This window comes from Pan paniscus, chromosome 6 (genome assembly GCF_029289425.2).
Source record: "Pan paniscus chromosome 6, NHGRI_mPanPan1-v2.0_pri, whole genome shotgun sequence".
NCBI lineage: Eukaryota > Metazoa > Chordata > Mammalia > Primates > Hominidae > Pan > Pan paniscus.
This window is the reverse complement of record NC_073255.2, coordinates 80756826-81026033: the sequence shown is the minus strand read 5'-3', so window position 1 is coordinate 81026033 and position 269208 is coordinate 80756826. Positions and strand designations below refer to the sequence as shown.

At 43.0% G+C, this 269208-nt stretch overlaps 4 protein-coding genes, 1 long non-coding RNA gene and 2 pseudogenes across 20 annotated transcripts; 4 read left to right on the top strand and 3 right to left on the bottom strand.

Annotated features, from left to right (window-relative positions):
* Positions 1-18043: 18043 nt before the first annotated feature.
* Positions 18044-68194, bottom strand: LOC100982215 (integrator complex subunit 4-like protein 2). Its single transcript, XM_063605763.1, is given in 11 exon segments — positions 18044-20484; positions 21080-21237; positions 23390-23523; positions 24410-24525; positions 26799-26941; positions 30439-30488; positions 30491-30643; positions 39296-39470; positions 41810-41881; positions 56517-56638; positions 68029-68194. Coding segments are annotated over 11 exon segments (1344 nt in total). The 3' UTR covers positions 18044-20429.
* An 8807-nt stretch (positions 68195-77001) lies between these two features.
* LOC129398219 (uncharacterized protein KIAA2013-like) lies at positions 77002-79329 on the top strand (annotated as a pseudogene).
* Positions 79330-114940: 35611 nt separating this feature from the next.
* LOC117980998 (putative nuclear pore complex-interacting protein family member B2) lies at positions 114941-148562 on the bottom strand. 8 transcript variants are annotated; one of them, XM_034964234.3, is made up of 9 exons: positions 147640-147770; positions 134052-134238; positions 133743-133900; positions 126584-126712; positions 122864-122963; positions 122556-122700; positions 118411-118471; positions 118266-118301; positions 114946-116929 (listed from the first exon to the last, which is right to left on the bottom strand). In XM_034964234.3, exons 3-9 carry the CDS (start codon positions 133860-133862, stop codon positions 115541-115543), a joined length of 1980 nt encoding a protein of 659 aa, XP_034820125.2. In that variant the 5' UTR covers positions 133863-133900; positions 134052-134238; positions 147640-147770; the 3' UTR covers positions 114946-115540. The 8 variants fall into 8 exon arrangements, with proteins under 8 accessions (XP_063461826.1, XP_034820126.2, XP_034820125.2 ...); XM_055114993.2 differs by lacking the exon at positions 147640-147770 and adding an exon at positions 148463-148562 and having other exon boundaries at positions 114947-116929; positions 134062-134238; XM_034964233.3 differs by having other exon boundaries at positions 114947-116929; positions 134062-134238.
* On the top strand, positions 148432-174156 carry LOC129392955 (mpv17-like protein). Of its 9 annotated transcripts, none has more exons than XR_008625944.1 (4): positions 148432-148993; positions 153573-153643; positions 159498-167045; positions 167175-174156. XR_008625944.1 is itself a non-coding variant. In XM_055115009.1 (3 exons), exons 1-3 carry the CDS (start codon positions 148432-148434, stop codon positions 167190-167192), a joined length of 651 nt encoding a protein of 216 aa, XP_054970984.1. In that variant the 3' UTR covers positions 167193-174156. The 9 variants fall into 9 exon arrangements, 5 of the variants coding, with proteins under 5 accessions (XP_054970984.1, XP_054970980.1, XP_054970982.1 ...); XR_008625945.2 differs by lacking the exon at positions 167175-174156 and adding an exon at positions 155783-156020 and having other exon boundaries at positions 159498-167168; XR_008625946.1 differs by lacking the exons at positions 159498-167045; positions 167175-174156 and adding an exon at positions 152220-152337.
* Positions 174157-176251: 2095 nt separating this feature from the next.
* Positions 176252-182993, top strand: LOC117981237 (equilibrative nucleoside transporter 4-like). Its single transcript, XM_055115004.1, has 5 exons — positions 176252-176581; positions 178362-178500; positions 178624-178811; positions 179804-180044; positions 182175-182993. Exons 1-5 carry the CDS (start codon positions 176333-176335, stop codon positions 182315-182317), a joined length of 960 nt encoding a protein of 319 aa, XP_054970979.1. The 5' UTR covers positions 176252-176332; the 3' UTR covers positions 182318-182993.
* Positions 182994-183062: 69 nt separating this feature from the next.
* Positions 183063-192380, bottom strand: LOC117980995 (potassium voltage-gated channel subfamily H member 2-like; annotated as a pseudogene).
* Positions 192381-197842: 5462 nt separating this feature from the next.
* On the top strand, positions 197843-264495 carry LOC117980996 (uncharacterized). Its single transcript, XR_004672497.3, has 6 exons — positions 197843-198037; positions 235635-235702; positions 242133-242268; positions 242700-242854; positions 244052-244189; positions 263487-264495. It is a non-coding gene; the product is annotated as an uncharacterized LOC117980996 (long non-coding RNA).
* Positions 264496-269208: the final 4713 nt, after the last annotated feature.

Below are 269208 nucleotides of genomic sequence, written 5' to 3'. Positions count from 1 at the left end.
TCCCAACTACTTGGGAGGCTGAGGCAGAAGAATCACTTGAACCCAGGAGGCGGAGGCTGCAGTGAGCCAAGACTGCGCCACTGCACTCCAGCCTGGGTGACAGAGCAAGACTCTGTCTCAAATAAATAAATAAATAAATAAGAATGGTGTGAACGAACAGTGTTGAAAAAAAGATGACTAATGATTTTTTTCAACAAACGTATTTACACGTTTTCTTCATATTACTTGTGTTTTTATGGCCTAGCTGAGTGCTAAATGCAAGTGATTCCTGGTAGGTTTAGTTTTGAAGCTCCAACTTCAAAGAAGTTTCTATAATATTAAGGAAAAAAACCAAATTAGTTTTTTTTTCCTAATTTAAGGTTAACGACATGGCCACAGATGATAGCTTGGCTGCACAAGCTAAACCAAGGAATGTGATTTGTGATTGTTCCTATTGCCTGCAAGTGCTATACTCCGTGTAACCAAGATTTTATAAGCCGGAAGAGTTATAAAATACTTACCTCTGAAAAAAGTCTACTTCCTGTAAAAATTTTTCACACATCTCAAATCAGGGGTAAAGTCTGTAGAAAAGAAACGTAAAATAATTTGCTTGTGAAATCTGCAAACTGAGGAGGACCAAAAGTCCCAGAAACCTGAGCCTAAATTAAAGGAAAATTAGTATATTACACTATAAAAACGATCTCTAAAAGTAACAGAAGACTCCTAATGGACCTGGGGGAAACACCTGTCGGGATCCCAAGACCTGATTAAACCACTGCAGTGCCCATTAAGCTCAAAGAATATTAAAAATCAAAGACTATCACAGGCTACACTTGGCACTAGACTCACTACGAATACGGAAGAGAAGCACAGCATGTGGGCAGTACAGTGTCAAGTTCCCCTTCTTCAGGAGTCCTTGCTTCATTAGCATCTCAGCTAGTATGGTCTCTATACCTATCTGATTTAGATCTCATCTCCTTGCACATGAGCTGTCAGCATTGGGATGAAAGCTCCCAGATAGCTGTGTGGACTGCTGCAAGATCTATCCAGTTTCAAGAATCACTGCACTCAATGAAGCCTACAGCCATTGTATCGGCATCTGGAAACTAGTTCATTTATATTTCCTTCTGGTCTACATGCAATTTACTCAGAGATCATTTTTTCCATAGCGGTATAGCCTACTAATGTAGTTGATACTGTAAGGGCTCCAAGAAACATACCTAAAAAGTTAACTAAATTCCTATGCGAGAGGGGAAAAGGTTTTGCTACTATTTTGCCGACAGACATAGATGGTGTTCCTTCCTCTCTATCTTGAATTACTTGGCCTCACAGTACTTGAGAACATTCCATTTCGGTAAAAAGTTATTGCATACCTAAATAATCCAGGCAACGTGCTAGGTCAATATGACTTACTAAGTTTTGACCTTTGTATATTTTCTTCCTATTTCTTGTATGTAATTTCTGCATGAAATTTCCCACTTGTTTTCTTTAATATATTATTCATTGGAGGAATAAAAGTTCCCACCAAGATAAAACAAATACTCTTTCCTTATGTAAAAATATGTAAGAGAATGATGTCAAAGTTTAGTCTTTTTATTAAAATATAGTCTCCATGAGTAGACTTTGTATTCTTCATCATATATTTCCTAGCACAGGCAACATTCAATAAGTATTTGCTGATGAACAAAAAATGGGGCCGGGGGTAGATGGCAAATGGAAACCTACTCTGGAAGCAACATTCATTCTAATTCTTTTCCTGAAAAAAAAAAAAAAAAACAAAAAAAAGTAGCACTTGAAAGTTTTTAAACTAATCTTCTACCAGAAATGGAAGTGAAATTTCATAGTGAGGTTACCCACCAAACACCACAAGGAGTGAGAGGGCTAGAAGGGAGAATTCCAGCCAAGCAAGGGCACAAAGGAAAGCAATTTGGCCAAGCAGTGACATTTCCTCATTTGTTTGCCTGATTATATAGAGAATCATCTTGGAGAGACTCCAGGAAGTAAAATACAAAAAGATTTGGGAACTCTCCCCAGACGTCAAAAAAGAGCAGGCATCCTCATCAACAGGCCATATACATGAAGTAGGCCTCTAATACTAAGATCTCCTACTTTTCCTTTGGTGTGAGGGAAGGAAAGCTATGAAAGTGAGGCTCACTCGGGGGCTAACAATCATTAAAGAATACAAATTACCAATTTAAACTAGTCTAGACTTTCACTGTAAGTAGGCAAAGACAATGGAAAATGACTAGGTGTTATAAATGACAATCAGGAGCTGTAAAGGAGACCAAGCAGTCCTCAAAAAGAGTTAAGTCAAGGTAAGAAAGCACAGAAAACTTTTTAAAAAATTCTAATCAACAACCTCAGTGAGAGTTAACAGGGATTTAAAAGGATATTACATTGACAAAGCAAGAGAAACTGCTACAGAAACAGCAGATGACAAGAAGAGAAACTATACAGCAGAAAAAAAAGGAAAAAATAGTAGAGAAGCACACTTGGAAATAAAACACATAATAATGAAATCAAACTCAACAGTTGAGAACAGCGGAATCAACAACAATGTAAACTGAAATGATAAACTAAAAAGAGCATATTAAAGAATTTACTGGCCAGGCACAGTGGCTCATGCCTGTAATTCCAACACTTTGGGAGGCTGAGGCAGGCGGATCACCCGAGATCAGAAGTTCAGGACCAGACTGACCAAACATGGAAAAACCCTGTCTCTACTAAAAATACAAAATTAGCCGGGTGCAGTGGCGCATGCCTGTAATCCCAGGTACTTGGGAGGCTGAGGCAGGAGAATCGCTTGAACCCGGGAGGTGGAGGTTGCAGGGAGCTGAGATTGTTGAGATTGTGCCATTACACTCCAGCCTGGGCATCAACAGCAAAACTCCGTCTCAAAAAAAAAAAAAAAAAAAAAAGAATTTACTCAGAATATAGAATAGAAAAACAAAGAAATTGAAATTACAAAAGAAAAGTATGTATAGGAAAAATAGATCCAGAAAATCCAACATTTAGTATGACAGACTAGAGTGTATAGAAGAAGTAAAGAAATAATGGAGAAAAAAAAAATCCCTGAGCTAAAAACAGCTGATACTTCAAACTCCCACCGAAGATCAGCAAGAATATTGAAAGAAAACACATACCTAGATATATCCTGGTGAAATTAAAGAAAGAAAGAAAATTTTAAAGGTTTGAGCATGAAAAATAAGCTGTAGGGAAGAGAACCAGACTGACATAAAACATTCAACTGTAACATTAAATACTAAAAGGGAACATAGCAAAGGCAGAGAGTCTCTATGAACCTATTCTGGTTTGGCGGGGGTTGCCCAATAAAATAAATAAATAAAGGCACCATAGCAATATGGAAATATTGGAAAAGAATTCCATTTATGTATGAGAGCAAAGGAATTTAAAAGGCGACAGAGAACAGTGGTGGCAAAGTTGGAGCTAAACTTATAAAGATTATAAGTGGTGGCTCATGTCTGTAATCCTAGCACTTTGGGAGGCCGAGGTGGGAGGATACTTTGAGTTCAGGAGTTCAAGACTGGCCTGGGCAACACAGTGAAACCATGTTTCTATTATTTTTAAAAATAAAAAATATTTTATAAAAAAATTAAAAATAAAAATAAACAAGGATATACAAGGATTATGTACTTATAACTTTAAAAGATTATATTTATAAACATAAAAATATAAGCTACATTATAAAAACATAATCAGCTGAAACAAACCTCCAAGTTATTATTATTATTATTATTATTATTTTTTTTGAGATGGAGTCTCACTCTGTCACCCAGGCTGGAGTGCAGTGGTGGGATCTCAGCTCACTGCGAGCTTCACCTCCTGGGTTCATGCCATTCTCCTGCCTCAGCCTCCCAAATAGCTGGGATTACAGGCACCTGCCACCACGCCTGGCTAATTTTTTTTTTAATTTTTAGTAGAGCCGGGGTTTCACCATGTTAGCCAGGATGGTCTCGATCTCCTGACCTCGTGATCCACCCGATTCAGCCTCCCAAAGTGCTGGGGTTACAGGCGTTAGCCACCGCACCCAGCCATATTATTGTTATTATTTTTTAAGACATAGGGTCTTGTTCTGTTGCCCAAGTTGGAGTGCAATGGCATGATCATAGCTCATTGCAGCCTCGAACTCCTGGGCTCAAGGGATCCTCCCACCTCAGCCTCCCAAGTAACTAGGACCACAGGTGCACACCACCCATGTCCAGCTAATTTTTTATTTTTATTTTTTAGAGACAGGGTGTCACTATGTTGCTTAGGCTGGGGTCAAACTCCTGGCTGGGCTCAAGTGATCCTCCTGCTTTGGCCTCCTAAAGTCTGGGATTACAGGCATGAGCCACTGCATCTAGCCCAAATTGCTATTATTATTTTTTGCTCAGTAAGAGACCTTAACTGGCCTGAATAATAATAATAATAATAATTATTATTATTTGAGATGGAGTCTCACTCTGTCACCCAGGCTGGAGTGCAGTGGCATGATTTCGGCTCACTGCAACCTCCGCCTCCTGGGTTCAAGCAGTTTTCTGCCTCAGCCTCCCGAGTAGCTGGGATTACAGACGCCCACCACCACGCCTGGCTAATTTTTTGTATTTTTAGTAGAGATGGGGTTTCACCATCTTGGCCAGGCTGATCTTGAACTCCTGACCTCGTGATCCACCTGTCTTGGCCTCCCAAAGTGATGGGATTATAGGCGTGAGCCACTGCGCCCGGCCAACTGGCCTAAATTACTTAAGCAGTAAGAGACAAACAAAAGCATACTAAAATCTTCATCTTCATCTTAGATCATCTTGATCTCTTAGATCACCTTGATCTTAGAGAGGTGACCATAAATTCTGTTTAACTTTTTATGCTGATAAATATAAGTTCAATATGTTCATTAAAAATAAAAGTAATAACAGTATTACTAAAACTAATATTAGTTAACATGTATCAAGTATTTATAATGGATGTGACAGACACTATTTTAAAGGCTTTGCATATAATAATCCAGCCAGGCACAGTAGCTCACGCCTGGAATCCCAGCACTTTGGGAGGCCAAGGCAGGTGGATCACTTGAGGCCAGGAGTTTGAGACCAGCATGGCCAACATGGTGAAACCCCATCTCTCCTAAAAATAAAAAAATTAGCTGAGTGTGGTGACATGTGCCTGTAGTCCCAGCTACTTGGGAGGCTGAGGCATGAGAGTTGCTTGGACCCGGGAACCAGAGGTTGCAGTGAGTTGGAGCCACTGCACTCCAGCCTGGGTGATAGAGCAAGACTCTGTCTCATAAATAAATAAAAGAAATAAATGGTTTTGCATATAATAATTCAATAACCCTTACAATAACCCTGTGAGGAAGAGACAGGTACTACTATTATCTCAGTTTAACTTATGGGAACAAACTGAGGCCAAGAAGTGTTAAGTAACTTGTCCAAGGGTTACTCAGTTTGCAAATGGTAAAGTCAAGATGTGAACCCAAGCAGTGTGGCACCACAGCCCTCTTAACCAGTATGTTCTACTGCCTCTCACTTGAAGTGTTTAGAATTACGGTGCATAACTTTCAAACCCCTGGAAGACAAAAGAAAACAATCTAGCAAAACTTAAGAAAGAAAAAAAAGAAAAAAACAGGAACGCATACAAATGAAAAATATAGGCTGGGCTCGGTGGCTCACGCCTGTAATCCCAGCACTTTGGGAGGCCGAGTCGGGTGGATCACCTGAGTTCAGGAGTTCGAGACCAGCCTGGCTAACATGGTGAAACCTGTCTCTACTGAAAATACAAAATTAGCCGGGCATGGTGTTGCATGCCTGTAATCCCAGCTACTTGGGAGGCTGAGGCAGGAGAATCGCTTGAACCCAGGAGGCAGAGGTTGCAGTGAGCTGAGATTGGACCACTGCACTGCAGCCTGGGTGACAGAGCGAGACTTTGTCTAAAAGAAAAAAAAAAAGAAAAATATAAAATATTATAGCATGAATAAAGACCTAAAAACATTAGTATCTTTATATAATGACACGACAAGATAAGCATATTATAATGTTGGGTGAAAGGAATAGGAGGCAGAACAGCAAAGTATGGTATGATCCCCTTTATGTTATTGTACACATCTTTATAACCTATGTTTATATGGTTTGGGAAAATCTGGAAGTATACACATGAAATGTTGGCAGCTGTTTTCGAAGTGGTAGATTACCAGAGAACCTTCACTTACCCTGTAATATTTTAATTTTTGTAACAATTATATATAAACTAAAAAAAATCTTTTTTAAAAAACAGTATAGATGCCATCACAAGCACTTTTGTTTTTTCAGCTATAACTGGCACATAGTAGGGATTAAACATTTGTTAAATGAATATATGAATATCTTTTTTTTTTTTTATAAAGATGGAGTCTTGCTCTGTTGCCCAGGCTGGAGTGCAGTGATGTGATTTCGGCTCACTGCAACCTCCGTCTCCCGGGTTCTAGAGATTCTCCTGCCTCAGCCTCCTGAGTAGCTGGGACTACTGGTGCATGCCACCACGCCCAGCTAATTTTATGTATTTTTAGTAGAGACAGGGTTTCCCCATGTTAGCTAGGATGCTCTTGATCTCCTGACCTTGTGATCTGCCCACCTTGGCCTCCCAAAGTGCTGGGATTACAGGTGTGAGCCACCGCACCCGGCCACATATGAATATCTTTACGATTAAATGATTCTTTGACTTTATGAGGTCACTATCAAGATAAGTGAAGAAATAAAATATTTTATTTTTCAGGATGTTATTTCTGACCTAGTATGTTTCTGTGTTTAAACATTCATATTTATATCTCTATGCCACTTTTTTTTTTTGACACAGCAGCTGGACTGAGCATCAAACATGTCTGTGAGCTGGCAATGAGTCACCTAAGTACTTTTTTGTATCAAATCTATGATGCCATCATTCTTAAGATGCACCTTTATTTTATGAAATAGTAAGAAACAAAAAACACTATGGGACACCATCAAAATATCTGATTTCAGAGAAGTTACAATAATAAAAAATGTGTATCTTGGAATCAATGAAATGTGGCAATTCCAGTTATCTGAAAGTCTTACAGCTATAATTACACTGAGCTCTTATTACGTATCAAGTACCATGCTAAGTGTTTTTATATTTTATTATCTCATTTATTCTTCATAGAAATGCCATGAGGTAGATGCTGTCTTCATTTTCATTTTGTACAGGGAAACAAGGTACAGAAAGGTTCATAACCAAACAACTAGTAAGTAGAAAAGACAAGATTTGAACAAAGTAGTCTGACTTCCCAGTACATCCTCTTAATTTATCCTTATTGCCTGAGAAAAAGCTTATTAGTCTCTTCAGAACAGAAAAAGTGGTCCCTGGCACTAAACTCTTGAGGAAATCTATCAAGTAGGAGGATACAGAATGTCCTTATTGCCAGATAAAGTCCAGTGTTGTGCTATATGTAATGGAGAGTCACCAGATGGTTTTTAGCAAGGGAGACGCACAATTGGATTTCCAAGGGTCTAATCTGATCCAACAACAGAATTTGTAATATCTGAAAAAAATGAATAGATCACACATTCCTTAGCTAGTCTTTCCTAAATTTCATTTTACTTATCATTAACTTTCGTGTGATGTCTGAATGCATTCGAAGTATCTTTGAAAGGAACATGCCACATATTTTGGCCAACCCCACATCTTACTCTCGTGTAGTTCGTGCTGTTATTATAAGTTGCAAAGCTTTGGCCTGCAGCCTCATGTGATGTATAATCACCACCTGCTTATTCTCCACACCACTCTACATGAATTCCATTTTGTAGGTCTCTTCCATAATCGATAAAGAAAAGATAATTAACAATCAATAAAAATATCATAGTCTTACTTGAGAGCAGCATAGAATTCTACTGTTAAATGACCTTAGGTGAAACTCTTAACTGAGATTTTACATCCCTATGCTTTTAAGTGTGGAAAGAAATTAGTATAGTATGCCTTGTAAAAAGAGAATAAATTATTTTGCCTATTTAAAAAGAAGACTGACCTGGTAATAAAATCATCTTAGTTGATGATGTGAAGATAAGAAAGTTTAATCACTAAGCAAACTGCAAAGCACTGAAAGCACTGCTTCTTATCCTAAATGAAGCCCACTCTGCTGTGGGAACAAACTAATATATATTATGTATGGAAACCCAATCCCCACAAAGTCCTCAAGAATTAAGCATCAGGAACTATTAACCATATGTTAGTTATCCTGACAGACTGTTCCATGGGCCTGATCTGAGGGAGTTTGGGATGGAAATAAGTGCAAGAAAACATTGTCTATGACCCCAGATCAAGTCCCCGATCTTGCTTGGTTCCATCCAAATAAGCGATTTTCATCAAAATGATACTTCTCTTTTTCTTCTGTGCTTGCCTCCCAGTGAACACTCTAGGGTCACGGAAACGACTCCAGACTCTCTTACAATTGGCAATAAGACAAGTTAAATTACATGAGTGTCTCAATCCCTTTCTGTAAACAGGGAAGAAACAGTACCAATATCATAAAGTTTCAAGTATCAAATGGAGCATGCAATGTGTTTATCACAGTATCTGGTATACAGCAATGGTAATTCCTTTCCTCTTTTCCTTCCAAATTATTGCTCCCTGGTCCCATCCTTCCAATGTGGCTCAACTATCGGGTTCTAGTCATTAAATGCTACTCTTCTACAATAAGCCACATACCAGGTCTGAGAAAGAGTCTGGATCAGACAAGAGTTCAGCACTGTAGTAGAAAACAGATTCTGGGTATCAGAGGATCTGGTCTCAAGTCCTGACTGTATTACCTATAGCTCTATGAATTTAACCTTGCTGAGCCTTAACTGCCTCATCTCTAAAATAGACTTAATACTTATTCCTATCTAATGGGATTATTATGAGGGTTAATTAAGCTAATAGTCTTGAAATCATTTAGTGAACTGTAATGTAACAATAACAGTCACCATCATTAGCTTCCTCCTGGGTCATTTACAGACTCCCTATCTGGAAGACTTGACCTGCAAGAGATCACCAAGTCTCTATACTTAGGTGCAAAGGGGAACGGCTCAAAGCTAAAAAGAAATAAACTAGAGACAAATAAAATTAAAGCCTACTTAATGAACTACCCAGGACCTTTTAACGTTGAAGAGATGGTACAGGCTAAAGATATAAACAACCTTAACTGAGTTGGGCTACATTTTCAGATGAAATATTCATGACAGTAGCGACAGCGTTTCACCATGTTGGCCAGGCTGGTCTCAAACTCCTAACCTTAAGTGATGCGCCCATCTCAGCCTCCCAAAGTGCTGGGATTACAGGTGTGAGCCACCGCACCCGGCCCAACTGCCACATTTTATAGAAGAGAAAAAATCCAGGGAATTTAAGTAACTTGCTCAATATCACTCAGCAAATCAGAGGAAGACCTGGGACTAGGACCCAGGTCCCCTGAGTCCACAGTCAGTGCTGCGTCCCCTAGTTATGCTCCTTCTCATATCACTAACTTCTGTCATAGCCTAAAATTAGGGAGGCCACAGCAGAGGTACAGAGCTACAGGAAGGCCTCTGGCTCCGCCTTGGACCAGACAATTCCTGGACAGAGACCTATTTGAAGGGAAGGTCTGAATAAGCTTACCTGTGTTGCTGCTGCTGAGGCCAAATCACTCTGCTTCAAATACAAAGGGGCAGCTACATGCCACAACTTTTCCTGCAAGGCCTACAGAGACAGAGCTATAGGAAGGCCTCTGGCTCTGCCTTGGACCAGACAATTCCTGGACAGAGACCTGTTTGAAGGGAAGGTCTAAATAAGCTTACCTGTTTCGCTGCTGCTGAGGCCAAATCACTCTGCTTCAAATACGAAGGGGCAGCTACATTCCACGACTTTTCCTGCAAGGCCTACACAGACAAATCAGGAGGGAACAGAATACCAATGTCACAAAGACTGGCATATCATTTGGAATTTACATTTTTGTTTTCCTTTGAAAGTCTACCATGAACAGGACTTCTCAATTAATCTTATTCTTTTAACCCAATAAGCTGTATCTATTATGGAGAAAGATGAGACCAATGGTTTGGGCTAAATGAATTCCCACCCATTTGATCCAATTCTTGGCCCAAAGGCTCTGTGTCCCAGATCAGTGCTTCTGGAAGCAGAGGACAGGAACCATGAAACCTTCACCAGAATGCGCAGGCAAGCCAGCTTCCGGGCTCTAGGCACTCCTTGTTCCCAGAGCCACTGGACTAACCCAAGCCACCTAGATACTTCTTCCTTGACTGTGGTTCTTTTTTCTTTTCCCCTATGCTCATTATGTTATAAGCCCCAACCACTTTACCAACATATTCAACTAGAAATCAAGCAGCTTTCCTAGATTTCTCCCTCTTTCAATCTTCTACATTCAAAACCACCACTAAGAGCCACGATTTTACCTTCCATCTCTCTCACCTATCCATCCACATGACCTCATCTCTTGCACAAACTTCTGTGACAGCCTCTTATTTTCTCAGTCCTTCTGAATTACAGATGTAATCAAATGACATTACAGAAAACCTAGACTAACACTGTCCAATAGAAATATAACATGAGCTATATATAATTTTAAATATTCTCATAGCCACAGTTTTTAAATTACAAAGATGTAAGTTAATTTTGAAGATACAAAGACTAAGTTAATTTTTAAAAAAAGTTTATTTAACCCAGTATATCCAAGATATTAACATTTCACCACGCAGTATTTTTTAAATTATTAATTAGATAGTTTACATTTTCTTTTCATACTAAGTCTGAGAAATCCAGTGTGTATTTTGCACTTAATAACACATCTCAGTTTGGACTAACAACTTTTCAAGTGCTCAAGAGTCCCATGTATCTGGTGGCTATCAAACAGTGGTAGGTCTAAACTACACATAAACTATAGGAATTTCTGGAATATTTACTTCTAATCATTTCTTGTATGCATGTTTTTTGACAGTTGTAGTCAGAAAGCAGAATTAAGTTTGGGGATTAGATCATAATCCCAAAACATACAATCACAAATGTTGAAATCCTGACATCCAAATTCTGGGGAAGTGATTAGTGTGTTTTGGGTTGCATGCAGGATAGTTGCATCATGTTAGTTGTATCATGTTAGGCACAACTATTACCATGTTATTGTCTTTATTTGGAAATTAAATATGGCTTTAGGAGATGCGTATGAGTGCCAAGCTGACAAGGGGTGGACTTGTGGACCTAATTTTAGGTATCAGCTTGACCAGATTAAGGAATATCAGAAACCTGGTAAAACATTATTTTGTTTTACACATTGAGGGTGTGTCTATGAGAGTGTTTCCAGAAGAGATTAGTGTATAAATCTGAGTGTACTAGGTGGAGACTATCTGCCCTCAATGTTGGCGGGCACCATCCAATCAGCCATTGGCCAGGAGAGAACAAATACTTAAGACAAAATGGGCTGGGAGCGGTGGCTCATGCCTGTAATCCTAGCACTTTGGAAGGTCGAGGTGGGTGGATGACCTGAGGTCAGGAGTTCGAGACCAGCCTGACCAACATGGCAAAACCCTGTCTCTGCTAAAAATACAAAAATTAGCCAGGCGTGGTGGTGCACACCTGTAATCCCAGCTACTTGGGAGGCTGAGACAGGAGAATTGCTTGAACCCAAGAGGCAGAGGTCGCAGCAGTGAGCCGAGATCACGCCACTGTATTCAGCCTGGGTGATAAGCTGAGACTCTGTCTCAAAAAAAAAAAAAACAAAAAAAAAAAAACAAAAAAAAAAAAAACGCAAAATAGCAAAATGGACTCTCTGGGTTCTGCTGCTTGGATATCAAAAATCTGACTCCATGAAAGTGCATTATCACAATACTGACTTTGTGTATAAGCATTGAGTGTGTACATAAAATGTTGAAACTTCCTCGATAAATGAGATATCCTTTTCGTACATCTGCATTTGTGAAAGATAAAATTTCTTGAGATCTCAGCTCTTTGGGTGACTGCATATGCAGTGGTGACCCAGCACAGTTTCCATCAATCTCATCAAAAGACTTGAGGTTGTTGGGCACAGTATTTCAGATGACCAGAGTTAAAAAGCTGGGTATACACAATTAACAACCAAAGTGATATGCATTTATACCTTTCCCTTTATGACCAATTTCTTTATAAATATGGCTCATCTGCTCATAACTGTTAGACCCACCCAAATGTTATTAGTAACCTGAGTGTTTATGCTTGCAAAAATGTATGTTATTATTGTCTGTTTTATTATATTAAGTGGTGTATAAAGTATTCTGTTGTGTTTTTATGTTTCTCAAATAAGTTCCCCTTTAAAAAATAAATATCTTTAAATTTTTTAAATTATTTCTTCCATAATTATATTTTGGGGATTTTGATATTTTCTGGGCTGTGGTTTTGGGATTTTAGACGTTAGGGATTTTAGTCTTTTGGAATTTAAACAGTTTAGGACTATGATGTTCTGGACTATCTTTTGGGATTATGATTGGCTCCCCTTCTTTTCGGTACATAACATTACACCCTAAGTATTTTGTCATGTTGTTGTATAATTCTTCATAAAGAATTACTGACTGCAGAATATACTGCTAGGTAGCTGTACCAAAATTTATTTAGCTTTTTTCCTGTTATTAAACACACTTGCCTTGGGTTCTGGCTCTGGGCCCCTTACCTACACTGTCACTCCTTGTCATTGAATAACCAACAATTATGTGTTCTTTTTAGGAGTAATCACTTCTCTTTCCTCACCATATTTTGCTACTATAGAAAAGTGGATTCTTCTCCATGGCCTCCTTGAATTCCTGGGGTTTCACAGAGCCTTGGAAAAGCCAAACAACTTTGCAAAGGGGCATGAAGGAACTTCTTGGAGTGATGAAAATGTTCTACGACTTTAAAGAACAGATGTTCTTTAAAAAAAAAATTTAGTTTTTTTGAATAGTTAATACATACTTAAGGTATAGCATTCAAAGGATATACAATTAAATTAAATTAAATTAGTCCCCCTTCCTATGCCTGTGCCCTGTAGCCCTGCCACCCTGTATACCTTCCCAGAGGCAACTACTATTACCAGTTTCTTTTGAATTTTGAGATATGCCATGCATTTACAAAAAGTACTGGTTTTCTTTGCTTTCTTCTTTTTTAGGGGAGGAATGTGAGTGTGTGTGTGTTTGTGTATTACCTAACCATCTCAGCATTCATAGAAAGCTGCCTCATTACTTTTTAATAGCAACATTAAATTCTGAATAGAAATGGAAACTGTGGGAAACCTTAAGGTCTGAGTCACTTGGGAAGCTGTCTGTTTCAGAGCCGGCATAACACATCAGGTTTCACAGTAGCCTGGAAAAAACTGTCCACTGGACTATGCCACTTCCTCCCATCTCATGCTTGGTGGGTAACGTTATGATAGTTAACGATGCCTCCTGGGGACTTTGACATCAAGAAGGAGATGCCTACAAAGGGGCAAAGAGTAAATTACTCTCAAAGTGATTGAAGAATTAATGTATGATATATATCACTTCTTATTCATTTGGGTTGCTTGAACTGGTCCTGGAGGGCCTACCCAAAGCATGGGGAACCCAGCACAATGAAAGCCAAGACCATAGACTAGCTAAGCCCAACTGTGAAGTATGAGTTTGGTGGCCAGATGGTCTCTTCCTTTCACTTCTCTGATTTTTCTCTTGCAAGAGACAGCCCTGAAGTATTCTACTTCAGAAGCATTTGTGTTTTCTCTCCAGGAAGATTCTGCCTTCTATGACAATTATACAGAATACAGACCAACTGACTGTACATTAACTAACTGATTCCAAATGTTATTTTATTCCTCTGCCCCAGAATTGTAGCAGTTGTTCTGAAGTGCACAGAACAAGATGTAACCCAATCCAACACAATTAGCCATAAGAAATCTGAACTTCTGTACAAACAAAAATGGAAACTTGTTAGCTCTGGGAAAAATCCTGTGTCCCAGTGTTTCCTCTCTTTGTCACTTTATGCTCACAATTCTTAGGAAGCCTCAGTCTAGACATCCATCAGGAGACTACGGGCTCTAATGAGAAAGGTACACTGAGCACATTCTATGTGCACTGTACTGTGCTAGCTGTTTCCTTACTTGAGCTCACTTAATCCTCACAATATGAATTGCAATTAATCCTATTTCACTGAACAGGAAACTAAAGATCAGAATTTAAGTGGCTTGCCTAAGGTCACAGAATAAACAACAAAATGACATGAACTAGACAGAGTCAGCTCTGACTCCAAAAGTATTTTTTTAACCATATCATATTGCATCTCATTTATTTATTTGCTATTAAACTCTTTTCATTTATTTATTAATTACATCAAACACAGATGAGACCAAAACTAATTTAAAACTAGATACGGCTAGGCGCAGTGGCTCACACCTGTAATCCTAGCACTTTAGGAGGCCAAGGTGGGTGGATTGCCTGAGCTCAGGAGTTCGAGACCAGCCTGGGCAACACGGTGAAACCCCATCTCTACTAAAATACAAAAAATTAGCCGGGCCTGGTGGAGTGCGCCTGTAGTCCCAGCTATTCGGGATGCTGGGGCAGGAGAATTGCTTGAACCTGGGAGGCAGAGGTTGCCGTGAACCGAGATCGCACCACTGCACTCCAGCCTGAACGACAGAGGGAGACTCCATCTCCAAAAAAAAAAAACAACAACTGGATACACTGGGCCACTTTTCTTTAGATGCTATCAGGCAGAGCAAAACAGTTCCTCCCAGGAACACACACATTAGCAATCTATATGATGCCACTATGCCACTATGTGTAAACACATTTACATATAGTGATTCTTTTTAAGCTTACACAATAGGCTGAATTAATTATTTAAATCAATATTAAAGATAGTCAAAAAGATTCTGGATGTGCAAATCAAATGCAGTTTATTTTTTTCAATCTCTTAGAATCTCTAAAAATCAAATTTATAATTATGTCTCTTAGTAGCTTAGTAGAGCAAAGAGGAATGTTAGGAAATACAAAATAAATACAAAGTCTTGGTGACTTCTAAAACGCCATCTTTATTCCTGCACCTAGATGATGACAGATTACAAACGTGTATTTCTACTCTTTAATTACTAGACCAGTTCCAATACTACACAATAGGCGCTCTCCCTAAAAGACAATAAAAGTTTCAAAGCAAAAAGAGGATTTTAAAGAATTCAACTAAAAACTCCCATGTTCTTCAATGGTTAGTGTGTAAAAGAATTCCCATAAGAAAAGTAGTACATTTCTTTCTATCTCTGATAAATGAAGCCCCTTCTGTTTCAGGTTATAATGAGCTATTTTACTCCAAAAGAACAATTCTCTATTATGGAACACTTCTAAGGTGATATGGTTCCTGAAACAACAGTGTGTATAGCAACAGCACTTTCATGGACTTAACACAAAAATGTAAACTTTGAAAAACAGGAGGTCACTATTCATACTGAGAAATAGCAGACAAATGACTGCAGCATTCCTTAAAAGACAATCCCCTTCAACCCTGCTAGTGAGTTTAAACATGATTACATTTATAAAATTTGATTTAGTTACAAAATGTCAAGAGCATGTCCAGTATGTTAAATAAGCCATAGTTAGTTTACATTTTTTTTTTTTTTTTTTTTTTTTTGAGATGGAGTCTCGCTCTGTCGCCCAGGCTGCAGTGCAGTGGTGTGATCTCTGCTCACCACAAGCTCTGCCTCCCAGGTTCGCACCATTCTCCTGCCTCAGCCTCCCGAGTAGCTGGGACCACAGGCGCCCGCCACCACGCCTGGCTAATTTTTTGTATTTTTAGTAGAGACGGGGTTTCATCGTGTTAGCCAGGATGGTCTCCATCTCCTGAGCTCGTGATCCGCCCACCTCGGCCTCCCAAAGTGCTGGGATTACAGGCGTGAGCCACCGCGCCCGGCCAGTTAGTTTAAATTTTAAAGCAAACATCCATAAATGTCCAACTATTATCTATGTAACTGATATTCTCAAAATGCTTTTACCACATATCATTACAATAATCTTCACAACAGTTCTACAGGTGCAAGCCACAGCATCTGGCTCATAGGTGAGATCTTCATTGGGTTAAATGGCTGTTTGGATTACAAAACAGGGCACTATGTATGACAGTGAAATTTGTTTTACACTCATACTAACAAATACGTGGCTCCAGTCCTCATCAGAGAAACTTCCGTATGAAAGGCTAACATTTCACTCCATAACAACTCAGAAAGTGTAAGTTGTGGAGAACCCCAGGGGTCAACTGATCTAATCTCATGTGATACAGGAATCCCCTGTAAATCACTGCACATCACAGAATATGGATTTTAGAGTTGACAAAGCTAAACTCAAATCCTCGTTCTGCCTCTTCTTAGCAAATTACTTCATGTCTGCAATGATGGTTGTAAAGCGTCGCAGGTGCCCTCACTGCTATGGTCCATCTGCTTCCCTTTCCAGATTTTTCACCATCCTGCCTGTGCTCCTGAATACACACTCAAGCTAGAAACACAGAGCCCCGAACTTAGGACAGTGATCTGGCCGGCCACTGCCTAGCAAGACTATCATCTCAGGAAACCCAGACCATGAAGGCGAGTACCTTCTAAGAGCCAGCACTGCAGCTGATCACCAAATTGGCCAGCTTTTGTGCCTTTTGCACTTGCTTTAGTGCCAACAGGATAAAACTGTCAAGGACAAAATCTAAATGTTTATTTAGGTGGGGATGAGTCAGGAAGTAGACTTTATTTTACTGGGCTCAGGGCCAACAACCTCATTCAGTGGCCTCCAAAACTAAACACTTTGTTGAGGGAGAAGAGAAATCGCTTCACGAGAGGTATAGAAAGGACTGGAATCTCCGCTTACAGAGCTGTGGACTGCCCAGAACTTACAGCAGGGTCAGCAAATTTTTTCTGTAAAAGGTCAAATAGTAAATATGTTAGGTTTTACAGGCCGTATGGTCTCTGTGGCAACTACTCAGTTCTGTGATTGTGGCACGAAAGCAACTATAGACAATACCTAAACAAATGAGCGTGGCTGTGCTTCAATCAGATCTTACATACAAAAGCAGGCAACAGGCCAGCTTTGGTCCACAGGCTGTAGTTTGGTGACTCCTAGTTTAGAGTACTGTTACTGGCACATCACAGGTATACAATAAATATCAAGTATATGATTCAATGTACAGTGGCAAGAGAACAAACTGTCATGCTAAAATCATTTCAACCTTAAAAATAATTCAGCTTTCCCTATCTTTTATTGTTACTGATTACAGTGATGGTATTCAGGTGAACACTCTGCCATTTGGAATATCACTTAGGCTTAGCCTGTGCAGCTAATGCAGCTTCTTCACACCACACAGCCATCTTTGACATATTTCAACTTGTTAATGATTCATGTTCTGCAGCCCTTTTGGCTGATGCTATCACTGCAAAGCAGTGATATGTGTGAGTCCATTCATTACAGTAACAAGCTTTCACTCAAGCTTTGTTTCTTGCAGTATCTATCATTTCTAGTGTGATCTCCTCCACTGATTTTTTAAAATCCAGTCAACAGTAGGATTTTCTTGTTGAACTGTGAAGGCCTGTGCTTGGTAGGGACTTTGTGAATCATCCCTGCTTGGGTCCCAGAGCTACTGGAGGGCCCATCATTGGAGTGGCTGGTGAGACCCTCCAGGGCATGAGAGTTGCTATGGGCCTCTGTGTGGCTTCTAGAGGCTTCCCAGGGGCACAAAGACTATGTGACCCAGGTGGAAGCTCAGGAGGCTCACGCTGGACACATGCTGCACACTCTGGCTCCCCTGTGGCTGCAGCTGCACCCACCTACCCAGCATTCTCCCCATGACCTGTCCAGCCCAAGCCCACGGCACTCCCAGGGGAGCCCAGGACACCCTCAACTTTTTATTGGATTACTAGAGTATCAGACCACCCATTTATCTCTCAGTTCCTCACTCCCACCCCTGCACCCAGCAAGTCACCAAGTCCCCCAGGTGAGTAAACTGGAGCTAACAGCAGTTGGTACTTACGGCATATACTGGATTTGGCTCACTCACACGTGGTATTCCTATCTTCATCTACTGTATCTTCCTGGACTACATAAGCTGCAAAGTTAAAAACTGCATTTCTCAGATTCCCTTGAGCTAGGTTCCAGACGTGATTTATTATCAGTCAATCAAACACATTCGCATGAGTTTTGTATAGGGAACAATGTGAAGTCGGAAGAAAGGCAGAATGCAAGACACGGTTCTGGAGCCAGCAGCTTTATTGGTAGCATCCTGACTCAATAGGCAGCTTTCCTGATAATAGCAGGAACATCAGCCTCCTTGGTGGCCCACTCATTGTGTGGCTCTGGAAATCATTCCTGGATATTCCACCTAGTCTGTTTCTTTAGCCTTCCCAACAACTCTGTGAGCCATGTAACATTCTGTAATAAATTTCTTTCTGCTTAAATTAGTTAAAAGCCTCTTTGGTTTCTGCAAATGAACCCTGAGCAATAAACTTGACTAAGATCAAACAACTACAAGTCATGCGTTGTTTAATGATGGAGATACATTCTGAGACATACACTGTTATGTGATTTTGTCTCACAAACATCATAGAGTATATTTACACAAATCCAAATGGTATAGCCTACTACACACCTAGGCTATATGGGATAGTCTGTTGCTCCTAGGCTACAAATCTGTACAGCATGTTACTGTACTAAAGACTGTAGGCAACTGTAACACTGGTTACAATGGTAAATATTGGTAAATATGGTAAACAATGGTAAATATCTGTATATCTAAACATAAAAAAGGTACAGTAAAAATATAATCATGGGACCACCACAACGTTGTTATTCAGTGCATGACTGTATTAGCTCAGACGTTAACCAAAATGAGTCTGCCTTCAAAGCTCCATTCACTCAATCTCTATACTACACCACTGCAGTTCTGGGAGGCTGTTCTCCCTCAGGTCTCCCAGCTCTTCTAATGTCTGCTGAAGTTGGAATTCTCTTCTGCACATGGACTACGAAACTGACATGCTCAGTTATCATTTCATACTAGCTAAAGGATCTTCTCCTTTGTGAAGCATCCCTCACCACTACTACTCTGATGGGTCGGGGCCTTTCATCTGTTTTTCCACAGCATCTATGCTTCTCTTCACTGTATCATTTATCAAATTGATGATTTCTGCGTCCTGTAATAAACAGTGAGTACCTTAAGAACAAATGTCATTTCTTATTTCTCTCTACCCTCAGCAACTGGATTATTAGAATAAACAAATAGTTAATGCTGCTAAGTGAATGAATGACCTAATATAATGGGAAAACATAACTTGGAGGATGGTTCAGTTGGCCGGCTTTATAACATGTTAAGATGCAATAATGGACAGGAAAGCATGAACAAAGTACAAAGCGCTGTTATCCACCATCATAAGTCTTTGTCTATATCCATCTTGTCTACATGGGCTCTCTAAGGGCAGAATCCTAGCTAGCTGATCTGTATCTAGCACAGAGCTTGTTTCTTAGTGTATGGAATGAAATCATCCACTAAAAATTATTAGTTGAATGTGGCTGGTGCCAAATACTCTTCCGGGCAGATCGAAAGAGATCTCAACCAAGATACAAATGATATAATATAATATTTTTCTTTCTTTTTTTTTTTTGAGATGGAGTCTCACTCTGTTGCCCAGACTGGAGTGCAGTGGCGTGATCTTGGCTCACTGCAAGCTCCGCCTCCCGAGTTCAAGCGATTCTTATGCCTCAATCTCCCAAGTAGCTGGGATTACAGGCTACTATTTTTAGTAGAGATGGGGTTTCACTCAGCGGGGCTGGTCTTGAACTCCTAGCCTCAAGTGATCCTCCCGCCTCGGTCTCCCAAAGTGCTGGGATTACAGGCATGAGCCACTGCACCTGGCCGATATAATATTTTTCTCTTTTAAGAGCAAACAATAAAGAATTTAAACTCATTTGCTTTTAGCAAAAGCAGTACTGTTTGCTCTTAAAAGACATAATTTTTTAATCTTTTAAGAGCAAACAATACTGCTTTTGCTAAAAGCAAATGAGTTTAAATTCTTTTCATATCATTCAGGCCATTTTGAGGAAGGTCTGGCAGAGCCTTTTGGTTGTTCCCCAATATCTTTCTCCCATTCTTCCTGAGTATTAGAGTCATCGCATGTAAACCAGGCATTAGTCACCCAGAATAAAGACTGCATGTCCTCGCTCCTTGAAGTGAGAGATGGCCATGTGACTTAAGTTCTAGTCAATGGAATGCAAGTAAAATTAGAGTGTACAACTTTTGGGAAGTGTCTTTAAACAAACCACAGGGTGGAGATGATACCTTTCTCTTCCCGTTTCCTTTTCCCCACAGGATGGAATACAGGGGGGACAGTTAGATTCTGAAATGTTAAGCAGAGCTGCTTGATGCAGAAGATGAAGACACAAGAAAGAATGAGCCTAGGCCGGGCACAGTGGCTCACGCCTGTAATTCCAGCACCTTGGGAGGCCGAGGCGGGAGGATCACTTGAGCTCAGGAGTTTGAGACCGGCCTGGCCACCATGGTGAAACCTCGACTCTACAAAAAAAAAAAAAAAAAAAAAAAAAAGCCAAAATTAGCCGGGTAGGGTGGCATATGCCTGTGGTCCCAGCTACTTGGGAGGCTGAAGTGGGAGAATCACTTGAGCCCAGGAGGCTGCAGTTGCAGTGAGCTAATATTATGCCACTGCACTCCAGCCTGGGTGACAGGGTGAGACCCTGTCTCAAAAAAAAAAAAAAAAAAAAAAAAAGAATGGGCAAGCCTAGATCCTTGATGGTCATCTCAGCCCTGTCCTGCCTATGAGGAAGAATTAAACTTTGCTCCTGTTTTAGCCACTGTTACTTTGCATTTTGGTCACTCATCCTAATATATAAAATTAAAAAACTAAAAACAGGTTCTTTGTAACTATTTCTGTTGTGTACTAATCATCAATCGAGTCATGAATATAAAGAGCTCTTTTAAAAAATATGTTCAGACCACAATCTAATCCAAATACAAACAGACCATAAAACCGTGTGTGAATGTAGACCAATAGAGTCAGAATATCAAGCCTAGTAACCAACACCAGAATTCAGAACAGTCAAGCTGAGTGTAACAGCACTAACTCTGTCAGATGAAGGGATGATTACCCTACCTGATGGTGAATTCCAGCAGCTCCTGGGCTCCCTGAGGGTCCAAGTGCTGAAGACTATACACTCTTTCAAGGCTCTGCTGCAGGAACTGCTGTGAAGGATCCTCTTGAGGTATGATGCTGGGAGAAACAGCTGATGACACCAGTTTTCTACCTGGTAACTAAGCAAACACAGTGGGATTATAGAGTCATTAAGTTTGGTGGCTCAGCTTTTGGTAACACACACAAACACATAAAAGCATATTAAAAATGTGAGCTAAACAAAACAAAGGGGAAAAAAGGCTAGGAGATTCTATAAATAACATTTCTCCCCTTCCTCAGCAACAATTGGGAGTTAAAGAGAAAGAGACAAAATGCAAACATGGTCTACCCAATACAGCCACAGCTGCCAGGAGAAAAACAGAAAGGTATAATATTTTCTATTGCTAACTGAAATAAATGGGCCAACCACAGGAAGGAGACTAAAAATTAAACTGTTACTACATCTTTTTTTTTTTTAGACAGAGTTTCACTCTTGTTGCCTAGAGTGCAATGGTACCATCTCGGCTCACTGCAACCTCCGCCTCCCAGGTTCAAGCGATTCTCTTGCCTCAGCCTCCTGAGTAGCTGGGATTAGAGGTGGCCGCCCCCAGACCCAGCTAATTTTGTATTTTTAGTAGAGACAGGGTTTCTCCATGTTGGTCAGGCTGGTCTCGAACTCCTGACCACAGGTGATCCGCCTGCCTCAGCCACCCAGACTGCTGGGATTACAGGCGTGAGCCACTGCACCCGGCCACATTTATCTTTAAAACACGATCTTATCTTTCACTTGAAGGAAGAGTAATGATTTATTCCCAAATAAACTTATATAGCATACAATTTTTTCATGAGAATAATTTTTTTTTTATTTTTGGCCTAGCCCTTCAGATATACTTATTCTTACTGTTAAAAGTGGTTACCTTTTAAGATGGATGGGGAGGAGAGAGCAAAGAGTATTTCACTTTTCATTTTGTATCTACTTGTTTTTTGTTTTTTTTTGAGATGGAGTCTCACTCTGTCGCTCAGGCTGGAGTGCAGTGGCGCAATCTTGGCTCATTGCAACCTCTGCCTCCTGGGTTCAAGCAATTCTCCTGCCACAGCTTCCCAAGTAGCTGGGACTACAGGTGCCCACCACCATGCCCAGTTAATTTTTGTATTTTTAGTAGAGATGAGGTTTCACCATGTTGGCCAGGCTGGTCGTGAACTCCTGTCCTCAGATGATCCACCCGCCTCAGCCTCCCAAAATGCTTAGATTACAGGCATGAGCCACCGCACCTGGCCTCATTTTGTATATTACTCCAGATAAAGTGATTTGGAGTCACCCAAGCAGGGATGAGTTAATGCAAATAGAGAGATTGGAAGAGTACCTGGGCCACAGCATTCACGAAGGGTTTGCTATTATTATTATGATCCATTTTTAAATTTTCTTCTTTCTACCTCTAGGTTTTAAAAATAGTAAAGGTTTTATTTTTAAAAAATAAGCACTTGTGGAGAATCATGGCTATATGTAATAGTTAAAATATAACAATTTAGGCTGGGTGTGGTGGCTCACGCCTGTAATCCCAGCACTTTGGGAGGCCGAGGCAGGCAGATCATGAGGTCAGGAGATCAAGACCATCCTGGCTAACATGGTGAAACCCCGTCTCTACTAAAAAATACAAAAAATTAGCCGGGTGTGGTGGCAGGTGCCTGTAGTCCCAGCTACTCAGGAGGCTGAGGCAGGAGAATGGAGTGAACCTGGGAGGCAGAGCTTGCAGTGAGCCGAGATCACGCCACTGCACTTCAGCCTGGGCGACACAGCGAGACTTCGTCTCAAAAGGTAATAATAATAATAAAAAAAAATATATATATAACAATTTAAATTCTTGATCTAAAATATAATCTATTGTTCCAGGTTCCTTTCTTCTTGCCTAATATCAATAACCCAGGGACACCAAAAAAAATGAACCATCTTAAAAGGTAAAGGATACAAAAGCAAAAGTATAAAACAATGGCAAAGAGCCCAAGAGAGAAAGAGAATGAACAAACAAGTTTTCAGAGAATATATGGACTGCTTTCTACTATTTAATAACCACAAAGCACAAAAAATAAAAAGCCAAAAACAAGCTGCACACAGTGGTGCTCACCTGTAATCACAGCGACTTGGGAGGCTGAGCCAGGAGGATGGCTTAAGCCCAGGAGTTTGAGACCGCCCTGGGCAACATAACAAGACCCCCATCTCAAAGGAAAACATGAACAAAAATACCCCTACCCCGTGCAAAATAAAAACAAGGACAACAGATGTTTTCAACATACCCTCAAGGCAGGAACAAGATGAGAAAGACTGTCTCGGAGGTAGGCATAGTGCCTGACGGTGTGATCTGAGAACAATGCTCACATTGTTGGACAGGTTTTAGTAGCATCGAAAATAAGTACCAAAACTGCAATATCTGATAGATCACTGGGTTAAGTAAACTTGGAAGTATAAAAGGTTGGCCAGATTCTGGCACTCTCACTTTCCACCTCCAAAATCTCCATCAAGAGACTATGATTTTCTAATAATCAAAGAAATGCAAATACAAACAACAAAATACTTTCCCCTACTCCACCCACAGCCCCAATTACCAAAGGTTTTTAAAAATGCCAGAGACTGCCAAGAATACAAAAAAAAGGAAATGATTTTGCCTATAAAGTAAGCAACTATATTGCCTATCAAAGTACATACTGGCCAGGCATGGTGGCTCACGCCTGTAATCCCAACACTTTGGGAGGCTGAGGCGGGTGGATCAGTTGAGGTCAGGAGTTTGAGACCAGCCTGGGCAACAAGGTAAAACCCCGTCTCTACTAAAAATACAAAAATTAGCCAGGAGTGGTGGCAGGCACCTGTAATCCCAGCTACTTGGGAGGCTGAGGCAGGAGAATCATTTGAATCTGGGAGGCGGAGGTTGCAGTGAGCCGGGGTGGTGCCACTGCACTCCAGCCCAAGCAACAGGTTAGGAATTTGAGACCAGCCTGGCCAACATGGTGATACCCCGTGTCTACTAAAAATACAAAAATTAGCTGGGTGTGGTAGCGGGCACCTATAATCTCAGCTACTCAGGAGGCTGAGGCAGGAGAATTGCTTGAACCCGGGAGGCAGAGGTTTCAGTGAGCCGAGATCAGGCCACTGCACTCCAGCCTGGGTGACAGAATGAGACTCTGTTTTCAAAAAAAAAAAAAAAAAAAAGGAAAGAAAAGCAAAGAAAAGAAAACTCAGACCACCCTAGCTACACTGCAGAAGGAGATGCCAAAGCTGCCTGCCAACACATCAGGGCCCATCCTAAGCACAGAGGATACAAGCTGGATCATCCATGTCTGGTTCAGCTGTGTCAAAAAATGGGTGGGTGCTCAGAAGCTCTGGCACTAAGGGAAGCACTAGGGTTGGATGCCGACTTCCCAGAAACTTCAAGCACCTGAAACAAACAAATAAGAATGCACATCAACAAATTAGTAAAGTTAGTCCTTTGAAAAGTACTAGGAACTGGAATCAGAAAACCTGAACTGGAATTGGAAATTCTCAACCATATACTTTTGCTAACTCTATGACTTCAGATAAGTCACCCAGTTATTCTGGAACTTGGTTAATTCATCTAAAAAAACTGGTTATTATAAAGATAAAAGAACTGTTTATTTAACCAACAGCCATTTCCCCCATCTTTCTTCCTGAGAGAGCCCTGATTTTACTCAGGTATCAGGCAGGCAGCAAAGTGCTCGGAAAAGGCAGGTCCAGCCCAAGAGCTGAACCACTATTGGTCTAAACCCATCATGGCAATCCCGTTCCCATTTTCCAGTGACTGGTTTGCTGGTAGGCAAGTAAGCCAGTTCTAGACAATGGAGCACGAGAGTATGCTGGCTGGGGAGCTTCTCAGGGATGTTTTTGCAAATCAAAAGAGCAATGCATGAAAGGGAATGACCCTTCCTTTCTGTCTTGAGATATTATCTTATGAGGCAGCCATCTTACAACTATGAGAAGAAAGCCGGCCGGGTGCGGTGCCTCACGCCTATAATCCCAACACTTTGTGAGGCCAAGATGACTGGATCAGGAGGTCAAAGATCAAGACCATCCTGGCCAACATGGTGAAACCCCATCTCTGCTAAAAATACAAAAATTAGCTGGGCATGGCGGCACGGGCCTGTAGTCCCAGCTACTCGGGAGGCTGAGGCAGGAGAATCGCTTGAACCTGGGAGGTGGAGGTTCAGTGAGCCGATATTATGCCAATGCACTCCACCCTGGCGATAAAGAGAGACTCTGTCTCAAAAAAAAAAAAAAAAAAAAAAGAGCCAAGAGAACTGCAGAGCAACCAAAGAGAGCCCTGGTAACCTGTTGAATGACCAATCCTGAAACCAACCTTCTGACCTCGTTATGAAAAAACAGACTTATTGGCTAAGATATTTTTAATCAGATTGTCTTTTTTATTTGTGGGCAAAAACATTCTAATTGATATCCCGGGTGAAGTCCTGAAATCACAGATCTGTCTGAAAGTAAGTAGCCTTATGCAAGTAAATTTTTTCATCTACAAAATGAGATTAAAAGTCATTACTTCATAGAGTTGCTATATGCATTAAATAACTAACATAAAGTACTCAGCAAAGTGTCTGTCACATAGTAAGAACTCAATGTTAGCTATTATAACTACCTGAGGGCCCTTTATAAACTATAAGGAACTATACAAGCAAGGTAATTATATGTTTTTATTATTGTTTATGGTTTTTTTTTTTTTTGAGACTGTGTCTTGCTCTGTTGCCCAGGCTGGCATGCAGTGGCACAATCTCGGCTCACTGCAACCTCTGCTTCCAGGGTTCAAGCGATTCTCCTGCCTTTGCCTCCCGAGTAGCTGGGATTACAGGTACGTGCCACTACGCCCAGCAGATTTTTGCATTTTTAGTAGAGATGAGGTTTCACCATGTTGGCCAGGCTGGTCTTGAACTCCTGACCTCAGGTGATCCACCCGCCCCAGCCTCCCAAAGTGCTGGGATTATAGGCGTGAGCCACTGCACCCAGCCAATTAAGTGCACCTTCTAAACCAGAACTTAATGAACAAAAAATAATAAGGCCAGGCACAGTGGCTCATGCCTGTAATCCCAGCACTTTGGGAGGCCAGGGCAGGTGGATCACCTGAGGTCAGGAGTTCAAGACCAGCCTAACCAACATGGTAAAACCCCATCTCTACTAAAAAAAAAAACAAAAATTAGTTGGGTATGGTGGCGTGCACCTATAATCCCAGTTACTCGAGAGGCTGAGGCAGGAGAATCGCTTGAACCCAGGAGGCAGAAGTTGCAGTGAGCTGAGATCACGCCACTGCATTCTAGTCAAGGTGACAGAGCGAGACTCCATCTCAAAAAAAAAAAAGTAACAAAACAAAACACTATATAGGAGAAAGAGGAAATCTAATTAATTTATTTCTATACTTGTAATAGCTACCACAAGGGTTGGTGCGTAGTCAGCACACAGCAGGCACATAATATTTGCTAGGTGGATAGACGCACAAATTAGTAAGTAATCTAAAATGTGACATTCCGCTTAGGAATCAGATTCCTGAGAGCGGTTAAGTTGAATCAGGTTTCTAAAGTAAGGGCAAAATTCAGGGCCGTACTACCCTCAATCTATAAGGATGGAACAAATGTCAGCATTGTACATTTACCACATTATGCGACTCAGTGAGTAAATGGGCAAAAAAGTCATTACTTCCATATGGAGTCCCTATCAGTAGGGTAGTTGGTTAAATTTTTCAGCAGCTCCACCAATGCAAGATGAATCCCTTCTTTGGTTGAAACATTAGTACAGCATAAGAGTTCATGAAGAGCCTCTCGAATATCTCTGGATGAATCCTTTTAAAAAAAAAGTAATAATAATAGTAGTTACTGTTGGTTAGCAGACTCAGCCTCTGTCTACCATCCCCTTCTCCCCAGCCACCTTCCCATCTAGGGTGGCCATGTAACAAAGTATGTGGAAGTTTTTTGGCTGAAATTCCTGAAATATCTTTCATTTTATTGATAAAGGACCAGAGGCAGTAGCTTTATCCCCTTTGTTCTTTAACCTTCCTTTTCCATCCTCTCTGGAACTCAATCATGATGCTGAAGGTACAAGAGCCTTTTTGCAACTAGGAAAAAGGACAGGCTAAGAAGAAAGGCTAAGAGAGAGGCTGGGAATGGCCAGTTAGCAGAACACTCAGAACACACACACTTACTAAGTTTGCCATCTTATACAGGCACAGTTTGTGGCATCCCAAAACAATTACAACAGTAACATCAAAGATCACTGATCACAGATCACTGTAACAGATGTAATAATGAAAAAGTTTGAAATATTGCAAGAATTACCAAAATGTGACACAGACATAAAGTGAGCACATGCTATTGGAAAAATGGCACTGATAGACTTGCTCAATGCATGGTTGCCGCAATCTCTCAATTTATTTAAAAAATACAATATCTGCAAAGCCCAATAAAGAGAGGTATACCTGTATGTGCTAAATGGAGGAGTGAGGGAAAGAGTCGATCTATCTGAAGTGAATTTCAAGATTTCAAGAATGAGAAATATTAAAAGAGTGGCAAATCGAAATGTCACTCCTATCCATAAAATTCTGCAACAGTTTTCCATAATGTTAGAATAAAATCCAGACATCTTAAAATGGCCTACAAGGCTCTCCACCTCTCCCTAATCCCCTCTCAGACTTCATTTCATGCCACATTTCTACTTTCTCACTGTGGTTCACTCCTACTGGCTTTCTCTCTATTCTGCAAACACAACAAAGCTCACTTGTGTTTTAGAGCCTTCCCACTAGCTGTTGCCTCTACCTGAAGTTATTCTCCCAGTCTTCACATAGCTAGCTTCTGTTTACCATTCAAGACTCAACTTGAACATCATCTCCTCAGAAAGTCTTTACTAACCACTCAAATTACAGAGAAATTCCCCATTCCTCCATCATACTGTTTATCTTCTGCAAAACATTTATCACCATCTGAAATCATTTTGTTTGTTTACTCCACCTCTCTTTAGAATATAAGTTTTATAATATAAGTTTTATGATAGCAGGGATCCTGTCTGTTTTGATATCCCTATATTTCTAATACATAGACAGTGCTTGTTGAATAAAGAAGTGAGTTTTTCTAGGCAGGGTAGGATCTTGACATAGCAGGAAAAAAAAAAAGGTGAATTCCACCTGGAAGGGTCAGCAAGGTAAGGCTCAAAGCAATGAAGCACAGTGACATAGAAAATACAAGGGAGCAGTGCACAGCAGGGTGGAAGAATAGTCTACTGTAAGTTTATATGGGTCTGAACTCCTGAAAAGAATTAAAAAGCAAGGATTCTTTGTGAGTTATATACATAAGTACTCACAAATAAGCATACCTGTGAACAATTCTGTACATCAAAACATAGCTTGGAACATAGCTCAGCTACTCAGCAAACACTTGCCGAGCACCTAATTGTGCCAGACACTGCTGCAAGACATTGGTAATAAAAAAATGAAGAGTCAGCTGGGCACGGTGGCTCACACCATAATCCCAGCACTTTGGGAGGCCAAGGTGGGTGGATCACTTGAGGTCAGGGGTTCGAGACCAGCCCCTGGCCAATATGGTGAAACATCATCTCTACTAAAAATATATATATATATAAATTAGTATTGTAGTGCGTGCCTGTAATCCCAGCTACTCAGGAGACTGAGGCAGGAGAACTGCTTGAACCCAGGAGGTGAAGGTTGCAGTAAGCCAAGATCGCACCACTGCACTCCAGCCTGGGGAACAGAGCGAGACAGCCTCAAAAAGCAAAAAACAAACAAACAAACAAAAAGACAAAAAAAAAAAAAAAAAAAAAAAAAAGGAAAGGAAAAAGGAAAAGAAAAAGGAAAGGAAAGGAAAACAAAAGAGAAAAGAAAAGTCAAGACACCTTGAGGAGCTCACAGTCTTATGAAATAGAGAATTACTGAAAAATGCTAGAGCAGTATACACAGAGTGCTATGGGAATAGAGTGGTGGCATTTAGCCCACCCAGGGCTGGGAGTAACAGTTAGGGAAGGCTTCCTGGATATGTTACCTAATATAGGCTGTGGGAATAAGTGGACGTCTCCTGGGTTAAAGTGGCAGTTTTGCAAACTGAGGGGGAAATTACATTGAAGGTAAAATTGTGAGGAAAAGCCATATGTGTAGGAAAGTGACTTCAGCATAAAGTTCAAGGTGAGGAATGGTGGAAAAGAAAGCTAAAAAGGAAAGGAGTGGCTACGCTATGTATGAGGCCACCCATGAAGAACCACACATAGAATGTAAACTTATTTTTAGGAAAAAATACATGAAAAAATTATAAAGATTTATAATTCAGGAAAAATCTTAGTAGAAGTGCTAAGCAGCTGAGAGAATGGTAGGGACCTTCAAAACCAAAGCACCAGCTATTCTTTAAAGTATGCAGTAGAAATCTGTTACAAGTGTTCTAAAAACTAAGCACCTAATTACTATCCCTTTCACATCTGAACCCCATCTTCCCCAAAAAGGAAACCAGAGGACAAACCCCATTTATGAATACTCTGAAGAACTTGAGTAGTTGCAATTAAAATCCAGACATTTTAGAAAAATAATACAAGAACTACCTAGAGCTGTACGGCCTGGGAAGCAACTCTGTGTTTACATTTTGGTTCAGCCACTAACTCAGACAACTTTTTTTCTCTATAAAATTCCCAGGGTAGAATGAATCAATCCCTAAGAGCACTTGCTGCTATAACAGCCTATGATTCACTACAAGAATAAAATCAAATTAAAGGTTGAAAAGAACTCTTCATTATTTAGCCCCTACCTTATCTATAGCCACTTCCTCCACTCTTCCATCTCTTCAACTCTACGCTATCATTATAATAAACTCTTTTTACTTCCTTGAATTATCATATTCTGTCTTATCTCTGCATCTTTAGATATTGCTCCCTCTGTCTGGTACCCTTTCATCCTACCACCAGCGTCACTTCTCCTTTAAAAAAGATGCACTTCAGCTTGAGTGACAGAGTGAGACTCTATCTCAAAAGAAGAAGGAAAAAAAAAGCCTAGTTAAGTCCTACTCCTCCTTCAAGTGTCCACTACAGCACTTCCTCCTTCTTCCCAACCTCACCTCAGCCAATTCAGGTTAGACACTATGTATTCCCTAGGCATCCTATCCTTTCTTGATCACAGAAAGACAAAGCTTATTCAAATTTCCTGTTTCACAGTCAATTTCTTCCATCTTAGGGGAGGGGTATGGTGAGAAAACAGAACTGTGCTGCCTGATATACTGTTCTGTCACCAATACCTGATTTTAACAGGGGGGGTGAGGGATGAAGAAATGAGTAACAAATTAGGAACACTCACCTCTAGCACAGCCAGGACAGTGTCAAGCTGATCTTCTCGGAGGGTGATTTGTTAGAGATTTTTCTCATGGTATGTATGGACTGCAGACGTACTTCCTCAATTTCATCGTTGAACATGTCAACTAGGAAATCAAGGCACTTCTCAGCAAAAGAGGGTGAAGACTGGGCCAACATGCAGAGGGCCTCCACAGCAGCAATACGAACCTCTAGAAAAAAGAACAAATGAAACTGCACATCAGGCTGGGCACAGTGGCTCATGCCTGTAATCCCAACACTTTGGGAGGCCAAGGTAGGCAGACCACTTGAGCCCGCCTATGCAATGTGGTAAAACTCTGTTTCTACCAAAAATATTTAAAAATTAGCTGGCTGTGGTAGTGTGCGCCTGTTCTCTCAGCTACTTGGGAGGCTGAGATGGGAGGATCACTTGAACCTGGGAGGCAGAAATTACAGTTAGCCAAGGTCGTGCCACTGCACTCCAGCCTGGTGACAGAACGAGACCCTATCTCAAAACAAAACAAAGAAAAAACAAATTAGCCAAGTGTGGTGGCGCACGCCTATAGTCCCATCTACTTGGGAGGCTGAGGCAGGAAGATCACTTGTGCCCAGGAGTTTGAGGCTGCAGTGAGCCATGATCGTGCCACTACACTCCATCCTGGTGACAGACTGGGCCCCTGTCTCAAAAAAAAAAAAAAAAAAAAAACTCCCAAAACAAAAAAACAAAAACTGCACATCAGCCAGGTGCAGTGCCATACACCAAAGTCCCAGCTACTCAGGAAGCTGAGGTAGGAGGATCATTTGAGCTCAGGAGTTCAAGGCCGGCCTGAGCAACACACTGAAGCCCCGTATTTTATATATATATAAAGTAACTCATATCAAATTAAGAGCCATGGGAAAAGTCCAAGATGGATTCCTTCTCCTTCAGGCTGTCTTCTATTCTCTACTCCTCTCATTCTATAAACTCTCCCTGGGAGATCTCTATGCCCACAGTTTCACATACCACCCACCTTAACGTCGATCTAAGAATGTGGACTTTAGTATCACAAGGACTATGGCTTCAATCTGACTCCACATACATGTGATAAAGTCACATGTCTGTCTACATTAACTTCTTGAAAATTAAATTGTCTAACTTATCTCAGTATTCCGACCACAGTACTTTTTAAAAAGTCAGTTAGTAAATAATGTTATCATTATTATTAAGATTAAAGTAGACTAAATATCATTGTTCGAATTTTACAGGTAAAATTCAGCAACGTGGATTAACTTGCCTCAAAGTGAATGAGGGCAGGAATAGGACCAATACTCAGGTCTGTTGATTGTAGGCTAAAATCATATAGTGGTTAAGGATACATGCTTGGAATGATAGAGGTCTCAGAGCACACTGTAGTGAATGATCCCTCCACTAAGTTGGAGGGTGATCTTGAATAAGTAACTCAACTTCCTGGCACCTCAAATTTCTCACCTGGTAAATGGAGATAATACTCATTTCCTTACAGAGTTGTTAGGACTAAATGAGATAATACAGGTAAAGCACATAGGGACTCTGCCTGGCATATTTTAAGGGCTCAATAAGTATCACCTAGGGTATAGGTTTGGGTTCTGTAAGCACCCTGAAAACAGAGGCATGTTTTCCACCCCTTGGCATGCTCAGAACATGTAAACAATAAAGCCACTGATCCGAGGAAGCCCTTTCTTCATTCACTAATAAATGGGTCCTGAACACGTACTATATGCTAGGTGCAGTACTAAGGGCTAGGATACAAAGATGAGAAATGAGTAAGACACAGAAAATGCTCACAAGACTTCTATACATGGTTGTTTTTTTCTAGTGATTCCCATATGCTTCTGTAACAAAATGGACTCTTCCAAAACAAACAAAACAAAAAGTACCTAAAGTTGTGGTTAAAACTCACAAACACAATTTCCTCTTTGTATAAAGAAAGGTTTTATAGACATGTTAAAAGTAGAGTTACTACATTAAAGACAGATGATTCAGATTTTTCTTGGTAGTTATGAATTCCTCCTTTTCATCAGAAGAGAACAATTTTCTTCACTTCACAATAATATAATTTCAACATGAAATTGCTAATTATAAGGCAAGCTAGAGATAAACCCAAACATGTTAAGTGCTGGCTCTTCCTCCTAGAATTTTATCCATTACACCACACTGACTCATATATAACGTTTGCAAGTCCACCAAGGCAATCAGGAAGGAATTTCTGATCAGAAAGAGATAATCAGTGTGACCTCAGCTGATACAGTTCCAAGCAGAAGCAAAGAAATGTGGTATTTTACTTTGCCTGAACGGCCAGACTGTAAGCAAGAAAATTGACATTTTCCACTGAACTTTTTGGAATGTTGAAGATATGTCGGCCAGGCATGTCACGCCTGTAATTCCAGCACTTTGAGAGGCCAAGGCAGGAGGATCGCTTGAGCCGAGTTCAACACCAGCCTGGGCAACATAGTGAGACCCCACCTCTATAAAAAAAGTTAATTAAAAATAAATAAATAATATGTCACAGATTCCCCATGGGTACAGAGCAGAGAAAAGGAATCTACTATACTATATTTTAAAAAAGACTGATCCTCAGCATCTGCACATGTATAATTGGGTCCAGACTTAGCTACCTATTAGGTTTGTACTTAGTACTAAAGACACAAAGATGAACAAAAGCAAGACTATCCCCCAGGCTTACAAATAAGAACAGTTAATTGCATTACAGAGTGATGACTGTTGCCATGGAAAAGCACAGGGAATGTAAGAAAATGCATATGAAGAAATATAGCCCAATCAATGGGATCAGAGGTGGCTTTCTGTAATACGTGATCCCTAAAAACAATAACTAAAAGAGCTGCTAAGCCAAAAGAGAGAAAAAGGCCTTTCTAGAAGAAAAGCTGCATGCACAAAGTCCCAAAAAGGAGAGGGAAGATGGATAAATTAGAAGACTAGAAGTATGTGAGGCACTACACTAGAGTGAACAGCCAGCGAAGTAAGGCTCCATTTCATTCCCAGCAATGCACCCCTAAAACCCAAATTTTCCCAGAACTGTATAAATGTGATAAAATTAGAAAGCTGTCATACCTGATACCTGGTTATGGTATACTCACTTTTTAAACTTAAGTTAATTTGATTACATCTTAATAACATTTGCAACACGAAGGATAAATCCTTGAGGAGATGGATACCTATCTATATGATGTGATTATTTCATATTTCATGCCTGTATCAAAACATCTCATGTACCCCTTAAATATATATACTAGTATGGAACCAAAAAAGGACCCACATAGCCAAGACAATTCTAAGCAAAAAGAACAAAGCTGGAGGCCTCACGCTACCTGACTTCAAACTATACTACAAGGCTACAGTAACCAAAACAGCATAGTACTGGTACCAAAACAGATATATAGACCAATGGAACAGAACAGAGCCCTCAGAAATAACACCACACATCTACAACCATCTGATCTTTGACAAACCTGACAAAAACAACCAACAGGGAAAGGATTCTCTATTTAATAAATGGTGTTAGGAAAACTGGCTAGCCATATGCAGAAAACTGAAACTGGATCCCTTCCTTATACTTTATACAAAAATTAACTCAAGATGGATTAAAGGCTTAAATGTAAGACCTAAAACCATAAAAACCCCAGAAGAAAATCTAGGCAATACCATTCAGGACACAGGCATTGGCAAAGACTTCATGACTAAAACACCAAAAGCAACGGCAACGAAGCCAAAATTGACAAATGGGATCTAATTAAACTAAAGAGCTTCTGCACAGCAAAAGAAACTGTCATCAGAGTGAACAGGCAACCTACAGAATGGGAGAAAATTTTTGTAACCTATCCATCTGACAAAGAGCTAATATCCAGAATCTACAAGGAACTTAAATTCACACACACAAAAAAGAAAAAAACCATGACCCCATCAAAAAGTGGGCAAAGGATACGAACAGACACTTCTCAAAAGAAGACATTTACGCAACCAACAAACATATTTAAAAAAGCTCATCATCACTGGTCATTAGAGAAATGCAAATCAAAACCACAATGAGATACCATCTCACACCAGTTAGAATGGCGATCATTAAAAAGTCAGGAAACAACAGATGCTGGAGAAGATGTGGAGAAACAGGAACACTTTTACACTGTTGGTGGGAGTGTAAATTAGTTCAGCCATTGTGGAAGACAGTGTAGCGATTCCTCAAGGATCTAGAACCAGAAATACCATTTGACTCAGCAATCCCATTACTGGGCATATACCCAAAGCCTTATAAATCATTCTACTATAAAAACACATGCACACATATGTTTATTGCAGCACTATTCACAATAGTAAAGACTTGGAACCAACCCAAAGGCCCATCAATGATAGACTGGATAAAGAAAATGTGGCACATATACACCATGGAATACCACGCAGCCATAAAAAAGAATGAGTTCATGTTATTTGCAAGGACATGGATGAACCTGGAAACCATCATTCTCAGCAAACTAGCACAAGAACAGAAGACCAAACACCGCATGTTCTCACTCATAAGTGGGAGGTGAACAATGAGAACACATGGACACTGCAGGTGGGGGGGGGCATCACACACTGGGGCCTGTTAGGGGGTGGGGGGGCTGGGGGAGGGATAGCATTAGGAGAAATACCTAACGTAGATGATGGGTTGACGGGTGCAGCAAACCACCATGGCACGTGTATAACTATGTAACAAACCTGCACGTTCTGCACATGTACCCCAGAACTTAAAAGTATAAAAAAAGTATTTAAAAAATCTTAATGGCAAACTGAAAACTGTATAACTAAGTCATATAAATGTTAAAAGTGATGAAATTCAGTTGTAGAAATGAAACAAAGCAAAAATGCTAATAGAAACAAAATAGGTTTCAGTTACTCATTTTAGAGTAAAATAGGTTTTAATAACTGGACTTCCTTATTATCCAATATTATTTAAATTGTAATTCATATTTTAAGTTCATAGAGAATTAAAAAGCAGAGGTAGATTTACTTTCTATACATATGGAACATTTTAGAACAAATGATAGGCTAACCCAATTCTTACATCTACTGATGAAAAACTTTCTTTCAAAAATAATATTCTTGCCCTTCTAAGAAGCAGTTCTATCCTGAGGTATGATTGTATAGGCATTTTTAAGACCTGGCACAGGTCTCTGGCACAAATTTACTGTAAAATGTGGACAATCAACATTACCTCACCAGGTCTGTTACCCTTGCTGATAATGAAGAGGCTGGAGTCAATCATCTCAAAGCACTGAAATTCTGAGATGTACGTGAGACAGATAGCATATGGAAATCACATGGGCTTTATAGGATGTCTATTACAAGATGGAGTAATGAGGACCAGCTTTATCCTCCAAGGATGAGACAGAGACAAAATATATGAAACAACAGCATTCCAGACACTGGGCATCTGGCAATAAAGGACTGCAATCCCTGAGAGATGCGAAATAAATGAGGTGATCTCAATGATTACAATTCCGTTTAGAGAGACTCCAGGCACTAGGTCTTCTCTCCCTGAGTTGAGAAGATTGAGCTAGGAGTTTGGGACGTCCAATGTGGCTAGAGTTCATAGAGCAAATTTCTGGAAAGGAGAGAACTACACAGAGAGACAGAGAGCTTGGGAGATCTGCAGATGGTCGCCTCAAGTCTTCAGCTGAATTCTGATCTGTGCGACAGAGACCATCTGAGGCCTGGAAAAGAACCACTGAAAACAATGAGAGGAAACAATCTCCAGAGGTCACACAGGGCCTATAAAACCACAGTTAACTTAGAAGAATTTTGCAGCCAGGTGTGGTGGCTTATGTCTGTCATCCTAAAACTCTGGGAGGCCGAGGTGGCCGGATTGCTTGAGGCCAGGACTTCAAGCCTGGCCTGGGCAACATGGCAAAACCCATCTCTACAAAAAATACAAAAATCAGCCAGGTGTGGTGGTGTCCACCTGTGGTCCTAGTTACTCAGGAGGCTGAGGTGGGAAGGTTGTTTGAGCCCAGGAGGTCAAGGCTGCAGCGAGCTGTGACTGTACCTTGGCACTCCAGCCTGGGCAACAGAGCAAGATCCTGTCTCAAAAAAAAAAAAAAGAAAGAAAGAAAGAAAGAGAGAAAAAAGAAAAGAAGAGGTTTTGTGCTTCAAGTAGTGAAAAAGAAGAGTTTTTTGCTTCACTAGTGGAGAAAAGTAAGCTGTAGGCTAAATGCTACTCTAATCCTGCCTAACAAAGTATAAGACCTGAAAAAATGGATCCCAGAACAAAGCTCAAAAATATTTATAGGAATAAAATAATGTTCAGTATCCAATAAAGTGAAATCTATAATGTCTGGCATCCAATTAAAAATTATCAGACATGAAAAGACACAGGATGGAATATACACAGGATGAATATATAATACTGGAGGAAAAAAAATCCATCAAAACCAACCTAGGAATCACAGAAATAATAGTCCTAGTAAACAAGGATAGTAAGACAATTATAAACATATTATCTGTTGACAAAGCTAGAGGAAAGATTAAGTATGTTAAGAAAGACATGGTAGATACTAAAAAGACCCAAACTCTTTCTTCTTTTTTTTTGAGACAGGGTCTTGCTCTGTCACCCAGACTGGAGTGCACTCGTGTGATCATGGCTCCCTGCAACCTCTAACTCCTGGGCTCAAGCAATCCTCCTGCCTCAGCCTCCCAAGTAGCTGGGACTAAAGGCAATGCACAACCATGTCTGGCTAATTTTAAATTTTTTGTAGAGATAGGGTCTCCTTATGTGGTCCAGGGTGGAAAAAACCCAAATTCTAATCAAACTTCTAGAGACAGAAACTACATGTCTGAGATGAAAAATATACTGGGTGGGATTAACATCAGATTATATCTTGCAACACTCAAAGACAAAGCAATAGATACTATCTAAAATCAAACACAAAGAGAAAATAAAAACTGGAGAAAGAAAGGAAGGAAGGAAGGAAGGAAGGAAGGAAGGAAGGAAGGAAGGAAGGAAGGAATAATAGAGCATCAGTGAGCTGTAAAACAATGTCAGTATCCTAATGCATGTGTAATGAAAGTCGCCAAAGGGCCTGTAGAGTCAGAGAAATTTAAAAAAATAATAGTGGCTGGGTATGGTGGCTCACACCTGTAATCCCAGCACTTTGGGAGGCTGAAGCGCGCAGATAAGTTGAGCTCAGGGGTTTGAGACCAGCCTCGGCAACATGGCAAAACCCCGTCTCTACTAAAAATACAGAAATTAGCCGAGAGTGGTGGCGGGCACCTGCAGTCCCAACTACTGGGGAGGCTGAAGCATGAGAATTGCCTGAACTCAGGATGCAGAGATTGCAGTGAGCCAAGATCACACCACCGCACTTCAGCCTGGGCAAAACTCTGTCCCCGCCACACCCCCCGAAAAAAAAAGAGAGAGAAAGAAATAATAGCAAAAAAAAATTTCCAACTGTGATGAAAACTATTTGATTCAAGAAGCTCAACAAACTCCAAACAAAAGAAACATGACATGAACTATACCATACCTAGGCATATCATAATCAAATTGTTTAAAACCAGTGATAAAGAGAAATCTTAAAAGCAGCTTGAGATAAAAAGACACATTATATACAGAGGAAGATAAAAACGACAGCAGATTTCTCAACAGAAAACTATGGAGCAATATCATTAAAAGACTGGTAGAGGCCACGCACAGTGGCTCACGCCCGCAATCTCAACACTTTAGGAGGCCAAGGCAAAAGGATCACTTGAGCCCAGGAGCTCAAGACTGGCTTGGACAATATAGGGAGGCCCTGTCTCTGCAAAAAATTAAAAAATTAGCCGGGCATGGTGACATGTGCTTCTGGTCCCAGCTACTCGAGAGGCTGAGGTGGGAGGATTGCTTGGGTCCAGGAAGTCAAGGCTTCAGTGAGCTGTGATCACACCACTACACTCTAGCCTGGGTGACACAGTGAGACCCTGTCTCAAAAAACAAAAAAGTCTCTTGGAAAAAAAAAACTTATTAATCTAGAATTGGATTCCCACAAAAATATCTTTCTATATTTATTTATTTATTTATTTTTTGAGACAGAGTTTTGCTCTGTTGCTTGCCCAGGCTGGAGTGCTGTGGCACGATCTCAGCTCACTGCAACCTCTGCCTCCTGAGTTCAAGTGATTCTTGTGTCTGAGCCTCTCTAGCAGTTGAGATTACAGGTGCATGCCACCATACCAGCTATTTTTTGTATTTTTAGTAGATCCAGGGTTTCACCATGTTAACCAGGCTGGTCTTGAACTCCTGGCCTCAAGTGATCCTCCAGCCTCAGCCTCCCAAAGTGCTGGGATTACAGGTGTGAGCCACCACGCCTGGCCCAAAAATATCTTTCAAAAATGAAGGTGAAATAAAATATTCATCAGTCATATAAAGGTTTGGCAGTCAGACATACCTAGGTTTAAATCTTGCTCTGTCTCTTACTAGCTGGGTAAGTAATATCAAGTTATTATTTTTATTAATATCAATTTTAATTACCAATTATTAAGTGCTTATTATAAATAGGCACATGTATTATGCCAAGTGCTTTATGTATACAGAACCTCATTTAATTCTCACAACTCAGAAAGATAGTTATTATTATCCCTGTTTTATAAAAATGCTGGAATTTAAATATAGATTGACTGAACCCAAATCTCTTGCTCTTTACCATTGTCTCATACTACTGGGGCCTCAGTCTCTTCTGTGTGTAAAATAAAAAGCATAGTAAGTACTTCCCAGAGTTACTGTGAGGACTAAATGAAACGATACATGTGTATCACCCAGTACAATGCCTGACACACAGCAGTCACTTAAAGAGTGCTATTGCTATTATACAGTCATACTTACCATACATCTCATCTTCCAACCCATGAAAAAAAGCTCCACAAGCTCGTGACTCAATCAAGTACACAGCCCCGGTATCTACTTCTTCCTTGAGAGCATCATCTCCCCACTTTCTGCCACTGGAAAACTCCCCTGAACTGTAAAGTTCCTTGGCACGCTCATGTGCAGTACGTTTCCTCTGCAGAGGACAACAACAATTACCAATTGTAGGAGGTTCATGAAGGAACACTAAGATGAACCCTGAGAACATGGGAAGGCAGAAAATAAAACTGCTCTTTGAGAGTTACGTTTGTAAAAATTATCCGTAGTTCATACAAGAGAAACGCAAATTCAACTTAAAATGAAACCAAAGCCTTGCTGGTCTATAATAGCTAAAAGTACCTAATTAAAGAGGATAAAGATAGCTGAAGAATGTGTTAAGAAAGTTGGTTATGTTTGCTGTGGCAGCAACATAGGAAAAGAGAGGCAAATAATGGCAGTGCCCCTCCAAAAACCATTTTGGGTAGACAATACATTGACTCTAAGAAAACAATTATCGGGCAGGGAGCAGGTGGCTCACACCTGTAATCCCAGCACTTTGGGAGGCCAAGGCAGGCTGATCATGAGGTCAGGAGATTGAGACCATCCTGGCCAACATGTTGAAACTCCATCTTTACTATAAGTACAAAAATTAGCTGGGCGTGGTGGCACATGCCTGTAGTCCCAGCTACTCAGGAGGTGGAGGTTGCAGTGAGCCGAGATCATGCCACTGCACTCCAGCCTGGCGACAGAGTGAGACTCCGCCTCAAAAAAAAAATTATCTTCAGTCCCAGTAAAAGTATTTTTCTATTTGGCAACATTGCGTTCTATTTCAGCTACAGTACAGTCACTGAATAATCTAGTAAACTCACTTTACACAGAGATTGCATAAGGTGGAATATACCGGTTAGTGTATCCAGTCCACTTGACAGTTATGGTTCTCATCACAAATGAATGACCTGGCACTCTGCTTTATACATCAGCCTCTCATGAAACCCCACCTCTAAAAAACTACAAAAAATTAGCCGGGTGTGGTGGTACACACCTGTAGTCCCAGCTACTCAGGAGGCCGACGTGAGAGGATCACTTGAGCCTGGGAGGCAGAGGTTGCAGTGAACCAAGATCGCACCACTGCACTCCAGCCTGGGCGACAGAGCGAGACCCTGTCTCAAGCAAAACAAAACAAAACAAACAAACAAACAAAAAAACCATGCACCAGAAAAAGAGCTGAGAGACATATACCAAAATGATCAAAGTCATTATATTAGGGTAGCAGGCATATGGGTAAATTGTTTTCCTTTCCCTTATCAAAAATTCTACAACTCTATAATATCACTTTTATAATTTCAAAATTGAGGTACTAACAATGAATGTACATATTATTTTCTCAGACTCAAATTTGCTTCTGCAAACCACATTAGTGAACCATCACAATCAAAGCTTAAGGGCATTTCATAAGAGGCATTTGGGGCCGGGCACAATGGCTCACATCTGTAATCCCAGCACTTTGGGAGGCAGAGGCAAGAAGACTGCCTGGGCTCAGGAGTTCAAGACCAACATGAGGAACAGAGCAAGACCTCATCTCTACTAAAGATAAAAAAAATTAGCTGGGCATGGTGAGGTATGCCTGTAGTCCCAGCTACTCAGGAGGGTGAGGTGGGAGGAATGCTTGAGCCCAGGAGGTTACATTGAGTAATGATTGTGCCACTGCATTCCAGCCTGGGCAACAGAGTGAGACCCAGTTTCAAAAAAAAAAGAAGAAAAAATGGCGTGGGGTGGGGGGTATTTTGTTACTGTTTGGAGAAAGGCTTTACTCAGTCTTCCATGGTAACTGCTGCTGAAAAGGAGTCCTAAAATGTCATACCATCTCACAAAATGAGAATGGGCCTTTGTAGTTCCTAACAAATAGAAAATTAATCTTTTGGGGTTTTCTGGGGGTTTTTTGTTGTTGTTTTTTGGGTTTTGTTTTTTGAGACAGAGTCCCACTCTGTTGCCTAGGCTGGAGTGCAGTGGTGCGATCTCGGCTCACTGCAACCTCTGGTCTCCAGGGTTCAAGTGATCCTCTGCCTCAGTCACCCAAGTAGCTGGGACTACAGGCACATGCCACCACACCTAGCTAATTTTTGTTTTTTAGTTGAGACGGGGTTCATCATGTTGGCCGGACTGGTCTCAAACTCCCGGCCGCAAGTGATCTACCTGCCTCAGCCTCCCAAAGTGCTGGGATTACAGGTGTGAGCCACTGCACCTGGCTTAGAAAATTAATCTTGCCTCTTTTTTGTAAAGCATAACCTGTGCAAAGTATTTCATTACAATAATATGAAATTTAATGAAGTCACTTGTTATTTGCTTCAATTTACTAAGATTTTAAATTAAAATGTAATACAGTTATCATATGTTAATTTAACAAATGCTGCTAAGTTAAATCAACACAATTCACAATACTGCCCCCCCTACATTGGTTACAGAAACCCAGTTTAAACAACAAAGAATAAAAGGTACCCTCAGATCTGACATCAGCTTCTTGTCAAGGGTCTGCTCCAAGAAATGAGAACTGACTTGCTCCATAGAGCCCTATAAAAAGAAAAATCCAGAGCATATAAAACAACTTTTATGATTTGAACATTATCTTAAAATTCAGTCTATAGCCAATTTAAGTGCATAAAGATAATATTATTCATGACAGTAAAGATGCTATGGGTTCTGAATCAGCAGGAAAATAAAAATATTAGCAGCAGCTAACACCTAAATAGAGCTTACTATGTGTCACCTACTGTGCTTTCTTTTTTTTTTTTTCCTGAGATGGAGTTTTGCTCTTGTCACCCAGGCTGGAGTGCAGTGGCATGATCTCAGCTCATTGCAACCTCCGCCACCCAGGTTCAAGCAATTCTCCTGCCTCAGCCTCCTGAGTAGCTGGATTACAGGTGCCCGCCACCATGCCCAGCTAATTTTTTGTATTTTTAGTAGAGACGGGGTTTCACCACGTTGGGCAGGCTAGTCTCAAACTCCTGACCTCAGGTGATCTGCCTGCCTCGGCCTCCCAAAGTGCTGGGATTACAGGCGTGAGCCACCACGCCCGGCCACTACGTGTCATGTACTATTCTAAGGGCTTTAGACGTATATTAACTCATTTAAATCCTCACTATAACCCTGAGAAGTAAATACTATATTAGTCCCATTTTATGTATGGAGAAAAGACACAAAAAGATTAAATAACATATTGACGGTCACAAAGAATAAATTCCAGAGCTAGGAGATAAATCCAGGCTCCAAAATCCTTTCCCTTAACGACTACTCTCCACTCCTTTTCATTCTTCTTTCCATTCATCTGTTCATTCATTCATGCATTCAATTAAACAAATATTTAGCAACCATTCAATTCTATGTCTACAGTTACCAGGAACAAGAATACAAAAATAAAAAGACAACAGCTGTACACTCAACAATCTCACAGACTAGTAAGGGAAACTGACAAGAAAAGAGATTACTGCAATATGGTATGAAATGCTGTAATACATATCTATGAATGATGCCATGGGAATGGAGAGAACAAGCAGTATTAAGGTACAGGCAGGGAGAGGTATACTTGGAGAAATGAAAATCACAGTGCAAATGCCAAGTGGGAAATATTAAGTGGTTTTACGAATGGAACGTAAGATAGGGCTCCTGAAAATGAGGCAGTACAGATAGGATAATAAAGAGCCTTATTTGCCATAGTAAGGGGTTTGCCTTATAAATAATTATTACATAATCCCTGTTAAACATCTAATGAGCTTAACAATGTATAAAATATTTTACTTATATTTTTCCAATTTATTCTTCCCAATAATCCCATATACCTCTCATCCCCATTTTCTAGATGACAACTGAGGCTGAGATTAGGCAACTTACTCATTTTAAGTAAGGGAGAACATAGATTTATATTTCATAAAGCCCATCTTGCAACAGTATGACTAATGGACCATAAGGAATCAAAATGAAAGCAAAAAGACTAGTTTCAGAGGCTGTTGGAGCAGGTCCTAGACGTTAAGAAATTTATCTGAGATCTTCTCTAATTCCTAAGTTAATAAATGTGGAAATGCTTATACAGGCTCAGATCTTTTCTCTAATCAAATTTTTCATAGAAAATTACATGTTCCTGGGGAATGTCCTTACTCAAGTTAACACCTTTCGTATGATTCCACAAAAACAACTGCTGTACTATTTTGACTAAAGTAGTTTCAAAACCACTTTTTCTTTTGTCACATAGATCTGAGTCAATGTCATATCTAACATCCATTTTTTAAATCCCAACAACAATTTTATAAATAAGAACTATAAATGCTTAAGACCTCCTAAATCTCTCTCTAGTTTTACCACCAGCATTAGCTGTTGGCTTTTTTCTACTAGAATAAAAGTTTTCATGACTTCACAGTAAGTTGCTTCATCCATAATTCCCAGTGCCCTCCTCCAATGCCCTCAGCTGCACGCTCAACCCACACAGCAGCACAGAGGGAGTACTATGCAAATTTGTGCCCCAAAAAATTAAATATCATTACTTGAAATAAATTTTCAATGTCACCTAAGAATAGGTGAAGCTTTCCATTTTAAGTCCACAAACACAGAGTCCTATAGCATAGTAATCCACTTGAAAAATGGTGAGATGTCTATTACTGCAGGACCAGTGGAAATGGAGAAGGGATGGATTTAGGGGATGTCAAGAAGGAAGAACTGATATGAGTTGTGACTCAATGGATGTAAGACATAGAAAAACTATTCCCAAATTCCTCTGGTTCATGACTTAGCAGATGATAGTATCACTTACGAAAACATAGAGAAACAGATTTGGACCAAAAAGATAATGAGTTCATTATAAAGTGCACCTCACCAATGAGAAAAAAAGCTACATTCTGGTATACTTTAACCAAGACAAACATGTTTAGATTAAGATGGAATCTCTCCAACTGTACTACTAGCACTACTTAACAACCTAAATTTAGGTAGTTAATGCTACAAAAACCTTACTTAACACTGAGAAAACCATTTCACTTGAGAGCCTTATTAAATGTATGTGAAATTTAGATACAAGATATTTAACAATTATCACACCTGCTTGAAGAGCAAAAACTGCTCAACTGGTATAAATAACATAAGTCTATGCAACTAGGTGATAAGTACATCAGACATAAAACTGCCACTAACTAGGAATATCTGCATTTACCCTGGGAAAGACCAGTCATGGGCAGACTTACAGGCATAAAAGTCTATAACCTAACAGCCTGAAAATGTTGTAATTTTTAAGGTCAATGACTTCTTAAGGCTTATAAAAGTAGTGACTGTATTCTAAATAGTCCCATGAATCTGCTTACTGGGACCTCAAGTTTCTTTGCCCCACAAAGAGGGCAGTTATAAATAAGTAAAAGCTAACCTCTTTTACATGGTTTTGAATTTTCTGATATAACACATATCAGAAAATTTTTCATACTGCTATAAGCCAAAGGGATTGGAAACTATTCACTTTTTAAGCAAGATAGACTCGAGGCTACAAAGCTAAGTTGTTGCAGAACCTGGCTTCTGTTTTCCTCTCCAACTTACCTCATTACAGATCCCCTATATTGAACATTACCCCCCAACTAGAAAGCACTAAACTGCTTGTAGTTTAGTATGATATTGCAGCTTAGTATATTGCTATGCATGATAATGTACTGCTTTTATATCCCTGCTCATATTTTCTCTTTCTCTGCATTGCTACCTAGTTACTCATCCTTCAAAACTCAGTTCAGAGATCAGCTCCTCCAAGAAGGCTTCTGTGGTTGTGGTTGGTGCTCTTTCCTACCAGTACCAGGTATTATTATTCACTGATTAGCTATCCCTGGCTACCTGACTATCAACTTCGTTGAAGACAGAAACTGTCCTCAGTGTTTGTCGATTTGCTGAACAGGTGATCTAAAGATTATACAGGTTGAACATCCCAATTCCAAAAATCTGACATCCAAAATGCTCCAAAATCCAAAACTTTTTGAGTACCAACATGATGCTCAAAGGAAATGTTCACTGGAGCACTTCAGATTTTGGATTTTGGAGCATATTTCAGATTTGGGATGCCCAACAAGTAAGTCTAATACAAATAAAATATTCCAAAATCCAAAAACAAAACAAAACAAAACAAAATCCAAAACACTTCTGGTCTCAGGCATTTTTGGATACTCAATCTGTATGCAGATTTGTTTAAAAAAAATGGCTCATCAGAGTTACCTGGCACACATCACCCACAACAAAAAGAGACCAAAATAACAAATAACTATATTTCAACTAAAATGACTGTAGATATATGCTGCAGAGCACCAGAGAAAGGGCAAAATCCCTTTGGAACATGGAAGCCTCAGGATAGCACCACGGGGAAGGGAGTGAGGCTTCCTACCTGCCACATTGTCTCCCTTGCCAAAATCAGCTTAAAATCAGAGGAACTTCTTACAGGGAAAAAGTAAGCTGGAGATACCTATCAGTGGTCCCCACTGCTGCCACAGGCACCAGCAATTCTTGATAAAGGAGAGTCCTTAAGTCCTCAGTGGCCACAAATCCAGTCTGGAGAGTAGCCAAGAGATCATTCAGCTGTATTGCCTCAGAGTGGGAGCCCACCTTGTCCTAAGCTGCTGTAGCATGGCACCAAGTTGAAGCTAGACTCACTACTAGTGTGCATCCTGCCCTGGGGACCAGTAGCAACTGACTCTCTTCATCCCTGAGAACCAGCCATCATTCTACCGTGATCACACGATGGCCTGCAGCACCATAACCCCATCCACATAGAGTCTAGGTCAAACAGAGTGACGATGATTTCAGCATCAGACCCCACACAGCGCTACCAACCACCCAGAAAACAGGCAGACCTGCACAGCAAGGAAGCCATCAAATAGACAGCTGGCAGCGCTTTACCCAACACCCCTGTTCCATACAACCATCTGGGCTGCCAAGTATGCATGCGCCAGTACTCAGCCAAAAAGCCAATCCTGGGGCAGCCCTACTTCCTCACAACCCATCACAGAACCACCTGCCCACGCCCTGCCTGATAGCTGGCAATTCAGTGGTCCTGTCCCCTAAAACAGGCCACAATAGAGTCCCACAGTCCCACAGCACACAGTCCACCTGGTCCTGTGGTAGCCCTGGCCCCCTATCATAGACTGCTGCCAAACTGCCCAGCCCCACTGCACAAAAGCATTTGAGCCTAGCCCAAAGCAACAGCCAACCAGGCAGTAGCCCCATCTCCCTACGTAGCCACAGAGCTGCCCAGCAGGCCGCTGCAGCAAAGGCCTGAGCCCAGCACGACAGCCACCACAGCAGTAACTACTGCCTCCCTGGAAAACCAGATAGACAGCCTGGCAGCCATTTTAGCCTGTACATGTCTTGGCCAAAAATCAGCTCAGTACCCTCATCTATAGCATTGCCATCACAAACTCCCACAGCCTAGGCAACTGAGGCAATTGCAAACATCAATGACTAGGATTATAGCTGAAGATTACAGCTGAAGCTGACAAGGATTATTACACCACCCATTGAGTCCACCCAGAACCAAAGGCAACACACCATACCCAGCTAATACCCTAAAACCATGTACAGAAAAAGACTGTTACTATATACTAGCTACTCAATAAAATTGAAAAGAGCAACTACGCTACTAAATGCACAGATATCAACATCCAGTATCTTGCACACGATAAATGAAAATCAAGGAAACATGACACCCTCAAAGGAATACAGTTAAGTCTCCTGGCTGGGGGCAGTGGCTCACATCTGTAATCCCAGCACTTTGGGAGGCCAAACAGCCAGATAGCATGAGCTCAGGAGTTCAAGACCATTCTGGGCAACATGGCAAAACCCGTCTCTACAAAATATAAAAAAATTGGTCGGGTGTGGTGGCATGTGCCTGTAGTCCTAGCTACTCAGCAGGCTGAGGTGGGAGGATCACTTAAACCCAGGAGGAGAAGGTTGCAGTGAGCTGAGATCATGCCACTGCACTTCAGCCTGGGTGACAGAGCAAGACCCTGTCTCAAAAAAAAAAAAAAAAAAAAAGGAAAAAAGTCTCCAATGACAGACCCCAAAGAAAAGGACACTTATAAAATGCCTGAAAAGGAATTCAAAATAGTGATCTAAAGGAAACTCAGTAAGATACAAGAGAATACAAACAATTAAATGAAATCAGGAAAACAATTCATGATCCGAATGAGAAATTCAACAGAAATCAATATCATAAAAAAGAACCAAACAGAAATCTTGGAACTGAAGAATTCAATGAAAAAAATAAAAATAGTATACAATTGAGAGCTTCAACAATAGACTAGGATCAAGCAGAAGAAAGAATTTCTGACCTTGAAGACAGGTCTTTTGAAATAACCCATTAAGAGGGGAAAAAAAACAAATAAGAATAAAAAAGAAAGCCTTGGAACATATGGGACATCAATAGGCAAACAAATACTTGCATTGAAGATTGCCTGATGGAGAAGAGATAGAGAAAGGCGCAGAAAACCTATTTGATGAAATGATAGCTGAAAACTTGCCAAGTAGTGGGAGAAATACGGACATCCAGATTCAGGAAGTTCAAAGGTTCGCAATTACATTCAACCCAAAAAGATCCTCTCCAAGGTGCATTATAATCAAACTATCGAAAGTCAAAGAGTAAGACTTTCAAAGCTGCAAGAGAAAATTGTCAAGAGAATCTCCATTACTATCAATAGATTTCTCAGTAGAAACCTTGTAGACCAGGAGAGAATGGGATAGAATTAATATATTCAAGGTATTGAATGCTACAACTAGAAACAAAAGGACAATAATCACTATCATAACAACGCACAAAAGTATAAAACTCACCAGTAAAGGTAAACTCATAAATCAAACAGATCAAACCCCAGTGATACAATATGTCATATAAAATATTCAATCTGCTAGTATGAAGGTTAAATTTAAAATGGTCAAAAACTACAACAGCTACAAATAGTAGCTAAGGAACACATAACAGATGAAGAAGAAAATTAAGGCAACAAAAATATAAATTGAAGGGGGGAGGGAAAAAACCTAGGGTCCTTTTATGTAACCAAAGTTGAGTTGCTATCAGCTTAAAACATTCTATTGTAACTGCAAGACTTTTTTTTCCCCTTTGAGACAGTCTTACTCTGATGCCCACGCTAGAGCATAGTGGCCTGATCATGGCTCACTGCAGCCTCAATCTTCCAGGCTCAAGTGGTCCTCCCACCTCAGCCTCCTGGGTAGCTGAGACTACAGGTGTGTGCCACCATGCCCGGCTGATTTCTTTTTTCTTTATTTAGTAGAAACGAGGTCTCACTATGTTGCCCAGGCTGGTCTCAAACTCATGAGCTCAAGCGATCTGCCTGCCTCAGCCTCCCAAAGTGCTGGGATAATAGGCAAGAGCCACCACACCAGCCTAACTGAAGACCCTATAGTCTATGTAGAAAAAAGTTACAGCAGATACACAAACAAGAAAGAGAATGAAAACAAAGCTTGGCCCCACAGAAAACCACTAAATCAGAGGTAAACAACAAGAAAGGAAGACAAGAACAAAGGATCTCCAAAACCACCAAAAAGTAATTAACAAAATGGCAGGAATAAGACCTTATCTATCAATAACAATCTTGAATATAGCTGGACACGGTGGCTCATGCCTGTAATCCCAGCACCTTGGGAGGCCAAGGCAGGCGAATCACTTGAAGTCAGGAGTTTGAGACCAGCATGGCCGACATGGCAAAACCCGTCTCTAATAAAAATGCAAAAAAATTAGTTGGGCATGGTGGCACATGCCTGTAATCCTGGTACTGGGGAGGTTGGGGCACGAGAATCACTTGAACCCAGGAGGTGAAGGTTGCAGTGAGTTGAGATCACACCAGTGCATTCCAGCCTAGGTGACGGAGTGAGACCCTGTCTCAAAGAAACAAAAACAAAACAAACCAAAAAAAAAAACAAGAAGAAGAAGTAGAAAAAAATCTTGAATATAAATGGATTAAGTTCTTCAATTAAAAGGTACACTACAGCCTGGGCAACAGAGAGACAGACACCCTGTCTCAAAGAAAGAAAAAAAAAAAGGTATACATTGGTTGAATAGATTAAAACACAAAATCTAAGTATACATTGCCTAGAAGAAACACGCTTCACAAGCAAGAATTAAAACATATACCAAAACCTATGGTATGCAACAAAAGCAGTTCTAAGAGATAAGTATATAGCAATACATGGCTACATCAAAAAAGAAGAACAATCTGGTTTTTAATTTTTTTTAGGGACAGTTTCGCTGTTGTCCAGGCTGGAGTCCCCAGGAGTTTGAGGTTGCTGTGAGCTATGACTGTGCAATTGTGGAACCACACTCCAGCCTAGGCAACAGAGCAAGACCCTGACTTAAAGAAAATAAAAAAAGAATAAAATCTTGTAATTTGCCACATCAATTAACCTGGAGGACATCATGTAAAGTGAAATAAGCCAGACATGGAAAGACAAATACTGCATGATCTAAGACTTAAACATAAGACCTAAAACCATAAAAATCCTAGAAGAAAACCTAGGCAATACCATTCAGGACATAGGCATGGGCAAAGACTTCATGACTAAAACACCAAAAGCAATGGCAACGAAGCCAAAATTGAGAAATAGGTTCTAATTAAACTAAAGAGCTTCTGCACAGCAAAAGAAACTATCATCAGAGTGAACAGGCAACCTACAGAATGGGAGAAAGTTTTTGCAATCTATCCATCTGACAAAGAGCTAATATCCAGAATCTACAAAGAAGTTAAACAAATTTACAAAAAAAAAAAAAAAAACCCATCAAAAAGTGGGTGAAGGATATGAACAGACACTTCTTAAAAGAAGACATTTATGCAACCAACAAACATATGAAAGAAAGCTCATCATCACTGGTCATTAGAGAAATGCAAATCAAAACCACAATGAGATACCATCTCACACCAGTTAGAATGGCAATCATTAAAAAGACAGAAAACCACAGGTGCTGGAGAGGATGTGGAGAAATAGGAACACTTTCACACTGTTGGTGGGAGTGTAAATTAGTTCAGCCATTGTGGAAGACAGTGTAGCGATTCCTCAAGGATCTAGAACCAGAAATACCATTTGACCCAGCAATCCCATTACTGGGTATATACCCAAAGGATTATAAATCATTCTACTATAAAAACACATGCACACGTATGTTTATTGCAGCACTGTTCACAACAGCAAAGACTTGGAACCAACCCAAAGGCCCATCAATGATAGACTGGACAAAGAAAATGTGGCACATATACACCATGGAATACCATGCAGCCATAAAAAATGATGAGTTCATGTTCTGTGCAGGGACATGGATGAAGCTGGAAACCATCATTCTCAGCAAACTAACACAAGAACAGAAAACCAAATACCACATGTTCTCACTTATAAGTGAGAGTTGAACAATGTGAACACATGGACACAAGGAGGGAAACATCACACACCAGGGACTGTCAGAGGGTGGGGGGCTCGGGGAAGGACAGCATTAGGAGAAATACCTAATGTAGATCATAGGTAGACGGGTGCAGCAAACTACCATGGCACATGTATACCTATGTCACAAACCTGCACGTTCTGCACATGTATCCCAGAACTTAAAGTATTCAAAAAAAAATTGATATCATAGAGGCAGAGAGTATAACAGTGGTTAGCAGACACTGGGGAGGGGAGGGAGTAGGAGAGAATGGGAAGAGACTGGACAACAGATACAAAGTCACAATTAAGAGAAATAAATTCTGGTGTTCAACTGCACATAAAGGTGACTATGATTAACAGTAAAATATTGTATATTACAAAATATACAATATTATAGCTGTAAGAGAGGCTGTTGAAAGTTCATGACAAAGAAATGATAAATGTATGATGTGATAACTACACTAACTATCCTGATTGGATTAATATTCAACATAGATGTGTATCAAAACATCAACTTGTGCCCCATATATACAATGTGTCAATTTTTGTTTGTTTGTTTTATTATACTTTAAGTTTTAGGGTACATGTGCACAATGTGCAGGTTAGTTACATATGTATACATATGCCATGTTGGTGTGCTGCACCCATCAACTCGTCATTTAACATTAGGTATATCTCCTAGTGCTATACCTCCCCCCTCCCCCCACCCCACAACAGGCGCTGGTGTGTGATGTTCCCCTTCCTGTGTCCATGTGTTCTCATTGTTCAATTCCCACCTATGAGTGAGAATATGCAGTGTTTGGTTTTTTGTCCTTGCGATAGTTTGCTGAGAATGATGGTTTCCAGCTTCATTCATGTCCCTACAAAGGAAATGAACTCATCCTTTTTTTATGGCTGCATAGTATTCTATGGTGTATATGTGCCACATTTTCTTAATCCAGTCTGTCATTGTTGGACATTTGGCTTGGTTCCAAGTCTTTGCTATTGTGAATAGTGCCACAATAAACATACGTGTGCTTGTGTCTTTATAGCAGCGTGATTTATAATCCTTTGGGTATATACCCAGTAATGGGATTGCTGGGTCAAATGGTATTTCTAGTTCAAGATCCCTGAGGAATCGCCACAGATACCAAAACAGAGATATAGATCAATGGAACAGAACAGAGCCCTCAGAAATAATGCCGCATATCTACAACCATCTGATCTTTGACAAATCTGACAAAAACAAGAAATGGGGAAAGGATTCCCTATTTAATAAATGGTGACAGGAAAACTGGCTAGCCATATGTAGAAAGCTGAAACTGGATCCTTTCCTTACACCTTAGACAAAAATTAATTCAAGATGGATGAAAGACTTACATGTTAGAACTAAAACCATAAAAACCCTAGAAGAAAACCTAGGCAATATCATTCAGGACCCAGGCATGGGCAAGGACTTCATGTCTAAAACACCAAAAGCAATGGCAACAAAAGCCAAAATTGACAAATGGGATCTAATTAAACTAAAGAGCTTCTGCACAGCAAAAGAAACTACCATCAGAGTGAACAGGCAACCTACAGAATGGGAGAAAATTTTTGCAATCTACTCATCTGACAAAGGGCTAATATCCAGAATCTACAATGAACTCAAACAAATCTACAAGAAGAAAACAAACAGCCCCATGAAAAAGTGGGCAAAGGATATGAACAGACACTTCTCAAAAGAAGACATTTATGCAGCCAAAAGACACAGGAAAAAATGCTCATCATCACTGGCCATCAGAGAAATGCAAATCAAAACCATAATGAGATACCATCTCACGCCAGTTAGAATGGCAATCATTAAAAAGTCAGGAAACAACAGGTGCTGGAGAGGATGTGGAGAAATAGGAACACTTTTACACTGTTAGTGGGACTGTAAACTAGTTCAACCAATGTGTCAATTTTTAAAAATTAATTAATTTTTAATGAAAGATTATACACAAATCACTTGATCACAGGTTTATCTACTGGAGAGCTGGAGTAGGACAGCTTTACCTCTTAGCTTGCACAGAGATACTAATAAACCAGCAGGGCCTTAACTGGCCAATCCCAATGTGTAACTGGATACTCACCAGGAAAGGATTATACATGGGCTTTAGATTATGAAGTTTGAAGTCCTCATCTATCATTTACTATCTGTGTGGTCTCAGAAAAATTATACCACATTCCTAAATTTTAATTTTGTTATTTATAAGTAATACATTTACCTCAGAGAGTTTAAAAAGATTAAAAGTTACTTGCAAAAGTATGCAAATGAGTTAGGCATGTGTGCTTGTATATAAAGAAGTGGGTTAATATTTATGTGTGAATATGTGTGTATTTATGTGTGTATGTATGACTAAAAATGCCTCATTTAGTAGGCCAGGAACTCTATACATAGTAGTAATTATCAGCAAGGTAAGAATGATTATTATTTCTGAATACAAACATAATTACTTATATAATTTGAAGCTGTTCGGATTTAACATGAAATTATAACACAAGGCATGTGACTCAAGTTAGAGTCATTCAAGTAGAAATCCTTTCAATGTACCATATGTTATACATACAACTTTATGCAAATAAATTTCAGATCCTATAGAGTACAAAACTGAAAATTTTGAATGATTCTTACTTTAAGGATTACTTTTTAAAACTGCCTATTCAGGTAAAGATATATCATTAATTTACTCCTCTAAAACATCTTTCTCTTCCCCACTCCCACCTAGAGTTCGTTGTAGATCCTCTGTAAATGCCAAATGAAAGGAACTGATGAATGATTAGACTGTTCTGAATTTTAAAACATTCATAACCCAAAAGAAAGTTTTAAAATATGAATTCAGAAATAAAATCAGTAACAGCTGGCTTGTTTAACGCTAATATGCACAAGAGTGGAAATACTCCAATCATCCATTACTATATCTCATGAAAATGCTTCACACAGGTTTCAGCAAGTACTCCCATAAATACTGGTCACAGGACTAAAGCTATCACTGGATCAGTGTCCAGTACAGTCAGAAACAAAGCATTCAGCCAACAGTCTCACCAAGAGTGGCAGGGCTGGGGGCACTCAAAGGGGAAGTGTCCAAAAAGAATCACAGATTTTCCTGCTGTGACACGTATACAAATTTTTATAGATACTTACACACACATATAGTTATATACTATGCCCCCATCCACCCTACATAGTATAGTACTTTTTAGTTTATAAACATTTTCATAGACTGCATCTCATTTGAGCATCATGACAACACTGTCAGGTAAATATGAGAGATATTAGAACCCCACTTAACAGATAAGGAAACTGAGACTAATATCAAGTGACATATACAAGGTAACACAGATATAAAATAAGGCTATTAGGCCAACACTCTATTACAAAACAATTTTATCCCTTAAAAGTTAAACAATGTTTTTTTTTTTGAGACAGGGTTTCGCTCTTTTGCACAGGCTGGAGTGCAATGGCACAATCTCAGCTCACTGCAACCCCTGCCTCCCAGGTTCAAGTGATTCTCCCACCTCAGCCTCCAGAATAGCTGGGACTACAGGTGTGTGTCATCACACCAGGTTAGTTTTTGTATTTTCAGTAGAGATGGGGTTTCACCATGTTGGCCAGGCTGGTCTCGAACTCCTGACCTCAAGTGATTTGCCCACTTCGGCCTCCCAAAGTGCTGGGATTATAGGTGTGAGCCACTGCGCCTCTGCCTCCCGGGTAACCTCTGCCTCCCGGGTAACCTCTGCCTCCCGGGTTCAAGCGATTCTCCTGTCTCAGCTTCCCAAGTAGCTAGGACTAGAGGCGTGCGCCACCACGCCCAGCTAATTTTTGTATTTTTAGTAGAGACGGGGTTTCACCATGTCGGCCAGGATGGTCTCAATCTCTTGACCTCGTGATCCGCCCACCTTGGCCTCCCAAAGTGCTGGGATTACAGGCGTGAGCCACAAAAGTTAAAAATTTTCAATAAATGTGCTGAGTCCTCAAAAAGAAAACAGAAAAGTACCAGGCTAAAAGATGCAAGATCAGGATCTGACCTCACTCTACAATTTTCTTTCTGTATAAGCTGGATAACTTAACTCCTCAGAGCCTTAGTTTTCTCATCTAGAAAATGATAACAGCATTAAAAATTTTTTTTTAAATTTTTTAAAATTTTATTTTTTGAAAAATAGAGATGGGGTCTTGCTGTGTTGCCCAGGCTGGTCTTGAACTCCTGGGCTCAAGTGACCCACCCACCTCGGCCTCCTAAAGTGCTAGGATTATGGGCATGAGCCACCATGCCCCAACTGGATAATGGCATCTATCTTGCAGGATTACTGTAAAGAGAAAATGAGAAAATATATGTAAGGGGCCTCCTTCAAATTATCTAAGATAGTGGTCCCCCACCTTTTTGGCATCTGGGTTCAGTTTCATGGAAGAAACCAGAGAGGGTGGTGAAGCAGGGTGGTTTTAGGATGAAACTGTTCCACCTCAGATCATCAGGAATTAGACTCTCACAAGGAGCAGGAAACCTAGATCCCGCACATGCTCAGTTCACAATAGGGTTCACACTCCTATGATAATCTAATGCAGCTGCTGATCTGACAGCAGGCAGCACTCAGGCAGTAATACTTGCTCATCTACCACTCACCTCCTGTTGTGTGGCCTGGTTCCTAACAAGCCATGGACCAGGACTGGTCCACAGCCTGGGGGTTTGAGCCTCCTGAACTAGGACATAACAAGTGCTTCATAAATGGGAAAAACTTTTTTTTTATTGTTTTCCTTTTTCTCTAGGCTCCGGCTATCTTAATTCCTAGTAGGGTTAATAGAATTATGTTTTAAGATTCTTTCTAGTTCTAAAAGTGAACAGGAGAGTGAACTATTTCTTTCTATATTAAGAAATTCTGGGGCTGGGAGTAGTGGCTTAAACCTGCAATCCCAACAATTTGGGAGGCCAAGGCAGAAGGATCACTTGAGCCTAGGAATTCAAGACCAGCCTGGGCACAAAGCAAGACCCCCATCTCTACAAAAAATACAAATTAGCTAGGCAGGGTGGCACATGCCTGTAGTCCCAGCTACTCAGGAGGCTGAGGTGGAAGGATCGCTTGAGCCTGGCAGGTCAAGGCTTCAGTGAGCCGTGACTGCACCACTGCACTCCTGCCTGAGAAACAGAGGAAGACCCTGTCTCAAGAAAAAGAAAAAGAAATTCTGGGGTTTTAAATTCAGGTCACACTGCCCCATCTGTAGTTTCTCAAAATGTTTGTAAAAACTTAACAAGCAATGTGTTCATTTAAAAAAAGGATTATTGGCTGGGTGTAGTGGCTCACATCTATAATCCCAGCCTTTTTTTTTTTTTTTTTTTTTTTTTTAAGATGAGAGTCTCTTCCTTGTCACCAGGCCGGAGTCCAGCAGCGTGATCTTGGCTCGCTGCAACTTCCACCTCCGGGTTCAAGCGATTCTCCTGCCTCAACCTCCCAAGTAGCTGGGATTACAGGTGTGCGCCACCATGCCCCAGCTAATTTTTGTATTTTTAGTAGAGACGGGGTTTCACCATGTTGGCCAGGATGGTCTCAATCTCCTGACCTCGTGATCCACCCGCCTTCGCCTCCCAAAGTGCTGGAATTACAGGTGTGAGTCACCGCACCCAGCCTATAATCCCAGTCTTTTGGGAGGCTGAGGCAGGAGGACTGCTTGAGGCCAAGAGTTTGAGACCAACCTGGGCCACACAGGCCTCATTTCTACAGAAAAGAAAATAAATAAATATATACATGCATTCATACATACATAAAAAGTATAACTTACCAACAGTTTTGCTGCCTGAACACGAACCACCCAAGAGCCATCACTGACCATGTGACAAATTTTTCCAAACGCATCATCAACTAAGCGTATTTCTTCATTAGAAGAAGGAATTGGGACAATGCCACATTAAAAGAAAAGAAATGAAATCACTTAGAACAAAACATGAATCTAAGTCTGCAGATTCAGTCCATGCACAGTGGCTCACATCTATAATCCCAACACTTTGGGAGGCCCAGGCAGGTAGATTGCTTGAGCCCAAGAGTTCAAGACCAACCTGAGCAATATGGCAAAACCTCATCTCTACAAAAAAAATACAAAAATTAGCTAGGCATGGTGGCATGCGCTGATAGTCCCAGCTACTTGGGAGGCTGAAGTGGGAACATAACTTTAGCTCTGGAGGTGAAGGTTGCAGTGAGCTGAGATCACACCCCGGCACTCCAGCCTGGATGACAGAGCAAGACCCTGTCTCAAAAAATAAATACAGTCTGGGTGCAATGGCTCACGCCTGTAATCCCAGCACTTTGGGAGGCTGAGGCAGGTGGATAACTTGAGGTCAAGAGTTCGAGACCAGCCTGGCCAACATGGTGAAACCTCCTCTCTACTGAAAATATAAAAATTAGCCGGGCACAGTGACACATGTCTGCAATCCCAGCTACTCAGGAGACTGAGGCAGGAGAATCGCTTGAACCTGGAAGGTGGAGGTTGCAGTGATCCGAGATAGTGCCACTACACTCCAGCCTGGGCAACAGAGCGAGACTCCATCTCAAATAATAATAATAATAATAAACAAATAAATACATAAGTAAGGCTGCAGGCTCAATAAACTGAGAGCAGTCAATGAAGACTGACACACACAAAAATGATAATTGAATAGTTCAAATCCTAGAATGATTAAATATAGTTTGAAATAAACAAATCACTCTAGGAGTACAAACCAACTCTTTCAGTTGCATTGCAAATTATGCTTTTTTTTTGAGACAGGGTCTCACTTCTGTCACCCAGGCTGGAGTGCAGTGGCATGAGCACTGCTCACCGCAGTGTCAACTTCCTGGGCTCAGGTGATCCTCCCAGTTCACTCTTCTGAGTAGCTGGGACTACAAAAGCATGCCACCACACCCAGCTAATTTTTTATATTTTTAGTAGAGATGGTTCACCATGTTGCCCAGGTTGATCTCAAACTCCTGAGATCAAGCAATCCGCCCGCCTCAGCCTCCCAAAGTGCTAGGATTACAGGGCTGAGCCACTGCAATCAGGTGCAAATTTTCAATGTATTGAATAAAAGTGTGTAACCCACCAAAGGTTCAGCCAGGCGTGTAATCCCAGCACACTGAGATACTGAGGTGGGCAGATTACCTGAAGCCAGGGGTTCAAGACTAGCCTACCCAACATGGCAAAACCTCATCTCTACTAAAAATACAAAAAATGAGCTGGGTGTGGTGGGGCGCAACTGTAATTCCGGCTATTTGGGAGGCTCAGGCATGAGAATTGCTTCAACCCAGGAGTTGGAGGTTGCAGTAAGCCGAGATCACATCACTGCACTGCAGCCTGGGCCACAGAGCAAGACCCTGCCTTAAAAAAAAAAGTACGTAACCCACCAAAGGTTCAAAGATTTATGAAATTATCAAAAACTAGCTTCCACTGAATATTTCATATCCTTAAGTTTATTATCTTCTGTAACTGAAATTCTTCTTTTTTTTTTTTTTTTTTTTTGAGAGAAAGTGTCTTGCTCTGTGACCCAGGCTGGAGTGCAGTGGTGCGATCTCAGCTCACTGCAATCTCCACTTCCCGGGTTCAAGCGATTCTCCTGCCTTAGCCTCCCTAGTAGCTGGGATTACAGGCGTGTGCCACCATGCCCGGCTAATTTTTGTATTTTCAGTAGAGATGAGGTTTCACCATGTTGGCCAGGCTGGTCTTGAACTCCTGACCCGAGGTGATCCACCCACCTCGGCCTCCAAAAGTGCTGGGATTACAGGCACCACCGTGTCCAGACTGAACTTCTATAAATACATTAAATCTCAGAATAAATCAATATAAAACTTACTTATCAATCCAGTCCTAAAAGAAGAGACAATTTCCAGTTAGCCCTTTTCTTTGTATGTGTCTAAGTCCTAAAAAGGAGTCTACTACAAATGGAGCCTACTCCTACAGGTTTATTAATCCATTCTGGTTTTCAAATTTTGGCAGTTTAATGAAGAGGAAAAAACACCTCTTTTTCCTATACAAGGAAAAATAAAATATTCTATAAATATTTATAAATAAAAGATGAATATTTATAAATATCATATTCTATCTTACAAAATATAATAAATAATATTGCCTACCTCCTCAAAGAATCACTGTGGTTAATTTAATTGCTGTGAAAATATTTTTAACCAGGAAAACTACATAAGAGATCATTATTCTCAAACTCATCTGGTATCTTTGTCCGGCATTTGGCGCAAGCCAAACTAAAATGGGTCCCAAACAATTTTAAAGATTTTTTTGTAAAGTACTGAAAACCATTTAAGAAAGATATTCCAATTTCTTCACTTATGGATGAGAAGATTAGGACAAAAGAAGTGAAGTATCTTTCTGAAGGTATACAGAAAGCTCCTATCAGAGATGAAAAATGAGGACCAGGCAATCTGATTTTCAGGGCCTGTGCTTTTCCCTTACTCCCCATTGCCTTCCAAAAATCTAACCAACATTTCTTTTCTAGAAGTGGGCTTTTTGCATGGTGAGAGGAGAGGAAAACGGCTTCACAATCAACAAAAGCCAGCTTACACCCACACTGACCTTTCAGGATAGAGCTGACTGACAACCCAGATAAACTAGACTGCAGCACTGCGCACTTGTTCAGAGTCATCAGAGAGTAATTTACAGGCCTGCAAAGAAGAATTCCAAAAGTCTATTAGTTCTGTGTCCTCTCAGGCAATGTTTAAACTATTTTCAAAGTGAAGATATAGGGTAGTTGGATAAGGATGCCCAGTAAAACACTTGTGTGTGGTTTTAACTTCTTGAATCTTTGCTTAAAAATGAATCTTGACCTCTGTCAGCTGCTCTGGCTATATTCTGACTATGCACTCTACCCCACGTCTGGAAGGAGAATCACAGACTGATGGCATAAAAACATCTAGAACAGATAAAACCCAGCAAAGCATGCTGGGAGCCCACAGTACTGTTCTCACAGGCTCAAACACCAATTATGGGTTTTTCCTCCCCCTGTAAAAATCAAAGCGCACACTTCTGTTTACCTTGGTCTGAAATCATTGGCCTCTGTTTCAATCCACTCACTCTTTCTGGGTAGCCCCATACTCCCTAAATACTGATGGCTCCGAATACCTACCCTTAGCTCTGATTTCTCCTGATGTTCAGACCTTTATAACTACTTATGGCTGGAATTCTCTTCATGGATGTCCCATCAAACTTTTGTACCCAACACACGCAAACCTGAACTCATTAAGGAAGCAAATTCTACCTTATATCTTAAATTCTACACTATCAGTCCATCCTCACTCCCTTGATGCTGTCATTACTGCTTGCCTAGATTACTAACAGAGTCTTATGCCACCAAACATCTGAATCAGCCAACTAACTTCCGTTCCTCTGAGTCCTTACTATCCAAGTTTCCTTTAAATTATTTGGCTTCCCACATAGTATCAAAAAAAAAAAAAAAAAAAGAGGAAATAGTACATGAAAAAGCAGAATTAAAACAACTGAGTATATGTTTAAAACTGCAAAAGCTCACTTTTTCAGAAAAATATTAAAATATTAAATCTAACAAATATCTAGGCAGACTGACGGAGAAAAATACAGAAAATGCACAAAAAAACCAATTACCTGGAATGTGAAGGATACAAAATGTCAGCAGTTGTAGATTTTAAATAAGCAATGACTTTGAGTTCAACCATGATTGGGTATATTGAAAAGAATCTCTCAGAAAAAAAGAAAAAGAAAACTGTTATAAAGCTATGTACAAAATGTTAAGCACTATTGAAGTCTTCCAATTCTACCAGTTATGGAGTTATTGGTCTTGGACTAACTCTCCTGAAAAGAAAAAAACAAAACAAAACAAAAAAACCTAAAAACTGGGATAAAATAGCCTACCGTGGGCACTGGCAATGCAACCGAGCAGGTAGGACATGGGTGCTACATTCTCTTTGTCAGAACACAAAGCATTCATACACTCTTCTCACCCTCACTCTCACCTTTTAATCTTAGATCTACTATTAAACGTATTCAACATTACTATCAATCCTTTGGTCAAAATTTCTTTACTCACATTTTGCTTGATGCACTTGGATAGACTGTTCAAGAAAGTGTGAGTAGTGAATTCCTCAAACTCTTGCATATTTAAAATTACATTTTTGAGCCTTGATGCTTGAAGTGTAGCTTGGGTAACGGGTGGGCTTTAAGCCAATTTTGGCATGCAAGGGGCTGAGTTTATTAGGCATCAGCACCTCTGAAAATCGTGGGGATGCAGGCTTAATTTCAACACTATTCTAAATACTTGAAAGATATTATATAATTCTTTAATAAACTCCTGTGTCTACAAATGGTTCACATTAACTCAATATCCAAGATTAAACATCTATAAAATCAAGGCACTGTTATTTAGTGGAGACTTGCTGGCTATTCTATGAGAGGAGCTATTGTTATTGTGATCTCATCCTCTCATAAAAGTGTATCATATTACTCATAACCAGCCCTTCATATTCTATTCCTATTTTGGTATTTAAAAATAAGATATCTTTGAAACACTTGAATTCAAAGAGGGAATCTGAATAGTTTTTAAAATGTCAATGAAATGCCATTTCTTCATGCTTGAACAAATACAAATTGACTGAAGTGCTTCTCTTCAAACTTTCTGGAACATTTTTTATCTAAATTCCAGGAACAATCACAATAGGTTTTAACCACAAATGTGAGAATGTTCTAAACGTTAGGGTGGAAAAAATTTTTAAACAATTTTATAGTAATTTTTTTCATCATAGTGACAGTGGGCTAAATTTTTTTAAGTCAAATATTACTGTGGACATTTAAGTCAAGATTCTAAGTAGCTGTTCTAAAGTCCAAAATTTAGTTTCATATACAATGATATTATACATATATTTGCATATAAAATTAATATATGTGAGCCATGTTTCAAATAGTTGAGAGATTATTATATCAAAGATTCTTGATTATATAAAATGCCAATTACTTATAGGCACACATGCTTTTAATAATTACAAAGGCAGTTGTGGTTGATTCTACTCTTGCTACTGGCATTTATATGGACATAACATTATGGTCTGAAGAATATTTAGGCAAATTTATCCCTCATATGATCAGAAGAACAATGCAAGATAGTTTATATCTGAAAGGAAAAAACCTTTATATGGTTCTGAAAGCCTAAATCATTAACAACTTGCATAACAATTAGCATAAAAATACATAAACACGCCCTCTTCCTAGCAGTAAGTACACAGTGATAACAGAATCAAAGCATGTGTCTATGTGCATGTTTATATTTCAAGACGCAGAGCACTCTATTCCTCTTCTCTGTCCTTTCTAGATGGCACAATTCCTCACGAATCTAAGTGCAGTCATAGGGTGGATTAGGGTGACCTGCCATTTGTATGCAACTGATCTCTATTTTGGAAGCAATTAATGTAAAAATATATTTTTACAAGATAATTTCAAATTTCAGGGCAAACTAGCATGGTTTCACTCCTTTTCTTTGTAACATTTTTTCTAAGGTTGGAAAAGTAAGGCTTTAGTACGATTTTTAATAATAAGTTTTCAAAGTGAGACGCAAAATGGTGGCGCCAACACATTTCAAGTCTGCTACATTTTGAATACACTTATTGGAGAAAAGACCTTCTCATCATTTTTCTCTTACAGGAAAGGAAATAACATGTACAGTTGACCCTTAAGCAACACGGAGGTTGGGGTGCTGGCCCCCCTGCACAGTAGAAAATCCACTATAACTTTGACTCCCCCAAAACTTAACTACTAATAGCCTACTGTAAGCCTTACAAATAACACAAGCAGTCAACTAACACATATTTAATATGTTATATGTCTTATATACTGTATTCTTAACAAACATGCCAGAGAAAAGAAAAAGAAAATCATAAGGAAAATATATTTACTAGTTATTAAATGGAAGTAGATGATCAAACAGGTCTTCATCCTCATCCTTTTCATGGGCAGGGTGTGGAGAAGGATGTAGAATTGTTGGTTTTGCTAAGTGGACCTGCACAGTTCAAACCCCTGTGGTGCAAAGGCCAACTGTAAAGTCATTGAATAGCAATTTAGTTTTAGAAATTAACCTCACTAAAATACTCTTAGAAGGATGCCAAGAAAAAAAATGAATAAGTATTTTTGGTTCATCTATTTCATCATTTCATTTCATTTCCTCATTTCATTACATCCTTTCATCATTTCGTTTCATCATTTCATCATTTCATCTCATCATTTCATTTCATTCTTTCATTTCATTTCATCATTTCATCTCAACATTTCATTTCATCATTTCACTTCATCTCATCATTTCATTTCATCTCATGATTTCATCTCATCATTGCATTTCATCTCATCATTTTATTTCATCTTTTCATCTCGTCATTTCATCATTGCATCTTTTCATCTCAATTCATTTATTTCATCGATTCATTTCATTTCACTTATTTCATCATTTCATCATTTGACTTCATTTCATCATTTAATATAATTTCATCATTTCATTTCATATCATTTCATCATTTCATCTTTCCATTTCATCATTTCATCATTTGACTTATCATTTCATCATTTCATTTCCTCATTTCATCATTTCATTTCATCCTTTCATCATTTCATCCTTTCATTTCATTATTTCATTTCATCATTTCATCTCATCATTGCATTTCCTCATTTCATCATTTCACTTCATCTCATTTCATAATTTCATCTCATGATTTCATTTCATCTCATGATTTCATCTCATTTCATCTTTTCATCTCATCATTTCATCTTTTCATCTCATCATTTCATCAATTCATCATTTCATCACTTCATTAATCATTACACTTCATTTCATCATTTCACATCATTTCTTCATCATTTGATCTTTTCATTTCATTTCATCATTTCATTTCATCATTTCACTTCATCATTTCATTTCTTCATTTCATTTCCTCATTTCATTTCACCATTTCATTTCATCTCATCATTCCATCATTTCATCATTTCATTTCATCTCATCATTTCATTATTTTATTTCATCAATTCATTTCATTTATTTCATTTCATCATTTGACTTCATTTCATCATTTCATCATTTAATATCATTTCATTTCATTTCATATCATTTCCTCATTTCATCTTTCCATTTCATCATTTCATCATTTGACTTATCATTTCCTCATTTCATCATTTCATTTCATCCTTTCATCATTTCATCTCATAATTTCATCCTTTCATTTCATTATTTCATTTCATCATTTCATCTCATCATTGCATTTCCTCATTTCACTTCATCTCATCATTTCATAATTTCATCTCATGATTTCATCTCATTATTTCATTTCATCTCATTTCATCTTTTCATCTCATTTCATCATTTCATTTCATCTTTTCATCTCATCATTTCATTTCATCAATTCATCATTTCATTATTTCATTAATCATTTCACTTCACTTCATCATTTCATATCATTTCATCATTTGATCTTTTCATTTCATTTCATTTCATCATTTCACTTCATCATTTCATTTCCTCATTTCATTTCACCATTTCATCATTTCATTTCATCATTCCATTTCATCATTTCATCTCATCATTTCATCCTTTCATTTCATTATTTCATTTCATCATTTCATCTCATCATTTCATCATTTCACTTCATCTCATCATTTCATCTCATGATTTCATCTCATCATTTCATCTCATGATTTCATTTCATCTCATCAATTCATAGCATCTTTTCATCTCATTTCATTATTTCATTTCATTTCATCTTTTCATTTCGTCATTCATCATTTCATTTTGTCAATTCATTTCATTTCCTTATTTCATCATTTCATTATTTCACTTCATTTCATCATTTCATTCCATCATTTCATATCATTTCTTCATCATTTCATCATTTCATTTCACTTCATTTCACCATTTCATCATCATTCCATTTCATCATTCCATTTCTCATTTCATCTTATCATTTCATCATTTCACTTCATCTCATGATTTCATCATTTCATCTAATGATTTCATTTCATCTCATCATTTCATCTTTTCATCTCGTCATTTCATTTAATCATTTCGTTTCATTTCACCTTTTAATCTTGTCATTTCATCATTTCATGTCATCAATTCATCATTTCATTTCATTATTTCATCATTTCACTTCATCACTTCATTACATTTCATCTCATCATTTCATATCATTTCTTCATTTCATCATCTTTTCATTTCATCATTTCATTTCATTGTTTCACTTCATCATTTCATCATTTCATATCATTTCATTTCATCATCTTTTCATCATTTCACTTCATTATTTCACTTCATCAGTTCATCATTTCATTTCATTTCCTCATTTCATTTCACCATTTTGTTTCATCATTTCATTATTTCATTTCATCATTCGATTTCATCATTTCATCTAATCTCATCATTTCATCATTTCATTTCTTCATTTCATCATTTCATCATTACGTTTCTTCATTTGATCATTTCATCATTTCATCATTTCATTTCATTTCAGTGATACATATATTTAAGTGCTAATGTGATGCCCAGGAGACACCCTATTTCCCTTTGTAAAACACCTCCTTCAACAAAAGGCAACCTCTCATGGCTGGCTAAGTCTACAGGGATACCAGCCTCTCTTCAACCACCCAGTTTGATTTAGAACCTCAAACAGCACCTCAGTTTCATAAAAACCTAAAACATAAACACAACACTTGGTTGTAAGTGAGCCAACAGTTTCTTGTCTCTTTCTCTGCTCAAGGCTTAAGGCCGTGTCTCCCCAGCTACGTTCAGTGGAAGAAAAGATCCCCTGGACAAATAAGTTTGAGAACTGTTGTTGCAGGACTTCTCAGAACCTTTAAAACACAAATCCTCATCCGCAGGGATCTTCAGGAGGGAGATGGCTGGTGCAGCACAACTTTCTTTCACAGGAGCATCTTGAAGAATACAGTATGAGATACAGAAAGGCTGCACTGAGTCTTTTTAAGGGCCCGGGCCTTGGTGGGGGTGGGGTAGGAGCTCTCCAGATAGCATCTAATGAGTAGGAACATTCAGGTGGCTTTTTTTTTTCCTTATTGGCAAAACTGTGTGTGCACCGTGAATGAAGCTGGTCTCCCTTATCCATATCAAAACTAAACCCAAATTAATTGGCTAAATTGGGACTCAACATCTCCAGGAGCCACGTGGAAGAAAGCCCCACCACACTTTAAAGTAGCTTACCTCATCATATTTGAGGAAAGCAAAACGCTTATGACCAGTATGCTGCTAATACAAGTCTACAGATAATGCTGTATGAAAAATTATTTTTCCCAATCATGGCTGGCATAGTCCACATTTCGCATTACACTTTCCCCCCCTTTTTTAAATTTTAAGCACAGGTCTTTTTCTCTTCTTTTTTTAAATTTTAATTTAATTATACAAGACGGAGTCTCAGTATGTTGCCCAGGCTGGTCTTGGACTCCTGAGCTCAAGTGATACATCCGTCTCCGCCTCCCAAAGTGCTGGGATTACAGGCCTGAGACACTGTGCCCGGCCTTAAACACAAATCTTAATTCATTCTTACAACTATCCTGAGGTTAGAAAAATGGAAGGGGAAGAAAAATGGCAAGCAGGCAGGCTGACTTCGGCTTCATTATTTGGAAGGACAGTTTGCTCGGTTAAAACACACTACTGCCCACAAAGGCCAAGACAACAGAAAAATACAGACTTATATAAATAGATTTTATACGTGACAGCAGTTTGAATGGAGACTTTTTCAATGCAAATGACAAACAGCTGTCCTTGGGAATAAATGACAACGAATTTTTTTATCTCAACAGCTGTCCTGAGAGCACATCTCTACATCTCTACCTGCATTCTGGAAACAGGGAGAAAGCCAAAACGGACGACAAGACACTAGATCAGCCATGTCCAACCCTGTGACTACAAGGACTTTTCCGCCTATCTTTGGTCATGGGTATCATCAAAATTCTGCACAAACCTTTTTTTTTTTTTTTTTTTTTTTTAAGCTCATCAGCTGTTGTTAGCATTAGTGTATTTTATGTGTGGCCCAGGAGCAGTCTTCTTCCAATGTGGGCCTGAGAAGCCAAAAGACTGGACACCTGTGCACTAAATCAAAAGGCTATTCCTTCTGGAAGCAATTGTAAAGAATTTCTCACATTATCTTGACATGAAAACCAATGGATAGTGGGACAGAATGCAAAATCTTCAAGAATTTTTGTTGTTGTTGTTGTTGAGTCAAGGTCTTGCTCTGTGGCCCAGGCTGGAGTACACTGGTGAGATCACAGCTCAGTGCAGGCTCAAGTGCTCCTCCCGCCTCAGCCACAGTACTAGCTAGGACTACAGATGCGCACAGCCACCCCTGGCTAATATTTTATCTTTTGTAGAGACGGGGTCTCACTGTATTGTCCAGGTTGGTCTCAAACTCTTTGACTCAAGGGATCCAGGACAGGATAACAGGTGTGAGCCACCACACCTGGCCATGTGCATGAACTTTTAAGACAAACACAAGGCCCCACAAAAGGTAAGGTTTTCCCACCTAATTTCCAGGGGATCTTTTGGTGCAAGGATGAGAAGCCCTTAAAAGTACACACACAACTCCAAAGATTCAAGACAGTTCATTCGGGCTGAGCCAGCCCACTGGGCAGACAGACCTTCAAGAAATGCCCACCCATGACATACACCAGATGGCTCTCCAAGAATCTCTTCAGTCCTCAGGGTCCCTAAGGTACTGGACAGAGCTAGGAAAGCAAACCCATTTGCTTCTTCCTGCACGAAACCCCTTGAGGTCAAGACCCCACAATCAGACGAGGATGGAGTGGCTCACCCTCAGTCACCAGGCCAGACTCAAGGTGGTATAATGACTTAACCAAGGGTGTGGGACTCCAGGTCTGACTCCCAACTCAGTTCTCCTTTAATAACCACACTTTGTTAATTCTCCTTAACAGGGGTTCCTGGCAAGTCAGTTCTCCCTCAGGCCTTTGGTTTCCTCACCTACAAGATGAGAGGGCTGGACCAGATGGAAATTCGGGGGGTAAGGGGATGTCCGTGCGCAGACCACCCACCCCCCCCTCGCCCCACGGGACCCTAGAGCCTCCATCCCAGTTCCCACCAAGCACCCGCCCCACAAATCCTGCCCAAGGTGAGGGCTGGTCCCGGGTCCCTCGGCTGCCGCATCAGCGAGTGCAGGAGGGAGGGGAAGCCTCCAAGGGCACGACGCGGGCTCAAGGATGCAACTCGGCCAGGAGTGAACTGGGGCCTCAAGGGAGGTGTCCGGGCCGCTCCTCGAGCCCAGCCCAGGTCCCCAAACCCCTTACCTCCAGGGTCCGTATCTCCTGCTTGGTGAGGTCATTGGACACAGCACACTTGGTGCCCAGCCCGCGCAGGCTGCCAATGGAGATGCCGATGAACTTCTGGAGCTGTCCGCACTGCTGCAGCCCCGGGCTGGCCGCGCCCCCTGCGCCACCCTCAGCGGCCGCTGCATCACCCGCGCCACCGCCCTCCTTCTTCTCTCCCATTGCCTCCGCGCGCAGTGCCGCTCTATGCAGGCCACAGCGGCCGAGGCAGGGAGCCCGGGGCTCGGGCGCCTAGGCAAGGAACCCCCGAGCCGGGAGAGCTGGACCGGGAGCGCTCCTCGGCGCTGCCCTTGCCAGGACGCCAGTAGAGCTGGCAGCGGAGTCTGCCGCTCCCGCCCTCAGAGCTGCGGCGGCGGGAGCAGAAAGCCGCGGCGACGGGGGCAAAAAGCCGCGGCGACGGGGGCAAAAAGCCGCGGCGGCAAAAATGCGCGGCGGCGGGGCAAAAAGCCGCGGCGGAAGAAAGCCGCCGGGGCGGGGGCATAAAGCCGCGGCGGGGGGGGACAAAAAGCAGTGGGAGCTGGGGCAAAAAAACCACAAAAAGCCGTGGCGGCGGGGAGCAAAAAGCCGCGGCCGCGAGGGCAAAAAGCCAGGGCGACGGGCGCAAAAAGCCGCGGCGGCGGGGGGCAAAAAGCGGCGGCGGCAAAAAGCCGCGGCGGCGGGGGGCAAAAAACCGCGGCGGGCAAAAAGCCGCGGCGGTGGGGGGGCAAAAAGCCGCGGCGGGCAAAAAGCCTCGGCGGGCAAAAAGCCGCGGCAGCGGGGGGCAAAAAGCTGCAGCGGGAGAAAGTCTTACTCCAAATTCCCTTGCTTCAGTAAGCTTCTCTAGGCCAATGTTCCTTCGGCATTACCCATTTTCTTCCTATGAATGCAAATCACATAAACATGGAAGTACATTTGACCATTTTAATTGTTTAACATTCCATGTCACACGACCTTCCACAATAGAATCAATGTATTAAAATGTGTTAACGACCACACATTTTACACAAATGCCATGAATCCTTAAGGTGTTCCAATTTATAAAATATGTCTGCAAATCATACTTTATGATGCTTTGTATTCTGTCGGTAATTGGATGTCATATATTTAAATTCTATTAAACTGCTTATTAAAATGTCCAGTGCCTCTTTTCTTGCATGGCCACAAATATTGTCACTTTAAATCAGCACCTTTCAAAGTTAGTTTCATGACAACTCAAGATACTTTAAACTATTTTAGAAAGTCTCAAAATAATTCAAAAATAATTCATTTAGTTAACATATTTTGTAAATATACATACTCTATGTATTAATTTAAATTTGGAATAAGGAAGAGATAAAATGTCTTTAAAAGGTATTACAACTGTAAGTAATCAAAGAAGGAAAAACAAACAAACAGAATAAACTGTTAAAGGGCCAGAATATTGCTTCTAAATATGTTTGTTCTATTTTGGAATCTAAACGTGTTGGCCTAGCAGTAAAGTTCTTCGAAATTTGCCAATCTGTTTGGATCTTATCACACTAAACTCCTCTCCGTGTATCCTATGATTTAATAATCCTCTATTACCTCTATAACACAATTCACCCAGAAAAATTAAGTGCATAATTTCTTCTGGATTTACTGTGAAATACATGATTTTAAAACTTGCAATAGTACAAAAGTATAACAGAAAAAGTAAAAGTCTTCCAGCCCCACTTCCTAGAGGAAGACGCTGTTTTTATTTTTATTTTTTGAGATGGAGTCTTACTCTGTTGCCCAGACTAGAGTGCAATGGCATGACCTTGCTCACTGCAACCTCTGCCTCCTGGGTTCAAGTGATTCTCTTGCCTCAGCCTCCCAAGTAGCTGGGATTACAGGCACACACCGCCATGCCCAGCTAATTTTTGTATTTTTAGTAGAGACGGGGGGGTTTCACCATGTTGGCCATGCTAGTCTCGAACTCTTGACCTCAAGTGATCTGCCCACCTTGGCTTCCCAAAGTGCTGGGATTGCAGGTGTGAGCCACCGTGCCTGGCCTCCTTAAGTTCCTTTTGAATTTTAGTGCCATGTGTACACCTATCTCCCATCCAAAAAGTAAGTAAAATAGAATTTAAATTTTTCTGCAGAATTATAATTTTTTCACCATTCATTCTGGGAAGAACCACGTGAGGCCAAAACCAAGGACCCTACCCTTCTTCACTTGGTACCACCTTCCCACTTGACAAGTTACAAGTCCCATGGGGGTAACCACAAGGTCCCCTCAGCCTGGCCATTGTACACAGCCCCAGGGTACTGGCAACGCACGACCTACACTCCAAGGCAACTGGACAACTTGGTCTTTGGTAAGATCACTTATGATAACAAAGTGAGTCAGCTTCGCTTCAGACAAGCAATGTGGCAGTGATACAAAGACAAGCTATTTTGACAAATATTATTTTTGAGGCAGTCGCTCTGTTACACAGGCTGGGGTACAGTGGTTTGATCGTGGCTCACTGCAGCGTTGACCTCCAGGGATCAAGTGATCCTCCCACCTCAGCCTCCTGAGTACCTGGGAATACAAGTGCTCGCCACCATGCCTGGCTAATTTTCAAAATTTTTTTGTAGATACAAGGTCTCATTATGCTGCACAGGCTGGTCTCAAACTCCTGAGCTCAAGTTATCCTTCTGCTGGGATTACAGGCTGAGTCACTGTGCCCGAACTTTTTGCAGAATTAAAACATACGCATTCATTTTCCTTTTGCTATTCTTAATCTCTGTAGTTATTTTTAGGGAGAAAATTCTTGTTGACTTCAATCTATGTAGTATGAGTTGTGTTATAACAATAAATTATATATTATATATTATATTACATATAATACATACAATATCATATATAAGTTATAGCTCTTTTGTTCCCCTCTTACTCTTCTAAGTGTGCTGCTTAAAGGAAGAGCTGTGTTTACCTTTTCCTATTGCTCACTGTATCTAGCAATATCTTACAGCATGGCATACAATACGTACGTATTTAAAACTGCATTGCCTCCTGAAAATTGTTTTTAAGAAATTCCACTCCATTTATCAATATAAGATTCAGAAATTGTTACATTCTAGAAGGGACCTAAGGGATCTAGTCCAGGGATTTTCCAGCTGTGTTCTCCTGAGCCTTAAGGTCCCTGGGAGGACTCTGAGAAGGAAGGGTTAGGTAAGCAGTTGGGACTTCTAACTCCCTAGCAGATCAGTTCTGTTTTGTATAACAGGGTTTTGAGTAAAGTAGTAAAGTTTTTATTTGTAAAAAGTTTCATTGAATGATAAAGGGGATATCACCACCAATCCCACAGAAATACAAACTACCATCACAGAATACTATAAACACCTCTACGCAAATAAACTAGAAAATCTAGAAGAAATGGATACATTCCTCGACACATACACCCTCCCAAGACTAAACCAGGAAGAAGTTGAATCTCTGAATAGACCAATAACAGGCTCTGAAATTGTGGCAATAATTAAGAGCTTACCAACCAAAAAAAGTCCGGGACCAGATGGATTCACAGCCGAATTCTACCAGAGGTAAAAGGAGGAGCTGGTACCATTCCTTCTGAAACGATTCCAATCAATAGAAAAAGAGGAAATCCTCCCTAACTCATTTTATGAGGCCAGCATCATCCTGATACCAAAGCCTGGCAGAGACACAACAAAAAAAGAGAATTTTAGACCAATATCCCTGATGAACATCGATGCAAAAATCCTCAACAAAACACTGGCAAACTGAATCCAGCAGCACATGAAAAAGCTTATCCAGCATGATCAAGTGGGCTTCATCCCTGGGATGCAAGGCTGGTTCAACATACGCAAATCAATAAATGTAATCCAGCATATAAACAGAACCAACAACAAAAACCATACGATTATCTCAATACATGCAGAACGGCCTTTGACAAAATTCAACAACCCTTCATGCTAAAAACTCTCAATAAACTGGGTATTGATGGACTGTATCTCAAAATAATAAGAGCTATCTATGACAAACCCACAGCCAATATCATACTGAATGGGCAAAAACTGGAAGCATTCCCTTTGAAAACTGGCACAAGACAGGGATGCCCTCTCTCACCACTCCTATTCAACACAGTGTGGGAAGTTCTGGCCAGGGCAATGAGGCAGGAGAAGGAAATAAAGGGTATTCAATTAGGAAAAGAGGAAGTCAAATTCTCCCTGTTTGCAGATGACATGACTGTATATCTAGAAAACCCCATCGTCTCAGCCCAAAATCTCCTTAAACTGATAGGCAACTTCAACAAAGTCTCAGGATACAGAATCAATGTGCAAAAATCACAAGCATTCTTATACACCAATAACAGACAAACAGAGAGCCAAATCATGAGTGAACTCCCATTCACAATTGCTTCAAAGAGAATAAAATACTCAGGAATCCAACTTACAAGGGATGTGAAGGACCTCTTCAAGGAAAACTACAAACCACTGCTCAATGAAATAAAAGAGGATACAAACAAATGGAAGAACATTCCACACTCATGGGTAGGAAGAATCAATATCGTGAAAACGGCCACACTGCCCAAGGTAATTTATAGATTCAATGCCATCCCCATCAAGCTACCAATGACTTTCTTCACAGAATTGGAAAAAACTACTTTAAAGTTCATATGGAACCAAAAAAGAGCCCGCATTGCCAAGTCACTCCTAAGCCAGAAAAACAAAGCTGGAGGCATCATGCTACCTGACTTCAAACTATACTACAAGGCTACAGTAACCAAAACAGCATGGTACTGGTACCAAAACAGAGATATAGACCAATGGAACAGAATAGAGCCCTCAGAAATAATGCCGCATATCTACAACTATCTGATCTTTGGCAAACCTGACAAAAACAAGAAATGGGGAAAGGATTCCCTTTTTAATAAATGGTGCTGGGAAAACTGGCCAGCCATATGTAGAAAGCTGAAACTGGATCCCTTCCTTACATCTTATACAAAAATTAATTCAAGATGGATTAAAGACTTAAATGTTAGACCTAAAACCATAAAAACCCTAGAAGAAAACCTAGGCAATACCATTCAGGACCCAGGCATGGGCAAGGACTTCATGTCTAAACCACCAAAAGCAATGGCAACAAAAGCCAAAACTGACAAATGGGATCTAATTAAACTAAAGAGCTTCTGCAAAGCAAAAGAAACTACCATCACAGTGAACAGGCAACCTACAGAATGGGAGAAAATTTTTGCAGTCTACTCACCTGACAAAGGGCTAATATCCAGAATCTACAATGAACTCAAACAAATTTACAAGAAAAAAACAACCCCATCAAAAAGTGGGTGAAGGATATGAACAGACACTTCTCAAAAGAAGACATTTATGCAGCCAAAAGACACATGAAAAAATGCTCATCATCACTGGCCATCAGAGAAATGCAAATCAAAACCACAATGAGATACCATCTCACACCAGTTAGAATGGTGATCATTAAAAAGTCAGGAAACAACAGGTGCTGGAGAGGATGTGGAGAAATAGGAACACTTTTACACTGTTGGTGGGACTCTAAACTAGTTCAACCATTGTGGAAGACAGTGTGGTGATTCCTCAGGGATCTAGAACTAGAAATCCCATTTGACCCAGCCATCCCATTACTGGGTATATACCGAAAGGATTATAAATCATGCCACTATAAAGACACATGCACACGTATGTTTATTGTGGCACTATTCAGAATAGCAAAGACTTGGAACCAACCCAAATGTCCATCAATGATAGACTGGATTAAGAAAATGTGGCACATATACACCATGGAATACTATGCAGCCATAAAAAATGGTGAGTTCATGTCCTTTGTAGGGACATGGATGAAGCTTGAAACCATCATTCTCAGCAAACTCTCTCAAGGACAAAACACCAAACACCGCATGTTCTCACTCATAGGTGGGAATCGAACAATGAGAATACATGGACACAGGAAGGGGAACATCATACACTGTTGCTTGTTGTGGGGTGGGGGGAGGGAGGAGGGATAGCATTAGGAGATATACCTAATGTTAAATGAAGAGTTAATGGGTGCGGCACACCAACATGGCACATGTATACATATGTAACAAACCTGCATGTTGTGCACACGTACCCTAAAAATTAAAGTATAATTTTAAAAAATTAAAAAAAAAATTTTTTTTAAAGTGTCATTGAAAAGAAAAAAAAAATTCTTTGGGAGGCCAAGGCAGAAGAATCACTTGAGGCCAGGAGTTTCAGATCAGCTTGGGCAACATAGTGAGAAATAAATTAGCTGGGTGTGGTGGTGCACACCTGTAGTCCTAGCTACTTGGGAGGCAGAGGTAGGAGGATCGCTTGAGCCTGGGAGTTTGAGGCTACAGTAAGCTATGATTGTATCACTGCGCTCCAGCCTGGTACAGAGTAAAACCCTGTCTCAAAAAAAAAAAAAAAAAAAAAAGTATAGCATAAAAACGTCTGATTCTGGTCTAACATTTTGGAGATGAGGAAACTAAGATGCAGAGAGGTTAAGCGACTTGCCTATGGTCATGGAGCTAATAAATGACAATGAGGTGCCAAAACCTGGGGTCCCTGACTCCTGTTTCTGACCTCTATTATATCACACTGGCTCCCACAAGGGCTTACAAGGTAATCATTTAGCCACGACCAAATTTTTAGATAAAATAGACAAATTTTAAAACAAGTGTTTTCAATAAAATTCACCACTTTAACTATGAGAAGGCTCAGAAAGCACTCGAAAAAGGCCTCAGTGCTGACAGTGAGGAGAATGAGGAATATGATGGTCAAGAGAATTTATCTTCACCCCTGAGTCAGCTGGTGATGCTCCTGACGATCCTCACTGCTGTGACACTCCCGTGTGTCCCCTACCATCTAGCCAAATGATAAGATAAACAGTTTGGCTTGATTCACACCTTCATGCTCCCAACGACCATCGTGTCTGAAACATCCTCATGACTTTTATCTATCTCTCTCCTAGCACCTGTTCAATTACAAGTCAATAATTCCAGGAAGCCTTTACAGATAAAGCCACTTTTGCTCTTTCCCATCCCCTCTAATGATACTGATGCCTTTTTTCCTAAACCAAAAATCTAGACTTGTTGCTTGAAAATGTTGGTTGTATTTATGGGGACAATGGGACAGAATGCTTGCAGTTTTTGTGGCTGCCATTTATCCTCATGATTCCTTACACCCTTTACTGTGAATTGTTTTATAGATGTGCTTTCCAGTATAAATGTGCTCTCCAATTAGATTACAAGCTTCTTGAAGACAAGGATTCAGACTCCTACTAATTTTGACTTCTCTTTACACCACGGGTCTAAAGTTGGCTCAATTCTCCAATTGTCATATTAACCTGAAAATCCCTTAGGAAGGCATGCCAGAGTGGATATCAACATACTGTTCTCTAAGTGCAACACAGCTATTTCTTTCAATAGAATTATAATGAATATTTCTGTTACGAATAGATAAACTATGCCAGGTGTGGTGGCTCATGCCTGTAATCCCAGCACTTTGAGAGGTCAAGGCAGGAGGATCAGTTGAGTCCGGGAGTTTGAGATGAGCCTGGGCAACATGGCAAAATCTCGTCTCTACAAAAAATACAAAAAAAGTAAGCCGGGCATGGTAGTGCATGCCTCTGGTCTCAGCTACTCAGGAGGCTGAGGCAAGAGGATTGCTTGAGCCCAGGAGGTCAAGGCTACAGTGAGACAAGATTGTGCCACTGCCTGGGTGACAGAGCAACAACCTGTCACAAAAAAAAAAATAGACAGACAAAATACAGCTTAGGCAATATGACAAAACCCCATATCTGCAAAAAATACAAAAATCAGCCAGGTGTGGTGGTGCATGCCTGTAGTCCCAACTACTTGGGAGGTTTAGGTGGGATGATCACTTGAGCCTGGGAGGTTGAGGCTCTGGTGGTGAGCCATGATCACACCACTGCACTCCAGCCTGGTCAACAGAGTGAGAACCTGTCTCGACAACAACAAATACACACACACACACACACACACACACACACATATATCTATATACATATATAATACATATATATACACACAAAATAGTTTAGAAGCCACATTGTGTGAACATGCATTTATAAACACTAAAATCCCGTGTAATGACAAGATGCTTAAACTGAAAGGCAGGAGGGAAATGCAGATTCACAATCCCCAGGTGAATCTCTGACTCTGGAGTGCACATGCAGTTTACGTAAACGTAAACTGGCTTATGTTTAAATTGTTCTTGCTGGCCGGGTGCAGTGGCTCACGACTATAATCCCAGCACGTTGGGAGGCCGAGGTGGACGGATCACCTGAGGCCCAGGAGTTCGAGACCAGCTTGGCCAACATGGCAAAATCCCGTCTCTACTAAAAATACAAAAATTAGCTGGGCATGGTCACGTATGCCTGTAGTCCTAGGTACTCGGAAGGCTGAGGCAGGAGAATCGCTTGAACCCAGGAGGTGGAGGCTGCAGTGAGCTGAAATTGCGACACTGCACTTCAGCCTTGGCGCCAGAGCAAGACTGTCTCAAAAAATTAAATAAAAATAAATAAATCGTTCTTGCTCTTCAGGGAGTAAGCCCAGGGGGGAGTGGGTGGGTAGGAAAAGCAGCACTGTTAAGTTTGGGTGAATAAATGTGAACAATGACTCCAATGCCATAGACCCTCATGTGTTTGTTGCATTAATTGGATAATTCAAAATATAAAGTATTATCCAGTTTCAGGATAATATTAAGATCTAAACCAATGAATGCTCTATGAAAAGTTGTAGATTAACTGATCCCTTAAAACTAAAAACAGCGTCTTCATAAGCTTCTACTGAGGGCAGCTACCACTTTCTTCATCACATTTCTTATCCTCAATAGCTGTGGGCAATGCCAAAATAGCTGTATGATCAACATTAATAAACAACACCAGGGCAACAGCCAGACACAAACCTAAATGAAGAATTAAATTGTAGGAGAAGGAGGAGGAAGCAGCGATGGCGGCTGCTGCGGCGGTTGCGGCGGGGGCCGGGGTGGGCGCCGCGGTCTGGGGCGGGCAGTGAGGCGCGGGCGGCCGGGCCGGTGGGCTGGGCGGCGGGCCCGGCGGCCGCCCTCGCGCCCTTGCCCGCGCCTGGCGGCCCGATGTGGCTGCAGCAGGGGCTCAAGGGGCTGCCGGGACTGCTGTCGAGCAGCTGGGCCCGCCGCCTCCTCTGCCTGCTTGGCCTCCTACTGCTGCTTCTGTGGTTTGGGGGGGTCCGGCGCGCAGCGGGCAGCGGGCGGCCTGCACCTGCTGCCCTGGTCCCGGGGTGAGCTGGGCGCCACCGAGCCGTCTGCCTGCCTGGAGGCGGCCACCCGCGCCTGGCGCGGCCTGCGGGAGCGCGGCGAGGCGGTACCGCTGGGCCCTGGAGTGCCGGCCCTGGTGGCCAACGGCTTCCTGGCCCTGGACGTGGCTGCCAATCGGCTGTGGGTGACTCCCGGGGAGCGGGAGCCCGCCGTGGCGCCGGACTTTGTGCCCTTCGTGCAGCTGCGCCCGCTGAGCGCGCTGGCTGAAGCTGGAGAGGCGGTGCTGCTGCTGCGGGAGGGGCTGCTGCGCCGCGTGCGTTGCCTGCAGCTGGGGTCCCCAGGTCCTGGCCCCGTGGCCGCTGGCCCCGGGCCCGCCTCCGTCTCTGGCCTTGCCGCGGGGTCCGGCCGCGACTGCGTGCTGCTGCAAGAGGGCTTTCTGGCGCACAGGGGCCGACCCCACGTCTACCTGCAGCGCATCCAGCTCAACAACCCCACGGAGCGCGTGACCGCGCTGCAGACTGTGGGGCCCACTGCCGGCCCAGCCCCCAAGGCCTTCACCAGTACCCTGGAGAAGGTCGGAGACCATCAGTTCCTCCTCTACTCAGGCCGGTCCCCGCCTACGCCCACTGGGTTGGTGCACCTGGTGGTGGTGGCCGCCAAGAAGCTGGTGAACCGCCTCCAAGTGGCTCCCAAGACGCAGCTGGATGAGACGGTGCTGTGGGTGGTGCACGTCTCTGGCCCCATTAACCCCCAGGTGCCCAAAAGCAAAGCAGCCAAGGAGCTCAAGGCGCTGCAGGACTTGGCACAGAAGGAAATGCTGGAGCTCTTGGAGATGCCAGCGGCGGAGCTGCTTCAAGACCACCAGCTCCTCTGGGCTCAGCTCTTCAGCCCAGGAGTGGAAATGAAGAAGATCACTGACACCCACAGGCCGTCTGGCCTCGCCGTGAACCTGACGCTCTATTACATGCTCTCCTGCTCGCCAGCCCCGCTGCTCAGCCCCTCCCTGAGCCACAGGGAGCGAGACCAGATGGAGTCGACGCTCAACTATGAAGATCACTGCTTCAGCGGGCACGCCACCATGCACGCCGAGAACCTGTGGCCGGGGCGGCTGTCCTCCGTCCAGCAGATCCTGCAGCTCTCTGACCTGTGGAGGCTGACCCTCCAGAAGCGTGGCTGCAAGGGGCTGGTGAAGGTGGGTGCCCCAGGCATCCTGCAGGGCATGGTGCTCAGCTTCGGGGGGCTGCAGTTCACAGAGAACCACCTCCAGTTCCAGGCCGACCCCGACGTGCTGCAGAACAGCTATGCATTGCGTGGCATCTGCTACATGAACGACCATATCAACCTGGCCGTGCTGGCGGATGCCGAGGGCAAGCCCTACCTACATGAGTCCGTGGAGTCCGGTGGCCAGCCTGTCAAGATCTATGCCTGCAAGGCAGGCTGCCTGGACGAGCCAGTGGAGCTGACCTCGGCGCCCACGGGCCACACCTTCTCGGTCATGGTGACACAGCCCATCACGCCACTGCTCTACATCTCCACCGACCTCACACACCTGCAGGACCTGCGGCACACACTGCACCTCAAGGCCATCCTGGCCCATCATGAGCACATGGCTCAGCAGGACCCCGGGCTGCCCTTCCTCTTCTGGTTCAGCTTGGCCTCCCTCATCACCCTCTTCCACCTCTTCCTCTTCAAGCTCATCTACAACGAGTACTGTGGGCCTGGAGCCAAGCCCCTCTTCAGGAGTAAGGAAGATCCCAGTGTCTGAGTGAACTAACAGTCCTGCTTTCAGCCACCATTTGCACAAGACACCCAGCACTGAAAGTCCTGCTGCCAGGAGCAAGGGATCCTTTGGAAGCACCCGCCCTTTGTGCCTTGTTGGGGGAAACCAGTGACACAGAAGTGAGTGTGGATACACCAGAGTTTGCATTGGAAGGAATGAGTGTCACGTGGGGAGGGAAGGGGCCAGTGGACCTTTTGTAAGCTTTCCACTCAATAAAATGAACCTGTATAGCAAAAAAAAAAAAAAAAAAAAAAAAAAAAAAGAATTAAATTGTATAAAGATGTATAAAGATGTCTATTAGTTAGTACATAGGAAACTGTTTGATAATGTTGGCAGAAAAAAAAAAACAGGCCAGGCGCAGTGGCTCACACCTGTAATCCCAGCACTTTGGGAGGCCAAGGTTGGTGGATCACCTGAGGCCAGGTGCTTGAGACCAGCCTGGCCAACATAGCAAAACCCCGTCTCTACTAAAAATACAGAAATTAGCCAGGCGTGGTGGGGGGTGCCTGTAATCCCAGCTATTCGGGAGACTGAGGCAGGAGAACTGCTTGAACCTGGGAGGCGGAGGCTGCAGTGAGCAGAGATGGTGCCACTGCACTCCAGCCTAGGCGACAGCAAAATTCCATCTCAAAAAACAAAAAAACAAAGGAAAAACAGTATTCTATGTCAAGTTCCTCGGAAGAATGTCAAATAATTTCTGAATCCCTTAGCACTGAGTGCAGGGTCAGACACAGAGTAAGTATTCAATCAGATTTATGATCCTTATAATTACTAACACTTACTGGGTTGCTTACTATATTCCAGGCATTGTGCTAATAATTAACACCTCTACACACATTACTTCCTCACAAGCCCCAAATCATAGTACATTTTAGAGCCAGAATTTAAAACTAAGTAAAATTCTAGGACCAGTGCTCTTAACCACTGGGCAATACTGCTTCTCAATTTTATCAAGTAAGTAAATGAAGCAACTCAACACTTTAAAAAAGCTTGTACTCAAAAATCATATTTAGAACTAAGGTTTAATTTTAAAGATTATCCTTGCTTGATTAATGTTTTCACCTGGGAAGAAAGTGACTCTTTACAGGGAAAATTTCTACTTTACAACAGTCTCAACTAGATGGCCGTAAACTCATCATCCAGATCAGGGCTTTTTTTTTTTTTTTCCTTTTTCCACCAACTCTTAAACCCAAGCATTTTTAAGAGTGAAAGCATGGCCAGGCATGGTGGCTCACACCTGTAAAACCAGCACTTTGGGAGGCCAAAGCGGGGCAGATCACCCAGTGTCAAGAGTTTGAGACCAGCCTGGCCAACATGGTGAAACCCCGTGTCTACTAAAAATACAAATATTAGCTGGGCGTGGCGGTGTGCGCCTGTAGTCCCAGCTACTCAGGAGGCTGAGGCACAAGAATCACTCGAACCTGGGAGGCGGAGCTTGCAGTTAGCCAAGAACGCGCCACTGCACTCTAGCCTGGGCAGCAGAGCAAGACTCTGTCTCAAACAAAAATCCCAAAACCAAAAAAAGTGCAACAAAGCATTTACAGAGTGGGTATATCTACATGCACATTTTCTGATAGATACTAATTGCTGAGAATTTAGACACAGTTTTGCCTCTCTACAAATTCATAAATTATATTTCAAGTACAGTTAATTCTGTTGTATAAATGACGTGGGTTCAATATTTTTGCTACAATTTTATCTAACACAGTTGCATGATAGGTATGATTTAATTCTCCTTTCCTAAGAACAGCCATTCAATTGCATGCTCACTGTCACAGAGCTGAGACTTTTTTCGAGATGCAGTCTCATTCTGTCTCCCAGGCTGGAGTGCAGTGGCTTGATCTCGGCTCACTGCAACCTCCACCTCCTGGGTTCAAGTGATTCTGCTGCCTCAGCCTCCTGAGTAGCTGGGATTCCAGGCGCCCGCCATCACGCTCAGCTAATTTTTTTGTATTTTTAGTAGAGACGGGGTCTTACCATGTTGGCCAGGTCAAACTCCTGCCCTCAGATAATCTGCCTGCCTTGGCCTCCCAAAGTGCTGGGATTACAGGCGTGAGCCTCTGCACGCAGCCAGAACTGAGACTTTAATAGTTAGCTCATTTTATAAAACAAGCCCTACTATTCATACCTTCGTGAGCATTTTTTACAAACTTTTTTTTTTTTTTTGAGACATGACCTCGCTCTATTGTCCAGGCTGTCACAGTGGCATGATCATAGCTGGCTGCAGCCTTGAGTTCCTGGGCTCAAGTGATCCTCTAACCTCAGCTCCCTGAGCAGACATGGCTACAGGCACATGCCACCACACTTAGCTAATTTTTAAAAATTTTTTGGAGAGACATGGTCCTACTACGTCACCCAGGCTGATCTCAAACTCCTGGCTGCACGAGCAATCCTCCTGCCTTGGCCTCCCAAAGTGCTGAGATTAGAAATGTGGGCCACAGTGCCTGGCCAAGAATCGTTTTTATGCTAGGTGATTTTTATCACTTTCAGACAGTATGGGATATTAAAATATTCCCTCACTACCAGAAGAAATATTACATATGTAATGTTAAAATTGCTTAAAAGTTCTGACAATTTAAATGTTGGAGGAAAAGTCAAGAATCAAATGCAAGGTAAGATGGTAAAGGAGGTCAAGGAGCAACTCTCAACTTTTCAAAAAAGCTAACGGAAAATTATAAATTGGCAAGGCCAGGCGCGGTGGCTCACACCTGTAATCCCAGCACTTTGGGAGGCCGAGGCAGGTGGATCACGAGGTCAGATGGAGACCATCCTGGCTAACACAGTAGAAACCCCGTCTCTACTAGAAATACAAAAAATTAGCCAGGTGTGCTGGCGGATGCCTGTAGTCCCAGCTACTAGGGAGGCTGAGGCAGGAGAATGGCGTGAACCCGGGAGGCGGAGCTTGCAGTAAGCCGAGATTGTGCCACTGCACTCCAGCCTGGGCGACAGACCAAGACTCCGTCTCAAAAAAAAAAAAAAAAGTTGTTTATCATATCTTCAAAAACTGGTAACTACAATAGAAATAAAAGGTGTCTTTAGAGCCTAAGATTTGGGAATTAATGAACTAGTCACTTTAAAAATTTTTTCATCTTAGGCAGTGGCTCACACCTGTAATCCCAGCACTTTGGGAGGCCGGGGTGGGCAGATCACGAAGTCAGGAGTTCGAGACCAGCCTGGCCAAGATGGTAAAACCCCATCTCTACTAAAAATACAAAAACTAGTCGTGTGCAATGGCGGGCACCTGTAATCCCAGCTACTCAGGAAGCTGAGGCAGGAGAATCGCTTGAACCCAGGAGGTAGAGGTTGCAGTGAGCCAAGAATGCACCACTGCACTCCAGCCTAGGTGACAGAGAAAGACTCTGTTTCAGGGGGAAAAAAAAAAAATTCATCTTTTGAAAACACACTAATCAACACTTTTCCTCAGTTAAACCAGTTCACCAAAGTGAGAATTTAAAAAATTATACATTTGGCCGGCAGCGGTGGCTCATGCCTGTAATTCTGGCACTTTGGGAGGCAGAGGCGGGCGGATCACGATAGGAGTTTGAGACCAGCCTGTCCAACATGGTGAAATCCCGTCTCTACTAAAGATACAAAAAATTACCTGGGCGTGGTGGTGTGCCTGTAACCCCAGCTACTCAGGAGGCTGAGGCAGGAGAATCATTTGAACCTGGGAGGCGGAGGTTGCAGTGAACCGAGATGGCGCCATTGCACTCCAGCCTGGGCGACAGGGTGAGAGTCCGTCTCAGAAAAAAAAAAAAAAAATATATATATATATATACACACACACACACACACTCTCTCTCTCTCTCTCTCTCTCTCTCTCACTTTTATGTGATTTGGAGAAAAAAAAAAACCCACACAAACACACACCTCAAATCCCAGAATTTAGAGACATTACAGTTGAGCACAAATCTAAGTTAAAAAAAAAAAAAAAAAAAAAAGGCGGGGGTGCAGGGATGGGATGGGTGGGTAAAGAGGTCTAGAGTGACAGAAAGCAGGGCAGGGATCCACTGCAAAGGGACATAGGGACATTTTCAGGGAGACAGAAATGCTCTGTACCTTTTTTGGGGTGGGTGGGTAGGGGACTTATTTTCTGAGACAGGGTCTCACTCTGTCACCCAGGCCAAGTGCAGCGGCACTATCGTGGCTCCCTGCAGCCTCACCCTCCTGGGCTCAAGCGATCCTCTCACCTCAGCCTCCCAAGTAGCTGGGACTACAGGTGCATGCCACCAAGCCTGGCTAAGTTTTTATTTTTTATAGAGATAGGGGTCTCACTGTGTTGCCCTGGCTGCCCTCAAACTCCTGGGCTCAAGAGATCCTCCTTCCTTGGCCTCCCAAAGTGTTGAAATTACAGGTGTGAGCCACTGCACCAGGTCAATGCTTTGTATCTTGATCATGCTGGTGGTAATATCACTATATACAACTTCCAAAACACAAACTATATAATTAAAATGGGTATATTTGTTATACGTAAACTGTTCCTCAATTTTTCATAAAGGGGGAGTAAATTCATGTAAAGTAGATTTAAAAGAAAATACTAAGCAAATAATAGTATAGGTGGTACAGTGATGTGGCCAAATTCACAGATGGTACATGAATAACTGACATGAATAACTGCTGTTTAAGAGATACAGAGCTAAGCCTTCAAAGAGAAGGCTTTTTTTTTTTTTTTTTTTTTTTGAGACGGAGTCTTGCTCTGTCGCCTAGGCTGGAGTACAGTGGCATGATCTTGGCTCACTGCAACCTCCGCCTCCCGGGTTCAAGCGATTCTCCTGCCTCAGCCTCCCAATTAGCTGGGACCACAGACACATGCCACGACACCCGGCTAGTTTTTTGTATTTTTAGTAGAGACGGGGTTTCACCATGTTAGCCATGATGGCCTCGATCTCCTGACCTCATGATCTGCCCGCCTCGGCCTCCCAAAGTGATGAGATTACAGGCATGAGCCACCATACCCGGCCAAGAGAAGGCTTTTAAGAGAAGCAGCCTCTATAACAAAGAAAGTCTAAAATTTATTTTTAAAAGTATATTAATTGTAACATTCATCAATGCTAGAAGTATATAATACTTTTGTTTCAACAAAGTTTTTTTTTCAGGAGAGGAATGTTCTTATTTGGGGGACTTTTAGGACTTATTTCGGAGGCCTCTTAGGGCTAACCAAAGAGAAACCAGCTGCTCATATTAGAAGACCTTGGAGTTATGAGATGCTAGTTTATACCATATGCATTAGACATAAAAAAAATCACTATCTACCTTCGGCTGAGATAAAAAGCAAGAGGTAAAGCTCCAGACAGCTGTTCCTAACTTAACTACTCTTGCCTCCCACAGCTTTCTGAACAAGGTAAATCCTGAATAGTGATCATCATTCAACCTTCATCTCTGCAAAAAGCATTTCTTTTCCTCCCAGGCGAAAACAAACAGTGCCTGCTGTCTAGCACTAGTTAAACAAGTTCCCCAAACACCACACACGTCTATTATAATACATACCACTGAGAAGCCACAGCAAGAACATAATGTTCCTTATGGGCCAAGGATGAGAGAAGAGGACAGGAATCCTCCAAGCTGATACAGTGACTTGTAAACCTGGTTTATCTTATTGGAGTCTCAGTTTCTACATTTGTAAGTATTTTTGCCTGATTCAACAGTATAGTATTTAATTAAGAACCAGAACTTTTGTCTCCTCCCATCTTCTTTTTTTTTTGAGATGGAGTCTCACTCTGTTGTAGTGGCACAATCTCCTGAGTAGCTGGGACTATAGGCGTGAGCCACCACACCTGGCTAATTTTTGTATTTTTAGTAGAGATGGGGTTTCACCACGTGGGCCAGGCTGGTCTCGAACTTCTGACCTCAGGTGATCCACCCACCTTGGCCTCCCAAAGTGCTGGGAGTACAGGCATGAGTCACCATGCTCAGCCGTCTCCTCTCATCTTCTAAGAACTGGATATTGTCATTTGAAAGTCTTATTTTTAACCATCATGGTCTCTACGCTTGAGTGTGTCTGTGAGAATATGAAGACATACTGTAATTACTGGCTCATTAAGATTAAGCATCATAATCTTCCTAGTTGAAAAGGGTTAGCCAAGTACTGTATAAGGTGTAACTATAAGTATTTAACCTTACAAATTCCTCAAGAAGATAGGCAGAAAATAGGAAAGAAAAGGGCAAAAATAGGCCGGGTGCAGTGGCCCACCTGAGGTACAGAGTTCAAGACCAGCCTGGCCAACATGATGAAACCCTGTCTCTACTAAAAATACAAAAAATTAGCTGGGCGTGGTGGTGGGCGCCTGTAATCCCAGCTACTCAGGAGGCTGAGACAGGAGAATTGCTTGAACCCAGAGGCAGAGGTTACAGTGAACCAAGATCGCACCACTGCACTCCAGCCTGGGCAACAAGAGCAAAACTCCATCTCAAAAAAAAAAAGAAACAAAAGAAAAGGACAAAAATATGCAACAGTGGAAAGGAGGCAGCAAAGTTAACTGCACAGATCACATCTCAGTCAGAGAGCAGTATGTGAAGGAGGGAAAAAGCCTCTAATCACTTGACTCAGATATACGTTGGAGATGCTAGAGATCCAACTCCGTGTTCCAAAAACCTGTGTTCCCAGAGACCACTACTGCAGTGTCAGTTCACACAGATCTTATAACATGAGTAAACACTTCCAGATAATGACACTGATGGAAAAATAGCATACAATAGGGAAGCTCTATTTCTAAAAACTTTACTGTTTACCTGGAATCACACCTTTATTCTGAAACAAAAAGAAAATTGCTAAACAGAAGCAGATACTGTTATAACTCTTCCTTAAGATAAGCTTTATAGGCAGTGTTTAACTAGTTTAACTAGTGCTAGACAGCAGGCACTGTTTGTTTTTGCCTGGGAGGAAAAGAAATGCTTTTAGCAGAGATGAAGGTTGAATGATTATCACCATTCAGGATTTACCTTGTTCAGGGATTGTTAGGGAGCGATCAATCAAATCAGAAAGGTAAAGATGAGATGCTTTTCCTGTTTCTTGATTTTTATCTACCAGCAATAATATGAGGCACACTCGTAAAGTAAAGGTCTGCATTACATTTACAATTAAACTCTAGAAAAACATAATTCTGAGCTAAATATTCTGCCTAAAGAATCTCTTTCACATAATCCTTCCTGGTCACTTGCTCCTTGCACTCACAATTTGTTTCTTAATTCCTATGCTTTTTATCCCTTTCTATACAAGGATTTGTCCAAAAAAAAGTATACTCCCTTACCAGAACGTGACCTCCTGCAGGGGCCACATCTTACTCACCTTGTGTCTCTGTCAGCACTCAGCACTGGGCTTTGACCACAGCTCACCTTCGATTAATAAAAATTATAAATCAAGGCTGGGTGCAGTGGCTTACACCTGTAATCCCAGCACTTTGGGAGGCCAAGGTGGGCAGATTACTTGAGGTCAGGAGTTGGAGACCAGCCTGGCCAACATGGCGAAACCCCGTCTCTATTAAAAATACAAAAATTGGCCGGGCGCGGTGGCTCACACCTGTAATCCCAGAACTTTGGGAGGCTGAGGTGGAGGTCAGGAGATCGAGACCATCCTGGCTAACACTTGGTGAAACCACATCTCTACTAAAAATACAAAAAATTAGCTGGGTGTGGTGGTGGGCGCCTGTAGTCCCAGCTGAGGCAGAAGAATGGCGTGAACCTGGGAGGTGGAGCTTGCAGTGAGCTGAGACTGTGCCACTGTACTCCAGCCTAGGCCACAGGGCGAGACTCCATCTCAAAAAAATAAAAAATAAAAAAAACAAAAATTAGCCGGGCGTGGCACAAAAATAATCCCAACTACTCGGGAAGCTGAGGCAGGAGAATTGCTTGAACCCAGGGGGCAGAGGTTGCAGTGGGGCAGAGGTCGCATAGAGCTGAGATCGCACCACTGCACTCCAGCCTGGGTGACAGAGCAAGATTCCGTCTCAAAAAAAAAAAAATTATACATCAAAACAGGTTTCTGCTTTAGGTGACAACAGATGAAATCAAGCTCAACCAACTTCTACCTATAACTCATATAATCCTAGATATAATGGAGCAAAGACGGAAATGGGACCATCAATAGCTCTGCCACTGACTTCCCCTGCAATCTTGAATAAATCAAGAATGAACAAAGCCATAAATATCTAGGATCAGGAACTTTGTACTATGGCCGAGTCCCATCAGTTTTCCCTGACAGCCAGTATTAGATAATCATTTACAGCCATAGCCACCATGCATCTGTATGCAAAACCCTCACATTATAACATTGGAATTGGCTTTATATGAAAGCTACAATTACAGCCTCTCATCTCCTCTCATTCTATATAAAAGAGTGGGATCTACAAAGCCATACACGGAAACTGGTCATTTCAACCTTGCCTAACAGGGGTTCTTTTCTCATGCTTTTTAAGGAAGGAGCAGGAATAGAAATTCTCGGAGTCCTTATCAGTAAGTAATGATCAGGAACGTTCCATTGATGCTACTATAAACCTCTAGCATAACAGCAAGGTGACAAAGAATTTTCTAAAATCAGTCCCAAATAGCAGGAAAGAAACACTTAGCTCAGGATGAGTTCAAGAACCAAAAATGGGCTGAGTTGTGCTGATTTAGGTCAGAAACAGGGTCAAAGTTGCCTCTTTCAGAGATGAGAATTAGATATAACAAGTAATTGGCTGGGCACAGTAGCTCATGCCTGTAACCCCAGCACTTTGGGAGGCCGAGGCGGGTGGATCACTTGAGGTCAGGAGCTTGAGACCAGCCTGGTCAATATGGTGAAATCCCATCCCTACTAAAAATACAAAAATTAGCCAGGTGTGGTGGTGGGTGCCTGTAATCCCAGCTACTTGAGAGGCTGAGGCAGGAGAATCGCTTGAACCCGGAAAGCAGAGGTTGCAGTGAGCCGAGACTGTGCCACTGCACTCTAGCCTGGGCGACACAGGGAGACTCCATCTCAAAAAAAAAAACACGAATTGCCAGCTCTTAGCACTGTCCAGTGGAACCTTCTTTGCGATGGAAATGTTCCACATCTGTGCTGCCCAGTGTAGCAGACATCAGCCACATGTGGCTGCTGAGCACTTGAAATGTGGCTAGCATGACTGAGAAAATGAATTATAAATTGTGTTTAATTTTAATCTCAATGTAAACTGCCAAATATGGCTAGTGGTGACCAAACCGGAACTGTAGCTCTAGATTCCCTAAATTAGGGACTTTCAATGACAGGCAATTCCCTCTACCCCTTGGGGGACAACTGCCCCCATCTTGAGACATTTCTTATTGTTACAACTGGGGGTAGGGAGTGCGACTAGCATCTACTGAGCAGAGGTCAGGGACACTGCTAAGCATGCTGCCATGCACAGGCCAGCCCCCGTAACAGCAAATTATCTGACCCAAAATATCACTAGTGCTGACACTGAGAAACTGCTTTAAGTTTGCTCAAGGACAGAATTAAAGTAAATGCAAACAAACTGCAGTATACCTTGCCTAAACATAATACCCAGGAAGAATGAGATCTTTTAACCAACAGAAAAAGGTCTGGGCTATTCTACAAGTTTAGAGTAGCAGGTTTTGGCCTGGCACGGTGGCTCACGCTTATAATCCCAGCACTTTGGGAGGCTAAGGCAAGAGGATGGCTTCAGCCCAGGAGGTTGGGACCAGCCTGGGCAATATAGTGAGACCTTGTCTCGAGAACAAAAAAATTGTTTTAATTAGCTCAGTGTGGGGGTGAGTGCCTGTAGTCTCAGCTACTCAGGAGGCTGAGGCGCGAGGATCACTTGAGCCCTGGAGACGGACGTTGCAGTGAGCCGAGATTGTACCACGGCTCTCCAGCCTGGGTGACAGAGAGAGATCCTGTCTCAAAAATAATAATAATATAACAGGTTTTTTACTGGAAGGTGTGTTTAATAACTTAAAATCTTCATCATTATAGTGATTACTTCCTGTGGCATTTTCCTTATTGAATATTAACATAAGTACACACTGTGAGACTCTGCTACAGGGCCTTGTTCCTTATGCCTTGGACATACAGTGGGGGGCAGGGGCAAAGCCCCTACTCCTACTCTCCTAAGTTTGAATTTCCTTTGCCTCCTCAATTAACCCGTCTGATTTATTGGGACATCACTGATCTCAGATACAAGAAAACTGATACTGTTGTGGAAGAAAAGCAAATCGTGACGAGAAAATGGCTCTGTTATCACAGGTCTGCACGTTTACATAACAGAAAAAGCAAGGGACAGAATTACATTTGGACCAAATCCAAATCACTGAGTGATTCTACTAAATGAAGATCACATACTACATTTTGTTTTTGTTTTTTCACATACATTTTAAAGTGAGAGATATTATTTTAAATTTTAGAGAGTGAGCATCAAATAACATTGTGGTTTCTGTAATCAGTATAAATTACGCAACAATCAGTTTAAATGGGATCATTTACAACCGCTCACATAGCTCTTGAGTTTATATTAACAATGTAGAATTTAACGCAGGATAGTCTATTCCTCAAAGAAACAGGAATAATGAACACAATTAAATGTTTCACTTTGACCCAGACTATTTTTCAGAACATAAAGTCATCAACATTCATATTACAGCAATGCTTTTTCTTTTCTGCCCAATTAGCACCAATATAAATCGTTCATTCCATCTAAGGCCCTGTATTACTTCAGGGAATATAAATCTAAGTCCCGGCCAGGTGCAGTGGCTTACGCCTGTAATCCCAGCACTGTGGGAGGCTGAGGCTGAAGGATCACAAGGTCAGGCGTTTGAGACCATCCTGACCAACATGGTGAAACCCCATCTCTACTGGGAATACAAAAATTAGTCGGGTGTGGTGTCACACGCCTGTAGTCACAGCTGCTCGGGAGGCTGAGGCAGGAGAATCACTTGAATCCAGGAGGTGGAGGCTGCAGGGATCCGAGATCGCCTCACTGCACTCCAGCCTGGGCAAGAGACGGAGACTCCCTCTCAAAAAAAAAAAAAAAAAAAAAAGTAAGTCCCATAGTTCTGAAAAACTTACACTCAGAATTTTCACATTGACCTAAGGCAGAAACCTCCAGCCCACATGTTCTGAATTCCTAAAAGATCACTACAATTTTTGTGAATGCTCCAATATTAAACACACTGGAATTTCAGTCCCTCTTGCGATCCTCATTGAGAGAGTTTAAGATCTTTTATCATCAATTAACACTTAGGGAGCAACTACTGTAACCTACTGATCAAATGCCAGAAAAGTAATATTTAAAGCAGGATTCTGACCCACCCTGCAGATTTTCCTATAAAGGCTAATTATTCCTGGAGGAAAGATCACCCCAGTTCTTCAGGATTCCAATTACAATCACATGAAGCCCACCCACCTTCTTAGGAAATTGATAACACCACTTTGCATCATTTTGTACTCAACTGCTGGTGTTATAAACATGATCTTGACCAGGATTTCTCAGCCTCAACACTGCTGACATTTTGGGCCAGAGAATTCTCCAGCGTGGGGGGCTGTCCTGTGCAACGTAGGATGTTTAGAGGCGTCCCTGGCCTCTACCCACTAGGTACCGGCAGCACCTCCCTGCCCCCATTGTGACAATCAAAACTATGTCCAGAGATAGCCAAATGTCCCCTGGGGACATAAATTGCCCCCTGCTTTAAGAACCACTCATCTGGACAAACTCAAAGTACCAAAAGGTAGACACTCTGCTAATCAGACGACCGGAAAGACTTTATTCCCAGCCAGGAAAACACGTAACATTCACCCCAGAGACGGCACAAGAAAACCATATTATCTTTTTCTTGTCTTCCACCCAATTTATGCTAAGCAACCCAGGAGTAGGCTATACCACTGTGAGCACATGAAGACATCTGGCCCAACCTTTACAATTATTGCCTTCAACTCTCCAGTGACAAGTGAACAAAATCTACAGCAGCTGCTGCCTTGAAAAAAGACAAAATATATTATTCCTACCAGCTCAAAATTAAAATGTAGCCGTCTTAAAACACGAGCATTGCTCCTGAATGCCACATGCATGAAAAACCGGGTATGCACTGGATTGGACAAGCAGACTCCCAAGCTGGAACAGAGAGAAGGGCTTTGAGGGAGGGCAGAATGTCAGGTACCGAAAGCAGGAATCCGTGAAGAAACCCAAACTGGTTTCCATTTACAAGCCCTAACACTGAGACAATGAGAATCCGTTTCACATGGTAGAGCAGTCAGCCAGGTACACCACGCTGCCGTTCCCCCAAGGGGAAACCAGAGGTAGGCTCTGTTACCAGTGGATTTCGAGTTGACTCGGGGATCCCTCCTCGCCACTGGAATGGGGGAGCCAGGAAGTTGTGGAGCAGCTGCGATCCCCGAAACTCAATTCGCAATCTACGCAACACCCACCCCTTTCTGGAACTCAGAGGTTCTCGCCCGGTGATCGCAGGCTCAGCATCAGAATCACCTGCGTGGGGCGGAGTGGGAGGGGGGCGATGGCGGTTAAACACGCAGTTCCCGGTCCCGCCCCCAGAGGTTCTGACCCCGGGACTGAACCTCCGCATTTTACCAAAGGCCCCAGGCGATTCCCACTCAGGCTGAAGTTGGAAAACCACTGCTTTAGCAATTTTCATTCCAAACTCGGAGACCAAGAAAAACCTACAGGTTTGCAGCTGGCTCTGAAATAACTGCGGCTTCTTTCCGGGAGCATCTGGGGCCGCCAACGGAGAGCTCCCAGTCCTCCGAAAGGGCCAGCCGAGCTCAGGCCGGCCACTCGCGGAACCTCGGCAGGGCCCAAGGTCGGCCCCGCGGTCCCAGTCCTGGGCTCCGGGCCCCTCGCGGCCCCCACGGAACCCCGCCCAGCCTCTTCGGCCCACGGGGACCCAAGAGACACCCGGCCCCGTGACGCGCCCGGGCCCCAGCCGCCCTCCCGGCGAGGCCTCCTCAGGCGGGGCCTGTCAGCCCGCGTCCCCCTGTCCGGGTCACCATGGCAGCTCGCGACTGGGAAACAGTTGCCTCGGAAGCGGGAGCCCCGGGCCGCAGCACCGTCCCCATCGCCCCCTCCCGGCACAGACCTTCTCCAGGGACGCGTCCATGGCTGAGGCGGCCGGTGGTGGCCCGGCGGTCCCAGGCTCTACTTCCTCCTCCCGCGCCCCGTAGCTCTTTCCACGCTGGCAGCGCTGACGTCCCCCGCGCCCGCGGCCAGCGGGGCGGAGAAGAGGAGGAGCTGCCAGGCGGCGCCGCCGGCTGGCGAACCTGACGGTTGAGGGGCGGCGGGGCGGGTTCCGGTAGCGGTGGGCGGAGCCCTCTGGGATTCCGTACCTGGGCGCCACCCCGGCCCTCCCTAACGTGCGCAGGTGAAGGGGGGAGGATGCCCGGTGGATTGTTCACCAAACTTTTTCCAGCAGCCTGTTGCAATCATCAAGGTAGAAGCATAAAATCACAAAGTACTATTCATGGAGTGAAAGGCTGGAAATACTAGTGACGCACCTCACTTCCGGGCCCAGGCTTCCAAGTCTCCCGCCTCACCTCCCGCCGGCATCCCTCGAGAATGGAACAGGCCATTCGCCAAGGAGGCGGTGAGCGAGTGGGCAACCTTGCGCATGCGCAGGACTCGCAGCGTCCTCGGCGCCCGGGGACTTGGGGGTTTTGGGGTTGGGGGCTGCTTAGTGAACGCTGTTCAGAGAAGGCACTGATCTAAGCTGAGGTGTTGTCTCAGACCTTACCGCCGAATTCTAGACGGAAAAAATTGTTGAAACAACCGGTCCAGCCTCTTTCATGTCACAACTATGACTTGTCAGGTAATGGGTAGTAGTAATAATGATAATATTAATACATCAGCTGCTGTTCGTCCATTTTCCTATTTCAGCAGCTCTAGGAGATCATTATCCCCATTTCGCAGTGCCGATCTAGGTAGGATTCAGACCCAAGCCCCATGAGTCCACATACTGCTTCCACTCCTACTTTACTTTAAATGTTTTAAAAAGTTAATTTTTTATTAATTTTTTTATCTTGTTAACCGATGAACTGAAGAGAAAAAAAAAATTAAAATCTCATTTTAATAGAGAAGATGGGGGTGTCTCACTATGTTACCCAAGCTGGCTTCAAACTCCTGGCCTCAGGCGATCTTCCCGTCTCAGCTTCCCCAAGTGCTGGGATTACAGGCGTGAGCTACCACGCCCGGCCACTTTTGCAATTTTACTGCAATGTGTTTCGAACGAATGGGGAGGGCGTACATTTGCTTAGTAGATTCCTCCCACCTTAACGTGGGAAACTGATATAGACTACCACAGTGGCAATCAATGGAACACTTCACCTCTGCGATGACGCTACAACCGCAATCTTACTCCTTTTCTCTCCTGTTTTATACTCTTCGTCCCAAAATCTGTGTAAACAGGGTCACATTTTCAGCGCAGTAACTCCATGTTTTGAGCTATCTACGTTGTATTTGGTAAATTGCCTGGTTATGTTAATAAAATTATTTTCTACCAAAAAACCCTTGTGTGCTGGTTTAGACTCTACTGTGGGGATTATTCTGACTCTCTAAAGAGCTTTCCAAACAGAAGGAAAGATAGATTTATGTCTTTCAAGAATTGAAGATTGAATGTACCCCTGCTTGAGCAAAACAAGTCACTTTTCCAACGTGTTATGAAATTTTTCAAACGTAGAAAAGTTTAAACAGTTGTACAGTGAACAACCATATACCCACTACCTAGATTCTACGGTTAATTTTCCCTATATTTGCTTTAATCACGTATGCATCCATATATCCATCCATCGATATATGTTAGTACATTTCACCTCTGAGCACCTCAGCATGGGTATCATTCAAAACTAGTAAATTTTACTAAAGTCACCTCCAAGTTTCTGTGGATTACATTACAAAGTATAATAGATTCTACAAAACAAATACTAGAGAGAAAAGTTAACTTGACTGTTTTAAAAGTAGACTTTGAAAACCCAACATGAAAAAGTGGAAATAATCAACCGTATTATTTATTATATTTAGCCAAACATTTATTGACTGCCATCTTGGACAGTTGTGCTGGAAATAGTATGTAAAAGAATAAGAGGCTGGTTCAAGACCAGCCTGGCCAACAGAGTGAAACTCCGTCTCTACTAAAAATACAAAAAATTAGCTGGGCGTGGTGGCAAACACCTGTAATCCCAGCTACCTGGGAGGCTGAGGCAGGGGAATCACTTGAACCCCGGGGGCAGAGGTTGCAGTGAGCCGAGATTGTGCCACTGCGCTCCAGCCTGGGCAATAAGACGAGACTCCATCTCAAAAAACAATAAAAATACAAATAAGAGGCTGGGCCGGGCGCGGTGGCTCACGCCTGTAATCCCAGCACTTTGGGAGGCCGAGGCGGGCGGATCACGAGGTCAGGAGATCGAGACCATCCTGGCTAACACGGTGAAACCCCGTCTCTACTAAAAATACAAAAAGAAATTAGCCGGCCATGGTGGTGGGCGCCTGTAGTCCCAGCTATTCTGGAGGCTGAGGCAGGAGAATGGCGTGAACCCGGGAGGCGGAGCTTGCAGTGAGCAGAGATCGCACCACTGCACTCCAGCCTGGGCGACAAAGCGAGACTCTGTCTCAAAAACAAAATATAATAAAAAATTTAAAAATTTAAAAAAGGCTGGGCGCGGTGGCTCATGCCTGTAATCCCAGCACTTTGAGAGGCCGAGGTGGGCGAATCACCTGAGGTCAGGAGTTGGAGAACAGCGTGGCCAACATGGTGAAACCCTCGTCTGTACTAAAAATAGAAAAATTAGTGGGTGTGGTGGTGTGCGCCTGTAATCCCAGCTACTCGGGAGGCTGAGGCAGCAGAATCGCTTCAACCTGGGAGGCGGAGGTTGCAGTGAGCCAAGATTGCACCACTGCATTCCAGCCTGGACGACAAGAGCAAGACTCCGTCTACACACACACACACACACACACACACACACACACACACACACACCAAAGACAAGCTCTCTGCCCTGAAGAAAAACACTATTTTGGGTAGAAGTTTTTACTTTGGGATGCAGATGGAGGTCTCTGAAACTATACTCAACATTTTGTGTGTGAGTGAGTGCATTTTTCTGGGGAAAACATCCATTGTCTTCCTTATATACTCAAGTCTGTGATTCCCCCATCCCCGAAAAAAAAAAAAAGTTGAAACCATTTGGCTTGTGGATGCACAGATAGGAAAACTGATACATTATAATGCAACATTCTATGGACTAGTGAAGAGAGATAAGCAGAATATTGTACAGTTTGGAGCATGAAGCCATCAATTGTGGGGAGGTTTAATCTCTACTGACATATGGCTTTATGTGCTGCTAACAGACCTGTCTTTTTCTTTCTTTTTCTTTTTCCAGACGAGTCTCACTCTGTTGTCCAGGCTGAAGTGTAACGGCGCAGTCTCGGCTCACTGCAACCTCTGCCTCCCCGGCTCAAGTGATTCTGCTGCCTCAGCCTCCCCGAGTAGCTTCGACTAGAGGCGTGCGCCATCGCACACACTGTATTTTTAGTAGAGACAGGGTCTTACCATGTTGGCCAGGCTGGTCTCAAACTCCCAACCTCAAGTGATCCTCCTGCCTCGGCCTCCCAAAGTGTTTGGATTACAGGCCTGAGCCACCGAGCCTGGCCTCAAACACTTCTCTTTTTTCCTTTTTTTTTGAGATGGAGTCTCGTTCTGTCGCCAGGCTGGAGTGCAGTGGCACCATCTCTGCTCACTGCAAGCTCCGCCTCCCGGGTTCAAGCAATTCTCCTGCCTCAGCCTCCTGAGTAGCTGGGATTACAGGTGCGTGCCACCAAGCCTGGCTAATTTTTGTATTTTTAGTAGAGACGGGGTTTCACTAGTTGGACAGGCTAGTCTCCAACTCCTGACCTCAGGTGGTCCACCCACCTCGGCCTCCCAAAGTGCTGGGATTACAGGCATGAGACACCAGGCCCAGCCTCAACTGTAGACTTTTAACTCAAAGGTACAAAAATTGGATTATGTCTGGGCCAGTTTTTTCCCTTGTCGATAGTATAGCCCATTGGTTAGAGTTCAGACTGTGGCTACAAGTAGAACTGGATTCTTTTTTTTTTTTTTAAGCTGTATAAGTGAAAACTACTTGGGCAAGTTACTTAACCTCTTGGTATATTAGTTTCCTCATCTGTAAAATTCTGGTTATGCTTGCCTTTTAGTGTTTGTTAAACATTCTTATGCTCAAAAAACAAGCAAATAAAAACTCCTTATCTTCATCCACATCCCCTTCTGGTTACACCTAATGGTCTCAGTTTTCTCATCACACAAGCACCACCAACTCATCTGAATCTAGCTTCGGCCTTGTTCCCTCCACCCAAACCAGTGTCACTAAAACCATCTCAGTCCATCACACCTGACCTCTCAGCAGCCCTAGAACCAGATGATCACTTTCTTCTTGAAACTGACTTTCCATGCTTCCCACAATATCAAATTCTCCGGATCGTCACCTTCCCTTTCTGCCTGTTCCTTCTCAATGTCTTTTGGAGTTTCCTCCTCCTCCACCCAATGTTTAATTGTTGGATTTCCTCAGCACTCAGCTGGCAAGCCTTTTTTATTTTTATTTTTATTTTTTTTTTGAGACAGAGTCTCGCTCTGTTGCCCATGCTGGAGGGCAGTGGCGTATCTTGACTCACTGCAACCTCCACCTCCCAGGTTCAAGCGATTTTCCTGCCTCAGACTCCTGAGTAGCTGGGATTACAGGCACGTGCCACCATGCCCAGCTAATTTTTTATTTTTAGTAGAAACGGGGTTTCATCATATTGGTCAGGCTGGTCTGAAACTCCTGATCTTAGGTGATCTACCCACCTCAGCCTCCCAAAGTGCTGGGATTACAGGCGTGAGCCACTGTGCCCAGCCTGGAAAGTCCTTTTGATTTCTTCTTCTACATAATTTCATCCTCCATTATTTCAATTAACATCTATATCAAACTGAGAGTACTTCATCAGTGGGTTGTGATATCAACCATTGGGTCATGAGTAGCAATTTTTAAAAAAATGAAATAGGATGCAAAACATCAGAGCATATCACATGGATTAAGGATAATTGGGCAGTAACCCAAATGTCCATCAACAGACAAACAGGTAAACAACTTGTGGCCTATCCCTACAATGGAATGGAGTACTGTACTGCAAGTAAAGGGAGTACATTATTGATCCATGGGACACCACAGATTAGGAGTTGGCAGACTTTTTCTGTAAAGGGCCTGGTTGTAAATATTTCAGGCTTTGCAAGCTGTAGTTTCGGTTCTTGCGATCTCGGTCTCAAGTATTTGATTCTGTAGCATGGAAACAGCCACAGACAGTATGTAAACAAGTGAGCGTTGCTGTGTTCCAATAAAGCTTTATTTATAGACATTGAATTTTGGATTTCATTTAATTTACATGTGTCACAAAATATTCTTCTTTGAGTTTTTTTTTCAATCACTTAAAAATATAAAGTCATGCTGAGCTCTTAGGCCTTTGCATAATCAGGTACTGGGCCAGATTTGGCCCACAGGCCCTAGTTTGCTGGTCCCTGTCATAGATGAATCTTAAAAACATTATGCTGAGTGAAAGAAGCCAGATACATGGCCTGGAGCCTGTAATCCCAGTACTTTGGGAGGCCGAGGTGTGAGGTTTGCTTGAGCCCAGGAATTTGAGGCCAGCCTAGGCAACATGGAGAGACCCAGTCTCTACCAAAAAAAAAAAAAAAAATTAGCTGGGAATGGAGGATTTCTCAAGCCTGGGAGGTTGAGGCTGCAGTGAGCTGTGATTGCACCACTGCACTCTAGCCTGGGTGACACAGCAAGACCCTGTCTCCAAGGAAATAAAAAAGCCAGATACAAGTGAATACCTATTTCATATGTATACTGTATATATGCTCTATGGTTTCATTTATATGGAATTCTAGAAAATGCAAACTATAATGACAGAAAGCCTGGGACTGAGATGGAGGGGGAATTGACTGCCAAGGGGTGCTGGGGAATTTTTGGAAATGACAGAAGAGCTCTGTATTTTAATCGTGGTGGTTACACAGGTATATACATTTGTCAAAACCTGTTGAACTGTACATGTAATATGGGTGAATTTTATTATATTATGTAAAACATATGAAAATCTATTATGTAAAACATACTTCAACGAAGTTGATTAAAAAATATCAGCGCATTGGTTGGTTATTTTACTATTGGGTAAAAAAATTCTTTTCTTTTTTTTTTTGAGACCGAGTCTCACTCTGTTGCCCAGGCTGGAGTGCAGTGGTGTGATCTCAGCTCACTGCAATGTCTGCCTCCCAGGTTCAAGCGATTCTTATGCCTCAGCCTCCCAAGTAGCTGGGACTACAGGTGTGAGCCACCATGCCCAACTAATTTTTGTATTTTTAGTAGAGACAGGGTTTCACCATGTTGGCCAGACTGGTCTTGAGCTCCTGACCTCAAATGATCCAACTCAGCCTCCCAGAGTGCTGGGATTACAGGTGTGAGCCACCATGCCTAGCCAAAAATTTCTTAAAAAAAAAGAAAAAAGAAAAAAAATCAGAGCATCTTCTATGGTAGTAAGGGTACTCATTGCTTCTGAAACTTCTGCCTCCACATTTATAGCTGTGCCTTGATTGCACTGAACTCCTCTTCTACCCTAAACCACGGATTCTCGCACTCCACATCCCATAAAAGCTCCCCATCATCCACCCAGCTGTTCACGCCAGGAACCAGGGTGTCTTCCTCTCTCTCACACTTTCCCTTCCCTAACCCCTTCCAATCAGTGTTGCCACTTCCACCTCCTAAATATCTCTCAAAGCTGTCTGCATCTCTATTTCCGTTGCTACCGCCTTGACTACTGCCATATCTAAGCAGTCTGTGTAGCCAAACCATTCTCAATACAGAAACCAGAGTCATCTGTTTAATGTAGAAATCAGATCATCTGCTTACAAACCTTCAGCTGTCCATGGAATAAAGCGAGCATCCTTCACTTGGCCCATGAGTATATAATATGGCCCCTGCCTACCTCTTTGGTCTCTGGCTGTCATTATTCCCTTGATTATTCTCTTGGTCTTTTTGTTGTTGTTGTTGTTTCTTTTTGTTTTTGTTTTGAGACAGGGTCTCACTTGGTTACCCAGGCTGGAGTGCAGTGGTGTGAACACAGCTCACTGCAACCTCCACTTCCCAGGCTCAAGTGATCCTCCCACCTCAGCCTCCCGAGTAGCTGGGACCACAGGTGTACACCATCATGCCTGGCTAATTTTTTTGTATTTTTGTGGGTTTCACCATGTTGCCTAGGCTGGTCTCCAACTCCTGAGCGCAAATGATCCACCTGCCTCGGCCCCCCAAAGTGCTGGGATTACAGGCGGGAGCCACAGTGCCCCCCTTGGTCTTTCTGTACAGCAAGATCTTTCCTGACCAGCTGTTTTCTTCGATGAGACTGTTCTTTTTTTCCCTTCCCTTTTGTCTTGTGTAACTTCTAATCCCTTTGGTAGAAGTGTAAGTATCATTTTCTCAGGGAAATCTCATGAGTGCTTATAGGCACCTGTCTTTCTCCTTTATGTACTTGGCACAATCACGATTAATTAGTTGCTTAATGTCTACCTCCCTTGATAGATTATCAATGCCATATCCGCAGGGACAGAATCTGTCTTTAATATTATTGTGTCCCCAAGTGACTGCAAATAGGCTCTCAAAAAATAGTCATAGAATTAATGAGTAATGAATCCACATACTGGCACAGTGTGTATATTTTATTTCCAAAACATTTCCATTGTTTTCAATCTGGTTTTAATGAGCATCATACTTTATTTTATTTATTTATTTTTTGAGACAGAGTCTTGTTCTGTCACCCAGGCTGGAGTTCAGTGGCTTGATTTCAGCTCACTGCAACCTCTGCCTCCTGGGTTTGAGCAATTCCCCTGCCTCAGCGTCCTGAGTAGCTGGGATTACAGGTGCCCCCCACCATGCCTGGCTAGTTTTTGGAGTTTTATTAGAGACCGGGTTTGACCATGTTGGCCAGGCTGGTCTCGATCTTGTGACCTCAGGTGATCTGCCCGCCTCAGCCTCTGAAAGCTCTGGGATTACAGGTGTGAGCCACCATGCCTGGCCAAGAATCATATTTTAAAGACACTACATGGAGGCAGAGGCATTTACCTCCCAAGTCTAGCTAATCCAGTGCCTAGGATGCAGTGGGAGTTCAATAAATAATTACTAAATGCGTGAATTCAACAAATATTTTCTGAAGGTGCATTATATACCACACAGTATTTTAGAAATTGGAGATACAATAATCATTAAAAGAGATTAAGTCTTTGCCTTTTGTGGATTTTTTTTTTTTTTAACTTGAGGTAGGTAGGTCTCACTTTGTCCCTCAGGCTGGAATGCAGTGGCATGATCCTGGCTCACTGCAGCCTCAACCTCCTGGGTTCAAGTGAGCCTTCTACCTCAGCCTCCCAAACTGCTGGGACTACAGGCATGCACCACCACGCCCAGCTAATTTTTTAATTTTTGAAGAGGTGGGATCTCCCTATGTTGCTCTGGCTGGTCTTTGAGCACCTGGGTTCAAGTGATCCTCCTGCCCTGGCCTCCCAAAGTGCTGGGATTACAGGCATGAGCCATTGTGTCTGGCTATTTTTGTGGATCTTATATCCTATTGTAACAGAGAGATAAGTAGCTATATAATGTATGTTAATTACTTGTAAATACCATAAGAAAAATAAAGCAAAATAAAAGAGAGTAAATTATGCATGAATCCGTCCCTTGGCTGTCAATTTGAAATCTCTGCTCTGAAACATCGAAAATGTTTTAGAAAATGTTTGTTCAGTGATAACTAGCTAGATATAGAAGAAAGCAACACCAGCCACTACCATCAATGATTTGTTGATTTATTATTAATTTTCAAGACCTTGAGGAAAGTATTCCCATTGACAATTTTTCTGGTACTCAAAGGACCTTTTTGTTTTTGTTTTTGGTTTTGTTTTTTTGAGCTGGGCTCTCACTCCTGTCTCTCACGCTGGAGTGCAGTGGTGTTTCAGCTCACTGCAACCTCTGCCTCATGGGCTCAAGCCATCCTCCCACCTCAGCCTCCACAGTGGCTAGGACACAGCCACCCCTGGCTAATTTTTGTATTTTTGGTAGAGATGGGGTTTCACCATGTTGTCCAGGCTGGTCTCAAACTCCTGAGCTCAAGCATCCGTTCACCTTGGCCTCCCAAAGTGCTGGGATTACAGGCATAAGCCACCACACCTGGCTGAAAATAAGAATTTTTATTAGCATTTTAAACTATAATTGATGTTTAATTTGTTTCAGATTTATTTACATTTCATGAAAGTGAACAGGCTTCTCTAAAACTGTGTGCCCAGAAGGCAAATGGGCAAAGACATTAACAGACAATATAAAAAGGAAAAACATGCAAATAGTCAACATGACAAAAAGTTCAACATTACTAGTAACCAAAAAAATGCAGAAATGGATCAAATAGCATTTTTGCCTATAATTAGCAAAGTTTTTTAAAAAAATAACAACATCCGGCTGGGCATGGTGGCTCACACCTGTACTCCCAGCACATTGGGAAGCCGAGGCAGGCGGATCACGTGAGGTCAGGAGTTCGAGACCAGCCTGACCAACATAGTGAAACCCCATCTCTACTAAAAATACAAAAATTGGCCGGGTGTGGTGACGCATGCCTTGTAGTCCCAGCTACTCAGGAGGCTGAGGCAGGAGAATTGCTTGAAACCGGGAGGCGGAGGTTGCAGTGAGTGGAGATCGTGCCAATGAACTCCAGCCTGGGCGACAGAGCGAGACTTTGTCTCAAAAAATAAAATAAAATAACATCCCGTGTTAGTGTAGACGGAAATAAGTATTCTCGGCCGGGCCCGGTGACTCACGCCTGTAATCCCAGCACTATGGGAGGCACAGGCGGGTCGATCACCTGAGGTTGGAAGTTTGAGACCAGCCTGAGCAACATGGAGAAACTCCTGTCTCTACTAAAAGTACAAAATTAGCCAGGCGTGGTGGTGCATGCCTGTAATCCCAGCTACTTGGGAGGCTGAGGCAGGAGAATCGCTTGAACCCAGGAGGCAGAGGTTGTGGTGAGCCGAGGCAGTGCCATTGCACTCCAGCCTGGGCAATAAGAGCGAAACTCTGTCTCAAAAAAAATAGAAGAAAATAAGTATTCTTATGGATTGCTGGTAGAATTTCAGATTGTTATAAAACCTTTGACGTATTTCATTTGTGTTGAACTGAATGGAACTGGGTATTCAGTAACAAAAACACTTAAAATATACCTAGGTTTTGTACTTAAAATTCTACTCCCAAAGTGTAAACTAAATACATAAATATGTTAGAGGTTTAACTATAAGACCGTCCACAGTAGCGCTGCTTATAAATGAAACAAAATTGAAAACAAACTGTATATACAACAAAATAACAGGGAATTGGCTAAATAGTGGCACTTCCATAAAACTGGTTAAGACACAAGCTGTAAAAAAAAAAAGTGCCAGGTGCGGTGGCTCTCGCCTGGAATCCTAGCACTTTGGGATGCCGATGTGGGAGGATCACTTAAGGTCAGAAGTTTGAGACCAGCCTGGCTGACATGGTGAAACCCCATCTCTAATAAAAGTACAAAAAAATTAGCCGGACATGGTGGTGGACACCTGGAATCCCAGCTACTTGGGAGGCTGAGGCAGGAGAATCACTGGAACCTGGGAGGCAGAGGTTGCAGTGAGCTGACATCACTCCACTGCTGTCTAGCCTGGGAGACAGAGTGAGACTCCTTCTCAAAAAAAAAAAAAAAAAAAAAAAAAAGTGATGCAGGTACACAATTGTTAATATGGAAAGATGACACTGTTAACTCAAAAGGGCTGGTAAGAACACAGCATGTGTAATATGAACCTAATTTATTTTTTTAAATGAAAAACTACAGGCATAGAAAAGACTATAAAAAATTCATAAAAAATGAAAAGAGTGGTTAACACTAGAGATGTTAATTTTGTTTTTTTTTTTTTTTTTTTTGGAGATGGAGTCTGTCTCTGTTGCCCAGGCTGGAGTGCAGTGGTACAATTTCAGCTCATTGCAGCCTACACCTCCCGGGCACAAAGGATTCTCCTGACTCAGCCTCCCAAATAGCTGGGATTACAGGCGCCCACCATCACTCCTGGCTAATTTTGTATTTTTAGTAGAGATGGGGTTGTGCCATGTTGGCCAGGCTGGTCTCGAACTCCTGGCCTCAGGTGATCCACCTTGGCCTCGCAAAGTGCTGAGATTACAGGTGTGAGCCACCGCGCCCAGCCAAGATGTTAATTTTCTTAATTACACTTTTTTGTTTTTCATACTTGTAGAATTATTTTTTAAAACCACTAAACAGCCAGGCACAATGCCAGGAGCCCATGGTCCCAGCTACTCAGGAGATCGAGGTGGGAGGATCACTTGAACCCAAGAGTTTGAGGCCAGCCTGGGCAACACAGCAAGATCCCATCTCTAAAAAAAGAAAATAAAAAACATCAAAACAGTCAGTTTTTGATCTATTGCCTTCCAGCTCCAAATCCATCCTTTTTGCCTTCTGGGTAAAAATGGATCTGGGCCCTTTAAATAGCTTTCCTTTGCCAGGAGGCACAATGTTATTTTAAGTTTTGTCAGTACAGGGCGCTGGGGAGACACTGCAGGAGGAAAGGGTTTTGCTTATTGGTTCCTGCTGATGGCTTCTCCAGTGCCCAGCTCCTATACCACTCATTGGCAGGCAGCTTCCCCTGGCACTCCCCTCTGGTGGTCTTGCAGCAGAGTACCTTCAGTGAGACACCTTGCCATGAAAAGTTTACCCTGAGGGTAGATTTCCAGCAAGATCCACCAACCAGCAGGGCATCACGTCAACTGTCTTCTTTGCTATTCAGTGACCCAGGGCTGTACCCTCTCTACCTGGTCAAGATCTCAGCCCTCCAGGGGTGATTGTTTCCATAAGTGTCATATCTCAGTCCTAGGGGTAGTAGCTGTTCCTTGTATCTACTACTTGTATACTTTTTGTTTTTTTTGAGACAGGGTCTCACTCTATTGCCCAGACTGGAGTGCAGTGGTATAATCTCGGCTGACTGCAACCTCTGCCTCCCTGGCTCAAGCAATCCTCCCACCTTAGCCTCCCGAGTAGCTGGGACTATGGACATGAGCCCCCATGCCTAGCTAATTAAAAAATTTTTTTTTTTTTTTTTAGAAATGGAGTCTTGCTGTATTACCCAGGCTGGTCTCCAAATCCTGAGCTCAAGCTAATCACCTGCCTCAGCCTCCCAAAGAGCTGGGATTACAGACATGAGCCCCCCGCATCTGCCTGTATACTCTTCAGAGTTCCCTTCTTACTACTCAAACCCTCGTTATTCTAGTCTCCTATTAACAATTCTTCATACAGTCCATCCTCATTATTCATGGGTTCCATATATATAAATGTGTCTACCTTTCTAAAATGTATTTGGACCCCAAATCAATACCTCTGGTGCTTTTGCTATTATCTGAAGACATGTACATGCAGAGAGCAGCAAAATATTTAAGTCACATGATGCACCCATTCCCAGCTGAGGTCCAACAAGGTGACACTCTGCCTTCTTTTTTTTTTTTTTTTTTTAAGACAGAGTCTTGCTCTGTCGCCCAGACTGGAGTGCAGTGGCATGATCTTGGTTCACTGCAACCTCCACCTCTGAGGTTCAAGCAATTCTCCTGCCTCAACGAGTAGCTGGGGCCACACACATGTGCCACCATGCCCGGCTAATTTCTGTATTTTTATTTTTATTTATTTATTTATTGAGACAGAGTCTTGCTCTGTCTTCAGACTGGAGTGCAGTGGCACAATCTCAGCTCAGTGCAACCTCTGCCTTCCAGGTTCAAGCGATTCTCCTGCCTCAGCCTCCTGAGTAGCTGGGACTACAGGCGGGTGCCACCATGCCTGGCTAATTTTTGTATTTTTAGTAGAGATGGGGTTTCACCATGTCGGCCAGGATGGTCTCGATCTCTTGACCTCTTGATCCACCCGCCTTGGTCTCCCAAAGTGCTGGGATTACACGCGTGAGCCACCATGCCCGGCCAATTTCTGTATTTTTAGTAGAGACAGGGCTTCACCATTTTGGCCAGGCTGGTCTTGAACTCCTGACCTCAAGTGATCCTCCTGCCTCAGTCTCCCAAAATGCTAGGGTTACAAGCATGAGCCACCGCACCTGGCCACACTCTGCCTTCTTGTCTCAGCTTTCAGACTGCAAACAAGTGTCCTCTCTGCAGTGTATTCAGTGTCACATCTTTCACAGTTCTGTGCTTTTTGTGATTTTGCTGCTTAAAATGGCCCCCAGCCAGGTGCGGTGGCTCTCACCTGTAATCCCAGCACTTTGGAAAGCCAAGGCTGGTGGATCACCTGAGGTCAGGAGTTGGAGACCAGCCTGGCCAACATAGTGAAACCCTGTCTCTACTAAAAATTAAAAAAATTAGGCGGGCATGGTGGCGCATACCTGGAATCCCAGCTACTCCAGAGGCTGAGGCAGGAGAATCGATTGAATCTTGGAGGTGGAGGTTGTAGTGAGCCGAGATCACGCCACTGCACTCCAGACTGGGGAATAGAGCGAGACTTCATCTCAACATCAACAACAACAGAAGGCCCCTAAGTGTCCTCCTGAAGTGCTATCCAGTGTCTCTGAGTGCAAGAAGGCTGTGAAGTACCTAATGGAGAAGGTACATTTGTTAGATAAGCTTTGCTCAGGCATGAGTTACAATGCTGTTGGGCGTGAGTTCAATGTCAATGAATCAACAATATGTATTAGATAAGGCGTCCTTTAACACACACACATAAAAGAAGATTATGTATTGATTGCTTTATAAAAATGTTGTGACCAGAGGCTTGGAGACACCCAATCCTGCATTTCCTTTACAGCAAATGATTCAATATTCACCAATCCAGTGTCCTTGGTGACTTTTTTGAACGTAACTATCTTGAATAATGAGGATCAACTATATTGAACTTTCCCTCTTCTAGCTGGGTGCAGTGGCTCCTGCCTGTAATCCCAGCACTTCGGGAGGCTGAGGAGGGCGGATTGCTTGAATCCAGGAGTTTAAGACTAGTCTGGGCAACATGGCAAAACCCTGTCTACAAAAAACACAAAAATTAGCTGGGCGTGTAGTCCCAGCTACTTTGGAGGCGGAGGTGGGAGAATCACTTGAGCCTGGGAAGCAGAGGTCGCAGTGAGCCAAGATCGTGCCACTCCACTCCAGCCTGGGCAATGGAGTGAGACTCTGTCTCAAAAAAAAAAAAGAAAAAGAAAAATTGTATGGAAAATTTGCAGAAAGCGTAGCAGCAAGAGAGCACATCCCCAAGGTGGTCCGGGCGCAGCTTGATTTTATACATTTTAGGGAAGGATGAAACATTAGTCAAATACATTTAAAGATTTACATTGGTTTGGTCTGGGTTATAGATAGATTAAAAATTTTCTGGGCTGGGTGCGGTGGCTCATGCCGGTAATCCCAGCACTTTGGGAGGCCGAGGCAGGTGGATCACAAGGTCAGGAGATCGAGACCATCCTGGCTAACACGGTGAAACCTCATCTCTACTAAAGATACAAAATATTAGTGGTGTGTGGTGGCGGGCGCCTGTAGTCCCAGCTACTCAGGAGGCTGAGGCAGGAGAATGGCGTGAACCCAGGAGGCAGAGCATGCAGCATGCAGTGAGCCAAGATCGCACCACTGCACTCCAGCCTGGGCGACAGAGCGAGGTTCCGTCTCAAAAAACAAAAAAAAAGAAAAAAAAAGAAAAAAAAGAAAAAAAATTTCGGATGGGCAATTGGTTGAAAGAGTTATTATTAATAGAAAGGGATATCTGGGTTACAATAAGAGGTTGCAGAGACTAAAGTTTTATCTCATAGATGAAGCATTCAGGTAGCAGGCTTCAGAGTAAATAGACTGTAAATTTCAGAGTGAATAGATTGTAAATGTTTCTTTTCTTTTTTTTCTCTTTTTTTGAGAGGTAGTCTCACTCTGTCGCCCAGGCTGGAATGCAGTGACACGATCTCAGATCACCGCAATCTCCACCTCCCGGCCTCAAGCAGTTCTCATGCTCAGCCTCCCAAGTAGCTGGGATTACAGGCACATGCCACCACGCCTGGCTAATTTTTTGTATTTTTAGTAGAGATGGGGTTTCACCATGTTGGCCAGGCTGGTATCAAACTCCTGGCCTCAAGTAATCTACCCCCGTCAGCCTCCCAAAGTGCTGGGATTGTGCCACTGCACTCCAGCCTGGGTGACAGAGCGAGACTCCAACTCAAAAAAAAAAAAAGGATAGAAAAGAAAATCAGGAAGGAGGGAAGATTACATATCATTTCCTTGCCAGCCTCTCTCCATTCTCATTTCAGGTGACAAAGAGGAAGGCAGTTGCTTTAGTTTCCTGCTCTGTGTCTGCACATATGAACAAGTCTCAGAGGCAGATGTTGAAGAAACTTCAGTGCTACATTTTTTGAGGGGTTGGCCTTACTGGTTGATTCATCTGCTTCATTGCAAAACAGTCCTTTTGGTCTTAAACATGTTGCGCATTGGCCGGGCATGGTGGCTCACGCCTGTAATCCCAGCACTTTGAGAGGCCGAGGCAGGCAGATCTCCTGAGGTCAGGAGTTCTAGACCAGCCTGGCCAACATGGCGAAACCCCATCTCTACTAAAAATACGAAAAAATTTAGCCGGGCGTGGTGGCGCATGCCTGTAATCCCAGCTACTCAGGAGGCTGAGGCAAGAGAATCGCTTGAACCCGGGAGGCAAAGGTTGCAGCAGGCTGAGATTGTGCCACTGCACTCCAGCCTGGGTGACAGAGTGGGACTCTGTCTCAAATTAATTAATTAATTAATTAATTGTGCATCGTAGTCTTTTGTTTGTCAGTAGAAATTTCAGGATTCGCAAGAGAAGTTACATTTTAGACATGGTAGCCCCCTTGGTGGTTCTTATGAAACTGGGATTCATTTAAATGAAATAATAATAGCTACAATAAGCTTCACTGTAGTCATCTTAATATATTTTTAATGTGATCCTTAGTTGTAAATTGAAGCTCAGTTCCCACATCAGTACTTATTCCCTGCTGAAAGAGCGCCGAACAAAACCCTTTTTTCATTCGAACACAGCCCTATGTTCTCCATTCATCTCCCACTGTTTGGGGACATTAACGGGACATGAACGCACTGCCTAATCGTTGCTGGAGGGCTCTGAGTCACAGCTTCCACGGATGATGAAGCATCAACGTAATGAAGTAATTTATCTTAGAGCATCTCTTCTTGTTTGAAGACCATGGGAGGCCTTTAGCATTTGCTTGAGTAATAGATTGTCTTTAGTTCCTGATTTTTTTTTCTATTGCTTCTAAGAAGAGACAAGTATACAGTAATGCATTGGAAATCATCGAAGCCTTCTAAGTCTTCATTTTTCCTTCTTTCAGTTCCCATTAAGTAAATCCATTGAGCTGCTCCACAAAGAACACCATGGATATTAGAGGATATTTGCCTCTAGAGATTGCTACCAATCCCTTGCCTCTCTGGGTTCCTAGGAGAACTGACTTGTGCAGAAGGTGCCCGGTAAATGTCAGTTTCATCCCTTTGGCTTTGCCAGATTTAGCAAAATAATTTTTTTCTTTACGTTTTTTAAATTTTTAAATTTTTTTTTTTTTTTTTTCTGAGACGGAGTTTCGCTCTTGTTGCCCAGGCTGGAGTGATCCTCCTGCCTTGGACTCCAGAGTAGCTGGGACTACAGGTGTGCACCACCATGCCCAGGTAATTAAAACAATTTTTTTTTTTTTTGGTAGAGATGGAGGTTGTATCAGTCCGTTCTTGCATTGCTATAAAGAACTCCCTGAGACTGGGTAATTTATAAAGAAAAGAGGTTTAATTGACTCACAGTTCCACAGGCTGTGCAGGAGGCATGGCTGGGAGGCCTCAGGAAACTTTGAATCATGGCGGAAGGCAAAGGGGAAGCACGCACATCTTACATAGCTGGAGCAGGAGGAAGGGAGAGAAGGGGGAAGCGCTACATGCTTTTAAACCAACCAGATCTCATAAGAACTCACTCACTATCAGGAGAACAGCAAGGAGGCACTCTCCCCCCATGATCCAATCACCTCCCACCAGGTCCCTCCCCTAACACTGGGGATTATAATTCGGCATGAGATTTGGGCAGGGACCCAAATCCAAACCATAGCAGGGGGTCTCACTATTTTGCCCAGACTGGTCTTGAACTCTTGGCCTGACAAGCGATCCTCCCGCCTCAGCTTACTAAAGTGGTGTGATTACAGATATGAGCCACCACATCAAGCTAACATAGGGATCGGCACTCTAGCCTGGGCGACAGAGGAGACTACATCTCAAAACAATTAATTAATTAATTAAAATAAGTAACCCCATACTTTCTGCCTCTGTGGCTTTGCCTGTTCTGGGTATTTCGTGTGGATGGACCCATGCATCTGGTGGTCTGGGCTCACTTCAAACGCTCAGCCCCCATGTCGGCCCACGGCCTCCGGATTGGATGGTGCGAGCTGGGTGTGCGCGGGGTGCTCAATCCCTCCGGAGCATCTGGAGTGGCCACGTGCAGGTGCGGGCGGCGGCGGCGGCGGCGGCGCAGGGGGCAGCTGGAGGCCCGGGAAGCCCGGACGTGGTGTAGGGAGCTGCCGACCATGCCGGCTTCTGATCGCGGGCTCCCAAATTCAAGACAGCCCTGGTGACATAGCAAGAGCCTGTCTCTATAAAAAATTAAAAGTCAGCCAGGCATGGTGGTGCATGCCTGTGGTCCCAGCTACTCGTGAGGCTGAGGTGGGAGGATCACTTCAGCCTCGGGGTTTGAGGCTGCAGTGAGCTATGACTGTACCACTGTGTTCCAGCCTAGGTGACAGAGTAAGACTTTGTCTAAAAAAAGAGAGAGAAAGGGAGATGGGAAGATTTATGCTGCTGACTTTGAAGATGTTGGATGGGGAGCCAAGGAGTGCAGGGAGCATCTAGAAGCTTGGAAGAGGCAAGAAAATGAACTCTCCTTTAGGACCTCTAGGAGGAATGCAGTCCTGCTGACCCATTTTAGACTCTGACCCCCCAAATTCTAAGACAAGAAATTTGTGTTCTTTTAAGCCATTAAATTCGTGGTAATTTGTTACCTCAGCCATGGAAAAATGATACAAGGGGGATATAAGTAAAAAGCAAAGAAGGAGATGTTTTGGTGAGCTGGAAGCCTGCCCAGCTGGGAGAAATCTAACAGAAGTTTACTCCGGACCAGTAACAAGGATAAGGAGCCGGAGAAGGCTATAAATCAATAAACGGGCAGATGAAAAGGGTCAGAGAACATAGAAATGGGCAGATTTCCAAGAACTGAAGAGAATGGATATATTAGTTTGCTGGGGCTGCCATAACAAAATAGCGCACACGGCGTGGCTTAGACAATAGAAATTTATTTGCTCACACTTCTGGAGGCAAGAAGTCCAAGACCAGGGTGCCTGCTGGGTTGGTTTCGCATGGCTGCCTTCTTCCTGTGTCTTCACATGGTCTTTCCTTGGTGTGAAAACATCCCTGGTGCCTCGTTTTATTTATTTATTTTTTAAATAAAAAAAAAAGAGAGAGAGTGACAGGGTCTCACTATGTTGCCCAGGCTGGTTTTGAACTCCTGAGCTCAGGCAATCCTCCTGCCTTGGCCTCCTAAAGGGCTGGGATTACAGGCATGAGCCACCATGCCCGGCCCCTGGTGCCTGTTTGTGTGTCCAAATTTTATTTTATTTTATTTTATTTTATTTTTAAAGACGGAATCTTGCTCTGTCACCCAGGCTGTAGTGCAGTGGCTTGATCTCCTCTCACTGCAACCTCCCTCTCCCAGGTTCAAGCGATTCTCCTGCCTCAGCCTCCCAAGTAGTTGGGATTACAGACATGTGCCACCACACCCAGCTAATTTTTAGTAGAGATGGAGTTTCACCATGTTGGCCAGGCTGGTCTCAAGTGATCTTCGTACCTCAAGTGATCCTCCTACTTTAGCCTCCTAAAGTGCTGGGATTACAGGTGTGAGCCACCAAGCATGCCCCCAAATTTCCTCTTCTTATAAGGACGCCAGACAGATTGGATTAGAGCCCATCCTAAAGGTCTCACTTTAACTTAATTGCCATTTTAAAGGCCTTATCTTCAAACACAGTCGCCTTCTGAGGTACTGGAAATTAGGGCTCCAACATATGAATTTTGGAGGGCATCATTTAGCCCATAACAACTGGGTTGATAAATTGAGGGACAGCCTACAGAATAGCCGGTTAGTGATCTCACTTGGAGACTAAGGCCATTTGACAGTTCAACACAATGTGAAGAAATCCGGGATTGGAGGCCAGACTGGGAACAAAGAACCTTAGGGTGACGATCGGTGATCATTTGAATAAGATCTGTAGATTAGGTACGTGTATGATTTCCGTGCTTATTTCCTTGTTTTGATCATTGTACTATGGTCACGTAAGATATCAATATTTCAGGAAGCTTGGGTGAAGAGTATGTGGTAACTCTTTGTACTATTTTTGCAACTTCTTTCAAAGTCTGTAGTTATTTCAAAGTTAAAAGCTAAAAATCAAGGCCAGGCACGGTGGCTTATGGCTATAATCCCAGCACTTTGGGAGGCCAAGGCCGGCGGATCACCTGAGGACAAGAGTTGGAGACGAGCCTGGCCCACATGGCGAAACCCCGTCTCTACTAAAAATACCAAAATGATCCAGGCATGGTGGCGCATGCCTTTATTCCCAGCTACTGGAGAGGCTGAGCGAGGAGAATCGCTTGAACTTGGGAGGGAGAAGTTGCAGTGAGCCAAGATCACACCACTGTACTCCAGAGCCTGGGCAACAGGAGTCTATCTCAAAAAAAAAAAAAAAAAAAAAAAAAAAGAAGAAAAAAGAGAAGTTAAAATCAGGGCCAGGTGCGGTGGATCATGCCTGTAATCCCAGCACTTTGGGAGGCCAAGGTGTGTGGATCACAAGGTCAGGAGATCGAGACCATCTTGGCTAACATGATGAAACCCTGTCTCTACTAAAAATACAAAAAAAAAGAAAGAAAGAAAGAAAGAAAAATTAGCCGGACATGGTGGCGGGTGCCTGTAGTCCCAGCTACTCGGGAGGCTGAGGCAGGAAGTTACGTTGAGCCCAGGCATTTGAGGTTGCAGTGAGCTATGATTGTGCCACTGCACTCCAGCCTGGGAAACAGGGTAAGACCCTATCTCAAAAAAAAAAAAAAAAGAAAAAGAAAAAGGTGAAGAGAAAAAGAAGCAAGGAGAAAATGAGTTCTATGAGGTGCGAGACTCTATATTGTCTGTTGCTTGGGTTCCCACTGACACCCCACTTTTGGGACAGTGCCTGGAAGCTGGGAGCTCAGCATATGTTTTGGGAGGTGATGATCATTGGGGCGCAAACCGAAGAGGAGAAGGCACACTGGGCCTCATCTCACATTCATAAAAGCCATCACATTGTAACTTTTCACATTCTCTCTAGAGGAAGTCACACAATCAGTACAGTGTATCGCGTGTGTTGCAAATGTGAATTCTTGGCCTGTAAACAGTTCAAACACATTGCCATTTTGGTAACTGAGTTTTGCTATCCCTTCAGTGTAGCAAATCTTCAGTAAAGATTTGTTTAATAGAGATGGGGTTTCACCGTGGTCTCTACTAAACCCTGTCTCTACTAAAAATACAAAAATTACCCAGGCGTGGTGGCACATGCCTGTAGTCCCAGGTACTCAAGAGGCTGAGGGAGGGGAATCACTTGAACCTGGGAGGTGGAGGTTGCAGTGACCCAAAATCACGCACTCTAGCCTGGGGTCTCGCTTTTGCCCAGGTTAGAGTGCAGTGGCACAATCACAGTGGCTCACTGCAGCCTCAAACTCCTGGGCTGAAGGGAATCCTCCCACCTCAGCCTCCCAAGTAGCTAGGACTATAGGCATGTGCCATCATGGCGAGTTAATTTTTTGTGTGTTTTTATTGTCTCAAGACAGAGTCTTGCTCTGTTGCTCAGGCTGGACTGCAATGGCATGATCTTGGCTCACCGCAACCTCCACCTCCTGGGTTCAAGCGATTCTCCTGCCTCAGCCTCCCGAGTAGCTGGGATTAGAGGTGCGTGCCACCATGCCTGGCTAATTTTGTATTTTTAGTAGAGACAGGGTTTCGCCATGTTGGTCAGGCTGCTCTCGAACTCCTGACCTCGTGATCCACCTGCCTCGGCCTCTCAAAGTGTTGGGATTACAGGCATGAGCCACTGAGCTTGGCCTGGTGAGCTAATTTTTAAATTTGTTACAGAGACAAGAGTCTCTCTTATGTTGCCCAGGCTGGTCTCGACCCCCTGGCCTCAAGTGATCCTCCCACCTCAGCCTCCCAAAGTGCTGGGATTACAGATGGGTGTCACCGCACCTGGCCTCTGAGGAGGATTTCATTATAAACCTGCCCTGAAGGGAGAGAATCCAATTTTACGAGAGGGTGTAGCCTGGTGAGGCCTGGATGACCTCCGGAGGCAGGGGCTTGTGCCTGGGCTGAGGCCTAAGGGTCAATGGGCAGACATGAAGTTGCCCCAGGCAGAGGGTACAGTGTGGGCAAAGTCAGGAAGTGGCAGGGCTTGGATCACTCCAGGAAGAGAGAGGAGTCATGTGTCACAGGAGCTCGAGACCCAGAGAGGGAGGCAGGCAGGCAGGCAGGGACCAAGCTTGGGCACAGCCAGGAAGGCAGGACAGGGCATGGTGGGGCCAATGGAATCATTACCCAAGTCGGGGATTTTCAGGGAAACAGCTTAGATAAGGCCAGGCGTACAATAGCTCCCACTTGTAATCCCAGCATTTGGGGAGGCTGAGGTAGGAGGACTGCTTGAGCCTGGGAGTTCGAGACCAGCCTAGGCAACATAGTGAGACCCCATATCCACAAAAAATTTAAAAAAGGAGTTTGTGTTCCTGTAGTAGCAGACTTGGGAGGTTGAGGTGGCAGTATCACTTGAGCCCGGGAGTTCAAGGCTAAAGTGAGCTGATTGAGCCTGCACTCCAGCCTGAGCAACAGAGAGATACGCTGTCTCAAAGGAAATACAAATTAAAAAACCAGCCGGGCATGCTGGCGTGTGCTTGTAGTCTCAGCTACTTGGGACACTGAAGTGGGAGGATCGCTTGAGCCCAGGAGTTCAAGGCTGCCGTGAGCTATGATTGTGCCTCTGCAGTCCAGCCTGGGCGACAGAGAAAGACCCTGTCTCTTAAAAAAAAAAAAAAAAACTTAGATAAGAGGATGCTGTGCCTCCCTGGGGGTCTTCAGTCACCCATGGTCCTGGCAAGAGGAGGGCCAGGAGAGAGCTTCACCCACCTGCTGTCCTGCCCATGTGACATCCGCAGGTGCTGCCATGGCCACGACTGTTGTTACACTCGAGCTGAGGAGGCCGGCTGCAGCCCCAAGACAGAGCGCTACTCCTGGCAGTGCGTCAATCAGAGCGTCCTGTGCGGTGAGTCCCCAGCAGCACCATGCCACCCACCCTGAGTATCCCCTGGGCACCCTGGCATAGCCAGATGACTTCCGTGCCCCTGTTGCAATAACCACTGCTTCCAAGTCTCTATAGACCACCCCTTGGGTATATCTAATGTAAGTGATATTTATTTCATTTATTTTTTGAGTCAGAGTCTCGCTCTGTCACCCAGGCTAGAGTGTGCTGATGTGATCTTGGCTCACTACAACCTCTGCCTCCTGGGTTCAAGCGATTCTCATGCCTCAGCCTCCCAAGTGGCTAGGACTACAGGCATGCACCATCACGCCCAGCTAATTTTTGTATTTTTTTCAGTAGAGGTGGGGTTTCACCAAGTTGGCCGGGCTGGTCTCAAACTCCCCACCTCAAGTGCTCTGCCCGCCTTGGCCTCCCAAAGTGCTGGGATTACAGGCATGAGCCGTGGTGTCTGGCCCTAATGTGAGTGATCTTTAACACTGAGCACTTGAAAAAGAAAACCCCGAAGAAACCTAATTATTTGATGTCTGGACGACAAGGAAGAAGATAGAAATGGCATCAGATAATAAACAGTGTAAATGTTTATCAGAAAGGGGCTGGTGGTCGGGACGAGTAGGAGGATCGCTTGAGTCCAGGAGTGCATCTCTACAAAAAAGTTAAAGGATTTTTTAACATTGGCCAGGCGTGGTGGCACACATCTGTGATCCCAGCTACTTGGGAGGCTGAGGCAGGAGGATTGCTTGAAGCCCAGGAGGTTGAGGCTGCAGTGAGCTGTGATCAAGCCACTGCACTCCAGCCTGGGTGACACAGCAAAATCCAGTCTCAAAAAATAATAATAATAATATTTTACATAACCAACCACTTCTAAAGATTAAAAAAAACCCCATGATTAAAAACCTCAGGTCCCACAGGCAATCATACCAGATATCGAAACAAAGCAATAACATAAGGACTGCAGTATTTATTTTATTTTTATATTATTTATTTATTCTTTGTTAGTTTGTTTTTGGAGTGTGGGTTTTGTTTCGTTTTTTTGATTTTTTTATTTTGTTCTACTCAATTTTATTCTTATTGCTCAGGCTTGAGTGCAATGGCCTGTTCTCAGCTAACTCAACCTCTGCCTCTTGGGTTTGCGTGATGACGGTTCCACGTCATCGGCCCTCCGCCTCTTGGGTTTGGATGATGATGGGTCCACGTCATCGGCCCTCCGCCTCTTGGGTTTGCGTGATGATGGGTCCACGTCATCGGCCCTCCGCCTCTTGGGTTTGGATGATGATGGGTCCATGTCATCGGCCCTCTGCCTCTTGGGTTCGGGCGATGATGGGTCCACGTCATCGGCCCTCGGCCTCTTGGGTTTGGGTGGTTTTTCTGCCTCAGCCTCCTGAGTAGCTAAGGGAGGTGTCTTGAGATTATCATCCGCTGAGGGTGGAGCTGAGGGTGGAGGTGAGGGTGGAGCTGAGGGTGGAGGTGAGGGTGGAGCTGAGGGTGGAGGTGAGGGTGGAGCTGAGGGTGGAGGTGAGGGTGGAGCTGAGGGTGGAGGTGAGGGTGGAGCTGAGGGTGGAGGTGAGGGTGGAGCTGAGGGTGGAGCTGAGGGTGGAGGTGAGGGTGGAAGTGAGGGTGGAGCTGAGGGTGGAGGTGAGGGTGGAGCTGAGGGTGGAGGTGAGGGTGGAGGTGAGGGTGGAGCTGAGGGTGGAGGTGAGGGTGGAGGTGAGGGTGGAAGGGGAGTGATGAGACACTCGGGAGGTGTCTTGAGATTATCATCCGCTGAGGGTGGAGGGGGATGGAGCACACACTCGGCAGGCGTGTTGAGATTATCATCCGCTGAGGGTGGAGCTGAGGGTGGAGCTGAGGGTGGAAGGGGAGTGATGAGGCACTCGGGAGGTGTCTTGAGATTATCATCCGCTGAGGGTGGAGGGGGATGGAGCACACACTCGGCAGGCGTGTTGAGATTGTCATCCGCTGAGGGTGGAGCTGAGGGTGGAGCTGAGGGTGGAAGGGGAGTGATGAGGCACTCGGGAGGTGTCTTGAGATTATCATCCGCTGAGGGTGGAGGGGGATGGAGCACACACTCGGCAGGCGTGTTGAGATTGTCATCCGCTGAGGGTGGAGCTGAGGGTGGAGCTGAGGGTGGAAGGGGAGTGATGAGGCACTCGGGAGGTGTCTTGAGATTATCATCCGCTGAGGGTGGAGGGGGATGGAGCACACACTTGGCAGGCGTGTTGAAATTATCATCTGCTGAGGGTGGAGCTGAGGGTGGAAGAGGAGTGAGGAGACACTCGGGAGGCGTTTTGAGATTATCATCCGCTGAGGGTGGAAGGGGATGGAGCAGACACTCGGGAGGTGTCTTGAGGCTCAGGGAGTTATCCATTATAGAACGTTGTTGAGTTGGAGGAGGTGGCTGGTGGCCCATCCTGTTTTTTAAAGTTTCAGCTGTGAGGTAGGGCCAGTGGGGCAATCCTGAAGAATGACGATGCTCCGCTGCCGCCATTCTGACCTGTAGGGACAAAGGAGGGAATGCTTTCACACATATCCATTTGATGGACAAAATTACCGCCACCAACACAGTCTGCACCTTCTGTTGCTGGTGATAGATTTTTGCACCTTTCCATCCTCCAGGTTTCAAAATAGCAGTATCAGTGTCATAATATCACCCTTCCACTGAGTACTGCCGACAGCTGGGGGGTAAAGAAAAGTCATTGGGACACACTGTTGTCTCCACATGCCACTGTGTCTGTCTGCAAATGTAGGCAGGCTGGGGTCCTGCCCCAGGGAAGACAGAAGCATGTTTGAGACACAGGAGTGTCTATGTCTATCCTCATTCCTCCCTCACAGCCATCACCAGAGCATGTTTCTTGCACCAGGTCAACAGACAGTAAGAGACAGTAAGAGAGGCATGAAAAGCCCGTTGTCCACACATGTTGCAGCTTCTTTTTGGAGAATGTTTTCCAGGCCTTTTATGTTCTGTCTCTGATTCTCAGAACTCTGCAAGGTCAGTGTGACCACCCTGCTCCAAATCTAAGAAAACAGAGGTTTCCAGAGGAAGGAGAAATTGTGCCCAGGGTCACACAGCTTGCAAGAGGCAGAGTGGAAGTTGATTCCAGCTCTGCCTGCAGGACCCTCTCATTTCCCCTCTGTTTCCCTTCTTGACAAAGGACCTTCTTCACTCTGGAGGTGCCACCCATGAGAACAAAGAGCTCTGGAGAGATGTGGATTCCTGAAGAGCTGCAGGGGAACTGGGAGAGGGTTTTCTGACAGAACAATCTTATCTCAAGAAGTCAGTTAGGCATGGCTATAATATTTCTTTTCACTCCCAGGTAATACCAAATTGTAAGTGCACTAAAACATGAAGAATACTTTTGTCCATGGAAAAATGAGGTGGGAATTCTAAACAAAGCAAGTTTTAAAACTGTGTTTCACTTCAAGTGTACAAGTCCCATCACGTGTAATAGGACTCGGCAGCTTTTGAAGGTACAGAGGCCACACAAGAACCAGCTTAGCTGAGCATGATTTAAGGCCTTCATTTGGAATTGTCCCTGTGGGTAATAAGTTACATTCACTCTTCACTAATTTACAGTCAGGGCCCATTTGCTATTACAAATACGGGACCTCTGACACTTAGAATATTAGATCAGGGGCCCCACTGGGTGGGGATGAAAGTGTTTTTGCACAACATGGTTACCAACAGGGATGGGACTGTGATGCTTGTAGGCAGCCTTTCTCTCTGCCATCTCCCTCTGCAGGGCTTGAGCACAGAGCTGTAGGGAGAAAAATGTATCCAGGTCCTGACCTGGCAGACTATGTCCAAAAGCAAGGAAAACAAGCAAACTTACCCAGTTGCAAAGAGGCTTTCTTGCAGAAGGGGGGATCTGAAAAAGCCAACACATGAGAAATTGAATGTTGAGAGAGTCTAAGGGCCGTGGCATCATCTGCATCAGCACTGAACTATCCTGCAACTGCGGGGAGGAAGCTCCTTACTTTGCATTTGTGGTAGTCCTCTGCCCGCCGCCGCAACTCTTGTGCAGGTTGAAACATTTTCCTGTGGATTACAATCACTTTCATCAGATAAAGCACCACTTTCAGGATGATTTTAAATAATCTGCCATATTTCTGTTATCCTCACAACTGTACCCTTACACAATCTATCTATACCTAGAAAACGTATTTCAGATGGCTATAAGAGTACAGTCTGAGCCGGTCACGGTGGCTGACGCCTGTAATCCCAGCACTCTGGGAGGGCGAGGCGGATGGATCACGAGGTCAGGAGATTGAGACCATTGTGGCTAATATGGTGAAACCCCTTCTCTACTAAAAATACAAAAAATTAGCCAGGTGTGGTTGCAGGCACCTGTAATCCCAGCTACTAGGGAGGCTGAGGCAGGGGAATCACTTGAACCTGGGAGGTGGAGGTTGCAGTGAGCCAAGATCACGTCATTGCACTCCAGCCTGGGTGACACAGCGAGACTCCATCTCAGAAAAACAAAAACAAAAACAAAAAAAACTGTACAGTCTGATCCAAACTGTTGCTATATTGATTCCTCCTCTTGCTTACTGCCTGCTGACTTCTGAGATGATAGTTTCCTTCCCCATTCTCAGTGTATCCCTAATTCATCCTTCATTGAGCGTCTTTTATCATAAAGCTGTATTCTCTTTGTATTAATATCCTTACCGTGTTTCACAGGGCAGAAACAGCTGGGCTTATAAACAGGCATAGTCCTTTTGAAGGATGTGGTTGATCCTACAACAACACACTTTCCTAAGGATGACAACAACTCACCCCACCCCTAGAATGGCTGGTATGAACTGAGTTTCCACACAGTCTAGCTGGCAATGGGATCAGGAGACGTTTTGCTACTTCACATCTTTTGGTCACTGGTAAATATTAAGGTACTTTGTTTTCTGTTTTGTGAACTCTTTCTCTCTCTCACGATATGTCTTCTGACCATTTGTTTCTATTTCTGCATTTACTGGGTCTAAACATTGTACAAAGGTTAAAAACAACACTCCAATGGGTGGTTCCCAGGAGGGTGGGGTTCAGTTTCTGAACTCACTTGTAGGTGTGTATTTCTTTCATATCCAATTTCCCATTTTCCTCTGCCTCTGATACCTACCTCTCCTTTTCTGCATGCTCACATTCTTTCATGCTTAGTTTCCTCAGATTAGAAGGGAGAGAAATGCACACACATGATCCACCAGCCCGTGTGGGATTCCCTCTGCCCTTCTGGCATCTGAAGGCTGTGATTCAAAGATCCCCCCTGCAACCTTCCCACAAATGAACCAACTGATTCTCACAACCGAAGGGAGAATTGACACCTCCCATTGAGGGACAAAAAAAAGTCACACTCTGGCCTGCTGGCAAGTCACCTGTCATTTCCAGCTCATCTTCATAGTTCCATAGTTAGTCCTATTCTTTAGTAAATATAAAGACTATTAAAAGCTTCTATGAGGTGCACTATGTGTGTTTCTGGGGTCAGTCTTGTGCTTGACACAGCGAAAGCTCATTTTAGTTCAGTGTGAAAAACCAGACCTCACCAATTCATCACAACTAACTCCATCGGAAGCAGAGGATTGCTCCTCATCTGACTCCTCCTATGTGAGACCTGATTCTCAGTCAGAGGCTGATGCCAGAACTGAGACCATCAGCCATAGAGAGATCCTTCCAGAATATGGTGTCATTAACCCCGCAGTTCACTACTGCACTTTGCCATGATTCAGGACTGGAACTCTTGTCATCGACTTTAAAGATCCTGGTTGAGAGAAAAGGCAATCTGAATGCTGGGTGCATCTATTGAATTACAAATGATTGGAATGGCTCCTAAGTCAGGGTGTTATGTCCTGAAAATAGGTGACAATGGCAAACCATCCACCCTGGTGTTGACTGAGTTTAACAAGGTTCAGTTCACAGAGATTGAGGGCAGAAAAAGGAAACGGCCTAAAAAGGGTAAGTTTGCTGTGTTGCCCTCACACCACTTGATTCATGGTCCTGATCCTAAGGATCTCACCTGATACTTGGTTTTATAGGAAGGATGTGTAAAATTCCCAGAATGCTAGGAAACAGGGACGAAAACACTTCAAAGAGAAAGTTAATCAACTTGTTTCTGACCACAGGGCATCCTTCTGCACATGCTGTCTGGAGTGGTCTCCAACAAGGAGTGTGTGGTGAGGTGCTGAGAATGCAATGGGAGCAGGGTCCTGTCCCCACGCTAAAGAAGCTCACAGTTTAATGCAAATGAGAAGCCAGTGAGGACATCACTACTCCTGCTGTGCACTTGGGAACTAGAAACACAAAACCTGACTCTGGAGGGAAGCTAAGGAAGCATTCTACTCTTGAGTTGACATAAGTGCATCTGAAGCTTCTGATCTCCGATGAGAACAATGGGGGACACCAAACAGAATATAAAACCCATGATTGAATACATCAAATTGCTAACATGGCAGTAAACAGACATGAGGTGAAGATGGAGAAGAAGGAAACCCAGGACGAAAGTCAGCCTCGCATTTGGAACCCATTTCCCTGAGTTTCATTGCTGAATTCCAGAAGGAACTACTGAGATGCAAAGAAGCACAGCAGCTTTTGCACACATGCGTGGGATTAGATGGAAAACAAGTGGATTGAGGGTCTGCCAATGAAAGCGACCCATACTGAAGTCCACTGGCTCTGGTTGAGACCCAGAAGAGTCATGCATCAGAATAGAGGTGGACAGGAAATACCCTGGCCTTTGTAGGGACTGAGCCTGCACCGACGACCTCAATTGCAGCCTGTATGGAGGACCCCTGACCATCCCCCAGAAGTAGACTCCCATCTCTTCTGCAGCAAGATAACATGCTACTAGGCCTCAATTCATTGCTAAATATTTTTTAACAAGTATCTCACATTTAACAAAGAAAGATCTGTCATATGGCAGCAAAATACAATGTAATATGACCAAAACATGAAAGACTGCGAAAATGAATCTGGAGGTGACCCAAGCATTGAATTCAACAATCCAGGCTGGGTGTGGTGGCTCACACTGGGAGGCTGAGGTAGGCAGATCACCTGAGGTCAGGAGTTCAAGACTAGCCTGGCCAACATGGTGAACCCCTGTCTCTACTAAAATTACAAAAATTGGGCTGGGCACGGTGGCTCATGCTTGTAATCCCAGCACATTGGGAGGCCGAGGTGTGCAGATCATGATGTCAGGAGTTCTAGACCAGCTTGGCCAATATGGTGAAACCCCGCCTCTACTAAAAATACAAAAATTATCCGGGCATGGTGGCATATGCCTGTAGTCCCAGCTACTCAAGAGGCTGAGGGATAAGAATCGCTTGAACCTGGGAGGTGGAGGTTGCAGCGAGCCAAGATCATGCCACTGCACTCTAGCCTGGGTGACAGAGTGAGACTCTGTCTCAAAAAAAAAAAAAAAAAAAAAAATTGGCCAAATGTGGTGGCACACACCTGTAATCCAAGCTACTCGGGAAGCTGAGGCAGAATTGCTTCAAACTGGGAGGCAGAGGTTGCAGTGAGCCAAGATTGCACCATAGCACTCCAGCCTGGGCGACAGAGCGGGACTCTATCTCAAAATTAAAAAAAAAAAAAAAAGGCTGGCTGTGGTGGCTCACGCCTCTAATCCCAGCACTTTGGGAGGCTGAGGCAGGTGGATTACCTGAGGTCAGAAGTTCGAGACCAGCCTGGACAACATGGTGAAACCCCATCTCTAGTAAAAATACCAAAATTAGCTGGGCATGGTGGTGGGCACCTGTAATCCCAGCTACTTGGGAGACTGAGGCAGGAGAATCGCTTGAACCCAAAAGGCAGTGAGCTGAGATTGTGCCATTGCACTACAGCCTGGGCAACAACAGCAAAGCTCCATCTCAGGAAAAAAAAAAAAAAAGAGAGAGAGAGAGAAAGGAAAACCAATGCCAGTACTAGCAACTCCTCTTCCCCCGAAAAAATGACAAACAAGAATGTAGGAAGGGAAAGGAATTATACAGCTTAAACTAATGAAGCAGAAAGGACAAACTCAATTTTGAACCCACTGAATTTGCCACAAATATTGTAGAAAATATTCTCAAGGACTTTACAGTTGTCTACTTTGATTGGCACATGGTTCATACAACAGTATTTGTGTCAAGGCACATCTTACTGTTTTTTGGCGGTCTTCCTCTTTCCATTGATTTTGTCATGATGGTTGATTTTCGTTGTCACCTTCATCTTATGGATTTTAGCTCTAACTTTTGTTTTCACATGTCTCTGTAGAGTAATGACGTCTTTCCGGCCAATTTTATTTCCTGGAAAGGAAGAAACTCTTTTCTTTGTGTGCATACAAATGGACCTCAGCCCTTGGTGAGAGTGAGGAGAGGAGAAGGTGAGAAACCTGAGGGCAAGAAGCTGTTCTTTCCCTTTCCAGGACAAACTCATTTCCACACTATGGGGACTCCAACAGAGCCATACCTTCCTGTCTACGGCGGTTGGACCTCCTGGCTCTCTGCTGTACATCTGTGGATCCATCATGTCCATTTTCAGACTGGAAGATAGTCTTCAGGAAAGACAACTAGGAAATAATAATATAAGAATGACGGCTGGGCACGGTGGCTCATGCGTATAATCCCAGTACTTTGGGAGGCCAAGGCAGGTGGATCACGGGGTCAGGAGTTCAAGACCAGCCTGGCCAAGATGGTGAAACCCCGTCTCTACTAAAAATACAAAAATTAGCCGGGCATGGCAGCGGGCGCCTGTAATCCGAGCTACTCGGGAGGCTGAGGCAGAGAACCGTTTGAAGCTGGGAGGCGGAGGTTGCAGTGAGCCGAGATCACACCACTGCACTCCAGCCTGAGGGACAGAATGAGACTCTGTCACACACACACACACACACACACACACACAAGAATGACATGAGGCTGGCACGGTGGCTCACTCCTGTAATCCCAGCACTTTGGGAGGCCGAGGCAGGCGGATCACCTGAGGTCGGGAGTTTGAGACCAGCCTCACCAACATGGAGAAACGCTGTCTCTGCTAAAAATACAAAATTAGCCAGGCATGGTGGTGCATGCCTGTAATCCCAGCTAGTCGGGAGGCTGAGACAGGAGAATCACTTGAACCCAGCAGGAAAAGGTTGTGGTGAGCTGAGATTGTGCCATTGCACTCCAACCTGGGCAACAAAATTGAAACTCTGTCTCAAAAAAAAAAAAAAAAAAAAAAATAGGCCAGGTGCGGTAGCTCACGCCTGTAATCCCAGCACTTTGGGAGGCTGAGGCGGGTGAATCACAAGGTCAAGAGATGGAGACCATCCTGGGCAACATGGTGAAACCCCGTCTCTACTAAAAATACAAAAATTAGCTGAGCATGGTGGCGCACGCCTGTAGTCCCAGCTACTTGGGAGGCTGAGGCAAGAGAACTGCTTGAACTCAGGAGGCAGAGGTTGCAGTGAGCCAAGATCCCACCACTGCACTCCAGCCTGGTGACAGGGTGAGACTCCGTCTCAAAAAAAATAAAATAAAATAAAAATGACATGAATATACTTCACACAACGGAACTGTACACTTCAACACGGTTAGATGGTAATTATCATCTTATAAGTATTTTACCACAGGTTAACATGTTTCACAACTTGAAAAGGAAGTAATTACCTTCAGCTCTCTGAGTTCTAGAATTTGTAACATTTCACCCCCTGCTCCTTCCTGATCTGCACTGGAGCATCTTCCTTCTGTCCCTGCTCTACTCAGAGTTCACTTTGCCTTCCCTCACATCAGCTTCATTGAGGCTGGTTTGAACTTAACGCAAAACATTCTCACTAATGACTGAATTCCCACCAAGATTTCCATATTATCACAGTATGCTTTTAATCTTCAAAGATATTAAATATTTGTTCTCATCATAGCTAAAATGCAATGCAAATCCCATCTCAGATGTGGGTCAGATACCTATGAATCTCCTGAGGTAGTCATTGAAATGACTTTTTTCTTGAGACGGAGTGTCACTCTCAACCATGCTGAAGTGCAGTGGCGCTACCTCGGCTCACGGCCACCTCCACCTCCCAGATTCAAGCAATTCTTGTGCCTCGGCCTCCCAAGTAGCTGGGATTACAGGTGCCTGCTACCATGCCTGGCTAATTTTTGTATTTTTAGTAGAGATGGGGTTTCATCATGTTGGCCCATCTGGTCTTGAACTCCTGACCTCAAGTGATCCATCTGCCTCAGCCTCCCAAAGTGCTGGGATTACAGGCATGAGCCACCACACCTGGCCTGAAATAATATCTTTCAAATTCTTTGTAGAATTTGTTTTTTCCTGATTTCTGCACATAGGATAAAAAAAAATCATGTACTAGGATTTCAAGAGAAGCAATGGGTAATCTAAAAAGATGAAAAGAGCAACCACGTCAATCCCACAGCCACTGCCAGATTTCATAGGAAAGGTAGCTGGCCCAGTTTGGAGCTAGGAGAAATGTCAAACACATGAAGAAATGAGAAGCAAAGAAATGCCATCACGCATGAATGCTTCATGGCACCCATGATGTCCCTGCTTAGGAGGTAATGGTATAGATGACTAGATGACAACGACAAAGATGAGAGGTGCGAAGTTGTCCAAGTCCAACAGCTCAACTGAACTTTCCTAAATGGAATTGTTAAAAAGTGGTAAATTTAAAAACTTCCCCTGGCTCACGTGGTGGCTCACGCTTGTAATCCCAGCACTTTGGGAGGCTGAGGCGGGTGGATCATTTGAGGTCGGGTTTTGACACTAGCCTGGCCAACATGGTAAAACCCCGACTCTACTAAAAATACAAAAATTAGCTGGGCATGGTGGTGGGCACCTGTAATCCCAGCTACTTGAGAGGCTGAGGCAGGGGAATCACTAGAAGTCAGGAGGTGGAGGTTGCAGTGAGCCGAGGTCACACCATTATACTCCAGCCTGGGCAACAGAGGGAGACTCGTCTTGGGGGTGAGAAAAGAGAAAAAAAAAAAAAAAGCTTCCTCCAATTTATACCGAAAATTCTCTGTTCAGGACTAAGTGGCATAGAGAATGTTAAATGTGCCTAGATATCTTCATAACTCATATATTTTCTGTTTTCTACATATCTTGAAAGGCAGTGCCAAATGACGTGTAATTATCTAGGTGGTAAAACTGAAACATACTTCCTCTTCCCTTGAATATAAAAAAGCATTGTGGTATTAGTACTTTTATCTTGGATCATTGTTCAGGAGGAGGTTCAGCCCCCAGACAACCACATTTTTACTGTCATGAATGGCAAGACAAAATGTAGAGCTCAACTTACCCAAAGGAAAAAAGGCTCAAAAGACAAATTATGGCACAACTTAGCAGCCAAATTCTTACCAAGTACAGACTTTTGACATACTGATCTCTCTCCAGTTGCAAGTGGGAACATGCACTTTGAATGATGTCATTCAAAATTACCCTGCCCAGACACACTTTTCATTGATTCTCTTGGAGGGCAGTTCTAAGAGATTCTCTGGGGCTTTCTCTGCATCATGAGACGCAGTGCAGTTCTGCCCTTCACCTTCCGGCAGTTTGTCACCTCGTCCCTATGACCTCAGAGGAACTTTGTCTCAGGCCAATTGTTTGTTCCTTGGGCCCTTTCATTTCCCCTAAAAATCATTTGCTGCCCCTCTAAATGGCCTACATCTCCATCTATCTCCCTCTCCCCTCAGAAGAGGGTGCTCTTTAAGCATCAACCATCCAGCCCTTCTAGCAGTTTCATTTTTCAGCTGGTTCCCATGTTTATGCCTGTTCTATGTTTTTCTTTTCCTGTTAAGCTGTCTGTTGTCAGCTCATTTCTGCAGTGAATCTTCAGAGAGGAGACTGGAAGCTTTCCTTCCACCCATACGATAGAACTATAAAGCAGAAGAGTTTAGAAAGAATTTCCTATTTAAGTGACGAAACCTCATACTCCATTTGTGACAAATAGCACAAAGGTTAAAAAAAACTTATTTTTGACCAAAAGCTCTGTTGACATTCTATTAAACAAACACTGACCTATTTAATTTTCATAATGTAAATGGCAGATATTTTCATAATTCTTATGCTAATAAGTCATTTCCCTGATTTTTTGGGTAAAACCACATATTCATAATGAAGTCCAGAAACGTGAATTGTTTTATATAATTTATTCTTATTTGTGATTACAAGTATACCTCTACAGAAAGTTAGTATACTCACCCAAAGGTAAACTGTCCAGAGGGTAATGACAACTTTATAACTTCTCAGAAATTCAATAATGATACCTAACCAAGGACTTCCACCAAAGTCAGTCCCACGATGATGATGGTCAGCCAGAGTATTGATAACCTGGAATAATAATAGTTGAAATAATGAAAAGGTCAATGACACTGACAATATTTCACTCAGAAAGAATCATCCTTAGAAACTGTCAACCTCCTCCAAAAGGTAACCGCATCCCTCAGATATCACCGTGGGATTCCACCGCTACAAAAAAGAACAGAAGTTAGAAGTCACATGTTTTTCAGATGGCTGGCAGTGTTTTTAGGCATTGCAAACGTGGGGTGTTGTCTTTCTTGGTATAAAGCAGGGATATCCAATCTTTTGACTTCCCTGCCTATATTAAAAGAAGCAAAGTTGTCTTGAGCCACACATAACATACACTAACACTAACAATAGCTGATGATCTAAAAAAAACCTCTTTTTTTTTTGAGACAGGGTTCTGCTCCACTCAGTCGCCCAGGCTGGAGTGCAGTGGTGCAATCTCGGCTCACTGCAACCTCCAGCTCCTGGGCTCAAGCCATTCTCCTCCCTCAGCCTCCCGAGTAGCTGAGATTACAGGTCTCTGCCACCATGCCCGACTAATTTTTGTATTTTTAGTAGAGATGAGGTTTCACCATGTTGGCCAGTCTGGCCTTGAACTCCTGACAGGCGATCTGCCTGCCTCGGCCTCCCAAAGTGCTGGGATTACAGGTGTGAGCCACCGTGCCCGGCCATTTTTTTGTTTTTGTTTTTGTTTGTTCTTTTTGAGATGGGGTCTCACTCTGTCACCCAGGCTGGAGTGCAGTGGTGTGCTCTCGGCTCACTGCAACCTCTGCCTCTCAGGTTCAAGTGATTCTCCTGCCTCAGCCTCCTGAGTAGCTGGGAGTACAGGTGCCTGACAGTGCACTCAGCAAATTTTTGTATTTTCTGTGGAGATGGGGTTTTGCCATGTTGGCCAGGGTGGTCTCGAACTCCTGACCTCAGGTAATCTGCCCGCCTCAGCCTCCCAAAGTGCTGGGATTACAGGCATGAGCCACTGTACCTGGCCAAAATCTCCTAACGTTTTAAGAAAGTTTACAAATTTGTGTTGAACTGCATTCAAAACTGTCCTGGGCCACATGCAGCCCGTCACTCATGGGTAAGACAAGCTAAGTATAGAGTAATTATCTTATCTTTTCCTTTTTGTTTTGAGACAAAGTTTTGCTCTGTCACCCAGGCTAGATTGCAGTGGCATGATCTCAGCTCACTGCAACCTCTGCCTCCCGGGTTCAAGCGATTCTCCTGCCTCAGCTACTGAGTAACTGGGATTACAGGCGCCTGCCACCACGCTCGGCTAATTTTTGTATTTTTAGTAGAAACAGGGTTTCACCATCTTGGCCAGGCTGGTCTCCAACTCCTGACCTCATGATCCACCTGCCTGGGCCTCCCAAAGTGCTGGGAATACAGGTGTGAGCCACTGCACCTGGCCAGTAGTTATCTTTTCTTTAAAGTTATTTACTTGTTTTTTAAATTGATGTATAGCATTGGATGCATTTATTATATATCACATGGTAAAAGAATCCCTCTAAATAATACTTCTCTCTTGGATTATATGAATCTTTGTCATTTAAATCTCAGCATAAGTAAAAAAAAAAAAAAAAAAACACAATGAAGAGATTACTTCATTCACATATAAGTATCAAATTTTAGTGCTTAAAAATTAACAAGGTGGGCCGGGCATGGTGGCTCACGCCTGCAATCCCAGCACTTTGGGAAGCCAAGGTGGGTGGACCATGAGATCAGGAGATTGAGACCATCCTAGCTAACACGGTGAAACCCATCTCTACTAAAAATACAAAAAATTAGCAGGGCATGGTGGCATGCGCCTATAGTTCCAGCTACTTGGGAGGCTGAGGCAGAAGAATCACTTGAACCCGGGAGGCAGAGGTTGCAGTGAGCCGAGATCGCACCACTGCACTTCAGCCTGGGTGACAGAGCGAGACTCTGTCTCAAAAAAAAAAAAAAAAAATTACCAAGGTGGAGATCATGAAAATGGCATGAACAGTGTGAGATTTCTCTAAGATTGTTGATATTAATTCCATCAGACTCTTATGTGAGTGAAGACGAAGACTTCCCCTGAGTAAGTTCAGACAGCTTGTGATAACATTTCTACATGGATTCCTCAGGATTTAACTATATATTCTTGAAAACATCTCAATTTTAAATGTTTCTTTCAAGATGGTGAATTAAACAGAGATAGCCCTTCAACAGGTTGAACTCAGCATATGCTGAGTCTGAAATGGAAATGATGGAGTTAGAGAACCATACAACAATGGTAATGATTTCAGAAACATGGTGTTGAGCAGAACAAAGCAGACACAAAAGAGTACCTATGGCATGGCATGCATCTGTATACGCGAAATTCCAGAATAAGCAAGCTAACCTATGATAAGAAAGAGACTGGCTGGGAAGAGTGAGAGTTCACTTTCTGGGGTGACATAATAGTGTAGATCTTGGCTGGGCACGGTGGTTCACGCCTGTAATCCCAACGCTTTGGGAGGCCGAGGCGGGCGGATCACCTGAGGTCGGGAGTTCAAAACCAGCCTGCCCAACATGGAGAAACCCTATCTCTACTAAAAATACAAAATTAGCTGGGAGTGGTGGCACATGTCTGTAATCCCAGCCACTCGAGAGGCTGAGGCAGGAGAATCACTCGAACCTGGGAAGCAGAGGTTGCGGTGAGCTGATATTGCCCCATTGCACTCCAGCCTGGGCGACAAGGGAGAAACTGTCTCAAAATAAATAAATAAATAAATAAAATAATGTAGATCTTGAAAGGGGGTTGGTTTATGCTGGTGTATGTACTTTCCAAAGTTAGTAAACTTACACTTAAGGTTATATATTTTGGCCAGGCGTGGTGGCCCACGCCTGTAATCCCAGCACTGGGAGGCTGAGGCAGGCGGATCACGAGGTCAAGAGATGGAGACTATCCTGGCGAACATGGTGAAACCCCGTCTCTACTAAAAATACAAAAATTAGCCAGGCGTGGTGGTCTACTAAAAATACAAAAATTAGCCAGGCGTTGTAATCTGAGCTACTCAGGAGGCTGAGGCAGGACAATTGCTTGAACCCCAGAAGCAGAGGTTGCAGTGAGCCGAGATCTTGCCACTGCACTCCAGCCTGGGCGACAGAGTGAGACTCTGTCTAAAAAAAAAAAAAAAAAAAAAAAAGTCATCAAACCAGATGACACAAATCAAATGACATTTCACTTTGTTTTGGTCCATTTTGTTTGTTAGAGACAAGAGTGCAGCGGGGCCATCTCGGCTCACTGCAACGTCCAGCTCCTGGGCCCAAGCGATCCTCTCACCTCAGCCTCTCCAGTAACTGGGATAACAGGTACACACCACCAGGCTCAACTAATCTCTTTTGGAATTTTTTGTAGAGATGGGGTTTCGCTATGATGCCCTGGCTAGTCTTCAACTCCTGGACTCAAGTGATCTGCCCACCTCGGCCCCCTAAAGTGTGGGATTACAGGCCTGAGCTGTGTAATTTCATGCCGCGTGACACAGCCCAGTAAAAAGGAAGAAACCCCACGGGTCCAGCGTCTACTTACAGAGATGCACTGATGGCTGATAAATTCCAGCAGGAGCCAAAAGAGGAGCCAAAAGAGCATCCACCGCACCCGCATGTCCTGGTCCTTTCAGGGCGCCCTGAGGCGGCCAGGACAGAGGTGGAGGTGGCTTAGAGCAGGGGGGAGGGAAGGGGACGGGGACCGGGCCGGGATCTGAGTTGGGGAGGGGGAGGGGAGGGGGAGGGGAAGGGGAGGGGAAGGGGGGAAGTAAGGGAAGGGAAAGGAGGAGAAGGGGGCTGTTGGGCACCTGGAGGAGGTGGAGGAGGAGGAGGAGAAGAAGAAAGGGTCTGGGAAAGGATCCGGTTCAAATTAAGTTCTCAAGCGCTGGTGGAAGGCTTAGCTACAGGTCACGGAGAAGATCAGGGAAGCAACAGGACACGCGGGGCAAGGGAGCGTGAGGCTTAGGAGCAATTAGAGGGAGACAAAAAGGTTCTGCTATCCACCAAACCTTCTTCGGTCTGGGCCCTCCCTTAGCAACCCTGGGGCTTTATACTCCCTCTCCACCAATCCCTGATGACCCCGGTGGTGCCTCACAATGGACAATGCCAAGTAGCGCCCGCATCATTCCAATGACCCCTCCCCCATCTCAGTCTCCCACACTCCTCGCAAGGACAGGTCCTCTCTGGAACCTTCACAAACCTGATTTCTGGTCCTCCCCAACCAGCTCCCTGTCCCTGCTTCTGGGCGCTCCTTCCTTCCTGAGCTCCCAGGGTTCCTCAAGGTCACTTTTGGCGACAAAACATAAAAAACAAATGATGGCAGGATGGCAGGAAGAACCTCATACCCAAGCAGAGTGCCAGGTTTTACAGCCTCCGCTCAGCCATTCATATCCTAAGCAACAAAGCATCAGCAGGATACGGAAGGTCCCGATAGTAAACCATCTCCATCACATCCATGTAGCCATCCGTCCATCAACCTGTATCTCAGGAACAAATGTAGATACATTCATTTTAAGCATGCATGGTACATTTACAAAAATTAACCTGACTTATTTTGTTCCAGCAAATCTCAATATATTTGAGAGCAATCAAATCACACAGCATGTTTCTGATCATATAACTGTGCTAGAAGTCAATGATTAAAAGCTAATTCAAAATTATTATTTGCTTGGAAATTCAAAGTGCCCTTATAAGACATAAACATAAGAAAGAATCCAAAATGAAACAAGATTGCCTTTCAACTCAATGATAAGATCATAACATGGCAATAAAATGTCTCCCTCTGGCCTGGGAATTCCTCTTTGTGGCACAAGGTTGTGTGATCTCAAATCACCCCTAACCCACCTAGACATTTTAACATCCGAAACCGAGTGATGATGTCCTTATCTATATCATCTTACTGCCCGTGTGTGTGGACTTTAAATTCTGAACCCAAATGACGGGGAGAAAACCAAGTTGACTTTCATGATTGACCTCTCAGGGATGTCCAAGGAATCTGTGCATTTCAAGAAACAAAGTTCATCAGCTTCTCTCCTGAGGTATTTGCCCACAATACCCAGAGGGCTTGGCAGCATCATGTGTGATGGGTGGGGAGCTCCAAGCAGGTGGGCAGGACCCAGGGGCCTGGTGACCAGGACAGACCCCCACTGTCCATCACCTTTCCTGGCCCTGTCCTCAGCTAAACTTCCCACAGGCCTTCTGCCCAATCACACAGAGTGTGCCCAAACTCTCTCAGGCCTCTGGCAGCTGAAAACCACTGCTTTAAATCCCTTTACCATTTACTATGACATACGGTTATTGTAAACAGGAAATATTCTATTGATGCTACAAATGGAAAGCCAATGCCTTTACCATAAATAGAAAAACAACCCTAAGAAGCAAGCAAAACAAAAGCAAAACAGGGGCTGGGTGTGGTGGCTCACGCCTGTAATCCCACCACTTTGGGAGGCCGAGGTGGGCGGATCACAAGGTCAGGAGTTCCAGACCAGCCTGGCCAATATGGTGAAACCCTGTCTCTAATAAAATACAAAAATTAGCCGGGTGTGGTGGTGGGTGCCTGTAGTCCCACCTACTTGGGAGGCTGAGGCAGGAGAATAGTTTGAACCCGGGAGGCAGAGTCTGCAGTGAGCCGAGATTGCACCACTGCACTCCAGCCTAGGCGACAGAGCGAGACTCTGTCTCAAAAACAGCAACAACTACAAACAAACAAAAAACAGGGTTAACAAAAGTATGGAATTCAATTCTTTTTATATGCTGCAGCCATGTTCCAGCCCTAGATTTGGCTGGGCATGGTGGCTCACGCCTGTAATCCCAGCACTTTGGGAGGCTGAGGCAGGCGGATCACGAGGTTAGGAGTTGACACGAGCCTGGCCAATATGGTGAAACCCCATCTCTACTAAGAATACAAAAATTAGCTGGGCATGGTGGCGCACACCTGTAGTCCCAGCTACTCAGAGGCTGAGGCAGAGGGATTGCTTGAACCCGGGAGACGGAGGTTGCAGTGAGCCAAGATTGTGCCATTGCACTCCAGCCTGGGGGACAGAGTGAAACTCTGTCTCAAAAAAAAAAAAATATATATATATATATATGTGTGTGTGTGTGTGTGTGTGTGTGTGTGTGTGTGTCTGTGTGTCTGTGTGTGTGTGTGTGTATCTATATGAATCTCAAAAATAAAAGATCATTTTTGAGATTATCATTTTAAAAGACAAGATAATGTTCAACTTAATGAATAATTTAATTATTACTATTGGACTTTTTGTAGACTGCACAGAGCATTCAAAACAAATGAAGGAGAATAAAAAATATGTATTACATGTTGTAAAATAAATATGATGTGGTTAATTCTTTTATTCAAAATTATAGAACATATATATGTACTATAGAATGTATTTCTTATTATGAGTCATGTTAAAAAGTAGTTTAGAAGCTGTTGATTTGAATTTCCTTTTCAAATTTTGCAGGATAATTTTTTTTTTTTTTTTTTGATAGAGTCTCGCTCTGTCGCACAGTCTGGAGTGTAATGGCGTGATCTCGGCCCACTAAAACCTCCACCTCCTGAATCTCAGCAATTCTCCTGTCTCAGCCTCCTGAGTAGCTGGGACTACAGGCTCACACCACCATGCCCGGCTAATTTTTGTATTTTTAGTAGGGACGAGGTTTTGCCATATTGGTCAGGCTGGTCTCGAAGTCCTGGCCTCTGGTGATCCACCAGCCTCAGCCTCCCAAAACGCTGGGATTACAGGCATGAGTCACCATGCCCAGCCTAAACTTGGCAAGATAATAAATAACCTTTTTAAGTGTCGTTGGGCACTTGTCTGGTTGTTTTTCTTTAGATTATCATGCCAGCAATGATTCCTTTTGAGTTTCTGACAGAAGATAGTGGTTTTCATCCAAATAAGTCAACTACTCTACCCCATCCCTAAGCCACTTGTATGGAAAGAAAAAGAGGAAGAAGCCAGTACTGAGACTGCGTAAGCTTCCCCCAGCATCACCCGCTATGAGATGTGTGGCAGCTGAGACCCGGGAACTGCTCAAGGGCACCAGGCCCCATCTGTCTGCACTCACTCACCTTCCTCAGGCACTCCCATGGGCATGTCACTGACTTTACGTGCTGCTGCAGCTCCTTGGTGAGCTGGCCCTGGCCATGGGACAGGAACCGTGGGGTCAGGACAATAGAGAGCTTCACCATTTGCAGAATGAGAACAGGGGCTCATGATGAGTGCCAACCTATTAGACAATTTAAAAAAAAGTGTTGAATGAGCGGAAAAACAAGGTGATGTTTGAGTCTATAGTGGTCAAGGGCTTCAGAAAAGGACAGAACCAAGTTCAAATTCCTGTACTTTGAATTTCTACTTCATGCCATGCAAAATTACTTTACCCCTTTTAACCTCAGTTTTCTTCTGTGTGAAACAGGAACAATAGTTTCATTCGTCATTCAGTTTCTCTCAAGGTTTCACGAGATCATACCCATAAAACATCCAAGTCATTTAAATGTATCATCATTTCGGTCATAATTAGTGGGATCCATTTCACTATTATTGGATATACAGTTCTGTGCCTGAAACCTACAAAAAAAGAAAATGTTAAGTCTAAAAAGCATTAGTGATTTCTCATTTTTATATTACTAATTATAACCCTATTTAATCACACAAGGCCTTGTCCGTGGCAGGTGCTCAATAAACACTTGTTGAATCAATGCATGTGGGCTCCGGAGCCACACTGTTTAGATTCTATTCTGCCTCCACCACTTATTAGCTGTATGATCTGGGTAAGATAATTCACCTCTTTATGTCTGCACTTCCTTCTCCATAAACTATATATAACGAGAATCCTTAGCTCATTCGGTTGTTGTGAGGGGTGAATGATTTGGCACACAGGAGGGGCTTGTTAAACATTAGCTGTGATGATCTCCTTCCAAATCTTCATTTTCAGAGCCACAGATGAGGCCATAGTGCAACCAGGTGACCTTACAGTGTAAGTACACATGATCGCCAGCTATGCTCTATCTCCACCATAGGTCCAAGACTGGGTAGTTCTGGCCTGGAGGCTTCTGCTGCATCTGCCTTCTCAGTGTTCACCTAAGGACTTTTGTATTTTCCTCCTCACATCCCCACAGATGGGGTTCAGGCTGCCGAACACAGCTGGGTGATGCCAGGGCAGTGGCCACCTGTGCCAGCCCTGTGAGGTAGCTGGAGGATCATTGTTCCTTCCTTCTCGGGCTCTGGGCAGATGCCAGGGCTGGGGTGACCCATGCCCTCAAGTTTCTTGCTTTGGAGGGCCACATTTTCCCTTGGCAAAGAGGGTAAAGGTCACAGGATGCCAGAGAGCTGTGACTTCTCTGTGCCCTGGGCCCAAACTATGAAGACCTGACACACTATGCTAAAAGTCCAAGGCTGGGTGCTCCCCAGAGCTTCTTGCCTCACCACTTCTGCTGAGGGAGGAATGAATACTATGTCCTCCCAGAGCTTTGGGAGCTTGTAGCAAGCAGCCTCCCCAGCGCAAAATCTCTTGGAAACCTCTAACTGTGTCTGAAACATTAGTGCAAATGTTGCATCCTATTTCCCATATGTCCGCATGTTTTAGGAAAAAACCCTCAATTTCCTAAATATGCAAGAAAAATTGGTATTGTAGGACAATGTGACTTTTTAAAAAATGTTTTTTAAAAATCTTCCCCACCTCCTTTTCTGCCCTCCAAGACTGCCAAATACTTGTTGAACAAATATTATTAAATGCCTACTACGTGCCAGCCATGATTCATGGTCTTGGGGACACAGCAGAGAATGAACTGACAGGATTCCTCTCTTACGTAACTCACATTCTTATATGATAATGATAAGGGTTAACATTAATTAAGCTGTCACTACGTGTTAGTCATTCCCACACATTATTACACTTAAACCTGCTAGCAAGCTTGCAAGGTAGTTAGTTGTTTTTCCTTTAAAAACTGAGTCTCAGAATGATGAAGCACTTTGTCCAATGTCACACAGCTAGTAAGTGTGGAGACCTTGCATCCAATCAATGCCCGTCGCATTCTAAACACCACGTTATATGTTCTCCAGCCCATGGAGAATAATTTTAACACAGTCAATGAAATTTCTACACAACAATGTTCTTGTCTCAAGTCCAAGAATGCCTCCTACACCTCCCATAATACTGGCTTTCTGGTGAGTAAAGATGCCATTCTCATGTGTAATCAGGTGGCAAATGGAGATATGACCAAAGTAACCATTTGCCTACACTCACAACCCTGTACACACTCTTCCTGTGTCGATTCAATTCAAGTACCCCTTTTGATCACTTAGCAAATCTGACCTTTAAAAGGGTTAAGGTTTTTATATCCATGTAAGTTTCTGTATTGCTTTGGAAGTCTCTGGTTAAATGAATACCCTTTTTAATAGTGACCTGTGATTCTGTTTTGATCAAGTGTTTTCAAACTTGACATCTTTGATGGGTTTCTCCAGTGTCAAAATCCTAAATCAGGTCTTTTTGGCTTAAAATTAACTTTGGCATTTTTCAGCTGCGTCCCTTCGGGAGTCTAAAGAATGTATCTCTCATCTTGTAGAGGTATTAAGTGATTCGATTTATTTGGTAGATTATATGGGCGGGCATTGTCAAATGTGGTGATACTGCATGGGAGGGCACTGTCAAGTGAGGTGACATTAGATCTCATCTCAGTTATATTTATGGGTATGTTGTTGATATACATGTTCCAAAAATTACATACATTTATACAAATTTAATATGTTATGATTTGTAATTTTGATAGTTATACTAAATATTTGTTAAAGTTATATTTGTATAAACATGTTATGAATGGCTGGGCACCGTCACTCATGCCTGTAATCCCAGCACTTTCGGAGACAAAGGCAGGTGGATCACCTGAGGTTGGGAGTTCGAGACCAGCCTGACTAATAGGGTGAAACCCTGTCTCCACTAAAAATACAAAAATTTGCCATGCCTGGTGGCACATGCCTGTAGTCTCAGCTACTCGGGAGGCTGAGACAGGAAAATTGCTTGAACACAGGAGGCGGAGGATGCAGTGAGTCGAGATCATGCCACTGCACTCCCACCTGAGCAACAGAGGTAGAATCTATCTAAAAAAAAAGTTATTAATTATTTCTGAAGATTATATGAAATTTATAAAAGTCTGGTGGTCCTGATGTGATGCTGTCAGTCATGATTCTGATTACTGTCTTAAAATGCTGCACATAAGTAATTAAATTTCCTTGTGAACTGGGAAGTTTCATCAGACTTTTATCATAACTATTGTTTCCATCATCCACAGTTACTGTTTTGAATTCTCTAAAAATATTTGTAATTGGCAATAGTCCAAATTTTCTTTTGTTTTCTTTCCTGGTTTTGAGACACAGTCTGGCTCTGTCGCCTAAGCTGGAGTGCCATGGTGGGATCCTGGCTCACTGCAAGCTCTGCCTCCTGGGTTCATGCCATTCTCCTGCCTCAGCCTCCCAAGTAGCTGGGACTACAGGCGCCTGCCACCATGCCCAGCTAATTTTTTGTATTTTTAGTAGAGACGGGGTTTCACTGTGTTAGCCAGGATGGTCTCAATCTCCTGACCTCGTGATCTGCCCGCCTCGGCCTCCCAAAGTGCTGGGATTACAGATGTGAGCCACCGCGCCCGGCTTAATTTTTTGCATTTTTAGTAGAGAGGAGGTTTCACCATGTTGGCCAGGATGGTCTCGATCTACTGACCTTGTAATCCGCCTGCCTCGGCCTCCCAAAGTGCTGGGATTACAGGCATGAGCCACTGCAACTGAATTTTTTTTTTTTTTTTGAGACAGAGACTCACTCTGTCACCCAGGCTGGAGTGCAGTGGCATGATTTTGGCTCACTGCAACCTCCACCTCCTGAGTTCAAACAATTATCCTGCCTCATCCTTCGGAGTACCTGGGATTACAGGTGAGTGCCACCGTGCCCGGCTCATTTTTGTATTTTTACTAGAGACGGCGTTTCATCATGTTGGCCAGGCTGCTCTCAAATCCTGGCCTCAACTGATCCACTCTCATTGGCCTTCCAAGGTGCTGGGATTATAGGCATGAGCCACCACACCTGGCTCAGTAAGTACGTTTTTTATTATCAAAAAAGAGTAGTGTATGATTGGCATATTCCGTGTAGAATGCATTTTATCGATGGCTTCTATTTTTATAATTTCTGAGTTAAGTACTTTTTAATGAATGCTTTTTAGTCGGGGGCAGATTCAGTCGACTAAAGCACCTCATTTCCCAGATACATGAAATAAAATATTTGGCTTCTTTTCCAATTTCACACTGATGTTATTTTGTGAAAATCAGTGCTTTAAGATAAATCTTTATACTTTAAGGTAAACATGAGAAACTTGATCTAATATTTAATATTTATTCAGCTCTACACCTTATTAACTTCTACAACGGCAGATTTAAAAATTATGTAACTATCTCAAGAAGTTTCTCTTGGGTGTAACGGTTCACGCTTGTAATCCCAGCACTTTGGGAGGCTGAGGTGGGAGGATTGCTTAAGGCAAGGAGTTTGAGACCAGCCTGGGCAATACAGCAAGATCCCATCTCTATTTTAAAGAAAAGTTTCACTTTGGGAGGCCAAGGCAGGCGGATCACAAGGTCAGGAGATCGAGACCATCCTGGCTAACATGGCAAAACCCCATCTCTACTAAAAATACAAAAAATTAGCCCGGCGTGGTGGTGGGCACCTGTAGTTCCAGCTACTCGGGAGGCTGAGGAAGAAGAATAGCGTGATCCCAGGCGGCGGAGTTTGCAGTGAGCTGAGATTGTGCCACTGCACTCCAGCCTGGGTGACAGAGCGAGACTCCGTCTCAAAAAAAAAAAAAAAAGTTTCAGCAAATTCCACCTAAGAATTCCACCAGAGTTCTGTTGTCTCCAATGTCATCTTCCACAGATTTCAAGTTGTGAAGCCCTGAACTGTTAATTTATCTTGAGAATGTACATTTAAGCTTAATTTAAGACTATATACCTAAAAATTGAGCATATAATTTGTATAATTTGTTTATGTAAGTTTTTGTAAGTCATAAGTATGTAGTTTCCAAGTGTATAATTTATCTGAATGTAATAGGCATTAATATATTTTACATTATTGGGACCATAGTACAGAAATTTCTAAATGGCTTGTAAAATAACTTGTTATTTGCATTGTTGTAAAAGTAGTTAATACAATGGAAAAACTCATAATAAGAAGATACATTTTAACATCAAGAAGTTTACCCAAGGTAATTATGAATACTACCTGGCAAACTTTACAGAAGCTGCGGTATCACTTTTATGATAGAAGAATAGTGTTTGCATTTTGTGTAAAAGTACTTGGGGCTGGGCATGGTGGCTCTTGTCTATAATCCCAGTGCTTTGGGAGGTGAAGGCAGGTGGATCATCTGAGCCCAGGAGTTTGAGACCAGCCTAGGCAACATGGCAAGAGCCTGTCTCTCCAAAACCTATGAAAATTAGCCAAGCATGGTGGTGTGAGCCTGTAGTCCCAGCTACTTGGGAGACTCATGCAGGAGGATCTCTTGAGCCCAAGAGGCAGAAGATGAATAAATAAATGGATGCCACTGAATGAGATGAGGTCTCTCTTGAAGGAGAGAGAAAAAGAGATTTAAATAGTAACAATTATAATAAGGCTGGGCGCGGTGGCTCACGCTTGTAATCCCAGAACTTTGGGAGGCCAAGGCAGGAGGATCGGTTGAGGTCAGGAGTTTAAGACCAGCATGGCCAACACGGTGAAACCATGTCTCTATTAAAAATACAAAATTAGCCAGACATGGTAGTGCGTTGCCTGTGGTCTCAGCTACTCAGGTGGCTGAGACAGGAGAATCGCTTGAACCTGGGAGGAATAGGTTGTAGTGAGCCGATAAATATAAAAAGTATTAGAGTCCTAACAGAGGAAAGTTTCCACTGATCACCTTTTAGCTTTGAATAATGCAGAAGCATTTGCCCAGTTTACTTGTAATTAAAAATCATGCATCATTCACAATTTATCAGTCTTTTTTGTTTGTACAAAAACTAATATAAGTTATTCTCTTTTGTCTGTATTGTGACTGGTTTGGTGAGAGGGAATTAGGCCACTCGAGAGTTTGTGTGTGTTTAAAATTTTCTGGCCAGGCACGGTGGCTCATGCCTGTAATCCCAGCACATTCGGAGGCTGAGGCAGGGGTATCACCTGAGGTCAGGAGTTCTAGACCAGCCTGACCAACATGGAGAAACCCCCATCTCTACTAAAAATACAAAATTAGCTGGGCGTGGTGGTACGTGTCTGTAATCCCAGCTACTCGGGAGGCTGAGGCAGGAGAATTGCTTGAACCTGGGAGGCGGAGGTTGTGGTGAGCTGAGATCGCGCCATTGCACTCCAGCCTGGGCAATAAGAGTGAAACTCTGTCGCAAATAAATAAATAAATACATACATACATAAACTATCACAGCATAAAGTAGGAGGGATATTTCATTACTGTCTAGTTAAACTGGTTAATGCGGAAAGGAAGTCTGGAAATTCCAGTTTTAAAGTAAAATTTTGGACATTGTAGGATTGATTATTTGGCATAGTTGTGATGTTTGTTGCTGCATTATGGTTTTGTTGGCAGGGCAGCCTTTAAGGACCTGTATATTTTCTTCTAGACTCTATATATTCCCCGTCAGTATTAGTTGCATGGTCAAACTGGCAAATTTTACCATAGGTATAAAAAATAGAGAATGTGGAAGAATAGTGAATAGTGTCAGAGATAGTTAAAGGTCCATACAGAAGTAGAGAAGGTAATAAGTAATAGTGGCTTGGACTAAATATTTGTTGAATAAATTTTTTAAAAAACAGGCTACCTAAAATTTGTGTTGAAGATATGAATGAATGAAGTTTCCGCACCCTTATGTGGAGCCCTGATAAGTAAGCAACAATAAGGAAGGGTCCCCAGGTTGGGGAGAGCCCCAAGTTGAGGAGAATAATGAACAACTATTGTATGAACAATTGTTAGAGACAGCTAATCACAAACAACCTGTAGGTACAATGACCTCATTCCACATGTAGCACCCTTAAGCATGACCCTATAAAACTTTCCTCCAGCCCTTGCCTCTTTGCAGGTAGCTCCTTCTCTGCTGAGCTGCCCATTGCAACATATTTTCATAATTTCTCTAATAAATCTGCCTTTCTTTACCTACAACTATCTTGGTAAATAGCTTTACCACCTGCAAAACTGACCCTAGGTAGTTGCTACCCGATATGGTTTGGCTGCGCCCCCACCCAAATTTCATCTTGAATTGTAGCTCCCATCATCCCCATGTGTTGTGGGAGGGACCTGGTAGGAGGTAATCGAATCATGGGGGCAGGTTTTTCCCATACTGTTCTCGTGATAGTGAATACATCTCACTAAATCTGGTGGTTTTATAAAGGGCAGTTTCCCTGCACATGCTCTCTTACCTGCTGCCATGTAAGACGTACCTTTGCTCCTTCTTTGCCTTCCACCATGATTCTGAGGCCTCCCCAGCCTTGTGGAACTGTGAGTACATTAAACCTCTTTTTCTTTGTAAATTACCCAGTCTCAAGTATTTCTTCATAGCAGTATGAAAAGTAACTAATACACTACCCGAGACACCTTAGGAGATTTGTAACAGCTGTAATGCCAGGTCCACCATATTTTTAGCATAAAGCAAATGTTTACCCATGATATGACTGCACAGGCTTTCAGCTGGAGCCATAGCAACTCAAGTAGTAACCCTATCTTAGTCTGATTAAAAGTAAATATTAGTCTGGGCATGGTGGGACATGCCTGTAATCCCAGTACTTTGGGAGGCTGAGACAGAAGGATTGCTTGAGCCCAGGAGTTTGAGACCAGCCTGGGCAATGGAAAAACACCGTCTCTACAAAAAATACAAAAATTAGCTGAGTGTGGTGGCACACACCTGTAGTCCCAGCACCTTGGGAGGCTGAGGCAGGAGTATCTCTTGAACCCAGGAGGTGGAGGCCGCAGTGAGCAGTGATCATGTCAGAGGCATGTGAACCAGAGCAACTCCATCTTAAATAGGAGCTGGGAAAAATGAGGCTGAAACTACTGGGCTGCATTCCCTGATGGTTAAGGCATTCTAAGTCACAGGATGACATAGAAGGTCAGCACAAAATACCAGTCATAAAGACCTTGCTGATAAAACAGGTTGCAGTGAAGGAGCTGGCCAAAACCCACCAAAACCAAAATAGTGACAAGAGTGACCTCCCGTCATCCTCACTGCTACACTCCTACCAGCACCATGACAGTTTACAAATGCCATGGCAACATCAAGAAGTTACCCTATATGGTCTAAAAAGAGGAGGCATGAAAAATCCACCCCTTGTTTAGCATATCATCAAGAAATAACCATAAAAATGGGCAACCAGCAGCCCTCCTGGCTGCTCTGTCTGTGGAGTAGCCATTCTTTTATTGCTTTACTTTCTTTTTCTTTTTTTTTTTTTTTGAGATGGAGTCTCCCTCTGTCACCCAGGCTGGAATGCAGTGGCGTGATCTCGGCTTACTGCAAGCTTCACCTCCCGGGTTCACGCCATTCTCCTGCCTCAGCCTCCAGAGTAGCTGGGACTGCAGGTGCCCGCCACCACACCTGGCTAATCTTTTTGTATTTTTAGTAGAGATGGGGTTTCACCGTGTTAACAAGGATGGTCTTGATCTCCTGACCTCGTGATCCACCTGTCTCAGCCTCCCAAAGTGCTGGGGTTACAGGCGTGAGCCACCGTGCCCCTTCTCCTTTACTTTTTTAATAAACTTGCTTTCACTTCACACTGCGGGATCACCCTGAATTCTTTCTTGCACAAGAACCAAGAACCCTCTCTTGGGGTCTGGATTGGGACCCCTTTCCTGTAACTATCATGCCACTGCACTCCAGCCTGGGCAACAGAGCAAGGCCCTGTCTCAAAACAAAAAAAACTAACATGACTTAATACATTCATTTTGGAGGGCAAGTCTCTCAAAATAGGCCTTTCACTGGGGGAAAATGGTAAAAATACTCCCTGGTAATTCAAGAATTGCAGACTCCTGAGATGCTGCTCATATTAGCTGAACACTTACCAATACTTCACTTTTTTCCATATATACTCAAGGAACAAGTGCTATTTAAAGTGTTTCACTCTGCTGTGCTAGGTGCAAGACTATAAAGAGGTGTGAGGATCAACACTTTTATGAAAACCAACGTCATTCTGAATGTAGTTTCAGATGCTAGTGCAAAGGAAGTTCTTGGTATACGGAAAAAGTATTCAACAATAAATTAGGCATGGTTGCTTCCATTTTCTGCCTCACATACTTTTTTTTCGTGGTTAAAGTGATACAATGTCTATGATATTTTAGATTGGCAGTTGCAAACTAGTGTCCTCAGCGTGCTTTTTATGACACCTACAAGGTTTGAAGACTTTGATTTCATATTAAAAATCTGGGTTTCAGTCTGGGTGTGGTGTTGCACTTCTGTAATCCCAGCACTTTGGGAGGCTAAGGTGGGTGGATCACCTGAGGTCAGGAGTTCGAGACCAGCCTGGCCAACATGATGAAACTCTGTCTCTACTAAAAATACAAAAATTAGCCAGGCATGGTGGCATGTGCCTGTAATCCCAGCTACTCAGGAGGCTGAGGCAGGAGAATTGCTTGAACCAGGGAGGTGGAGGTTGCAGTGAGCCAAGATCGCACCACTGCACTCAAGCTTAGGCAATAGAGCAAGACTCCATCTCAAAAAATGAATAAATAAATAAATAAAATCTGGGTTTCAGGCCAGCTGTGGTGGTGCACTCCTGCAATCCCAGCACTTTGGGAGGCTGAGATGGGCAGACAGCTTGAGCTCAGGAATTCCAGACTAGCCTGGGCAACATGGCGAAACCCCATGTCTACAAATAATACAAAAAAATTAGCTGGGTGTAGTGGAGTGTGCCTGTAATCTCAGCAACTTGGGAGGCTGAAGTGAGAGGATTGCTTGAGCCTGGGAGGTTGAGGTTACAGTGAGCCAAGATCGCACTCCTACACTCCAACCTGGGCAACAGAGTCAGAACTAGTCTTAAAAAAAAAAAAATTCTGGGTTTCTGGCATCTCAAAAAAAAAAAAAAAAAAAAAAGGAAAGGTCAGGGCAGCTACAGTCTTCTATTAAGCAATGTGCCACAGCAGGGGTCCCTAATCCCTGGGCCATGGACCTGTACTGGTCTGTGGCCTGTTAGGAACTGGGCCACAGAGCAGGAGGTGAATGGTGGGTAATAACTGAAGCTTCGTCTGTATTTCTGGCCGCTCCCCATTGTTTGCATTGCTGCCTGAGCTCTGCCTCCTGTCAGATCAGCAGCATCATTAGATTCTTACAGGAGCATGAACCCTGTTGTGAATTGCACACACGAGGGATCCAGGTTGCATATTCCTTATGAGAATCTAATTCCTGATGATTTGTGGAACAGTTTCATCCCAAGACCATTAGCATCCTGTGCCCCATCCCTTGCCGCCTGTGGAAAAATTGTCTTCCGCAAAGCCAGTCCCTGGTGCCAAAAATGTTGGGGACTGCTGTGCTTTAGAATCTGCCATGAATCTGCAGCCTCTATTATATAGTTCCCTATAGACTTTGCTTCCTACCGTCTTACATTCTGCCTTATAGGCATTTGAGTTTGCAACCCTTGCTTTTGTCAGTATGCTACGCTGGTGACATTGACCAAATTGACCACACATTAATTATAAGCTTAGTTGGTGATGACCTCAATGGAATAACATGACATAAGTATTGTGACAATACTTCTTGCATGTATCTGCAGGTGGAATTGTAAACCTGGTGGTCCGAGATGGTCTAACTCGATCTTCCTATGTATCTCCTTATATTAATAGTGGTAACATTTGTGGTGGTGATTCAGCGTTTCAATGCCTCTTCTCATGGCAACACAAACGTTTTCCATCTGAATCAACATTAACCTAGATGTTACTGCGGATCAGAATTAGACTCTACATTTTCAACCACAGAAATATTGGGCAGTAAACATTTTTCTTAATATTGATTGCCTACATAGGTTGTGTAATTAGCGTATGTTTATAGTTCTATGATTTGTGCATGGCTGCTGCAGAGCTGGAGGGGGTAAAGCAACGGTGTTTTCTCAGTTGTGCGAGCAGCATTACATTATAATGAATAGGTAATATTAAACTGGGCTGAGAAGAGTTGCAAAAGACTACTTTAATGTTCATATGGAACGAAAAAAGAGCCCGCATTGCCAAGACAATCCTAAGCCCAAAGAACAAAGCTGGAGGCATCATGCTACCTGACTTCAAACTATACTACAAGGCTACAGTAACCAAAACAGCATGGTACTGGTACCAAAACAGACATATAGACCAATGGAACAGAACAGAGCCCTCAGAAATAATACCACACATCTACAACTATCTGATCTTTGACAAACCTGACAAAAACAAGAAATGGGGAAAGGATTCCCTATTTAATAGATGGTGCTGGGAAAACTGGCTAGCCATATGTAGAAAGCTGAAACTGGATCCCTTCCTTACACCTTAGACAAGAATTAATTCAAGATGGATTAAAGACTTAAATGTTAGACCTAAAACCATAAAACCCCTAGAAGAAAACCTAGGCAATACCATTCAGGACATAGGCATGGGCAAGGACTTCATGTCTAAAACACCAAAAGCAATGGCAATAAAAGCCAAAACTGACAAATGGGATCTAATTAAACTAAAGAGCTTCTGCACAGCAAAAGAAACTACCATCAGAGTGAACAGGCAACATAGAGAATGGGAGAAAACTTTCATAATCTACCCATCTGACAAAGGGCCAATATCCAGAATCTACAAAGAACTTAAACAAATTTACAAGAAAAAATCAAACAACCCCATCAAAAAGTGGGCAAAGGATATGAACAGACACTTCTCAAAAGAAGACATTTATGCAGCCAACAGACACGTGAAAAAAATGCTCATCATCACTGGCCATCAGAGAAATACAAATCAAAACCACAATGAGATACCATCTCATGCCAGTTAGAATGGCAATCATTAAAAAGTCAGGAAACAACAGGTGCTGGAGAGGATGTGGAGAAATAGGAACACTTTTACACTGTTGGTGGGACTGTAAACTAGTTCAACCATTGTGGAAGACAGTGTGGCGATTCCTCAAGGATCTAGAACTAGAAATACCATTTGACCCAGCCATCCTATTGCTGGGTATATACCCAAAGGATTATAAATCATGCCGCTATAAAGACACATGCACACATATGTTTATTGCGGCACTATTCACAATAGCAAAGACTTGGAACCAACCCAAATGTCCATCAATGATAGACTGGATTAAGAAAACGTGGCAATTATGCACCATGGAATACTATGCAGCCATAAAAACGGATGAGTTCATGTCCTTTGTAGGAACATGGATGAAGCTGGAAACCATCATTCTGAGCAAACTATCATCAGGACAGAAAATCAAACACCGCATGTTTTCACTCATAGGTGGCAATTGAACAATGAGAACACCTGGACACAGGGCGGGGAACATCACACCCTGGGGCCTGTCATGGGGTGGGGGAAGCGGGGAGGGATAGCATTAGGAGATATACCTGATGTAAATGACGAGTTAATGGGTGCAGCACACCAACGTGGCACATGTATACATATGTAACAAACCTGCACGTTGTGCACATGTACCCTAGAACTTAAAGTGTAATAAAAATAAATAAATAAATTGGGCTGATGAATCATATTACAGTAATCCAATATTTCCCTTGTAAAGTCCCTGAGGTTTACAGAAGGAAATCTTTTCTAATAACAAAAAGAGTGAGGCATGTGCTTTGGTCTTTATTTCCTAGTTATACGATCCTGGGTAAGGAGCTCAACTTTTCTCTGCCAAAATTAAATGAGGATTAAATGAGATCATATATGTGAAGTTGTGAAAGACAGTACCTGGCACATAGCAGGATCAATCAATGTTAGTATCTCTAAAATAGAGATTGAGTCTGAAGATCCACAAAGTGGTAGAACCGATCTTAAGATTCCCAAATAATAGAATTGTGCTTTATTTGCCTAAGTAGTATGGTATTACTTATTGTATGCCCAGGGGATCTTTTTTTAAAAATAATATTTATTTATTTATTTTGAGACAGAGTCTCGCTCTGTCCCCCAAGCTGGAGTGCAGTGGCACCATTTTGGCTCACTGCAACCTCTACCTACCCAGTTCAAGCAATTCTCCTGCCTCAGCCTCCGGAGTAGCTGGGATTACAGGTGCACACCACCATGCCCGGCTGATTTTTGTATATTTAGTAGAGACAGGGTTTTGCCATGTTGGCCAGATTGGTCTTAAACTCCTGACCTCAGGTGATCCAGCTCCCTCAGCCTGCCACAGTGCTGGGATTACAGGTGTAAGCCACCGCACCCAGACCTAATGTTTTATTTTTTGGTAGAGATGAGGTCTTACTATGTGGCCCAGGCTCGTCTTGAATTCCTGGACCTAAGTGATCCTCCCACCTTGACCTCCCAAATTGTTGGGATTACAGGCATGAGCCACCGCGCCCAGTTCCCTTCTTAAATAGTTTTAAGGGGGAGAAGAAAGAAAAAGACTGATTTTCTTCCCTTCCACTACCAAAACAGGCAAAACACACCGGAACACTTTGCTTAGCATTTCTTTTCTTTTCTTTTTTTGAGAAAGAGTCTCCCTCTGTCAGCCAGGGTGGAGTGCAGTGGGGCGATCTTGGCTCACTTCAAGCTCCACCTCCTGGGTTCAGGCCATTCTCCTGCCTCAGCCTCCCGAGTAGCTGGGACTACAGGTGCCCGCCACCACGCCCGGCTAATTTTTTGTATTTTTAGTAGAGACGGGATTTCACCATGTTAGCCAGGATGGTCTGGATCTCCTGACCTCGTGATCCGCCCGCCTCGGCCTCCCAAAGTGCTGGTATTACAGGCGTGAGCCACCGTGCCTGGCCGTCCCATCATTTTTTAAGATAAATTCACATACCATAAAACTTACCATTTTATTTTCTCTCTCTTTTCTCTTTCTTCCTTTCTTTTTTTTTTTTTTTTTTTTGCAGGTTGGAGTGCAGTGGCCCTATCGTGGCTCACTGCAACCTTGAATTCCTGGGCTCAAGAGATCCTCCCACCTCAGCCTCCCGAGTAGCAGTAGCTGAGACGATCAGTGCGCACCACCAAGCCTGAGTAATTACAATACTTTTTTCTTTTTCCTTTTCTTGATTTTCCGTAGAGATGGGGTCTTCCTATTTTGTCCAGGCTGATCTGGAACTCCTGCCCTCAAAAGATCCTCCTGTCTAATTCTCCCAAAGTGCTGGGATTACAGGCATGTGCCACCGCGCCTGGCCAAATGCACCCCCGTTTTTTAAGTGTACAATTCAATGGTTTTTAATAGATTCACAAAGTCATGGAACCATCACACCTATCTAATTTCAAAATGTTTTCATCACTCCAAAAAATAACCCCATATGGGAGGCCGAGGCGGGCAGATCACTCGAGACCAGCCTGGCCAACATATTGAAACCCCGTCTCCACTAAAAATACAAAAATTAGTCGGGTGTGATGGCGCACGCGTGTAGTCCCGGCTGCTCGGGAGGCTGAGGCAGGAGAATCGCTTGAACCCGGGAGGCGGAGGTTGCAGTGAGCCCAGATCGCCCCACTGCACTCCAGCCTGGGCGACAGAGCGAGACTCCGTCTCAAAAATATCTAATTAATTAATAAAAATAAATAAATAAATAAATAACCCCATGCCTTCTGCCTCTGTGGCTTTGCCTGTTCTCGGTATTTTGTGTCAATGGACCCATGCATGGGGGTGGGCCGGGCACCTTTCAAACGTTCAGCCCCCAGGACGGCCCGTGGCCTCCGGATTGGACGGCGCGAGCTGGGTGTGTGTGGGTCGCTCAATCGCTCCGGAGCTTCTGGAGGGGGCAGATGCAGGCGCGGGCTGCTGCAGTGCAGTAGCTGCTGGAGGCTGGGGAGGCCCGGACGCGGTGCAGGAAGACGCCGACCACGCGGGCTCCTGATCGCGGGCGCCCACAGCGCGGACATGGCGGGCTGGTGGCCGGCGTTGTCGCGCGCGGCCCGGCGCCACCCGTGGCCCACCGACGTGCTGCTTTACGGCTCGCTTGTCTCGGCCGGGGACGCGCTGCAACAGCGGCTGCAGGGCCGCGAGGACAACTGGCGCCAGACGCGGCGCGTGGCCACGTTGGTGGTGACCTTCCACGCCAACTTCAACTACGTGTGGCTGGGCCTGCTGGAGCGCGCGCTCCCGGGCCGAGCGCCGCACGCCGTGCTGGCCAAGTTGCTGTGCGACCAGGTGGTCGGTGCGCCCATCGCGGTCTCGGCCTTCTATGTCGGTGAGGGGCCGGGAGGGGACCTGGGGGGTGGGACCCAGTATTGGGGGACTGGAGGCCGGGACTCGGGGATCAAGCGGCTGGAGGGAGGGCGCTGCAGGAGCCTGGGGACCCGGGCAGGAGCCGGGGCTCTGAGACCGGAGCTGCTTCAGAGGCCTGAAGGGCCAGGGCAAAGGCTAGAGGCTGGGGTGTTTGATTGCGAAAAGTTGCAGGAGGCACTGGCTGGGGAGCCGAGAAATTGGGGAGCCAGAGGTCCACCAGGTCAGGAATTTAGAGGACTAGGGTCGGGGCTCAGACTCTGGGGTTGGGTGTAGGCCAAGGCTGGAGGTAGGCAGGGCTGCGGAGGTCTTTGCCCCCTGAAAAAGGCCCACAGGAAAATAAAGGAGATCCCAGTTCAAGGCCGTAGCAGCTGCAATGACCGTGAACCAGTCGTGGGACAGGGAAGGAACCGACCTGCTGTTCAGAAAATCCACGCCTGGGGCCCCGGGGCCAACACAGGAACAAAATGCAAGGGGATCCGTGACCCTGAGGGGCAGAGCAGGTGGAATCTGAGGTTGGGCCTGGATCTTCAGCAAATTCATGCCCAGGGGCTTAGTCCTGGTTTGGTAACAAGATTTTCCCCTGGGGTCTCACGGAAAACATCAAGGGACCTTGGATCCTTGCCATGGAGGACTATATACCTGTGAGGGTTCAGGGAACCCTCTCCTTAGAAAATCCGACCCGGGCCTGGGGTGTGGGGGACAGGGGCTTGACTGTGGAAACCTTCTCTACTGCATACAATAAGAACAATGGAAATGGTACCTGAAAAATACCGGGGTTCATTCCCTTAACGAGTCACAAAGGACTCCACCAAGAGGCGGATTTTGATCAATGGGAGTTTTACTTGGCACAAGAAAGGAAGACACTGGGCGTATTCTCCCAAGTAGTGTGTCCCCCAGAGAAAGAGACAGGAGGGTTTTATAGGGTGATGGAGAAAGGAGAGGGTGCATGATTGCATGTAGAGTAGGGGTCCCAGTGAGTCATGATGCTAGCACATAGGCTGCATAGATTGCATAGGTTATAGTCATGAAGCTATAGCTTCTCCCGGGGTGAAGACTTTAGCATGGTAATGAGGAGAGTTAACTTGGGTTCATCTACAAGTAACCTGGGGTCACTTAGGAGCTGATTTAAACAAACAGGGTGACCTCATTCCACCCAGGGTTGGGGAAGAACAGGTTGAGGTCAGGAGGCTGTAAAACAGGCTGATCGCTCAAGTTGGTTAAATTCTTGTAATCTTTGGAGATCCCCCGTCTGCTCACAGGAGGGGCCCTGTGGCCTCTAGCATCATTGCGATTTCTATAGCCTTGAAGGGGATGGGGTGGGTAACTGGGGAGAAAATCTCTATGGGTCTTAAGCCTGACCTTGGGATTGGGGATCACAGATTTCCCCCCAAATGGGAGGGAACTTCTCCTAAGGGCTGTTGGTGCTTTCTAAACCAGGTTGAAGTCAGACAAGCCACCATCTTGAAGAAACCTACCCTGCCCCGTGTGCCTTATTTTTAAGAGTTGGATTCACTTCCTCTCCCTACAGACCCCACCAGAAACACAAACCACCTGGTTGCCTGTTGTCATTGCGGCCAACTACATGGCTGATGGGGTCAGTGGGTCAGGAGAACAGACAGCCTGAGAGCTAGGGCCTCCTGTTTTATCAGAAGGTCTGTGCCTGTTCCCGGTGTGTGATTTGCAGACTAGATTTGCAAACAGCTTCCTAGCACCTGTTACAGGAACCTGGTACACTGGTGAAGGGGTAGGGGACCAGAATGCTATTTAATCCTCAAACAACTAGTGAGATTGTTCTCTTTTTCTTCTTTTTTTTTTTGAGACAGAGTCTCGCTTTATTGCCCAGCCTGGAGTGTGCAGTGGCCCAGTCTCAGCTCACTGAAACCTGCGTCTCCAGGTTCAAGCAATTCTCCTGCCTCAGCCTACCAAGTAGCTGGGATTACAGATGCACACCACCATGCCCACCTAATTTTTGCATTTTTAATGGAGATGGGGTTTCACCAAGTTGGCCAGGCTGGTCTCGAACTCCTGACCTCAAGTGATCTGCCCATTTGGCCTCCCAAAGTGCTGGGATTACAGGCGTGAGCCCTCACACTTGAGATTGTTCTTAATACTCTCATATTACAAATGAGGAAACTGAGTCTCAAAGGGGTTCTGTGACTCACCCAAAGACAACACAATCCAGGCACTTGATGCTCTCATGGTGGGAAGTTTGACAGTTTGCCTGAAACTGAAAGATGCTGAGTTACTAACAAGACTTGAACCTATGTCCAGGCCAAGCTCTCTGATACAGATTCCTGGCCAGATTCCAGCTTTGCTTTGGTCTTCAGTTTTTCTTTTCTTTCTTTCTTTCTTTTTTTTTTTTTGAAACGGAGTCTTGTTCTTGTTGCCCAGGCTGGAGTGCAATGACACAATCTCAGCTCACTGCAACCTCAGCTTCCCAGGTTCAAGTGATTCTCCTGCCTCTCCTGCCCCTCCTGAGTAGCTGGGATTACAGGTGCCCGCCACCACGCCTGGCTAATTTTTGTGTTTTTAGTAGAGACGGGGTTTCGCCAAGTTGGCCAGGCTGGTCTCGAACTCCTGACATCAAGTGATTTGCCCACCTCGGTCTCCCAAAGTGCTGGGATTACAGGTGTGAGCCACCTCACCTGGCCGGTTTTCAGTTTTTCTGGTTCAGTTTCCCTTACCTCACATTTCAATGAAAGGGGAAGTGGAAGGGGATAGAGTGGAGGTTTGCGTAAGGCTTTACATGGAAATTGCAGGAATCAATTGATCTTTGTGCTGGGGCTACCTTGGGGAACCAGAGTCGTAACAGATTAACAACTCTGGCTTGGGAATCAGACACCTGGGTTGAACTCTGTCTGCTATTAACCTCTCTAAGCTCTTTTCCTCCTTTGTAACTCTACCCACCTTAGCGAATTGTAAGGAGGGGCACATGAAATGAGGCGCATAAAGTACATAGCATTTAATTAATGCTGGGTAAGTGGAACACAGTATTACCAATATTTTGCTGGGTCATGTAAGAATCGTCTGTAATTAACTAATAAAGCTCTTATATTCCCTCCCTCCTAATCGGGGATTGGAAAGAATTTTTAAAGTACTCTCAGTTTTACAACCTTCCTAAAATAGGAGAGCTTTGCCTTGCTACCTGAATTTATTGTTACTTTTTTCCTTTTCTTTTTCTGAGACAGGGTCTCACTCTATTCCCCAGGCTGAAGTGCAGTGATGTGATCACAGCTCATTGCAGCCTCGACCTCCTGGGCTCAAGCGATCCTCCCACCTCTGCCTCTGGAGTAGCTGGGACTACAGGCATGCACCCCTATACCTGGCTGGTTTTTAAATAGTTTTGTAGAGACAAGGTCTTGATATATTGCCCAGGCTGTGAATTTCTCTTCAGGGATATTGAAGATCAAAGTGTTTTTAGGAAGGGTGAATTGGTGTTCCACTTTCAAATTTTGAATAGGGTAATACTGATGGAACATTTGTAGTTGCCAGAGTATTTGGGTCCACTGGCCTTTTTTTATTTTTATTTTTTTGAGATAGAGTCTTGCTCTGTCACCCAGTCAGGAGCACAGTGGTGCAATCTCAGCTCACCTCAACCTCCAAATCCTGGGTTGTGTAGTGGTACAATCTTGGCTCACCACAACCTCCACTTCCTGGGTTCAAGCGATCCTTCTGCCTCAGCCTCTCAAGAACCTGGAATTACAGGCATATGCCACCATGCCTGGCTAATTTTGTATTTTTAGTAGAGACGGGGTTTCTCCATGTTGGTCAGGCTGGTCTTGAACTCCCAACCTCAGGTGATCCGCCAGATCAGCCTCCCAAAGTGCTGGGATTACAGGCATGAGCCACGCACCCAGCCCACTAGCTTTTTTAAAAAGACAGAAATTAAAATTTCAAAATGTTCAAATGTTCAACATTTCACAAAATGTTTGGAAGGTAGAGAAAGTAACCAATAGACCCACTATTGTAACCTGATTGTTTTTGTGAATTGTTAGTTTTTGAAAAAATAATCGTTCTGCTATAATTTTTATACTCTGCTATTCTCACTTCGTATTTATCATTCCTTTAAAATTTATCTAGTTTTAGAGTGGAGATTATGTTTTCTTTTTTTGTTTGTTTGTTTGAGACAGGGTCTTGCTGTGTTGCCCAGGCTGGAGTGCAGTGGCATGATCACAGCTCACTGCAGCCTCCACCTCCCAGGCTCAAGCGATCCTCCCACCTCAGCCTGCTGAGTAGCTATGACTACAGGCACGCTACTACACCTGGCTAATTTTTGTATTTTTTGTAGAGATGAAGTTTTGCCCTGTTGCCCAGGCTGGTCTCTTAACTCCTGGACTCAAGCAATCTGCCTGCCTCAGCCTCCCGTTACAGGCTTGAGCCACGGCGCCTGTCTATGTTCTCTTTTCACTGTTGGGTCAAAGGGTCATATTGTTGGATGATAGTGATGGTTACTTTGCATTTTGGAATGGGAAACTTAAACATGAACTGTTATACGGTACTCTACTGAATCTTTTAAAAATTTTTTTGGGTTTTGCAAATAGGTATGAGCATTCTCCAAGGAAAGGATGACATATTTTTGGACCTGAAACAGAAATTCTGGAATACCTATCTGGTAAGACAGGCATTTGAAAATGTAATCACTATATTTTTGTGTATATATGTATATACATGTGTATAAAAATATATGTTTTGTGTTTATATTTATAAACCTGAGATTACAGGTGTGAGCCATCGTGCCCAGCCATTATACACATATTATTTTATAAACAATTTATGATAAAGAGAAAACATGCATTTCTACTGTCTTTTATAATGTTAATATTACCTATACCAGTGCTTTTTTAAAAATGTGGATTCAAATGACTGTCTTGTGTAACTTGCTTTTAGCCATAGGAATTTATTTTAGTGTTTTTGTTTTTGTTTTTGTTTTGGTATGGTAGGTCTGGCAGCAACAACTTCAGTTAATATTTCTGTTTATCTGGCAAAGTCTTTGTGTTATCTTCATTTTTGAAAAATAATTGCTGGATAAGGAATTGGTGGCTGACAGTTTTTTTCCTTTGCATCTTTTGAATATATTATTCTACTGCCTCTTGCCTTCCATTGTTTCTGTTAAGTCAGCTGTTAATTTTACAAAACATAGGTGCTCAAATAAAAAACATGTGCATGAATATTTACAGCAGTAATAATCATACAGTCAAAAAGTGGAAACAATCCATGTGCTTGTTGACTCATAAATGGACACCCAATTTTTAGCTATAACAAAGAAAGAAGTACTTATACATGGTATAATGTGGGTGAAATTTGAAAGCATTAAGTGCACAAAAGGACAAATATTACCTGATTTTATTCACATGAAACATCAGGAATTGGCAAATCAATTGGGATATAAATCAGATGAGTGGTCATTAGGGCTCAGGGAAGCAGAATAGGGTGTAATAACTTTATGCATAATGGGTTTTTAGAAGGGACAGGATGAAATTGTCCTGGAACATTGTGAATATACTAAAAGCAACTGCATTGTATGCTTTAAAATGGTTAAGTTATTAATTTTATATTATGTGATTTTTACCTTAAAAAACAAAAAAGAGAAAACAGACTTACTCTATACATAATAAACTCAAGATGTGTTACAGATTTATATGTGAAATCCAAAATACTATAATATTTAAGGAATAGCTAAGTAGAATAACACTAAAATTTAATATAATAAAATATTTCCTTAAAAAAGAAAAAAGCACAGTAATTAAAAAGGGAAATATAGTTAATCTTTTTTCTCTCCATTAAGCATGCCATTAACTGAGGAAAAAATCAAGCTGCAATTATGTAAACTACATTTTCCAAAACCATAAAGAAAATAAGAAATGAAAAGGGATTTGGGAAAAAAATCCAAAGGTACAGTCAACTACACAAAAAAAGCTTAGTCTCATTAATCATTATGAAAATGCAAATTGTAACTGAAATAAGATAAAACTACAATTCAAAGAGAAAGCCTAAAATTTCAACCCCCCAGAAATTCTGGGTTTTGGAGAGCTGGGATGGAATAGGCTCCTAACCTCACAACACTGAAAGAACCAAACTAACTTCAAAGTCATGACTTTATTTTTATAGCAACCAGGTTGCCAAGAACTGAGTCAAAATGTGAGGGAAAACAAGCACCTGCAAGGAGAAAGAGGACAGATGCACTTACATAGGACAGATGCAAATAGACACCACTATGACAAGTAAAGCTGGAATAATCAATACATTCCTAAAGACAAAGTGGGGCCGGTCTTTGGGATTGGGAGACCGCTGACAGCTGTAGAAGTTGGGAAAGATCCATCATCTTGAAAACTTTTTCCCCACAAACCCACTGTGATCTCTCAAGCAATTGGTAAGGAATCCAAGAGAGTCTGTATATGATACAGATCAGGGAGAGCAGAACACTTGGGAGGTGACCAGGTCTTGGGGGCCGAGCCCTTATGAATGGGATTAGTGCCTTTATAAAAGAAGCTCAACGGAGTTCTTGTGTGCCTTCCACTATGTGAGGACATAGAAAGAAGGCACCATCTATGAACCACGAAATGGGCTCTCATCAACACTGAATTTGTGAGCATCTTGACCTGAGATCTTACAGCCTCAAGAAGTGTGAAAAAAGAAATATCTGTTGTTTTTTAGTCACCCAGTTTATGTTATTTTGTTATAAGAGTCCAAATAGACCAAGGTATTCCACTTAATACCTCTTTTTTCTTTTTCTTTTTTTTTTTTGATGTAGTCTCTCTCTGTTACCCAGGCTGGAGTGTAGTGGCGCGATCTCAGCTCACTGCACCCTCTCCAGTGATTCTCGTGCCTCAGCCTCCCAAGTAGCTGGAATTACAGGAGTGCACCACCACGCCCAGCTAATTTTTGAATTTTACTAGAAATGGGGTTTCTCCATGTTGGCCAGGCTGGTCTGAAACTCCTGACCTGAAATGATCCACCTGCCTCGATCTCCCAAAGTGCTGAGATTACAGGTGCGAGCCACTGCGCCCAGCCCAGGTGGTAAATTTCTGAGTTTAGTGAAAGTTAAAATGGCAGCTCGATTGTTTAAAACAAATGATGAGAAGAACGTCTTTGTCTATGTGTGTAAACCCCATGGGATCTGCGTGGCATCCCCCAAGTTGGTGAAAAATATTTACCATATAATAGAGAATAAAGGATTCTCACCACTAACTGATAATCCTGCTAAACAACAGCAGCTTTGTAAAGGGAGTAGACAATCATTGAAATCCAGGTAACTTTAAAGAATTCAGCAGCGGGAATCTGTAGGTCCAGAGTATTTTATAAAAGATCAGGTTTCATTGTAGAGGGAGGTAGCAAGGCTAATATAATGAAGTATGATTTGCTGCTATACTAGACATGTAATCTAATAACAGTACAGTATGATAAGAAAATTTAAATATGTAGTTTTGAAAAGGTTTCAGAAGTGCTCAATGGTTCTGCATCAGAAAGGGAATTTCAGTAACAAGAGGAGACTCAAGGCAGGGCTGATTAGAAGGCTCAGGGGACATTCACAGGGTCAATTAAGCTGTTCACTCAATCTTCCTTAAATGGATCAGAAAGCCTAGGGCAGAGATACTGTGAACTAGAAAAATGAAAAGCATCAACAATTCAACAGTAAAGAGAAATTTCAGTTAAGAGTTATATCTAATGTAAATGAGGAGTTAATGGGTGCAGCAAACCAACACGGCACATGTATACATATGTAACAGATGTGCACGTTGTGCACATGTGCCCTAGAACTTAAAGTATAACAATAATAATAATTTTAAAAAGTTATATCAGTAAATGTAATTAGGCCAGATTTACCCATAAAAATAAAATACATATTTTTTAAAAAATCCAAAAAGGGTGGTAGAAACACATTTTGAGTAAAAACGCAATGATTAGCTATATATATATTTTTTTGAGATGTGATCTCACTTTGTTGCCCAGGCTGGGGTGCAATGGCACGATCTTGGCTCACTGCAGCCTTGACCTCCTGGGCTTAAGCAATCCTCCCTCCTCAGTCTCCCAAGTAGCTAAGACTATGGTGAGCACCACCATGCCCAGCTAACTTAATTTTTTAGAGAGATGATCTTGCTACGTTACCCAGGCTGGTCTCCAGCTCCTGGGCTCAAGTGATCCTCCTGCCTTGGCCTCTCAAAGTGTTGAGGTTATAGGTGTGCACCAGTGTGCTTGGCCAACTAGATTTTTTTAAAAGGCTAATTAAGGCAAGGTTTGAAGCCAGACTAACCAATGTTATACGTGGCATAATAATGTTAGGGAGAAATAAGAAATGCTAAACAGCACAGTAAATAGAAACATGAGCTTCAACTTCTCTTAAATAAGCAAGAAAATCTATAAAATATGTAAAATAAAAATGGAATGAAATGTACTGTATAAAAGTGTAATCCTACTATTAGGTCGGTGCAAAAGTAATTGCAGTTTTGCCATTACTTTTTTTTTTTTTTTTTTTTTTTGAGATGAAATCTCACTCTTGTACCCCAGGCTGGAGTGCAGTGGTGTGATCTCGGCTCACTGCAACCTCCACCTCCCACGTGCAAGCGATTCTCTTGCCTCAGCCCCCCAAGTAGCTGGGATTACAGGCACCTGCCACCATGCCTGGCTAATTTTTGTATTTTTTAGTAGAGACGGGGTTTCACCAAGTTGGCCAGGCTGGTCTAGGACTCCTGACCTCAGGTGATCCACCCGCCTCAGCCTCCCAAAGTCCTGGGATTACAGGCATGAGCCACCGTGCCTGGCCTACTTCTTTTTTTTTTTTTTTTGAGATGGACTTTCACCATTCTCGCCCAGGCTAGAGTGCAGTGGCATGACCTCTGCTCACTGTAACCTCTGCCCCCTGGGTTCAAGCAATTCTCATGCCTCAGCCTCCCCAGTAGCTGGAATTACAGGCACCCACTACCACGCACAGCTAATTTTTGTACTTTTTGGTAGAGACGGAGTTTTGCTGTGTTGGCCAGGATGGTCTTGAAATCCTGACCTCAGGTGATCCACCTGCCTTGGCTTCCCAAAGTGCTGGGATCACAGGTATGAGCCACCGCGCCCAACCTGCCATTACTTTTAATGGCGATAACTGCAATTACTTTTGCACTGACCTAATAGAAAACTAACTACCCCACTAGGAGAATCTCACACAGTTGTGGGGTTTTAATCCCGTGGAATCTAGAAACCACCTCACAGTTCAATTTACAGAGGGGAAATCACTGGAGCATTTGGTTAACATGGAAAAGGACACAGACTTAAACCAAGAGCCTCCACAATTCTTCCCAGAGCTATAATAGAATGCTCCTCTTGAAAACAGGAATGAAAGAAGAGGATCAGAGGCTCTGAGTGTCACAAAGGGTGCACATTCACTACTTGTAGGTAATGCAGTCCCATGCAATCCAAGGGATTCACTTGAGCAAATGGACTGGGACAATCATGGGTTCAGCAAAGCGCTATGTTTCTTGGTAAAGACAAGAAAATAACAAACTCCCCTATACCAGTAATAAACATCCACAAAATGAAATAAAAGATCTTTCTCATTTACAACACGGATAAACATATAAGCATGTGGGAATTAAAATAATGTAGTATAAATTCCATTGATAGAAAAATCAGATTACAAAATGCTTGGAGCAAAGGAAAAGAATGATACATTTCTTAGTGCAGTTGCATTAAATATAAAGAAACATACATTTCTTTCCCAAGTTAATTTATAAAAGTTGGTAAAATGGCTGGACACGGTGGCTCACGCCTGTAATCCCAGCACTTTGGGAGGCTAAGGCGGGCAGATCTCAAGGTCAGGAGTTTGAGACCACCCTGACCAACATGGTGAAACCCCGCCTCCACTAAAAATACAAAAATTAGCTTCGCATGGTGGTGGGTGCCTGTAATCCCAGCTACTCAGGAGGCTGAGGCAGGAGGAAGGAGAATCACTTGAACCCATGAGGCAGAGGTTGCAGTGAGCCAAGATCACACCACTGCCACTCCAGCCTGGGTGGCAGAATGAGACTCCGTCTCAAAAAAAAAAAAAAAAAAAAGTTGGTAAAATGATGAGATGCATAGAGAAAAAATAGGTGCCCAAAATACTAAAGGTCATTGTTTTTGTTTAAAGTAAAAACAACAATAGTAAACTGGCTATACAAGATATTGAAATAGAAAACAAGGAGACTTCATCAAAAGAGCGTGGCACTTATTAGAGCAAAAAACTAGACTGATAGAATGAAATTACAGACAGAAATCCAGATGTATGTGTAATTATGCCCGATTTGTCAGATATTATTTATCGGGGGAAGAAGTCATCAATATTATTGGGCAAACTGAGTATTAAAGAATAAGAAAAAGAAACAGATATTACTCTATATGCTATAATAAACTTCAGACAAGTTAAAGATACAATAAATCACTGAAGAATAAGAAAATGGATTGAGGAGAAAAGACTGTTTTCTTTTTTTTTTTTGAGACAGAGCCTCATGCTGTCTCCCAGGCTGGAGTGCAGTGGCATGATCTCAGCTCACTGTAACCTCCACCTCCCGGGTTCAAGGATTCTCCTGCCTCAGCCTCCCAAGTAGCTGCGACTATAGGCATTCACCACCACACTGGGGTAATTTTTGTATTTAGAGTACAGATAGGGTTTCACCATGTTGGACAGGCTGGTTTTGAACTCCTGACCTCAAGTGATCCACCCACCTTGGCCTCCTAAAGTGCCGGATTTACAGATATGAGCCACCATGCCCAACCTGAAAAGACTATTTTCCATCATTGAAACCATATGAGAAATGATTAAGGATAAGATTGATGGGACCTATCTTATTTATATATATTATTATTTATGTGTGGTTGTACAAACACACACACACACGAGTTGACCCTTGAATATGGGTCTGAACAGTATGGTTCCACTTCACCTTGAATATTTTTTGGTAAAATTACACTGAGTGTGCCTGGCTCCCCTCCCACCTCCTCCACCTCCTCCTCTGCTGTCACCGGAGACAGCAAGACCAACCCTCCTCTTCCTCTTCCTTGGCCTACTTGATGTGAAGACAACGGGGATGAAGACCTTTTTGATGATCCACTGCCACTTAACAGAAAGTGTGTTTTCTTATCCTTAGGATTTCCTTAACATTTTCTTTTCTCTACCTTACTTTATTGGAAGAATATTGTATATAACGTATGTAACTTACAAAACATCTTAATCGCCAGTTTATGTAACTGGTAAGGCTTCCGGTCACTAACAGGCTGTCAGTAAAACTTTTGAGGAGTCAAAAGTTGTACTTGAATTTTTCACTGTGTGAGGGTCAGTGCCTCTAACCCCTGTGTTGTTCAAATGTCAACTATATATGATTCTTCTGGACAGTGAAAATCACTAAAACTCGAGTGAAAAGAAAGGCAATTAATTGACAGGTAAAGTAATCATAAATGTGAGTGAGTAGCTAAAATCCAGAATATGTGTAGAATTACTACCCAGTTCCCACTGTACCCATCTTCACAGGATATAAGGAAACACAGAGAGAGTAAAATAAATAGGGATCAGGCACTGTGGCTCACATCTGTAATCCCAGCACTTTGGGAGACAGAGGTGGAAGGATCACTTGAGCCCAGGAGTTCGAGACCAGCCTGGGCAACATAGTGAGATCTCATCTCCAAAAATAAAAAAAATTAGCTGGGTGTGCTGGCACTTGCCTGTAGTCCCAGTTACTCAGGAGGCTGAGGTGGGAGGATCACTTGAGCCCAGGAGGTCAAGGCTGCAGTGAGTGGTGATTGTGCCACTGCATTCCAGCCTGGGTGACAAAGCTAGATCCTGCCTCAAAACAAACAAGCAAATAAAAAGTCATGTGGTACAAAGTGGCACTGTGCAAAGTGGTGGGGCAAAGACAGAGGAGGATCCGGCCACAGCTATCAAGGCTCTGTTAATCTGACGCAGATGCTTAACCCTTCCTTTGCCATGGTCCCCTCTGGAAGTCTTGTAAAGAATACAGGCGTCTATTCACAATGTTTTAAAGACTTAAGTCCATAAGTCTATTATAGGAAGTAAGTCTAATCATGTTTTAAAGACCAAGGAAAACAACTATTTTGAAGTGCAGTTATTGCAATTTTTTTTATTTTTTATTTTTTATTTTTTCTGAGACTGACTCTAGTTCTGTTGCCCAAGGCTGGAGTGCAGTGGTGTGATCTCAGCTCACTGCAACATCCACCTCCTGGGTTCAAGTGATTCTCCTTCCTCAGCCTCCCGAGTAGCTGGGAGGCCTGCTACCACGCCTAGTGAATTTTTTATACTTTTAGTAGAGATGAGGTTTCACCATGTTGGTCAAACACCTAACCTCAAGTGATCTGCCAACCTTGGCTTCCCAAAGTGTTGGGATTACAGGCATGAGCCACTGCGCCCGGACAATACTTTTCTAAAACCAGATTTGTGATATAGGAACAACTGTTCTTTACTGTTGCACTAAATATCTAAGAACCGCTGACATTTTGAAGATGAATCCAAACAGCGTTTGTGATCTCTGCAATCACGGGAATGAGACGTGAAAGCCTCTGTGATTTCCACTCGCAGCAAGGTCATGGTCTGCAATTAGCTCGGTGTGGGGGCTTCATTTGCAATGGAAGGAAATGCTACATTGCAGTTAGACATTGATGGAAATAAAGATATATTTTTTCTGGGTTCAATTCGTGAAGCTCTCGGGTTCTCTCTATAGACCCCACATGAAGAGCCCCTAGAATGGGGGAGACCAGAGCCCTCTTTCACCAGAGCAGGTAAGTGTGGGCACAGGAGCAGGCAAGGCAGGGCAGGATCTGCTTGTCAGGAAAGGTGGAACCAGCTGTGAGATGAGCTGGGGAAAGGGCCTGGGATTCCACAAGACGGGGAAATTCAATTTGGCATAAGATGAGGCTGGGAAGGCAGGGCTGTATCCCAAAGTGCCTGTGCATCATGCTGTGATTTTGGACTTGCCCTTAGAGACGAGAGAGCGCGCCACGGAGAGATTTTAAGTGGGACAGGTTTTAGCAGGATCAGACATATTTTAGAAAGATAATTTTAGCAGATGCATGGAGGGCGGTTTCGTCCAGGGAGAAACTGGTGGCACAAGGTCAAGTTTGGAAGATCTTGAAGAAGTGAGACCAAGAGGTGAAAAACAAATTAAGGCCAGGAATGGTGGCTCACACTTGTAATTCCAGCACTTTGGGAGACTGAGGCAGGTGAATCACTTGAGGTCAGGAGTTCATGACCAGCCTGGCCAACATGGTGAAACTCCGTCACTACTAAAAATACAAAAATTAGCCAGGTGTGGTAGTGGGTGTCTGTAATCCCCGCTACTTGGGAAGCTAAGGCAGGAGAATCGCTTGAACCTGGGACGTGGAGGTGGCAGTGAGCAGAGATGGTACCACTATACTTCAGGTTGGGTGACACAGAGAGACCCTGTCTCAAGAAAAAACAAAAAAAAAGAGAAAAAAGAAAAGAAAAGGAAAACACATTAAAATGACAGTAGTAAGAGAGGCAATGAAGTTGGGAATGTACAATATTGCCAGAACTAACATGAATTAGACAGGAGGGCTCACAAAGGAGTGAAGAAATACCATCCATTTCTGGAATGAAGGAGGAGCAGGTATCGCTGGGCAGAGGAAAAAAGCAGAAGGGGCTGACTATAGGGAAGGGGGAAGTTATGGAGAATAACAAGTTAAGCTGAGTTTGAGATGCTTATGGTAGAAATGTCTAGTAAGGAACTGAAAATACAGAGGTTTTTCTATTGGGAAATGAAACTTCTTTTTTATTGCTCTGTAAGGGCATGCTCTCTCTCTCTCTCTCTCTCTCTCTCTCACACACACACACACACACACACACACACACACACTCTGTTATATACATTGCAAATATTTTTGCCAGTCTGTCTAAATTCATATGTCCCTCTGTCCATCCATCCATGTATCCACCCACCCATCCATCTCCATAAAGCTCTGAATTTCCCTTTGTGATTTCTACTTTGGCATCATGCCTTAAACAATTTTTTTCCACCCCCTTATTGTATAAATATCCACCTAAAATTGTTCCTAGTGTCTTTATGGGTTTGTGTTTGTTTTTTTTTTTTTTTTTGGTCAATTTAAATGTTTTAAACTTCTAGACCAAGTGTGATGGCTCACGCCAGTAATCCCAGCACTTTGGCAGGCCGAGGTGGGTGGATCACTTGAGGTCATGAGTTCAAGATCAGCCTGGCCAACGTGGTGAAACCCTGTCTCTACTAAAAATACAAAAATTGGCTGGGTTTGGTGGCATGTGCCTGTAATCCCAGCTACTTGGGAGGCTGAAGCAGGAGAATCACTTGAACCCAAGAGGTGGAGGTTGCAGTAAACCGAGATCATACCACTGCACTCAGGTCTGGGCAACAGAGTGAGACCCTTTCTCAAAAAATAAGTAAATAAATAAATGTTTTAAACATGTAGACTTTATTTTGCACGGGACTCAGCTCTGACTCTATTGGCTTCTACATAGATGACCTGTTAGTCTACCATTTCCTAAAGACTCTGTCCTTCTTTAATGTACTTAAATTTGAGCTATTTTAAAGCTTTTTTTTGTTTGTTTTTTACCCAGCACTTTGGGATGCCAAGGTAGGCAGATCACGAGGTCAGGAGATCGAGACCATCCTGGCTAACACTGTGAAACCCTGTCTCTACTAAAGAAATACAAAAAATTAGCCAGGCGTGGTGGCGGGCGCCTGTACAGCCAGCTACTCAGGAGACTGAAGCAGGAGAATGGCATGAACCCAGGAGGTGGAGCTTGCAGTGAGCCGAGATCACGCCACTGCACCCCAGCCTGGGGGACAGAGCGAGACTCTGTCTCAAAAAAAAAAACTTTTTTTAAAAAATAGAGATGATGTCTTATGGTTTTTCCCAGGCTGGTCTTGAATTCCTGGCCTCAAATGACGCTCCCGCCTCGGCCTCCCAAAGTGTTGAGATTACAGGTGTGAGCTGCTGCACCCGGCCAATTGAGCAATTTTTATATACAACTTTTTCTTCTTATTTTGGCAGTCCGCAAAAATTCAGAAAGCTACTATAAGAAAATGACAATCAACCATCTGTGTGCAAAAAGAATTAGCCACTTAACACAACTGGTCCATTTTCCATTGTAAAAATCCATAGGAAATTGGATTTGTAATTACATTTCGGCTTTCCATGGAAACCACAGAGCAGCCGGTCATCTATATATTCAGCAAATCCTTCAAATTGCAGAGTTTTTTTTTTTTTTTTTGAGACAGAGTCTCACTCTGTTGCCTATGCTGGAATGCAGGGGCATGATCTTGCTCACCACAGCCTCTGCCTACCAGGGTCAAGTGATTCTCCTGCCTCAGCCTCCTGAGTAGCTGGGACTACAGGCATGCACCACCATGCCCGGCTAATTTTTGTATTTTTAGTACAGACGGGGGGGGGGGGTTTCACTATATTGGCCAGGCTGGTCTTGAACTCCTGACCTCGAGATCCACCCACCTCAGCCTCCCAAAGTGCTGGGATTACAAGTGTGAGCTACCGTACCCGGCCTGCAGAGATTTTTTTTTAGGGATGGGAAGATCACAGAAATGCATCGAAGCACATATTGTCCAAATAAGAAGAAGTGAAAAGGTAAAAATATAGGCTATCCCATAAAATTTCAAGAATAAGCTGTGCTTTTGTGCTTCAGGCTATTTTGATAGCAAGCATTCTCAACACTACATATTTTTTAATTTTTTTGAGACGGAGTCTTGCTCTGTCGCCGAGGCTGGAGTGCAGTGGCACGATCTCAGCTCACTGCAACCTCTGCCTCCTGGGTTCAAGTGATTCTCCTGCCTCAGTGATAGCGATAGAAAAATTGGAGTACAAAATGCTTGGAACAAAGGAGAAGAATGACACATTTCTTCTGTGCAGTTGCATTAAATATAAAGAAACATACATTTATCTCCCTAGTTAATTTATAAAAGTTGGTAAAATGGCTGGGCATGGTGGCTCACGCCTGTAATCCCTGAGTAGCTGGGATTGCAAGTGCCTGCCACCACACCCAGCTAATTTTTGTGTTTTTAGCAGAGGCGGTGTTTCAACATGTTGGCCAGGCTGGTCTCGAACTCCTGACCTCAAGTGATCTGCCTGTCTTGGCGTCCAAAAGTGCTGGGATTATAGCTATGAGCCACCACACCAGGCCCCAGTGTTGACTTTTAGAGACACATCTATGAAGGCATTTGCAGCTTTGTAATGGTTTGAACTTGGACTTTTGGCCACCGTATTAGCGGCACCTCAGTGGTGACTAATGCAGATTTTAAAATTTAGGGTCCCTGAGGAAGATGATGGGAAACAAAACCCTGCACCTGGCTCTCCCTGCTGTGGCATGCTAATATGGATGAGTAGGTCTTGCAGTGCAGATAACGATTTTTACAAATTCATCGTGGAAAGCGACAGAATTCTTTAGAGTGGGGAGAGACCTTAAGCAAGGGGAGGTAAGCAGACCTTTTTCAAATGTGCCAGGTGATGCCAGGTGCCTTGCAGGTCCTGTGCCAGGGACTGGCATGGCGTTCTTTGTTTTTGAAATAGAATCTCCCTCTGTTGCCCGGGCTGGAGTGCAGTGGCGCTATCTGGGCTCACTGCAACATCCACCTCCCGGGTTCAAGTGATTCTCCTGCCTCAGCCTCCTGAGTAGCTGGAATTACAGGCACCCGCCACCACATTTGGCAGATTTTTGTATTTTTAGTAGAGACAGGGTTTCACCATGCTGGCCAGGCTGGTCTCGAACTCAAGACCTCAAGTGATCCACCCACCTCAGCCTCCCAAAATGCTGGGATTACAGGCGAGGTATGGCATTCTTTCATTTCACTTATGAAAATACTAAGGCCCGAGTAAGGAAACCTCCTGCCCTGCTGGAGGTTACATAATTCATGGAGTGGGGAATCAAACCCAGGTCGTTACAATGTTGCCACCCAGCTTCTTCCCATCACTACTCATGCTTTGCCGGGTGCCCTGGATGCAGCCGTGCCTGAAGGCCACTCCACAAACAGGCCCTGCTGGGAGACAGTATCAGAGATCCAGGACTCTGGGAAGTAGAACTGGGCAAGAAAGTGCAAGAGGCTGACAAATGGGCTGGCTCCTCCATCCTGCCTGGCATCTGGTCCGATCCTGTTGTTGTACTAGTGAGGTGGGTGCTGTGGCCGAGGGAGGGGCTTTGTGGGGTCACACCTGGGGACAGATGGGACCAGAGTCAGGGTCTCTGAACTGTGTGCATCGTCCACTGTCCCTGACTTTTCACTAGAGACATCTACAAACATCACAGAGCAGCAGTCTAGGAACAGGGGCCCCCTGCCAGTGCTGCTGTGAGCCCTTGGAGAATTCTGTACTTCCAAAATCTCTTATCTGATGGCCTTGGGAGGCTATCTCAAGATGCCACAGCTGGCCGGGTGCGGTGGCTCACGCCTGTAATCCCAGCACTTCTGGAGGCTGAGGCGGGCGGATCACCTGAGGCCAGGAGTTCAAGACCAGCTTGGCCAACATGACAAAACCCTGTCTCTAGTAAAAATACAAAAATTAGCCGGGTATGGTGGCATGCACCTCCCAGCCCCTTGGGAGGTTGAGATGGGAGGATTGCTTGAGCCGGGCGGTGCAGGTTGCAGTGAGTGGAGATTGCGCCACTGCCCTCCAGCCTGGGTGACAGAGCAAGACCGTGTCTCAAAATTAAATAAGTAAAATTAGGAAAAAATAAATAAAAGAAACAACTGGTATCCTTGGTTGTAGCTGCAGGGATTATCAGTTACCCTCTGCCCATAACCCTTAAGTGAAAGGCTTGTCTAGGGGCCACTGATCTTGGTTGACCTGGCAGGGGAGCAGGACACTCCAGGTGTCTTAGTAGGGCCATTCCTAAAGTCCTAAAGATGGCATTGGGCAGTACAAGGGACTTCTGCACAGCACACACACACCAGGTCTGCATCTTCTCTGCAGGACATGCAGCGTTTTATGCTGTAGCCCCAGAGATTTCAGTTTCTGCTTTTACGAAGGCATCCTCTGGAGATTATGTGAGTACTTCAACAAGTGCAACCAATTTCCCTCTATATCCAAAGTCTGGGTTGTGGAGAATTCACGCGTGCAGCACTCCCTGGTTTCCTCGGGGAAGTTGCCACTGATGGTGTATTTATTTTCCTTAGGAAAGCCAAGAAGAATGAGCCCCAAACTCACCGACTCACCAGACACAATGTCCGCCACAGGTGGGACATCAGTGCTGGGGCTTACCTGGGATGTCAATCAATCTTTTGTAGACATTCAAGAAAGCTGCTTCAGCTTCCTTGCTTCTTTTAATAATGTATCAATCTGAAAGGGAAGGAAAGAAAGAAAAGAAAAACAAAGAGCTCAACATTTGTCATTTGTCAAGAGGTAATTTACAAAGCATTACACATCTAGTGAATTCCTGCAGCAAGGAGAAGTCTGATTCCTCCGCGTAGATGCTTGACAACTGGGCTTCGACCTCTTAGAGGAAATGCCTGCAACCCGCAAAAAGGCCCCTTTCTTGAAGGTAAACGAGGGAGGAGCAGAGATTTGGGAATATGGAGCCATTCACTATACAGCAGGGAACACTGGGTGGGTCTTCCATAGAGAATGGTCTGGCGTGCGTGCCCTTCGTGGTCTTCTTCTTTCTGCAAGTACTAAGAGCTGGCCATGTGCTAGACACTGCTAGGGGGCTGGGGGTGGGCGGAAGAGACAGTTCCTACCCCCAGGAGCTCAGGGTCTAGGAGGGAAACAGATATGTAATTAAGAAGTAATTAAATCCCTGGGGACATCGAGAAGGGAACCTCAGGCAGGAAAACTGTGACCTTGGAGCAGAGTCTTGAAAAGTATTTCACCCCAGTGGATGGGTAAGACACCACATGTAAATGGGAGAACATATTCAAATGCCCGGAGCAAAGAATTTCATAAAATTCCTTTTTTTTTTTTTTTTTTGTTAAGACAAAGTTTTGCACTGTCTCCCACTCTGGGGAGCAGTGGCGCGATCTCAGCTCCAAACTCTGCCTCCCGGGTTCAAGAGATTCTCGTGCCTCAGCCTCATGAGTAGTGGAATTACAGGTGCCCACCACCATGCCTGGCTAATTTTTGTATTTTTAGTATAAATGAGGTTTCATTATGTTGGCCAGGCTGGTCTCAAACTGCTGACCTCAGGTGATCCACCCGCCTCAGCCTCCCAAAGTGCTGGGATTACAGGCCTAAACTACTGCGCCCGACCTACGTGTTCTGTTTTGAGACACTCATTCACATGTCAGCTTGTGCTCCATTCCTGGAGTCCAGATTAAGAGCCCACCAATGGGGCTACAACGCACCATGGGGGATAGGGGACCCACGAGAGTCTGCCAGATGGGAACGTGGATACATATGCGGGATCTGTGGGTGACGCAGTTGGGCAAGCAAATGGGGTCAGATGGTGAGGGGCACAAGGGCAAGTGGTGCAGGGTGACCCTCATCACCTGGGCAGCAGTCGGGGAGAAAAGAGCACAGGAGGGGGCAGGAAGAGATCACTCTGGAGTCATTGCTCTCATCCAAGTGAGACGTGCTGGGCAGTGGCTGTGGGTGTTGAGGAGGACGAGAGGGCGGCTGGAAAGAGCAGTGGCACACACAGTTGATGTGAGGCCCAGAAGAACAAGGCGAATCGAGGACGATGCCCACGATTCCAGATTAGGTAACTGGCGAGGTTTTGTGATGGTGGCCAGTATTGTTTTGTTTTGTGAACTGACTAGCTGAGCCAGTTTCCTCCAGTGTAGACGTCTATTCTTCAGCTGTGCCAGATGCACATGCAAAGAGCCTGCCGTGGTTGGACCGACTTATTAGAATATTTAGCTTACCTGCACACTTGCTGAGACAACAGATCACGCTCTACAGCCGAAACACGCAAGACGGCACGTGCACCAATTTCATACTGGCTCAGGCAAAGGACAGTAAATTATATATTCCTTCTGTCCCTTCCTAGAACTATGCTGTCTCTGATGTTATTAAAGAGGCAAAAGATGTGGTTTAATTACAGGGCCTCTCACCTGAGCCACCTGGCAGTTTGTTAAGGGCTGAGAGAGGTCCCCTGATTAAGGATGTGGGGTGCTCAGGACTAGGGGATGAGGGCTAGTTGGAGCTGGGCCTAGAAAATCAAATGCATAGCAGACTAGTGCAATGCAAGCATTTCCAACTTCTAACAAGCTGTGCACTAAGATTCCAATTTGAAAGTCAGTTGTTTGGAACTCAGACACATTCAGTGCCCCCCCCGGCCCCCTGCCCCCCGCCCCCCAACCTGATAAGTTAAGGCTGTGATTCTGGGCCAGTTGTGGGGGCTCACACCTGTAATCACAGCACTTTGGGAGGGTGAGATGGGAGGATGGCTTGAGCTGAGGAGTTCAAGACCAGCCTGGGAAAAATAATGAGGTATCTACAAATTAAAATTTAAAAATAAAAATTTTACAGAATAAAAAATAAAAAAATTAGCTGGGCAGGGTGGCAATACACCTATAATACCAGCTACTTGGGAGGCTGAGGTGGGAGGATTGCCTGAGCCTAGGAGTTCGAGGCTGCAGTGAGCTGTGTTCACACAACTGCACTCCAGCCTGGGGAACACAGTGAGACCCTGTCTTAAATTAAACACACACACACACACACACACACACACACACACACACACAAAGTTGTGAATTTGGTGTTGAGTAGAGTTTCAGAGCACTCTACAAGGACTGTTTTTTGAGATAGAGGCTTGCTTTCTTGCCCAGGTTGGAGTGCAGTGGCACAGTCTCACCTCACTGCAGCCTCTGCCTCCTGGGTTCAAGCAATTCTCCTGCCTCAGCTTCCCAAGTGGCTGAGACTATAGGAGTGCGCCACCATGCCCAGCTAGTTTTTTTGTTTTGTATTTTTAGTGGAGATAGGGTTTCATCATGTTGGCCAGGCTGGTCTGGTCTTGAAATCCCGACCTCAGGTGATCCACCCGCCTCAGCCTGCCAAAGTGCTGGGATTACAGGCATGAGCCACCATGCCTTGCCTGCAAGGACTATTAATATGACATGACCGCCCTTTGTTTTTAAAATAACTCCCTCCCCCTTTATTAGCAACTCATGCTCATTGTGTGATCAGAAAAATATCAAGTATATAGAAATAAATTAAAAGTATTATTACAATGTGCCACTCACAGGCAGGAATCAGACTGTGAGGTCTGTATTTCTAAATTTGTTTTCCTAATTATATAAAAAAAATCATTGTGGCCAGGTGCGGTGGCTTATGCCTGTAATCCCAGCTCTTTGGGAGGCCAACGTGGGCAGATCACAAGGTCAGGAGTTCGAGACCAGCCTGGCTAAGATGGTGAAACCTCATCTCTACTAAAAATACAAAAATTAGTTGGGTGTGGTGGCGTGCACCTGTAATCCCAGCTACTCAGGAAGCTGAGGCAGGAGAATCGCTTGAACCCGGGAGGCGGAGGTTGCAGTGAGCCGAGATAATGCCACTACACTCTAGCCTAGGCAACAGAGTGAGACTCCGTCTCAAAAAAATAAATAAATAAGTGACATGAAATGCAGACACACAAGAGACTGATGTATTATACATTAGAGTGGTCTCGGGCTGGGGGTGGGCAGGAAGGAGGGGCTGGTAGATGCCAACTGAAGGGTGTGGGATTTCCTTTTGGGTGATGAAAATGTTTTGCAATTGCCTGTGGTGACAGCTGTACAACTTTGTGAATATCCTAAAAGTCAATGAACTGTAGATTTTAAATGGGTGAATTATATGGTATGTGAATTATATCTCAATCAAGCTGCTTAAAACGGGTGTGTGTATGTACATATTCAAAATCAACCTATACGTAAGATTGTGCATTGTGCTTTCTTTCCCTGTTGTATCATGTATCTGTCTCAATATCCATTACAAATTTTGGGAACTGTCTAAATGGTACTGTTTCAACTGTACCTAAGCCCACATATTATAGATGTCTGGAGTAAGCAACGGATTTGGAGTTGCTTCTCCAGATGAATTGGAACACTCCCTGGGGCCCTTCTAAGAGAGGCAGGTGGGTAGCAGAGCCTGTCCAGAAAGCTGGGCAGATGCCCTGGTTGCTGTCCGTACTGATTGACAGCCACACAGAGGCTTCTCTTCCTGGCTTAGGATCTGCCTAGGGAGGGCCCTTCACTTCCTAGGTATTCCGACTGAGGGTACTAGGTGGCTGCATCTCCTGGAGGCAAGGGCTGGGATCTGGAAGGATCCTGAAGTCTGTCCTCCTGTCAACTAGGTTATTCCCAGGGATGTGGGGTTTGGTAATTTACATGGCACACTTCGGGGCTGTAACAGGTTGAATTGTGTCTCCCGAAAGATGATGAAGTCCTGACCCTCAATACCTGTGAAGATGACCTTATTTGGAACTAGGGTCTCTGTAGGTGATCAAGATAAGGCAAGGTCATTAGCCTGGGCCCTCGTCCAATAGGATCCGATAAGAAGGAGAAACCTGGACACAGAGACAGACACATAGACAGGATGTCACAGGGAGACAAAGGAAAGGCTGGGCTGATGATCTACAAGACAAAGATGACCAGGAAACCACCAGAAGCTGAGACAGGGACACAGTAGATTCTCCCCTGCGGCCAGCAGAAGGAACCAGCCCTGTGGACATCGGTGTTTTAAAACCACTCCGCTGAGCCTGGCATGGTGGCTCACACCTGTAATCCCAGCACTTTGGGAGGCCGAGGTGGGTGGATCACCTGACGTCAGGAGATCTAGACCAGCCTGGCCAACATGGTGAAACGCTGTCTCCACTAAAAATACAAAAATCAGCCAGGCGTGGTGGTGGGAGCCTGTAATACTAGCCACTTGGGAGGCTGAGGCAGGAGAATTGCTTGAACCCAGGAGGCAGAGGTTGCAGTGAGCCGAGATCATGACACCGCATTCCAACCTAGAGACAGAGCAAGACTCTGTCCCCCCTGCCTAAATAAATAAATAAATAAATAAAACCACTCCAAGCATGTCATTTTGTCTAAACTAGAATAAAACCCAAAAACCTTAGTGTTCCTCCACTCATTGGCACTGTATCACAGGGACCACGACTTTCAGACCTCTCCCCATGCCCTCTTCCACTAACACAGGGAAATTCCAGCCCAGTCCTGAGGAACATGGTCAGGTCGACGAGTTTAATTAATTCAGTATGCAAATGGGCCATGAGGTTTCTTAAAAGAGATGACTTAAAAGATCCTTTTCTAAATGATGAAGTCCCCTCAGCCCCACAGACAAGAATGGGCCCCAAGGCTGGGCGCAGTGGCTCATGCCTGTAATTCCAACAATTTAGGAAATGGAGGCAGGAATTCAAGACCAGCCTGGGCAGCAGAGTGAGACTCTATCTCTACCAAAAATAAAAATTAGTTGGCCGGGCGCGGTGGCTTAAGCCTGTAATCCCAGCACTTTGGGAGGCCGAGGCGGGTGGATCACGAGGTCAGGAGATCGAGACCATCCTGGCTAACACGGTGAAACCCCATCTCTACTAAAAATACAAAAAAATTAGCCAGGCGTGGTGGCAAGCGCCTGTAGTCTCAGCTATTCAGGAGGCTGAGGAAGGAGAATGGCGTGAACCCAGGAGGCAGAGCTTGCAGTGAGCTGAGATTGCGCCACTGCACTCCAGCCTGGGCGACAGAGCAAGACTCCATCTCAAAAGACAAAAACAAAAACAAACAAAAAAAATTAGCCAGGCATGGTGGTGTGCACCTGTAATCCCAGCACTTTGGGAAACTGAGGCAGGAGGACTGCTTGAGGCCAACAGTTTGAGACCAGCCTGGGCAACACAGAGAGAACACTTCATTTTTTGTGGATGAATATCTTTTTTTTTTTTTTTTTGGAGACGGACTCTAATTTTGTTGCCCAGGCTGGAGTGTAGTGGCGTGATCCCAGCTCACTTCAACCTCTGCTTCCCGGGTTCACGTGATCCTCCTGCCTCAGCTTCCTGAGCAGCTGGGATTACAGGGGCCCATCACCGTGACCAGCTAATTTTTGCATGTTGGCCAGGCTGGTCTCAAACTCCTGACCTCAGTTGATCCTCCCACCTCAGCCTCCCAAAGTGCAGGGAGCCACCTCTTCCAAAGAGCTGGGAGCTCACATGCGTGAGCCATTGTGCTTGGCCAACCTCTTGTAAGTTTTCAATAGGATGGTGTGCAAATGTCTATAATTAGGTCTAGCACTCAATGGGCACAGAACATGCTATGACTGTTCTAAGGCATACTGCCCGCACAGTGTCGAGTCCAAAACCTCACTACAGCATGGTCTATTCACCACCACTGTTCCTCACCAAGCTCACAGTAAAAAGGATAATAGTAATTTGTGCACTGGGCTGCAGCAGGCTTTGGGGACCTGCGTGGGGGTGGGGGGTGCACCAGGAGACTAGCTGTCCAGTGGGTGCCTCCCCATGTGCTGCACAACAGGGTACCTGGCATGCCAGGTGGGAGGCACAGAGGGAGACAAGGATGTGGACTGCACAAGGGCCCCAGATCACCAAGGTGTGAATCAGAAAGACTGGACTTCAGATCATCTGTGGGGATGGTAACTGAGCCTTAAGAAGTGCTGTGTATTTTTTATTTCTGAGATGGATTTTCACTCTTGTCATCCAGGCTGAAGTGCAGTGGCATGATCTCAGCTCACTGCAGCCTCTGCCTCCCAGGTTCAAGCAATTCTTATGCCTCAGCCTCCTGAGTAGCTGAGATTACAGGCACATGCTAGCACATCCGCCTAATTTTTGGATTTTTAGTAGAAACAGGGTTTCGCCATGTTGCTGAGGCTGGTCTCGAACTCCTGACCTCAAGTGATCTGCCGGCCTTGGCCTACCAAAGTACTGGGATTACAGGCGTAAGCCACTGCGCCTGGCCAAGAAGTGCTGTGTATTTTGAAATAAACAAGGCTCATCTCTCCAGTGTACCACAGGGGCCTGGCCATGCCCATGTGGTAGGCAAGTCCATGCCACACACAGCCAAGAGCCTGGGTATGTTTTTGGCAGACCAGGGTTTGATTTCCAGCTCCAACATAAAACAGGTACTCTGCCTGAGCCATTGAATCAACCTCTCTGGGCCTCAGTTTTTTCATCTGCAAAGTGGGGCGATACATCTTGGTTGCTGTCAAGATCAAAGCCGTGGTGGCCGTTGGAAAACAGCGAAGGAGTCGCTGCCTCACCAGCTCCAGTTCTCAGACGCAGAAACCCACCAAGCCACTTGGAACCTGGCCCCTGGCCCTTCCTAGTGATATGATAAAATCCAGCATTGTGCCCTGGGGCTGGGGGCCACATGGTTGATGGAAAGAATATGTGCTTTGATGGAAAGACAGACTTATGTTTGAATCTTAGTTCCAGCACACACTGGCTGGGTGACTGGGAGGCAGGTTATTTAAATACTGAAGCATTTGGCTGGGCACAGTGGCTAACACCTGTAAATACCAGTACTTTGGGAGGCCAAGGCAGACAGATCACCTGAGGTCAGGAGTTCGAGACCAGCCTGGTCAACATGGTGAAACCCTGTCTCTACTGAAAATACAAACATTAGCCAGGCATGGTGGCACATGCCTGTAATTCCAGCTACTTGGGAGGGTGAGGCAGGAGAATGGTGTGAACCCAGGAGGCAGAGGTTGCAGTGAGCTGAGATCACACCACTGCACTCCAGCCTAGGCGACAGAGCAAGACTCTGTCACAAAAATATATATATATATATACTGAAGCCTTGGTCTCTTCGTCTATTAAGTGAGGTTAGTAACTCCCTCCTTGTTAAGCGGTTGTGATTATAAACATGAGAAGTTCCTACATCAAGTATCTGACACAGTCTGGATAGAAACCAAGTCAGCATCACAAACCTTCACTAATAAATCCAAAGTCAGCACCTTTCTTTCCACCACACCATAGGTTATTCTCTGTCGTGATCAAACCAAGCAGGAAGCCAAGATGTGGAAAGTCCTGGAGGACCAGGACACTTAAGCAACATTTAAGATGCTGCTGGCTCTTCTTTACATGACAGATCTCCCCCAGCCCCCCATTCTTCCTTCTGTGCCTGGACCGGCCCGGGGTCAGTGCTGCCCAGGCAGGAAGCGGAAGCCCAGGTCAAGACCCACGTGGGCCTGGCTCGTTTCTCCCCTTGGGGGCGTTCTGCAACCCTCTGCCTGGTGCTGAGGTCGACCAGACGCCCCGGAGCTTCCAGACTCCCATCTGGGAGGTCCTGGTTCCTGTCGCTGCCTGGTAGATTTTGTGGTGTGGCTGAGCCAGAGTGGGTGCAGAATTGTGTCGGCACACTGATGTCGCGTGGTTTATGGAGCCAAGGGCCCCGCAGAAAAGACGTGCTCAGAGCCCTGCCCACCCTCACGGGGTGGCCCACCATGGCCCTGACCCACCCTGCCTCACACCGGGCAGCGGCTCATGGCCATACGAAGAAAACACCCACAGCCTGCCCACCCCAAGGCCCTCCCTCCCAGCCTCGTGACCCTAATCGCGGCTTCCAGCACCTCAAACATGACCACTGAGCTCACAGCAGCCCCCGGCCAGGAACACCTGTCCCCAGGCTGCACTCCCGGCCCTGTCCTGCAGACCTCCGCGTCAAAGGCCCCCAACGGGACAGGGGTCCTCTAACTGCCCCCCGCCTCTGCGCGCCCTCTGTTCCATTCCTTTTTGCCCCCTGCCTGAGACACGCACAATCTTGTTGCATCCACCCTCTTCCCACCCTGCGCCCGTGTGTCATCGTGGCCCTACTGCGTCCTCAGAGCAGGAGGGTGCAGCGACACGGCAGGCACTGGGTAAATGCCCCATGGTAGGGGTGTGTGAGCGGCGTCGGGGTGGGGCTGCTGTGAGGGGCAGCTCCTGTGGGCAGCTCCTCTGGTGGCTGGGGCGGAGCTGGGGGCACCCGGAGTTGGGGCGGGAGAGACGGGACTCAGGACTTAGAGGGAGCGGAAGGGGGCGGGGCTGGGAAGGGAGGTGGGGCGGGGAGCTGGGGGAGCGGGTGGGATGGCGCTGTGTGGGGCCAAGCTGAGTCGGGGGGTGGGATGCAGCTGGGCGTGGCTGAGTGGGGGCGGAGCTGAGTGGGGGGCAGGATGCAGCTGGGCCACTCATTGTAGGAATTGCTGGAAGGGGCTGGTGGAGCAGGTCTGGTTGTGGGAGTCGGGTGGTGGCAGTGGGCGGGGCCGGCGGTGATGGGAGGGGCCTGTGGGTGGGGGCAGGGCCGGTGGTGGAGGGCGGGGCCGGCGGAGAGGGGTCTGTGTGTGGGCGGGGCTGGGGCGGGGCGGGGCGGTGCAGGGAGCTGGGCGGATCGGGCCCCCGGCCCACTTTGCACGCTCCCCAGGCACGGCGGGCGTGATGATCTCTCTGAGCCGCATCCTCACGAAGCTACTGCTGCCCGACGAGTGCGCCAGCACGCTCATCTTCTTCCTGGTGTCGGTGGCGCTGGAGCTGCTGTGCTTCCTGCTGCACCTGTTAGTGCGGCGCAGCCGCTTCGTGCTCTTCTATACCACACGGCCGCGCGACAGCCGCTGGGGCAGGCCAGGCCCGGGCAGGGGCTCTGGCTACCGCGTGCACCACGACGTTGTCGCCGGGGACGTCCACTTCGTAAGTGCGCACCGCCCACCTCCGTTCCCTCCACTGTCCCCACCGCGACGTCGGGAAGTACCTGGGGCCCAGCCCCTCCCCTGCATCCCAGGCTGCGGCCTTCTGCTGTGGTGGAGAATCCTTCCCGCCAGCCCCCTTTATTCTGTGGACTCAGGTGTGGGTTCTTAGTGGCACCCCACGTCTCGTGGCCTAAGGTCCCACTCCACCCGCATCTGTGGTCCGGGGATCTGCCCAGCTGCTGTGTCCCACGGCGTGGGGCGTGCATGGCCCCTGTCCTCAGTGACACCCCACATGATGTCCACTAAAGTTTCCATCCCTGGGACAGCCCACGTTCGTTCTGAGGGTCTCAGCCCTCCTGGCTGCGCCAACCCACGTTGGAGAGTCCTCCTGCAGACTCAGCCTGGCAGCAAACTCTCTAGGAAGCTCACACCCTTTCTCCCTAGACACGGGACGCCAGGAGGGAAGTCAGGGCTCAGGGATAACCCTGGGTTCCCTGAGGGGGTTTGGCGGGGCCCCCAGAATTTCCCACAGAAGTCACCACCCAGGAAAGGGAGTGGTCTCCCAGGTGGGGATAGGCAGGCGGAGAGGGAGGGCCAGGGGCTTGGTTCTGTGGCCCCTGGCTCTGCTGGGCTTCCCTGTCACAGCACAGAGGCACTGCCCCTACGGGGTCCCCAGCACAGACAGCCCCTGCAGGGAGGTGCCCTATCCCACCATCCCTGGGCAGGCAGCCGTCCTTGGGGGGCTGGGGTGCCCTCTTGTGGCAGCAGTGCTGCACAGCCCCCCAGGCTCAGGGCCCGCAGCTGTACAGGCCTGGGGACACCTGCAGGGTGAGGTCAGGAGTGCCAGGCCATGCAGAGGCGGGTCGAGGGAGCCATTGGTCCTCATTCCTGAGGGTCCGGAACCAGAACGGTCATGCAGGTCTTGATCCAGTGAGTCACCTGGGCACTTGGCTGGGGACACTGAAGTAAGCCAGAAACATCATCCCCAGGGAAGCCCCCAGACCCAGAGAGGGGCCCAGGATGGAAGGGGACAAGCCAGGGCAGGGGTGTGTCCCTCTCATGGTCAGGGAGGTTCCCTGAAGGACGTTTGGGCTAAGACCTGACCCACAGGAAGGGTGTTGGGGCAGAGGGAAAAGTGTGTGCAGTGGCTCAGAGGCTGGGAGGAGCTCCGTTGGGTTTGGAGGAGGGGAGAAGCAAAGGGGTCATGGGGGACTAGATGCTCTTGTTGGTTTGGTCAGAAGCTGGTAGAGGGTTCACAGGAGTGATGAAATGGAATTTGCTGCATCAGAAGTGTGAGAGAGAGCCAGGCCCAGTGGCTCACAGCTGCAATCCCAGCTATACAGGAGGCCAAGCTGGGAGGATCGCTTGAGCCCAAGAGTTTGAGATCAGCCTGGGCAACATAGCAAGACCCTGTGTCTACAAAAAAGAAAACGGCAAAAAAATTGGCCTGGGTGATGGCGCATGGCTGTAGTCCCCACTACTTGGGAGGCTGAGGTGGGAGGATTGCCTGAGCCCAGAAAGTTGAGGCTGCAGTGAGCTGTGACTGCACCACTGCACTCCAGCCTGGGCAACAGAGCAAGACCCTCTCTCTAAAACAAAAAAGAAATGTGAAGTGAGAGACCTTGATAAATTGGGGGAGGGGTGTCTGAACACAGTAGGCACCACCTGAATGTCAGCACCAGCCCCAGTGCGGCTCTTCTTCTGATTGGGCCTGGATTCCTGGCCCGTGTCTCCTGTCCTCCCCTCCACTCCAACCCCATCCCACTCCGTCCTCCCTCCAGGAGCACCCAGCCCCGGCCCTGGCCCCCGACGGGTCCCCAAAGGACAGCCCAGCCCACGAGGTGACCAGCAGCAGCGGGGCCTACATGCGCTTTCATGTGCCGTGGCCAAGGGTCCAGCGCAGCTGGCCCACCTTCAGAGGTGAGTGCGGGGGGGTCCCTCTGCAGCCCTGGCGCTGGCACCCAGGCAGGGGGTGAGGGGGTGGGGGAGGCAGGCAGGGGCCCTCGTGGGTGCTGCCTCTGACCCCCGCCCGCCACCCCCCAGCCCTGTTTCTGCATCACTACGTGGTGGCGTGGGTGATCTGGGCCGACATGCTCCCCATCGCCGTGACCTACTTCATGACGCTGTGCCTGTTCCCCGGCCTCGAGTCTGAGATCCGCCACTGCATCCTGGGCGAGTGGCTGCCCATCCTCATCATGGCTGTGTTCAACCTGTCAGACTTCGTGGGTAAGGTGGGCTGCCTGCCCTGCCCGGTGTCGGGGGACACCATGGGGTGGGGGTGACGGGGAGGCCCTGGCCCATCTGGGAAGGGTTCTGAGTGAAGGATGCATGTGGCTCCCAGGTGGAAAGGGCAAGAGCCATGCAGTGGCACCATCCCGGACAGTGTCCTCTGGAGGGCGGCCCCGGCCTGATCCCACTGGGGCACTCTGGAGTGTCAGCTGCATCTCAGAGGACAGGCGTGGCCCTCACCCTCTCGCCTCACGGTCACAGGTCCCCCGGGGATCAGCACAGGAGGATGCCCCAGAGGGGACCCAGAGATGGCAGGGACACTCAGAAATGGCTCAAAGAAATGGCCAGGTGCAGTGGCTTATGCCTGTAATCCCAGCACTTTGGGAGGCCAGAGATGGGTAGATCACTTGAGGCCAGGAGTTCGAGACCAGCCTTGCCAAGGTGGTGAAACCCCGTGTCTACTGAAAATACAAAAATTAAATGGAAGTGGTGGAGTGTGCCTGTAGTCCCAGCTACTCGGGAAGCTGAGGCAGGAGAATCGCTTGAACCCAGGAGGTGGAGGGTGTAGTGAGCCGAGATCGTGCCACTGCACTCCAGCCTGGGTGACAGCACGAGACTCTGTCTCAAAAAACAAGCAAGCAAACAAAAAAAATCACTCAGCCAGCCATGGTGGTGAGTGCCTATGGTCCCAGCTACTCGGGAGGCTGAGGTGGGAGGATGGCTTGAGCCCAGGAGTTTGAGGCTGCAGTGAGCCACAATCGTGTCACTGCACTCCAGCTTGGGGGATAGACCGATACCCTGACTCTAAGGGAAAAAAATGTAAGTGGAATTTGGGGGGTTTTAGAGGGGTGATCCGGAGAAGGGCAGGGGTGCAGGCTGAGCTGGACACACCCAGGAGTGTTTAGGGATGGGGATGTGGCTGGAGGCTGTCGGGGGTGTGAGGGGAGTGGGGCTGTGGCCGGGACAGGGCGCCCACGTGCCCGGCTCTCTGCAGATCCTGGCAGCCCTGCCCGTGGACTGGCAGGGCACCCACCTGCTGGCCTGCTCCTGCCTGCGTGTGGTCTTCATCCCCCTCTTCATCCTGTGCGTCTACCCCAGCGGCATGCCCGCCCTCCGCCACCCCGCCTGGCCCTGCATTTTCTCACTGCTCATGGTCATCAGCAACGGCTACTTTGGCAGCGTGCCCATGATCCTGGCGGCAGGCAAAGTGAGCCCCGAGCAGCGGGAGCTGGCAGGTGAGGCCCGCGGGACATGGGGGTGGGGGCGTCCTCCCAGCAGCGCAACGCCCCCCTCGCGAGGAAACCCAGGCCAGACCGCAAGAAGGTGCATTTGGGCTCCGGAGGTTCAGAACAGTCAATGTCTGGGAGGCCGTAGGTGTGGGGACATTCTCAGCCATTTCATTCACTCATTTATTCGTTCGTTCATCCCACAACTACTTGGTGAGCCCCTCCTGTGGACCAAGTGCTTTTCAAGGCACTGGGGCCATAGTGGCGACAAAACGGCGCTCCCCGTGCTGTGGGACTGACTGTCCAGATGTGGAGGCAGCCCAGGCTGGGCACAGTGGCTCGTACCTGCAATCCCAGCACTTTGGAAGGGCAAAGTGGGCGGATCACTTGAGCCCAGGAGTTAAAGACCGGCCTGGGCAACACAGTGAGAGCCTCTCCTCTCTACAAAAATGTTTAAAAAATTAGCTGGATATGGTAGCATGTGCCTGTGGTCCCAGCTACTCGGGAGGCTGAGATGGGAGGATCACTTGAGCCCAGGAGTTTGAGGTTGCAGCTGTGATCACGCCACTGCACTCCAGCCTGGGTGACAGAGCAAGATCCTGTCTGAAAAAAAAAAAGATCCCAGATCGGCGTGACTGGTTGAATGGCAGTAAGTCCTATAGGGAAAAATAAAGCAAAGAAACAGGAGTGATGGGATGGGAGAGTCAGGCTCAGGGGCCAGCAGTGTAAATGGAGCAATCTGGGAAGACCTCACTGAGGAGTTGACTTTTGAGCAAAGACCTGGAGGAGGTAGCAAGGGAGATAGCCACGTGAGGATGCAAGGGAAAGGCATCCAGGAAGAGGGAACAGCATGTGCAAAGATCCTGTGGCACTGAGGCCAGGGGATGGAGCAGAAGGGGAATGGGGTTTGATGGTTGATAAAGCATCCCTCCAGCTGCCATGGGCATGGAGGTGAGTGAGGAGCTACTTCACCAGTCCAGGCCCTTGAGAACGGGGCTCAGACCCGGAGGAGGTTGACGTGGCACTGGGAGGTGCCGGATTCCAGGTCTTGTTTGGACGGCAGCCCACAGGACTGGCTGGCTGATGGGTTGAGAGGTAGGGTGTGAGAGAGGGAAGGGGGCTCCAGGTTTGGTGTCCACTGCTCAAGGCAAGAAGGCTGGCCCTGGCACAGACTGGGATGGGAAGGGGCCTCGCGGGGAGGGGTTGGGGTTGGGTTTGGGACTTGGTACGTTCGAGGTGCCCATCGGACATCCCAAATTGTCCCTGATAGGGAGGAAGCCGTAGGTCGGAGAGTGGAGATTTTTTTTTCTTTTTAGATGGAGTCTTGCTCTGTTCCCCAGGCTGGAGTGCAGTGGCACGATCTCAGCTCACTGCAACCTCTGCCTCACAGGTTCAAGCAATTCTCATTCCTCAGCCTCCTGAGTAGCTGGGATTATGGATGCCCACCACCATACCTGGCTAATTTTTGTATTTTTAGTAGAGGTGAGAGTTCACCATCTTGGCCAGGCTGGTCTCGAACTCCTAACCTCAGGTGATCTGCCTGCCTCAGCCTCCCAAAGTGCTGGGATTACAGGTGTGAGCCACCATACCTGGTTGAGACTGGAGATTAAAACGGGGAGGGTTGGGGCCAGGCACACTGGCTCAGGACAGTGTTTTGGGAGGCCAAGGTAGGACTATCGCTTGGGACCAGCCTGGGCAGTATAGCAAGACCGAGTCTCTACAAAAATTTTTTTTATGTTAGCCAGGCGTGGTGGTGCATGCCTGTGGTCCCAGGTACTCAGGAGGCTGAGGTGGGAGGATCGCGTGAGCCCAGGAGGTCAAGGCTGCAGGAAGCTATGGTTGTACCACTGCACTCCAGTCTGGGCAACAGAGCAAGACCTTGTCTTTAAATTTTAAAAATGGGGGCTTGGGGGACTCAGAGAAGCAGGCAAGGCCTGGAGTGCATAGCAGATGGCCACGGGAAGAAGAAATGAGGAAGGACAGGATCCGGAAAGGGTGCTCCCAGGAGGAGCAATGGGGCAGCGGGTCCTGGAGGGGCGGCACGGTTCATGCGGGTGTCACCGCACCTCACACTGGAGCAGCCATGGCCACCAGGTGGCTGCCCTGGCCCTGCTCCCCTCAGGCTAGTGTTGTCCACAGGGAACACCATGACCGTGTCCTACATGTCAGGGCTGACACTGGGGTCCGCCGTGGCCTACTGCACCTACAGCCTCACCCGCGATGCCCATGGCAGCTGCCTGCACGCCTCCACCGCCAATGGCTCCATCCTCGCAGGCCTCTGAGCCAGCCCCGCCCACTGCCAGGGACGCCGAGGGCCTGACCAGGGGCCCCGAGGCCTGAGGGCCCCTCCCCTGCCCTCACCTCAGTGCCTGCGGGGCCCTGAGCCTCCCCCTGTGCCAGCAGCACCACTCCCTCAGGGTCCAGCCATCCCCGACCCTGGACTGAAGTTCTGCAAAGTCCTTCGAGGACCTGAACACGTTACTGCGACCCGGGGCTCTGGCCAGCACTGCGTTCTGTGTTTGGTCTCATACCTGCGTCTACCTTCCATCTGTGTCCAGCAGCCCCAGCTCCAGCCCAGCTAGCACTCTGCAGGGTCACACGCACCGTGTCCCCACCCAGGACAGCGGACAGCCGCCAGAGTGTGCGCGCCCAGTGACTGCACCTCGGCCCTCATCACCCGCTGGCACTGATCGGGGCACCACCTGGCCCAGCCTCCACCAGGGACCCATCCTCATGAACCCTGGAGCCCTGAGAGGAGACGGGCAGCCCCCCACCTTGTCACCCTCAGGGCTTCCCCTTCTGTCTTCATTCTTAGAGACTGCTTCTCCCAAACAAAACGTGTTAGCCATGAAGGAGCCGGAGCCCTGGGTCCGAATGGACCCACCTGCGGTCTGCGTCAGCCTCTGGGAAACCACAGCGGTGATGCCAGCTGGGCACGTCAGGACTTCCCCACACACCCACGCGATGCCACAGGTCAGGAGGCTGTGCCTGACTAGGGAGCCCTCCCATTGCCTTCCTGGCCCGGGATAGAAGAGGGGAGGTAAGTCTGGGGGCTACGAAGCTGGGCCCCCACACCCTGGCTGAAGTCGGCTTGACCTAGGTCTTGACCCTCATCCAGCAAGGGACCCGACAGACCCAAGGGTCCCTAGAACGTAGGGAGGGGCTGGGGGTCACTCCAGCCCAGGCCTCCCAGAACACCAGGCCCGTGTGGGTGGCACCCTGAGGTCAGGGGATCCTAAAGGTGTCCTTCCAGAGATGGCGTTTCCAGAGGGAGGACCGCCCACCCTTCCAGATCCCCGGCCCTGGCTGTGACTGCCCTGTTTCACCCGTGCTGTGTCCCATCACCCGTCTGTCCACTAACTGTACCGCACTGGCCATTAAAAGATGAAGGCAGACCACTGCACCGCCGCCTGCAAGCAGAGTTTGTGCGTGGACGGGGGCTGGGACTGCCATCTCGGGATCCCGGTGGAACTTGGGCCGCCCCGCATAAGCCGGTCCTCAGTCTTCCCATCTGTGAGGTGGGCCGGGTGGATCAGGGAGCAGGAGGGTGTCCTCACACCGGGTAGGCTTGGTTTGTGGGCAGGGCTGGGTGGTGGGGTGAGAGCTGGGAGCACTTGGGGTTTGTCGCTCACCTTGATGACCCCCCCAGTCTTCGTGAGGATCAGGGAGGATGGCCGCATGCAGCCCATTTGAAGGGGAAACGAAGCGGGCGCGGCTTGGCCCCTGCCCCTCGGGGACTGCACTGCATCCTAGGAGTGAGAGCCTCCTGGCCTCGAGCCTCATCCCTTTTGCTGATTTGTGCAATTTGGACAAAATCCTGCACTGTTCTGTGCCTCATTTCTTTCTTTCTTTCTTTTTTTTTTTTTTGAGACTGAGTCTTGCTCTTGTCGCCCAGGCTGGAGTGCCGTGGCACGATCTTGGCTCACTGCAACCTCCGCCTCCCAGGTTCAAGCGATTCTCCTGCCTCAGCCTCTCAAGTAGCTGGGATTACAGGTACGCACCACCACACCTGGCTAATTTTTCTTGTAGAGACCGGGTTTCACCATGTTGGCCATGCTGGTCTCGAACTCCTGACCTCAAGTGATCCACCTGCCTCATCCTCCCAAAGTGTTGGGATTACAGGTGTGAGCCACTGCACCCGGCCTGTGCCTCATTTTTGTATTTTCTTTCTTTATGAGACAGGCTCTTGCTCTGTCACGGAGGCTGGAGTGCAGTGGTGCCATCATAGCTCACTGCAGCCTCCACCTCCTGGGCTCCGGTGATCCTCCCACCTCAGCCTCCCAAATAGCTGTGAATACAGGCGCGTGCCACCACGCCTGGCTAGATTCTTTTATTTTGTGTAGAGATGGGGTCTTGCTGTTGCCCAGACTGGTCTCAAAGTCTGGGCCTCAAGTGTTCCCCCTGCCTTGGCCTCCCAAAGTGCCAGGATTACAGGTATGAGTCACTGCGCCCGGCCTGTTCTGTCCTTAGCTTCTCCAAGGAATGGGGCTGGTCCAGGTTTTGATGTGGGTCCCTTAAAGGAGGGCACGAGGGCCACCTGTGCTGTAGCGGGCATCCTCCCGTGGGCCCAGGTGGGCAGCCACTTGGGCCAAGACTGCGCCAGGTGACACCAGAGCGTTTCCCAGAGCCCACGCCGGGCCCTTCCCTTGCCCGAGGCCGGCTGGCTGCCCTCCCTGGGTTACCCTCTTTGCAAAGCCCCGAATATCCTCTGCAGGCCACCCACACTAACCAGGTCGGTCACTGGGCAGCCAGACCCCCACCTATAGCTTCCCTAGGCCCCAGTGCAGAGATACCATCCACCCCCATCTAGGTGAGGGCTTGGGGCCACTCTTAGCATTAGTATCATTTTCTTCTAGTATCATTTTGTGGTAGGCATGGCTGGGAATGTGCAGCTTTGCCTTTTTTTTTTTTTTTTTTTTTTTTGAGGAGTTTCGCTTTTGTTGCCCAGGCTGGAGTGCAATGGCTCGATTTCAGCTCACTGCAACCTCTGCCTCCCGGGTTCAAGCGATTCTCCTGCCTCAGCCTCCCGAGTAGCTAGGATTACAGGCATGTGCCACCATTCCCGGCGAATTTTGTGCTTTTAGTAGAGACGGGGTCTCTCCGTGTTGGTCAGGCTGGTCTTGAACTCCCGACCTCAGGGGATCCACCTGCCTCAGCCTCCCAAAGTGCTGGGATTACGGGCGTGAGCCACCATGCCTGGCATTGTTTTTTTGAGATGGAATCTCGTTCTGTCACCCCAGCTGGAGGGCAGTGGCACGATCTCAGGTCACTGTAACCTCTACCGTGGGTTCAAGCGATTCTCCTGCCTCAGCCTCCCAAGTAGCTGGGATTACAGGCACGCTCCACCACACCCGGCTAATTTTTTTGTATTTTTAGTAGAGATGGGGTTTCACCATATTGGCCAGGCTGGTCTCGAACTCCTGACCTCAAGTGATCCGCCTGCCTTGGCCTCCCACAGTGCTGGGATTACAGGCGTCAGCTACCACGCCCAGCCAACTTTTAAATTTTTTCTCATGTAAATTTGTTCAATTTCTTTTTTTTTTTTTTTTTTTTGAGACAATCTCTGTCACCCCCAGGCCAGAGTGCAGTGGTGCAATCTCAACTCACTGCAACCTCCACCTGGCGGGTCCCAGTGATTCTCCCACCTCAGCCTCCCGAGTAGCTAGGATTACAGGTGTGGGCCACCACACCTGGCTAATTTTAGTATTTTTAGTAGAGACAGGGTTTCACCACATTGCTCAGGCTGGTCTCGAACTCCTGGCCTGAAGTGATCCTCCCGCCTCGGCCTCCTAAAGTGCTGGGATTACAGGTGTGAGCCACCGTGCCCGGCCGATTAGCTCATTTAGATGGCTGCATGTGGTCACTGCCCCTGCACGCGTGGCACCCAACTTCCAGTTGAATCCTGCTTCTTGGTGCCCTGATATGGCAGAATGCCCCCCAGACACCACCCCTACTCCAGCCCCTGAAATAAACCACTCCAGACAATTTTATTTTTCCAATTAAATCTTTTCCTTTTTTAATGAAAAAAGATCACACAGAATTTGCCATTAAACAAAATTTCAAAAGAAACATAAAAAAAAAACCCCAATAATTCCCCCAAAAAACAAACCCAAAGTCTGGCTTTTCCTTCCCTCAAGATTGTCTGGTCAAGGCCTTGGTTTCCCTGGAAGGCTTGGGGCCTGGTTAAGTGCTTTCTGGGGCCCAAGCAGGGACCCTGGGCTCGGGCCGGCTCCTGCCTCTCCCTAACACTTCTCTATCCTGGGGGGTGAGTACAGTACACTTGGCGGGGTGGGCGGGGGGTGTGCTGGAGACCAGGAGGCCGGTGAAGCCGTGCTAGACACTACAATCTAACAGGAAATAAAAAATAATATTCTGCACGTCAGAATGTGTGTTTTTTAAATAATTTCATAGCTATTTTTCACAGTTTTAAAAAGTTTATATACATTTATATATATTTATCTTTATATATATAATTAAAAAGTTGACTCCATTTAAAGGCTTATGATACAGGGGCGGGGCGAGTCTCTTGGTACAATAAAACTGTACAGGTTAAGAAGTGCCACCTCCCTCCTGGGTGGGGAGGGGCCGGGCGTGGCCGGGTGAGGGTTTCAGCACCATTGGGGTTTTCTGGAGTGTGAGGGTTTGGACCAGGGTGGGCCTGTGCCGGGCCCTCTCCACCTGGTGCCTTGATGCTCCGGGCTGCAACCCCCACCTGGCTCTGTTCCCCAAGTCTAGGCCCTCCCGAGAGGGTGGGGGCAGGGCCCCTGGCACAGTCAGGTAGGCCAGCTGGCATTGGGCTGCCCCATCCCATGCACGGTGGGAGGCCTTGGGGTGGGCTCCGTGCTAAGGGTGCCCAGGAAGCCCAGAGTGAGCGTCAGTTTGGTTCCTTAGAAGCGCCCCTCCCCACCGAATCCCCAGTCTGCATGGGCCTGGGGGCACCCGGGCCCCCACGCAGCAGCAGCCTGGAGGGCCGGCCTGGCCAAGTGCTTGCAACGTGCTGGGCAGGAAGGGCCAGTCCCAGCCGAGGCTGCCCTGAGGGGGACGGCAGGGCCGTACCCTGATAGCTAAGAGGGGCCCCTGTCCTGGGGCCACTGAGGGGTTGGAAGGTGGGACTGGAGGCATGTGCACATGCGTGCACACATGTGTATGCACACCGGCACAGACATGCACACACACGCTCACCCGGGCGTCCACGTGCACACCTGGCCCCATGCACATGCCTGCAGGGAGCGCTCGAATGCACACAACGCACGTGGTCTCCGCGCCATGGCAGTGATGGAGAGGGGTCCCTGGCCGGTGGCCCGCAGGGCCCAGCGGGCTCAGCAGAGCACGGGCACGCCATCCGTGGAGAAGATCATGCCCATGGTGGGCTCGTAGGTGCCCGTGAGGTAGTACAGGCCCTCGCTGTCCTGGTACTTCTTGGTCTTCAGCATCTGCTCATACTGCTCCAGGCCCACAGCCCCAGTGACTGCATATTCAGAAGGCTCGCACCTCTTGAGGCTGCAGAGGGCATTTCCAGTCCAGTGCCTGCCCCCACCCCATACCCAGGATGGCCACGACGACGTCGCCCCGCAGGATCTCGATGGAGCCCCGGGAGATGAAGTACAGGGTGTTGAGCAGGTCCCCAGCATGCACCAGTGTATCCCCTGGCGGTGCATGTGTGGTCTTGAACTTCATGGCCAGGGCCCGAAGGCAGCCCTTGGTGGCCCCTCAGAAGGGTTTGCAGTGCTGCAGCAGTGAGCGGTTCAGGTGCAGGCAGATGTCAGCCTGCAGGCACTCAGGGAAGCCCTTCAGCACCTGGGGGCGGGGTGGGGGCAGCTCAGCACACCCTCCCTTGGGACCCCCCAACCCACACTCCGCTCCACCATCCCACCCCTCCATGTCAGAGAAATCTCAACCTCCAGGCCTGGGAGATCTCGGAAGCATCAGGGGGCCCAGTGTCTTGGGAAGGACCTGGGACCCTACTCCAGCTTCACCACCCCTGGCTGAGCACCCTTGGGCTCTAGACCTCCATGTTCTTATTTGTAAGGCATAGAGACCGTTCCCGCCCTGGGCTGTCACAAGGATTTAACCCCATCACCTATGTGACATATACCTCCCACCCCAAAAGGGGAGCTCTCCAGGGAAGGGGTTCCAAGGGCTTCCGTTTCCTCACGGGCAAAAAGGGGCAACGTGCCTCCAGGGTCCTTACTACTGACTGTGACCGCCTGAGACTTGTTTGCTGTGCCAAGAGGCTCCCCTCTGCCACCCCACTCTTCCCAGCCTGCCACCCACTGGCCACGCTCTGGTGGCCTCACCGCGTTCATGTCGATGCTGTTGGTGTAGGACCAGGCATGCTGGAAGTACTCCTCGAGGCGCTGGCGCAGGGGGTTGGGATCTGGTGGAAGCGGATGAACTCCCGCACCCGCAGCATCTGTGTGTGGTAGCGGGCTGTGCCCAAGTACAGCCGCTGGATGATGGCCGACACGTTGCGGAAGATGCTAGCGTACACGAGGGCTGGGGGCGTGGGCACGTGGGGCCGTCAGCCTCTGCAGGGACCCCACCCACCCGCAGGGACCCCATCCACCCACAGGGACCCTGCTCAGGCCCCGCACCAGGTCAGTGTCTCAGTCTCAGCGTCGACATGCCCACGAGACGCCCTTGTACATCTGCGCTCCAGCACACCCCACCCTTCAGTAGTCCCCGCCCTGGTGACCCAGCCCCCAAACCATGTCACGATGGTGGCCCCTGGAGTCTCTAAGTCCCAGGGGCCTCACTCTGGCCCGGCTAGCAGTCTCAGTTTCCTCCAACTTGGGTTCCTCCACCGTGGGCTCTCCCTGCCGCCCGCCCTTGGGCACACTCACAGCCAATGAGCATGACGCAGATGGAGAAGATCTTCTCTGAGTCGGTGTTGGGAGAGACGTTGCCGAAGCCCACGCTGGTGAGGCTGCTGAAGGTGAAGTAGAGCGCCGTCACGTACTTGTCCTTGATGGAGGGGCCGCCCAGGCCGCTGCTGTTGTAGGGCTTGCCTATCTGGTCGCCCAGGTTGTGCAGCCAGACGATGCGCGAGTCCATGTGCGGCTGCTCCATGTTGCCCACGGCGTACCAGATGCAGGCCAGCCAGTGCGCGATGAGCGCAAAGGTGCACATGAGCAAGAACAGCACCGCCGCGCCGTACTCTGAGTAGCGATCCAGCTTCCGCGCCACGCGCACCAGCCGCAGCAGCCGCGCAGTCTTCAGCAGCCCGATCAGCTGGGGGACAGGCAATGGGCACATTCCGTTGATGGGGCAAGGGGGGCAAAGGAGGAAGGGAGGTGCTGCGGTCCTCAGAGCGGGCATCAGAGGTCAGATCCCCAAAGACTTCCTAGACCCTCCTCCTAAGAGTTGAAGCCCACGCTGGGCCCAGCACAGGTTTCTCATTAATCTTAGTGCTAGCTTTGCCCCCATAGTGTGGATGAGGAAACAGGGGCACTGACAGGTGCAGTGATCACCCTAGGGTGCCTGCCCACTCCCACCAGCTTCTAGGGCACTTTGGTGACGCCACAAAATAATGGCCCCGTGGGATGGACGAATTAGAAAAGAGGTGTCCTGTGTGGCCCTCTGCAACCTGCGAGGAGCTTGTATGGAGAGAAGGAGCACAGGTTTGCTGGGGTACCCGCCTTGCCTCTGCAGCTGCCTTGCCACCACGTCTCTCTCCCACTGTCTTTCTCTCTTTCTCTCTCTCTCTCTTTTTCTCTGTCCTCCTCGCCACCCCCTCCACCCCACTACCTCCCACCACATTCCTGGCCTTTCCTCTCCCTACACCACCTGCCTCCTTGCTGACCCCACCTCCTCAGAGCCAGAGCCGAAGATGAGCAGGTCGAAGGGGATGGCGGCCACCATGTCGATGAGGAACCAGCCCTTGAAGTAGTGGACGGCGATGCGGCCGGGGTGGCTGACCACCTCCTCGTTGGCATTGACGTAGGTGGTGCGGAAGTTGATGAGGATGTCCACAATGAACATGATGTCCACAATGAGGTCCACCACAGCCAGCGGCTGGCAGGCGTAGCCACACTCGGTAGCAGGCGGGCCTTCTTCCGTCTCCTTCAGCTGGAAGGCAGCCGAGTAGGGTGTGAAGATGGCCGTGTAGATGACCAGCAGCAGGATGAACCAGTCCCACACAGCCTTGAAGGGGCTGTAACGCAGGACGGTCCAGCGGTGGATGCGTGGTGCCTGCAGCTTGTACTCAGGCAGCACGTTGGCGCCCAGGGACAGGACCTGCACCCGGGGAAGGCGGAGGTGTGGGTGAGGCAGGCCATGGGACCTCGGGGGCAGGAGCGATGACATCTCTGCCGGGGCCAAGCAGAATGAGGAGGAGGCCAAAAAAGCTTCCATCAGAATGCCCACCCCTCAGCCAAGTGACCACAGCAAATGGCCACCCCCAGGTTTGGGCATCATGGTTCCCAAAATGCCACACAGCACAGGACTGGCTCCAAACAGTTCCAACATTTCCCGGCAGACGTGGATTCAGGCCACTCGGCAGGAACACCCAGTGCTGCTCCCCACCGGCAATGCAGATGCAGACCTGCCACTGTGACTGCCCTGAGACGCTGGCCCACAAACCCAACCACACACGCCGTAGTCTCAGACCAGAAAGGGTTCCAAGGACAACAGCTCCCAACCTGGGCAGTGGCCCCAGGAGCCATAGCCCCAATCCATTGACTGGTAGTCACTGCAGTTCCTACCAGCCCCTTTTCATGCCACAGGCCCGAGGACACCAGGCAACCAGGATGGGGAAAGACCAAGACACTCCCACCCTCCACTCACACACCTCGCTCCCTCAGCCCCCTCTCCACACAGGTCCGGGACAGCCCACAGTCCTCATCCTCCCACCCTCTTACAAAGGGACAAAGAAGACATAGCCCAGCTGGGAGGAGATGGCACCCAACTTATACAGAGGGACGTGCACACAGGGACTGCTCAGCGGTGACACACAGCCCCTGTACCAGCTCACACTCACACTCTGCCTCCTCCACAGTCATCAGACAGAGGCAGGCTGGCCATCCGGACCCGGTGACAGCAGGCATGTCCCTCTTGCTCCCAAGGCAAACTAAGAGCTCCGGCCAGCTTCTCCACACTGTCCCAGAAGCTTCTGGGTCTCCCTAGAATCCTCTCTCAGACATGCAGCTCAACCCAAAGGCCCCCTCCCCAAGCTCCCCCTGCCATCCCTGGGCAGCCAGGTGAACTCAAGGCCTTGCCCAGCCCCCATGAATTCCAGAGGTGCTGGCCCTGCTCCCAGAAGCACCGACTCCCAGGCCCCCACACCCTCAGGCTTTTGGGTTCTCACCAGGACTGAGAACAGCCATTTCCCAAGTCACTGGACTCATGGGAAATATGATGGACACTTCCTTAACCTCTATTATATTTCCCTCCTAATGTATCTTCCTGTTCTGCAGCAACTAGAAAGTTAAACTCTCCATTTCCCAGATTGCTTTATATCTAAAGTTCTGTATAGAATTAGTTTCTACCAATCAGGAGCATTTGAGCAAGATCTGGAAGATGAAAGGGATACTGAAACTGCCTTTCTGCCCTTGCTGCTGTGTTTTGCAGGCGAGGTCGAGTGGCAACAGCATTCCAGTCCCCAGCTTCCCAGGCCTAGAAAGGCAGGGACTGGCAGAATGATCATGCACTTGTGTGTGGTGCTGCAGGGCCCATCTCCTAGGAACCTGGCCTCCCAAGTTGTCCTCCCAACACTTTAGGAAGCTGAAGCAGGAAGATCGCTTAGCCCAGGAGTTCAAGATTAACCTGATCAAAATAGAGAGACCCTGTCTCTTCAAAAAAAAAAAAAAAGTTTTTTTTTAATTAGCCAGGCACGGTTGTGCACACCTATAGTCTCAACTGCTTGGGAGGCTGAGGCAGAGAATGGCTTGAGCCCAGAAGTTCAAGGCTGCAGTGGAGCCATGGTCACATCACTGCACTGCAGCCTGGGTGACAGAGTGAGACCCTGTCTCAGAATAAATACATTAATTAAATAAACCCTCACATTTAGAGTTGACTTTTGATGAGATTACCAAAACAATTCAATAGCAAAATAGACTTTCAACAAACAGTGCTGGGACAACTGGATATACACATGTGAAAGAATGAAACCAGAACCCTAGTATTTATCATATATAAAAATTATCTCAAAATGAATCAAAGACCTAAATGTAACAGCTAAAACTCCTAGAATAAAATGTAAGTATAAATCTTCATGACCTTGCCAATTTTAGGCAATGATTTCTGAGATATAACATCAAATGCCCAAGCAACACAAGAAAAAATTGATAAAATAAACTTCATCAAAATGTAGAAACCTTTGTGCTTCAAAGGATATCATTAAGAAAATGAAAAGACAACCCACAGAATGGGAGAAAATACTTGCAAATCATATATCTGATATGGGTAACCCAATTTAAAAATGGGCAAAGGATCTGAACAGACATTTCTCCAAGGCAGATACATAGTAACCAATATCACATGAAAAGTTGCTCAACATCATTAGTCATAAGGGAAATGCAAATCAACACCACAATGGGATACCACCTCATCCCCACCAGCATGACTGTAACGAGAAAGACAGATAACAACAAGTGTTGGTGAGGATGTGGTGAAATTATAAACTTCATACATTGCTGGTGGGAATATAAAATGGTGCAGCTACTTTGGAAAACAGTCTGGCAGTTCTTCAAAAGGTTAGACAGACTACTATAGAATACAGAAATTTCACCCCTAGGTATGTGTCCAAGAACAAGGAAAACGTGTGTCCATACAAAAAGTTGTACATGAATGTTCATAGCAGCATTATTTATAATAGTCAAAGAGTTGAAACAAAACAAATATCCAACAACTGATGATTAAATAAACAAAATATCACATATCCATACAATGGAATATTATTCTGCAATAAGGAGAAATGAAATACTGATACATGCTACAACATGGATGTACCTTGAAAACATTAGCTAAATGAAAGAAGACAAACGCAAAAGACCACATGGTATATGATTCTACTTATTTGAAGTGTTCATAATATACAAATCCATACAGGCAGAAAGTAGATTAGTGGTTGCCACGGTCTGGGAGGATTGGGGAGAATTGGATATAGGATTTCTTTTAGAGGTAATGAAAACATTCTAAAACTGGTTGTGGCAATAGACACACAACTCTGAAAATATATTAATAACTACTGCATGTACACTTCAAGAGAATAAATTGTATAGTATGTGAATCATATATCAATAAAGCTGTGATTTTTAAAAAAAGATGTTTCAATTTTGCTGTTAAGTGACAAAGGCAAGTCACAGAATAATAAACATTGTAGAATTCTATTTATATAAACAAAAAACATACTTTCATATGTGTTTTAATGTTTTATGAACATTTACCCATATATTGTTTTTGTAATCTTTAAAAAGTTTAATTACAAAAAGGTAGCCATCCTAATATATAACAAAATAGAATTCATAGCCAGGAAATATCGAGATAGAGATATGTTATAGCTATAGATGAAAAGAAACTCAAGAAGCATATCAGCTAATTTTAAGGTATGAATCTTATTAGGATCCTAATTTAAAGAGAATAGAAATATTTATAAACAACTGGAAAATTAGAACACTGGATATTTGATGGTATTAATAAATTATTGTTAATGTTTTAGGTATGATGGTGGTATTGTGATTATGTTTAAAAAGAATTCCTTATCTTTTATAGATAGATGCTATTGTATTTACTTTTTAAATGATATTATGTTTGTCATTACCTCAAAATAATCCAGTAGAAGGGGTGTGGAAGAGTTTGTGTAGTATGGATAAAATAAGAGTAGCCATGAGTAGTTGAAGCTGGATGATGGATTTGAGTGGGTTCATTATATCCTTCTCTCTACTTCTGTATCTGCTTGAAAGAGGTATAGTATATCTTGATGAAAGAAACAATAGACCAAGAAGATACAACATACATAACATATATGCATCTAACAACATAATCTCAAGTGCAAGAAGAAAACCAACAATATTGCTGATTTTAGTACATAAATCTCAAAACTGATAGATCAAGTAAACAAAAACACAAGCTAAGACATAGATTATCTAAATAAGACATTTAATAAACTCATATTTATATATAACTCTCTACAAACCAAAGAATGCATGTGTATATTGTATACATATAACATTCATATAAACTGACCAAATAATGATTTTTAAAGAAGCCTCAAATTCTAAAAAATTGAAAGCATACAGACCATGTTCTGAGACCATAATATAACGAAATATATGAATAAATAAAAAGATAACCCATGCTCTTTGATAGTATGGCTTAACATTGTAAAGATATCCATCCTCCTCAAATGTTTTTTATAATTCCAATCCCAATCAAAATCCTAACTAGAATTTTTTAGGGGTTAATGAATTTATTCTAAAACATATGAAAAATGGGTTCACAAATGGTGAAATCATTTTTCAGAAAGAAGGACAAAGAAGTGAGACTGGTCCCATCAAATATTAAGTTACACTATAAAGCCATGGAAATTTTTTTTAATCATGGTATTGGCTCAAGAGTAGATCAATAGACCAACGGAACCAAAAAGAGCTCAGAGACCCATGAATATAAGGGAATTACGAATATAAGGGACTTACAAATAAACAGGAAAAAACTGACTGTTTAGTAGGTTATAGTGGGGAAAAGCTCCCATAATATGGAGAAAAATAAAACTGCATCCTTACCTGATATAATATACAATGCACTTCAGCTAGAGTAAGAATCTATACACAAACACTGAAATTAAAAATGTAGGAAAATATTTGTCACCTAAAGGTGGAAATTTTCTTAAATAAGACCTAAAAATCATAAACCACAAGGTAAAAAAAAATGTAGATTTGATTTTATTAAGATTACAGGTTTCTATTCAAGAACGGAAGCCATAGTGAAAGTTGAGAGGGAGAAGATACTTTCAACATCTCAAACTGACAAAGGATTCATAATTAGAATATACAGGGAACTTCTGCAAATCTGTAAGTAAAAGTCAGAAACCCATTCTATAAATGGCAAAGTATATAAGCAAGTAGTTCATAGAAAAAACAAATTAATAACAAATATATCAAGAGATGATCAAAATTAGAAAATTATCTAGTGCCAAATATAAGCAGGGCTTTCAGAAACACAAACATGGGTCTAAGATGGGTTTTGTGCCTTTGGAAATGTGGACTGATGAAGCCTTTCTGTAACATAGCCACAAAAAGCCGCGGCGGCGGGCAAAAAGCCACGGCAACGGGGTGCAAAAAGCCGCGGCGGGCAAAAAGCCGCGGCAGCGGGGGGCAAAAAGCCGGGGCAGCGGGGTGCAAAAAGCTGCGGCGGGCAAAAAGCCGCGGCAGCGGGGTGCAAAAAGCTGCGGCGGGCAAAAAGCCGCGGCAGCGGGGGGCGGAAAGCCACGGCAGCGGGGGGCAAATAGGCGCGGCAGCGGGGTCAAAAAGCCGCGGCGGGCAAAAAGCCGTGGCAGCGGGGGGCACAAAGGCGCGGCAGCGGGGGGCACAAAGCCGCGGCAGCGGGGGGCACAAAGACGCGGCGGGCAAAAAGCCGCGGCAGCGGGGGGCAAAAAGCCGCGGCGGGCAAAAAGCCGCGGCGGCGGGGGGCACAAAGACGCGGCGGCGGGGGGCACAAAGCCGCGGCGGGCAAAAATCCGCGGCAGCAGGGGGCAAAAAGCCGCGACGGGCAAAATCCGGGACAGCGGGGGGCAAAAAGCCGCGGCAGCCGGGGGCAAAAAGCCGCGGCGGGCTAAAAGCCGCGGCAGCGGGGGGCACAAAGCCGCGGCGGGCACAAAGCCGCGGCGGGCACAAAGCCGCGGCAGCGAAGGGCACAAAGCCGCGGCAGCGGGGGGCACAATGCCGCGGCAGCGGGGGGCAAAAAGCCGCGGCAGCGGGGGGCACAAAGGCGCGGCAGCGGGGGGGCACCAGGGCGCGGCAGCGGGGGGCACAAAGCCGCGGCAGCCGGGGGCAAAAAACCGCGGCGGGCTAAAAGCCGCGGCGGCGGGGGGCAAAAAGCCGCGGCGGGCAAAAATCCGCGGCAGCGGGGGGCAAAAAACCGCGACGGGCAAAATCCGGGACAGCGGGGGGCAAAAAGCCGCGGCAGCCGGGGGCAAAAAGCCGTGGCGGGCTAAAAGCCGCGGCAGCGGGGGGCAAAAAGCCGCGGCGGGCAAAAAGCCGCGGCAGCGGGGGGCAAATAGGCGCGGCAGCGGGGTCAAAAAGCCGCGGCAGCGGGGGGCAAAAAGACGCGGCGGGCAAAATCCGGGACAGCGGGGGACAAAAAGCCGCGGCAGCGCGGGGCAAAAAGCCGCGGCGGGCTAAAAGCCGCGGCAGCCGGGGGCAAAAAGCCGCGACGGGCAAAATCCGGGACAGCGGGGGGCAAAAAGCCGCGGCAGCGGGGGGGGCAAAAAGGCGCGGCGGGGGGCAAAAAGCCGCGGCGGCGGGGGGCAAAAAGCCGCGGCGGCGGGGGGCACAAAGCCGCGGCAGCGGTGGGCAAAAAGGCGCGGCGGGCAAAAAGCCGCGGCAGCGAGGGGCAAAAAGCCGCGGCGGCCAAAATCCGCGGCAGCGGGGGGCAAAAAGCCGCGGCTGCGGGGGGCAAAAAGCCGCGGCAGCTGGGGATAAAAAGCCGCGGCCGGCAAAAAGCCGCGGCAGCGGTGGGCAAAAAGGCGCGGCGGGCAAAAAGCCGCGGCAGCGGGGGGCAAAAAGCCGCGGCGGCCAAAATCCGCGGCAGCGGGGGGCAAAAAGCCGGGACGGGCAAAATCCGCGACAGCGGGGGGCAAAAAACCGCGGCGGGCAAAAAGCCGCCGCAGCGAGGGGCAAAAAGCCGCGGCGAGCAAAAAGCCGCGGCTGCGGGGGGCAAAAAGCCGCGGCAGCGGCGGGCAAAAAGCGGCGGCAACGGGGGTCAAAAAGCCGCCGCAGCGAGGGACAAAAAGCCGCGGCTGCGGGGGGCAAAAAGCCGCCGCAGCGGGGGGGCAAAAAGCCGCGGCAGCGGGGGGCAAAAAGCCGCGGCGGGCAAAAAGCCGCGGCAGCGGGGGGGCAAAAAGCCGCCGCAGCGAGGGAGAAAAAGCCGCGGCTGCGGGGAGCAAAAAGCCGCCGCAACGGGGGGCAAAAAAGCCGCCGCAGCGGGGGGGGGGCAAAAAGCCGCCGCAGCGGGGGGGGCAAAAAGCCGCCGCAGCGGGGGGGGCAAAAAGCCGCCGCAGCGGGGGGGGCAAAAAGCCGCCGCAGCGGGGGGGGCAAAAAGCCGCGGCAGCTGGGGGCAAAAAGCCGCGGCGAGCAAAAAGCCGCGGCGGCGGCGGCGGCGGGGGGCAGAAAGCCGCGGCGGCGGCGGCGGCGGCGGCGGCGGCGGCGGGGGGCAGAAAGCCGCGGCGGCGGCGGCGGCGGCGGCGGCGGCGGCGGCGGCGGCGGGGGGCAGAAAGCCGCGGCGGCGGCGGCGGTGGCGGCGGCGGCGGGGGGCAGAAAGCCGCGGCGGCGGCGGCGGCGGCGGTGGCGGCGGCGGCGGCGGCGGCGGCGGCGGGCAGAAAGCCGCGGCGGCGGCGGCGGCGGGGGGCAGAAAGCCGCGGCGGCGGCGGCGGCGGCGGCGGCGGGGGGCAGAAAGCCGCGGCGGCGGGCAGAAAGCCGCGGCGGCGGCGGCGGCGGCGGCGGCGGCGGCGGCGGCGGCGGCGGGGGGCAGAAAGCCGCGGCGGCGGGGGGCAGAAAGCCGCGGCGGCGGGGGGCAGAAAGCCGCGGCGGCGGGGGGCAGAAAGCCGCGGCGGCGGGGGGCAGAAAGCCGCGGCGGCGGGGGGCAAAACGCAGAGGCGGCGGAGGCAAAAAGCTGCAAAAGCCGCGGTGTGGGGGCAAAAAGCCGCAGCGGGAGAAAACCACGGCTGCGGGGGCAAAAAGCCATGGCGGCGGGGGCAAAATAGTGGAAATGGGGTAGAAGGCCGGCACGGCTTGGCATTGCTGGAGTGTGATGTGATAGGAAAAGTGCAGCCGAAGACAAAAAAAGATGTAAGTAGGCTTGACTCAGTGCTGCTAAGAACCCAGATGTTATCTTGAGGGTATTAACTAATAAGCAGTTTAAATCCGAATGGCACATTCTGATTTGTTTTTTGTATGTTCACATTTGGCAGGCATAGATACTGTTTGAAGAGAGGAAAGTCAGTAGATAGAGGTAAGAAACTTAAATATGTGCCAAGTCTAGAAACAAGAGACTAGGGGAATAAGGACCTTTCAAAATAAAATGCAAGATTTGAAAACTGATTGGCTAGGGGATGAGGAAAAGGCAGGTCTTTAAGATCAATCCCTGTTTTGCTTTAAGTTGTTAGGGGGTGGTTTTATCACAAATTGTAGAATATGTCATTTCAGTTTTGAACATCTTGAGTTAAATTGTCCTAACATATCTTATGAATTTGATTGTCTTCCCTGGGAAGCTGATATTTCAAAAACTTAAAGAGTATAGATTTCCAACTTGTATCCAATTTATAAAATTATCTCTAGGCTGCTGGTTTCAGGAGGTTGTTCATGAATATTCTATTTGCAAAGAATGTATTAGGAGTTAACAACAGCCTCAATATTTGTGGAGGACCAGTTAACTAAGCCACCTCTTATTTAGTTGGGAAATCTTAGCTGAAGATATTCAGTAATGAACCGACAGTGACTAAAAAATTCAATATTTAAGTATATTTCATTGTAATTTAAGTAGCCATATACAGCTAGTATTTACTACATTGAACAATGCAAATAAGAGGAAAAAAATAACCATCTCTGATACCACATGCCAAAATCCTCATAGATTTATTCTAGCTAAAGGAGTTTATCAGAAGCAGCAATTGAAAGTACCAACTAAACCAGCTGGGGTTAATTCACCGTCATTCTCTCAGAACCATCTCTTCTCTGAACAAAACAAGTCCAAGAGTTAATTGTGAATCTGCATTTTCCTTGCCTATTTTAAGGTTTGGATGTTGACACTAACTTGTGAAATCCCTCTTGTGGTGTGATATTTCGTTTTCCTTGCTTTTTGTTAGGACAAGAATGCTTCAGCTCTTAATTTAACATTATGTTTCTCCCTCCTAGGTTGAGTGAACTTAGAATGCATTCTCTGACATATCCAAGTTTTTGTTAATATGGATCTGGGGAAAAAAGCATACTTAATTAGCTAAGACTTCTTATTCTAGGCTTGACCCTGTGTTCGACATCTTTTGAATTTGTAGTTGCATAGGCTGCTCTCTGACACTGGTTAGTGATCTGGAAGCTATATTAACGTCAGGGGAGGTGGTGTATGAGCATTAGAGGTATCCTTGCAAGGAAAGACTTGTCTTATCTCAATACGTCTTTTTTTTGCACACAAGAAAGTCAATGTTTGAGTCTTCTAAAATCTTCCTATTTCCAAGTTGCAGAGTACCATTGATTCCTAAACAAAGACCTAATTTTTGACTCAGAGATGTGGCAAGGCAGTGAATCACCATTACAATTTAACAATCTTCAAGATAAAATTATCTCTCTGATATTTAGATTTTGCCCGATTATTAAGATATTTGGGTGTTTCGTTAAGAATGGAAGACTCTAGTCTCTTGAGCAAAGACTTATAAAGCCTTCAGATGATCATTTATAATTTTATGCTCTTTTCTTTTACACCTTCAACACAGTTGGAAGCAGCAAATATTCCCTAGAGTTGTTGTGTTTTTTAAACCAAATGCATGGTTCAGTGGTAGAAAACTGGGCTGATCCGAGCTGTTCTCAGTAACATTTCAGGTGACCTATTTCATGTGAAATAATCTCTAGATCCTGTCTTCAAAACTAACTAGATCAGATAACCTACCCTAGATTTTCCCCTTTTAGGGTCTGTTAGCTGCAGTCACTTTTGTGAAAATGATTGCAATGAAAAGATAGAATTGTAGATGGGGAAAATGTTTTGACTAATTTAAGCATAGTGGTATTTAATATGAGAATTTAAGTTACACACATTTGAAAATTACAATGGAGTCTCTTGGCTGAGCTTTTTAAAAAATAGTGTTTAGGCTAAAAAGGGAACTGCTACCTCTCCTAAAATCAGAAAGATGTTACAGTAATTCTCCATTCTCTAGAATTATCAGGAAGCACCTTTGTGATGATTTACTTTTGCTCTTGGGAGTGTGAGCCTGTGTAGTCGTGGAACCATCAATTAGAATGATGGCTTTCTGATCCCAAAGTCATTCATTCTGAAAACAATATTTTTCATAAAATTGAAAGTGAGAAGTTTTGATCTTGCCATTCCCAAGTAACTCCCTTAATAAGAGGCATCAGCATGCTTCAGTGACAGATGTCACCTTCCAGTGCTGAGAGTCATCTTTGAGTTCTCCATTTCACTCCCTACACTCCAATTTAGCTGCAGTTCTCTTGGCCAGTCCTATGAAATACATCCTGGCCTAACGACTTCTCACCACTAATACCACTCATACTCACAGCATTCTCACCTAAGTCACTACCTTTTTTCTCTGGATTACAATAGCCTCCCAATTTATTTGCTCACATAACCTATTTATTCTACACAGTGCACCAGATACACCCCTTTGAAATGCAAACACAATCATGTTATTCTCTGGTGAAATTATCTCATATATTCCTATCACATTTAAAATTAATTCAGAATCATCCCATGATTATCAAAACCCTACATGCTCTTCCACAACATGGTTTACTTCCAAGATATCTCTTCAACTTTTTTTTCACTGTACTGAATTGGTGACTAACACTCATATTTTTGTTTTTGTTCAAAAAGTCTTGACTTGTAAATTTTTCAGTTTCTTCTTTATCCACAGGTAACTCTTTCCTCACAAGGTGAATTGCTTGCTTCCTTGAGTTCTGCTCTCAAAGATACCCTTCATTTTCTACCTAATAGTAGTAACTGTAATCATTCATTATTCCATTACTATGCTCTATAGTGTATACAACTACTGTTCTTTGTCATGTCATTAACTAAATTATTTATTTGTTCCAGTAATGTATTCCATAAATATTGTACACCTAAAAATTATGTTATTTTTATTGCTGTATGCTCAGCTGCCCAATAACAGTTTGAGGATTAACATATTTGTTAAATGCACAAATACATTCTTTCAGAAGTGTTAGTTGAATAATTTTATATTAAACTCCCTATATACGTACAATATGAATTAGAGAAATCAGAATAAACATTCCATTGGAAAAAACTAAACAATTTGTTATAAAACATCCTTAAAAGCATCAGAAAGTTAATACAGCAATGAAGAATTACAGGACCAAGTTAAGAATGGTATGGAAGCCTGTTTGTGAGGCTTATGTTTGGGTTATCTCTTTACTTAGAATGACTATAAATCTCAAAAGAGAACTAAAGGGAGAAATAACCATATCTACTAACATGATAAGGGTATTTAAACATCTCTTAGTAATTGGGAAAGTTGAAAGAAAAGAAAAAAGAGAAAGGGAGAAAGAAACAGCGAAAGGGATAATGAAGGAGAGAAGAAGAGAAAGGAAGAGGAAGAAAAGTAAAGAGGAGGAGGGGGAGGGAGGAAGAAAGAAAGGTGAAAAGAAAGAATGGTAAAGTTTCTAACAACATAATTTCTCCTAGAATATGAATGTTGCTCTATTTGATGGTGTCCCACAGATTCCTTAGTCTCTGCTCATTTTTTATTTTTTATTCTTTCCGTTTCTCAGAGTCAGTATTTTCCATTTTCTTATCTTCAAGTTCATGACTTCTTCTGTGTGTGCAAATATACTCTTAAATCCCTCTGTTGATTTTTTAATTTTTATCATTGTAGTTTTCCACTCAGGAATTTCTGTTATCTCTTTGTTGATATTCCTACTTTTTAATATTTTTTCTAATTCCTTTATTTCTCTGTTTATGTTTTCTTTTTGACATTTGAGTAGAATTAAGAGAGTTGTTTAAAAGTCTTTGTGTAGTAAGTTTGATGTCTGGGTTTCCTTAGAGATATTTTCTGTCAATTTATTTTGTTCCTTTGAATGAGCCATACTTTCCCATTCTTTGTATGCCTTGTAACTTTTTTTGAAAACCGGACATTATAATAATTATAATTACTATGTGGTTACTCTGTAAACCAGACCCCCCCCTACAAACACACTAATGTTTTGTGGTTCTAAATTTTATTTACTTATAATATTGTTAAAGTTTTTATTTTTAGTGAAATTTTCCAAAGTGATTTACAAAACTGTTTGCTTTATAAGGTGCGGTCACTGAAGTCTTTTTGTTTCCTTAACAAATGTTAAGCTAATGTTTTGACAGTGATTTTCTTGTATGTCAGGAACTAAGCAAACAGGCAAATACAACAAAAACAAAAAGAAAAACAAGTAATCATTATCCAGCAAAATATGTCTCTAGGCTATGCAGACTGGCTTTGTGCTGGGTTCTTTAAAGCCGGCACAAAGTGTGTGTTCACTCTTGCACTGAGTGAAGTTCAAGTTTATTCTTGCACAGAGCTTGCACTGAGGGGAGGGATTGGCCAAGGTAAAAGTGTAGGCTCTTCTTATGACATTTGTCATGTGGCTTAACCTATGCATACATGTGACTTTCTAGACTCTCCCATGTACGTGAATGATTTTGAATGTCTTAGTTTTCCAAATACTCTTCTCCAACTTTTCTTCCTGTGCTGAAGGTGATCTACTATATGTGTAAACTCTAATTTTTGCCCTAAGCGTCTGTGGTTTGTTAGGTCTCCTTGCTGAGTTTCTTAATAATGTCCATTCCTTATCTGTTCTGTATTCTAGCAACACAGAAAAAAAAAAAAAAAGCCTTTCACTAGTCCTTCAGGTATCCCCCAGACCAGTCAGAACAGACACATAATAATTTGCGGGTAAGATCTTCTCTTGTTCCTTTGGACGATGGACCAGGTTTCCTCACTGGGAATGCGGGCTTCTGACACTTCAGAACTGCCAATTTGCTGGGGCAAAGGCAAGTGAAAAATGTCATAAAGTTTTCAAGTTGTCTTTTTCTTGAGTCTGCTTTCACTTGGTTGTTGTAATCTTTTGACCATTTTCCAGAGTTTTGGCAAAGTTTATTCGGACAGTTTCTCTTAGTTGTGTGATGTTTCTGTGGGGAAATGAAAGATTGCAGCTGTCTCCACTGCCATTTTGCTGATGCTCCTCTTTTGTGAATTTTTGCTTCATGTCCTTATGCTTTGTTATTAGTTCATGTATTAGTTTTCTAGGGCTGCCATAACCAAGTAACACAAACTGGGTGCCTTGAACAACATAAATTTATTGCCTTATAGTCCTGGAAGCTAAAAGTCTGAGATTGAGGTGTCGGCAGGGATGGTCCCTTCAAGGGCTATGAGAGAAAGTCTGTTCTATGCCTTGTTTCTAGCTTCTGGTGGTTTTGTGGCAGTCTCTGGCATTCCTTGGCTAACTTCTGCCCTCATAATCACATGGAACTCTCCCTGTGTGTATGTCTCCCTCTACTCAAATTTCTTCTTTTTATAAGGACATCAGTCATATTGAATTCAGGCTCATCTGATTTTATCTTAACTTGATCACCTGCAAGGAACCTATTTCCTAATGAGGTCATATTCAGTGGTTAGGATTTCAGCATCTGTATAGAGGAAACAATTTAGCTCAAATCTGTGCATACATGATTGTAATAGCTATGTCTTCCTAAAGCGTTGACCCCCTTATTCCTACAATAAAAATTTTTTAAATCCTATTCACATTTTTAATAGTCTATATTGTGTTATGAGTATAATGAGTTCAGTGTTCTTATGATTGCTCTTTGCATGATATTTTTTGTCATCTTTTTACTTTCAATCCATTAGTATCCTTGCATCTCAGCGTATATTGGGATCACTTGTTTTAATCCAGTCTGACAATCTCTGCCTGTTGATTGGATTTTAATCTGCTCACATTTAATATTATAACTGGTATAATTTTATTTGTCTGCCATTTTACTATTTGTTTTGTATATTTCTCAAATATTTTTCTTTATTGCTTTATTTTGCAATGAATGAATATTTTCTAAAATAGGGAACTTCAGATTACTAACGAAATATTTTACTATATATTTTTGAGAATTTTTGTTGTTGTCGTAAGTTTACCATGTAGGTATATGGAAAATTAATTACTCAAATCATCTTCCAATTTATACTAGTAAACTTTTAGTTATACATAGAAACATCATTCTTATTCAAATCTCTTTTATTTCCTCCATTTGAAAGTATTATCACTTTACACATTACATCTATTAAAGTTACAAAGCCAATAATACATTTTAGTAATTATGACTTTACCATCTAGAGTGATTATCTTATCATGATACATTTTTCTTCCAACTCCTTTTTGATGTTACTGGGAAATATGTTATAGACATATTACATTTCTACATGTCAAATACTCAGCAATACATTATGCACATATTATTATTATTATCATTGAGACGGAGTCTCCCTCTGTCACCCAGGCTGGAGTGCAGTGGCACTCCAGTGCCAGTCCAGTGAGCTCCGCTCACTGCAAGCTGCATCCCCCGGCTTCATGCCATTCTTCTGCTTCAGCCTCCTGAGTATCTGGGACTACAGGCGCCCGCCATCACGCCCGGCTAATTTTTTGTATTTTTAGTAGAGACGGGGTTTCACTGTGTTAGCCAGGATGGTCTCGATCTCCTGGCCTCGTAATACACCCGCCTCAGCCTCCCAAAGTGCTGAGATTACAGGCGTGAGCCATCATACCCGGCCATTATACACATATTATTTTATAAACAATTTATGATAAAGAGAAAACATGCATTTCTACTGTCTTTTATAATGTTAATATTACCTATACCCGTGCTTTTTTAAAAATGTGGATTCAAATGACTGTCTTGTGTAACTTGCTTTTAGCCTTAGGAATTTATTTTGGTGTTTTTGTTTTTGTTTTTTTTTGTTATGGTAGGTCTGGCAGCAACAACTTCAGTTAATATTTCTGTTTATCTGGCAAAGTCTTTGTGTTATCTTCATTTTTGAAAAATAATTGCTGGATAAGGAATTGGTGGCTGACAGTTTTTTTTCCTTTGCATCTTTTGAATATATTATTCTACTGCCTCTTGCCTTCCATTGTTTCTGTGAAGTCAGCTGTTAATCTTACAAAACATAGGTGCTCAAATAACAAACATGTGCATGAATATTTACAGCAGTAATAATCATACAGTCAAAAAGTGGAAACAATCCATATGCTTGTTGACTCATAAATGGACACCCAATTTTTAGCTATAACAAAGAAAGAAGTACTTATACACGGTATAATGTGGGTGAAATTTGAAAGCATTAAGTGCACAAAAAGACAAATATTACCTGATTTTATTCACATGAAACATCAGGAATTGGCAAATCAATTGGGATATAAATCAGATGAGTGGTCATTAGGGCTCAGGGAAGCAGAATAGGGTGTAACAACTTTATGCATAATGGGTTTTTAGAAGGGACAGGATGAAATTGTCCTGGAACATTGTGAATATACTAAAAGCAACTGCATTGTATGCTTTAAAATGGTTAAGTTATTAATTTTATATTATGTGATTTTTACCTTAAAAAACAAACAAAAAAAGAAAATAGCCTTACTGTATACATAATAAACTCAAGATGTGTTACAAATTTATATGTGAAATCCAAAATACTATAATATTTAAGGAATAGCTCAGTAGACTAACACTAAAATTTAATATAATCAAATATTTCCTTAAAAAAGAAAAAAGCACAGTAATTAAAAAGGGAAATATAGTTAATCTTTTTTCTCTCCAATAAGCATGCCATTAACTGAGGAAAAAATCAAGCTGCAATTATATAAACTACATTTTCTAAAACCATAAAGAAAATAAGAAATGAAAAGGGATTTGGGAAAAAAATCCAAAGGTACAGTCAACTACACAAAAAAAGCTTAGTCTCATTAATCATTATGAAAATGCAAATTGTAACTGAAATAAGATAAAACTACAATTCAAAGAGAAAGCCTAAAATTTCAACCCCCCAAAAATTCTGGGTTTTGGAGAGCTGGGATGGAATAGGGCTCCTAACCTCACAACACTGAAAGAACCAAACTAACTTCAAAGTCATGACTTTATTTTTATAGCAACCAGGTTGCCAAGAACTGAGTCAAAATGTGAGGGAAAACAAGCACCTGCAAGGAGAAAGAGGACAGATGCACTTACATAGGACAGATGCAAATAGACACCACTATGACAAGTAAAGCTGGAATAATCAATAAATTCCTGAAGACAAAGTGGGGTCGGTCAGATTGTGAGACTGCTGACAGCTGCAGAAGTTGGGAAAGATCCATCATCTTGAAAACTTTTCCCCCCAAACCCACTGTGATCTCTCAAGCAATTGGTAAGGAATCCAAGAGAGTCGGTATATGATACAGATCAGGGAGAGCAGAACACTTGGGAGGTGACCAGGTCTTGGGGGCCGAGCCCTTATGAATGGGATTAGTGCCTTTATAAAAGAAGCTCAATGGAGTTCTTGTGTGCCTTCCAGTATGTGAGGACATAGAAAGAAGGCACCAACTATGAACCATGAAATGGGCTCTCATCAACACTGAATTTGTGAGCATCTTGACCTGAGATCTTACAGCCTCAAGAAGTGTGAAAAAAGAAATATCTGTTGTTTTTTAGTCACCCAGTTCATGTTATTTTGTTATAAGAGTCCAAATAGACCAAGATATTCCACTTAATATATAGGGGAAGACAACAAAAACTGCCACACTTAGAATACTCCTGATGCTGGGAGTATGAAAACAGGAAAAACAAAACTGCTCTTGAAGGTGAAGGAGGAATACCACTGAGCTCACCAACACAGCCAGGAAAAGAACAGAAGTGTGAGAAGGCTACATTCCTGGGACCCTGAGAAAAAGTACCTGCATAAGACTGAGATGAAATTACCTACCCTAGTTATAATTGAAATCCCAAAAAGAAAAGAGGAAAAAATAACGGAGCAAAAGAAATATTTTTCAAAATAACTGCCAAAAATATTCTAAAAGAAGTGACAGAAAATCAAACTTCAGATATAGGAAACTCAGAGAATGTCAAATAGAACAAAAATAAATAAGAATTACATCTTGAAAAATCTTTAAAAAATCAAGTCTAAATTTTATATCTTGCTCCAAATATATAGAGATATAAATAGGTTTTCATCAAGATATGGAGAAAGCCATATCATGGAAACACTAAAATAAAGCTGTGGAAAGACTACATTGATATTAGACACAACAGAGTTCAGAACAAGAAATAGTATCAGAGATGAGAGATAATAGATAATACAATAATCAATTCTCAAGAAGATGTAAACATCCTACTAATTAGGGTATGCAGCTAACAACAGAACCTCCAAATACATGAGGTAAAAGATGAAAGAAATCAAAGGTGAACTAGAAAAATCCAAAATTATGTTTGCAGACTTCAACACTTTTGTCTCAGTAATGGACAGACTAGGCACAAACTCAGTAATCATATGGAAGATAAGAACAACAATATCACCAACAAGACATCCAATCTTCAATGGCAGATACTCTTTCCTTTCAAGTGAAAAAAAAACAGTATGGCATATTCTCTAACAAACCCAGAATTTCTAATATTTGCGGTCTTCCTTCCTTCTTTCCATCTTCCTTTCTCTTCTCTTCCCTTGCCTTCTTCCTTCCTTTCTTCTTTTCCTCTTTCTTTTCTTTTCCTTTTTCTTTTCCTCTTTCTTTTCTTTTTTCTCCTTCCTTCCTTCCTTTTCTCTTATTCTTCCTTCCCTCCTCCCTCCCTTCCTTTCTCCCTCCCTTCTTTTCTTCCTTCTTTTCTCTTATTCTTTCTTTCTCACTTTCTTGTTTTCTTTCCTTTTCTCCTTTCCTCCCTCCCTCCTTTTATTCCTTCCTCGCTCCCTTCCTTTCCTCCTTTTTCCTTCCTTCCTTCCTTCTCTTTATTTTCTTTGTTTCTTTGCCTTCCTCCCTTTTCCCATTCTCTCTTCCTCCTTTCCTTCCTCCCTTCCTCCTTTCTTTCTTTCTCACTTTCTTTCTCTTCTTTCTTTCTTTTCTTGTGTTCTTGCTTTCTTTTTAGTTCCTTCCTGCCTTTCTCCCTTCCTCCTTCCCTCCCTTCCTTCTCTCATTTCCTCCTTCTTTTCTTTCTTTCTTTTTTCTTTCCTTCCTTCCTTCCTTTTTTCTTTCTTTCTCTTTACTACAATTCATATTATTTAAAAAAAATTAAGAGGGGGAGGCAGAAAAATAAAGAACACTTTAATCTGCAGGTAAATAGATTATGTCTGCTGCAGACAAAAGAATGGCCTCCCAAAAATGTTCATGTCCTAATTCCCAGAGTCTAACATACAAATATGTTAGGTTGCATGGCAGTGGGAAATTAGATTTCAAGTGAAATTAAGGTTGCAATAAAATGATGGAGAGATTATCTTAAATGGGTGGGATCAACGAAATCACAAGCTTCCTTATAAGTGAGAGAAGAAGGCAGAAGAAAGGCAACCATGGAGGTCGTAGAAATTACTCAACATCACTGACTTTTAAGATACAAGAATGAGGACCCAGCGCGGTGGCTCATGCCTAATCCCAGCACTTTGGGAGGCCGGGGTGGGTGGATCACGAGGTCAGGAGATTGAGACCCTCCTGGATAACATGGTGAAACCCCACCCCTACTAAAAATACAAAAAATTAACTGAACATGGTGGCACGTGCCTGTAGTCCAAGCTACTCAGGAAGCTGAGGCAGGAGAATCACTTGAGCCTGGGAGGCAGAGGTTGCAGTGAGCTGAGATCGTGCCACTGCACTCCAGCCTGGGTGACAGAAGGAGACTCCATCTCAAAAAAAAAAAAAAAAGATATAAGAATGAGGTCATGTTCCAAGGAATAAAGGTGGCCTCTGGATGCTGAAAAATATCAAGTACATAGATTCTGCCACATAGCCCTCAGAAAGACTGCAGCCCTGCCCAAAACTTGATGTTAGCCCTGTGAGTCTCAGTTAAGGCTCTGACCTCCAGAACTGTAGGCTTAACAGTCAATTTATTGTAAGATATGAAGTTTGTGGTAATTCATTACAGCAGCAAGAGGAAGTTTATATAGTAATTGTATCATGAAAATGAGAACCATAATTTACCATTGCTTTTAATACTGCACTTGGATGTTTGAAATCACGTACATGGAAATGATCTCTATCTGAATGAGGGAGGATAGCAAATTGATGCCAAAATAATGCAAATGCAAATCTTACACTCATTTCTATGTAGGTTTCATTTAATCTTTGAAATTAAAATGAAATTAAAGGATTATGATATTTTGATGAAATTAGACTAAAATGAACAATAACAAAATAAGAACTTACTTATATTCTTTATATGGTCAATAAAGAAGTGATAGTGAAAAAAACAAGATCAAATGAAGGTGATGATTTAGGAAGTTGGAAAGATAGCTTAAACTACAAAATGGTATATAACTGGTGAACACTTAGACACACTGATTGATGAACTTCAGCTTTTGGCTTGGTGAGAGCATAAAATGAGAGCAGCTAAGGTTTGCAAATTTGTAATCTCCTTGTGGAAAAACAGGGGAAAACACATCTCAGCCTAATAAGATTTATCTACTAAAGAGTCAAGAATTGATCCATTTGTCCTTGTAATTCAAAAGCTAATTCAAATCCTGATTTGATGTATTGTGTGAACAACCATTGCTGATTATCATCGCATACCTGGCATTCTCTTTTATCTGATATCTGAAATATTTGGTAATTCCTGGACTTTCTCTTTTCAAACCCAGTACGGTTTAATTTCAATCTTAGAACAGTTGTCTTTGAGAAATTCTTCCCTCTACTGCATCTGTAAATGGCCATAGCATGGTTACATATATACTGTCGCCCCAGAGAACATTTGTTAAATTAAAACCAAAGTTTAAAGCAACAGCTTTAACTCACTGGTTTTACTAATGTTTTCCTCCCCAATAGCCACAACAATATTTATACCCTCACACCTTTTAACATAAAGCTTGGTGTTGTCTACTTTTCAGGTGCTGTCATCTATATGATCTCAGTATTTTAAAAATCAGCTTCCAGCCCATATGGTGGCTCATGCTTGTAATACCAGCAGTTGAAGAGGCTGAAATGAGAGGATTCTTTGCGCCCAGGAGTTCAAGAGCAACCTGGGCAATGTAGCAAGACCCAGTCTCTATCAAAAGTTAAAAAAAAAGGTGGGCATGGTGATGTGCACCTGTTGTCCTAGCTATTTGTGAGGCCAAGGTGGAAGGATTGCTTGAGCTTGGGAGGTTGAGGCTGCAGTGAGCAGTGATTGCACCACTGCACTCCAGCCTGGGCAACAAAGCAATGCCCTATCTCAAAAAATATATATAACAAAAATTAAAATCAGCTCTCATTGATTTCTGCATAAATATGCACAGGTGATGTCCATATAGACATAAATAATAATATATCTGACAATGGGCCCATATGATCTTCAAAATGTAAAATGCCTATCTGTGTAATTGACTGGTTAGTCTCATTAATGAATATAGATTCAATTCTACTTTCTTGTTCTAGATAAATTATATAATCTAGCTTTTCATTTCACTTATTTACTGATAACAACATGAAGAATGACAAGATATCTATTTTGGAAAATTACTCTGGTAGGAGAAAAGATGAAACAATGATAGAATTGCACGGAAAACTAGAAAAAAGTATGGTCTTCTGATATTCTATCACATCATATACTAAAGGCCTCATAAAACTCAGATATTTTACCTAAAAATGTTATTTTCATCTTAGGAATGATCAAAGCATGAGACTAGAATTGTATTACAATGTGCTTGTATCACAAGCACATGTGCTAAAAAGGAGGGGAAAACATCATTACTGATATTTTAAACGGATGTTTTACTTTCCATCAACATGAACCTCAACTTGATATGATGCAGATTGAAGGAAATCACCCATAATTCCACATTAAGAAGGCCTGTGATATTTTATGGGAAAATAAATAGAGAAAATGCTAACAGAAACCCTATTAAGCATTAAGCTTTATGGAGCAAAGACAAATCCAGTGGTGAAAGATACACACTCGAGTTCTGTTTGTTGTCTTGGAACAATTCGGTTTAGAGGTGACTGGTGGGTGAGGAGAACGTATGCGAGTTCACCAAACAGAAAAGCTGAATGAGGCAATGCCTCTTCCTGACCATATCTCTTACTCAGATAACTATATAATTTATTGTCCAGTAAAGGTTATATTTAAAATTCATATTAAAAGTCATGCAATGAAGTTGTCCAGGGAAATCAAGACTTAACAGTCTCACTCTGACAATAATGAATAGGGGGGTTCCCTGAAGATAGACTAGGACATGACCCCACACTGGCAGGTAGTAGTACCAGAAAAGAACCCATGGAAAATCTTTACCTTATGCTTGAGATAGGGACCAGGCTTAAGTGAAAGCCAGACATAAAATTCTATCTAAAATATATCCACAATCGATGAAAATATGTGGTGTACAGGCATAGAATGTCTTTACTGGATCATTGAAATAGTAAGATAAATTCAAATTTTTACATTGTTTTATTTTCCTCCAGTTAGGGCTTGAGGTTTGTCTCTGGAGAGTGACTGTCAATTGGAGCCCTGCCTTTCTGGGGTTCTGGGCAGGGGGTTGTGGATGCTTAACATGTGCCTCTCACAGGACACTTCCTTACCCCAGCAGTGGCCAGGTGTGCATCCCACGACCAGGCCTCCCTCTCACAGAACATCTGTTGAGACTAGGAGATGCCTGGTGACTGTTGCCTGACCTGTGTCCTGTGTATTTCTGACAAGAGCCACTCTCAGAGACCCTGGCCAGGAGGAGAGTTAGGTTCCAGTATAGGTCAGATCAGACACATGGAGGCCACAGGACCAAACATGGGAAATCGCAGAAGTAGTTTAATTACTCACAGATCCAGAGAGAAGAGGGTAGCTGAGAAGAGGGTTTAGCTGTGTCCCCAGCCAAATCTCATCTTGAATTCCCACATGTTGTGGGAGGGAACAGGTGGGAGGTAATTGAATCATGGGGGCAGGTCCTTCCCATGCTGTTCTTCTGATAGTGAATAAGTCTCACAAGATCTGATGGTTTTATAAAGGGGAGTTTCCCTGCACAAGCTCTCTCATCTTGTCTGCTGCCATGTGAGACTGCCTTTCACCTTCCACCATGATTGTGAGGCCTACCCAGCCATGTGGAACTGTGCATCTATTAAACCTCTTTCTTCTGGAAATTACCCAGTCGGGCATGTCTTTACCAGCGGTGTGAAAATGGACAAATACAGTAGCACACCTCATAGGGCTGAACAAAACGGAGAAGATGAGTGGGGAGCAAGAGAGAGAAAAGGGGTCTGTGGGACTCCAGCCTTTATTGGGCCCAGAACAGTACCCAAATAAGTTTTCCACGGGGCTCTAGTCATTGGGGTGAGTGCCAGCAGGCACATTTCTTGGCTTCCGCTGCAACTGAGCAGGTCACTCTGGCATGTGGGGGCTGTCCAAGTGGGCTGTGAGGTCTGTGGGGTGAGTCATGCAGATTGTATCCAACGGTTCCATAGCGGGTAGTCACCAGGGGGAGGCAACTGTGTAGGGTCAGTATCTGGGCCAGCCACACTGAGGAACTGTGAGGGTTAGAACTGGAAATTGTCAAGGGAATCTGAACCCAGCTACCATATGAGAGAGTTCAACTTACATTCAATGTGAATGCCATGGCAATATTAAAAGGTAAGAATTCGCTCCATACGTGCTTGAGGTAAATAGGAGAAACCTAGAATTTATGTAAACAGTGAGAAGATTAGATGTGAAGTTTTCTGTCACATATTTTAATACTGGCAGCATATTATATATGTCAATCCATCAGGCATTCAGAATTACATGCTTATGAAAATTTTTTGCACCATCAGACAAAAGACAAGGGTAGAAGACATTTTTAACCCTATAAACGCTAGCAAATTAAAAACAGTAGGACTTTTATGTCCTAATATATCTATGTTGTGAAAGGCTGCCCTGTGAAATACGGGATTTCTTAAACATATTTTAAAAATCATAGGTGTCAATATTTTTTAGAAATCCATTTAAATTTTCTCTTGCTATTTTACAATGCCTATTTATTTAGTGGTTCTGCTGATTTTGATGTATATCCTAAACTTTACATTTTCTTTAAAGTATGTTTTATACAACTTTGTGTAAAATGTTTCAGTATCTTCACATTCTCTCCCTGTCCTTTTGTTTTGCTCTTATATGGTGGCCTTGAGTCTTTTCTCTGGCTTTTCAAACCTAGTAAGACTAAGACACTAAAGTAACTTTGCCCATGGTTTGGTAATGCCTTCTAAAGCACATCCTAAGCTCTCGTGCATACAGGGGTCTCCTTTGAGCTCTATGCTTTTGAGATCCCATATACCTAAATTCCAGTACTCCAAATCAGTACTGCTCAGTTTTAGTTACTAAGTTTAAAAATGTATTTTAATAGCAAGTTAGTTTAGTGCACTCTTGCTTCTTTCTTTACTGCTGGTATACATGTATATTCCTTTAAATGAATCTTAGAATTTATTTAAAAATTTTAAATTATACTAATGAAACTGTATATTGTTGTGAATTCATAGGTGAATTTGGAAAGAATTTGTCTTTATGATACTAAATCCTTTTTATCCAAGAATCATATGTGCCTTTATATTTATTCCAGTCTATATTTATATCACTGAGTAAATATATAGAAATGTGGATACATACAGCTGTTGTTATAGATAGATACAAATATAGATATAATATCTTAAATCTATATCTATCCCATATAACATGTATACATGTTATATGTGTGTATATATATTTGTTTGTGTTATTAAAGAGCTCCCTTAAAATTTTTCTTTTATTTCCTATATAATTTTAGGTTGAGCTTGAATTTTCCTTGTATAAACAAGCAAATATTTATACTAGTTTTAATACTGAGATTTAGACATTCTATCTTATTTTAGCATTGAATATTTTCACAATTATTATAAACATTATCTAATATTAATAACGGAACTGTTAAAAATGTTTAAAATTGTACCTTTGAATTATTTTATTGTTGAATTTAAATTCCTTTAAGTATGATAGTAAATTTCTATTTTATGCTTTCTCTATGCATATGCAAATTAATCTATCCACTTCTCTATCTCTATGTAGTAACATGAAAATCAGGCCTCTCTTCTTCTAATGGACATACACATGTTTGCATATAGAATATCAGACTCTTTATAGCATTTAAAATCTTTAAAGACATGAATATTACCTTTTGACAAATATATTTTTGCATGTACTGAGAATACCCTATTTATTTTTTATTTGGGCTAATCAATATGATTATTAATATTATTGGATTACCAAATTTAGAATCACACTTTCATCCCCAAGGTGGATATTTGTGGGTTTTTTTGCCAATTTCTTGTCTTACTCTTTCAAATATTGTTGGATATTATTTTTATTTTATTTGGCATTTTAGTGTCAATATTTGTAAGTGATGAACTCTACTTATTTTTTCTTCAATATCTGGTGGGTTTTATAATTATTGCTATATTGGATTTTTAGTAGACATTGACAAAAATTATTCCTGTATGTTTTATAGCTGTATGAAGGAAACAAATATATTTTACCCCAAAATATATTTCCTTGATATATTTCAAAATGGCTATTCAGAAGGGCTGGAAATGCAAACATAGCTGCAAAGCTGTCTTGGGGAGATTTGCATCAGTAGAGAATCTGCCTTGATGCAGCCAGGCTTTCTCTGAGGTCTGCCCCCTTGTCTGGATCTAGGAAAGGTTAACTGAGAGTCTGAGGTCTCCAAAGGTCTGAAAGAAACATTTTCTTTCTATTCTCTCTGAGGACTACTCCCAGTGAGGTTTCACCTACGTAATAAGGTAATAAGTCCACTGTTGCTAGCCAAGGTCCTTTTCTCACATAACCTTTTTTTTTTTTTTCCCTGTGATCCAGGACCCCATTCTTTCTGTAAACTTCATGTGGTAGATAAGCTTCTGCACCCATTGTGTGTCTGGGTCTTCGTTCTAAGGGCTCCAGTGTACACACATTGCAGAAACCAGTATGCCTTTCCTACTATTTATCTGCCTCCTATTAGTGATTTTCAGGGAAACTTCAGAAGGCAAAAGGGACATTCTCCTTTAGCCCATACTCAGACAAAATCCCCCAACATTTAACTGATTCCTAATAGCTTAAAATCACTTTGAAAAATCCACATATTTATAAACTTTTCTTCCCTCTTTGATTTCTGTTCAGCTTGGGTTTTGTTTTTTATTCCATTTACTTCATCCTCGAAAAGGATGAAGTCTATTTTATGTCTATTCATTCTCATTTATTGACATTGAGAAAAGAAAATAACTTTCATGTGAGAAATGCAAGTCCTTTTAAATAATCAGGCCCAGAGAGATATTCAAATGAGACAGCAGTTCTGTCCTGCTCCTCTTTGAGCTGTGTGTTCATCTAGGCTGCTTGCTGTTCCCACAGTAGCTATAAATTAACCAATAATGCCACACCAGACACTATAATCCACACCCAATAATAGTGTAACAGTGTATAGCCAGTCACTAATAAATGTTATTTCCATAAGCCAATGAGAATTTGTGACAAACCTCTTTGCATCATCCCACTTCTTGTCCCTTTTTTGCCTTTAAGAAACTGCTTGTTGCAAAGCTCCAAATGGAGTTCATATCCAAGGATACTTGGCTCTGTTTCTTCCAGGCAGCTGCCCTCACTGTGGCTCAAGTAAACTCTTTGAATTACGTTTTGTGCTTCAGCCTCTTCCACTTATATTAACAACATGGATTTGTGTCACCATGTACGGCAATTAAAATGTTTACACTTTTCCCCTCGAGGGCACTGATGTGTTTTCCTGAGCACTTGGAATAGCTACGTAGTGTTTACTGTCTAGATTATGGTTTCTCAACCTTGGTGCTACTTACCTTTAGGACTAGAGGATTCTTTGTTGTGGGAGGCTGCCCTAGCAATGCTAGGTGTTTCGTTTGACCTCTAAATTTCACACCTCCACCAGTCTTGACATCCCCACAATAACCCTAGACATTGACAAATGTCTCCTGGGGAAAACTCTCCACCAGTTGACAGCCAAACTTCTTGAAATATTGGAATTGTCAATTGAGTTTTTATCTTATCCAAAACAAATATTTTTCTTTGTTTTTAAACATCTACTTCCATCTACTTATCTAGTTATTTTTACTTTTATTTGTAACTTAATTCCATCAAGGAGAGAGAGTGCATTTTCTGTTATGCTAAATTTTTGTTGAATGTATTGATTTTTTTATGACCTGATATATGGGTGATATGTAGATATTACATGTTTGTATTATCAAATTTCAGGGTGATAATAAAATTAATACTTATAATATTTATATTGTCAGTGTATATTAGTTATTTTCTTTCTTCACTACAGGAGTTTTTCAACCTATAGGCTATTTTCAATTCTAGGTTATCCAGTAGATTTTGAAATGTTATGATTAAATATCTACTTCTCAAGCATTCATCTTTGCAAATGAATCAATTCCAAGCTCTTATAATGCACATCATATAAAGGGCAGATTAGTCAATATATGGTTCAGAAATAATTATGTAATATTTATAAGAAAATTAAAAATTTAGATCCTTAACTCAGATAACAATAATCCAAATTAAAATTTGATTTAATTACATAATTTAAAATGACACCAGAATACTAGTAAAAATGTAGATAAGTTTAAATAATCCTTTTTAGCTGTAGGACTTTATTAGCATAAATTCAAATACAGGAACCAAAGTAAGATTGAGACCTATAGTCAAAGGTTAAAATGTACACATTATAGGGGCATGATTAAACTAATTTAAAGCATAATAACATGGAGAAATATTGCAAAACATACATTTTACTGAATTAATTGTTAATATCTAATCATTAAGTGAGAACAAAGGTAAAGAGTAGCTACACACACACACACACACAAGTGCAATATTGTCAAATAAACGTGATGTTCAGCTACACTAGAAATCACACCTGTGTTTTCTCCACAGAAGAGTAAAGATTAAAAATCACAATAATATTTATTGTACATATGGAGGTAAAGATACTCAAAATATTACCCTAAAATACATTTTTTTTTTTTTGACATGGAGTTTTGCTTTTATTGCCGAGGCTGGAGTGCAATGGCACAACCTTGGCTCACTGCAACCTCAGCCTCCCAGGGTCAAGTAATTCTCCCAGCTCAGCCTCCCAAGTAGCTGAGATTACAGGCATGCACCACCACACTCGGCTAATTTTTTGTATTTAGTAGAGACGGGGTTTCACCATGTTGGTCAGGCTGGTCTCGAACTCCTGACTTCAGGTGATTTACCCACTTCAGCCTCCCAAAGTGCTGGGATTACAGGCGTGCGCCTGGCCAACTTTTTGACATATTTCAAGATGGCTACTCAGAAGACTGGAAATAGCTTCTTCTACAAGAATAGCTGAAAAGTTGTGTTTGTTGGGGAGATTTGCATTTATAGAGAAAATCTGTATTGATATAGACAGGCTTTCCCTGAGATACTCCCTTGTCTGGGTTTAGGAAAGATTAACTGAGTCTGGCACATTTACATTTCTAAAAACCATTTCCTATCTATACTTCCCAAGAGGAGGGCTGCTCCCTGTGAGGTTTCATCCATGTAACAAGACCACCTCTGCTGCCAGGCTCCTCTTTCTTCCTTGTCGTCACCTGTCTTCCGCAAAGCCTGATTGACCAACGTACAGCTCTGTGTTTTCTGTAACCTCAAGACAGCATAGGCATGTTGACTACCTTGCCTTTCCTGGAGTTTTTATATATATAGTATATATTTGCATATCCATTTATAATATACAAATATTTGTATATATATTTTTATATATTATGTAAACTCCTAGTGCATACTTGTGCACATAATTATATTTGTAAACCTTTTTTCTGTTAATTTGTACATTATCAGTTTGTTTTATAGACTCAAATAATTAAAGCTTCAAGGGAAAAATTTAAACTTTCCTATAGAGAAAAGACAAATATATATGTGACAAATAATATTTAGAGTGTAAGATGCTTTTTAAAGGTATATTTGCAATTTCTGTCTAAACATTTAAATATACATTTGTTACTTTAACTATAAAATTTCAAATAATTTAAGCTAAATACATAGTATATGCAGAAAATTTAGCAATATTTGTATGTAGCACCTTACTGTGTATTACTGTAACCAGTTGTGTAATATAAAGAACTAATTAAGGTAGCACCTACTTTTCAAATATCACATTTTTTCACAGACCTATTAAATAAGACAAATAACATTTAAACTTTATTTTTAAATTTGTAGAATAGTAGTTTTCAGCAGATGGTTTATTTTAGCAAATTCCATCTTCAGATTGTGCTATGCTTTTATGAGTTCCAGCTGTTAACGGATAATATTTTACTGCTGAATCTATCATGTGTGATATAATTGCTCATTATGTGCCTTAAAACACAAGCAATATAGTTATTTTCAACTTTTAGCAAATTAAAATCTTATCAGCAATTTAAAAACTCTAGAGTTGTCTTCTTCTGGTTAATTATTTTAAACTTGTATTTTTCTCTTTATGTTTTTAGTGAGTTGTCTTATCAAGGAGAAGAACTCAAGCTGATTATTCTTTTTTTTTCTCTTCCATCCACCTCGCAGGTGTGTTAATAATTTCATTTCTCAGAAAATGTTCTTTCATAGCCATCTTACAAGATGAGAGACCTTTTAACATCTTCCATTCGGATGTGATACCAGTAATGGAAAATATTCCGGCTTCATGAATATGGTGATACAAATAGTTATCCGTCTAACCTCTGTCAGTGCCAAATGTTTACTTTACTCAGTGAATTACTCAGTTGACTGGTAATTTCTTCTGAAATCACTAATGAGAGGATCAGAGGTCTGGCTGTTGTCTGTACCGCATATGACTCCCAGTGCAGACAATTGTTTCTATGGAGCACAGACAGTTGAAAGGATTGACTTCCTGCTTAGAACAGTTTCTGCTGTGCTTCTTATCCTTCTTGTGGAGATTTCAGATTATCTGAATTGTTTTTCTATCTTAAGAAAAAACTCAACAATTCTCCCACCTGAGAGGAATGTAAACTGTAGTAAGTTAGCAGAAGCAATCCGTAAAGTTTTTACATTGTTTGTTGTAAAATGCAGTGTTGGTGTCTCCATCACTAACATTTTGTATCCCTCATTGCTCTTTTTTTGACTGCAATAGGATACCTCTAGGCAAATCTATATTCCCGAGACAGAGTGCCCTTTTGGTTAGCTATAAGTACACTCAATGGTAGGCTGAAATACTAGTTTTTATCTATGGCGAAATGGAATCATACCAGTGATTTTCTTTAAAAGGAAATTTAACTCTTGCTATGGTTTGAATGCTTGCCCCTTCCAAATCTCATGTTAAAATTTGATCCCGAATGTTGCAGGTGGGGCTTACTGGGAGGTGTTGGGTCATGAGGATAGACCTTCATGAATGGATAATACCCTCCCTTAGGAATCTCAAGCTATCCTCCCTCCTCGGTGCCCTCAGGAAAGAGTGTACCATTCTTTATTCAACTATAATTGCCCCACCCATCCTTTTTGAGATATTAATTACATGTATGTTACACTGCTGCATATGGTCTCATGTATCAATGAGTTTTTGGCTTTCTTAGTTTACCCATTTTCCTTTAGTTTGTAAAGCTTCTATTTTTTCTACAAATTTTCTGATGTTAGGGTAAAATCCATTACTTATTCTATCTCATGGAATTTTTATTTCAAATATTTATTTTTCATCTATACATGTCACATTTTTCATTTTATAACTTCTATTTTTCTCCTATGTTCAATTTTCATTTAAGTAATTTGACATATATATGTATTTATCTATATGTATTTATAAAATATATTTACTTTAAAGACCTTGAAAATTCCTTCTTCTGTGTCATTTATAAATGACTTATTTTTATCCTGTTAATATTTATCTTAATAATATATATCTTCTGGCTTCTTTGCAGGTCAGAGTTTTTTTTTTTTTTTTTTGGATATTTTGATGTTATGCTATTGAATATCTAGATTTGATTGGCTACCTTTGAACAATGTTGTGGCAGGCAGTTCGGTAACTTCGGGAAGAGTAATTTTCTGTTGTTGTTTTAAATCTTCTCTTTAAACTTTGTTGAGTTAGTCTAGAGCCATCTGTAATTTGGAGCTAAATGAGCACTGTCACTAGGGCATGAACCTCCAGTGGTCTTTACTGAATATCCTGGAGGTACAGAGGGGATTCCCTTCTCTGGCTGGTCGGAGCTAACATGTCTTCCTGTCATGTGATGCCAGGGAAGTCTTCTTCTTCCAACTTCCTGGTAGAGTCCTTTGCTGAGCTCCTTAGAATTTCATCCTATGTACATTTGGCTTAGGGACTTGGGAGAAACCTTAGGCTGATTCTTATTTCCTTTCTCTGTAAACTTTCTCTTCTACTACACATTCCAGCTGCTTAACCTTTTTTGATTTTTATCTGGTTCCTCAGTGCAATGACAATGTCTGCTGTCTCTGGGATTCCACTCTACTGCTGTCACGGAGAACCTGGGAATAAAGCAGGACTCATTCTGGTTCCTTCTCTTCTCTTGCAGAGCACAGTCCTGTGCTGCCTGATATTCAGTACTTCAAAAAAATGTTTCATATATTTTGTCCATTTTACTATTCTTTAACTCTAAAAGAGTAACTCCAGTCCCAGTTACAGCATCATGTTCTGTAACTCTACTCCTTGTTGCTTCATTCTGCCATTGTCTGGTATGATCGCCCCTTTCCCTTCTGTAATCAGGCCAAGAGCATAATATAATACTAGTTATAACTGCACAGCTTGCCTCCGTTGTGTAAAAAAATCACTGAGACTTAACTGTGTCCAACTTTTTAAATGTGAATATAAGTACAACTAAAGCTATATTTTGGTTAACATTTGCATTGCATGCTTTTCCATTATTTACTTTCAACATCTGTGAAATATAAATATAAATTATAAAAACTTTAAAAGAGTCCATTTAAAAAAATCTGGTCTGATTATGTTTTAACTGGTTTATTACAATGCGCATTCTTGACTCCAGGGTCTAATATAATTGGTACATTTGTCTATTTGCAAAAAAAGTGACAATATTTTAAAATTAATTTATCCGACTCACAACTTATATGCTTCTGCTGTTGTATGGAAGATACATTTTAAACTTTATGAGATAGCATTCTGTTATACAGTCGATATCCAATTAAATTTCTCTCCATGTTTATTTCTTTCATTAAAATAAATCATTCTTCTAACTGCAAACTTTCATCAGGGATCATGTCTCTTCTACCTGAAGAATAATCTTTAGTATTTCCTTTCCTGTGGGTCTGCTTGGGAGAAATTCTTTATTGTATCTTTGCTTTTGATGGATATGTCCACCAAGTAGACAGTTCTAGGTCGGCACTTATTTTATTTCAGGACTTGAAAGATATCAGTACCTCACTTGTTGGCTTTCACTGTTTCATTTGAGAAGGTTGTTATCAGTCAACTCTTTCTCTTTGTAGTTAGCCCAATTTTTTTATGAAGTGCTCTTTATATTTTTCTTTTACTTTTCAGAAATTGTCCCATTATGTTTCTAGGTGTGTCCTCTGTATGTGGTTTCCTTTGCTTTGCAAAGCCTCCTGAACCTGTGGTTTAATATTATTGGTCAATTTTGATAAAACCTCTAACATTGACACTTAAAATTCTGTTCAGACCAGCTGTTTTCTCCTTCTTAGATTTCAACGTGTGAGATTATTACTGTATCCTTTATATGTTTTAAATGACCTTTTTCTACTTTTTTTTTAGTTGGTTAATCTGTATTAGTGTATACTTTGTTTTTTTATTTTATTTTATTATTATACTTCAAGTTTTAGGATACATGTGCACAATGTGCAGGTTTGTAACATAAATATTCATGTGCCATGTTGGTGTGCTGCACCCATTAACTCGTCATTTAGCATTAGGTATATCTCCTAATGCTATCCCTCCCCACCCCCCCACCCCACAACAGTCCCCGAAGTGTGATGTTCCCCTTCCTGTGTCCATGTGTTCTCGTTGTTCAATTCCCACCTATGAGTGAGAACATGCAGTGTTTGGTTTTTTGTCCTTGCGATAGTTTACTGAGAATGATGATTTCCAGTTTCATCCATGTCCCTACAAAGGACAGGAACTCATCATTTTTTATGGCTGCATAGTATTCCATGGTGTATATGTGCCACATTTTCTTAATCCAGTCTATCGTTGTTGGACATTTGGGTTGGTTCCAAGTCTTTGCTATTGTGAATACTGCTGCAATAAGCATACGTATGCATGTGTCTTTATAGCAGCATGATTTACAGTCCTTTGGGTATATACCCATTAATGGGATGGCTGGGTCAAATGGTATTTCTAGTTCTAGATGCCTGAGGAATTGCCACACTGACATCAACAATGGTTGAACTAGTTTACAGTCCCACCAACAGTGTAAAAGTGTTCCTATTTCTCCACATCCTCTCCAGCACCTGTTGTTTCCTGACTTTTTAATGATTGCCATTCTAACTGGTGTGAGATGGTATCTCATTGTGGTTTTGATTTGCATTTCTCTGATGGCCAGTGATGATGAGCATTTTTTCATGTGTTTCTTGGCTGCATAAATGTCTTCCTTTGAGAAGTGTCTGTTCATGTCCTTCGCCCACTTTTTGATGGGGTTGTTTGTTTTTTTCTTGTAAATTCGTTTGACTTCATTGTAGATTCTGGATATTAGTCCTTTGTCAGATGAGTAGGTTGCAAAAATTTTCTCCCATTTTGTAGGTTGCCTGTTCACTCTGATGGTAGTTTCTTTTGCTGTGCAGAAGCTCTTTAGTTTAATTAGATCCCACTTGTCAATTTTGGCTTTTGTTGCCATTGCTTTTGGTGTTTTAGACATGAAGTCCTTGCCCATGCCTATGTCCTGAATGGTAATGCCTAGGTTTTCTTCTAGGGTTTTTATGGTTTTAGGTCTAACGTTTAAGTCTTTAATCCATCTTGAATTAATTTTTGTCTAAGGTGTAAGGAAGGGATCCAGTTTCAGCTTTCTACATATGGCTAGCCAGTTTTCCCATCACCATTTATTAAATAGGGAATCCTTTCCCCATTGCTTGTTTTTCTCAGGTTTGTCAAAGATCAGATCGTTGTAGATATGCGGCATTATTTCTGAGGGCTCTGTTCTGTTCCATTGATCTGTATCTCTGTTTTGGTACCAGTACCATGCTGTTTTGGTTACTGTAGCCTTGTAGTATAGTTTGAAGTCAGGTAGCGTGATGCCTCCAGCTGAATTTCATTTTCTTGTGTCCCTTGAAGTGCTTAAAAAGGATTACTTGGGTAATAATTATGTCTGTATGTGAGAGGACTCTTATTTTCTTTATTATAGCAACAAACATAATATTATATTGCAAACAATATCCAGATAAAGTGTCAGTAGTGGTTTTGATTAAATGATAGGTCTTATTTGTTATTAAAACCAATTACTGATATATCTGAAAAGAACCTTTGACGTTTGGATATCAGACCAATTAGGGACAGATTAGTAGGTTAGTGTTGACTTACATGAAAAGCAGATGCTTTAAACCCAGGCAACATGGATTTTCATGTAGTTCTTATTATTTTAGTCAATGTGTGTTTTTTCTGGATTTCGTTCCTAAAAATATTAAACAAGCACCTGTTATGCCACCAAAACAAACAAACAAATAAGCAATCAGCATAAGATAATACAGTCACAGGCATAAAGGTGCAGAAATGTTTTAAAGAGAAACCTGGTTACAGAAGATGCTTCCCTAACGTATAGGACTAAAATTATCTTGCTATCTTTAAACTCTTTTTTCCTCTGTATTAGTTTGTTCTCACATTGGTATAAAGAAATACCTGAAACTGGGTAATTATAAAGACAAGAGGTTTAATTGGCTCATGATTCTGCAGGCTGAACAGGAAGCATTGTGGCATCTGCTTCTGGGGAGGCCTCAGGGAGCTTTTACTCATGGTAGAAGGCAAAGTGGGAACAGGTGTCTTACGTGGCAGGAGCAGGACCAGGAGAGGGAGGGAGAGGTGCTACATACTTTTAAACAACCAGATCTTGTGAGAACTCACTGTACAGTAGCAAGGGTGGATGTTGCTAAACCATTCATGAGAACTCTGCCCGCATGATCCAATCACCTTCCACCAGGCCCCACCTCCAGCATTGGGGATTACATTTCAATATGAGATTTGGGTGAGGACACATCCAAACCATATCATCCCCACTCCCACTTAATGACCTTAAAAATCAGGGCCCCAAACATGTATTTTACCCAAGTGATATTGTATATAATGCTACTGGACTTAACAAAAACCCACTGCCCTCCCCGTACTTTTGAATCTTGATCCCCAAGAACAATTTTTTCCAACCCCTTTAGCTCTTTTTCTGGTATTCGTCTCCATTTTTCACATAACATTTTTATGTTGCTATTTCTTGATTTTTTTTTAAGCTTTCATTTTGATTGTCTGTCTACTACAGAATATGATGACTTAACTCCCCACAGCGCACACATTGCACATGGATGTGTGCATGAACACACATACACTTCCTTTCCTCCAATCTCTCCAGTAGGATTGTATCATAATTCTGATTTAATTAGTATTCAGTGCTTGTATTATCATGATTCTGCATTTGATGTTGCAGTTAATCTAGTGTACTAAAATACCATTTCTATTCTTAAACATTTGGTTTTTCCTGAAATTAATCATTTCTTGCTTTGTCATATGCTTAGATTTCTGTATAACTTATCAATTCATCCTCAAACTTTGACAGAACTATACGTATCCTTTCAGTATATCCAAACACCTCAAACAGCCCATCCATTCAGCTTCTTTTCTTCTTGGAGATTCTTCTGGAGGCTTCCATTTCCCTGCTCTAATCTGGGTGGGATGATCTTTGGACGTTTGATGGCTGTGAACTCTGCTTCTCTTCATCATCACTTTGAGAAATCCCCTTTCCTTCTCCTGTGCTGAATTCCCTGCTACTTGGATTCTGGGTCTTGTTCGTTCTTGTTTCCTTTCTTGGCTTGGAAAGTTTCCTTCCATCCCTGAGAAGCTTCATAAAAAAGGTATGCATGGAAGGTAAATGATTTTTTTGAGTTTTCTTCATATTTTAAATAGACTTTATTCTACCCACACACTTGATATATAGTTTAGCTTGCTTTCTTTTCATTTCAAATAAAACTCATTTTTTCTTATAATTTTGAAGGCGTTGTCCATTTTCTTCTGACTTCACATTATTGCTGTGAAAATCCTGAAACCATTCTGAGCCTTAATCCTTCCCTGTAATCAGTTTTTACTCATGAGTGTTTTAAAATGTTGTGTTAATGTTCCTTCACATAGGTTTTCTTCCTTCCCCTTCCTTTCCTTTTCTTTTTGCTGGCATTTTATAAGTATTTTCAATCCAAAAATTCTTATTCTTCAGTTCTGAGAAATATTCTTAAAATTTTCTTTGGTAATGGCTTCTCTTTATTTTCTCTTTTGGGGATTTCAAAATTGGAAAGTTAAGCCACTTGAATGAATTCTCCAATTTTATGGTCATTTTCATTTGTTTTACTTTCTGAAATATTTTCTCTACTTGCTCTTATACCTTATCTGTTGAGATATTTCTATCTTTTCCTTTTTAATTTCTAGGAGCTCTTTCTTGACCTCTGAATGTTTCTATTCTTTTAGCCTCCTATTCTTGTTGCATGGACACACTTCTTGTCTTTCAGGATATTAATAATCTTGAAGTTATCTATGTATGTCTTATTTCTATGTCCTCTAAGTTTATCTCTTCTGTTTGTTTCGGTTCCTGACTTTCACGGTAGAGGCTCCTCTCAAATGTCTGCTGTGATATTAAGAGTGAGGTGCTGACATGGTGTTTGTGAGCCTTGGAAGTGAGGACAAATTCATTGGCCAGTGGGCTTTACTTTAGCTCGAGCAGGTGGAATTGGTCATTTAGTTGGGAAATATCCATGTAAGTATCATTATGTCATTACCCTTGGACCAGATTCTCCAGAGAAGACTCTTCCAATTTTCTGTATGGGGTTTAGTGGGGGCAGGGGTGGATGGGGGGAGATAAGTCAGGCTACTGCAGTCTGGATGCTAAACAGGGAGAGGGGACCAGGGACTATCCATTCAGCGTGTAGACTTTTATTCTATAGAAACTCGCTATGTCTTCAGCTGTGTTTGATGTCCCTGAGTTCATCCTCTATAGAAAATGACTCTCTGATCTTCTGTGCAGAGGGACTGGAGTTGAGGGAAGGGACTTTAGAGATTTTCAACCAACTCCATTTTCAACCCCACCTTCTGCAGCCTCTGGTACCTCCACTCCAGGGCCTTCATCATGTTAAGTGGAACACCAGCTTTGTTTCTGTTGGCCTCATCCCCAGCCCCACTCCTTGTGGGCTCTCACTGAGCTTTTTCTATTCTGGTAAGTCAGTTGCAACTTGGTAATCATCTGCTTTTCAGCTTTCAAAACACTGATGACATTTCTCTCCTCTTTTCCCCACTTTTTTTATAGTAGACAACTTAGTTGGGTATTTGGAGGAATTAGAGTGTCTTAGCTCAGGTTGCTAAATCAAAATACCATAAACTGAGTAGCTTAAACAAGAGACATTTATTTATCACAGTTCTGGAGGCTGGAAAGTCTGAGATTAGGATGTTAGCCTGGTTGGGTTCTTGGTGAGGGCTGTCTTCCTGGCTTGCAGACGACGGCCTTCTCACTGTGTTCTCACATGGTGAATGGAGACAGAGAGAGACAGAGAGAGATCAGTCTGATCTTTCCTCTTCTAATAAGGACACTAATCCCATGTGGGAGTCTTACTCTCATGACTTCATCTAAACTTCATTACCTCCTAAAGGTAATACTATCACATCAGAGGGGTAGGGCTTCAACATGTGAATTTTAAGGGTATACAGACATTCAGTTTATAACATGGAGGTAAATGAATGTGTTCTATTTTCCATGCTCAACAAGAGGCCAGGCCATGCAACAGTCCTTTTTTTGCTGCTGCTATTAGTGAGTCTCAGTAACAGGATGGAAGTAATTGAAAGGGTGCTGTATCAGGTGGCTCATCTCCATTTTCAGGTTTTTAAAATGGGAAAGACAGAGTAAGAGAAGGGAAGGGGAAGGGAGAGAAAGGGAAAGTTGAGCAGGATCAAGAAATAGGAGAGAGAAATGGATGAGTAGAGGAAAAGCGAGGCTATTATTGAATAGTAAAATGGAAGCCATTGTTGTCTTCATCTTCAGCCCATCCCCAACACTCCTTTCATTTTTTTTTTTTTTTGAACTGACAAGAGAACTATAATGCTTCAATGAACTGGTCATCAGACCCCTAGCACCTGACCAAGGCTCCAATACTCTAACAAAAAATAAGTTTTTAAGATCCCCAGTCATGCTTTGACTTGTGAAGTCAGGATTTATAATTTTGAATTGGAAAAGTTTTCTGATGTACCCTCTAGTTCATCTCCTGTAGGCTTTTCAAAAAGCAATTTATTGTATTTTACATGATGTTCTATTCCCATATTAGAATTTACATAATTCACAGTACTCATGGGAGGGAGCTATGTGGTATATTCATAGAAACACAAAATGTTGAAATTCAAAGGCATCTTGAGATCATCCTGTCAAGCACCCTTCTTTTTACAAATGAAGGAACTGATAGCCACAAATGTTACACATCTTGCCCAGGGTCATGCAGAGGGAACATGGGTGTGCTCCATTGCAGGGATGAGAAGAGGATAGCATGCCATGAGTGAACTTGAACGAGTGCTTCTGTTACTCTGTTTATATTCCAGGATCTTTTTTTATTAAACAAGCTAAGCTGCTTTTCATTTGTAGATATTTACATGTTATATATGGTTAAGCTATAATGCATTTGCAAGGAGAATGAATTTTATCTAGAAGTCACTGCATGAACGGAAATTAGAAATTATATCACAGAAATTTATGAAGTAACAAATTGTTATCCTTTTGTCATTTGCAATTCTGATCGATTTTCATTTTTGTGCTTGGATGATGTTGGGATTGTTGGAAGCTTAATGTTCTTTTCTAAGAACTCCCTTAGATAAACAATACCATTTAATGCAGAAAGTTATAAAACACCTGCTGTATTTCCTATAACACTGAGAATGTAGATGTTTTTGGTTTCAGTAAAAGATTGCTTGACAGTGCATCTTTAAATTATGCAATATTGACCTGGCTTGCACATTTTCAGAATCTCTAATAATAGGAATAAATTTTTAAAAACCTATTCTCACAAGTTCTGATGTGTTTTAACATTAAAATAAAGCCTTGTAGATAGCTGTTTGATTAGTTGTGATTACATTTTATTGAGTCCAGCTGAAATCCTTCATTCTTGGGATTGATGTGTTGCTATTTCCTCTTCCAGTGGTCATTTTAATGGTTAATTTTTTTCTGTATTCCTTCTGCAGTAACATGAGTTGTCTGCTTCTTATTGTGGAAAAGCGAGATTAAATCTCCTTTTGTACATAAAGCAGGGTGTTTATTACATCATATTTAATGACAACATTGTCAAAGGAAATATGCATCTCTGTGGACTGGTAGTATCCATTAGAAATAGATTTTGCTGTTTTTTGGCCAGCTGAATCAAGCATAATCTCACTTCTGAAATGTTTTCTGACTTGTTGATTCCGAGGCATATCAATGTATCATACAACTATTTTTTATGCTTCTCTGACCATGTAATTCCAAGGCCGCTGGCAAGAGCCAGTAAATCTTACTTACAGTTGCCAAATTCCATTTTCTTGGTCTTTTGTCCCTAGGCTGCCCTATATGATAGCATTTCTCACATCAAATTGTAATATTTGTTTATGTATTGTGTTGTTTACTGTTATCTCCTGAAGATGAGGGACTGTGTCTTCTTATTCATTCATGTAACTCCAGATTCTAACAGAGAGCTCAGCATGTAGCAAGAGCTCAGTTAATGCTCCACGAGTGATGACAGGCAGACCCAGGTTTATGGGGAAAATAGCTTGCAATAGGCTCTTTTGAGAGGATGTCAGTCAATGAAATTTCTATCCAACTTGAACCAGACCAAAAAACATTTATCTAAACTGTGCAGCCTTGATGATGTAAAACTTTGAAGTTCACATTTTGAATGTACCACCTTACCTGTTGATGTTGTATTTAATTATGTACATTGAGGTGACCTAATGACCAAGGAGACAATTATTGAGAGATAATAGTAAAGTACAGTAATTATTTGCTATTAGGATTAGGTTGACAAGGTTTGCATTTGACTCATCAATAGCCGTGTGATCTTGGGGACAGTTTTTTCCATGTAAAAAGAAATTTATAATGTTTACCCTACTAACCTGATAGTATTAGGATATTATGAGGCTGAAATTAGATATTAAAGCATTAGTGAAATAGTATTTTTCTGTTCAAATATATTATTATTTGCTATTTGTTCTAAAAGTAGATCTTTCATTAAGGAAAAGGTAATAGAATCGTGTGTGTGTGTGTGTGTGTGTGCGTGCGTGCATGTGTGTGTGTGGTTGGAGGAGGTCCTTGCATCTCAAGCTACTAATTATCTTCTATTTTGAATAAAATCTAGTCCAAAATGTATTTTGACAAGAGTCCTTCAAAGAATTATGCTGGGCATGGTGGCTTCCACCTGTAATCCCAGCACTTTGGGAGGCAGAGGCAATAGTATTGCCTGAGGCCAGGAGTTCGAGACCAGCTGGCCAAAATAGCAAGACCCCTATGTCCACAAAAAACAAAAACATTACCCAGGCATGGTGGCACACACCTGTAGTCCTAGCTACTTGGGAGGCCAGGATAGGATCGTCTCTGGAGCCCAAGAAAATGTTAGATGGCTTGCTATCCAAAACATATCTATTCACTATCCTTTCTTTTTAGTACTATCTGAATCCAAAAAGTTAAAAACATAACTGCATTTTTAACCTTTTTATGTACTAAACACATGGATCAAATCCTCCTATAGGGAATGATCTTGCATTACCTAGGGAAACACTACATGTTACTTGCATTTCCTTGAAAGACTGAGTTTTTAAATGCTTTGGGTGCTGATGTTTGTTCTCTGAAGTTCATTTCCTAGTTTGTTTACTGCCATACATTGGTCATTGTACAACCCTTGCTCAGAAGGGTTATTTGGCTAAAATAATAATGACCTTTCTGCTATCAGTTTATTCTTTCTTAAATTGAGAATCTCAGCCATTGTATTTGTTGAAAATGCTGCTTTGAGCAAAGACCCCTCACTGTTTGAAAGCTAATACATAGCAGAATTCGGGTAATGCTGATAAGTAGAATCAGATATTACTTGGTGCTAGGTAGAAGAGTGCACATAGATTATAAGCTCTAATACCTGCTGTTGATGTACTGTTGAGAATGTCCTATCTGCAGAAGGTATTTGGAAATGACTTTGATATGTACACCTATAACACAGATACCAGGATACTTTGCCTTTTTCTGAATGATGGTGGTTTTAAAATGTGGATATGCTTATCTATTTATTAGATAATTTCACTGTATCAGGAAACAGTGGCTTCTCATTTATTCACGTATTTGTCACACATCCAATGAGTGTTCACAGCTATCAGGCTTCACTAGACTTAGAGATACACTGGGATGTTTAATTGCTGCAATTCTGTAATGAAATTATTAATTCTGTAATGGGCTTAATTCAAAGTCTAATGCTGTTTTAAAGTCCAGAACAGGTAAGAAATTTAAACAGTGCTCACTTTGATTTCAATATTGTCTTTGTCATAATGGTTCTTCCGGGCAATGGGCTGGAAAATATGTCAGAGAGTCTGTTCATATTGGTCATTTGAGCATTTAGAGGGAGTTAGTTTTCTCTTTTGAAACCTTCCTGTCGTATTTTTTGCTGCGGAGTCTGGGAACCTAATTTGAAATGGCAAAAACAAATAGACAGAACAAAATAAAGGTCACAAATCACTCACCAAAAAATAATCTAAAGAAAATACAAATGCACACAACACATTAATGAAATTCATTTAAACCTAGTCAAGTGCTCCTTCTCCAATTGTTCCTCACCTTGCCCTTGCTTTTTTGACCCTACAGAGAATTCCTTTTCTGCCCAGTTCCATAGATACCTCTGGACTGGGTGTTCTCTCTGAGCTCTCCTCTTTCTACTCTTATTCTCTTTCATTCTCCCCCGACGCCATTTCTCTTCTCCCCTTTCCCCTTCCTGGTTCTCTTCTTTTGTATTTCTTTCTTTGTTTTTCTGAATCTTTCCCAGTTCCTGTACCCATGTCTCCTTAGACATTTCTAATTCAAAGGAAGAGGTAAGAAGAGGCAACATATCAGACATTCATTTCTATTGTGGTGAGCATAAGTTTTTCTTCTAACTATACAGCTTTCTGCAGTCGACTCTATATCCCCCTTGAGGAATCTCTAGTATGAGTTGTGATTCTGTGTATACTTGGGGAATGAAATTTGAGGTTTCTAGAAATAATGCAGGTGAATATCACTTGATGAAAGACAATCACTGTTTCTGTGTGGGGGCTGTTGATTTTGATTTTAAACAATTTACAACTAGCAGGTGTTTTCTGAGGAAAACATAATGTGTTGAGTGTCTATTGAATCTCTTCACAAAGCCCATTTGGGCGACATCTTCTCAATCTTCAGATGAGGGACAGAGGTACAAAGAAGCCACCTCACTTACCCAGTCTCACATAGCTAAGAAGAGAAGGGCCAGGATTTGGACCTAGGAAGTCTGACCCTAGAGATGAGATTCATATTCACCCCACTCCTCTGTTCCTCTGAGCAGACCTCCAGATCAGTGGTGAGTTGTGGCTGAGTGAGAGCCCAGTGTGGACGCTGACCCTGTGAACCTACCTAGACCCGATCCACCTCCAGATCACAGCATCTCTCTGAGAGTACATCTGCAGACAGGCAGGAGAGGGGCTCTCTGTGCCAAGGTCCTTTTCTTTTCTTTTTAATTATGATTTTATTTTTTTAAAAAGTATCTATTTTTATTTTAGATTGGGGGGGTACATGTGCAGGTTTGTTACAAGGGTATACTTGTGTGATGCTGAGGATCGGATTTCTGTTGATCCCATCACCCAGATGATGAACATAGTACCCAATAGGAAGTTTTCAGCCCTCGCCCCACTCCCTCCATCCTTGTGGAGTTTCCAGTGTCTATTGTTCCCATCTTTATGTCTGTGTGTAGCCAAGATTTAGCTCACACTTATAAGTAAGAACATGAAATATTTTGTTTTCTGTTTCTGCAGTAATTTGCTTAGGATTGTGGCCTCTAGCCGCATCCACGTTGCTGCAAAGGGCAAGACTTCATTCTTTTTTATGGCTGTATAGCATTACACAGTGTATATCTACCACATTTTCTTTATCCAGTCCACTGCTGATGGGCACCTAGGTTGATTCCACATCTTTGCTATTGTAATAGTGCTATGGGGAACATATAGGTGCATGTGTCTTTTTGGTAGAACAATTTCTTTTCCTTTGGGTAGATATCAAGTAATGGGGTTGCTGGGTTGAATGGTAGTTCTGTTTTTGGTTCTTTGAGAAATATTCATACTGCTTTCCACAGTGGCTGAACTAATTTACATTCCCACCAACAGTGTATAAGTCTTCCTTTTTCTCTGTAGCCTCATCAACATGTTATTTTTTGACTTTTAATAATAGTCATTCTGACTGGTGTGTGATGATGTCTCATAGTGGTTTTGACTCGCATTTCTCTGTGACCAGTGATGTTGAGCATTTTTTTCATATGTTTGTTAGCCACCTGTATGTCTTCTTTTGAGAAGTGTCTGCTTCTGTTGCAGTCTCGTTTCACAGCGGATTGTCTTTATTTCCCTATGCATGGTAGCGCATGCCTCTTCTGTACCATTCCTTCATTGCATTGCTTTTCAGAGTCCCTTTAAGATTCCACATGGCATTTGATAGAGGAAAAAGTATAAAATGTTTGAAAGTGAGAAGGAGAAAATAAACACAAATATAAGTGCAGTTTTACTCTTTTAATCCATGTTGGTAGAGATAACACTTTTTCTTTACAGTGATGTGCGAGATAAATCTTCTCTTTTGCAAAGTACACTTTAAGCTGATAAACTTACAGTTTCATGTTGTGCACTTTCCTGCTAAGTCCCAGTTGTACACCACATGAGGAGGCGAAAATATTGTTACAGGAGGCACGATTACACTCATTTAAACCATAGAACAAATTTTACTCAACTACCACTAAAGGACCAATTACTTTAAGTCAAATTGTTAGTTTACTTATGTCTTCAGAAAGATGGAAATATAAATTATGCTAAGGATATTTAGGGTAGAGAGTTTATGTGTTTCTATTGCCTTAAAAAAAACTGGTTATTTTGTTTTGCTCATTACTATTATCTGAAGGCATGTTCATAAGAAATAAATAATGGTGGATGGGCTGTATCACATTTTTATTAGATCAAAAAATGTTTAATTCTAGGCAAATTTCTTATGGTCAAACTGTAAGTCTAATCATTTTTAACCAATCGTCTAGTCATTCTCTTTAACAATTGATAAAATGGTAATTTTGTTTGCTTATTTGTACACCAAAACCAAGGTCTGTCATGTAGCTCTAACAAATTATATAACCACAGACTTGAGTTGATTTATGCAGAATTTAATTTGATGGAAATTGTGAACCAACTTGAGATACTGATAATACTGTAGTCATGTTGTTTTTTTAAAAAGCACACTTAGTATTCTATACACAGCTTTGTAAGTAATTTCATTCCAATAAGTTAATCCTCAATTTCCATCACAGTTGGAACTTGGTGCTGTGACATTGTTTCTTGTTTTATTTTTCTCCTACTATATTATTAATAGAGATTTTTGTCTTATAAATGAGCAACAACTAAAAACACAATTCTTTATCCTTTTAGATTGTTTTAACAAAACTTCTTTATTGAAATACCAGAAAGAATGAAGGTCCTATTTCTCCTACTTGTGCTGGCTACAATTCCAGTTTTCTACCATTTGTATAGATTGCCTTTCTTTGTGCAACAAGACGTCTTTGAAAGGAAGTTTTAACATTAAATAATAACATTCTATTAATTATTTGCCTTATAAGGCAAACAATAATCTACGGTTGTTTCAGAAAAATGATATCTTCATTTTTGTATAAATTTCAATTATACATTATTAACACTAATGTACATATGGTGAATTGACCTTCAAGATCCCATCAGTGCATGACCTGTTATTCCTATTTCTGGGAGTGCTATCGGCAGACAACCTTCAGCTCTGAACCCTGCGAGGGAATGCCCTGGCTACAGAGAGCTGCCTTGCCCAAGGTCACCTTCCCCTCTTCCAGAGTGGCCCAGATCTGATGATTCATTGTATTGGTCAGGGTTCTCCAGAGAAACAGAACCAAAGAGATTTTTTGTCAGATACTGGCTCACATAATTTTGGAGGCTGAAAAGTTTTACAATCTGCTGTCTGCAAATTGGAGACCCAAGAAAACCAGTGGTGTAGTTTGAATGCCTCAGAGCCAGAGGCACTGAGAGCAGGAGAAGATCAATGTCCCAGCTCAAGCAGTCAGGCTGAGTTCATTCAACCTTGGTCTACATTTTTGTTCCATTTAAGCCCTCAATATCCCAGCCTGCATTGGAGAAGGTAATCTGCTTTACTCAGTCCACTAATTCAAGTGCTAATCTTTTCTGTCTTTTTTTATTTGTTTTTTTGTTTGTTTTTGAGACAGAGTCTCGCTCTGTTGCCCAGGCTGGAGTGCAGTGGCGTGATCTCGGCTCACTGCAAGCTCTGCCTCCTGGGTTCACGCCATTCTCCTGCCTCAGCCTCCCAAGTAGCTGGGACTACAGGTGCCTGCCACCATGCCCGGCTAATTTTTTTTTTTGTATTTTTAGTAGAGACGGGGTTTCACCGTGTTAGCCAGGATGGTCTTGATCTCCTGACCTCATGATCTGCCCGCCTTGGCCTCCCAAAGTGCTGGGATTATAGGCGTGAGCCGCCCCTCCCAGCCAATCTTTTCTGACACACCTAGAAATAATGTTTAACTAGCTATGTGGGCGGCTTGTGGCCCAGTCAAACTGATACATAAAATGAATCAATGCACTGACTGATGTGGAGGTATAATGGCCTGGCCTTTGTGGCCTGTTTTAAAGCAACTCTGAAGGCCACTCTAGCCTCAGAACTTCTTGTGGTGTCAGCAGCCTCTCACTGGGCCACAGCCAGCTGGATTTCTCTGCTTCCCCTGAGCCCTCCATCAGGTAGATGCCAAGAGCAAATTTTGTGCATTTCAAACTCCTTCTGAGGTCTGCTTCTAGGAGAGTCCAACAGTATTATCTCAACACATTAGATTCCAGCCTCTTAAAAAGGTAGCACAAATGTTTGAATGAAACAGAACATGTGGTTGTTTCCATAACAACTTTTGCTTAACAATTGGCACCCGTTAATATTTTAATGGTTTTAACCATTTTATTAAAGAGTTAAATTCTAATTTCAGCTCAGATATTGGAGCCAAATCTTTACTACTTATGGAATCCATTTGAAAGGAGAAATAATTCTTGGGGGTAGGAACTGGGGGATGGGAGAAGAATGTAAATAACTTTTCTCATTCTCTCACCTTAAAATTGCCCAGATCACATTGTAATCAACAATGATGAAGAGTGAAATCTAGTCATTTCATCTATTGGCACAGGCAAGTGAGTAAGTATCACTTTTCAGAATTTAGGATGTTTGATAATATTACACATAAAATGGTGAAGGTTCAAAAATATGATCTGTTGAAAAACCTGTGTTTTGGGGCTGAATGTCAAGTATCTCTCAGTGTTGGTGATGATTCTTGTCTGGTTATGATTATTAGTGTTATTAACACTAATAATAATGTGCTACATTGGCATAGGAATTTACCCTTTATAATTGGATTCTCACAGTATACCTGAGAGATAGTTATTATGAACCTCATTACAGAGATGAGGAAACTGAGAGATGAGAGACTTTTCAAGATTACGTGGGGCCACTCTCAGGTCTTCTGACAAGTCTATTTTCTTTCTTATTCCACCATCTCTCTGCACTAGCAAATCAATACATACAAGCCTTTTATCTCTCATATCTGAGACACCTGACCACTCACCCACAAGTCTCAGCCTTCTAAAGAGGTAAAAATTCTGAAATGGCGTTGTTTACAAATTTGCTCTTGTATCAATATGAGGAAATTCTAATGCCACTCTACAGATGAATACACTAAGACCTAGGTAGTATTCTAATTCATGGCACCCTAATAAAAACTATTTTGGGAGGCAGATCCCATTTCAGTGACAACTTCCTCTGAATTGTCATGGCCCAAATATTTTTTTTACTTCTTTTAATGACATCTACTTTTAAACATATATTTACATGTAGCTATTTGTTCCCCTACTTGATGGAGAAGTCTTTGAAAGCAGCACTGTCTCATTTGTATTTCTCTATCCTAGCAGTACCTGTCACAAGTCTTGCATTTATTCATTCAACAAATATTTGTTGAAGTCTATGTACCAAACACAGTGATACGTGTTGGGGTATACTGATAAATTTGAAAGACAAGGTTCAATACTCATGGATTTCTAATAGAAGAAGAAAAAGAAAAAGAAGTAACAAAAAAAGTAAAATTAAAATTATCATGATTGCTGCAGCATGAAAGAAGTGGAAGACAAGAACCTCAGAAAAGTCTTCCTGAGAACATGCATCAACAGAAACAACTGGAAAGTTTGGAGGGTAGACTGGCTATTTGCTGAAGAACTTTAAGTCACTTCTATAATCTGCATGGATTCCAAGTATTTTAATTAAGCTCTTATTTAGGATAACAGAAGGACTGTATTTATGTAGCTGTCAATTAGATTTACAAGGGACAACTGGCAGGGTTTTAAAAAAAGAGTCTTTAAATTTGCTTTATCTTATCCATCAATCATTTGCAGCCACTAAACCATTAAGCCACAGGTATAGTCAATTGTGGATGGGCAAGATGATGGAAGAAGTCTAGACTTAGAGGCAGACAAATCTGGCTTTGAACCTGGATTTCAGTATCTTGCAAGCCATTGGTACCCCTGTTTCTCATTTTCCTTATCAGAAGGATGGTCATGATACAAACCTTCAAGTTCTGCCATTAGGAATAGAGATGGTGTCACTGAGTAAATGAGACTGGAAAGGAGTGATCATGTATATTGTAAAGTATACATAAAGTGTTAAATTCAACAAATGATCTTTAAATTATTGTTAAGTAACCAGAAGGAAAAAAAATACACAGGCTGCAATGAAACTAGCCAGGAAATTCTAGAAAACAGTCAATTATAAATTCCTTCATACAACATTTTGCCTGTAAGTACTAAGCTTTAAAAATTACAGAACAGGAACACCCCTGCAGAATAGGAAAGTTAAAGTCCCTTGAATTGTACACAATTAGTAATCTTTCAGACTGAGACATGGAAGAATAGATGTGGTGGACACATTCTTTGATGAAGGGCAACTTCTCTTCCTCCCACCCACCCCAGGAATTTAAATCAAGACAGAGAGTCTCTTTAAAAAGTCAAGCAATGGATGTGGAGTATTGTATGGAAAACGTATCTTTGAGGTCTGAATCTTTGAATTTCATTTTATTTTTAAAACCAAATTCTAACAGTATGTACCTCTTCCTCTTATGAAGTCATAGGACTATTTTAGGGGATGAACTATTTGTCATTTATGACTGAACTGTGGTATATCTTATGCTGTTATCTGTGTTACCTAATTTACACCCTTGTCTGACATTTCTTATGTGTACGTATTGTCATTCAATTATATCATAACTGCTGAGGACTGGTGGTCTTTGTCTGTAGCTCCTGAAACATAGTAGACCATGAGTGCTTATGAATAGATTAGCTGTCTTGTTTTTGACTGATATGAAGAAAGAAAGTGTGAATGGGTATCAGGGTTAAGGAAATAATCCCAGTCTTCTAACTACAATCATTTGAGAAATAATTAATCTACACTTTAATAAAATATCCACAGGCACCAAACAGCACAATGCCATGTGGAACAGGTTCTCTACAAGCATTTGTTCAGCTTAATAGTCCAGTGCCTCTTTCCAGGAAAATTCAAACTGACCAGGTTGAAAGATATGAGGTGAGATGCAGGAATAGCAAAAAGTGAAATGGATTTAAGCTATGTTAAAATTCAACTCAGCTAACTCAGCTCTTTACAAACAAAAATGTTTAATAGGTCCATGGTGAATAAATAAATCAATGAATTCAGACTAAACTATGTTTGGATTGCTTGTTTGCTTCTTCTGAAACAGTAATAATAAAAATTTTCAGAACTTAATTTTTTATGGCTACAGATTCAGTAACAGTCTCAGAATGATGCTCAGCATATAACATGTCTTTAATGGGATGCTTAAGTAATCATGGCAATTTAATTAAAAGGGCAGTCATCTTTTGAAACAGCTATTATTCCCTAGAGAGTGTTACTTCATGTTACATTTTTGCAGTTACCTAATGTTTCCACTCATGGAGGTTTGCTTGTTTGCATTTTAAAGAAATTATGCGTAGTCTTCAACTTACCTCTAGACTTCATTCCAAAAGTTTTCTCAAAATATGTAATCACTCCTTTCCTCCTTCTCCAAACCTGATTTTTTTCAGTTCTATAATTCACCTTTTCTATTGCTGATTTAAATATTCTCTCTCAGTGACCTCTTTGCCCCACAACACTTCAAATACCTAACCTATCAGCCCCTGACGAAAGTATTACAGTTTCCTTCTCTCTCTTTAGCTCCAGATTCACTTTTTCAGTTTGACATTCCATGCATACTTTGAAGACAACCTGCCTCCAATCAAAATCATTCTTTCCTCCTCCTTATCCTCCTGGATTTCCCACTTGTTTAATGATACCATCACATAACTGGTCACAAAGACCAAATCCTTGGAGTCATACTTAGCGGTTTCCCATTGCTTCACTGCTTACATCAAATCAATACAAAGCCCCATTGATTCTAACTCAGAGATTCTGCCTTAGCTCCAGCTGCTCCTCCCCAGCACCAGTAACGCTGGCTCAGTCATCATTTCCCACTGCCTATTCCAATACCTCCTTGATGGGCTCATTGCCTCCTGTTCATCCCGCTTCAGGCTGCCCTCTGTATCAGCGATCCTCATCCATTTTTCTTCCATGGAGTGCAATGCTCATACATGAGACATATTCCTATGGGCCACTCAAAGATTGAAGAAATAGAAACATTTAATGAGAAAATTAAGCATTTAATTATTCATAGTCTTCCACAGGCCCTGCAGAGCCACACACAATCGGACCCTTATCTCCATCTCATTTTTGTTGCCCACTCCTCTCACCCTCTTCTGCTTCTGCTTTCTCCTTCTCCTCCTTCCCCTTCTTCCTCCTCTTCCCTCTTCCTCCTCCTCCCTCTTCCTCCTCCCTCTTCCTCCTCCTCCCTCTTCCTCCTCCTCCCTCTTCCTCCTCCTCCCTCTTCCTCCTCTTTCTTCTTCCTCCTCCTCCTTCTTTCTCTTCCTCCTCCTCCTCCATCTCTTCCTCCTCCTCCTCCTCTGTCTCTTCCTCCTGCTTCCATCTGCTCCTCCTCCTTCCATTTCCTCCTCCTCCTCTTTGTCCTCTTCCTCCTTCTTCCTCTTCCTCCTTCTTCCTCTTCCTCCTTCTTCCTCTTCCTCCTTCTTCCTCTTCCTCTTTCTCCTCCTCCTTCTCCTGCTCTTCTTCTTTCTCCTCTCTGTTCTTTTTCTCTTCTTCTTCTTTCTTTTTATTTTGCATTAAGCCTGATTTACCCACAATATTTCTGAATTCTGTGAACTTAGAGAATTTCTTTTATTCACCATTGTGTCCACAGCACCCACACAGTATCTAGCAGATACTGGGCACTCAAGAAATATTTACTGAAGGAATGAATCAAGTATCACAACTAGTGGTGGTATATCGGTAGACTAGCTAACTGCGGGTAGTGACAGCCCAATCTGTGTATTATAGGCAATTCCCACCCCTGGGATGCAAATTGTAAGGTTACTAAGAGTCCTGCTATTGCAGGCATAATTTTGAATGTTCTCTAACTTAAAAGAAAAATAGTTTTATATACTAGCACCAGTTAGTCATACATCTGCTGTACATATTAGGTCCTATCACAGTGCCCTGGAAATCTATCATTTGGCTACCAGACGTTTCTTCTTTGAAAGTCTACCTAAAGCATAAAGCTCAGCACATACTTCTCCTGCTGATGAACCTAATGGATCCCTATTGTTTTCAGAATAAAGTCCAAGTTATGTGATGTCTTAGTCTCTTTGGGATGCCATAATAAATTATTATAGGAGACCAGTGCGTTGTGGTGGCATGTGCGGAGTAATCCCAGTTACTCCGGAGGATGTGGTGGGCAAATCACTGGGGCCTAGGGCTTTGAGGCTACAATGAGCTATGATCTGGCCACTGCACTCCAGCCTGGGTCTCAGAGTGACACCCCCATATCTAAAAAATAAAAAATAAAAATTATCATATACTGGATGGCTTAATCAATAGTAATTTATTTTTACAGTTCTGGAGGCTGAAGGTCTGAGAGCAAGGTGCCAGCATGGCCAAGAGCTGATGAGGGCCCTCTTCCTGGTTCAGTGTCTTTTTGCTGTGTCCTCACATGGCAGATGGTGCAAGAAATCTCTCTGGAGTCTTTTTTATAAGGGCGCTAATCCCATTCATAAGGACTCCACTCTCATGACCTAATCACCTCCCAACAGTCCCATCTCCTAATACTTTCACACTGGGGATTAAGTTTTAACATATGAACACTCAGCCTACAGAATTTGGCATATCTAACAAAACCATTCTCAAGCTGGACCTGGTCATTGTTTCCAACTTCAAACCCAGCCAGTGTCTACCATAGGCCATGATCCTGCTAGGTTTTTACATACTTTGGCCTCCACCAGACATGTTCCACTTTTGTCCCCATATGGATGCATATTTGCTCTTTAAAATTCAGCTCTCTCAAGCACTTTAGTTACTCCTTCTTCTGTGTTCTGATTGTATTGGGTATCCTATTAATTATATACTTTATTATCTATTCCATGGTAACTTATTCAAATGCCTGTTTCCCAGACTAGGTGGTAACTCCTGGATTAGACTGTGCATTTCCAATGTTGAGCCCAGTGTGTAGAATATAATGGCATCCAATAACAGTTGGATGACTGAGTGCATTGTCAATTGTTTGGAAGTAAAAATGCCTTTGCCTACTGAAGCAATGCTATAAATGGTGATTTAATTCTTAGCTGACTAAAAAAAAAAATACTGTTTATACCATAATGCAACTGAAACCTATTGCTAATATTGCTTTCTCATCTAGTTTCAGAATGTTATCTCTGTTTCACTGCAATTGGGGGAAACTCTTTCTTCTCCTCCTACCCCAGCCCATAGGCAGAGATCTTTTCTATACTTTTCTCTTTTGTCCTTCATTGCCTAAGAAGGAGAGGCCAAAAGAACGGTTCTGTCTTTTTATTTGCAGTGAAAATGAGATGGTATTTCTGCCATTTCGATTTTCATAGTGGAGATGTATGTCAATCCAAAGTTGGCATCTTTGGGGTTTGCCTGTGTCTTATATAGCCTTGAAGACCACTTGTCTCATAAGACATTGCTATGCTGATGCATGAGGATCTTGCTGCAGTTCTATTAGCTATACAATGAAATTAACTTTAAAAGAAGTCTACCAGTAAATAAAAGCAACAAAAGGACCGTGCTACTTAATAAGGGTCTCAACTATAAGACATACTCATACTTTTATTAATTCTGACACTTGTCCTTTGGCTTATATTGCATAAATCAAAAGAGCCCTTCTTCTTTCCACCTTTTCACTCTCATCACACATCTTATACACCTTGGTTTTCTTAGCTATATCCACAAAAATAATGTTTAAATTTTGGGAAAGAAACCCATGTCTGATTAATAATTGTTGTCATTTATTTGGTGAATATATTATAATGCAAACAAACATAATTGCTCTTAATAGGTGAGAGTGACACATATTTTGAGCAATAATATTCATACAGAAGTATGTGCTTTTATAAAGTAGCTAATTGGGTTTGCTAATTAAATAAATGCTCTTTCTGAATCACCCCCTCCCTTCTTTTTTAAATAGGTGGTGTTTGCATTGCTCAGTCCCAGAAAATCCCACGTGAACCAAGACCTGGAGAATTTGAAAAAATTATCAAATGCCTGCTAGAAACACCTAATGCTCGAGCAGTGATTATGTTTGCCAATGAGGATGACATCAGGTGCTGATTACTTTTCTTCTGTATGCAGGGTCAGATTTGTGTCCCATATCCTCTTTCTAACATATTTCATGTTCAACATAAAAGTTTGTAATTCCCTTCCAACAACAGACTGCTTTCTGCTGCCTTCTAGTTTGTAAATCTGAAATACCTACAGAGTAAAACTTGGGGACTAAATGAGATAAGACAAACAAAGGTGATAGACAGAATGATGTGAATGAGGTTAAGGATAAGGCTAATTAACATATGTTGGAGTTAGTCTCTGCTATATTGCTTTTAGGAGATGATAAGACTCGGGCAGTTAGAATGATTGTCTTAATTGTTAAACAGTGACCTACTGAGTGTATAAAACTTCCTAAAGCTGGTATTGTAATATTCATAATTGTGGTATTTTTAATACATGTGATATGCATTATTTATTTTCATTCCTACAGGAGGATATTGGAAGCAGCAAAAAAACTAAACCAAAGTGGCCATTTTCTCTGGATTGGCTCAGATAGTTGGGGATCCAAAATAGCACCTGTCTATCAGCAAGAGGAGATTGCAGAAGTGGCTGTGACAATTTTGCCCAAACGAGCATCAATTGATGGTAAGAATGCACCGTAGAGAATTTGTTTTATTCCAGTTGGATCTGAACTCAAAGGCAAAACTGGAGTATCATAATATGAGGAAATGCACTCATTACTGATGACTTGATACAAATTTTAGCTTTGGTGGCAGAATTGTCAAGACCAGTATTTAAACCAGCATGCATATGCATATATATATATATATATACACACACACACACACACATATATATACATATATGTACACACATATATATACATAGATACACATATATATACATATATATACACACACATATATACACACATATATATATGTATTTTGTGTGTGTGTGTGTGTGTATTTAGGAAAGAGGACCCATTATATTTTTTTAAGAAAAAGACCGTAGTCAGTTATTTCCATTATGTTAGTAATTGCACTTTGAGTTTGAGTTTGCATATTTCTGTGGGTATTTATGGTGGTTATAGCATTGTTGGAGGGAAATGCTTGATTTATAGAAAATGAATATATGATGCTGGGCTTATCCTATGGATAAATAAATGCAACAGGAAAGACTTGGAGCATCCTGAAAGGCAGTCTATCTTCTAAACATCTTTTCCAGTCGGTTTGACAGTAACTGAAATTCCCATCTTAACATTATCCTCTGGAGTAAGGCATTATTTCCAGGGGGTCTCCCTTCAATAAAGTAGTTACCTGAGTAAACCAACACTTGAGTTCATGACTCCATAAGATGACATTAACATGATTGCTTTATTGAATTAGCTGAAAACAACACATGGGAAGGAGAAATTTTGAAGTATGTGGAAACACAGGAAAGTCTGGAACATTGATCCATGCTAGGAAAGAGAAAAGAATGAGGGAAGTTTAAGTTGGGTTCTGAGTATTCAGGATTCAGCATGAAGTCACTGGTTGCTGCCTCTGGGAGAAGTAGAGTAGGAGAGGGTATAAGAAGGACGCTGACACCAGGCTTTCCTGTAGTACTTATTCACAGAGCCAGGTGCTTGAGTACTGGTGGTGGTGTGGGGGGATTGTCCATTGATCCTCCTTGACTTTTGCCATAAGAGAGGCCTTATTTATGGGCTACTGGCTTTCTCTCATTTGTTATGTGTTTTTTTTTCTTTTCATGCAGTGATCAGAATATAATGTCCATTTGAAAGTTCTGACAATATTTAATTTTGAAAGAATATTAAAATCATACCTTTCTCCTTTGAAATAGGATTTGATCGATACTTTAGAAGCCGAACTCTTGCCAATAATCGAAGAAATGTGTGGTTTGCAGAATTTTGGGAGGAGAATTTTGGCTGCAAGTTAGGATCACATGGGAAAAGGAACAGTCATATAAAGAAATGAACAGGTAACCACTCAAATGTTTCCTGTGGTGCATTTGTTTCATTTTCATTTGTTTTCATTACTTGATAAATTATGTTTTTCTATATGGATAATGATGTATGTATTTTCTATTTTTTGTGTCTTTTTGTTATAGTGTCTCAGGGCTGAGCATACACTGATCATTCAACAAACTTAAATTTGTTTATTGGTTCTTTCAATTGATCAGCAAGTTTTTATTGAACATATACCATGCATACAGTACTGAGGTATCTGGGAAACATTTATTGTCTACTTTGGAAAATGTACTTTATTAGGTTTGATGGAATACAGACAAATAAGACATGGTATTGCTCTCCAGGGGTTCAAAATGTAATATGTATCATAGTAAGTTGCTATAAGACAGTATTTTTCAACTATTTTAATCCCTGTCCCCTATAATACTATTATTTTCTTAAATCCTGCATAGCAGCTATCTTGGAACATGTATGATTTTTTGATGCTTTACTTTCCATAGCTTGTGCTTGAAAATAATAATGATATTGAATATGCATTTTTGAATATATGATTAAAACTATATTTATTTTCAGATGATTGTGCACATAGAAAAAAAACCCGCATAATTTTTTTTTTGAGACAGAGTTTTGCTCTTTCACCCAGGGTGGAGAGCAGTGGTGCGATCTTGGCTCACTGCAACTCTGCCTTCTGGTTTCAAGCGATTCTCCTGCCTCAGCCTCCTGAGTAGCTGGGACTACAGGTGCATGCCACAACACCTGGCTAATTTTTGTATTTTTAGTAGAAATGGGGTTTCACCGTGTTGGCCAGGCTGGTCTCAAACTCCCGACCTCGTGATCCACCCACCTTGGCCTCCCAAAGTGCTGGGATTACAGGCGTGAGCCACCATGCCTGGCCCAAAACCACATAATTTTAAAAGTTACTTAGAAATGAGTAGTAAATTTAGCAAGGTTACAGATATGAGGTCAATATAAACATTCACTTTTAATGTACATATTAGAAACTAACACATAGAAAATGAAATTTAAAGAATACTGCTTATAGTAGGATCAAAAACATACAACATATATAAGGGTCAATTTTAACAAAAATGCGCAAATCCTTTACACTGAAAACTACACAACTTGAATGTGTGTTTTAGAAATGATTCATTCCTTCTTCTATCCCGCCACCCCCAGACTTTGATATGTCCTCCTTTCCCTCCTCCTCACTTTCTTTGGAAATAGCTGTTCAAATAAAAGATGTAATATACTAAAAGCTAGCACAGACGTATAAACAGAGACAGAACAAGGAGGTGGAAATGGGTGCCACGCTGTGGAAGAATCTGATTTCAGGCTTCCATGTGCCAGGCACTTTTCCAGGAGCTGGGTTGAGTGAAGAAAGGCAATATTCATGCTCACGGGGCTTACATTTGAGTGTGGGGAGATGGACACTCCATAATAAACATAAATGAACAGATGCGTTCAGATGCTGAGATGTGCTTAGAAGAAATACAACAGATTAACTGTGAAAGACTAACCTGGGTATTAGGAGGAGGAAGGTAATTAGACTGTGTGGTCCAAGCATGCCTCGCCAGAGGAGGTGACATTTGAGATAAGACCTGAGTGACAAGAAGTGATCAGTTGTGTAAAGATATGACAGGAGTTCATGACAAGCTCTAGCGCCAGAGTAAGGCTCTTTTGTTCAAAGTAAAGGAAAAAAAAAATAGTTCAGGGAGGTTGGAGCAAGAGTGAATATCGCGAGAGGAAGCGTGATGACAGCTGAGGCTTTGATGATAGTCTGGAGCCAGATCATGCACGGTCTTGAAGTTCTTTCCAGAAGTTCCAGAGTTGCGGAATTTGGGCTTTATTCTACCAGTAGGACACAATGTCTTGAGGCTCTTCATCTAGAGAATTGCTCAGACACTCGGTTCAAGAAGATTTGCCTGGCAGAAGTGTGAGGAGGATTGGGGTTCAGGGGAGAAAATGGAGGCAGGTCAATGAGGACTCATCCAGTATCCTGGGGACAGGCCGTCATGATCTAAGAAGTGCTAACTAGGGGCCGGGCACGGTGGTACGGTGATGCACGCCTGTAATCCTAGCACTTTGGGAGGCCGACCTGGGCGTATTGCCTGAGCTCAGGAGTTTGAATCCAGCCTGGGCAACATGGTGAAAACCCATCTCTACTAAAAATACAAAAAATTAGCCCGTCGTGGTGGCGGGTGCCTGTAGTCCCAGCTACTTGGGAGGCTGAGGCAGGAGAATTGCTTGAACCCGGGAGGTGGAGGTTGCAGTGAACCGAGATTGCACCACTGCACCCAGCCTGGGCGACAGAGTGAGACTCCATCTCCAAAAAAAAAAAAAAAAAAAAAAAGCTAGCTAGGGATGTAACACACAGGACAGACGCTCTGGTAGGTAGTGTTATGTTTATCTAACGCTATATAGTGTTGTATTTATATAACAACCAGCTGAGTGGTTGATGCTGGGGCGAAGATCGTTAAATCATGGAGGATGCTGATGTTAAACCTCTATCGGGGAGGTCTAGGAAAATGGTGATGTAATTAGTTAACAGAGGAAAAATAAAATAAATAGAATGGTTAGGTGTTTGGGAATAAACTTGAATTTTGTTCTGAGAGAGCCCCGTGAAACTGGCCAGCAGGTGGCAGCATAAGGTCTGGGACCCCACAGACAGTTCACTAAAATTTGAGATTAGGAAGTCTTGGAGATTTTGAAGTTAAAGACAAAAGCAGAGATGCAATTGCCATGGGAGACTGAGAAAAGATGAGGAGTGATGACTGAGAGTTCAAGGGCAGGAACCAGGAAAGGACACTGAGAATGCTGGGCTTGGGGGAAGGAGATGAACCGGGAGTCAAGGTTGTCTCAGTCTCCAGGAGAAAGACAGGTGCGTGAGGTTTCAGTGCTGCAGGGACTTGCAGCTGAGAGATAAGGGTGTGCCTGGGTAACCAAATTAGAGGGGTTGAGAGAGAACAGAATAGAAGTGGAGGAAGGGATGCTGTTTAAAGAAGTTTTGAGAGAAAGAAAGTAGACATGGTGGGAGAGCTTGAGAAAGAATTGGAGATTTCTTTAGGATAGGGCACGTTTAAGCATGTTTTCAAAAAAAAAAGAGAAGGGATAACTAGTGAAAGAGAATAAATGCAGAGTAGGATCTTGATGGAAACTTTAAGGAGAGGCATTAAAGACCAATGTTACCTTTAAATCATGTGATTTGGTTGGGGGATTAAAAAGGTACACACAAACATATACTTAATCAGAGAGGAAAGTTCTATGATTAAATGCTAAATTTGGATATAGATAATTAGGGAAGTTCAGAAAATGTATGTAAGTTCACATTGTAAAATCCAAAGCTCTGTGGAGGAGATGAGTGTTTGATGACAAGAAGGATTTGGGAAAGACATCCAAGATGAGAAGAAATGGGGAGTCAGCAGGACAAAGGCATGGAGTAGGACGTGATGTGTAGGTGCGTGAACAGCAGTAAAAAGGTCCAGCTTCTTGGAGAGGAGGATACGTGAATGGAAAATACAAAGTGGCAGTTTATAGATGGGTTTGGAAGGAGAGTTAAGACACTTACATGCTTTCCACTGAGATATATTTTACGCTATGCTTAACTTTGAGTTCTGAATGTTATTGTTTGATTCTCTTTAAATTCATTTCCTGTTATTTAGACTGTATTGGTGAAAATACCCCAGTTAATGAAATGGATGGACTCATACACATACACACACACACACACACACACACACTGTTAACCAGTCACATAACTTTTTAATAGGCTGTTTTCAGAATAACCAGTTTCTCCAAACTCATATTTTCTTTCTTTTTTTTTTTTAAACTCGTAAGTGGGAGTTGAACAATGAGAACATATGGACACAGGGAGGGGAACATCACACAGTGGGACCTGTCAGGGGGTTGAGGGCGAAAGGAGAGTGAGAATTAGACCAAATACCTAATGCACGCGGGGCTTAAAACCTAGACGATGGGTTGATGGGCGCAGCAAACCACCATGGCACATGTGTACCTATGTAACAAACCTGCATGTTCTGCACATGCATCCCAGAGCTTAAAGTACAATAAAAAAAATCATATTTTCTAAGTTCAGTCGAGGTATGTAGCTGTTCCTTTAGCATCTGTAGATGGTATATGATTAGACTTTTATTTCAGGCACAAATACTGAACTGGTTTGTGGCCGAATCCAGATTCTGTGGCATGTCTGCCTCCAATTCCTTTGATTTATTTGGGTGTTGCTAAAATTATAACAATTTGTCCAATTAGAACTATTTCTAGTGCAGTGAAAATGGTGTTTACTCCAAGTGCTAGGGCAAATGCACCCCTAGGGAACTGGGTCAGTAAATAGATTTTCATGCAAATTCCATTGTGGGTGATACCAAAATAACTTGTCTCTGGGTGGAAAACAAATAACACTAATTTAATTTTTTTAAAAAGCAACATATGACAGTTTTCAGATGATGAGAGAAGATATTTGTCCCCCAAATTACCATTTTACCCAGTTTTCATTTCTGTTTTAGGGGAGAAGGGAAGATGATCTGGCATGTTAGTGGTCAAATGTACTTGAAAGGAAAAATTTACAGGATATTCAGGAGTAGAGGTGTCCAGCGTTTGCAAAGTGCTTTAAAATGTGGCCGTAAAAAGGTTACATTTTGACTACCTGCAATGAGTCAAAAAGTTAAGACACTCTCTGAAAGTGAGATATCCATGAGGATATTCATTCAGAACATCATTGGTAGGTTAGGTTATACGTGTTGAGTAACATTTTACATTAGGCAATGGTGATCTGCGAACGTAATTATTTGCTTCCATTGGGGGCAAAATTGGCAATGTATTTACATGGATGAGAGAGTGCTTCCCAGCAGGGAGGGACTTCTGTCTTACCAGTTTTCCAGAGATAGAACATCTTCAAGCAGTGAGGAGCATTTCTTCCTGAAATTTACTCAGTAGAAACAGTTTTCTTTGATAATTTTCCCCTCTAGAATCTCAGGAAAGCTTTCAAAAAGATGTGATATTACTGCTAACTTTTGATTTGCTGGCCAAATTCCAAGTGAGGTAATTCCTACCATCCACTTAGCTATTTATGTAGTTATTATTGCTTCTGAGAGCTGCTGAGTTCTGAAAGCTACTACTACTTAATCCTACTTAAAATTCCCTTTGTCTTTCTCTAGAAGAAAAAAGGACTCTTTTATACTTGTTATCAGTGGTGATGGGTGTTATTTTATAGACTTTTATCTGACCTCTCCCTCCCTCCCTCCCTTCCTCCCTCCCTCATTGTACTCTCAGGCTTAATGTCCTTCCACTCTCCAAAACCCAGGCACCCACAGACTCTCTTGAGAATTGCATCTTCATACTCTCCCAGTCTTTACACATTTTTCACACACTTATTTCCCCACTCAGGCCTCTGCCACAATTCCTCTCCCTTCATTGCCTCATTTTTTCTCATTCATATCTTCTCTCTGATCAGTCCCTTACTTGACCTTGTTTTGTCCAGCAATATTCTCATTGGCAGTAGAGTCTTTCTTCAGAAGTTTTGCTTTACTTTTTAAATGACTGTCATTCTGATTTCTTGTCTTCTGTAGTGAGGACCCGATAGTGAATATTGCAGAGACCTGAGTATGTGGGTTAAGCTGCTAAACAAAAGCCAGCTCCCTCTGGACTCAGGCCGGGTCTTTTCCTTCCTGTCTCCATCACGAATTGTAAATAGCTCTGCGCTTATCGAAACGACATCCCTTGACTGACCCAGTAAATACAGTTGATTCCATATCCTATCTTAAAACCTTCCTTTGTTTCATTCATCCATCCATTCATTCATTATTCATTTAGTTGTTTATACATTTTGAAGCTCCCCATGTGCCAGGCACTGTGCTTCAGATAGAGAGACAAACAACAGACCTCCCTTGCTCTCAAGGAGCTCACAAAGACATATACACTGTCTTGTGGAATTTGAGGTGTTTTCTTTGCTGGGTTTTAATTCTCAGCCAGGAGGCTGGGGCACTGCTGCTTAGCCTGCATACAGCTGACACTCAGATACAAAATAGTGGTGAGCATATGCTATGCAAAATGGCCTATTGATTCTTATTTATGATGATAGAAATAGCGGTAATGCAAAAAGCAATGCACAAATATGTTTCTTCCCACAAAAAAGCAATCCTGTCAGTGAACCAAATAGCAGGCTCAATAATTAGCTCCCTGAAAGACCTGTCAGTTTATTTTCTGGTGCTAGATTAACTATGTAACTCTTCAGGTATAACTACCTCTCAGCAGTCCTCTGTTTGTTTTGTGAAGTTATGAAAGGTATAAGCTCTCCCGTATTCACTTAGGACACATAGAGACCATATGAAGGAAGTAGGTAGTCATCAAGGGGGATGAATTTACATAATTTGATTTGGTGATTCAGAGTGAAAGATAACCCAGGTAGGTTCCCCTGAATTAAAATGTGTTCTGCCTTCCCCATAAAACTCTGTTGGGGAGAATGCCTTTACGTTAGCACTATGAGGTAGGCATCCATATGCTCTTGTTCTTCTCAAGTAAAATAGCAGAAATCCAAGGATGACTTATTTATGCTGTTTCTGAGATTTCATGGTGAATTTCAATAGATCCATCTGAGATGACAAAACAGGCATTGATTTCAGACATACTAGATTTCAGAATTTAGAGCTGGGATGTAAAATAAGAATCAATCTCTTGTTTTCTAGTGAAGAAACTAGAACCCAGAGAAGTAAAGTGAATTACTGACAAATCACAGTGTTAATCTCAGAGCTGCAGCCAGGATCCTGGTTTCTTTTATTTGGATTTGTCCTTGACATTTATATCCTCCATTTATTATTTACTTATATTAGACATTTTACCACATAGTTGAAAAATATTTTCCTGTTTTGCTCTTTATGATACTTTATGTGTGATGGAATACATTTTGGAATTCTAATCACCAACTATAAAGTGAAGCAAAAATAACATATTGGTTATTACCTAATCCTTTATAAAGTAGTAAATATTTTAATATTCTTCACATTGATTTTCATTTATACATGTAGTTTTTGCTAGTGGGTCTTGAACAGCATAAACCTTTACATCCAGTTCCCTGGCCCCTTGCCTTGTATAAGAGTAGACCTATGACTACATTAAGCAAAAAACAAAATAGGAGAAACTATCAACTAGAAGTTTCTATAACTCTAAGTCCAATGACATTGAATTATAGCAGTTCACGTTGCTAAATTATAGTTAGTTTACTCATTTATTCATTCTCTTAAAGAAAAAATCTATTTTAAAGCAATATGGGAAGCACTATGTCTAACAGCATTTCTAGAATGTTAGCATGCACACAAATCACTTGAGTACCTTGTTAACATGCAGATTTTGATTTTGTAACTCTGGAGGTAGGCATTCTGCATTTCTGACCAGTTCCAGGTGACATGGATCCTGGTGAGCTCTAGGGTATACTTTGAGTAACAGAGAATATTAGAGTTAGTTTATAATGATAACCATAGCACCTGAAGCTAAATTAGCAAAATAAACATTCAACTGTGCTAAAGGTTACTGATAAACTCAAGGTGTCTTACAGAAGACCGTCTAAACAAGACTTGATCTATACATTATCAATGCAAAAACATGCAATAAGTAGCCAGCTTTATATACTTACTCGAGTATGTATTCAAATCAGTAAAGTATAATGACAGAGTAATATGTATATGTGTGTGTGCGCGCGTGTTTTTCTCATTAGTAAATTTGAAAGTGGGAAGCTTAATTACTAAATTACTAAATCTAAAGAAACATACACAGATGCACCTGTATCTTCAAAGTCTGCAAAGCAGATTGTAAAGTTTGCCATGTCAGAAACAAAAAATATTCTGAACACTTAGAAAACTGTACTGTCAATCGTAAATACACAGAGTGGAGGAAAAGAGGTCCTTAGAGATTATTTAGCTCAGTTTCCTCACTTTGCAGAAAGGGAAATTGAGGCTCATCTGGTCAGGTTGGTTGTCTAAAGCCCTGTAGCTACCTAACGATGATAGGACTGAAGTCTGATTTGATATTTGCTTCTTTCCTTCATCCTTTCCTGCTCTGAAGAACTTTACCAAAGTGGGGCTCAGTTGCACTGACCCATTCTACTATTTTTCCTGGTATATGGGCCTGTATGTTTTTTTGTTGGCCACCTAAGGTTAAGTATTCCCTCTTTGTGAAGCGCCTGACTTCTAAGGGAGTCAGATTGATACATTTGGTCTGAGAAACTAACATGTTTAGAAGGGAAGCAATTCTAGTTAAAATTTCGAGTACGTAAATGCTCACATTTTTTCAGACAATAATTTAAAACAAAAATGCTCATCCTAGAGAGAGAAAAAATGAATTCAGGGGTCTAGGAAATCCTTTCTACAAAACCCACAACAGAAGCTGGCATTAGCTTGATTGATTGGAAGATGAATGTATCTGAGTAAACACAATCTCTGGAATATTACACTGAAGAACTCAGAAATGGAAAAGAGTGTATAGGCAAACAGGTGACAGTTCAGCATTTTTGATCACCAATTATTTGAAAAACTATGGTAAGGCTCGGGCCAGAGAGGATGAGAAAGTTTAGAAAAATACAGAAACATTAGGATAAATTGTCTTCCTTTAAATGGCTATTAAACTTCAGTTGAGGGAACCAATTCATTAAAACCAAACAAAATTTTAAAAAGGAACAATGTATAGATGATTCAATATCAGGAAAACTTGATTTCTCCTCTTTTCTAAAAATGATACAAAGCAGATAAATACAGGAGACTATATTTCAAAAATAATATTTATTCTCTATGTTTTATCTTGGGATTCTTTTTAACTCAGAGGATTTGAAAGAGTCTCATAGATATGATTTGCTGAAATACAAGAGAATTACCACAAATTCTTAGGAACATAGCTAAACAAAATAACTAGCTGAACAAAGGATTGGATACAGTAGGGCAAAGGAGACATAAAGTATGATTAGAGCTTACTAAGGCTAATTGAGAAATCAAGACTACCGAAGAGTCTTGATTATTTTTTGATTACTTATGACATTTGTTAAACTCTATATTGTGCTAAACATCTGCCCTCAAGGAGCTTATCTTTTGTGGGAAAGATAATAGTCAGACAATAGTTTCTAAGTTGCTAGTAAGCAGGGTCTGTATCCTCAAGACTTAGCATATGCTTAGCATTATATATCTGTTAAGTTAATTAATTGGTCTATAATGTATGGCCAGATAGTCCCCCTGTTCTTCATCATAGTGATGTAGATATGATGCATGGTGCCTAGCTTGGCATGCATTTGATAAATATTTTAATTGTTGGAATGATATTTTTTAATAAAAGAAAAAGCTCAACATAGTTATAAAAGGGCTTTTACTGTAATTTAAGAAGAAAATGTACTATTCTGATAGTTTGTCTTTAAATTCCTGACTGCGATGCTAATTTAAATGGGAATATGATTCTAGAAACACATATAGGCCTGTGTCCTATAAAATCAGTCAAATTTTATTGGAATATTTGGTTACCTGAATATTTAACTGGAATATTTGGTTACCTGAATATTTAATTGGAATATTTGGTTACTTCATTATAAATGCCATGACTCCATAGTGTTTTGTTTTTCTAAAAAAATAAAATTACATTTATACTATTTGAGGGAAAGCACTTTATTTCCATACTACCTCTAATGAGGTAACAGAATAATGAAAAGACAACTTGGAGTACATAATGAAAATGTCATTTAAAAAGGTTTCATTTATACAATTTTAAAAATGTAAAAAATTCATGTCCTTCGCCCACTTTTTGATGTGGTTGTTTGTTTTTTTCTTGTAAATTTGTTTGAACAGACACTTCTCAAAAGAAGACATTTATGCAGCCAAAAAACACATGAAAAAATGCTCACCATCACTGGCCATCAGAGAAATGCAAATCAAAACCACAGTGAGATACCATCTCACACCAGTTAGAATGGCGATCATTAAAAAGTCAGGAAACAACAGGTGCTGGAGAGGATGTGGAGAAATAGGAACACTTTTACACTGTTGGTGGAACTGTAAACTAGTTCAACCATTGTGGAAGTCAGTGTGGCGATTCCTCAGGGATCTAGAACTAGAAATACCATTGGACCCAGCCATCCCATTACTGGGTATATACCCAAAGGACTATAAATCATGGTGCTATAAGGACACATGAACACGTATGTTTATTGCGGCACTATTCACAATAGCAAAGACTTGGAACCAACCCAAATGTCCAACAATGATAGACTGGATTAAGAAAATGTGGCACATATACACCATGGAATACTATGCAGCCATAAAAAATGATGAGTTCATGTCCTTTGTGGGGACACGGATGAAATTGGAAATCATCATTCTCAGTAAACTATCGCAAGAACAAAAAACCAAACACCGCATATTCTCACTCATAGGTGGGAATTGAACAATGAGAACACATGGACACAGGAAGGGGAACATCACACTCTGGGGACTGTTGTGGGGTGGGGGGAGGGGGGAGGGATAGCATCAGGAGATATACCTAATGTAAATGACGGGTTAATGGGTGCAGCACACCAACATGGCACGAGTATACATATGTAACAAACCTGCACGTTGTGCACATGTACCCTAAAACTTAAAGTATAATAATAATAAAAATAAATAAATAAAAAGTAAAAATAAAAATGTAAGAAGTTATACAAATATTAAAACTATATTTATTTATACAATTTAAGCATTTTCTAAAAAATTATTAGTTTATTAGCGTTTTTTGTTTGTTTGTTTTTTGTTTGTTTGTTTTGTTTTTTTTTTTTTTTTACCTTGTAAGAACATGAGCTTCATGTAGGAAGAGATTTTGTTTCATTCACAGCTGCATCTCAGTGCCTTGGGTGGCATCTGGCACAAATAGGCTTCCTTAAAATATTTGTGGAATAAATGAAAGAATTAAATTCAGCTTATTTTCTGCTCTTTGTCAAGCACTAGCTATTAGATGTCAAGGACATGTTCGTGAGCAAAACGAAAATGGTTATTGTCGTCATGGGGCTTATAGTCTAATTGGGAAGGTGAATAATTTAGCACAGTTCCTGCAATGCAATGTGTTACGTTAACTGAATAGCCAGCATATAGCAAGGAGAACTGATGTAGCCTAAGGGAGAAGATTGGTGTCATTGAAGTTGAGACTAAAATATGAGCAGAATTAAGAAAAAGAGGTTATCAGTAGTATTATTGTTTTAACCAGAGGGTGGCACAAAGAGCAGTGGGCAAGACAAAGGATGGCAGTTGTAGAGACTAGGAGAGGGGGATAGTAAGAGAGTAAGGACAGAGACCTAGGTAAGGGACAGATCATATAAGACTTTATATGCCTCAAGAGGCAGTTGAAAAATGTTTTGAAAGTCAATGAATGGGCACCAGAAGGTTTTAAGCAGAATAATAGAATCACCATCTTAGAAAGATTATTCTGGCTGTAGTATGGATAATGTATTGGTGAGGCATAACACTGGAGGAAGGGAGACCCATGAGATACTACAGTAATTTTCCAGAAATGATAGTGGCCCAGCCTATGATGGTTGCACTGTACTAGGAATGGACAGAAGTAGATGGATATATTAATAAAAAGACATTTTAGGGATATATGTAGGGCTTGGCAATTAATTGGATGTTTAAGGAGAGGACAAATCAAGGATGATGCCTTGATTCTTGGAATGGGAAATTCGGTCATTGATTGAAAGAGCATTCCTGATATAATGAATGACTGGGGAAGAGGGGGAAGGAGGATGATGAATTTTGTGGGATACACTGAGTTTAAGGAGCCTATGAGATATACAGCTGCAGATGTCTGGGAAAGGTTAGTTGGTTATGTGAGTCTGAAGCTAAGAATACAAGGTCTTGCTGAGACAGAGAATTGGGGCCTCACTAGTATATTAATGGGACTTGGTGAGACAGATTCAGAAAGTATGTGGGGTGGAAATTGCAGAGGGCCTGAGATAGAGCCTTGAGGACTCAGAAATGTGTTGAAGGAGAGGACCCTGGCATTCCAGTTTCTCTAGAAATCATTTTCCCTGTCCATAAGTGGAGCCCCTCTGGCCATGTCTCTATTCTACAACCCTGATCCTCTCCCTGGTGTCTCTTCAGCCACAACTGATTGATTGAACACTGAGCTCTTCACTAAAGCTAAATTATCAGAGTCCTTCCGAGTAATATCTAAAATGGGAGTGAAAGGAGGAGGATCATTCTCTCTCAGGGGGTGGGAGGCAGTAGTTTGAGGCTGTGAGATATGAGGCTGGGAAGTTTCCACCACAAGGGGGGAGCTGACCTGGAAGAATAATACTGACTTGTGCAACAGAATAAAGGTGGCAGATGGAAAGAGTTCTGATGGTGATGAGGACCTTAACCAGGCTTTTCTTGTAGGTATGTGAGATAGTTCAAGGTTCTCCTAATTATGTTTTCCCATTTTTAGCTAGCAACCTTGAGTCCAGACTAATACATTATAATAATACTTGCCTCATAGAGCGGTTGGGAAGTTAAAGGAAATAATATGCATAAAGATTATAGCCTGCTACATAGGGAATATAACAGATACTGTTGCTTACTGATTTAATAACTTCCTTTTCTTTGAAGCCAGCACTGTCTAATAGAACTTTCTGAGGTGAAGAAGATTTTTCCATATCTGCATTGTTTAATAGAGCAGCCATTAGTGACATGTGGCTATTGGTCACTTGATGGAATATGGCTAGTGCAAACTGAAAAAATTGAATTTCAAATTGTATTTAACTTTAATTGCTTTACACTTGAATGTAAATGTAACTTTGATTTCTTTACATTTAAATGTAGCTAATGACTATCATATTGGACAGCAGAAGTCTAGGGTGATAGACCTATAGAACAACAATTTTTAAAGCCATTTTGGATTGGATTTTCTATCATTTGCAGCTGCAAGCATCCTAACTAATACAATGTATTAAAAATAAGTGGAAATGATTTATTTAACATGGCATGAACATCCCTCATTTTAAGATGATATTAAAGAATTAAATTTTTGTTTTTATATAGAAATTCTGAATTAAGTCAGAAGGTGAATATTTGCCATACACACAAATTATTAAACTAATTTCTCACAGGTTTCCTAAATACCAACTTCTCCGTCAGTGAATATAAAATGTGATTCGATTTATTAAAATTAAAATGATATACAGCTTTTCAACAACATTTCATTCAGATATATTTCTACATAAGTTGCAGAATTATAAAACACACATACTAGAGATTGTCCCTAACCTTATCAAAATAATTCTCCTTTGGGTTCCTTTAACAACATGCCCTCTAGTCTACCACAATATTATTTTACAGATGGTGGGGGTGTGCTACTTGCAACCCAGATAGACAATAATTCAGCTAAGCATTTTTCTTTGCAGTAAGTGAAAATCTGTTCAAAGCGCTGGAAGTTTTATCAACTGGACCATAAGACCCAAGAGGAACTAAGTGTTTCTGTTACGCTTTCTGTGTTTAATAATTCCCAGCCTTGTTAGTAGACACTCAAACACTGCATCCTAGCTGTGGAATCTTGGGTAGGTAACATAGTCTCTGAGAAATTTTGATAAATGCTAATTTTCCGTGTTTTTAGATTTTGGTGGTGAGACTGGTGGTTGCTACCTCTATGCCTGTCTTTCACAAAGGTCACTCAAATTGCTCTGGTTTCTTTTTATGTTACCAAAATGCTCTATAGCTAAACTATTGAGCTTAAATGTCAAACTTGCATTATGTTTAGAAATGGGTACTTATCTCTTTATGCACCTTTCCCTTACACCCCAACGGTGGGCCGACACAGGATATGGTAGAGGAGTTAGTATTCTGACAAATAGGTGATGTCATTCCACCCATGTATCACTTTCCATTAAATCTTTGACCCATATATAACCTTTAGCTGCAGGTTTGTTTGCTTACATCACTGTGATCAAATGGTTAGAACTGTAGATTTTCATTTGGGAAAATGATTATTATTTTTTATTAAGGACATTATTGCTGGTTTGAATTATCCTTTTGTTCATGGTTCATGCACAACAAAGCTTTCCCTAGCCCTTCTGTGGGAGGTGGAAAGATGCTCTACACCTGCCTCCTACCCAGATCTTTTTCAGAAAGAAAATAGACAGTGCTAGCTAAGCTGTTGGATGGGAGCAATATTCAGTTATTTGCCAAGAGAGATTCCTAGACTCCAGATATACCTCAGGGAGACTATCTAAAACTGAAAAAGGGCTCAAGAATCCATCAGAATATGAGATGATTTAAATAAAATTTGAATCCTACTCGCCAACAGAGAACCAGAGGACATTAGAGAAGGAAGGAAACTTGGAGGTCATCGTGTCCGATATTTTGCTGAGCGTCACCTCTCAGGCTGATGTAAAATGAGGACAGGGAGTACATAGAAACATTTCGGTTTTTCTGATTCAGTAGTACTCTTGAAGGCCGTTATTGGTGGTGCAAAATGAGGCTTTCTCATTGACTCTAAATAGGCTTATTAGCAGCACGCAGAAGGATTTCCACTGTGATCTTTTCTTTGTCCCTAGTCAGAGTGAAGGCATAGGTCTGAAGCAGGCTGATAGCTTTGGAAGTGAAAAGTACTGGCAGGCTGAGGGCACAGAACGGGCTGGCTGCCAGTGTTGGGTTCAGCACCCTGAGGAGTGTCATTTGTCGGAGCCACTTTTATGAAACAGAAGCCCTCTTTTGTGTATTTGTACCTGTGAAAGGGAGCAGTGGTATAGCTGATCCAAAGTAGCAGAAAAACAAACAATTCATATTCACTTAGGATGCTCACCTACCCTCTCTTTTGCAGGAGTGTTAGTTTGCATGTCAGTACATGGCCAGCCTCCTTGGATTCTGGCATGATGCTTTCCATAGGGGTTTCATTAATTGGTGCAAACGTTTATTTCTGTAGAGTCCAGGAAACTGTTAGCTTTTTGTTCTCTGCCTAATGACAGAAAATGTCCCTGTGACTGATTTCTTTGTGGGACCAGTCTGCATCATTCCTAAGACTGACACAAAGCCCCGCTCGAGCGTGTGGGATGAACGGCATGACTCACACATTCCCCTGGAGGACTGCAGGTTTGATTAAATGTTTAAATGACATTTTAGGACAGATGATTATGAGGATGGGCAAACAATTTGTTCTTTTAATTCTTAATAACTTCAGTGTGTATTTGGGCGGGGAGGTATATGTAGACAGTTTGGAGGAGTGTGAACAAGAGACTTGGGTAATCACTGGAGATAAGGGTGATGATGATGATAATTTGATATAAATAAGCAGAGAGTAAGATTTGTCAAAAAGGGGCAAACTCATTGCTGTTCTCAATATCTCCCTTCTTTCACTTCAAACACAGACACTCACAGCATGTTCTGTTTCTGATAACTTCCTAATCACACAGGAGCTCCAGGATTTCTGAAGGACCACAGCCCTGTGGCCAAAAATCTTTTTTCCTTGACTGTTCTCTGGGCAGCTCAGTAGTATCTTTAACATGGCAAATATAAAGATAGTAGATTCACTACAAAGACACTTCGAGAAAAATACTACCTGCCTTTGTAAACCATACACAGTCTTATTATTCAATTTGTCTTTATGGAAGCTATCAGTTAGCTACAGGTTTCCTTTCCTATGTCTGATGTACCTATCTCTAGTTGATTCTTTCTCTCTAACTCTAGTTCTTGAAACACTCTCTGCTGGTTTGATTTTCGGGTGCATTCATCCTCTTTTCAGATTCCAGAATGAAAACTTCCTTTTTGAGACACCCAGATAGACTACCTCTTCCTTAGTCCACCTGGCCCTTATCCACATCCCTTGAATGAGTTTTCTTTGTCTGGACACATTTCTGAAGTAATGCTTCTCTGCACTCCCAAAATACAGCTCTTCCTTCTTTCGGCCTTTTGCTGTGTTTTATTACATTATTTCATTGCCACTAGAATAAGCACTAGACAGACATCTAAGGTTTAACTTTACATTTTATATATTTTATTATATCAAAAACTGGTCACATATAAACTATAGTACTCGGGAATTGAGGGTATTTCTTGAGTATTACAAGAAAAGTATTACTTTCTTGAGAAGATATTACTCAAAAATATATACATTTTGGATAAAGAAATTTTGATAGTATAAGATGAATTAGCAATGATGCTTTTCAGAAAACACGTATGCAGTAACTTCATTTATATGACCATGTTATTAATCTGTAGGCATTAATGGATTTATGTAGCCTGTTCAGAAATTAATGAAGCCTGTTTATTCTATGGATTTTGTTATTAGCTCCTTCCCTCTTCTTTTGTCTTCTTGGCATCACTGTTGACATCACTGATGGGAATCCCACTACTGCAGCCATTGCAAGTGTTTTTGGTGATTATTATCCACTTAGGCACCTTTGTGCACTGGATCTCTGATCAAATTATTTTGAAATTTTAATATGAAATACATAGGAGAAAAAATTGAAAATGTGTAGAAGTAGGCAAGCTTTTCTTTGTTAAAAAAGCGTAATTTAATAGAGTAAGAGGAGTGAAATATGTCAGGAATTTTACTAACATAAAATTTCATCATTTGTCCAGTTGTGTACTTAATGGATTCATGTTAAGTATACAGTAATTCCTGGCAATAATGTGGGGAAGCTCAGATTTACTTTTCAGTGCATGTTAGTATGTAAAATGACCCCTATCTTCAATATCTCTATGTTTTAACACCTGCTTTGTTTTTACAATAGAGGCCCTTGTTTGGAACAAAGCCACTTAAGTTAAGCTGAACATCATTGTACCTGCACAGTTACCTGGGTTATCTGTGGTTGTGATGAAAATTACACCACCATAATCACCCCAGGCTACTTACAAGTCACCTTCACAGAAATGATACTGTGCCAAGTGCCACAAAGAATATCAAAATGCAGCCCCTGCTTCAGGCACTTATGTTTCCAAGGGGAAAAAAAAACTGGCCTTTGGATTTAGATAAGAAACTTTATTGTGATTACAAATTGGATTTCCTGTTTTTATTTCAGGAAAGTTGTAGAAGATAGCTAGAATTGCCCTTTCTCTCACCCCCGGAGGGTTTGAAACCATTCTTGAATGAGTAAATGTATTCAAAAATTTAAAATTAAATCAGATTTGTTATATGGAATCATTTAAACCTAATTTCTTAATTAAAGGCATTTTAAGTTCACTTTCTGTTCCTTAGGTGTAAACATCTCAAGCTACAAAAAACAAGAATAGATTCCACTGCTGGGGTGAAAAGCCACGACTTTTCTTCCTGTGTTCTGTTTCCCAGGCCTATCAAAGATATTTAAGTACTGAGTTAGGTCTGGCCAGGGAACTCCCCTGACTTCTTTAGGGGCACAGATGATAGGGAAGAAAAGAGTAGACTGTGGGGTTAGTCTTGGATTGATTTCTATACTCCCCTTTGATGTTGATAGCTGCTTCCTGTTAGGAACTTCTGTTGGAAGCATACTTCTTACCTGAAGAAAGTTCTGAGTTGAGACAGTTCTACCTTGCTTATTTACCAAGGCTCCTAAACCGTATAGCACATCACTATGAATACATTCAGGGTGGGGGCAATGGATCCTACCCAGATCCCTGTAAAGCCAGCGTGGTTCTGCAACCATCATTCACGGATAAGGACCAAGACTGAGCTGCTCTGGTTGAAGAAGCTGTTGGATGACATGGGGTTTGTGCCACAGTGTGGTGAATTCATTTTCCATGATATGCTGGGCTCACTCTCAGCAAGGCCAGCTGAAAGCTGAGTCTGCTTTGGATGCAGAGGTACGTAGTCAGTGGCTGTGCACAGGACGGGACTTTGGGATGTACAGGAGGATATATTATCCTTACAAATACTTCCTTCACCTGTTTGCCAATGAGCAAGACTCCAGGAATAGGATACAAGGCCCCTAACTTGTCTTAACTCTCTGATTAGGTCAGATCTCCCTACTGTATGCCCATAGTGCACCATACTCATTTTAGCTTTTATTACAGTTACAGTTGTACATTTATTTGTGGGGTTGTTTGATGGATATTTATCTCTTATTAAATTGTAAGCTCCATGAAGATAAGGAGCATATCTTTTTGCTTATCTTTGTGGCCACTGCGCCTGTCACATAGAAGGCACTGGAGAATCCTTTGTTAAATGAATAACTAGACCTAAAAAATACTTCAAGGTAGGTGATGCAGTCATTAAGTTCACACTACAATGAAAGACAGTTCTTCCCAACAGGACATTATATGTTTTTTCTACTATCATTTCTATTTGCTAAATCGACTTTGAGTTTGAGAAATTGGGCTATGACGCAATATGTGCATAAAATCTTCAACAAATACTGTGTTCCATTTTTTTAAAGCAAGGATAAGGATGAAAAAATAAAACGATGAAAGAGTTTATTTAAGCTACTGATATCCAGTTGTTGGTTGAAAAAATGTGTGGCTGTTTGCATTTTGTTTAGCCACAGAACTCCCATATAAACATTTCTATCTTTGACAAAGGTTTATGCAATTGATCTGGCTGCTCATTTTTCCCCCTTGATTTCCTTTTTTTAATTCACAGGTGAATGACATTTAGTTCTTGGTTGTGGAAAATGCTCTTAATGCCTCCATCTTTTAAGGAGATGTTCCTATAGCTCAGTTACTTTGAATATAGTTTTTTGTTTTGTTTTTAATTTATGGCATCAGCAAATGATTTACACCATAGTGTTAACCAGTGCTCCTGAGGATGCTGATTTTAGCAGAATCCTAGGGAACTAACAGAAAAAAATCACAGCTAATTTTAGTATTTGTAGGGCCTTGTGACAGATATATCTGAATACTATTATTCACCCTTAATAACTTCTTGCTAAATTATCTGTATTGTCTCCTGTCTAATTTTATTTCTTTCCTGAATACACATATTTCATACATCTGATATTTCAGAAAATGTGCTTAAAAAATGTCTATTTTTCCATTTCTCCATTGATTATCAGTTTATCTAATCTGTGTATCATCCATCTCTAAACCTAATTTTTGAATACATATACAACCAATAGACGTGGGATATACCAACAATATAATTGCATGATAGTCTTAGTTAAAAAGTTTAGTCTGTCTCTGTGAATTTGATTGTTCTGCTTTGCATGATTCTGGCTGAGTCCTTTCATCTGGTGCTGGTTTTTGAATACATATTAGGCTGCTTCCAATCCATCTGAAATGCAGTCTCATGAGAACATAGGTCTATAATCTAAAAAAATATACTTTGATTATTCTTGATACATATAACAATAGCTATTTTTATAGAGTTAGAAGGAATATGAGAGATTATTTATCTTATATCCCTTTTTTACAGACTGAAAAGCTGGAATCAATTGGAGTAAGCAACTTACAAATGGGACAAAGAAAAGAACCAGGATGAGAAATTCCATATGTCTTCTTATCATACAGTTCAATCCTGTGAATTGTTGATTATTTGCTTTACTACTCTAAATGACTTATGCATGTCGTTTTATTTGTCTTTCTACCATCAAAATAGAAGAAGGCCTATTTCTTCTTCTTCTACCAGTTGCAGAGTTAAAATGAGGCTGAACATTCTCTTGTAAATTCAGGGTGTTTACCTAGCCCAGGAAAATCAGTCCAAAGCAAACAAAGGAGACTTGGAATGATTTATCTAAACATCTAAATTAGTTACATCATTATTTATCTGCGAAGCTTCTTGAGTTTTGTTATCATACTCTGGATGGAGGCCAATCAGAAATGACCCTTAAGATCTGACTCTGTCTAGCCAGTCTCCCCTTGACCAAGGAGAACATCTGGGCATGAACTGTAGTTTTCATTGTCCTCTGACCAACTCAGATTAGAAATAGCTACCTGAGGCCAGCCTTTAGTTCTATTTTGATCAAACTGTTTTATAGACACAGCCTTCAGCCTTCCCCGTGACCTTTGAAAACTGCCCAGGGTAAAGGCCAATTACAAATACTATTAAGGTTGATGAGTAATCAACTCAGTAATGAGGATACTATTTCACATTCTTAGGGGTAGATGCTTTTTCTCTGTGGGATGCCTGAGTAGGAAATTTTGATGGCTCCAAATGTGGCCACAACAAACATCAGGAGGCTCTCCTACTGTAGAGATTTCCCTGAAACTGAACTCTGGAGGATGAAACATTTGGTGTAGATACTTGACCTTCTGAGAATAAAGCTTTATGTATGTGTGTATCTATCTATTATTCTCATAGCAGCAATTAGTCTGAAATCTAATGCCTTGTCAGTGAACATAACAATTTTTGTAAATGTTCTCCTCTTAGCTTTTAAGTTTTTTTTTAGCGATGAGTCAAATTATACTCAGATTTTTATAGGTTATCCCTAGTATTCTTGTTTCTTGTTATTGAAGATATTCAAATGTTAATATATGGTAATAAGAAGTAGCTCAAAAAGAGCAGAATGACCTCTTCCTTACCCCCTTAGTGATACAGACAAATAGAGTATTTGTTCATGTTATATTTTGGCTTTTATTTTTAAATCAAGGAGGTTGAATTAGAGACAGAGCAAAATAAGCAAAAACCTGAAGCTATAAATTTCTAGGTCAATCCAAATACATAAAGCATTAAAAAATGTCAGATGCGAAGCTAGATGCAAACTGACAGGGAAAAAAAAAAACCTCTTTGTGTACTTAAAGCCCCAAACCAAAAGCAAAATTAAAATTTGTGCTGACCCTTCTCCCCTGGGGCTGCAGATGTCACTGCTGTCCAGGGCGCCGTCTGTTACTGAGTGGAAGGAAGAGGAATGGCATCCAAGTCACTAGTGTAAAATAAATCGTCTGCCTGCCAAATCCTGAAGATGTCCTGCCATATTTGTTAAGGCCAGGGGATGGAGGGTAGAGGTGAGCAACAAAGGTGACCATTAACACTCATTGATTCTTGTCTTTTATGACTCATTCTTTTATTATTACATGTTTTGTAAGAGGTTTTATACTTATACATATATAATTTTTATTTAGTCAGTCACAGCAGTGGTTACAATTTATTTAGCACTTATGGGACAAGATATTTTATACACATTTTTTCACTGGATGTCCAGGACTATTATACAAACTGAGTATTACTCTTACATTAAAGGTAAGGAAATAGCTTCTAACTAAGCAAAGTTGCTCAAAGTGACACATAGAGTGAGGTCTGCGGCTGTTCTCTTACTCCAAATATGGGGTATCTCAGAAATTGCCATCCTCCAGAAGGCTACAGTCTAGCTCAGACTGTGCAAATTGTTCTCCATTTGCCATGCCCCCATGCACTCAACACTATTCCATGTCTTCCGTGTGCTCTGGGAAGCTGACCCTTGTCATTTGCATGACTGGGACTCTCTGCTCTCTGTTTGTCTTGGGTGGGGCCTATGGAAGGCTAAAGGATATTGGAGGGCAGGAAGAGAAAGAAGTCAGGATATTTCTTCTTCATGTCCTGCTTCGGCCCTGTGCGCTGGCCGTGATCACGTCCTTTCAGGATATCACTCCCTTCGCCCTGTTCTCCTCTGTACCTCTTCTGATGCAGGGCTCCTAAGGAAACACTGCTCCTTTTCCTTGACTGTTTATCCCTAGGGGTAGTATTATATTCTCACCATTGCTATCCTTTGGGTGCCCTGCCACCTTGTTTGCTCCTTAAGTCTGTCTACAATTAATGCAAATAACTCCTTTATTGAAATCTCTTTATTTGAACACTCTGGGATGAATTCTGTTTTTTTCTGGGAGCCTGACTAATACAGAGGCTGATACTACACCCATATGAAAATATATCAAAGATAATTTGCAAAGCATGTTTGAAAGCTCTACGTTAGGATCACTAACACTGGCATGCCAAAAGGCACAGATAAGAAAATACAGGGCATAGCAAAATATTGTTTCTTCTTAATAGAGAAACTGCCTCAGGGAGAGACTAGGCTGGTGAGAAAGGGGAAAGACTTTAAGAGTCTTATAGACCAGGCATTAGAGAATTGTGATAGGTTTTTGAGCCTGTGATAAAAGCTGTGTTTGGGGAAGATTTTTCTAGCAACCATTTGTAGGAACAGTGGAATCAGGAAAAAAAGGTGACAGTAAGGAGAACAGTTAAAAGTCTTTTAAAATAAGCCAGTGTAAAGTGATTGGAGGCAGGTTCACAAAGTGGCAACAAGTATGAAAAATAAGGAATGAAATAAATAGTGAAAGAAACATTATTACTATTAGAATTTGCATTCTTGCCCATGTGATGCATTTGCTTTAAATTGGTGTAAGCTCTTCACATGCAGAGGGCTCATATGCCTTGATGTAACATTAGATCAAGTGGCAGAAGCTAAATTTGGAATTAAGGCAATATTTGGTTGTAGAGAACATCATTCTCGTTTCTAGCTCTTGGACTTTATGTGGAAGCACTTTAAGTCCTAAGAGGCTAATTTTAGTTCAATCTATTTAGTTAACAATATTTCAGATCCTTAATTTTTAGTTTCCAGATGATGAGACTCCTCAGCTTGAAATGCAAGGGCATTATAGACTTCAAGCAAATTGCATGTGCATTAAGACTATCGAACTTGGGATGAGTAATCCTATAAAAGCAAAATCATTGCTGAAGCATTTTTGTAATCATGTATTCCTCCTGCATGTTCATTTGAAAATGTTCTCCTTTGGTGTGGAGGCAAATGAGCTGATTATATTGAGCTCCGTCCACCAATTTATTTATTTATCTAATAAACATTTTAATGAAGGGGTATCAGGCACGTTTATGTTTTACCCAAGAGACTTATTTAACAGTCATTCAACCATTTGGTCATTAATAGTGAAAAGGTCATAGGCTTTGGCATGAGGCAGGCCTGGGTTTGAAACAGATCTTCGCCATTTCCTAGAAGGGTTGTCTTAAGGCAAATTATTGTTTTAGACATGTTTTCAGTTTTTCTGTTAAAGGAAAAATTGTTTGTAAAGACTGCATTGTGACTGAGAAAGGGCACGCAAACTAGATGAGTTTAATCCTATCTCTCCTGACTAACCTTATATGTATACACAAATACAAAATGCTCCAAGTCAGATGTGAAACAAATGGTGGTATAATACTCGCCCTTAAATATAATTGCAGATAGCCACAAAATATAAAACCATTTAAGGATGTGAGAAAATTAGTATAATAAAGAAGAAAATACAGAATAACTTTTTCTTCTGTTATTTAACTGGTGTCAAATTAATTCCTTGACTCTCATATTTTGTCAACAAATATGATAATGTATGTGGTGATGTACTGTTTTGCCTTGAGAAGGAAAAAATTATAGCCATAAAATATTTAAGAAAATTCTGGAAATAAGAGTAATAGAATTACTTTTTTCAGACATTTCCCAAATGTGTTTTAAATGGCTTTCCTGAAGGAGAAATAGAGAGGGAGAGAAAAAAAGAGAACATTTAGATATAATTACAGATAAGACCTATGCATAATATTAGTGGACTTAAAAATAATCATGCATATTCACAGCTGAATTGCTAATTAACATTCTCAGAATTTTGTTTAATGTAAGCAAGTTATCCTAATAGGGTTAGGGCAAAAACAATATGATAAAGATTGAAATCTGTGGCTATTTAAAAGCACTGAAAACTTGACTAAATTGCCTCTCCCCCTCCCTTAGACATAAACAATTAAGCCTCATCATGTTGTTTTTCCTTCCCCGCCGCCCCCTCCCCCCACCCCACCCCAAGACAGAATCTCACTACTCCGTGGCCCAGGCTGGAGTGCAATGGCGCCATCTTGGCTCACTGCAACCTCCGCCTTCTGAGTTCAAGCAATTCTCCTGCCTCAGCCTCCCGAGTAGCTGAGATTACAGGGGCCCACCACTGCAATCTCAAAAAATACAAAAAATAAAAATAATTTTTGTATTTTTAGTAGAGATAGGGTTTCCCCATATTGGCCAGGCTGGTCTCGAACTCCTGACCTCAGGTGATCCACCTGTCTCCACCTCCCAAAGTGCTGGGATTACAGGCGTGAGCCACCGTGCCCGGCCTCATCATGTTTTTTAAACAATAAAAAGGGCAAGTTTTAGAAGACAGTATCTTAAGGCTGGGTGCGGTGGCTCATGCCTGTAATCCCAGCACTTTGGGAGGCCAAAATGGGTGGATAACTTGAGGTCAGGAGTTCGGGAACAGCCTGACCAACATGGTGAAACCCTATCCCATCTCTGCTAAAAGCACAAATGAATTAGCCAGGCATGATGGCGGGTGCCCATAATCCCAGCTATTCGGGAGGCTGAGGCTGGAGAATCGCTTGAACCCAGGAAATGGAGGTTGCAGTGAGCCGAGATGGCGCCACTGCACTCCAGCCTGTGCGACAGAGCAAGACTCTGTCTCAAAACAACAACAACAAAAAAGACATATTAAGATACAATAACACTTTGAGCCTTTGCTGATTGTTGATGAGTTTCAAACTCACAGAGGGTTTTGAAGAAAGGCTGGCAGAACTTGAAGGCAGAAAACGTGGGCTGAAGTCCTGTCTATGCCTGTTACTAAATAGCAATGTGAGCTTCTGGAGGACTCTGAACTCTCTCAGCCTCTGTGAAATGGAGATAACGTTTCCTGTGGAGCTGTGTCAGAGATGTTGGGGAAATCATATGGAAATCAAGTATAGCTGTCAACAAGTTTTTTGTGAATTGTAAATGACCTTAAGCATATAAAGTATTAGTCATCTATTCACTCATTCACAAATGGAGCATGCCTAGTGTTAGGAGGCACGTGGTGGGGTTGGCGGGGGGGGGGGGCCATTAACATGGTGAATGAGATCTTGAGAAGCAGTGTGTTCCCCTGGGTAAGGGCATGGGCTTTGGAGTTAAACCCACCTAGAGTAATTCAGGGCTCATCACTCCGTGACCTCCTGTCCTGAGACCTTAATTTGTCCAATGTTACATCATTGTAAATCCCAGTTTCTTTAACGTGGATATGAAAAAACACCATATATTTCACAGGGGAGTTATGAGGATGTGAGAACTATGATCAAGCACTTAACTTCACATGTTCAAAGTGCTCAATGACAGTTGGCAACTATCAATCAACTCTTCACACATTATATCTCTAATCAAGGAAAG

What these genes read in the sequence shown, in the direction of transcription:
- LOC117980998 (XM_055114993.2), bottom strand. Translation starts at nt 133,862, where the DNA reads ATGGTGAAGCTCTCTATTGTCCTGACCCCACGGTTCCTGTCCCATGGC. An exon ending in CAACCGCCGTAGACAGGAAG is followed by an intron (nt 122,701 to 122,863) that starts GTATGGCTCTGT and finishes CTTCCTTTCCAG; the next exon opens with GAAATAAAATTGGCCGGAAA. An exon ending in AGGACTACCACAAATGCAAA is followed by an intron (nt 118,302 to 118,410) that starts GTAAGGAGCTTC and finishes TGGCTTTTTCAG; the next exon opens with ATCCCCCCTTCTGCAAGAAA.
- LOC117981237 (XM_055115004.1), top strand. Translation starts at nt 176,333, where the DNA reads ATGATCTCTCTGAGCCGCATCCTCACGAAGCTACTGCTGCCCGACGAG. An exon ending in CAGCTGGCCCACCTTCAGAG is followed by an intron (nt 178,501 to 178,623) that starts GTGAGTGCGGGG and finishes GCCACCCCCCAG; the next exon opens with CCCTGTTTCTGCATCACTAC. An exon ending in CGAGCAGCGGGAGCTGGCAG is followed by an intron (nt 180,045 to 182,174) that starts GTGAGGCCCGCG and finishes TGTTGTCCACAG; the next exon opens with GGAACACCATGACCGTGTCC.
- LOC129392955 (XM_055115005.1), top strand. Translation starts at nt 148,432, where the DNA reads ATGGACCCATGCATGGGGGTGGGCCGGGCACCTTTCAAACGTTCAGCC. An exon ending in GGTCTCGGCCTTCTATGTCG is followed by an intron (nt 148,994 to 153,572) that starts GTGAGGGGCCGG and finishes TTTTGCAAATAG; the next exon opens with GTATGAGCATTCTCCAAGGA. An exon ending in AATTCTGGAATACCTATCTG is followed by an intron (nt 153,644 to 159,497) that starts GTAAGACAGGCA and finishes TTTTTGAGACAG; the next exon opens with AGCCTCATGCTGTCTCCCAG.